General features: G+C 43.5%; 7 protein-coding genes across 13 annotated transcripts; 5 read left to right on the top strand and 2 right to left on the bottom strand.

Annotated features, from left to right (window-relative positions):
• Positions 1-23279: 23279 nt before the first annotated feature.
• Positions 23280-32068, bottom strand: LOC124045474 (synaptophysin-like protein 2). Its single transcript, XM_046364784.1, has 6 exons — positions 31907-32068; positions 31651-31728; positions 29338-29456; positions 29020-29221; positions 24338-24529; positions 23280-24086 (listed from the first exon to the last, which is right to left on the bottom strand). Exons 1-6 carry the CDS (start codon positions 31922-31924, stop codon positions 23952-23954), a joined length of 744 nt encoding a protein of 247 aa, XP_046220740.1. The 5' UTR covers positions 31925-32068; the 3' UTR covers positions 23280-23951.
• An 18298-nt stretch (positions 32069-50366) lies between these two features.
• Positions 50367-91048, top strand: LOC124045475 (sortilin-like). Of its 2 annotated transcripts, XM_046364786.1 has the most exons (20): positions 50367-51017; positions 60328-60387; positions 60740-60813; positions 61089-61191; positions 61400-61561; positions 66737-66810; positions 70704-70753; positions 71165-71292; positions 71542-71686; positions 79345-79500; positions 79918-80127; positions 82468-82636; positions 82881-83071; positions 85414-85603; positions 86418-86534; positions 86998-87109; positions 87654-87766; positions 88083-88209; positions 88395-88432; positions 88491-91048. In XM_046364786.1, exons 1-19 carry the CDS (start codon positions 50757-50759, stop codon positions 88407-88409), a joined length of 2457 nt encoding a protein of 818 aa, XP_046220742.1. In that variant the 5' UTR covers positions 50367-50756; the 3' UTR covers positions 88410-88432; positions 88491-91048. The 2 variants fall into 2 exon arrangements, with proteins under 2 accessions (XP_046220742.1, XP_046220741.1); XM_046364785.1 differs by having other exon boundaries at positions 88395-91048.
• A 97-nt stretch (positions 91049-91145) lies between these two features.
• ngrn (neugrin, neurite outgrowth associated) lies at positions 91146-94389 on the bottom strand. Its single transcript, XM_046364699.1, has 4 exons — positions 94251-94389; positions 93280-93529; positions 92955-93065; positions 91146-92557 (listed from the first exon to the last, which is right to left on the bottom strand). Exons 2-4 carry the CDS (start codon positions 93489-93491, stop codon positions 91558-91560), a joined length of 1323 nt encoding a protein of 440 aa, XP_046220655.1. The 5' UTR covers positions 93492-93529; positions 94251-94389; the 3' UTR covers positions 91146-91557.
• A 570-nt stretch (positions 94390-94959) lies between these two features.
• nfyal (nuclear transcription factor Y, alpha, like) lies at positions 94960-109944 on the top strand. Of its 4 annotated transcripts, none has more exons than XM_046364788.1 (10): positions 94960-95102; positions 96071-96163; positions 96529-96612; positions 97621-97767; positions 97955-98131; positions 101853-102030; positions 102134-102288; positions 103868-104041; positions 107316-107426; positions 109425-109944. In XM_046364788.1, the coding sequence occupies exons 2-10, from the start codon at positions 96095-96097 to the stop codon at positions 109488-109490; spliced, it is 1161 nt and encodes a 386-aa protein (XP_046220744.1). In that variant the 5' UTR covers positions 94960-95102; positions 96071-96094; the 3' UTR covers positions 109491-109944. The 4 variants fall into 4 exon arrangements, with proteins under 4 accessions (XP_046220744.1, XP_046220745.1, XP_046220743.1 ...); XM_046364787.1 differs by lacking the exon at positions 94960-95102 and adding an exon at positions 95129-95858; XM_046364789.1 differs by lacking the exon at positions 96529-96612 and having other exon boundaries at positions 94964-95102; positions 109425-109943.
• Positions 109945-116746: 6802 nt separating this feature from the next.
• Positions 116747-164136, top strand: LOC124045477 (S-adenosylhomocysteine hydrolase-like protein 1). 3 transcript variants are annotated; one of them, XM_046364794.1, is made up of 17 exons: positions 116747-117291; positions 144997-145111; positions 145532-145675; positions 152875-152975; positions 153293-153395; positions 154682-154776; positions 155106-155212; positions 155311-155397; positions 157084-157111; positions 157395-157549; positions 157671-157741; positions 158547-158641; positions 158727-158825; positions 161091-161159; positions 161905-161983; positions 162365-162485; positions 163161-164136. In XM_046364794.1, exons 1-17 carry the CDS (start codon positions 117091-117093, stop codon positions 163165-163167), a joined length of 1677 nt encoding a protein of 558 aa, XP_046220750.1. In that variant the 5' UTR covers positions 116747-117090; the 3' UTR covers positions 163168-164136. The 3 variants fall into 3 exon arrangements, with proteins under 3 accessions (XP_046220750.1, XP_046220748.1, XP_046220747.1); XM_046364791.1 differs by lacking the exon at positions 157084-157111 and having other exon boundaries at positions 116748-117291; positions 155311-155427; positions 157397-157549; XM_046364792.1 differs by lacking the exons at positions 157084-157111; positions 163161-164136 and having other exon boundaries at positions 155311-155427; positions 157397-157549; positions 162365-162492.
• Positions 164137-164267: 131 nt separating this feature from the next.
• Positions 164268-167893, top strand: LOC124045478 (heat shock 70 kDa protein-like). Its single transcript, XM_046364795.1, has 4 exons — positions 164268-164937; positions 165206-165429; positions 165522-165626; positions 166023-167893. The coding sequence occupies exons 2-4, from the start codon at positions 165250-165252 to the stop codon at positions 167670-167672; spliced, it is 1935 nt and encodes a 644-aa protein (XP_046220751.1). The 5' UTR covers positions 164268-164937; positions 165206-165249; the 3' UTR covers positions 167673-167893.
• Positions 167894-172220: 4327 nt separating this feature from the next.
• kcnc4 (potassium voltage-gated channel, Shaw-related subfamily, member 4) lies at positions 172221-243384 on the top strand. Its single transcript, XM_046364796.1, has 5 exons — positions 172221-173642; positions 217952-218095; positions 222175-222970; positions 224482-224706; positions 242602-243384. The coding sequence occupies exons 1-5, from the start codon at positions 173022-173024 to the stop codon at positions 242667-242669; spliced, it is 1854 nt and encodes a 617-aa protein (XP_046220752.1). The 5' UTR covers positions 172221-173021; the 3' UTR covers positions 242670-243384.
• Positions 243385-246999: the final 3615 nt, after the last annotated feature.

Here is a 246999-nt window from a genome sequence, read left to right on the forward strand (position 1 = left end):
GGTGTAGGCTATATTACATGGATTTATTGTGATGGTGTAGGCTATATTACATGAATTTATTGTGATGGTGTAGGCTGTATTACATGGATTTATTGTGATGGTGTAGGCTGTATTACATGGATTTATTGTGATGGTGTAGGCTGTATTACATGGATTTATTGTGATGGTGTAGACTATATTACATGGATTTATTGTGATGGTGTAGACTATATTACATGGATTTATTGTGATGGTGTAGACTATATTACATGGATTTATTGTGAAGGTGTAGACTATATTACATGGATTTATTGTGATGGTGTAGACTATATTACATGGATTTATTGTGATGGTGTAGGCTATATTACATGGATTTATTGTGATGGTGTAGGCTATATTACATGGATTTATTGTGATGGTGTAGACTATATTACATGGATTTATTGTGATGGTGTAGGTAGACTATATTACATGGATTTATTGTGATGGTGTAGACTATATTACATGGATTTATTGTGATGGTGTAGACTATATTACATGGATTTATTGTGATGGTGTAGGCTATATTACATGGATTTATTGTGATGGTGTAGGCTATATTACATGGATTTATTGTGATGGTGTAGACTATATTACATGGATTTATTGTGATGGTGTAGGTAGACTGTATTACATGGATTTATTGTGATGGTGTAGGTAGACTGTATTACATGGATTTATTGTGATGGTGTAGGTAGACTATATTACATGGATTTATTGTGATGGTGTAGGTAGACTATATTACATGGATTTATTGTGATGGTGTAGGTAGACTGTATTACATGGATTTATTGTGATGGTGTAGGTAGACTGTATTACATGAATTTATTGTCATGGTGTAGGTAGACTATATTACATGGATTTATTGTGATGGTGTAGGTAGACTATATTACATGGATTTATTGTGATGGTGTAGGCTATATTACATGGATTTATTGTGATGGTGTAGGCCATATTACATGGATTTATTGTGATGGTGTAGGCTATATTACATGGATTTATTGTGATGGTGTAGGCTATATTACATGGATTTATTGTGATGGTGTAGGCTATATTACATGGATTTATTGTGATGGTGTAGACTATATTACATGGATTTATTGTGATGGTGTAGACTATATTACATGGATTTATTGTGATGGTGTAGGCTATATTACATGGATTTATTGTGATGGTGTAGACTATATTACATGGATTTATTGTGATGGTGTAGGACTATATTACATGGATTTATTGTGATGGTGTAGGCTATATTACATGGATTTATTGTGATGGTGTAGGACTATATTACATGGATTTATTGTGATGGTGTAGGCTATATTACTAATATTACATTTGGACGCTTTTATGGAAAGCGACTTACAGTCATGTGTGCTATATTACATTCTATATTACATGGTATGGGTGGTCCATGGATTTATTGTGATGGTCGAACCATGGATTTATTGTGATGGTTACTATATTACATGCTCTATTGTGAACTGAGCTACAGAAGGACCATTACATGGATTTATTGTGATGGTGTAGACTATATTACATGGATTTATTGTGATGGTGTAGGCTATATTACATGGATTTATTGTGATGGTGTAGGCTATATTACATGGATTTATTGTGATGGTGTAGACTATATTACATGGATTTATTGTGATGGTGTAAACTACATTACATGGATTTATTGTGGTGGTGTAGACTATATTACATGGATTTATTGTGAAGGTGTAGACTATATTACATGGATTTATTGTGATGGTGTAGGTAGACTATATTACATGGATTTATTGTGATGGTGTAGGTAGACTATATTACATGGATTTATTGTGATGGTGTAGGTAGACTATATTACATGGATTTATTGTGATGGTGTAGACAGACTATATTACATGGATTTATTGTGATGGTGTAGACTATATTACATGGATTTATTGTGATGGTGTAGACTATATTACATGGATTTATTGTGAAGGTGTAGACTATATTACATGGATTTATTGTGATGGTGTAGTAGACTATATTACATGGATTTATTGTGATGGTGTATGGGACTATATTACATGGATTTATTGTGATGGTGGCTATATTACATGGATTTATTGTGATGGTGTAGACTATATTACATGGATTTATTGTGATGGTGTAGACTATATTACATGGATTTATTGTGATGGTGTAGGTAGACTATATTACATGGATTTATTGTGATGGTGTAGACTATATTACATGGATTTATTGTGATGGTGTAGACTATATTACATGGATTTATTGTGATGGTGTAGGCTATATTACATGGATTTATTGTGATGGTGTGACTATATTACATGGATTTATTGTGATGGTGTAGACTATATTACATGGATTTATTGTGATGGTGTAGGTAGACTATATTACATGGATTTATTGTGATGGTGTAGGTAGACTATATTACATGGATTTATTGTGATGGTGTAGGTAGACTGTATTACATGGATTTATTGTGATGGTGTAGGTAGACTATATTACATGGATTTATTGTGATGGTGTAGGTAGACTATATTACATGGATTTATTGTGATGGTGTAGGTAGACTATATTACATGGATTTATTGTGATGGTGTAGGTAGACTATATTACATGGATTTATTGTGATGGTGTAGGTAGACTATATTACATGGATTTATTGTGATGGTAGACTATATTATGGATTTATTGTGAGACTATATTACATGGATTTATTGTGATGGTGTAGGCTATATTACATGGATTTATTGTGATGGTGTAGGCTATATTACATGGATTTATTGTGATGGTGTAGGCTATATTACATGGATTTATTGTGATGGTGTAGGCTATATTACATGGATTTATTGTGATGGTGTAGGCTATATTACATGGATTTATTGTGATGGTGTAGACTATATTACATGGATTTATTGTGATGGTGTAGACTATATTACATGGATTTATTGTGATGGTGTAGGCTATATTACATGGATTTATTGTGATGGTGTAGACTATATTACATGGATTTATTGTGATGGTGTAGGCTATATTACATGGATTTATTGTGATGGTGTAGACTATTATATTACATGGATTTATTGTGATGGTGTAGGCTATATTACATGGATTTATTGTGATGGTGTAGACTATATTACATGGATTTATTGTGATGGTGTAAACTACATTACATGGATTTATTGTGGTGGTGTAGACTATATTACATGGATTTATTGTGATGGTGTAGACTATATTACATGGATTTATTGTGATGGTGTAGGTAGACTATATTACATGGATTTATTGTGATGGTGTAGGTAGACTATATTACATGGATTTATTGTGATGGTGTAGGTAGACTATATTACATGGATTTATTGTGATGGTGTAGGTAGACTATATTACATGGATTTATTGTGATGGTGTAGGCTATATTACATGGATTTATTGTGATGGTGTAGGTAGACTATATTACATGGATTTATTGTGATGGTGTAGGTAGACTATATTACATGGATTTATTGTGATGGTGTAGGTAGACTATATTACATGGATTTATTGTGATGGTGTAGGTAGACTATATTACATGGATTTATTGTGATGGTGTAGGCTATATTACATGGATTTATTGTGATGGTGTAGGCTATATTACATGGATTTATTGTGATGGTGTAGGCTGTATTACATGGATTTATTGTGATGGTGTAGGCTATATTACATGGATTTATTGTGATGGTGTAGGCTATATTACATGGATTTATTGTGATGGTGTAGACTATATTACATGGATTTATTGTGATGGTGTAGGCTATATTACATGGATTTATTGTGATGGTGTAGACTATATTACATGGATTTATTGTGATGGTGTAGACTATATTACATGGATTTATTGTGATGGTGTAGGCTATATTACATGGATTTATTGTGATGGTGTAGACTATATTACATGGATTTATTGTGATGGTGTAGGTAGACTATATTACATGGATTTATTGTGATGGTGTAGGCTATATTACATGGATTTATTGTGATGGTGTAGGCTGTATTACATGGATTTATTGTGATGGTGTAGACTATATTACATGGATTTATTGTGATGGTGTAGACTATATTACATGGATTTATTGTGATGGTGTAGACTATATTACATGGATTTATTGTGAAGGTTTAGACTATATTACAAGGATTTATTGTGATGGTGTAGACTATATTACAAGGATTTATTGTGATGGTGTAGACTATATTACATGGATTTATTGTGATGGTGTAGGCTATATTACATGGATTTATTGTGATGGTGTAGACTATATTACATGGATTTATTGTGATGGTGTAGGCTATATTACATGGATTTATTGTGATGGTGTAGGCTATATTATATGGATTTATTGTGATGGTCTAGACTATATTACATGGATTTATTGTGATGGTGTAGGCTATATTACATGGATTTATTGTGATGGTGTAGGCTATATTACATGGATTTATTGTGATGGTGTAGACTATATTACATGGATTTATTGTGATGGTGTAGGTAGACTATATTACATGGATTTATTGTGATGGTGTAGGTAGACTATATTACATGGATTTATTGTGATGGTGTAGGCTATATTACATGGATTAATTGTGATGGTGTAGGCTATATTACATGGATTTATTGTGATGGTGTAGGCTATATTACATGGATTTATTGTGATGGTGTAGACTATATTACATGGATTTATTGTGATGGATTTATTGTGATGGTGTAGCCTATATTACATGGATTTATTGTGATGGTGTAGGCTATATTACATGGATTTATTGTGATGGTGTAGACTATATTACATGGATTTATTGTGATGGTGTAAACTACATTACATGGATTTATTGTGGTGGTGTAGACTATATTACATGGATTTATTGTGAAGGTGTAGGCTATATTACATGGATTTATTGTGATGGTGTAGTAGACTATATTACATGGATTTATTGTGATGGTGTAGGTAGACTATATTACATGGATTTATTGTGATGGTGTAGGTAGACTATATTACATGGATTTATTGTGATGGTGTGATGGTGTAGACTATATTACATGGATTTATTGTGATGGTGTAGGCTATATTACATGGATTTATTGTGATGGTGTAGGTAGACTATATTACATGGATTTATTGTGATGGTGTAGGTAGACTATATTACATGGATTTATTGTGATGGTGTAGGTAGACTATATTACATGGATTTATTGTGATGGTGTAGGTAGACTATATTACATGGATTTATTGTGATGGTGTAGGCTATATTACATGGATTAATTGTGATGGTGTAGGCTATATTACATGGATTTATTGTGATGGTGTAGGCTATATTACATGGATTTATTGTGATGGTGTAGGCTGTATTACATGGATTTATTGTGATGGTGTAGGCTGTATTACATGGATTTATTGTGATGGTGTAGGCTATATTACATGGATGTATTGTGATGGTGTAGACTATATTACATGGATTTATTGTGATGGTGTAGGCTATATTACAAGGATTTATTGTGATGGTGTAGACTATATTACATGGATTTATTGTGATGGTGTAGACTATATTACATGGATTATTGTGATGGTTGTGATGGTGTAGGACTATATTACATGGATTTATTGTGATGGTGTAGACTATATTACATGGATTTATTGTGATGGTGTAGGTAGACTATATTACATGGATTTATTGTGATGGTGTAGGCTATATTACATGGATTTATTGTGATGGTGTAGGCTATATTACATGGATTTATTGTGATGGTGTGCTATATTACATGGATTTATTGTGATGGTGTAGGCTGTATTACATGGATTTATTGTGATGGTGTAGGCTGTATTACATGGATTTATTGTGATGGTGTAGGCTGTATTACATGGATTTATTGTGATGGTGTAGACTATATTACATGGATTTATTGTGATGGTGTAGACTATATTACATGGATTTATTGTGATGGTGTAGACTATATTACATGGATTTATTGTGAAGGTGTAGACTATATTACATGGATTTATTGTGATGGTGTAGACTATATTACATGGATTTATTGTGATGGTGTAGACTATATTACATGGATTTATTGTGATGGTGTAGGCTATATTACATGGATTTATTGTGATGGTGTAGACTATATTACATGGATTTATTGTGATGGTGTAGGCTATATTACATGGATTTATTGTGATGGTGTAGGCTATATTACATGGATTTATTGTGATGGTATAGACTATATTACATGGATTTATTGTGATGGTGTAGGCTATATTACATGGATTTATTGTGATGGTGTAGGTAGAGGCTATATTACATGGATTTATTGTGATGGTGTAGGTAGACTATATTACATGGATTTATGGTGATGGTGTAGGTAGACTATATTACATGGATTTATTGTGATGGTGTAGACTATATTACATGGATTTATTGTGATGGTGTAGGTAGACTATATTACATGGATTTATGGTGATGGTGTAGGTAGACTATATTACATGGATTTATTGTGATGGTGTAGGTAGACTATATTACATGGATTTATTGTGATGGTGTAGGTAGACTATATTACATGGATTTATTGTGATGGTGTGTAGGTAGACTATATTACATGGATTTATTGTGATGGTGTAGGTAGACTATATTACATGGATTTATGGTGATGGTGTGATGGTGTAGACTATATAACATGGATTTATTGTGATGGTGTAGGTAGACTATATTACATGGATTTATTGTGATGGTGTAGGTAGACTATATTACATGGATTTATTGTGATGGTGTAGGCTGTATTACATGGATTTATTGTGATGGTGTAGGCTGTATTACATGGATTTATTGTGATGGTGTAGACTATATTACATGGATTTATTGTGATGGTGTAGGCTGTATTACATGGATTTATTGTGATGGTGTAGGCTGTTTTACATGGATTTATTGTGATGGTGTAGGCTATATTACAAGGATTTATTGTGATGGTGTAGACTATATTACATGGATTTATTGTGATGGTCTAGGCTATATTACATGGATTTATGGTGATGGTGTAGGTAGACTATATTACATGGATTTATGGTGATGGTGTAGGTAGACTATATTACATGGATTTATTGTGATGGTGTAGACTATATTACATGGATTTATTGTGATGGTGTAGACTATATTACATGGATTTATTGTGATGGTGTAGACTATATTACATGGATTTATTGTGATGGTGTAGGTAGACTATATTACATGGATTTATTGTGATGGTGTAGACTATATTACATGGATTTATTGTGATGGTGTAGGTAGACTATATTACATGGATTTATTGTGATGGTGTAGACTATATTACATGGATTTATTGTGAAGGTGTAGACTATATTACATGGATTTATTGTGATGGTGTAGACTATATTACAAGGATTTATTGTGATGGTGTAGACTATATTACATGGATTTATTGTGATGGTGTAGGCAATATTACATGGATTTATTGTGATGGTGTAGACTATATTACATGGATTTATTGTGATGGTGTAGGTAGACTATATTACATGGATTTATTGTGATGGTGTAGACTATATTACATGGATTTATTGTGATGGTGTAGGTAGACTATATTACATGGATTTATTGTGATGGTGTAGGTAGACTATATTACATGGATTTATTGTGATGGTGTAGGCTATATTACATGGATTAATTGTGATGGTGTAGGCTATATTACATGGATTTATTGTGATGGTGTAGGCTATATTACATGGATTTATTGTGATGGTGTAGGCTGTATTACATGGATTTATTGTAATGGTGTAGGCTGTATTACATGGATTTATTGTGATGGTGTAGGCTATATTACATGGATTTATTGTGATGGTGTAGACTATATTACATGGATTTATTGTGATGGTGTAGGCTATATTACATGGATTTATTGTGATCGTGTAGGCTGTATTACATGGATTTATTGTGATGGTGTAGGCTGTATTACATGGATTTATTGTGATGGTGTAGGCTATATTACATGGATTAATTGTGATGGTGTAGGCTATATTACATGGATTTATTGTGATGGTGTAGGCTATATTACATGGATTTATTGTGATGGTGTAGGCTGTATTACATGGATTTATTGTGATGGTGTAGGCTGTATTACATGGATTTATTGTGATGGTGTAGACTATATTACATGGATTTATTGTGATAGTGTAGACTATATTACATGGATTTATTGTGATGGTGTAGGCTATATTACATGGATTTATTGTGATGGTGTAGACTATATTACATGGATTTATTGTGATGGTGTAGGCTATATTACATGGATTTATTGTGATGGTGTAGGCTATATTACATGGATTTATTGTGATGGTGTAGACTATATTACATGGATTTATTGTGATGGTGTAGGCTATATTACATGGATTTATTGTGATGGTGTAGGCTATATTACATGGATTTATTGTGATGGTATAGACTATATTACATGGATTTGTTGTGATGGTGTAGGCTATATTACATGGATTTATTGCGATGGTGTAGGTAGACTATATTACATGGATTTATGGTGATGGTGTAGGTAGACTATATTACATGGATTTATGGTGATGGTGTAGGTAGACTATATTACATGGATTTATTGTGATGGTGTAGACTATATTACATGGATTTATTGTGATGGTGTAGGTAGACTATATTACATGGATTTATGGTGATGGTGTAGGTAGACTATATTACATGGATTTATTGTGATGGTGTAGGTAGACTATATTACATGGATTTATTGTGATGGTGTAGGTAGACTATATTACATGGATTTATTGTGATGGTGTAGGTAGACTATATTACATGGATTTATTGTGATGGTGTAGGCTGTATTACATGGATTTATTGTGATGGTGTAGGCTGTATTACATGGATTTATTGTGATGGTGTAGGCTGTATTACATGGATTTATTGTGATGGTGTAGACTATATTACATGGATTTATTGTGATGGTGTAGGCTGTATTACATGGATTTATTGTGATGGTGTAGGCTGTTTTACATGGATTTATTGTGATGGTGTAGGCTGTATTACATGGATTTATTGTGATGGTGTAGGCTGTGATGGTGTAGGCTGTGTACATGGATTTATTGTGATGGTGTAGACTATATTACATGGATTTATTGTGATGGTGTAGACTATATTACATGGATTTATTGTGATGGTGTAGGCTATATTACAAGGATTTATTGTGATGGTGTAGACTATATTACATGGATTTATTGTGATGGTCTAGGCTATATTACATGGATTTATTGTGATGGTGTAGACTATATTACAAGGATTTATTGTGATGGTGTAGACTATATTACAAGGATTTATTGTGATGGTGTAGACTATATTACATGGATTTATTGTGATGGTGTAGACTATATTACATGGATTTATTGTGATGGTGTAGGCTATATTACATGGATTTATTGTGATGGTGTAGGCTATATTACATGGATTTATTGTGATGGTGTAGACTATATTACATGGATTTGTTGTGATGGTGTAGACTATATTACATGGATTTATTGTGATGGTGTAGACTATATTACATGGATTTGTTGTGATGGTGTAGACTATATTACATGGATTTATTGTGATGGTGTAGGTAGACTATATTACATGGATTTATTGTGATGGTGTAGGTAGACTATATTACATGGATTTATTGTGATGGTGTAGACTATATTACATGGATTTATGGTGATGGTGTAGGTAGACTATATTACATGGATTTATGGTGATGGTGTAGGTAGACTATATTACATGGATTTATTGTGATGGTGTAGACTATATTACATGGATTTATTGTGATGGTGTAGGTAGACTATATTACATGGATTTATTGTGATGGTGTAGACTATATTACATGGATTTATTGTGATGGTGTAGGTAGACTATATTACATGGATTTATTGTGATGGTGTAGACTATTTTACATGGATTTATTGTGATGGTGTAGGCTATATTACATGGATTTATTGTGATGGTGTAGGCTGTATTACATGGATTTATTGTGATGGTGTAGGCTGTATTACATGGATTTATTGTGATGGTGTAGGTAGACTATATTACATGGATTTATTGTGATGGTGTAGGTAGACTATATTACATGGATTTATTGTGATGGTGTAGGTAGACTATATTACATGGATTTATTGTGATGGTGTAGGTAGACTATATAACATGGATTTATTGTGATGGTGTAGGTAGACTATATTACATGGATTTATTGTGATGGTGTAGGTAGACTATATTACATGGATTTATTGTGATGGTGTAGGATATATTACATGGATTTATTGTGATGGTGTAGGTAGACTATATTACATGGATTTATTAGACTTTATAAAATGTAGATGTTCCAAAGGTCTGCATCAGTGGCTTGTGGGCTATGCGTGGAAGCCAGGAGATGCTAAATGTTTTAATGTTAACCTATTTGGGAAAGGCAAGCCGCTAGCGCCCCACCTCGATAACATCCGGTGAAATTGCAGAGCGCGAAATTCAAAATACAAAATTCGTAACATTAAACATTCATGAAAATACAAGTGTCTTACATCATTTAAAAGCTTAACTTCTTGTTAATCTAGCCGCTTTGTCAGATGTCAAAAAGGATTTATGGCAAAACCACACCATGCGATTATCTGAGGACAGCGCTCCGCATACAAAAGCATTACATACATTTTCCAACCAAGCAGAGGTATCACGAAAGTCAGAAATAGCGATAAAATAAATCACTTAACTTTGAAGATATTCCTCTGGTTGCAATCACAAGGGTCCCAGCTACATAACAAATGTTCATTTTGTTCGATAAAGTCATTCTTTATATCCCAAAAAAGTCAGTTTAGTTGACTCAGTAATCCACTCGTTCAAAATGCAGACAAAGGAATCCCGAAAGTTACCAATAAACTTCATTCAAACAGGTCAAACAAGGTTTCTAATAAATCCTCAGGTACCCTAATATATCAATAAATGATTACATTTAAGACGGAATGTAGTATGTTCATTACCGGAGATAAATAATGTTCATTACCGGAGATAAATAATGAACATTACCGGAGATAAACAACACTACAGCCAAAAGGGGAGCCACTTAGAAAAACTAAACTTTCTAGCTCATTTTTCAAAAAAAGAAGCCTGAAACTCTTTCTAAAGACTGTTGACATCTAGTGGAAGCCCTAGGAACTGCACTCTGGGAGGTATTCCATTCATATTCCCATAGACAGCAATTATAATGAGTGGTGAGCTCCAAAAAATAAATCCCGGATGGATTCTTCTCGGGTTTTCGCCTGCTATATCAGTTCTGTTATACTCACATTATTTTTAACAGTTTTGGAAACTTTAGAGTGTTTTCTATCCAATACTACCAATTATACGCACATCCTAGCCCATATCCTAGCCTAACTGCCTGAGTAACAGGCAGTTAACATTGGGCACATCATTCATCCAAACTTCCGAATACTGCCCACTATCCATAAGAAGTTTTAATTAACAGTCAATTAAGACCAGCAGTTATTTACTTGACAATCGCCGGCTGTTGTCATAGTAACGCCTAGTTATTTCTGAGGTAACGAAGAAGAAATGTATCAATGGGATTGAACTAAAATACAAGGAACGAGGAACTGAGTGGCTGCCAGACAATCATTGAATGTATTGTAATAGAATGATGGTATGAAGAATATGAAAAGCACGTGGCTCTCCAATCATTTCACCCAATCACACAACCACACAGCAACGTTTCAGAAGACAAGGAAGGATCCAGCAGCAAAACATCTAGGGACAGAGTTTCTCTCTCTCTCTCTCTCTCCACCTTTCCCCTCTCGCTCTGTCCGTCCGTCTCCCGTCCGTCTGTCTGTCTCTGTTTCTGTCTGTCTGTCTCCCTACAGCCCAGTTAGACAGACAAGGCTGTAACTTATCACATCCTGACCCACACAACCCTGCTTGTTTTTCCTTATTACAGATAACAGATGCAGTCCTAACCTACCTTCATCACCAGCCAATCCCCTGGTACCTCAACACCTGTCTCTCTATGGTTGCTTCTCAATAATCTCTCCTTCCTCCTGAAGTGTCCTTCCTCCTGAACATTTAACATTACATTTAAGTCATTTAGCAGACGCTCTTATCCAGAGCGACTTACAAATTGGTGCGTACACCTTATGACATCCAGTGGAGCAGCCACTTTACAATAGTGCATCTAAATCTTTTAAGGGGGGTGAGAAGGATTACTTTATCCTATCCTAGGTATTCCTTAAAGAGGTGGGGTTTCAGGTGTCTCCGGAAGGTGGTGATTGACTCCGCTGTCCTGGCGTCGTGAGGGAGTTTGTTCCACCATTGGGGGGCCAGAGCAGCGAACAGTTTTGACTGGGCTGAGCGGGAACTGTACTTCCTCAGTGGTAGGGAGGCGAGCAGGCCAGAGGTGGATGAACGCAGTGCCCTTGTTTGGGTGTAGGGCCTGATCAGAGCCTGGAGGTACTGAGGTGCCGTTCCCCTCACAGCTCCGTAGGCAAGCACCATGGTCTTGTAGCGGATGCGAGCTTCAACTGGAAGCCAGTGGAGAGAGCGGAGGAGCGGGGTGACGTGAGAGAACTTGGGAAGGTTGAACACCAGACGGGCTGCGGCGTTCTGGATGAGTTGTAGGGGTTTAACGGCACAGGCAGGGAGCCCAGCCAACAGCGAGTTGCAGTAATCCAGACGGGAGATGACAAGTGCCTGGATTAGGACCTGCGCCGCTTCCTGTGTGAGGCAGGGTCGTACTCTGCGGATGTTGTAGAGCATGAACCTACAGAAACGGGCCACCGCCTTGATGTTAGTTGAGAACGACAGGGTGTTGTCCAGGATCACGCCAAGGTTCTTAGCGCTCTGGGAGGAGGACACAATGGAGTTGTCAACCGTGATGGCGAGATCATGGAACGGGCAGTCCTTCCCCGGGTAGAAGAGCAGCTCCGTCTTGCCGAGGTTCAGCTTGAGGTGGTGATCCGTCATCCACACTGATATGTCTGCCAGACATGCAGAGATGCGATTCGCCACCTGGTCATCAGAAGGGGGAAAGGAGAAGATTAATTGTGTGTCGTCTGCATAGCAATGATAGGAGAGACCATGTGAGGTTATGACAGAGCCAAGTGACTTGGTGTATAGCGAGAATAGGAGAGGGCCTAGAACAGAGCCCTGGGGGACACCAGTGGTGAGAGCGCGTGGTGAGGAGACAGATTCTCGCCACGCCACCTGGTAGGAGTGACCTGTCAGGTAGGACGCAATCCAAGCGTGGGCCGCGCCGGAGATGCCCAACTCGGAGAGGGTGGAGAGGAGGATCTGATGGTTCACAGTATCGAAGGCAGCCGATAGGTCTAGAAGGATGAGAGCAGAGGAGAGAGAGTTAGCTTTAGCAGTGCGGAGCGCCTCCGTGATACAGAGAAGAGCAGTCTCAGTTGAATGACTAGTCTTGAAACCTGATTGATTTGGATCAAGAAGGTCTTTCTGAGAGAGATAGCGGGAGAGCTGGCCAAGGACGGCACGTTCAAGAGTTTTGGAGAGAAAAGAAAGAAAGGATACTGGTCTGTAGTTGTTGACATCGGAGGGATCGAGTGTAGGTTTTTTCAGAAGGGGTGCAACTCTCGCTCTCTTGAAGACGGAAGGGACGTAGCCAGCGGTCAGGGATGAGTTGATGAGCGAGGTGAGTTAAGGGAGAAGGTCTCCGGAAATGGTCTGGAGAAGAGAGGAGGGGATAGGGTCAAGCGGGCAGGTTGTTGGGCGGCCGGCCGTCACAAGACGCAAGATTTCATCTGGAGAGAGAGGGGAGAAAGAGGTCAGAGCACAGGGTAGGGCAGTGTGAGCAGAACCAGCGGTGTCGTTTGACTTAGCAAACGAGGATCGGATGTCGTCGACCTTCTTTTCAAAATGGTTGTTCACTACTCCCCAGTAGTTTAAAAGCATTGAATTGGTGTGGGCATGGGCTAGAGGAAGCTTCCATAGGCCGATCATTTCCTTTCAAATCCAAGAAGGGAATTGAGCAAGTACACAATTCAAGAGAAATGTGAGATGATTGGGGATGCATCCTTTGAACTCTTCTAAATGCTAAGTATCTGAAATGGCACCGTTTTCACTATATTACACAATGATCTTCTAAATGGGATGTTTGTTCCCAATGGACAGAGAGATGATGTCAGGGCGTATGTTATTATCAGAATAGAAAGCCAGTATCATGTTGAACGATCTGTTATCCTCCTTAAATTGGCACATATTCATGTATTACGGTATGTTTCAAAAATGGTAAATCTATAGATTCCCTGGTTGTACTACTGCTATCTGTCTCTCTGGCCCTAATCCAGGTGTCTGTGTGATGAAAAGTCCATTAATCAACTGACTGGTCTCTCCTCTCCAGCAGCTGACAGCTGTACATTGAGGTGTCTGAGTGGTGATAGGTCCATTAATCAACTGACTGGTCTCTCCTCCCCAGCAGCTGACAGCTGTACATTGAGGTGTCTGAGTGGTGATAGGTCCATTAATCAACTGACTGGTCTCTCCTCTCCAGCAGCTGACAGCTGTACATTGAGGTGTCTGAGTGGTGATAGGTCCATTAATCAACTGACTGGTCTCTCCTCCCCAGCAGCTGACAGCTGTACATTGAGGTGTCTGAGTGGTGATAGGTCCATTAATCAACTGACTGGTCTCTCCTCTCCAGCAGCTTACAGCTGTACATTGAGGTGTCTGAGTGGTGATAGGTCCATTAATCAACTGACTGGTCTCTCCTCTCCAGCAGCTGACAGCTGTACATTGAGGTGTCTGAGTGGTGATAGGTCCATTAATCAACTGACTGGTCTCTCCTCCCCAGCAGCTGACAGATATACATTGAGGTGTCTGAGTGGTGATAAGTCCATTAATCAACTGACTGGTCTCTCCTCGCCAGCAGCTGACAGCTGTACATTGAAGTGTCTGAGTGGTGATAGGTCCATTAATCAACTGACTGGTCTCTCCTCTCCAGCAGCTGACAGCTGTACATTGAGGTGTCTGTGTGGTGATAGGTCCATTAATCAACTAACTGGTCTCTCCTCTCCAGCAGCTGACAGCTGTACATTGAGGTGTCTGAGTGGTGATAGGTCAGTCCCACTGGAGGTTTTACCACCATTTTACCACTTCTCTTCTTAATTGTGTTGATGTCATTTAACCTCTAAATGACCTCTTACAGGGTGTGTTTATATGAAAGTGATTTAGATAGTAATTAGTAACACCCAAGGATAGAACTCAAGGATTTGGGGTTCTGTCCAGCCGGGCTCGTAAGCCGCAATTCATACTAGCCTGGGTAGCATTCGGGTCCAAAATCTGTGCCATGCGATATTTGAAAAGACAACATTTTACTAGTCTGACGGGCCAGTTTTGCACATTTTCTACTAGCCCGGTGTGAAACGTACTAGCCTCGGGCTGACCTAATTTCCACCCCTGGTAACGCCCCACTGCACAGAGCATATGGAAGACATCATGTTCCCAACATCTAAAATGTTAATGAAGTCTCTACATTTCCACTCCTCTATGCAGTGTATTAAGCTGTTGTTGTAGTTGTTGTTGTTGTTGTTTGGTAGTTGTTGTTGTGGTAGTTGCTGTTGTTGTTGTTTGGTAGTTGTTGTTGGGGTAGTTGTTGTTGTGCTGGTAGTTGTTTTGGTGGTTGTTATTGTTTTGGTAGTTATTGTTGTAGTTGTTGTTGTTGTTGTTGTGGTAGTTGTGGTAGTTGTTGTTTTGCTGGTTGTTGTTTTGGTAGTTATTGTTGTTGTTGTTTTGGTTGTTATTGTTGTAGTTGTTATTGTTGTTGTTGTTTTGGTTGTTGTGGTAGTTGTTGTTTTGCTGGTTGTTGTTTTGGTAGTTGTTATTGTTTTGGTAGTTATTGTTGTTGTTGTTTTGGTTGTTATTGTTTTGTTGTTGTTGTTATTGTTTTGGTAGTTATTGTTGTTGTTGTTGTTGTTTTGGTTGTTGTTGTTGTGCTAGTTGTAGTTGTTGTTGTTTTGGTTGTTATTGTTGTAGTTGTTGTTGTGCTAGTTGTTGTTGTTTTGGTTGTTGTTGTTGTTGTTGTTGTTTTGGTTGTTATTGTTGTAGTTGTTGTTGTGCTAGTTGTTGTTGTGTTGGTTTTTATTGTTGTTGTTGTTTTGGTTGTTGTGGTAGTTGTTTTTTTGGTTGTTGTGGTAGTTGTTGTTTTGGTGGTTGCTGTGGTAGTTATTGTTTTGGTAGTTGTTTTGGTAGTTGTTGTTTTGCTGGTTGTTGTTTTGGAATTTGTTATTGTTTTGGTAGTTGTTGTTTTGCTGGTTGTTGTTTTGGTAGTTGTTATTGTTTTGGTAGTTATTGTTGTTGTTGTTTTGGTTGTTATTGTTTTGTTTTGTTGTTATTGTTTTGGTAGTTATTGTTGTTGTTGTTGTTATTTTGGTTGTTGTTGTTGTGCTAGTTGTTGTAGTTGTTGTTGTTTTGGTTGTTATTGTTGTAGTTGTTGTTGTGCTAGTTGTTGTTGTTTTGGTTGTTATTGTTTTGGTAGTTATTGTTGTTGTTGTTTTGGTTGTTGTGGTAGTTGTTGTTTTGGTTGTTGTGGTAGATGTTGTTTTGCTGGTTGTTGTGGTAGTTATTGTTTTGCTGGTTGTTGTGGTAGTTGTTGTTTTGGTTGTTGTGGTAGATGTTGTTTTGCTGGTTGTTTTGGTAGTTGTTGTTTTGCTGGTTGTTGTAGTTTTGGTTGTTGTGGTAGTTGTTGTTTTGGTAGTTGTTGTTTTGCTGGTTGTTGTAGTTTTGGTTGTTGTGGTAGTTGTTGTTTTGCTGGTTGTTGTAGTTTTGGTTGTTGTGGTAGTTGTTGTTTTGCTGGTTGTTGTAGTTTTGGTTGTTGTGGTAGTTGTTGTTTTGGTAGTTGTTGTTTTGCTGGTTGTTGTAGTTTTGGTTGTTGTGGTAGTTGTTGTTTTGCTGGTTGTTGTAGTTTTGGTTGTTGTGGTAGTTGTTGTTTTGGTAGTTGTTGTTTTGCTGGTTGTTGTAGTTTTGGTTGTTGTGGTAGTTGTTGTTTTGGTAGTTGTTGTTTTGCTGGTTGTTGTAGTTTTGGTTGTTGTGGTAGTTGTTGTTTTGGTAGTTGTTGTTTTGCTGGTTGTTGTAGTTTTGGTTGTTGTGGTAGTTGTTGTTTTGCTGGTTGTTGTAGTTTTGGTTGTTGTGGTAGTTGTTGTTTTGCTGGTTGTTGTAGTTTTGGTTGTTGTGGTAGTTGTTGTTTTGCTGGTTGTTGTAGTTTTGGTTGTTGTGGTAGTTGTTGTTTTGGTAGTTGTTGTTTTGCTGGTTGTTGTAGTTTTGGTTGTTGTGGTAGTTGTTGTTTTGCTGGTTGTTGTAGTTTTGGTTGTTGTGGTAGTTGTTGTTTTGCTGGTTGTTGTAGTTTTGGTTGTTGTGGTAGTTGTTGTTTTGCTGGTTGTTGTAGTTTTGGTTGTTGTGGTAGTTGTTGTTTTGGTAGTTGTTGTTTTGCTGGTTGTTGTAGTTTTGGTTGTTGTGGTAGTTGTTGTTTTGGTAGTTGTTGTTTTGGTAGTTGTTGTTTTGCTGGTTGTTGTAGTTTTGGTTGTTGTGGTAGTTGTTGTTTTGGTAGTTGTTGTTTTGCTGGTTGTTGTAGTTTTGGTTGTTGTGGTAGTTGTTGTTTTGCTGGTTGTTGTTTTGGTGGTTGCTGTTGTTTTTGTAGTTGTTGTTGTTTTGGTAGTTGTTATTGTTTTGGTAGTTATTGTTGCTGTTGTTCTTGTTTTGGTGGTTGCTGTTGTTTTTGTAGTTGTTGTTGTTGTGGTAGTTATTGTTGTTGTGGTAGTTATTGTTGTTGTGGTAGTTATTGTTGTTGTGGTAGTTATTGTTTTGTAGTTGTTGTTGTTTTGGTTGTTGTGGTCGTTGTTTTTGTTTTGGTTGTTTTGGTAGTTGTTATTGTTGTTGTTGTTATTGTTGTTGTTGTTTTGGTAGTTGTTGTTTTGGTGGTAGTTGTTGTTGTGGTAGATGTGGTAGTTGTTATTGTTGTTGTTGTTTTGATAGCTGTTGTTGTTGTGGTAGATGTGGTAGTTGTTGTTTTGGTGGTAGTTGTTGTTGTGGTAGATGTGGTAGTTGTTATTGTTGTTGTTGTTTTGATAGCTGTTGTTGTTGTGGTAGATGTGGTAGTTGTTGTTTTGGTGGTAGTTGTTGTTGTGGTAGATGTGGTAGTTGTTATTGTTGTTGTTGTTTTGATAGCTGTTGTTGTTGTGGTAGATGTGGTAGTTGTTGTTTTGGTGGTAGTTGTTGTTGTGGTAGATGTGGTAGTTGTTGTTGTGGTAGATGTGGTAGTTGTTGTTGTTTTGATGGTAGTTGTTGTTGTGGTAGTTGTTGTTGGTTTGGTCCCACTCCCTCCATTACACATCGTCCTACTGACCAGGTACTTCCTCATGACCAGTATAGTTCTTGTGTTGGAGGACTCCCTCTCTGTCTGTTAAGGTCGTGTCATGCCGCAGTGCGATGAGGGTCTCACATGGGCCCCTGGGACTAACTTAGTCAAGGGCACCTCACTACGCTCATCAAGCGTACCCATAGATTTAGCTCAAAGACATTGACGGTGAACTTCAACCTTTGGTTACAAGGGCCAGTCCAGTGTTTACCTCTCCAGTGCTCATCACTCTCGTCAGAACAGAGTCCGATTGAGCCAACAAACCTCTGATAGTTCTAAACCAGCGGAGGCCGATAGACATCCCAAGAGACACCAATCAGTCAATTTCTATAACAAGGAGGAAACACTCATTATGGGGTGTCCAGGAGAGATATTTTCACGATTTAATTTCACTAATGGAAGACCGCGCCCCACTCTGCTATTAAAAATAAATGGATCTACGGGGGGGGGGCAATGATGTTCAGACAATGAAATTAGGATTATATTAAAAAACGTTATCTTGAAACTGATTCATATACTGAAATAAATCCCCATTGCAATATCTACACAGACTGTAATCTGGCATAGTTCATATATTTTGCCCTTTGTTGCAGTACGGAATGCCTTTTTTCAATGGCAGAATCTTAAGCATCCTGGAGGATAGAGAAAAGTCTTTGTTTTTTCTGGAAATGTTTTCTCTCAAGAGATCATGTTGTCGTACAGTACATTTACCTCAATGTTAAAAGACTGCCTGAAGACCTTCTCTCAACGGACACTCTCCCTCCATTCCTCTCTCCCTCCATTCCTCTCTCCCTCCATTTCTCTCTCCCTCCCTTCCTCTCTCCCTCCCTTCCTCTCTCCCTCCATTCCTCTCTCCCTCCATTCCTCTCTCCCTCTCTTCCTCTCTCCTTCCCTTCATTCCTCTCTTCCTCTCTCACCCTTCCTTCCTTCCTCTCTCACCCTTCCTTCCTTCCTCTCTCACCCTTCCTTCCTCTCTCCCTCCCTCCCTCCATTCCTTCCTCTCTCCCTCCATTTCTCTCTCCCTCCCTCCATTCCTCTCTCCCTCCCTCCATTCCTCTCTCCCTCCCTCCATTCCTCTCTCCCTCCCTTCCTCTCTCCCTCCCTTCCTCTCTCCCTCCCTCCATTCCTTCCTCTCTCCCTCCCTCCATTCCTCTCTCCCTCCCTCCATTCCTTCCTCTCTCCCTCCATTTCTCTCTCCCTACCTCCATTCCTCTCTCCCTCCCTTCCTCTCTCCCTCCCTCCATTCCTCTCTCCCTCCCTCCATTCCTCTCTCCCTCCCTTCCTCTCTCCCTCCCTCCCTTCCTCTCTCTCTTTCCCTTCCTTCCACTCTATTTTCCTTCCTCGTCTCTCTCTCTCCCTTCATTCCTTCCTTCCTCTCTCTCCCTTTCTTCCTCTCTCTCTCCCTTCCTCTCTCCCTTCCTCTCCCTCTTTCCCTTCCTCTCTCCCTTCCTATCTCTCTCTCTCCCTCTTTCCCTTCCTATCTCTCTCTCTCTCCCTTCCTTCCTTCATCCCTCTCTTCCTTCTTCTCTCTCTTCTCTGTGAGTAAGAAGGCTGTGAGCTTCAGGCTGGCTTCTACCTCAGCGAGATCTATTTTAAGCTTCTGCTCTTTTCAAACTCCTTGCAGCTATACTGATTTGAATATCAATACTAGTTATGACAATAGCCGGCCACTGAGATTTGAGGGGCTAGCAACTCACACTTCAGGCCTATTTTGCTTTTGGAACACCAATATGAGTTTGATGACCTGTGTCTGGTGAGGTGCATGCTGGGACATTAGATGTTATCACTAGGAACCAAATGGAATAAAATGTTCTGAAACGGGGAGTTTTTGTTTTCCGTTGCATAATGTTTTGCTACAGTGTGCATTAATGAATATGACCAAGTATAGCAGATGGATATCTTTAGATAGCGATATACGAACTAAACTCTCCTCTGTCTCGTGAAGGACATTACGATCCATCCAGCCATTAAGCCAATTGGCGGTCTGATCAGGAAGGCAGAACATTACAGAACGTATTGTGTAGAACACATTTGATTCATTTAATTTTTAATTAAGTATAACAATTAATTGAATGAGAATATCTAGATGAAGCCCAGTAAAATTACAATTAATTAAATTCAACAACAACAAAAAGACCAGTTACTCCGTATAAAGCTAATGGTTTTACTTCCATCTGGTGTTGTCATGATGTTACTGCAGTCCAAAGTGAGCAACCTGAAGTTTATGCTTTTGCTACACTAGATGGCGCTCCAAACAGCTAAGTTAAAACTATTTCATAATTTATTTCTACATGTTGCCTGTAATTTCAATATAAAAGCTGTTCAAGTATTTTTTTTTATATCGTTTTCCATAAATTACCATTTTATTACAGCAGCATAAGGTAAGTCTCATCTTGACTACATGGCAAAAGTATGTGGACACCTGCTAGTCGAACATCTCACTCGAAAAATCATGGGCATTAATATGGAGTTGGTCCCACCATTGCTGCTATAACAGCCTCAAATGTTCTGGGAAAGCTTTCCACTAGATGTTGGAACATCGCTGCTATAACAGCCTCCACTCTTCTGGGAAGGCTTTCCACTAGATGTTGGAACATCGCTGCTATAACAGCCTCCACTCTTCTGGGAAGGCTTTCCACTAGATGTTGGAACATCGCTGCTATAACAGCCTCCACTCTTCTGGGAAGGCTTTCCACTAGATGTTGGAACATCGCTGCAGGGACTTGCTTCATTCTGCCACAAGCGCATTAGTGAGGTCGGCCACTGATGTTGGTGATACGGTTTGCCTCGCAGTCGGTGTTTCCAATTCATCCCAAAAGTGTTCGATGGGGTTGAGGTCAGGGCTCTGTGCAGGCCAGTCAAGTTCCACCCTTATCTCGACAAAACATTTCTGTGTGGACCTCGCTTCGTGCAAAGGAGCATTGTCATGGTGAAACAGGAAAGGGCCTTCCCCAAACTGTTGCAACAAAGCACAGAATCGTCTAGAATGCAGTTGTAGATTTAAGATTCCCCTTCACTGAAACTAAGGGGCCCAATTGTAAATAAGAATTTGTTTGTAACTTACTTGCCTAGTTAAATAAAAGGTAAAAGCATGTCCTGGGGCTGAGGGGGTGTATCTGAAGCAGGGCTGTGGAGGGCTTACTGTCCCTGGGGCTGTGGAGGGTTTACTGTCCCTGGGGCTGTGGAGGGCTTACTGTCCCTGGGGCTGTGGAGGGTTTACTGTCCCTGGGGCTGTGGAGGGTTTACTGTCCCTGGGGCTGTGGAGGGTTTACTGTCCCTGGGGCTGTGGAGGGTTTACTGTCCCTGGGGCTGTGGAGGGTTTACTGTCCCTGGGGCTGTGGAGGGTTTACTGTCCCTGGGGCTGTGGAGGGTTTACTGTCCCTGGGGCTGTGGAGGGTTTACTGTCAATGGGGCTGTGGAGGGTTTACTGTCCCTGGGGCTGTGGAGGGTTTACTGTCCCTGGGGCTGTGGAGGGTTTACTATCCCTGGGGCTGAGGGGGGTGTATCTGAAGCAGGGCTGTGGAGGGCTTACTGTCAATGGGGCTGTGGAGGGTTTACTGTCCTGGGGCTGTGGAGGGTTTAATGTCCTGGGGCTGTGGAGGGTTTAATGTCCTGGGGCTGTGGAGGGTTTAATGTCCTGGGGCTGTGGAGGGTTTAATGTCCTGGGGCTGTGGAGGGTTTAATGTCCTGGGGCTGTGGAGGGCTTACTGTTTTGTACACTGTATTGTTCAAGGTGCACATTCCTGGTAGTAAACTCAGTGCAGACATGAAGACAAATGTAAATTATAGAAGAGACAGGACACATTTACCAGCCATTTCCCTTTAATTTACAGCTTTGTTTAATGTTGTGTCACAATAATGACACCTTAAAGTGAAATGTATCTATAAACAATACTGAACGAGACCTACCATTTGAAAGATAACTTCTTTTTTTTTTTTTTAAGAGTAAAAAGGTTCTGCCTTCACAAAACTGGAGGTAGAAGAAACCCAAGGTAATACAGAACATATCAGTACGTCATTTAAAAATGTATTTGAACAACAAGAGTTGAAAAATGTTTGTGACCAAAAAGGTACGACAAAGTGAAAACAGGACATTGCTGGCTTTTTCTTTTCTCCATACAAAAAGAAAACCCAACTTGTTAATTTAAAAACACATTACATTTTTACAAATCTTCTGGCACAAAGAAAGAAAAAAAGGCACATTTCAAAACATGACATGAAAGTACTGTAGAATTGATCATGGCGTCACCCAGATGTCCGTAACTATTTCTGCTTCGTTTCTTTTAAGTGCCAAATAACGAGCAACGCCCCCGTGGCAACCCCGCCCCCGTGGCAACCCCGCCCCCGTGGCAACCCCGCCCCCGTGGCAACCCCGCCCCGTGGCAACCCCGCCCCGTGGCAACCCCGCCCCGTGGCAACCCCGCCCCGTGGCAACCCCGCCCCGTGGCAACCCCGCCCCGTGGCAACCCCGCCCCGTGCAACCCCGCCCCGTTGCAACCCCGCCCCGTTGCAACCCCGCCCCCGTTGCAACCCCGCCCCGTGCAACCCCGCCCCGTTGCAACCCCGCCCCCGTGCAACCCCGCCCCGTTGCAACCCCGCCCCCGTTGCAACCCCGCCCCGTGCAACCCCGCCCCGTGGCAACGGGGCGTGTGGCAACCCCGCCCCGTGGCAACGGGGGCGTGTGGCAACGGGGGCGTGTGGCAACGGGGCGTGTGGCAACGGGGCGTGTGGCAACGGGGCGTGTGGCAACGGGGGCGTGTGGCAACGGGGGCGTGTGGCAACGGGGGCGTGTGGCAACGGGGGCGTGTGGCAACGGGGCGTGTGGCAACGGGGCGTAGGGCGGGGGCGTGTGGCAACACGCCCCCGTTGCAATAAGCCCTTTTTTAAAATAAACATTCAACAAAACACTACAACTATCCACAAAGTAACAAAAAAGAAATAATCACAGAGACTTTATAATAAATTTGATTGTTGCATTGGGTTAGTTATACCGTTAAGTGAAGAGTTAACTGCATGAAACAAAACAAGTTATGACTGAACCCCCCCCCCCCCAAAATGTCTCCTTCCATATTTCCTGGATTCTGTTTTGTACCTATTTAAAGAACCTAAAATGCACAACTTCGAAAGCTTTTTGATTAATAAATGTGGCAATGCATGAACGAAACTGTGGTCCAGTTTACGGAAGACATTTCTAAGCAGCATTCGAACCAATTTACAAATCATTTGGGGAAAAAAAAAAGTACAGGAACTACTTGGTTGGAGGGAACCTCAGCCCTGTTCCAGGTCATCTGCAAATCAGTCACACATCTCAAAGCACCTGGATAAGTGTTCAACAAGTCAGAAATCACACAGAGGAAAATCTTAACTTCCACAATGTCACATTGTCTCCTAGTGGCATCGATGCATGACTATGTGAGAATTTGAGTGGAGGTTAAGATTCGCCCCAAAAGATTGGTTAATTTATGGAGTGTGGCTGCATTGTGCAGGCAGTCTGGAACACGGCCGTTGACAGCAGAGAACTGCCCAGTTAGGACGGCATGGGCCTGACCTCTGAACCCTCTTCTACGTCCGCAGGGGGGTTGGCTGACTTGTGGAAAGACGTTTCCTTGAAGATGAACCAGCAGTTCCCACCCCATAATATCAGATTGAGGAATCCAAAGATCTGCCATCAGGGAGGGGCAACAAAAGCATGTTTCTTAGTCAGGAAGAGTTACATTTTGTCCCCCATTGAAGATGTTGCTACTATGCCTCATTATGAACCTTTCCCATTGTGAGATTTAAAGAGGGCACTACGAAAGAGGACTTCAAGTGAAGCAGGGTTCAATTCAATCCATTGAGGATTTATTTATTTATTTGTATTTATTTTCTAAAGCAGTTTCCTTGAATTGAAGGTGCAGATTATAACCAACCTACCACAGAGGAGTTGAGTCGCCCCATGTGAGGCACTGCTCCTGGTGTGCACTTGTTTCTGACGTCCTTGCAGGTGGAGATGAAGCCTACCAGGTTAGAGGGGCTGGTAGCCCACTTCACGTCAGTCAGGCCTTTACCCCAGGCAGAGGAGGACACGAGCCACAGGAAGGTGAAGGCTGCAGTCACCAGCAGGTCCTGTTGGAAGGATAATATATAATAATAATAATAAAAATAATAATATATTATATAATAATATGCCATTTAGCAGACACTTTTATCCAAAGCGACTTACAGTCATGTGTGCATACATTCTACGTATGGGTGGTCCCGGGAATCGAACCCACTACCCTGGCGTTACAAGCGCCATGCTCTACCAACTGAGCTACAGAAGGACCGGTAAATACAAGCTGTACAATACATTCAGGTTCAGGATGAAAGTTGGAACTTTAAAAAAGAAACCCAACTAAACGGTACCGTCAGACCCCTTGATTTATTCCAAATGTTGTTGTGTTACAACCTGAATTCAATAGATCACACAATACCCCAGAATGACAAAGTGAAAACATGTTGTAGAAATGTGAAGAAAAAAAAAATGGAAACAAATGTCATTTACATAAGTAATTATTTTATTTCAGTTTACTAAATTGTTTTTTCATGATTCATTTTATAGGCTACTGGCAATGCCCCCAAATCTGTTCTGTATGGTTCTGCCTGACAAAATGAGTGAGGGCTGGCCACTAGCCTACTATAAACAAGCCTTGCTCTAGAGGTGGTTTTAATAGCTGTAACAAACAGGCCTGTTATACATACACTACAGGATACAAGGGGCGGCAGGTAACCTAGTGGTTAGAGCGTTGGACTAGTAACCAGCAGGTAGCCTAGTGGTTAGAGCATTGGACTAGTAACCAGCAGGTAGCCTAGTGGTTAGAGCATTGGACTAGTAACCGGCAGGTAGCCTAGTGGTTAGAGCATTGGACTAGTCACCGGCAGGTAGCCTAGTGGTTAGAGCGTTGGACTAGTAACCAGCAGGTAGCCTAGTGGTTAGAGCGTTGGACTAGTAACCGGCAGGTAGCCTAGTGGTTAGAGCGTTGGACTAGTCACCGGCAGGTAGCCTAGTGGTTAGAGCATTGGACTCAGATCCAATTCCCGAGCTGACAAGGTCAAAATAAATCATCTGTTGCCCCTGAACAAGGCAGTTAACCCACTGTTCCTAGGAAGTCACTGAAAATATGACTTTGTTCTTAACTGACTTGCCTGGTTAAATAAATGTAAAATAAAAATGTCTAAAACACTCAATCTCAAGAAACACCACCTATAGACAGGTGTGAATTACTTGATACTGACAGATTTGCTGCAATGAAAATGGCTGATAGTATTATATTGTGTTGAGTATTACAGCCGTCTGTTAGAAATATACTGGTAGTATTTTATCAACATTTGTAGGAAGATGAAAACGAGATTCTAAAGAGTAAAATGGGCTACAGTCTCTTCTTTAACTGCACAATGTGTCAGTGTTTCAAATCAATTCGAAATCCGTACTACCATTGCATATCCTTGAGTGGCCCTGCCGGAGCCCGGACTTGACCGTGAACAAAACATCTCTGGAGATACCTGAAAATAGCTGTGCTGCAACGCTCCCCTTACAACCTGACAGAGCTTGAGAGAATCTGCAGAGAAGAACGGGAGAAACTCCCCAAATACAGTGGTGGACAGCTTGTAGAGTCATTACCCAAGAAGACTTGAGGCTGTAAATCGGTGCCAAAAGGTGCTTCAACAATGTACTGAGTAAAGGCTCTGAATATTTATGTAAATTTTACATTTTTTAATACATTTGCTGAAATGTCTAAAAAAAGTTTTGATTTGTCATTATGATTGATGAGGGGAAAAACAAGTTATTAATCGATTTTAGAATAAAACTGAACAAAATGAAGATAAAGTAAGAGGTCTGAATACTCTGTCAAATGCACTGCATGTGACTTGTTAAGCACATTTTTACTCCTGAACTTATTTAGGCTTGCCCTTAACAAAAGGGGTTGAATACTTATTCACTTAAAACATTTCAGATTTAAATACGTTTCTATTCATTTGTAAACATTTTGAAAAACATAATTCCACTTTGACATTATGGGGCATTGTGTGTAGGACATTGATAAAAAATATATATATATTTTAAAAAATAATTTTAAAAAAATCACAATTTAAACAATTTTCAAATCATACTATAACAAAATGTGCAAAATGTAAAAGAGGTGCGACTACTTTTTGAAGGCAGTGTACGTAAACAGACCATAATAACCTCACTCTGTACCAGATTAGTACTGCATTCCACAAAAATGTGTTATAAAGCTTATGATTTCCAGTTCACCCTCCCCAGTTCAAGAGGAGCCCTCACCCTCCCCAGTTCAAGAGGAGCCCTCACCCTCCCCAGTTCAAGAGGAGCCCTCACCCTCCCCAGTTCAAGAGGAGCCCTCACCCTCCCCAGTTCAAGAGGAGCCCTCACCCTCCCCAGTTCAAGAGGAGCCCTCACCCTCCCCAGTTCAAGAGGAGCCCTCACCCTCCCCAGTTCAAGAGGAAGAGGAGCCCTCACCCTCCCCAGTTCAAGAGGAGCCCTCACCCTCCCCAGTTCAAGAGGACCCCTCACCCTCCCCAGTTCAAGAGGCCCCTCACCCTCCCCAGTTCAAGAGGCCCCTCACCCTCCCCAGTTCAAGAGGACCCCTCACCCTCCCCAGTTCAAGAGGACCCCTCACCCTCCCCAGTTCAAGAGGACCCCTCACCCTCCCCAGTTCAAGAGGACCCCTCACCCTCCCCAGTTCAAGAGGACCCTCACCCTCCCCAGTTCAAGAGGACCCCTCACCCTCCCCAGTTCAAGAGGACCCCTCACCCTCCCCAGTTCAAGAGGACCCCTCACCCTCCCCAGTTCAAGAGGACCCCTCACCCTCCCCAGTTCAAGAGGACCCCTCACCCTCCCCAGTTCAAGAGGACCCCTCCCCAGTTCAAGAGGACCCCTCCCCAGTTCAAGAGGACCCCTCACCCTCCCCAGTTCAAGAGGACCCCTCCCCAGTTCAAGAGGACCCCTCACCAGTTCAAGAGGACCCCTCACCAGTTCAAGAGGACCCCTCACCTTCCTCAGTTCAAGAGGACCCCTCACCTTCCTCAGTTCAAGAGGACCCCTCACCTTCCTCAGTTCCACGTCTTCCTTGACACACCCATTAAGTGCGCTTTCTCGGACCTCGTTTTAGAATCCACGGAGGTGGTGTTAGTCGAGGTGTGGTGTTACACTTCCTTGTAGTAAAACAAGGGTATAACCATGAGCTTGAGTTTTTAAATTGTATAAGAATCAATGTGTGATCCAGATTGTTTGCAGAATGTTTGATAAAAAAGTGCCGATATCTGGTGTCTTTAATTACACTCGAGTCGTTTAGTGTGTTTCATGACACTCTTAACAAAAACAGTTGAGTGAAAATAGTTCTAGGAGGATTTTGCACAACACCATCTCACCTCTACCACAGAGAGCATAAACACCACTACCACAGAGAGCATAAACACCACTACCACAGAGAGCATAAACACCACTACCACAGAGAGCATAAACACCACTACCACAGAGAGCATAAACACCACTACCACAGAGAGCATAAACACCACTACCACAGAGAGCATAAACACCACTACCACAGAGAGCATAAACACCATCTCACCACTACCACAGAGAGCATAAACACCATCTCACCATCACCACAGAGAGAATAAACACCACTACCACAGAGAGCATAAACACTCATCAACACCATCTCACCACTACCACAGAGAGCATAAACACCACTACCACAGAGAGCATAAACACCACTACCACAGAGAGCATAAACACTCAACACCATCTCACCACTACCACAGAGAGCATAAAAACTCACCACAGAGAGCATAAACCCCATCTCACCACTACCACAGAGAGCATAAACACCATCTCACCTATACCACAGAGAGCATAAAGTTCACCATTCCAGTTTATTCACCTCAATGGGGCCAGGTTTACAGAATGTTTGCTTGTTCCCAAAGTCTCACACAGATTTCAAATGTCTTTAGCTACACACAACAAAATCTCTCAAGCTCTTTAGTGTTCAAGGTCGTTCTATAGACGGGCTCAACACCTACCACCTTCAAGTCACCACTACAAAAAAAAAGAAGAAGAAAAAAAAGAGCATGAACAGAACATTTCCTAGTTAACTCACCACAATGGGGCCGCGGCTGGTCTGCCTGTAGACGTGCTGGTAGCCCAGTTAACTCACCACAATGGGGCCGCGGCTGGTCTGCCTGTAGACGTGCTGGTAGCCCAGTTAACTCACCACAATGGGGCCGCGGCTGGTCTGCCTGTAGACGTGCTGGTAGCCCAGTTAACTCACCACAATGGGGCCGCGGCTGGTCTGCCTGTAGACGTGCTGGTAGCCCAGTTAACTCACCAGAATGGGGCCGCGGCTGGTCTGCCTGTAGACGTGCTGGTAGCCCAGTTAACTCACCACAATGGGGCCGCGGCTGGTCTGCCTGTAGACGTGCTGGTAGCCCAGTTAACTCACCACAATGGGGCCGCGGCTGGTCTGCCTGTAGACGTGCTGGTAGCCCAGTTAACTCACCACAATGGGGCCGCGGCTGGTCTGCCTGTAGACGTGCTGGTAGCCCAGTTAACTCACCACAATGGGGCCGCGGCTGGTCTGCCTGTAGACGTGCTGGTAGCCCAGGTAGATCACCAGGCTGGCGGTGCTGTAGAGGAAGGCAAACACCCCGATACAGACGAAGAACTCGGCTGAGGAGGAGTAGTCGCCGGTCAGATAGGTCTGGATAGTGCTGGAGTCGTTGTTACAGGAGGGGACAGTGTATGGGTGAGCCATGAGTCTGTAGGAGTAGAGTGAGATAAGGTTGTGTTCACAAAGGACAAAAACACACACACACTTCTCAGGTCAGTCATAGTCATACATAAATGCATGCTTTTGTTTTCATGTTGTGCTTACCTGAATGGGTAGTTAAAGTCAGCAGTGATTTCTTGGCTTCTGCTTCCCTGGCACAGCACGTTGATGCTCGTAGAGCCGGCATAACCCGACGCTGTAGCGAAGGCAAATATGGAGAAGACCTGCAAGATAGACGAAAGCTCAAATAAGGACAGGACACAATCAAAATGAAAGAAGCAGTTGACACACGACGGGACATAAACTGGAAATAACTTTATGAAATTACGTTCTGTTGGTTTTTTGGACTGAACATGTGACTATGTCACCTCGCTATAACACCAGTTTGTTTTACAGCTTTAAAGCAGTCTGAAGGCGTTGTGACAGGAGTGCATAGGTCAGGTAACGGATCAGATAGAACTACTGACAGAATGTGGAGCAAGACTGGATCATGAGTCATCGTGGATGAGTCACACACATACAATACCAGAGTGACATTCTTCCTCACAGGAAGTGATTTTTATCACTTGAATATAGTATGAAAAAAACAAGCCTTAGAGAAATCAACTGTGGTTTGTAGAACTGTAGTGTTGGTCTGGGTTTGATACAAGGGTTAAATATGGTGGTTAGATTCATGTTTATTTAAACATTTATTTTTGCCCGCACCCAAAAAAAATCATTTGGTTTTATGTTCAGTTTAAAAGTTATTTTAGTTCGTTTTGGAGTCAAACAGTTTCAGTATATTTTGTTTTTTCAAACAGATTTGTAAATTTCTTCTCCATTTTTTGGGATTATTTGTTTTTCATTTGAGTTTTATAGGCTACTGGCAATGCCCCCAAATTAGTTCTGTATGGTTCTACCTGACAAAATGACTGAGGACTGGCCACTAGCCTACTATAAACAGCCTTGCTCTAGAGGTGGTTTTAATAGCTGTAACAAACGTGCCTGTTATACATACACTACAGGATACAAGGGGCGGCAGGTAACCTAGTGGTTAGAGCGTTGGACTCAGATCCAATCCCCGAGCTGACAAGGCAAAAAATTAATAATAGCGTTTCAAAAGTTACTCGCTCTGAGACTTGGAGTCTTGCTCTGCATGGGTAACGCTGCCTCAAGGGTGGCTGTTGTCGATGTGTTCCTGGTTCGAGCGAGGAGAGGGACGGAAGCTATACTGTTACACTGGCAATACTAAAGTGCCTATAAGAACATCCAATAGTCAAAGGTTAATGAAATACAAATGGTAGAGAGAGAAATAGTCAGATAATTCCTATAACTACAATCTAAAATTTATTACCTGGCACATATTGCACTTTTACTTTCTTCTCCAACACTTGTTTTTGCATTATTTAAACCAAATTGAACATGTTTCATTATTTATTTGAGACTAAATAGATTTGATTTATGTATTATAGTAAGTTAAAATAAGTGTTCATTCAGTATTGCTGTAATTGTCATTATTACAAATAAATAAATAAAAATCATCCAATTAAATCGGTATCGGCTTTTTATGATCATCCAATAATCGGTATCGGTGTTGAACAATCATAAATCGGTCGACCTCTAACTGGTAGTATTTTATCAACATGACCAGTCAGATGAAAACGAGAATCTAAAGAGCTATGGTCTATAGTCTTCTGTAACTGCACAATGTATTCCCTGTCACAACTCAGGCAGGCAGTCATAACATGCGTCGAAAAATACATTGTAACAATCTCATAATTGCAACAATGTTTAATGTTCAGTTGACTAACAACGAAGTTCTTACAATATAGGTTCAGTACGCATAAATGATTTACATTGTACTTACATGATGAATAGGTGAACTCTTACCATACCACCACTATGGGCATGTTCTGTACAGTGACAAGGTAGTTTCAATCAATTAGAAACCCATTCTGCTATACTAAGACCAGTGAAATGTAGGTTAAACTGACTAACAGAGTGAAGAGCAGAAACAAACAAGTCGCAGCAATGAAGAACGCGAAGGGGTGGGTGATTTTCCCGCACAACACCAGCAGCAACATGGTTTAAAAAGTCACTGGTTGCATAGGCCTAAATGATTTAGCTAAATAAAAACATTTGATACATTGAATTCCTCCCCATCCTAGGCCACATAATAACTAAGAGAAATGCGACTCATCGATGTAACGTTACTTCACATCAACAGCGTTGAGCCTAATCGAGGCTATTCTTTGGTTAGACCGAAAGCCGTATTTGTTTTTTGAAATAAAAACTTCATATTATGTGACGTAAAAGCGCCAGTCCGTCCACACGTCTCGCCGCTCAACTCCGTCAGAGTACATCTCCGGGTTGAGCTCTACTTGGTTACCTACATAATATCCTAATGTGTAAATAAGAACAAACAAAAAACTCACTTACCCATTCGAGCACTCTAATAAATGCCAAGGGCTCTTTCAAGGGCCCCAGGTCGAGAGCAAATCCTGAAGTCAGAATGTTCTTTTGATATTCAGGGGCGAAGAGGTAAACAACGTTTTTATTAACAAGGTGTTCGTTAGAGCTTCCGCATTCAACCACCACATGCATTGATTACCACGCAATATGTTTGCGGAATAGAAGTAGGTTGAAAATTATATTTAGAAAACACATAAAAACGTATTTGACACGCTGTTGTTACCTGGGTTATCCCGTCCATCGTACCACTATCCAAGTTTATTTCTCGGACAATATTACACACTTAGACAATTACAAAATAACTTTCGAAATTTATGTCAAACTTTTGTGGTGTGTGTGAAAAGCGCTGCACACGTGATCACCGACGTTCTTAAAGTGACACGTTGTGAATAGATAGTCCGCCTTTCCGTCTTCAACTTCGTCTTCTTTTTATGATATCATGGCGGTCCGCAAACAATCGTTTTAAGTGCATACCGCCACCTACTGTGTGGAAGGTTCGATCAATCGCGATCGACCCGATCCTGTATTACCATGAAAATACAATTCTAAACCAAATAAATCCCTGACTTTTGCCACACCCCTCTCCCCAACCCCAGTAAACTGTATCTAAATCATGCTGAAACACTCCACCCAGCATGTCAACAACCATTTCAACAATAACATCTGTTAGCCCCCCCCCCAAAAAAAAAATATGTTTTGCCATCTCCACAATAACCTTCAACCTGGCAATTCTGCTTTCCACAGCCCAAGTCCGTATTTTTGTTATTTTGTATTAACAAATATCAACAAACAAAAGAGGAATAGTCACATGCAAACAAGCATACATACAAACTATTTATATTGCCAGGAATTCTAAACAAACAAATCACATTCATTAATAATACAAGTTTTAATTGCCTTTTTGTTTTTCATTTTAGTTAAATTAGTGCCATATTGTACCCAAGTCGTATGAATAGCCTTACTAATAAAAGCTATGAAGTCAACTTTATTCACTATCAAAAGTGTCCTTTGACACCACACATTCATGAAGAAGATTTCTGAACAGTCCTAGAAACCATGACAGCACCATCAGAAGCATCAGTCTGACAGTAGATCCACTTACTACAGATACATCCATGTCAGCTCCATCAGTCTGACAGCAGATCCACTTACTACAGGTACATCCATGTCAGCTCCATCAGCAGGTCCACTTACTACAGGTACATCCATGTCAGCTCCATCAGTCTGACAGCAGGTCCACTTACTACAGGTACATCCATGTCAGCTCCATCAGCAGGTCCACTTACTACAGGTACATCCATGTCAGCTCCATCAGTAGGTCCACTTACTACAGATACATCCATCTCAGCTCCATCAGTCTGACAGTAGGTCCACTTACTACAGGTACATCCATGTCAGCTCCATCAGTCTGACAGCAGGTCCACTTACTACAGGTACATCCATCTCAGCTCCATCAGTAGGTCCACTTACTACAGATACATCCATCTCAGCTCCATCAGTAGGTCCACTTACTACAGATACATCCATGTCAGCTCCATCAGTAGGTCCACTTACTACAGATACATCCATGTCAGCTCCATCAGCAGGTCCACTTACTACAGATACATCCATGTCAGCTCCATCAGCAGGTCCACTTACTACAGATACATCCATGTCAGCTCCATCAGTAGGTCCACTTACTACAGCTACATCCATCTCAGCTCCATCAGTCTGACTGCAGGTCCACTTACTACAGGTACATCCATGTCAGCTCCATCAGTAGGTCCACTTACTACAGGTACATCCATGTCAGCTCCATCAGCAGGTCCACTTACTACAGATACATCCATGTCAGCTCCATCAGTAGGTCCACTTACTACAGGTACATCCATGTCAGCTCCATCAGTCTGACAGTAGGTCCACTTACTACAGGTACATCCATGTCAGCTCCATCAGTAGGTCCACTTACTACAGATACATCCATCTCAGCTCCATCAGTCTGACAGCAGGTCCACTTACTACAGGTACATCCATGTCAGCTCCATCAGCAGGTCCACTTACTACAGGTACATCCATGTCAGCTCCATCAGTAGGTCCACTTACTACAGATACATCCATCTCAGCTCCATCAGTCTGACAGTAGGTCCACTTACTACAGGTACATCCATGTCAGCTCCATCAGTAGGTCCACTTACTACAGATACATCCATGTCAGCTCCATCAGTAGGTCCACTTACTACAGATACATCCATCTCAGCTCCATCAGTAGGTCCACTTACTACAGGTACATCCATGTCAGCTCCATCAGTCTGACAGTAGGTCCACTTACTACAGATACATCCATCTCAGCTCCATCAGTCTGACAGTAGGTCCACTTAATACAGATACATCCATGTCAGCTCCATCAGTAGGTCCACTTACTACAGATACATCCATCTCAGCTCCATCAGTAGGTCCACTTACTACAGCTACATCCATCTCAGCTCCATCAGTAGGTCCACTTACTACAGATACATCCATGTCAGCTCCATCAGTAGGTCCACTTACTACAGATACATCCATCTCAGCTCCATCAGTCTGACAGTAGGTCCACTTACTACAGGTACATCCATGTCAGCTCCATCAGTAGGTCCACTTACTACAGATACATCCATGTCAGCTCCATCAGTAGGTCCACTTACTACAGGTACATCCATCTCAGCTCCATCAGTCTGACAGTAGGTCCACTTACTACAGATACATCCATCTCAGCTCCATCAGTAGGTCCACTTACTACAGATACATCCATCTCAGCTCCATCAGTCTGACAGTAGGTCCACTTACTACAGATACATCCATCTCAGCTCCATCAGTCTGACAGTAGGTCCACTTACTACAGGTACATCCATGTCAGCTCCATCAGTAGGTCCACTTACTACAGATACATCCATCTCAGCTCCATCAGTAGATCCATTTACTACAGATACATCCATCTCAGCTCCATCAGTAGGTCCATTTACTACAGATACATCCATCTCAGCTCCATCAGTAGGTCCATTTACTACAGATACATCCATCTCAGCTCCATCAGTAGGTCCATTTACTACAGATACATCCATCTCAGCTCCATCAGCAGGTCCACTTACTACAGATACATCCATCTCAGCTCCATCAGTCTGACAGTAGGTCCACTTACTACAGGTACATCCATGTCAGCTCCATCAGCAGGTCCACTTACTACAGGTACATCCATGTCAGCTCCATCGGTCTGCACTGTAGGTCCACTTACATGTCAGCTCCATCAGTAGGTCCACTTACTACAGGTACATCCATGTCAGCTCCATCGGTCTGACAGTAGGTCCACTTACATGTCAGCTCCATCAGTAGGTCCACTTACTACAGGTACATCCATGTCAGCTCCATCGGTCTGACAGTAGGTCCACTTACATGTCAGCTCCATCAGTAGGTCCACTTAATACAGGTACATCCATGTCAGCTCCATCGGTCTGACAGTAGGTCCACTTACATGTCAGCTCCATCAGTAGGTCCACTTACTACAGGTACATCCATGTCAGCTCCATCAGCAGGTCCACTTACTACAGGTACATCCATGTCCACTCCATCGGTCTGCACTGTAGTTCTACTTACTACAGGTACATCCATGTCCACTCCATCGGTCTGCACTGTAGTTCTACTTACTACAGATACATCCATGTCCACTCCATCGGTCTGCACTGTAGTTCTACCGATCTGTTTTATGGCCTCTGAGTGATACATGATGACTGATCCATTATCTCTGATCCTCTCTAGCCTCTCTCTGTACCTGTCATCCACCCAATGCTGCACTGTGTTCTCCCCCCTCAATTACAGCACTTAACCTTCACATTGCTTCCACATTCACCATAATCATGTTCTCCTCCACACTTGGCACATCTTTTCTTTCCTTTCCACTGAGCAGCTAGTTGATACACCATACTGCATATGAAAAAAAATGATCTAAAATTGAAACTAAGGATTTCATTTTTTTTAAATGATTTAACCTTCAAGAACAAATTCTTATTTACACTGACAGCCAACCCCAAGCTAGTTCTCTATTGGCCAGTCTGTCCAACCCCAGACGACGCTGGGCCAATTGTGCGGCTCCCTATGGGACTCCCAATCACGGCCGAGGGTGTGATACAGCCCGGATTTGAACCAGGGACTGTAGTGACACCACTTGCGCTAAGATGCAGTGCCTTAGAACGCTGCACCACTTGGGGAGCCCCGATCTGAACTTTTCCAGACAAGACTTTCTCAAACCTCAGCAGCACTGATTAGCTTTCACTTCTTCAACTCTCTTTCCTACTGATCAACCTTTTCCGCCTCAATCACTCTGCCTCGCTTCACATTTTCTTTAATATATTCTGTGGACATAGATATTGGGACACCAGTGATGACTCCCCTCAATCTAGCATAAACACCAGGGACATGGCTTTTCATCTTCTTCCCATTAAGCTTTTCCATTTTAAAAATCTTCTCTTGCTGAGCCTGGCTGCCACACAATATTAACAATCTACCGTTTCCAATGAACCGAGCTAATTTCATTTCACCTACCTCTTTCTCTATGGCATTAGTTAGTCTGATAGGGTGTAAAGTGAGTCCCTGAGGTCTCATCAAACACTATCATCACTTTCCACTCCAACACATCACTACTCTTGCTTGCTACCTTGGCCCTCTTTATGCTTTCTTTACTAGACGCGCCACTGCTTTCTGTATCATGATCTCTCTTCTTCCTGTGTCTTTCTGTGTCATGATCTCTCTTCTTCCTGTGTCTTTCTGTGTCATGATCTCTCTTCTTCCTGTGTCTTTCTGTATCATGATCTCTCTTCTTCCTGTGTCTTTCTGTATCATGATCTCTCTTCTTCCTGTCTTTATCATGATCTCTCTTCTTCCTGTGTCTTTCTGTATCATGATCTCTCTTCTTCCTGTCTTTATCATGATCTCTCTTCTTCCTGTGTCTTTCTGTGTCATGATCTCTCTTCTTCCTGTGTCTTTCTGTGTCATGATCTCTCTTCTTCCAGCACAGCTTTTGCTTTACCAACTTTTTCTCAATTTCCTCCATTTTGTCCGCACTACTCGCCGCCATTTCCCATTCCCTGAACTATGGATCAACTCTACATGCTTCACCAATCAAGGAGCCCCGGGAAAATAACGTACACAACTCAACATCCCACGGGAAAATGCTGGCCTTCCATCCTCGCCGCAGCCCACCCCCGACCACCTTTCTAAGTCACCATTCTAAGTCACCTTTCAAAGTCACCATTCTAAATCAAATCAAATCAAATCAAATCAAATGTATTTGTCACATACACATGGTTAGCAGCTGTTAATGCGAGTGTAGCGAAATGCTTGTGCTTCTAGTTCCGACAATGCAGTAATAACCAACGAGTAATCTAACCTAACAATTCCAAAACTACTACCTTATACACACAAGTGTAAGGGATAAAGAATATGTACATAAAGATAGATGCAGTAGATGGTATCGACTACAATATATACATATGAGATAAGTAATGTAGGGTATGTAAACAAAGTGGCGTAGTTTAAAGTGGCTAGTGATACATGTATTACATAAAGATGCAGTAGATTATATAGAGTACAGTATATACATATACATATGAGATGAGTAATGTAGGGTATCTAAACATTACATTAAGTAGCATTGTTTAAAGTGGCTAGTGATATATTTTCCATCAATTTCCATCAATTCCCATTATTAAAGCGGCTGGAGTTGAGTCTGTGTGTTGGCAGCAGCCACTCAATGTTAGTGGTGGCTGTTTAACAGTCTGATGGCCTTGAGATAGAAGCTGTTTTTCAGTCTCTCGGTCCCAGCTTTGATGCACCTGTACTGACCTCGCCTTCTGGATGATAGCGGGGTGAACAGGCAGTGGCTCGGGTGGTTGTTGTCCTTGATGATCTTTATGGCCTTCCTGTGACATCGGGTGGTGTAGGTGTACTGGAGGGCAGGTAGTTTGCCCCCGGTGATGCATTGTGCAGACCTCACTACCCTCTGGAGAGCCTTACGGGTTGTGGGCGGAGCAGTTGCCGTACCAGGCGGTGATACAGCCCGCCAGGATGCTCTCGATTGTGCATCTGTAGAAGTTTATGAGTGCTTTTGGTGACAAGCCTAATTTCTTCAGCCTCCTGAGGTTGAAGAGGCACCTTTCTAAGAGTCACCTTTCTAAGTCACCATTCTAAGTCACCATTCTAAGCCACCATTCTAAGCCACCATTCTAAGTCACCTTTCTAAGTCACCATTCTAAGTCACCATTCTAAGTCACCTTTCTAAGTCACCATTCTAAGTCACCATTCTAAGTCACCATTCTAAGTCACCTTTCTAAGTCACCATTCTAAGTCACCATTCTAAGTCACCATTCTAAGTCACCATTCTAAGCCACCATTCTAAGTCACCATTCTAAGCCACCATTCTAAGTCACCATTCTAAGTCACCTTTCTAAGCCACCATTCTAAGTCACCTTTCTAAGTCACCATTCTAAGCCACCATTCTAAGCCACCATTCTAAGTCACCATTCTAAGCCACCATTCTAAGTCACCTTTCTAAGCCACCATTCTAAGTCACCTTTCTAAGTCACCATTCTAAGCCACCATTCTAAGTCACCATTCTAAGTCACCATTCTAAGCCATCATTCTATGTCTGTGTATAGTTTATCCCTCGTGCATCATCTCCTCCTAACTGTTAAAGAAAATACGGTATATTTTCATCACCTTCTGCAAACAATCAATGTAACAATCAATGTAAAAAAATATATATATATAATAAGATATATATTACATATAATTCTGAATGAATCGTGAATAATGACGAGTGACAAGGTTACAGAGGCATACCCCTCAAAAATGCTAACCTCTCCTGTTATTTGTAATGGTGAGAAGTCTGCACGTTTTGGGGACATATTCTTTGTGCATCTGTAAAGTTCTCACTAATCGTTCATTCATGATTATCTGTAATCATTATCCGTTGTGGGGCGGCAGGTAGCCTAGTGGTTAGAGTGTAGAGGCGGCAGGGTAGTGGTTAGAGTGTAGAGGCGGCAGGTAGCCTAGTGGTTAGAGTGTAGAGGCGGCAGGTAGCCTAGTGGTTAGAGTGTAGAGGCGGCAGGGTAGTGGTTAGAGTGTAGAGGCGGCAGGTAGCCTAGTGGTTAGAGCGTTGGACTAGTAACCGTAAGGTTGCAAAATCAAATCCCCTGAGCTAACAAGGTAAAAAGAAATCTGTCGTTCTGCCCCTGAACAACGCAGTTAACCCACTGTTCCCCGGTAGGCCGTCATTGAAAATAAGAATTTGTTCTTAACTGACTTGCCTTGTTAAATAAAGGTTAAATTATATAATAATGGTAGTATACACATAGAAGTGTTCATAAACATACTATATTCTTATTTATAATAAAAGTGACCGCAAAATGACACAAAATATTATTTACCATTAATTTCTATTGGGCTCAAAATAATCTGAAACACAACCAAAACAAACAGAAAATGCATCCAACAAGTTTGTAGAGTCACAAGCTTGATGTACCCATTGCATGCTGGGAATATGGAACCAAATAGGTCGATCCGATTGAAACATTTGACTAAATGTAACACGCTACAAGTGAATTTGTCCAAATACTTATGACACCTTTTAAATTGTGGTGGACTAGATTCACAAAGTGCATTTATTTCTAAACGGTAAAATGGCAAAACCCTCAAATAAACGAGAGAGATATTCTGTACTGTTGCTTCATTATTATTATTATCATTATACATTTTTTTTAATCTAAAATCCAAAATGCTGGAGTATAGAGCCAAATAAAACGTTTTAGCTTCCCTTAACCAAATAAATACGTATGGGAGTGTATGTTCAAGACAGATGCATGACATAGCTTAATTTAAAGGTTTATAACATTGATCTGTATGTCCTCTGTTGAACAAGTTGATGCCCTTCCTTTCTCTACTGTCAATGAATTATCCTGGTTTCTTTCTGAACACGGAAACCCAGCCCTGTTGCCCACCAAGCGGCCAGACCCTGAACAACCAACCATTTCTCTCTGAACACGGAAGCCCAAGCCTTGTTGCCCACCAATCGGCCAGACCCTGAACAACCAGCCATTTTTCTCTGAACACGGAAACCCAGCCCTGTTGCCCACCAAGCGGCCAGACCCTGAACAACCAGCCATTTCTCTCTGAATACAGAAGTGCAGCCCTGTTGCCCACCAAGCGGCCAGACCCTGAACAACCAGCCATTTCTCTCTGAATACAGAAGTGCAGCCCTGTTGCCCACCAAGCGGCCAGACCCTGAACAACCAGCAGTTACTGTTAGAAAGGCTCCAGTCCCAGTTTTCTCCATATCGTTGGGCACATCTCCAACAAGGAATAAGGCTTTGTTTGTTCTCCACATTATGATAGTGGACTGGGCGTCCATGCTGGGGCCATGGGGGATGGGTCGCCTGTGCATTGTACAGTTCTGCACATTATGATAGTGGACTGGGCGTCCATGCTGGGGCCATGGGGGATGGGTCGCCTGTGCATTGTACAGTTCTGCACATTATGATAGTGGACTGGGCGTCCATGCTGGGGCCATGGGGGATGGGTCGCCTGTGCATTGTACAGTTCTGCACATTATGATAGTGGACTGGGCGTCCATGCTGGGGCCATGGGGGATGGGTCGCCTGTGCATTGTACAGTTCTGCACATTATGATAGTGGACTGGGCGTCCATGCTGGGGCCATGGGGGATGGGTCGCCTGTGCATTGTACAGTTCTGTCTACATCCTAAATGTAGGCCTAATCTCTACATAGTGGAGTTTTGGTTCACTAAGCAGATCGTAGTGCTGCTTGCCTCAGTTGCCGGCCTCGCCAGAACGGTTGGCACTGAATCTGTGAGAGAGGTACTGTACATGTACCCAGTAACCACTGGGGCGTGGCTGGTATATATGTACCCAGTAACCACTGGGGTGTGGCTGGTATATGTGTAACAGGTAAACACTGGGGTGTGGCTTGTATATATGTACCCAGTAACCACTGGGGCATGGCTGGTATATATGTAACAGGTAACCACTGGGGTGTGGCTGGTATATATGTAACAGGTAACCACTGGGGTGTGGCTGGTATATATGTAACAGGTAACCACTGGGGTGTGGCTGGTATATATGTACCCAGTAACCACTGGGGCATGGCTGGTATATATGTAACAGGTAACCACTGGGGTGTGGCTGGTATATATGTAACAGGTAACCACTGGGGTGTGGCTGGTATATATGTAACAGGTAACCACTGGGGTGTGGCTGGTATATATGTACCCAGTAACCACTGGGGCATGGCTGGTATATATGTAACAGGTAACCACTGGGGTGTGGCTGGTATATATGTAACAGGTAACCACTGGGGTGTGGCTGGTATATATGTAACAGGTAACCACTGGGGTGTGGCTGGTATATATGTACCCAGTAACCACGGGGGTGTGGCTGGTATATATGTAACAGGTAACCACTGGGGTGTGGCTGGTATATATGTAACAGGTAAACACTGGGGTGTGGCTGGTATATATGTACCCAGTAACCACTGGGGTGTGGCTGGTATATATGTAACAGGTAACCACTGGGGTGTGGCTGGTATATATGTAACAGGTAACCACTGGGGTGTGGCTGGTATATATGTAACAGGTAACCACTGGGGTGTGGCTGGTATATATGTAACAGGTAACCACTGGGGTGTGGCTGGTATGTATGTAACAGGTAACCACTGGGGCGTGGCTGGTATGTATGTAACAGGTAACCACTGGGGTGTGGCTGGTATATATGTAACAGGTAACCACTGGGGTGTGGCTGGTATATATGTAACAGGTAACCACTGGGGTGTGGCTGGTATATATGTAACAGGTAACCACTGGGGTGTGGCTGGTATATATGTAACAGGTAACCACTGGGGTGTGGCTGGTATATATGTAACAGGTAACCACTGGGGTGTGGCTGGTATATATGTACCCAGTAAATCTGTACAACAACTCACCACACTGTTTGGATTGACGTAGGCCAATGTTTTGACAACAGGTCACACAGTCAGGCTGTTGCACGGTTAACAAGGCATCTTACATCTCGTCTAAAGATTTTCAAACTGTTTCAGTAAAGCTGGATCATATTATTTGTTTACCAGGTTACTGTTCTTCTGTATCTTGTTCTGAAACTATTTTCACCACCAGATGTTAAATAGTGGTGCTTGAATATGGTATCAAGAGTCCAAAAGGATGTTGGAAATGACACTGAATCTATGGTTGTGGGTTGCGTGGATCCTCTCTGACCACAGTGCATGGCATTGTGTTGCATGGTGTTATTGATTGGAATAGAGAAAAAGTGGCTCAGAAGTGGCAACAGGTCACAGTCAGGTCATCATCAGATTTGTGGGCGTGATCAACAGTCTAAAATAATGTGTAAATGGGTGGGGTTTGGGTGGATACTAGGTTGTCACATCAGCTGGCTAGAGTTGTCACTACCATGGTAGTGTGAATGTCTCATTTCCTTACTCCCATCCTATCAGTGCAGGGACTTGTTGTTGTGGAGATATTCCTGCAGTGGAATGACTCAGCATTCTGGAACTCTGGAAGGCTCTAGAATGTCTTCTCCTCCTCTCCTTACTCCCAACCTATCAGTGCAGGGACTTGTTGTTGTGGAGATATTCCTGCAGTGGAATGACTCAGCATTCTGGAACTCTGGAAGGTTCTAGAATGTCTTCTCCTCCTTTCCTTACTCCCATCCTATCAGTGCAGGGACTTGTTGTTGTGGAGATATTCCTGCAGTGGAATGACTCAGCATTCTGGAACACTGGAAGGCTCTAGAATGTCTTTCATCATTCTCAATGTTCCACCGCCAGGGAAGTAGGCTAGGTGTCGTTGAAGGTCCTGTGGTCGTGATGGCCACTGAGTTTTAAAACTGTCTGGCCGGCAAGAGACTCTCCAGACAGTCTTTTTTCTCCAACACCACATGATCTCCGGTCATGGGTTCCACCAATCCCCTTGGCAGTAGGGCTCTCCCATCACATGAATACATTTAACATCTTATCTGGAAACAAAATCGGTTTCCGACTCACTCCTCGTAAAATGAATTAAATCTAATCTGAGGTTGTGTACGGCGAACAAATAACACATTATGCGAGTTAATTCAGGAACAGAATGGAGAGCATAGTACGGTCATTTAGGCAGGGTTGAATTGTTGACCTGAATGACCCACCCGGCAGCACCTCCATCAATGTAGCCTATGGAATTCTGTAAGTAACAGGCGGATGGGTGGGCGGACCAAAGAGCAAGCAAGCAGGCAGGCAGGCAGGCAGGCAGGCAGGCAGGCAGGCAGGCAGGCAGGCAGGCAGGCAGGCAGACAGGCAGGCAGGCAGGCAGGCAGGCAGGCAGGCAGGCAGACAGACAGACAGACAGACAGACAGACAGACAGACAGACAGACAGACAGACAGACAGACAGACAGACAGACAGACAGACAGACAGACAGACAGACAGACAGACAGACAGACAGACAGACAGACAGACAGACAGACAGACAGACAGACAGACAGGGCAGGCCTGTTTACTGAGGGTTTATTCAAGCTGAGTATATACAGCTTAGAAATGTCCTTGTTTATGAAAGAAAAGCAAAAAAATGTGTCCATTAAAATAACATCAAATTGATCAGAAATACAGTGTAGACATTGTTAATGTTGTAAATGACTATTGTAGCTGGAAACAGCAGATTTTTTTTAAATGGAATATCTACATAGGCGTACAGAGGCCCATTATCAGCAACCATCACTCCTGTGTTCCAATGCCACGTTGTGTTAGCTAATACAAGTTTATCATTTTAAAAAGGACAATTGATCGTTAGAAAACCCTTTTGCAATTATGTTAGCACAGCTTAAAACTGTTGTACTGATTAAAGAAGCAATAAAACTGGCCTTCTTAAGACTGGTTGAATATCTTGAGCATCAGCATTTGTAGGTTCAATTACAGGCTCAAAATGTATAGAAAAAAAGAGCTTGTGAGGCGATGTCAATAGCCTCAAACACTCTACTCAGCAAATTGGATGCAGTTTATCACAGTGCCATCCGTTTTATCACCAAAGCCCCATATACTACCCACCACTGTGACCTGTATGCTCTCATTGGCTGGCCCTCGCTACATATGCGTTGCCAAACCCACTGGCTCCAGGTCATCTACAAGGCCATGTTAGGTAAAGCTCCGTCTTATCTCAGCTCACTGGTCACCATAGCAACACCCACCCGTAGCACGGGCTCCAGCAGGTATATTTCACTGGTCATCCCCAAAGCCAACACCTCTTTTGGCCGCCTTTCCTTCCAGTTCTCCGCTGCCAATGACTGGAACGAATTGCAAAAATCACTGAAGTTGGAGACTTATATCTCCCTCAATAACTTTAAGCTTCAGCTGTCAGAGCAACTTACCGATCGCTGCAGCTGTACACAGCCCATCTGTAAATAGCCTATCCATCCAACTACCTACCTCATCCCCATATTTGTTTTTCTGCTAATTTGTACACCCGTATTTCTACCTGTACATCCTCATCTGCACATATATCACTCCAGTGTAAATGGCTAAATTGAAATTACTTCGCCACAATTGGCCTATTTATTGCCTTACCTCCTTACTTCATTTACACACTGTATACAAATTTGTCGAATGTGTTATTGACTATACGATTGTTTATCCCATGTGTAACTCTGTGTTGCTTTTGCCACACTGTTTTGCTTTGTCTTGGCCAGGTTGCAGTTGTAAATGAGAATATGTTCTCAACTGGCCTACCTGGTTAAATGAAGGTGAAATAAAAAATGCTTTTTGAAATAAACCTGTTTTTGTGATTGTCTCCACCCCCCTCCAGGTGTCGCCCATCTTCCCCATTATCCCCTGTGTATTTATACCTGTGTTCTCTGTTTGTCTGTTGCCAGTTCATTTTGTTTTGTCAAGCCTACCAGCGGTTTTCCCTCTGCTCCAGTCTCTCGATTGTTCTTGGTTTACCGGTGTTGACCATTCTGCCTGCTATCCTGTACCTTAACCCCACTTATCTTGATTACTGACCTCGGCCTGCCCTGAGCCTGCCTGCTGTCCTCTACCTTTTCCCCCACCTATCTGGATAACTGACCCCTGCCTGCCCTTGACCTGTCTTTTGCCTGCCCCGGTTGGATTAATAAACTGTTGTTACTTCGACGTTGTCTGCATCTGGGTCTTACCTGAAACATGATGGTATGAATTGGTCATGACTGACCCAGCAGACAAGGGCCAGCTGTGCAACGCCATCTCCTCCCAAGGAGCCACCATCGGTAGGCACGAGGAATTGCTTCGTGGCCTTATGGTGGGGGTCCAAACGTTGGCTGAATACCATGACCGGACGTTGGACATTTTGCTGGAGCAATTATGGGGGTTGACTGGGAGGCAGCCCATGGTGGTAAACCCACAGCCCCTCAGTAACTCAGTTGTTAGCAGCTCATCGTCACGCCACCTTCTTGGGAGCCCTGCTTACCTCCCCCGGAATGCTTCAATGGAGAGCTGAACACCTTTCGGGCGTTTCTAGCTCAGTGTGCCCTCATCTTCGAACTTCAGCCCTCCTACTTCTCCTCAGATTGCTCCAAGATAGCCTACCTCATCATGCTCATGACCGGGAGCGCTCTCACCTGGGCTACTGCTGTATGGGGAAAAACAGCCGGCCATATGCGTTAGCTTGGAGGGGTTTGTGGGAGAGGTGAAAGTTTTTGATGCCCAGTTCCCCCGGGAGAGAAGCTGCCTGGAATCTAATCCAGCTTCGGCAGGACTCCCGCAGTGTGGCAGACTATGAACCTGGAATCTAATCCAGCTTCAGCAGGACTCCCGCAGTGTGGCAGACTATGCGGTGGATTTCCGTACGTTGGCAGCGTAGAGTGCTTGGAACCAGGAAGCCCTGTTCGATATGTTCTTGCACGGCGTCTCGGAGGAGGTCAAGGACGAGCTTGCTGCTCATGAGTTACCTAGAGATCTCGATTCCCTCATCGCTTTGACCATCCAAATCAATGGGAATGACGGAGGGAGAGGAAATTTGATTTTGCTCACACGTCCAGGGATTTCACCTTGCCTCCGAGTCATCCCAGAAGTCCCAGACGGTCCCGTTGCTTAGAGAACCCGAGGCTTTCCGACCTTCCCCGAGAGTCGCCGAGGACGGCTGAGTCACCGCTTCCCAAGCCTATGCAACTAGGCAGAGCTGGGCTGTCGCCAGCGGAATGGCAATACAGAATCAACACGAAGAGTTGTCTGTATTGGGGACTCTTAGTCATTTTGTGTCCTCTTGTCCTATAAAAGACCAGGTTCACAGGTAGGAGTTCTCTGGTGGCCAATATCGGCCAGGATCCAAGAATGTCAAGCCGGATGCACTGTCTCGCCGCTATAACCTTATGCTATTACCCCGGAGCCCGAGACCATCCTTCCCACCTCGTGCCTGGGGTATAGGGAAGCAGGTCCAGGAGGTGCAGTGTTCCCAGCCGAACCCCGGAGGGGGGGGGGTTCAGATAACCAGATGTTTGTGCCTGATGCAGTCCGCTCCGCGGTCTTGGCTTCCGTCGGACCCTGGCTTTTGTGCGACAATGCTTTTTGTCCCTGACGTCTCCGCATTCGTCGCCACTTGCACGGTTTGTTCACAAAACAAGACTCCTCGACAAGCTCAGGCTGGTCTTCTCCAACCACTGCCTGTCCCTCAACGTCCCTGGCCTCACATCTCCCTGGACTTCGTCACGGGTCTTCCCCCATCTGATGGCAACACCGTCATCTTGACAGTGGTGGATCCAAAGCCGACCACTTCATTCCTCTTCCCAAACTACCCTCTGCCAAAGATACGGCCCAGCTCCTGATGCAGCACGTCTTCCTAATCCATGGCATACAGGTCGACATGGTCTCTGACCGGGGCCCTCAGTTCTTGTCCCAATTCTGGAAGGCGTTCTGCACCCTCATTGGGTCATCAGCCAGCCTGTCCTCCGGGTTCCACCCCCAGTCCAACAGCCAGTCGGAGCGAGCCAAACAGGACCTAGAGACTACTCTGCACTGCCTGGTCACCACCTGGAGCCAGAAGCTGGTGTGGGTCGAATACGCCTGCAAACACATTTCTCTGCACTGCCACGGTCCTATCTCCTTTTGAGTGTTCCCTGGGGTATCAGCCCCCGCTCTTCTCTGAGCAGGAAGAGGAGGTCGGCATACCTTCTACCACATATGTTTGTCCACCTCTGTCATTGTAACTGGAGGACAGCCCGGTTGGCCCTCCTCTAGACCACCTCCAGGAATTGACGACAAGCGGATCGCCACCAGACCATCGTCTCGGGCAGAAGATAAGGCTTTCCACCCTGGATCCAAAATCATTAGCCCCTCTGCTGTTCGTCTTCTGTTGCCCCGAACCCTTCTTATACATCCTACCTTTCATGTGTCCAGAGTTAAACCCATGTCTCACAGCCCTTTGTCTCCTGTTTCCAGGCCCACCCCTCTCCCCCATCTCATCAACGGCCAACCGGCTTACACAGTGAGGCCTCTCCTGAAGGTTTGACCTCGGGGCAGGGGGTTCCAGTACCTGGATGACTGGGAGGGCCTCATCACAGATTTCCAACACCGACATCCCAGTCAACCAGGTATGTGCCCAGGTAGGACGCCAAGTGGGCCCCTAGAGAGGGGTGGGTGGGTACTGTCACACCCTGATCTGTCTCACCTGTCTTTGTGATTGTCTCCACACCGCTCCAGGTGTCGCCCAACTACCTCATTATCCCCTATGTATTTATACCTGTGCTCTCTGTCTGTTGCCAGGTTAATTTTTTTGTCAAGTATACCAGTGTTTTTCCCTCTGCTCCTGTCTCTTGCTTGTTCTTGTTTTCCCGGTGTTGACCATTCTGCCTACCCTGAGTCTGCCTGTCATCCTCTACCTTTGCCCCACCTATCTAGATGACTGACCCCTGCCTGCCCTTGACCTGTCTTTTGCCTGCCCAGGTTGGATTACTAAACTGTTGTTACTTTGATGTTATCTGCATCTGAGTCTTACCTGACTCATGATAAGTGGCTGCCAAAACTAGGCTATGCCATCTAATAAATTTGTATTTTGGACAATGGCTTTTCTAACATTTTATACAGTAGGTAGGCCTATACATGTTTTGCATGCTTATAAACATGTATTCCTATTCATGTACAGTACCAGTCAAAAGTTTGGACACATTCCAGGGTTTTTCTTTATTTTTACTATTTTCTACATTGTAAAATATTAGTGAAGACATCAACTTTTAAATAAAACATATGGAATCATGCAGTAACTAAACAAAGTTAAACAAATCTAAATATATTCAATAGAAACACAAGCAATGGACATTAGACCAGTGGAAATTTGTCCTTTGGTCTGATGAGTCCAGATTTGAGATTTTTGGTTCCAACTGCCGTGTCTTTGTGAGACGCAGAGTAGGTGAATGGATGATCTCAGCATGTGTGGATCCCAACGTGAAGCATGGAGGAGTAGGTTTGGTGGTGTGGGGGTGCTCTGCTGGTGACACTGTCTGGGATTTATTCAGAATTCATGACACACTTAACCAGCATTGCTAAAACAACTTTATGCAGTGATACACTATCCCATCTGGTTTGTGTTTAGTGGGACTATCATTTTTTTTCAACTGGACAATGACCCAACACACCTCCAGGCTGTGTAAGAGCTATTTGACCAAGAAGGAGAGTGATGGAGTGCTGCATCAGATGACCTAGCCTCCAGAATCACCTGACCTCAACCTTATTGAGTTGGTTTGGGATGAGTTGGACCACATATTGGAGGAAAAGCAGCCAACAAGTGCTCAGCATATGTGGGAACTCCTTCAAGACTGTTGGATCAGCATTCCAGGTGAAGCTGGTTGAGAGAATGCCAAGAGTGTACAAAGCTGTCATCAAGGTAAAGGGTGGCTACTTTATATATTTTGATTTGTTTAACATTTTTTTTGTTACTACATAATTCGATATCTGTTATTTTATAGTTTCGACATTTTCACTATTATTCTACAATGTAGAAAATAGTAAAAAACGAAAAATAAACAAAGAAAAACCCTGGAATGAGTAGGTCTGTCCAAACCTTTGACTGGTACTGTATATTTCCTTTGATAATTGTACATATTCTGAATCATAAATATTAACAAATTGATGAAGCTCACTGAAGAGAAATAGGATAGGAAGCTCATAATGAAGAGAAATAGGATAGGAAGCTCATAATGAAGAGAAATAGGATAGGAAGCTCATAATGAAGAGAAATAGGATAGGAAGCTCATAATGAAGAGAAATAGGATAGGAAGCTCATAATGAAGAGAAATAGGATAGGAAGCTCATAATGAAGAGAAATAGGATAGGAAGCTCATAATGAAGAGAAATAGGATAGGAAGCTCATAATGAAGAGAAATAGGATAGGAAGCTCATAATGAAGAGAAATAGGATAGGAAGCTCATAATGAAGAGAAATAGGATAGGAAGCTCATAATGAAGAGAAATAGGATAGGAAGCTCATAATGAAGAGAAATAGGACAGGAATGGCTTCTTTTAGTAGGAACTCCTCCGTGGCTCGTTGGACAAAACCTATTGGGAAATGAATGCCGTTTTTGGATGAACACCCGGAAATAAGGCCTGTGGTAAACACAGGTTTAGGAGATCTGATACGTTTTGTTCTATCAGTTTACGTCACTTTTTGTGAATTTTTAAGCATTTATGTAATTTTAAAAAAGCACATAAATCACATTAATGCTTCATAATTCATAGAGGTCATGTTAGCTGACTGCTTTTATCTCATAGAGCAAAACATGAAGTATTCATAATTCATAGAGGTCAGGTTAACTGACTAATAGTAACTCATAGAACAGAACATGAAGGCTTCATAATTTATAAAGGTCATGTTAACTTACCCTTATTTTGACAAAGAACAAAACGTATTAGATCTCCTAAGCCTGTGTTTATCTCAGACCTTGTTATCTTCGTTGACCCCAAAACCCTATTCTCACCCCATTCATTTTCCCCACGGGGGAAAAAAATTGGCAATATGGTGAAAAATATGACAACAAAAATTAGCTTTTTGGTCTTAATTTAAGGTAAGGCATAAGGTTAGAAGTGTGGTTAGGGTTAATGTTAGGTTTAAAATCACATTTTAAGAAGATAAATGGTAGAAATCATTGTTTAGGTTTATGACTTTGTGGCTGTGCCAACTAGTTTACAACCCTACAAACTGGCGAGTAGTCCTTAAAACGGGAAATTAGTTACCCCTGGTTCGTTTAGTCATGTGGAAAATTGGTTTTGGGATAGACGACGATAATAAGGTCTGAGGTTAACACGGGTTTAGGATATGTTTTGTTCTGAGATATTAGTAAGGTTAACATGACCGTATTTTTCGCGTTTATCCAAAACCCTACAAAAACTCCATTCATTTCCCCATAGGCTTTGTCCAACGAACCATTGTGAAGTTAGTGCCTACAAAAATACGCCATTATTATTTCTCTCTATCGGTATATCCATAATCTTTGTCTCTATAGAATAGCTGTAGTGCCCTCAACCAAGCTTGACAAGGCTTTGCCAGCTATCAGAAAGTTGTGTGATAGGGAGTGCGAATGGGGTCTTAACCAATCAGAAGACTCATTTTCAGTGTCAGACACAGTAAAATCCAATCACAGCGGGCTATCTGCAAAGGTGTATAATATCCATCCCATAGACACAATTTCATGCACCGTTACATTGTATAATTTTTGGACAAGGAGTTGCACGGTGGACAATTGGACCTAATGTATCTCGGCACATTAGTGCGTCTGATTTGTTGTTAGCTGGGGACTTCCGACATTTTTTCCGCGCATCGGGACGTAAAACTAAGCGCCCTGGAGACTGGAGCGCACCGCCTCAAATAGTCTATGACCCATGCAGAGCATACAAAGCCCGAAGTAGGCTACCACTCGCTGTCAGGACTACTGTTTGTGTTGATGTCATCGGCGGCCGTGTTCGAACCGGAGCGTCCCACGATTTCTCGTCAGGATTACTAGAATAACAAAAATATATCGTACAATAATAGTCGTGTTTTTGGCCAACAGTGAATATGGGAGTTCTGGCGCACTGTGTTATTCTTTTTATATTCCAGCATTTGACGTCATCTTATGATTTTAAAGAAGGACTATATAACAGCGGCCAGTATGAATTTGTGAAAGATCCCAGTTTGAATATCGAAAAGAGATCACCAGATTTAGATCCGTTTGATTCTGAATCATCCGACCACATTAGGAGCAGAAGAAGTGCGGATCAAGGAGACTGTAACCGTCTCCAGGGATTCGACACCAAGTTGACTAACAACACCCAAACCGTAAGTTAACCCCGCAGGTCCGGTTAGGTTACACTCACCCACATAATAGGTTAATGCTATTCAGGTGACACTTTACCTCGACAATTATCCTCATAATGACATGACTGCTCCCTTCTCAAATGACGTGGGTTTTAACAGTGCAACTGATCTGCTGCGGTTTGCCATGCAACTAACCAAATAGCATATATATTTTCCAGTTGTGTAAAACACTTCTTGTGTTAATGCTACGACATGTGAACGAGATCAATGTATTCATGTTTGACTCACTGAACCATCGTCAAGCCAGCCCTTACCCCCCCCCCCCCCCCCCCTAAAGAAATATTGCCGTTTTGAAACTGCCGTAAAAGTGCAGTAACTGCACTTGAATGTAGTATCTTGGACGCATTTGCAGCATACTGCAGTTATACTGCACTCTGACTGCGATATTTTTTTTCGTAAGGGCTAATGAGGATTCATAATAAATACAAATCAAGATAAATGTTTATTTGTCACATGCTTCGTTGACAAGTGTAACGCGTACACCCCCTCCGTTTACTTACGGATCTTTTTCCGACAGCATATATGATTGACACAAGTAGGCTACTGGAGTTAAAGATTACTTCAACCCCGTATCACTGCAGGACTATGGGTTATAATCTTCAATTTAGCATCTCTGTAGCTAATTGTTTTTAGGGTATCTGTAAATCACGTCACGTTTAATCTTATGTGAGTTTAGCATACAGTTTGTCTTCTGTTCTACAGCTCTAATACAGTATAGAAATACAAAAGAGCAATTAATTTAAATGTTATATCCCGCCCAGTGCCGTACTGCATGGAGGCCATTCTCCAGTCTAGTGTAAACATGTACTAATATGCGTCTCCAGTTAGTCCGGTCTCTCAACTGTTCCCTGTCTAATGGTAATGAGTCTGACCTATATTTCCCCATAGGAATGATGCTGCTCTACTTCATACTAGGCCTTGTTTAGCTACCTTGTTTTTCCACATGGCTTGAACTGGCATTATTTTTTCAATAAGGATGTATTCTTTATCTATGTAAGCTATAGACAATAGTTGTAACCCAGTGTACGTTTCATAGTTAGGTAATTCATGGAATGATGGTGGTGTACTTAATACTACAAATTACGTGGTCTGCTAGCTTGTTTTCATTTTCTGCCCAACTCTAGAATAGATAGTCAAATATCCTGTGTAGTCTATGGAGGGTATTTCATATCCTGTGTAGTCTATGGAGGGTATTTCATATCCTGTGTAGTCTATGGAGGGTATTTCATATCCTGTGTAGTCTATGGAGGGTATTTCATATCCTGTGTAGTCTATGGAGGGTATTTCATATCCTGTGTAGTCTATGGAGGGTATTTCATATCATGTGTAGTCTATGGAGGGTATTTCATATCCTGTGTAGTCTATGGAGGGTATTTCATATCCTGTGTAGTCTATGGAGGGTATTTCATATCCTGTGTAGTCTATGGAGGGTATTTCATATCCTGTGTAGTCTATGGAGGGTATTTCATTTCCTGTGTAGTCTATGGAGGGTATTTCATATCCTGTGTAGTCTATGGAGGGTATTTCATATCCTGTGTAGTCTATGGAGGGTATTTCATATCCTGTGTAGTCTATGGAGGATATTGTCAAGAAAGTACTGGTGTCATCGGGTGTGAGTTTAGTTGTTAGGCATTTAGCTTATCAAATTCACACATGCAAAACCTGTAGTTCAGGCTACCTTGTTATCATGTTCTGACTCAGTGTGTCTGGATGGTAAAATGCTTTTCAAGAATGGTAATAGGCATATAGGGAAAGGGTGAGTGTAGCTAAATATGGTCACAGGCAACTGTTTCTGCTTCTGAGAGCACATCTGACATTTACAATAGGCTACATGGCAGAACTGATGACAATTGGGAGTAGGCCCATATTCATAGGTTTTTGACTATCCATTGATCAGCCTTGAGATGTTTCTACAACTTGATTGGAGTCCGTATATGGTAACTTCAATTTATTGGACTTGATTTGGAAAGGCACACACCTGTCAAGGCACAGATCTGGGGAAGGGTACCAAAAAAAAGTGAAAGAAGTTTGGAACCACCAAGACTACCTAAAGCTGGCCTCCCGGCCAAACTGAGCAACCCAGGGGAGAAGGACCCGATGGTCACTCTTGACAGAGCTCTAGAGTTCCTCTGTGAAGATGGGAGAACCTTCCAGAAGGACAACCATGTCTGTAGCACTCCACCAATCAAGCCTTTACGGTAGAGTGGCTAGATGGAAGCCACTCAGTAAAAGGCACATGACAGCCCACTTAGAGTTTGCCAAAAGGCACCTGAAGACTCTCAGACCATGCGAAACAAGATTCTCTAGTCTGATGAAACCAAGATTGAACTCTTTGGCCTGAATGCCAAGCGTCACGTCTGGAGGAAACCTGGCACCATGTCTACGGTGAAGCAGGGTGGTGGCAGCATCATGTTGTGGGGATATATTTCAGCGTCAGGGACTGGGAGACTAGTCAGGATGAAGGCAAAGCTAAACGAAACAAAGTACAGAGCGATCCTTGACGAAAACATGCTCCAGAGCGCTCATGACCTCAGACTGGGGCAAAGATTCACCTTCCAACAGAACAACGACCCTAAGCACGCACACGCCAAGACAACTTAGGAATGGCTTCGGGACAAGTCTTTGAATGTCCTTCAGTGGCCCAGCCAGAGCTCGGACCTGAACCCGATCGACCATCTCTGGAGAGACCTGAAAAATAGCAGTGCAGCAACGCTCCCCATCCAATCTGACAGAGTTTGAGAGGATCCGCAGAGAAGAACGGGAGAAACTCTCCAAATACGGGTGCCAAGCTTGCTTCATACCTGTAGTGTCATTTCATTGCTGCCAAAAGGTGCTTCAACAAAGTACTGAGTAAAGGGTCTGAAAATTTATGTAAATGTGATATTTCAGTTTTCTCATGTCTAAAAAGCAGTTTTTGGTTTGTCATTATGGGGTATTGTGTGTAGATTGTAATACATTTTTAGAATCAGGCTGTAACCGTTTTTATTTTACCTGTATTTACCCAGGCAAGTCAGTTAAGGACAAATTCTTATTTTCAATGACTGCTTAGGAACAGTGGGTTAACTGCCTGTTCAGGGGCAGAGCGACAGATTTGTACCTTGTCAGCTCGGGGATTCGAACTTGCAACCTTTCGGTTACTAGTCCAATGCTCTAACCACTAGGCTACCCTGCCCCCCCTGTGGGAAAAGTAAAGTGGTCTGAATATTTTCCGAATGCACTGTACATCATGAACAAGCTGCTGACTGCCTTTCTTAATGATGTTGTCCTCAAACACCCTGTAGCTAGCTAGCTCTTCCTTAAAGCACAGTCTAATTTCAGATTACCAGATGTCCTTGAAACAAGGCTATATTATTATCTGGCTGTGTTAACACAGGATAGAGTAAAACCAATTTGTATTTTTTTAACAACATCTTACCCAATACGTCTGTGGACTATTCTAATAACAAAACCGCTTTACTCACAGATACCTCGTTGATTTAGTTGGTAGTTCCCGATAAGAATGTGTGTGTGTCCTGGTCTTGATCGTCCTTACCGTCGTCCTTCATTACCTTCTAAGCAAGTGAAAACAAATTTACATTTAGTATAAACGTTTTAGTAGGAACTTATGACGATGCACTTTCTTCCAAATGATACCTTCCTCCTACATATGAATGTGTTATGGCACGTTGGCTACATAAGAAAGCTTGACATGATTCAGAAGTGGTAACACCAGGCCCTGAGGTGGAAAGAGTAGGGACACCACCTCCTGCACCCTAGTTAACCTCTGACAATGAACAATCAGCTTTATAGTCAGTCCTTGGCTACAACTTGTACATCTCTGAACCAACCGTGAATAGGACAAACAATGACCACTTAGTCATTATGGGCTTCCCAAAACATAATAAATGGATTCACTCTTGTACGTACGGTATTGTGTTGTCACAGGTCTTCTTAGAGTCATGCACTGATAATGATTGACATAGTTTCAGATCTAACGCCATTCCAAAGCGATATACTTTGCATAGTTTCTCTGTCCCAGCCAGACCTTGAAGCCAAAGGCAGGATTATGTGTAATCTAGGGACTAAACGTGTATCCCAAATGCCACACTTTCTCCTATGAGCCCTGGTCAAAAGTAGTGACATTTTATAGTGAATAGAGTCCTATTTTGGAAGAACCCTAAAGATTGAAGGCAGAATTCCAAGAGGCTCAACCTAAATGTCCTCCATAGGTCCAACATACTCCTGTTTGGGTAGCTTACAGCATAGTTCCCACTGCAGTTTATAGTAGACCTGGGTTTACATACTATTTGAAATATTTCAAATCTATTAAATACTCTGAGAGTTTGCCTGGAGTGCCAGGTGTACTTTTGGGATTGGTCTATTGGTTCCTTTGCAGCAGGCAATCTCAATCAAGCACAGATGGAAGTATTTGAAATGATTTCAAATACTATTTGAACCCAGGTCTCGTTTATAGATGGTACTGCCCGGATGTGGCCTGGGCCTAATCCTACGAATGTCCACATAGTGAAAGAGTAGAGTAACCGCTTGATGAGATTAAGAGTTTAAGTATCTTATTCTAGCTAGCTAGCAGAACCAACAGCTCCGGTCAGAACTCCATGCTTTTGGTTTAATTTCCCTGGTACTGTTTCCACATGCTTAACGTTTTAGAAGTTGTGGCACAAAATCCTATTTCAATTTATATTAGCATTTGTTTTCACGCATCATTTTCAAATAATCTATAAGTGACTTTGTTGAGCTTAACAATCAATTGTAGATCCTTTTTGGAGAAAGGGCGGCAGCGTAGCCTAGTGATTAGAGTGTTGGACTAGTAACCGGAAGGTTGTGAGTTCAAACCCCCGAGCTGACAAGGTACAAATCTGTCGTTCTGCCCCTGAACAGGCAGTTAACCCACTGTTCCCAGGCCGTCATTGAAAATAAGAATATGTTCTTAACTGACTTGCCTGGTTAAATAAAGGTAAAAGAAAAAAGAAAATGCTAATATCGGGACTTGATTGGATGTATGCCACAACTGCTAAAACCCTAAGCATGTAGATGCAGTGCCAGGTAAACCAAATCATGGATTGCTGTCATAAGGAAAACAGCATGTCATTTTTGTAATTTGGGTTAAGTACGTGTATGTTTGACTCTTCTTCTAAAGAGGATTTGGCAGTTGATTGACAGTTGGGACGAGTTGTACTATAGTGCAGCCTCCTACTGTGAGGACATTTTGGTCCAAGGCCTACTGGTTTGGTTCTGCACGCTAAGGATTAGCGGTGTGTGGCTTTGTAACACTCTAGTGTCTACATGTGATGGCTTTGTAACACTAGTGTCTACATGTCTGGCTTTGTAACACTAGTGTCTACATGTGATGCTTTGTAACACTCTGGTGTCTACATGTGATGCTTTGTAACACTCTGGTGTCTACATGTGATGCTTTGTAACACTAGTGTCTACATGTGATGCTTTGTAACACTCTGGTGTCTACATGTGAAGCTTTGTAACACTCTGGTGTCTACATGTGATGCTTTGTAACACTAGTGTCTACATGTGATGCTTTGTAACACTAGTGTCTACATGTGATGCTTTGTAACACTAGTGTCTACATGTGATGCTTTGTAACACTCTGGTGTCTACATGTGATGCTTTGTAACACTCTGGTGTCTACATGTGATGCTTTGTAACACTGGTGTCTACATGTGATGCTTTGTAACACTCTGGTGTCTACATGTGATGCTTTGTAACACTCTGGTGTCTACATGTGATGCTTTGTAACACTCTGGTGTCTACATGTGATGCTTTGTAACACTCTGGTGTCTACATGTGATGCTTTGTAACACTCTGGTGTCTACATGTGATGCTTTGTAACACTCTGGTGTCTACATGTGATGCTTTGTAACACTCTGGTGTCTACATGTGATGCTTTGTAACACTCTGGTGTCTACATGTGATGCTTTGTAACACTCTAGTGTCTACATGTGATGCTTTGTAACACTAGTGTCTACATGTGATGCTTTGTAACACTAGTGTCTACATGTGACGCTTTGTAACACTCTAGTGTCTACATGTGACGCTTTGTAACACTCTAGTGTCTACATGTGACGCTTTGTAACACTCTAGTGTCTACATGTGACGCTTTGTAACACTCTAGTGTCTACATGTGATGCTTTGTAACACTAGTGTCTACATGTGATGCTTTGTAACACTTGGGTGTCTGGAGAGTGAGAGGCAGACGAATGGTACAGCAGTAGGGAGGGAAAGGGAATTAGGTTCACTTGTGCACACAGACAAACATACATAATACTTATGTTTCTTAGCTATTTGGGCACTTTATAAAATGTAGATTAGGCGTATAACTTCCGTGTGTGTGTGTATGTGTGTGTGTGTGTGTGTGTGTGTGTGTGTTATGTCTAATCTACATTTTATAAAGTGCCCAAATAGCTTTTTAGCGTTTACCTGTATCTTTATGATAATGACCATCTTCCTTGAATACACTATATATACAAAACTGTGTGGACACCCCTTCAAATGAGTGGATTCGGCTATTTCAGCCACACCTGTTGCTGACAAGTGTATAAAATCACACTCACAGCCATACAATCTCCATAGACAAACATTGGCATTAGAACGGCCGGTACTGAAGAGCTCAGTAACTTTATACGTGGCACCATCGAAAGATGCCACCTTTCCAACAAGACAGTTCGTAAAATTTCTGCCCTGCTAGAACTGCCCCGATTAGCTCGAAGTGCTGTTTTTGTGAAGTGAAAACATCTAGGAGCAACAACGGCTCAGCCGTGAAGTGGTAGACCACACAAGCTCACAGAACTGGACCGCCAACTGCTGAAGCGTGTAACATGTACAAATGAATCCTCGGTTGCAACACTCACAGCCAAGTCCCAAACTGCCTCTGTTAGTAAAGTCAATGTCAGCACAAGAACTGTTAGTCAGGAGCTTCATGAAGTGGGTTTCCATGGCCGAGCAGCTGCACACAAGCCTAAGATCACCATGCGCAATGCCAAGTGTCGGCTGGAGTGGTGAAAAGCTAGCGGCCATTGGACTCTGGAGCAGTGGAAACGTGTTCTCTGGAGTGATGAATCACGCTTCACTATCTAGCAGTCCGACAGATGAATCTGTGGTTGGTGGATGCCAGGAGAACGCTACCTGTCTGAATGTATAGTGTCAACTGTAAAGTTTGGTGGAGGAGGAAATATGTTCTGGGGCTGTTTTTCATGGTTCGGGCCCCCTAGTTCCAGTGACTAGAAATCTTAACACTACAACAGACATTCTAGATGATTCAGTGTTTCCAAATTTGTGGCAACAGTTTCAGCATGACAATGCCCCTGTGCACAAAGCGAGGTCCATACAGAAATGTATTGTCGAGATCGGTGTGGAAGCACTTGACTGGCCTGCACAGAGCCCTGCCCTCAACCCCATCAAACACCTTTGGGATAAATTGGAACACCGACTGCAAAGCCAGGCCTAATCGTCCAACATCAGTGCCCGACCTCTTCCAGCTGAATGGAAGCAAATCCCCTCAGCAATGTTCCAACATCTAGTGGAAAGCTTTCCCAGAAGAGTATAGGCTGTTATGGCAGCAAAGGGGGAGGGATCAACTCCATATTAATGCCCATGATTTTGGAATGAGATGTTTGACGAGCAGGTGTCCACATACTTTTGGTCATGTAGTGTAAATTCCAGTTAGACAAGATATTTTGGTCATGTGGTGTATATCCTTATTACGTTGTTAGATCTTCTGCAGTTAATTTTCAAGATCACGTATGCCTAAAAACCACTCCTGTATTACACACCCCATGACTAATGTGATGGATTGCTTCCTTTTAGTTACAGTTGAAGTCGGAGTCATTAAAATCTTGTTTTTCAACCACTCCACAAATTTCTTGTTAACAAACTATAGTTTTGGCATGTCGGTTAGGACATCTGATTTGTGCATGACACAAGTCATTTTTCCAAAAATTGTTTACAGACAGATTATTTCATTTCTAATTCACTGTATCACAATTCCAGTGGATCAGAAGTTAACATACACTAAGTTGACTGCCTTTAATCAGCTTGGAAAATTCTAGAAAATGATGTCATGGCTTTAGAAGCTTCTGATAGGCTAATTGACATTATTTGAGTCAATAGAGGTGTACATGTGGATGTATTTCAAGGCCTACCTTCAAACCTCTTTGCTTGACATCATGGGAAAATCAAAAGGAATCAGCCAAGACCTCAGAAAAAAAATTGTGGAACTCCACAAGTCTGGTTCATCCTTGGGAGCAATTTCCAAACGCCTGAAGGTACCATGTTCATCTGTACAAACAATAGTACGAAAGTATAAACAAGTATGAACACCATGTAAAACACGCAAGTATTACACGCAAGTAAAACACCATGGGACCACGCAGCCGTCATACCGCTCAGGAAGGAGACGCGTTCTGTCTCCTAGAGATGAATGTACTTTGGTGTGAAAAGTGCAAATCAATCCCAGAACAACAGTAAAGGACCGTATGAAGATGCTGGAGGAAACCGGTACAAAAGTATCTATATCCACAGTAATACGAGTCCTATATCGACATAACCTGAAAGGCCACTCAGCAAGAAAGAAGCCACTGCTCCAAAACCACCATAAACAAGCCAGACTACGGTTTGAAAATGCACATGGGGACAAAGATCGTACTTTTTGGAGAAATTTCCTCTGGCCTGATGAAACAAAAATAGAACTGTTTGGCCATAATGACCATTTGTTATGTTTGGAGGAAAAAGGGGGAGGCTTGTAAGCTGAAGAACACCATCCCAACTGTGAAGCACGTGGGTGGCAGCATCATGTTGTGGGGGTGCTTACAGGCCTACAAACCTGACTCAGTTACACCAGCTCTGTCAGGAGGAATGGGCCAAAATTCACCCAACTTATTCTGGGAAGCTTGTGGAAGGCTACCTGAAACATTTGACCCAAGTTAAATAATGTCAAGGCAATGCTACCAAATACTAATTGAGTGTAAACTTCTGACCCACTGGGAATGTGATGAAAGAAATAAAAGCTGAAATAAATCATTCTCCCTACTATTATTCCGACATTTCACATGTTTAAAATAAAGTAGTGATCCTAACTAACCTAAAACAAGGAATTTTTTACTAGGATTAAATGTCAGGAATTGTGAAAAACTGAGTTTAAATGTATTTGACTAAGGTGTATGTAAACTTCCGACGTCAACTGTATGTATGTGATGCATATCAGTTAGCCAACAATAAACAGAATGCAAATATTCTGATTCATCTCACTTTTTCTTCTCAGTATTCCTTCAATGACCTGAGCGGGTCCGTGTCACTGGCCTGGGTTGGAGACGCCACCGGGGTGAGTTTGTTTACTATGTTCCATTCTGTCATAATTATGTGCTGATTTTAAATGATCATTATGTCAAACTCATTGATGGAATACTAAAGCAGTAAGGCTCGTGGGGTGTGTGATTATATATATGACCAATACAGCTCTTAGCCGTGGTATATTGACCATAGACCACCATCCCCCCCCGAGTTACCTTGTTGCTATTATAAACTGGTTACCAATGTAATTAGATTAGTAGAAATACGTGTTTTGTCATACCCTTGGTATACGGTCTTACATACTACGGATTTCAGCCAATCGGCACTCAGGGATCGAACCACACAGTTTATACTAGTCCTTAAACTGGACTTGTTCTCTACAGGTCATCCTGGCTCTGACAACATTCCAGGTGCCATTCTTCATGTTGCGGTTCGGTCAGTCTAAACTCTATCGAAGGTAAGGGTTCTTCATGTTGCGGTTCTATCAGTCTAAACTCTATCGAAGGTAAGGGTTCTTCATGTTGCGGTTCTATCAGTCTAAACTCTATCGAAGGTAAGGGTTCTTCATGTTGCGGTTCATCACCAATTATGTCGCAAGAATGTCCGTGTAAGAATAAAGCTATTTTTTTGAGCTGACAACTGGTTAAATATTTAAAAGTATATTAGTGTACAAGAAAAGTGGACAAGAAAGTGTCCTATTTGACCGTCTCACCTCCTTCTCTGCTTCCTCAGTGAGAACTACGGGAAGTCGTTCCAGGATGTCACTAACCTCATCAACAACACTTTCATCCGGACAGAGTTCGGCATCGCCATCGGACCAGAGAACTCTGGGAAGGTATGACTCGTTTCGTGTTTTAAACCCGTGAACTAGCTTACATGTTCATGGCATATAATGGAAAATAATGGCAACACTTTTACTGAAAGCTTAGTTACTTTTCTAAGCTTATAATATGGGATGTCTCCGTATGTAGCAAAAAAAAAGCTGTTCGATGTTCCTAATAGTTCTAGGAGTTAATTTGGTTTTCCTGTCCTGCTCCTCTCAGGTGATCCTGACAGGTGACGTGTCTGGCAGCCTGGGATCTCGTATTTTTATCTCCAGAGACTTTGGGAACAGCTTTGAGCAGCAGGACCTTCCTTTCAACCCCCTGATGCAGATCATATACAACCCCATAGACGCCAACGTTCTCCTGGTCATCAGCAACACTGTGAGTGGGGGGGTCAGCGTGTTTTGTGTGTGTGTGTGCTTGCTTATGGAAGCTGAGGAGTAATACAAAATATTCTTACTTCTCCTAACACCCAGACCCATCAGCTCACACAAGTTATCAGTACTTTATCTATGGCCTTATTCCCACTACAAGAGATAAAGGAGAGTCTGAGGAGTGGCCAATTCATATTACAGCCTTAGCCTTTTCTTGTGTTTGGAAACGTGACGTTCTTGGGTCGCAGCTCAAATTTACCGTAAATATCACAGTAGCCACTAGCCATTAAGCACAAACTATTTAACAAACCAAGCCTGTGCACCCCCCCCCCCCCCCCCGCCTTGCTCTGGGGGTCCCCAACCCCCCCCAAATATATAATAATATAATCAATATATCATCTCAATTGAATCCATTTTTAGGAGTTAGCTGTGTAATGTCAGCTAATTTAATGTGTACGGACAAGAAAATAAACCCTTTAATCGTCTGCACATACATTGTTAAAGAGTGTAATATTACATTTACATTTAAGTCATTTAGCAGACGCTCTTATCCAGAGCGACTTACAAATTGGTGCATTCACCTTATGACATCCAGTGGAACAGTCACTTTACAATAGTGCATCTAAATCTTAAAGGGGGGGGGTGAGAGGGATTACTTATCCTATCCTAGGTATTCCTTAAAGAGGTGGGGTTTCAGGTGTCTCCGGAAGGTGGTGATTGACTCCGCTGTCCTGGCGTCGTGAGGGAGTTTGTTCCACCATTGGGGGGCCAGGGCAGTGAACAGTTTTGACTGGGCTGAGCGGGAGCTGTACTTCCTCAGTGGTAGGGAGGCGAGCAGGCCAGAGGTGGATGAACGCAGTGCCCTTGTTTGGGTGTAGGGCCTGATCAGAGCCTGGAGGTACTGAGGTGCCGTTCCCCTCACAGCTCCGTAGGCAAGCACCATGGTCTTGTAGCGGAAGCTTCAACTGGAAGCCAGTGGAGAGAACGGAGGAGCGGGGTGACGTGAGAGAACTTGGGAAGGTTGAACACCAGACGGGCTGCGGCGTTCTGGATGAGTTGAAGGGGTTTAATGGCACAGGCAGGGAGCCCAGCCAACAGCGAGTTGCAGCAATCCAGACGGGAGATGACAAGTGCCTGGATTAGGACCTGCGCCGCTTCCTGTGTGAGGCAGGGTCGTACTCTGCGGATGTTGTAGAGCATGAACCTACAGGAACGGGCCACCGCCTTGATGTTGGTTGAGAACGACAGGGTGTTGTCCAGGATCACGCCAAGGTTCTTAGCGCTCTGGGAGGAGGACACAATGGAGTTGTCAACAGTGATGGCGAGATCATGGAACGGGCAGTCCTTCCCCGGGAGGAAGAGCAGCTCCGTCTTGCCGAGGTTCAGCTTGAGGTGGTGATCCGTCATCCACACTGATATGTCTGCCAGACATGCAGAGATGCGATTCGCCACCTGGTCATCAGAAGGGGGAAAGGAGATTAGTTGTGTGTCGTCTGCATAGCAATGATAGGAGAGACCATGTGAGGTTATGACAGAGCCAAGTGACTTGGTGTATAGCGAGAATAGGAGAGGGCCTAGAACAGAGCCCTGGGGGACACCAGTGGTGAGAGCGCGTGGTGAGGAGACAGATTCTCGCCACGCCACCTGGTAGGAGCGACCTGTCAGGTAGGACGCAATCCAAGCGTGGGCCGCGCCGGAGATGCCCAACTCGGAGAGGGTGGAGAGGAGGATCTGATGGTTCACAGTATCGAAGGCAGCCGATAGATCTAGAAGGATGAGAGCAGAGGAGAGAGAGTTAGCTTTAGCAGTGCGGAGCGCCTCCGTGATACAGAGGAGAGCAGTCTCAGTTGAATGACTAGTCTTGAAACCTGACTGATTTGGATCAAGAAGGTCATTCAGAGAGAGATAGCGGGAGAGCTGGCCAAGGACGGCACGTTCAAGAGTTTTGGAGAGAAAATATGGTTCAGAGGTAGACTGGCTCTGGCAGGGGGACTCTTATTTTGAGAAGAAAAATCCGCGATGCTACCAGCATAATATTCTGCTGCTAGGAGAACGTTAATTGAAAGGTTCATGTAGGCAGGCCGTTACTCCTTAAGGTTCAAGGACCTTGTATGTTATTTTCAGAGGTAGACTGGCTCTGGCAGCCAAAAACAGCCAAATACTCCATCTAAATGTGAATCCATTCTCAATTGTGATACGATTCTAGAAACATAAAGCCCTTTACTTTCATATCACATCAAAATATTTTTTTTTACTGCAAAATACCCACTGTTTTAACCTGCTTTATCACAGTTGCAGAAGAAGACAGTGTTTTTCAGTGACATCACATTTCTGGCGGCCATTCTTCCATTCCACACAGGTGTTCGGAGCTTCCGTCTGTCTTCAATTTAATCCGTTTGAGGTTCTGAGAGCTTTGGAGCAGGTTTTCATCAATAATCTCTCTGTTCATCTTTGCCTCGATCCTGACTAGTCTCCCAGTCCCTGCTGCTGAGAAACATCCCCACAGCATAGGGATGCCACCACCATAGGGATGGTGCCAGGTTTCCTCCAGACGTGACGCTTAGCATTCAGGTCAAATAGGTTCAATCTTGGTTTCATCAGACCAGAGAATCTTGTTTCTCATGCTCTGAGAGTCCTTTAGATGCCTCCTGGCAAACTCCAAGCAGGCTATCATGTGCCTTTTACTGAGGAGTGGCTTCCATCTGGCCACTCTACCATAAAGGCCTGATTGGTGGAGTGCTGCAGAAATGGTTGTCCTTCTGGAAGATTCTCCCATATCCACAGAGGTTCACTCTGACAGAACTCATCGGGTTCTTGGTCACCTCCCTGACGAAAGCCTTATTTAATTTTTAAATATTTTTTTTAACCTTAATTTAACTAGGCAAGTCAGTTAAGAACAAATTCTTATTGACAATGATGGCCTACCCCGGCCAAACCCAGACGACACTGGGCCAATTGTGCGCCGCCCTATGGGACTCCCAACCAGATGTGATGCAGCCTGGACTCGAACCAGGGTCTGTAGTGATGCCTCTTGCACTGAGATGCAGTGCCTTAGAACGCTGCGCCACTCGGGAACCCCTTCTCCCCCGATTGTTCAGTTTGGTCGGGCGGCCAGCTCTAGGAAGAGTCTTGATGGTTCATAACTTCTTCCATTTAAGAATGATGGAGGTCACTGTATTCTTGGGTACCTTCAATGCTGCAGACATTTTTTGGTACCCTTCCCCAGATCTGTGCCTCGACACAATCCTGTCTCTGAACTCTATGGACAATTTATTCGACCTTGTGGCTTGGTTTTTGCTCTAGCATGCACTGTTAACTGTGTGACCTTATATAGACATGTGTGTGGACTCCAATCAAGTTGTAGAAACATCTCAAGGATGATCAATGGAAGCAGGATGCACCTGAGCTTAATTTTGAATCTTATAGCCAAGTGTCTGAATACGTATGTAAATAGGGTGTTTCTGTTTTAAATGTTTTATACATTTGCTAAAATGTCTAAACCTGTTTTCGCTTTTTTCATTATGAGGTGTTGTGATGTCATTATGGGGTATTGTGATGTCATTATGGGGCATTATGATGTCATTATGGGGTATTGTGTGATGATTGCTGATTGCTGAGGAATTTTTATTTATTTAATCCATTTTAGAATAAAGCTGTAATGTAACAAAAGGTGGAAAAAGTCTCTGGGTCTGAATACTTTCCAAAGGGACTGTATGTACTCTTACACTGGCATATCAAAGTGACCTTAGAACAAAGCAGGCTTCATTTGATCAATATCATGGAAGTCAGTATATGAGGTAAAAGCACGTTTCCATTGAAAACATTGATGATTCACCGGGTGAGTTTCTTTATTGCCTGCAAGCAACAACAACAAAACCGCTGCTGGGATTTAAAGCTACGGCGACAATTTACTACAGTTCAAGTAAAAAACTTAAGACAAGTCTTCAAAATGTATATACATTGTAAGAGTGTTGGCTCAATGAAACAATTCTGTTTACACTGCCCCGACAGAGGGGGTGCAACTGACGGACGAGCAGGACTCTACATTTGTTAACATTTATTAATTAGTAACACTGGTGCTTCCTACTTGACAAAGTAAGGAGCACCACATGAAATTTAGGAGCACCACATGAAATTTAGGAGCACCACATGAAATTTAGGAGCACCACATGAAATTTAGGAGCACCACATGAAATTTAGGAGCACCACATGAAATTTAGGAGCACCACATGAAATTTAGGAGCACCACATGAAATTTAGGAGCACCACATGAAATTTAGGAGCACCACATGAAATTTAGGAGCACCAGAAAATACTTTTTAAAAAAATATTGTTTTATAATGGATTGAGATTCAGCCTATATTGGGCCTGTATGAATTCAATCTACTTCTGAAGGACATCTACAACTATTACATAATGCTGTAAAGACATATACAGTTATTATAAAAACCTAAATTGTCGATACGATTAAATGTGTTAACGATACACGAGTAGATTTAGAACGGCCCATGACATGGTTTCTACATTTTTTTTATTTTTTAAAAATTCGCTACAGGAAGATACATATTTGGTGCCGGTAATATGGGTCAGAACATTCGACCCTGATCGGGTTGGAAGCAAAGCCGTTTTCACTGTAGTGATGGTGCCACCATGACGCTTTTGAAATCTGCACTCGTTCCTCTAAGGCCGTCCTGAAACAATGGTACAAGGGAAGCCTTATCACCACAACCATTATTATCTGGGAGATTTATTTCCTAGTTGTACTGTGCTCCCAAAATAAATTAAACTCCTGGTCGCACAGCGAAATATTTTGTTGCATATGAAACGGTCGCACTTCTTGAGCCCATGCTCAAAGAGAGTATTTTAGCAGAAAGTCTTTAAGTGTGAAGACCCTCTAAATCCCTTCATGATCTGACGCAATAGCAGGCCTGATGCAATAGCAGGTCTGTGTCAGAGGTGGAGAGTTGAGCTGTGGGAATCCAAACAAAACTAGAGAACATTACTGGCGTCCTTTATCTTCTTGTGTGTGTGTGTGTGTGTGTGTGTGTGTGTGTGTGTGTGTGTGTGTGTGTGTGTGTGTGTGTGTGTGTGTGTGTGTGTGTGTGTGTGTGTGTGTGTGTGTGTGTGTGTGTGTGTGTGTGCATTTTAAATACCCTTGTTAACCATTTAACCCTTTTACCAGAATGAACTCTGGCTGTCTGAGGACTTTGGGGAGAAGTGGAGGAAGATCCACGACATGGTGTGTCTGGCCAAATGGTAAGAGACAACTTTTTAGGTAAATATATTAAGAATAGAGTTAGCAGAAGAACCCATCCTTACATGGCTGCCACAGGGTAATAGTTATATATTATATTATATATATTAATAAATGATCTATTGTTCACGGTCTGTTTTGATTTCCTATAATGACCACTATTGTTATGTAGACTGTACTGAATGTTCATTTCCTCTCGAATTGCAGCTCTGAGTCCCTGAGGTTGATTTGGTGGAATTATATTTTCTTGACCTCTTCTCCCTCAGGCAGCTAGCCGATTTTAGTTTTACATTTAGTTCAAGGGTCAAAGTAAGGTGTTACGGTCCGGTACGGCGTCCCAGTTAAAGAGATAGTGGGGTATGCCAAACAGGTGAAACATGAGCTGATCACAATAACTACTACACAATGTCAAGAAAACTGTTGGCTTTTACACAATGATTTATCATTACTATTTATCATTGTTACTTATCAGTACTATATTGTTACTTATCAATACTATATCGTTACTTATCATTACTTATCAATACTATATCGTTACTTATCAGTACTATATCGTTACTTAGTAATACTATATCGTTACTTATCAATACTATGACGTTACTTATATCAGTACTATATCGTTACTTATCAATACTATATCGTTACTTATCAATACTATATCGTTACTTATCATTACTTATCAATACTATATCGTTACTTATCAATACTATATCATTACTTATCAATACTATATCGTTACTTATCAGTACTATATCGTTACTTATCAATACTATATCGTTACTTATCAGTACTATATCGTTACTTATCAGTACTATATCGTTACTTATCATTACTTATCAATACTATATCATTACTTATCAGTACTATATCGTTACTTATCAGTACTATATCGTTACTTATCAGTACTATATCGTTACTTATCAGTACTATATCGTTACTTATCATTGCTTATCAATACTATATCGTTACTTATCAGTACTATATCGTTACTTATCATTACTTATCAATACTATATCATTACTTATCAGTACTATATCGTTACTTATCAATACTATATCGTTACTTATCAGTACTATATCGTTACTTATCAGTACTATATCGTTACTTATCATTACTATGTCGTTACTTATCATTACGATGTCGTTACTTATCATTACGATGTCGTTACTTATCATTACGATGTCGTTACTTATCATTACGATGTCGTTACTTATCATTACGATGTCATTACTTATCATTACGATGTCGTTACTTATCATTTCTTTATCGTTACCGTTACTATATATTGTTACTATATATCGTTACTCTTTATCGTTACTTATCATTACTTATCAATACTATATCGTTACTTATCAGTACTATATCGTTACTTATCATTACTTATCAGTACTATATCGTTACTTATCAGTACTATATCGTTACTTATCTACTATATCGTTATCATTATATATTATTATTCTTTATCATTACTGCATGTCAGAGGCATGAAAAATGAATGAATGGACTTGAAAACGTGTGGTATAGCCTATGCTCCAAAATGTGCCATTTTTAGATGAAAACACTGACAAGGCAGAGGTCAAGTGGGCGACACCGAGACGTGCGGACCGGTTGTGTTTATGACCCAATTGAAGGCAATGCAGTTTAAACGTTAAATGACAAATCTTCACGACTAGGCCCAGTCCACAGACTAGGCCCAGTCCACAGACTAGGCCCAGTCCACAGACTAGGCCCAGTCATTTCTTTATCGTTAGGCCCAGTCCACTATATATTGGCCCAGTCCACAGACTAGGCCCAGTTTATCAGACTAGGCCCAGTTACTATATATTATTAGTTTATCATTACTGCCCATGTCAGAGAGCTCATGAAAAAGGATTTTGAATGGAAGAAAACATCTACTTTCACCCCCAAAAGTGCCATGTTAAATAAACATCCTGACAAGGCAGTTGTCAGTGGGGCACCGAGACGATGCAAACAGTAGAAGACCCAAGGAAACTGGCATTGCAGTTTGTTAAATGACAAATCTTTGACTAGGTGTTCCACAGACCAAGCCCAGTCCACAGTTTAGTGTTTGACTAGGCCCAGTTCAGACTGGCCCAGTCCACAGACTAGGCCTTTGTTAGTTTAGTGTTTGACTAGGCCCAGTCCACAGACTAGGCCCACAGGGCCAAGCCCAGGATTTTGTTCAGGAAGTTTAGTGTTTGACCCCTGAGGTGTTAAATAAACTTTGTTAGTTCTCTGTTCTCTGGGCCCCAAACCCTTTTGTTGACTAGGTGTTCTCTGGGCCAAACCTTTGTTAGTTTAGTGTTTGACTAGGCACCATGCAAACAGTAGAAGCAGGCAGGAAACTGGCATTGCAGTTGTGTTAGTTTCGTGTTTGACTAGGTGTTCTCTGGGCCAAGCCCTTTGTTAGTTTAGTGTTTGACTAGGTGTTCTCTGGGCCAAACCCTTTGTTAGTTTAGTGTTTGACTAGGTGTTCTCTGGGCCAAGCCCTTTGTTAGTTTAGTGTTTGACTAGGTGTTCTCTGGGCCAAGCCCTTTGTTAGTTTAGTGTTTGACTAGGTGTTCTCTGGGCCAAGCCCTTTGTTAGTTTAGTGTTTGACTAGGTGTTCTCTGGGCCAAGCCCTTTGTTAGTTTAGTGTTTGACTAGGTGTTCTCTGGGCCAAGCCCTTTGTTAGTTTAGTGTTTGACTAGGTGTTCTCTGGGCCAAGCCCTTTGTTAGTTTAGTGTTTGACTAGGTGTTCTCTGGGTCAAGCCCTTTGTTAGTTTAGTGTTTGACTAGGTGTTCTCTGGGCCAAGCCCTTTGTTAGTTTAGTGTTTGACTAGGTGTTCTCTGGGCCAAGCCCTTTGTTAGTTCATGTTTGACTAGGTGTTCTCTGGGCCAAGCCCTTTGTTAGTTTAGTGTTTGACTAGGTGTTCTCTGGGCCAAGCCCTTTGTTAGTTTAGTGTTTGACTAAGTGTTCTCTGGGCTAAGTCAGTACTTAGCTGTGTTGAAAGGGCATTGGTACTAGCTCTGTTTGTTTACCTTCACTGGTTCACTTTCTAATGCTGCAGCACCAGTAGTGTTGAGTACACACACACACACACACACACACACACACACACACACACACACACACACACACACACACACACACACACACACACACACACACACACACACACACACACACACACACACACACACACACACACACAGGCAGGCAGGCAGAAACACATACAGCGATATCACGCCACCCAGCCTCACTTCCCAGTCCCTTGAAACCTAACCTTGATAGTTTTAGCTTGACCTATATTCCTAACTAGGACATGACGAGATTCTGAAGATCGGCACAATGGAATCGTTGGCGCAAAGTACCTGTTTGAGAAGGGCACTGCTCTAACCGTCTGCGGGATGGGACGTGTGGTAAACTAACCGTAGGCATGTGGCACCATGACAATTAGCCGCTAAGATGATGAAACACGTCACCGAGGTATTTTTTTAGTACAGCAGGAGCAGCGTATTTTCAACTGTTACCAGTGTGTCCCAAAGAATATCCTCAACAAGGTCATATTTTATTCCACTATAGTTTTTTTTTAAAGTGACCATGGTGCTGTACTTACAACAAAACATGTTTGGCTATTTTGTAAATGTTTCCAAAGGCTAGGTTCTATACAGTAATGTGTGGGGGACAGCTTGTACATGTTTCCAAAGGCTAGGATCTGTACAGTAATGTGTGGGGGACAGCTTGTACATGTTTATAAAGGCTAGGTTCTATACAGTAATGTGTGGGGGACAGCTTGTACATGTTTCCAAAGGCTAGGATCTGTACAGTAATGTGTGGGGGACAGCTTGTACATGTTTATAAAGGCTAGGTTCTATACAGTAATGTGTGACAGCTTGTCTTCTCTGTTTCCAGGGGGATGGACAGTAACCTATTCTTTACCACCAACCTCAATGGATCCTGCAGTGAGTGACACCGACATCCATTCAAATAGCTAATAACCCTTGAAAATGATTTCATAGTCTCTCGTGACAGACTGACATAAATAGTTGACATGGATGCCAAGGAAAGAGAGGGAGAGAGAGAGGGATTGATGGAAACAGTGATAGAGGGATTGAGAGAGAAAGATGTTTACTTTTATCTATTCTTATAGTTAGAAACTGTATCAAGTCTTGATCAATCCCAAATCCAAGTCTTTCATCAATCGCTCTCTCTTTCTCTCTCTCTCAATCCCTCTATTGCTGTTTCCATCAATCCCTCTCTCTTTCTCTCTCTCTCTTTCTTTCTCTCTCTCAATCCCTCTATCACTGTTTCCATCAATCTCTCTCTCTCTCTTTCGTTGTCTCTTCCTCTTTGTCTCTCTCGCTCTTTCTTAGATGAAAGGGGGATGCTAGACTTGAGAAAGACGGCAGACTACGGGAAGACCATCAAGACTGTTGCCATTAAAATCTTCTCTTTCGGCCTGGGGGGAAAGTTCCTGTTTGCTTCTGTTATGACTGGAACTGTAAGTATGAGTGTGTGTCTGTGTGGTCTACTTGTTTATTTGTGTGTGTTAGTTTGCAAATGTTTTGTATGTGAGCTTGTTCTTTAAGCCTAAGGCCTAGCTGATACCATCTCTCTTATCTCCCTCGCACTCTCTATCTTTGCACCCCCCCCTCTTTCTCTCTCTCTCTCTTTCTCTCTCTCCCTCCCCCTCTCTGTCTTTCCCTCCCCTCTCTCTCTCTCTGTCTCTCTCTCTGTCTCCCTCACCCAGGGCACTCTGAGGATGATCCATGTGTCGACTAACCAGGGGGAGGATTGGAACATGGCTCAGCTGCCTCCGGTTGGCCACGAGGAGTTCTATTCTATCTTGTCAGCCAATGACGACATGGTGTTCATGCACGTGGATGAGCCAGGAGGTCAGTCAATAGCCTATATTGTGTTCTTTTCCCCACAGAATGTCACTCTAGTTAACCATGTTGGAGAGGACCCTAACAGGACCGATGTCCTCTTGACCTCCCTTCATCTCCTTCCACTCCTATTCCAGTCTTCTTCTACTTGTTTTAAGAAGGTCATAGGATCATTTAGCTATTTGAATTGGAATTTTAAGACCCCTTGAAGTCCATTAAAAATATAAAAAATATTATATATATATGTATATGTGTATGTGTGTGTGTGTAAGTTTGTGTGTGTATATATATATGTGTGTATATATATGTGTGTGTCAAAAGTTTGGACAGACCTACTCATTCAAGGGTTTTTCTTTATTTTTTTAAAACTATTTTTCTCAGCCCAAACTACCTCAATTGGGTTGAGGTCGGGTGATTGTGGAGGCCAGGTCATCTGATGCATCACTCTCCTTTTTGGTCAAATAGCTCTTACACAGCCTGGAGGTGTGTTGGGTCATTGTCCTGTTGAAAAACAAATGATAGTCCCACTAAACACAAACCAGATGAGATGGAGTATCACTATCATTAGCCATGTTGGTTAAGTGTGTCTTGAATTCTGAATAAATCCCAGACCGTATCACCAGCAGAGCACCCCTACACCACCAAACCTCCTCCTCCATGCTTCACGTTGGGATCCATACATGCTGAGATCATCCATTCACCTACTCTGCGTCTCACAAAGACACGGCAGTTGGAACCAAAATTCAAAAATTTGGACTCATCAGACCAAAGGACAAATCTGGTATAATGTCCATTGCTTGTGTTTCTATTGAATATATTTCGATTTGTTTAACTGTTTTTGTTGTTACTACATGATTCCATATGTGTTATTTCATAGTTGATCAAATGTATTTATATAACCCTTCTTACATCAGCTGATATAACAGAACATGGCCAAGATGTTCAAATGTTCATAAATGACCAGCATGGTCAAATAATAATAATCACAGTAGTTGTCAAGGGTGCAGCAAGTCAGCACCTCAGGAGTAAATGTCAGTTGGCTTTTCATAGCCCATCATTCAGAGTATCTGTACCGCTCCTGCTGTCTCTAGAGAGTTGAAAACCGGAGGTCTGGGACAGGTAGCACGTCCGGTAGTGGCAGGCAGAACAGTTGAAACTGGAGCAGCAGCACGGCCAGGTGGGCTGGGGACAGCAAGGAGTCATCATGCCAGGTAGTCCTGAGGCATGGGCCTAGGGCTCAGGTCCTCCGAGAGAGAGAAAGAGAGAATTTGAGAGAGCATACTTAAATTCACACAGGACACAGGATAAGACAGGAGAAGTACTCCAGACATAACAGACTGACCCTAGCCCCCCGACACATGAACTACTGCAGCATAAATACTGGAGGCTGAGACAGGAGGGGTCAGACACTGTGGCCCCATCCGATGATACCCCCAGACAGGGCAAACAGGCAGGATATAACCCCACCCACTTTGCCAAAGCACAGCCCCCACACCACTAGAGGGATGTCTTCAACCACCAACTTACCATCCTGAGACCAGGCCGAGTATAGCCCAAGGGGGGGCGCGAACCCAGATGTCTTCAATGTAGAAAATAGTAAAAATAAATGAAAAACCCTTGCAATTTCTGAGGCTGGTAACTCCTTTCCTGTGGCGGTCCTCATGGGAGCCAGTTTCATCATAGCTCTTGATGGCTTTTGCGACTGTACTTGAAGAACCTTTCGAAGTTCAAGAAATTTTCCACATTGACTAACCTTCATATCTTAAAGTTTCTCTTTGCTTATTTGAGCTGTTCTTGCCATAATATGGACTTGGTCTTTTACCAAATAGGGCTATCTTCTGTATACCACCCCTACCTTGGTCTTTTAACAAATAGGGCTATCTTCTGTACACCACCCCTACCATGTCACAACACAACTGATTGGCTCAAACGTGTTATGAAGGAAAGAAATTCCACAAATTAACTTTTAACAATGCACACCTGTTAATTGAAATGCATTCCAGGTGTCTACCTCATGAAGCTGGTTGAGTGAATGCCAAGAGTGTGCAAAGCTGTCATCAAGGCAACGTGTGGCTCCTTTGAAGAATCTCAAATATAAAATAGATTTTGATTTGTTTAACACTTTTTAAAAATTACTGCATGATGTAACAATGTAAATAATAGTACAAATGAAGGAAACCCCTTTAATGAGTAGGTGTGTTCAAACTCTTGACTGGTATTGTGTTTATTCATTAAAAAAATGTTGGAGGGCCTTATTGCTTTTAGCCCGTACAAATACATTGAATAACAGGTTCACTACATGGAACAACTTTCTCTTAAAAAGTTCTCCTTTAGTTTAAAATTGTTTCATTGTCTCCAGACACTTGCCATGTCTCCTCTCTTCCTCTCCTTTTCTCCATTGTTTATATATTCTAATACAGTTGTCGCAGTGACCTAATACAGTGACCTAATCCTTTATGTCCCTGGACGCTGGCTTTGGCACCGTCTGTGTCAGATGACAGAGGCACTGTTTTAGTCTCCATTCCTCTCCTCTCCTCCCCTGTTCCCCTCCTCCCCTGTTACTGTCATCCTCTCCTGTTACTGTCATCCTCCCCTGTTACTGTCATCCTCCCCTGTTACTGTCATCCTCTCCTCCCCTGTTCCTCTCCTCCCCTGGACCTGTCATCCTCTCCTCCCCTGTTACTGTCATCCTCTCCTCCTCTCCTCCCCTGTTCCTCTCCTCCCCTGGACCTGTCATCTTCTCCTCCTCTCACCCCTGGACCTGTCATCCTCTCCTCTCCTGTTACTGTCATCCTCTCCTCCCCTGTTACTGTCATCCTCCTCTCCTCCCCTGTTACTGTCATCCTCCTCTGCTCCCCTGTTCCTATGCTCCCCTGGACCTGTCATCCTCTCCTCCCCTGGACCTGTCATCCTCTCCTCCTCTCATCCCCTGTTCCTCCTTTCCTGTCATCCTCTCCTCCCCTGTTACTGTCCTCCTCTCCTCCCCTGGACCTGTCATCCTCTCCTCCTCTCATCCCCTGTTCCTCCTTTCCTGTCATCCTCTCCTCCCCTGTTACTGTCCTCCTCTCCTTCCCTGTTACTGTCATCCTCTCCTCCCCTGTTCCTCTCCTCCCCTGGACCTGTCATCCTCTCCTCCCCTGTTACTGTCATCCTCTCCTCCCCTGTTCCTCCTTTCCTGTCATCCTCTCCTCCCCTGTTACTGTCATCCTCTCCTCCCCTGTTACTGTCATCCTCTCCTCCCCTGTTACTGTCATCCTCTCCTCCCCTGTTACTGTCCTCCTCTCCTCCCCTGTTACTGTCCTCCTCTCCTCCCCTGTTACTGTCCTCCTCTCCTCCCCTGATACTATCCTCCTCTCCTCCCCTGTTACTGTCCTCCTTACATTTACATTACATTTAAGCCATTTAGCAGACGCTCTTATCCAGAGCGACTTACAAATTGGTGCATTCACCTTATGGCATCCAGTGGAACAGTCACTTTACAATAGTGCATCTAAATCTTAAAGGGGGGGTGAGAAGGATTACTTATCCTATCCTAGGTATTCCTTAAAGAGGTGGGGTTTCAGGTGTCTCCGGAAGGTGGTGATTGACTCCGCTGTCCTGGCGTCGTGAGGGGGTTTGTTCCACCATTGGGGGGCCAGAGCAGCGAACAGTTTTGACTGGGCTGAGCGGGAACTGTACTTCCTCAGTGGTAGGGAGGCGAGCAGGCCAGAGGTGGATGAACGCAGTGCCCTTGTTTGGGTGTAGGGCCTGATCAGAGCCTGGAGGTACTGAGGTGCAGTTCCCCTCACAGCTCCGTAGGCAAGCACCATGGTCTTGTAGCGGATGCGAGCTTCAACTGGAAGCCAGTGGAGAGAGCGGAGGAGTGGGGTGACGTGAGAGAACTTGGGAAGGTTGAACACCAGTCGGGCTGCGGCGTTCTGGATGAGTTGTAGGGGTTTAATGGCACAGGCAGGGAGCCCAGCCAACAGCGAGTTGCAGTAATCCAGACGGGAGATGACAAGTGCCTGGATTAGGACCTGCGCCGCTTCCTGTGTGAGGCAGGGTCGTACTCTGCGGATGTTGTAGAGCATGAACCTACAGGAACCACCGCCTTGATGTTAGTTGAGAACGACAGGGTGTTGTCCAGGATCACGCCAAGGTTCTTAGCGCTCTGGGAGGAGGACACAATGGAGTTGTCAACCGTGATGGCGAGCTCATGGAACGGGCAGTCCTTCCCCGGGAGGAAGAGCAGCTCCGTCTTGCTGAGGTTCAGCTTGAGGTGGTGATCCGTCATCCACACTGATATGTCTGCCAGACATGCAGAGATGCGATTCGCCACCTGGTCATCAGAAGGGGGAAAGGAGAAGATTAATTGTGTGTCGTCTGCATAGCAATGATAGGAGAGACCATGTGAGGTTATGACAGAGCCAAGTGACTTGGTGTATAGCGAGAATAGGAGAGGGCCTAGAACAGAGCCCTGGGGGACACCAGTGGTGAGAGCGCGTGGTGAGGAGACAGATTCTCACCACGCCACCTGGTAGGAGCGACCTGTCAGGTAGGACGCAATCCAAGCGTGGGCCGCGCCGGAGATGCCCAACTCGGAGAGGGTGGAGAGGAGGATCTGATGGTTCACAGTATCGAAGGCAGCCGATAGGTCTAGAAGGATGAGAGGAGAGAGAGTTAGCTTTAGCAGTGCGGAGCGCCTCCGTGATACAGAGGAGAGCAGTCTCAGTTGAATGACTAGTCTTGAAACCTGACTGATTTGGATCAAGAAGGTCATTCAGAGAGAGATAGCGGGAGAGCTGGCCAAGGACGGCACGTTCAAGAGTTTTGGAGAGAAAAGAAAGAAGGGATACTGGTCTGTAGTTGTTGACATCGGAGGGATCGAGTGTAGGTTTTTTCAGAAGGGGTGCAACTCTCGCTCTCTTGAAGACTGTCCTCTCCTTCCCTGTTACTGTCCTCCTCTCCTCCCCTGTTACTGTCCTCCTCTCCTCCCCTGTTACTGTCCTCCTCTCCTCCCCTGTTTACTGTCCTCCTCTCCTCCCCTGTTTACTGTCCTCCTCTCCTTCCCTGATACTGTCCTCCTCTCCTCCCCTGTTACTGTCCTCCTCTCCTCCCCTGTTACTGTCCTCCTCTCCTCCCCTGTTACTGTCCTCCTCTCCTCCCCTGTTACTGTCCTCCTCCCCTGTTACTGTCCTCCTCCCCTGTTACTGTCATCCTCCCCTCCCCTGTTACTGTAATCCTCCCCCCTGTTACTGTCATCCTACTGTCATCCTCCCCTGTTACTGTCCTCCTCTCCTCCCCTGTTACTGTCCTCCTCTCCTCCCCTGTTACTGTCCTCCTCTCCTCCCCTGTTACTGTCCTCCTCTCCTCCCCTGTTACTGTCCTCCTCTCCTCCCCTGTTACTGTCCTCCTCTCCTCCCCTGTTACTGTCCTCCTCTCCTCCCCTGTTACTGTCCTCCTCTCCTCCCCTGTTACTGTCCTCCTCTCCTCCCCTGTTACTGTCCTCCTCTCCTCCCCTGTTACTGTCCTCCTCTCCTTCCCTGTTACTGTCCTCCTCTCCTCCCCTGTTACTGTCCTCCCATGTTACTGTCCTCCCCTGTTACTGTCCTCTTCTTCTCCCCTGTTACTCTCCTCCCCTGTTACTGTCCTCCCCTGTTACTGTCCTCTTCTTCTCCCCTGTTACTGTCCTCCCCTGTTACTGTCCTCTTCTTCTCCCCTGTTACTGTCCTCCCCTGTTACTGTCCTCTTCTTCTCCCCTGTTACTGTCCTCCTCTCCTCCCCTGTTACTGTCCTCCCCTGTTACTGTCCTCCCCTGTTACTGTCCTCCCCTGTTACTGTCCTCTTCTCCCCTGTTCCTCTCCTCCCCTGGACCTGTCATCCTCTCCTCCTCTCCTCCCCTGGACCTGTCCTCCTCTCCTCCCCTGTTACTGTCCTCCTCTCCTCCCCTGTTACTGTCCTCCTCTCCTTCCCTGATACTGTCCTCCTCTCCTTCCCTGATACTGTCCTCCTCTCCTCCCCTGTTACTGTCCTCCTTTCCTCCCCTGTTACTGTCCTCCTCTCCTCCCCTGTTACTGTCATCCTCCCCTGTTACTGTCATCCTCCCCTGTTACTGTCATCCTCCCCTGTTACTGTCCACCTCTCCTCCCCTGTTACTGTCCTCCTCTCCTCCCCTGTTACTGTACTCCTCTCCTCCCCTGTTACTGTACTCCTCTCCTCCCCTGTTACTGTCATCCTCTCCTCCCCTGTTACTGTCATCCTCCCCTCCCCTGTTACTGTCATCCTCCCCTCCCCTGTTACTGTCATCCTATCCTCCCCTGTTACTGTCATCCTATCCTCCCCTGTTACTGTCCTCCTCTCCTTCCCTGTTACTGTCCTCTCCTCCCCTGTTACTGTCCTCCCATGTTACTGTCCTCTTCTTCTCCCCTGTTACTCTCCTCCCCTGTTACTGTCCTCCCCTGTTACTGTCCTCTTCTTCTCCCCTGTTACTGTCCTCCCCTGTTACTGTCCTCTTCTTCTCCCCTGTTACTGTCCTCCCCTGTTACTGTCCTCTTCTTCTCCCCTGTTACTGTCCTCCCCTGTTACTGTCCTCTTCTTCTCCCCTGTTACTGTCCTCCTCTCCTCCCCTGTTACTGTCCTCCCATGTTACTGTCCTCCCCTGTTACTGTCCTCTTCTCCCCTGTTACTGTCCTCTTCTCCCCTGTTCCTCTCCTCCCCTGGACCTGTCATCCTCTCCTCCTCTCCTCCCCTGGACCTGTCCTCCTCTCCTCCCCTGTTACTGTCATCCTCCCCTGTTACTGTCATCCTCCCCTGTTACTGTCATCCTCCCCTCCCCTGTTACTGTCCTCCTCTCCTCCCCTGTTACTGTCCTCCTCTCCTCCCCTGTTACTGTCCTCCTCTCCTCCCCTGTTACTGTACTCCTCTCCTCCCCTGTTACTGTACTCCTCTCCTCCCCTGTTACTGTACTCCTCTCCTCCCCTGTTACTGTCATCCTCCCCTCCCCTGTTACTGTCATCCTCCCTCCCCTGTTACTGTCATCCTCTCCTCCCCTGTTACTGTCCTCCCATGTTACTCCTCCCCTGTTACTGTCCTCCCCTGTTACTGTCCTCTTCTTCTCCCCTGTTACTGTCCTCCCCTGTTACTGTCCTCTTCTTCTCCCCTGTTACTGTCCTCCCCTGTTACTGTCCTCTTCTTCTCCCCTGTTACTGTCCTCCCTCCTCCCCTGTTACTGTCCTCCCATGTTACTGTCCTCCCCTGTTACTGTCCCTCTTCTCCCCTGTTACTGTCCTCTTCTCCCCTGTTCCTCTCCTCCCCTGGACCTGTCATCCCTGTTCCTCCTCTCCTCCCCTGGACCTGTCCTCCTCTCCTCCCCTGTTACTATCCTCCTCTCCTCCCCTGTTACTGTCCTCCTCTCCTTCCCTGTTACTGTCCTCCTCTCCTCCCCTGTTACTGTCCTCCTCTCCTCCCCTGTTACTGTCCTCTTCTCCTCCCCTGTTACTCTCCTCCCCTGTTACTGTCCTCCCCTGTTACTGTCCTCTTCTTCTCCCCTGTTACTGTCCTCCCCTGTTACTGTCCTCTTCTTCTCCCCTGTTATTGTCCTCCCCTGTTACTGTCCTCTTCTTCTCCCCTGTTACTGTCCTCCCCCCCTGTTACTCCCCTCCTCTTATCTCCATATCTTATGTTCCCAGACACAGGCTACGGCAGCATCTACGTGTCAGACGACAGGGGTACGGTGTACTCTAAGTCTCTGGAGCGTCACCTCTACACCACCACAGGGGGAGACACCGACTTCACCAACGTTACCTCTCTACGAGGGGTCTTCATCACCAGTATACTGGCAGAGGGTAGGGACTACACACACACACACACACACACACACACACACACACACACACACACACACACACACACACACACACACACACACACACACACACACACACACACACACACACACACACACACACACACACACACACACCTGCTTTGAATCCCCCAACAGGTAGAGCAGGCCTGAGATGGTAAAGGGAGTTCCAAAGGCATTGGTAGGTGACTGTGTCCCAGACGCCTGTTTGTCAGACTACGGTGTGTTCCGCCGTAACAGTTATGAGGCCGAGGATGAATGACTTTCATTAGCTGTTCAGTGTGAGTTCAGCTGCATGTCTATAGGAGAGCCAAACATGGAGAAACGCTGGATTATATCTATATGTCTCTCAGAATAACCTCTGTCTCGTCGTTGTCTTTATTTATTTCTCCTCCAGACGGCTCGGTGCAGTCCATGGTGTCCTTCGACCAGGGAGGGGAATGGGTGCCCCTGCAGAAGCCTGCCAACACCAAGTGTGACTCCACAGCCAAAGACCCCGACAAGTGCAGTCTCCACATCCACGCAGCTTACAGCACGGCTATGAAGCTGAACGTCCCCATGCTGCCTCTCAGTGAACCAAACGCTGTAGGACTCATCATGGCGCACGGTAAAACACACACACACACACACACACACACACACACCATCCTCATTAACCTGTCCATGACTATTTCAATTTGACTAAGCAAAAAGGACAGGCAGTTGTTTTTGTGCCGGAGGCTGGTCCAGCGTTGACACTCGTGGTTCATGTCTAGACTCAGCCACTGATCTGTGGCCTTCTCCCGTAATCTAAAAGACATACAGTGCCTTCGCAAAGTATTTAGGCCCAGAGACTTTTTCCACTTTTTGTTTTTTAACGTTACAGCCTTATTCTAAAATGGATTAAATAAATACAAATCCTCAGCAATCTACACACAATAACCCCATAATGACATCACAATACCCCGTAATGACATCACAATACCCCATAATGACATCACAATAACCCCATAATGACATCACAATACCCCATAATGACATCACAATACCCCATAATGACATCACAATAACCCCATAATGACATCACAATAACCCCATAATGACATCACAATACCCCATAATGACATCACAATAACCCCATAATGACATCACAATACCCCATAATGACATCACAATACCCCGTAATGACATCACAATAACCCCATAATGACATCACAATACCCCGTAATGACATCACAATACCCCGTAATGACATCACAATACCCCGTAATGACATCACAATAACCCCGTAATGACATCACAATACCCCATAATGACATCACAATACCCCATAATGACATCACAATACCCCATAATGACATCACAATACCCCATAATGACATCACAATACCCCGTAATGACATCACAATACCCCGTAATGACATCACAATACCCCGTAATGACATCACAATACCCCGTAATGACATCACAATACCCCGTAATGACATCACAATACCCCGTAATGACATCACAATACCCCGTAATGACATCACAATACCCCATAATGACATCACAATACCCCATAATGACATCACAATACCCCGTAATGACATCACAATACCCCGTAATGACATCACAATACCCCGTAATGACATCACACCCCGTAATGACATACCCCGTAATGACATCACAATACCCCGTAATGACATCACAATACCCCGTAATGACATCACAATACCCGTAATGACATCACAATAGCCCGTAATGACATCACAATAGCCCGTAATGACATCACAATAGCCCGTAATGACATCACAATAGCCCGTAATGACATCACAATAGCCCGTAATGACATCACAATACCCCGTAATGACATCACAATAGCCCGTAATGACATCACAATAGCCCGTAATGACATCACAATACTCCGTAATGACATCACAATACTCCGTAATGACATCACAATACTCCGTAATGACATCACAATACTCCGTAATGACATCACAATACCCCGTACCCCGTAATGACATCACAATAGCCCGTAATGACATCACAATAGCCCGTAATGACATTACAATACCCCGTAATGACAAAGTGAAAACAGGTTTTTAGACATGTTTGTAAATATATTACAAATCAAAAAACAGAAATACCTTATTTACATAATACATTTTGACCATTTGCTATGAGACTAGAAATTGTAGCTCAGGTGCATCCTGTTTCCATTGATCATCCTTGAGATGTTTCTACAACTTGATTAGAGTCCACCTGTTTTCAATTCAATTGATTGGACATGATTAGGAAAGGCACACACCTGTCTATATAAGGTCCCACAGTTGACAGTGCATGTCAGAGAAAAAACCAGGCCATGAGATCGAAGGACTTGTCCGTAGAGTTCTGAGACAGGATGGTACCGAGGCACAGATCTGGGAAAGAACCCATGAGACAGGATGGTACCCAGGTCTGCATTATCTACATTCTGAGATAAAAGGAACACGCCTGAATGGACGGAGTTCTCCTCCTGGTCTGGAAAGTTTAGAGTTGATGTTACATTGACAAAGTTGAAGCTGATTGTGTGCTGTAAACACACATACACCTGTGTCATTCCATCACCTTGATGGACCACACCCTGCTGGCATGCAAATGGTGACGTGCAAAATGTAGTCAATATCGCACCACTAAGTGACTGTGATTATGATTGAAGAGGATATGCCGTGCAGTGTGTTATGGATAGGGCTGTGAGGTTTCTTCTTCTTCTTCCTGATAGGTCAAATGGTTCAGAAGGTCCATCTGTTCTCTAAATGGATTGGTGCATCCATTAAAATAAAAAAATGTTTTTAAATGAATGATATACTGCATAGAAAATGGATTCTTGAAGAATATACAGTAACTTAATAAATAGTTAAACTATCAGATGACAGAGGCTACACCTTACTGTCTATTTAGTTTTGACCTCTAACCTCTCCCCTCTGACCCCTTAACCTCTCAGGGAGTGTGGGCGATGCCATCTCTGTGATGAAGCCTGACGTGTTCGTGTCAGATGATGGAGGTTACACCTGGCTACAGGCCCTGGAGGGACCTCACCACTATGCCATCCTGGACTCTGGTGGACTCCTGGTGGCCGTGGAGCACTCTGCTCAGCCCATCAAAGACATCAAGTACGTCTGTGTTTCCATATAAGAAGGGCTCTGATCAAAAGTTGTGTACTGAATAGGGAATAGATCAGGGTGTCGTTTCAGACAGGCGACGCAGGAAGCCTGGATCCCAGTCTCGGACTATTCGGCTGTAAGACAAACTGGTACCCAGGCTAGAATGCAGAGGCCAAGAAGGAAAGGAACCACTTAAACGTACAATAAAACACCTCATTGCGCTGATATACAGTAATGTGTTCTTTCCTGTCAGGTTTTCCACAGACGAGGGCCAGTGCTGGCACGTTCACCAGTTCACCAGCGATCCCATCCACTTCACAGGGCTAGCGTCGGAGCCGGGGGCGAGGTCTATGAACGTCAGTGTCTGGGGCTACAGAGACTCTCTGCTCAGTCAGTACTGGGTATCAGTCACCATCGACTTCAGAGAGCTGCTCACTAGAGACTGTGAGTACAACTAATACCTACAACTAATACCATGGGATACAGCTACTGTAGGCTAATTATGTGATACAGACATGCATTATAACACTGAGTACCCAGTACCCAGACGGGCATTATAACACTGAGTACCCAGACATTCATTATAACACTGAGTACCCAGTACCTAGACGGGCATTATAACACTGAGTACCCAGACATTCATTATAACACTGAGTACCCAGTACCTAGACGGGCATTATAACACTGAGTACCCAGACATTCATTATAACACTGAGTACCCAGTACCTAGTGTTATAATGCCCGTCTAGGTACTGGGTACTCAGTGTTATAATGAATGTCTGGGTACTTAGTGTTATAATGCCCGTCTAAGTACCCAGACATTCATTATAACACTGAGTACCCAGTACCTAGACGGGCATTATAACACTGAGTACCCAGACATGCATTATAACACTGAGTACCCAGTACCCAGACATTCATTATAACACTGAGTACCCAGTACCCAGACATGCATTATAACACTGAGTACCCAGACATGCATTATAACACTGAGTACCCAGACATGCATTATAACACTGAGTACCCAGACATGCATTATAACACTGAGTACCCAGTACCCAGACATTCATTATAACACTGAGTACCCAGTACCCAGACATTCATTATAACACTGAGTACCCAGTACCCAGACATGCATTATAACACTGAGTACCCAGACATGCATTATAACACTGAGTACCCAGACATGCATTATAACACTGAGTACCCAGACATGCATTATAACACTGAGTACCCAGACATGCATTATAACACTGAGTACTCAGACATGCATTATAACACTGAGTACCCAGGCATGCATTATAACACTGAGTACCCAATACCCAGACATGCATTATAACACTGAGTACCCAGTACCCAGACATGCATTATAACACTGAGTACCCAGACATTCATTATAACACTGAGTACCCAGTCCCCAGACATTCATTATAACACTGAGAACCTAGATGGGCATTATAACACTGAGTACCCAGAACCCAGACGTGCATTATAACACTGAGTACCCAGTACTCAGCGTGCATTATAACACTGAGTACCCAGTACCAGACGTGCATTATAACACTGAGTACCCAGACGTGCATTATAATACTGAGTACCCAGTACCTAGACGGGCATTATAACACTGAGTACCCAGTACCCAGACATTCATTATAACACTGAGTACCCAGACATTCATTATAATACTGAGTACCCAGTACTCAGACATGCATTATAACACTGAGTACCCAGTACTCAGACATGCATTATAACACTGAGTACCCAGACATGCATTATAACACTGAGTACCCAGTACTCAGACATGCATTATAACACTGAGTACCCAGTACCCAGACGGGCATTATAACACTGAGTACCCAGTACCCAGACATTCATTATAACACTGAGTACCCAGACATTCATTATAATACTGAGTACCCAGTACTCAGACATGCATTATAACACTGAGTACCCAGTACCCAGACATGCATTATAACACTGAGTACCCAGACATGCATTATAACACTGAGTACTCAGACATGCATTATAACACTGAGTACCCAGTACCCAGTAAAGCATTATAACACTGAGTACCCAGACATGCATTATAACACTGAGTACCCAGTACTCAGACATGCATTATAACACTGAGTACCCAGTACTCAGACATGCATTATAACACTGAGTACCCAGACGGGCATTATAACACTGAGTACCCAGTACCCAGACGGGCATTATAACACTGAGTACCCAGTACCCAGACGGGCATTATAACACTGAGTACCCAGTACCCAGACATTCATTATAACACTGAGTACCCAGACATTCATTATAATACTGAGTACCCAGTACTCAGACATGCATTATAACACTGAGTACCCAGTACCCAGACATGCATTATAACACTGAGTACCCAGACATGCATTATAACACTGAGTACCCAGGCATGCATTATAACACTGAGTACCCAGACATGCATTATAACACTGAGTACCCAGTACCTAGACATGCATTATAACACTGAGTACCCAGTACCTAGACATGCATTATAACACTGAGTACCCAGTACCCAGACATTCATTATAACACTGAGTACCCAGACGTGCATTATAACACTGAGTACCCAGTACCTAGACGTGCATTATAACACTGAGTACCCAGTACCTAGACGTGCATTATAATACTGAGTACCCAGTACCAGGGGAAAAAAGCTGCCGTAATAGATGGGTCCTGGGTCTGCAGCACATCACAGGTCTGTGTTAGCCCACTGAACTAAAGCCTCGTGCAAACTCATGTCTGTTTCTCAGGTGAGGACCAAGACTACGTGCAGTGGCTGGCGCACTCTGATGACATCAGCGACCCTAACGACGGCTGTATGTTGGGTTACAAGGAGAAGTTCCTGCGTCTGAGGAAGGCCTCTGTCTGCTTGAACGGACGGGACTACGAGGTCAACAAGCAACCCGCCCCTTGTCTCTGCACCCTGGATGACTTTCTGTGGTGAGAGGTCGAGTCCTCATGACTCTGTTCCCTTAGCCACGCTAGTATACTACTTAAGATCAAGCCTTGTATTGGGCATGCATTCTGGTGTGGCGCTATGGAGATGGGAACGTAACCACAATGGTATTTAAAGTCGGGCGAACTTTACCGTTTGCTGCATATGTTTCAGTCAGCTCCAGTACACTGTGGTGGTCACCCTAGCTACTGTACATAGTGGTGGTCACCCTAGCTACTGTACATAGTGGTGGTCACCCTAGCTACTGTACACTGTGGTGGTCACCCTAGCTACTGTACATAGTGGTGGTCACCCTAGCTACTGTACATAGTGGTGGTCACCCTAACTACTGTACACTGTGGTGGTCACCCTAGCTACTGTACACTGTGGTGGTCACCCTAGCTACTGTACATAGTGGTGGTCACCCTAGCTACTGTACATAGTGGTGGTCACCCTAGCTACAGTACACTGTGGTGGTCACCCTAGCTACAGTACACTGTGGCGGTCACCCTAGCTACAGTACACTGTGGCGGTCACCCTAGCTACTGTACACTGTGGCGGTCACCCTAGCTACAGTACACTGTGGCGGTCACCCTAGCTGCAGTACACTGTGGCGGTCACCCTAGCTACTGTACATAGTGGCGGTCACCCTAGCTACTGTACATAGTGGTGGTCACCCTAGCTACTGTACATAGTGGTGGTCACCCTAGCTCCAGACAGTTTACCAGTGGCAGAAGAATAGTAATTGTTCTCAACACCACTAACTGTGCTGTCTGCCCGCTGTCCCTGTCCAACCTGCTCCACGCTGCCATCCTGCAGTGACTTTGGGTACTATCGTAAAGAGAACAGCTCCGAGTGTGTGGAGCAGCCTGACCTGAAGGGCCACGTTCTGGAGTTCTGTCTGCAAGGCAAGAAGGAGCTGCTGCAGACCAGAGGGTAAGGCTTTAGTCATCTGTTGTCCAACCTGGATCTCCTGCGCTGTGTATCACAAGACTGTGTTAGCCCACTGTGCTAAAGTCTAGGAATTAGCTTGAGGAGCTAACACAAGTCTACAGGTCTCAGACAAGGTTTCAGACAAGGTCTCAGACAAGGTGACTTATCAGAGGGTGGAACCACCTGATCGTGCTGCACAACTGTCAATAGTCATGGTAGCACATGGGTCCCTATTTCTGGAAGTTTATCTCTGTGCATACGGCATGACAACGATGGAAAAGTTTAAAATATATATATATATTTAAGCACAAGCATTTTGCTACAGCAACAATAACATCTGCTAACTATGTGTATGTGACCAATGACATCTGCTAACTATGTGTATGTGACCAATACAATTTGATTTAATTAAGATCCTTTCTTTGTGACCATGACTGACCACTAACCATGTCGTCTTGGTCCACAGCTATAGGAAGATCCCTGGGGATAAGTGTGAGGGAGGAACACAGCCGGAAAGAAAAGAGATCGACCTCAGTAAGAGGTGTGTCAATGACCTACTGGGACCTCAGGAACTACTGGTGAGTAGAGATGACCACGTCACTGTTTTTCACTGGTTCTCACAGGTCTTCAGTGGTCCACACTGGTTTTCACTGGTTCTCACTGGTCTTCAGTGGTCCAGACTGGTTTTCACTGGTTCTCACTGGTCTTCAGTGGTCCACACTGGTTTTCACTGGTTCTCACTGGTCTTCAGTGGTCCACACTGGTTTTCACTGGTTCTCACTGGTCCTGTTCTAGAATGTCAAAAAAACAATGGAAGGAATCCGTGCGTAACATTTATTGAATTTGACAACTTACGTATAACAAGGGCAGTTTGAACGTGGAATCACTTAAAACATTTTAACCCAAGAGACTGACAGAAAGATTCATTGGGATTTCATCTTCAAAACAGTGTAAACCTCAGTAACCATCGGTTACATGACCTTAATCCTGCTGCACGGCTGTCAGTAGTCATGGTAACACATGCTTTCCCATTTCTGGAAGTCTCTCTCTCTCTATGTATACTGCATGACAACGATGGAAGAGTTGTCCTTGTACTCTCTCTGTATCTCTCCCCTCCTAAAGACGGGCGGCCATCTGTCCAGCTCAGCGCCCATCGTAGTGACGGTTCTGATCATTATCCTGCTCAGTGTCGTGGCCGGGTTCCTCTTTGTCAAGAAGTACGTCTGCGGTGGAAGGTCAGTACAGCAACTGGCGTTTTAAGATCGGTACATAGCAAATCAAGCTATACTGCTGTTTTAAGATCGGTACATAGCAAATCAAGCTATACTGTTGTTTTAAGATCGGTACATAGCAAATCAAGCTATACTGTTGTTTTAAGATCGGTACATAGCAAATCAAGCTATACTGTTGTTGTTGTTTAAGATCAGAGACGGGCACAGTGATTTTTTAAAAATATTTTTACATCTGAGCCAGCACCGTTTGGTTCTGGTCGGCACAATGATGTGTGAAAAGGTTATAAGTGGCTCGGGCTGTTTTGATTGGCTCCTCCAGGTTCCTGGTACACAGGTACTCTGTCCTACAGCAGCATGCTGAGGCCCAGGGAGACGGAGTAGACGAGCCATTAGACAGCAACCACACTCGGGCTAGCAACAAGACCGGCTTACACGATTCAGACGAGGTAATGGTACAGACACACAAACGTTCCATTTGTATGGCCTCCGCACTTATTATAAATATACAATTTGCCTCAATCCCTTGGTGAAGAATTGGTTGTGACTTTCCTTTGCCTCAGTGTTTTCTCTAGTCCTTCCTATTAAAGGTCCACTTACATAGGAATGCTGTTTGTTCTCTGTGTGTCTCCAGGATCTTCTGGAGTAACAGGTGGCATTTCCAGCTACCAGGAGGAACCCCTAGCCTCCTGTCTCTCCTTTACAACCTAGAAGCTCCTGCAGCTACCAGGAGGAACCCCTAGCCTCCTGTCTCTCATTTACAACCTAGAAGCTCCTGCAGCTACCAGGAGGAACCCCTAGCCTCCTGTCTCTCCTTTACAACCTAGAAGCTCCTGCAGCTACCAGGGGAATCTAGTCTCCTGTCTGTCCTTAGGCTCACTGCTCTATATTGAAGAACAAGTTTGTCCTATGTGCACACCGAGGCTCGCTGCTGCTCTCTCTTCTTCACTTCCTGTTACTTCCTCCTTCTCCCCTCCACCATGACCCTTTAACTCTTAACCCCTGACCTTACATCGCCTGGTGGAGAGTCCTTCTAACGCAGCTCTCATCAGTGAGGTATCCAATGAGGCTTTCTGTTCTGAGTGAGACACACATACAGAGTTCAGCAGGAGAGCAACGGGGGCCAGTAAGTAGTGTTGTTGTGGTTGATTTTAGAATGTATTCTACCAAGTTCCTTTGGGAACAATTGAGTGATGGAATGTGGTGGTTCTGGACTACTGGTGAACATTTAAATAATGGACCTCTGGAACTGCTGTGTAGAAGCTGTTTTTATCATCATCAGCATCTTCTCTTAACAACATAAAGCTATCTTTTTTCAACCAAGTGAACATAAACAACATTACGGGTTATACACACTTGGGACTGGGGCTCTTGGGAATATTACGTATACGCTTCTAATGAAGACTTCCTGTTTCCCCCCCCCCCCTGCACTGTACATAAGAGCTTTCCTTTTTTCATTGATGTGACAGTCAGGGACATGGTACATGGGTTGCTGTTGGGTACTGTGGCTTGGAAAAATGATTTGTGTAAGTATTTTGCCTACCTAATAAGATGCAAGTGGAAATATTTATAAGCATTTAAAGTTGGATAGCAATAACATGTTTTTAGATCCACTGTATCAACACACTAAGCTTTCATAGCAGGAGTGAACGTCCTCTAAACTAGACTGAACTAAAGTGACGTATCCTAACCCGAGAAATATGTACCTGACTCAAACTTTCACCTCCTAAATCATTTGATTTCACTACAAATGTGTTCGCTGCATGTATTTCAAATTATAATTTGGCTGTGGAACAATGTCCTTTTTTCTTTTTGTTGTATTTGAAAACTGTCTGTTTTAGTTAGTCAGAGGGAGAAAATCTAGTGTACAAATAGCTATTGGCCTTACGCCTCTTCATTTCTCAATAAAAAAATTCTTACTTGTGTTTTTAATATGTTAAGGTAATCCTACACCAGTGACAGTAGATCTAAAAGTGAAGAAAGAACAGTTCGAATCCATCACTGGACTACACAATGAGTTAGCGCTAACACACACACACACACACACACACACACACACACACACACACACACACACACACACACACACACACACACACAAACATTGGGGCTGCTGGTTTATATTTGGCTGCTACTGTGCCCAGGTGTTGCATTGTGGCAGAGCATGTTTGAGCTGTAGATAGGAGCTGATTAGATGGAGAGGGCACCAACGTAAACACAGGAACTAAAAGCACATTTGTAAATGTAGTACATAGATCTGAACATTATTGATGAAGAAGTGGGTTTTTATAACAATGTTGAATGGATGTGTAGCAGTTTAACACTGGCGTGCCTGTTTTCAGTGTGTGTAGAGCCGACCTCTATGTGCTGTAGCTCATATGTGAATATGAGATGAGCTAATTCTACCGAATCACATATTTTATTATGGTTTAACTACCTGAGAAGGTCATTGACTTAGTTTCAGAGACAGAATCATTCTAGCCTCGGAAGCCCATTTGGGGGTAATGTCTGTGTAGTATGGGGGGTTGGGTCTGTGCCTTCCCAATGAGTGGCAAGTGTATGTACTGTCTATAATAGATTCAAAGTGTGCATCCCAAATAGCACCTTGTTCCCTATATAGGGGACTACTTTTGACCAGGGCCCATAGGATGCACCCTAGATATCAGATGTCTGTGTAACCACAGTTGCATTCACTTTGTCATTGACACCCCCGTAGATTGCACTTAGTGTAAATATGTGAATAAGGATTTCACCTCAAATGAAACTCCCTTCAATACCGACTTCTGTTCAGTGCAACTGAATAGGGAATAGGGTGCCATTAGCCCTGTTCAGTGCAACTGTTCCCTCCCAATCTATAAAACAATGGGAACATAAAACTCATTTGATTCCCTTGTCATGTAATACAACTTGATTTGTCCACTGTGAAACAGACAAATGCAATGTTTCATCTAATTTATAAAGCAGCCTATACTTGGGTGTTCGGGTTTGTACAAAAACATCTCTGTACTTGCACAGGACTAAAATAAATGTTGATTGGCATTAGAGGCAACACCTGTACTGTAGTTAACACTGGGAAGACCGTTGTTCTGAATGATTCATACCTATTTAATCATGCTGGTTTTATGTCTTTGATTTGAGAGGTGACTTTTTTTCTTACATTTTTAAAATGGCTGTATAAAGAAATAATTGTGATGGCTCAATTGTTGAATCTGTGTATCTCTTGTTCTGTATATTTGAGATAATTTTGCTTTGGGTTGACGACCAATAAATTAACTTGCCCCTTTGAAAGTTGCCTCTTCTGGACTAAAATTACATTTCATTCCAATGTCAATATGTGCAACATTCAAGAAAACAAAGTATAGAATCAAAACTTGTGACTAACCCATACATTTGAAATGGTGCTTTATTGGTTTGCGGCATAATCAGAGTCTCCGGCATCTTCCAACAGAAGTCTATTGCATTTGACTGTGGTCCTTCTGTAGCTCAGTTGGTAGAGCATGGCGCTTGTAACACCAGGGTAGTGGGTTCGATCCCCGGGACCACCCATACGTAGAATGTATGCACACATGACTGTAAGTCGCTTTGGATAAAAGTGTCTGCTAAATGGCATTTATTATTATTATTATTATTATTACTGTATTTAGGAAACCAACACATTAACAACCTCTCAGGCTACATCTAAAATGGCACCCATCGGGTCCTGGTCTAAAGTAGTGCACTAATATAGGGAATAGGGTGCCATTAGCCCTGGTCAAAAGTAGTGCACTATGTAGGGAATAGGGTGCCATTTTGCTATCTCAGATTCTGTACAGGAAGTTCCCTTCACTGTCAAAGAACTCTCTCCCATTCGGTACCACTGGCGAAGGCTTTGACGACAGCATTAGTTCCTCCAGTTCTTCCTCTGAAAACACCCTTCCATCCCATCTCTCCTCCTGGTCGTCTTTCTCCTCAACCTTCTCCGACACATTGTCCTCTGGAACATTTTCCTCTTCATCCCACTCCTCTCTCGAGTTATCTTGCCCTGAGGTGTGTCTGCTGTGCAGTGTTGGTGGGGATGAGAGCTGGGTGGGTAGTGAGGTGAGAGGAGCAGCAGGATAATTAGCAGTAGTCATCATGGCTCTTGGGCCAGGGTCATCCTCCAAGTCCCTGGCTATCAGCCTCTGGCTACTGTGGCTAGCCAGGGTGACCAGGGCACCAGTGCCACTTCCTGTGGGCAGCATGGCTGGTTTGCTACTTCTATGTCCAGAGGCAGACAGCTGTGTTCTGCCCGGCCCCCCTGCCTCTCCACCACCAGGTAGGGCCACCTGCCTATCCTGTCCCCCTGCTCCACCCCCAGGTAGGGCTTTCTGCCTGCCCTGTCCCCCTGCTCCACCCCCAGGTAGGGCTTTCTGCCTGTCCTGTCCCCCTGCTCCACCCCCAGGCAGGGCCACCTGCCTCTCCTGTCCCCCTGCTCCACCCCCAGGTAAGGCCACCTGCCTGCCCTGTCCCCCTGCTCCACCCCCAGGTAAGGCCACCTGCCTGCCCTGTCCCCCTGCTCCACCCCCAGGTAGGGCCACCTGCCTGCCCTGTCCCCCTGCTCCACCCCCAGGTAAGGCAACCTGCCTCTCCTGTCCCCCTGCTCCAGGTAAGGCCTGCTGTCTCAGCCTGGCCCACACGCTGGTGTCCTGTTTAGCTTTCCTCTCTGGGGTGGGGTCGAACTTGCTCCTCAGGACTCGTAGGATGACGTCACGATGGACAGAGAATCCCTCTGCCAGACGGTCAATGGTCCATTCCTCTGGTAGCTCCTGCTTCAGATACCTGGGGTATCAGTCAGTAATTGAGTCATGGAGGCAAAACGTTGACAATGTTGCAGATAAAGTTGACACGACTCCCTAGTCTACCTGACAGACAATCAAAACATGTCATTCATACAGTACAGCAAAGCTGTCATTAAGGCAAACGGTGGCTACTTTGATAAATCTCAAATCTATTTAAATATAACACTTTTTTTGGCTCACTCCATGATTTCATAGTTGATGTTTTCACTATTCTACAATGTAGAAAATGGTAATAAAAAAAATAATAGTAAAAAACAAAAGACAAACCCTGGAATGAGTAGGTGTCCAAACTTTAGAGTTTTATACTGTGTGTGTGTGTGTGTGTGTGTGTATATAATATATTTCTGAATATTTCGTAACATTGCAGTCTTCCTCACCTGATCTGTTCCATGGCGTCCCAGCTCAACATCCTCTCTGGAGCTCCAGACTCAGTCAGCTGTCTCTTAACTATATGGTACTTCACCGTCCTCTGTCTCCTCCTCTCTTCACTAGACAGGGGCCAAGGTGAGACGGGTGGCATTAGGCCTAGTTGCATCACGAGTGTGGAGTGACGACTTTGTTCAATTGTATGATATTTATCTTAAGATACTATGTAGACCCATCACTGACTGGGTGAATGTGGCAAAGTATGTAGACAGGCATCCTTCAATAGGCCTGGTGGTCCCAGGTCTGTTTGTGCCGTTTAGGGTAAATGATTCTCACCTGAACACAGCCTGGACCTTGTCGTCTACATCGTCCAGATCTGGATCTTCAGATCTCTCCTCCTTCCCTCTGTGTCTGTGGGCCGAGGTCCTGTGTGTCTGCCTCTGATCCATCCAGGCCTTGCTGGCATCGCTGCAGAGGTGTCGACTACAGCTCCTTGTGGGCATCACTGACAGTTTGCCAAGCCTGGAGGCTATCCTGAAAGACATCATGGCTATTCTGAAGGCTCACCACTGGTCACCAGACACTACTGGATGAAGAAAAGACAGGATCAGAAATTCTCAACATTTTCAATCTATCCGATTTGCCCAGTACGTCCATTTTGTCTGATCTAGTTAGCTAAAAAAAAAAAAAAATTCAGCTCAATGAAATAACCTCATTGCCAATAGAAGGACGCTCAAACATTTACAGATGCACAAAACTGAGAGCATCCTGTCGGGCTATATCACCGCAACTGAAAAACAGCTTCTATCTCAAAGCCATCAAATTGTTAAATAACCATCACTAGCCGGCTACCGCCTGGTTACTCAGCCCTGCACCTTAGAGGCTGCTGCCCACTGTGCATAGACATGGAATCACTGGCCACTTTAATAATGTTTACATACTGCTTTACTAATTTAATGTGTATATACTGTATTTTAGTCAATGCCACTCCGAAATTGCTCGTCCTAACATGAATATATTTCTAATTCCATTATTTTACATTGTGTGAATTGTTAGATACTACTGCACTGTTGGAGCTAGGAACACAAGTATTTCGCTACAAACGCAATAACATCTGCTAAATATGTGTATGCGATCAATAAAATGTGATTTGATAGTAACCTTGGCTAGTATACAGAGCCAAAGACCTTAGCTAGTTAGCTAAATACGCCTCTTGCTGCTACCGCACATTCACATCTCACAAAGTAGTCAAACCATAACCATGTGTCTAGCCAACATTGATAGAAATAATTAACAATTGTATTCACCCAAATAAGATTCTCCTGCTTTCTTTTAGCTACATTTCAGTCTAGACCTGCTTGTCTCGTGGAAACAATGCAGCCTTTCCGCAAACAGTCTGGCATACAACCTATATTTCTACATACTGCCACCTACTGACATGTGGTGTTGAAAAACCCCCGATACATTTCAGTCACTACTTGATCGAAAATACCAAACAAACCTTAATTTAAGTAAATGCATTGATATTTATGAATATTAGACTCAGACTCATTAAATAGACTCATTAAACACAAATTATTAGTTTGAAAAGTGTTGGAGTGTGCCCTTGGCTTTCCGATAAATTTTAAAAACATAACGGTGCCGCGTGATTTTCTTAATATAAGGAATTTGAAATTATTAATAATTTTACTTTTAATACGTAAGTATATTTAGCAATTACATTTACTTTTTGATACTTAAATATATTTAAAACCAAGTAATTTTAGACTTTTACTCAAGTAGTATTTAACTGGGTGACTCTCACTTTTACTTGAGTCATTTTCTATTAAGGTATCCTTACTTTTACTCAAGTATGACTATTGGTTACTTTTTCCACAACTGACTCCAACAGTTTAAAAAAAAAATAATAATAATAATCTTGAGTACTACAGGCAGGACATTACATACTGAACCAAGTGCGTCATCGGCCGAGTTATAAAGATCGGCAATCTTCGTCGTTCTTCGCCTAAAAACGATCACATGGCTTATTAACTCGTTCGACAACGCTGTTGTTTTTTTTTTTCTCCATTTGCGCCATTTTGTCTGCTCACTTTGGTGATTGGGCTTTGGAACCCTGAACTGGAGCCAATCAGAGGGATACCGGACAGCAGAGAGAAACGGTAATAGAAGCTCTGTGGTTGTTGTCAGCACGGATTGGTTTGTCATTGACCAACCAAATTACTAACTCTACAAAATACAGGAATCGCATGTCAACGTTGTTGTATTTTTTTAGAACTGTAATGATTTCAGTATGATTGTAGTATAACTATAATCCTTGTTACATAACCGAGACAGATTTGCCTGCTAAATGCAACGTTAGCTTGGAATAAATCCTATAAATAATGTGATTTTTTTGTTGTTGTTGTAACTAGCTAATGTTATACGCAAATATTTATGCATTTTCAACAGGCTTCCGTTCTTTTATGTGAACATTTAACTCGCTAGCTAAGCTAACTAGCTAGTCAACTATCCAGCTAGCTAGTTATCTAATGTACCTGTGCCTTGTCTCAAGCTAGCTAACGTTAGCTGTGTAGCTAGCAACAGTAAAGCTAGCGAACAACAAAGAAAACAAAGCACACACTTCAAGATGTCCTTCAACAAATCTAACGTTATAGCTAGCATTTGTATTCATTTGCTGCATGATGTACCATTGTAGTCCATTTTGTTAATTTCAAGAAATATTGTCCAAATCAAATTTTATTGGTCACATACAAATATTTAGTTATTGCGGTTGTAGCGAAAAGGTTTGTACTCGGAACTGAGTGATATCCGATGATGTACCCAGCCTCAGCTGAATCTTTAAATTAGGCTACAATCCTGGGGAACAAGAACCGGAAAACACATGAACGCCTGTGTTCCACATGTCTGCTGAAATGGTGACTGTTTTAGCTAGTCCAGCTAATGGCCTAACAATCAATCCACAGTATTTTCCTGTTATATGTGGCTACAACAACCTCATAGCCTATGATTGCTTGTGTGACCCTTTGCGATTGATATGCCAGTTTATATTGGATTTTCCCCCTTTGTATCCCTAATTTGTCACAATGCCTCTAATTTGATTGATCAAACTGTATTTTGACAATGACAGGAAGGACTGTGACTATAACTGATCATGGAGTACACCACCTCAACAGGGGAGCAGATAGTCGTGCAGACGTCCAATGGACAGATCCAACAACAGGTGAGTGTCAACGGTTCAACCTGAGCTGGGTGAATCTCAACCAGACTTTACTGAGGCACACCGACGGAATACAATGTAGGCCTACATGTTGTTGAGTCTAGACTCAGAAGTGTCATTTATAGGCAATTCATTTGATATAAAAAATGATTCAATCTAATCTCTGAGACTTCTGGGATAAGTGAACTGTAGCTGTTCCGTGTTCATTAGGCACTAAACGTCAGAAAACAGAACAAAACAGGGAGGGGGTACCTGGATTTAGGGGCTTGTTTAAATAAGAAATGCAAATGATTATTTTTTTCCCGTTACAAAAATGCTTTGAAACGGTTTCCGGTTGCGTGCCCTAATGAACATGACCTTGTCTGCAGACTCAGGGCACAATGACGGCTGTGCAGCTGCAGACCGAGGCGCCGGTATTGACGGCCTCTGGCCAGCAGGTGCAGACACTCCAGGTAGTGGTGTGACCGTCTGCCTATGTCACATTGTCACCCGGTCACAGTATTACATCGCACTGCATTATTGTCACAGTGTACAGCATGCCTCTCGTCTACCATGATTACCATGCCCCATCTCAGTGCTAGCTTCCTTAGAATGCTATCGCTGCTCTGAGCTGCATGTCCCCAGCTCAGTGACTGGTTTGACTGAGTCAGTCCGAGTCATCCATGAAGGTACTAGCAACAGTCTGAAACATCGGATTGACCATCATATTATGGCCATTTGCCGGAGTTTTTCACCATTGTTCACGCTATGATACGCTTACACTGTCAACTGGTTCATGTGTTCATAATTTTATGTCCTAAAACAGGAATTATATTCTGTCTAAAATGACACGCTTGGTGTTTTCTCAGCGCTCTGGCTGTGACATGAAACTGCAGAGTTAAAGTATACACTGAGTGTACAAAACATTATGTATACCTGCTCTTTCCATGACACAGACTGACCAGGTGAGTGCAGGTGAAAGCTATGATCCCTTATTGATGTCACTTGTTATATCCACTTCAATCAGTGTAGATGAAGGGGAGGAGACAGGTTAAAGAAGGATTTTTAATCCTTGAGACAATTGAGAAATGGATTGTGTATGTTTGCAATTCAGAGGGTGATTGGGCAAGACAAAAGATTTAAGCGGCTTTGAATCGGGTATGGTAGTAGGTTCCAGGCGCACTGGTTTGTGCCAAGAACTGCAATGCTTCTGGGTTTTTAACATTCAACAGTTTCCCGTGTGAATCAAGAATGGTCCACCACCCAAAGGACATCCAGCCAACTTGACACAACTGTAGAAAGCATTGGAGTCAACATGAGCCTTCATCCCTGTGGAATGCTTTAGACACCTTGTAGAGTCCATGTCCCGACGGATTTAATCTGTTGTGAGGGGAAAAGGAAGGCATTCTTAATGATTTGTACACTCAATGTATATCATTATCTAGGAATGAATGTATCAACTTTAACCCACCCGCCCACAGGTCCAAGGCCAGCCCCTGGTGGTGCAGGTGAGCGGAGGGCAGCTGATCACATCGTCAGGGCAACCAATCATGGTGCAGGCTATGGGGGGAGGACAGGGACAGACCATCATGCAGGTGCCTGTGTCTGGAGGACAGGGACTACAACAGGTGAGGAATGGGATGAGAGGAAAACCATAGACATATAATTGCTAGAACCCATTCAATTAGAATGCTTTCAGAGTGCAGTGTTCTTAAGAGTCTTTTCCCATTCTAGGAATCATATTTATTTGAGCCAGAGTCTGGAGTTGGAATGATATTATGAGCACACTATCATCTGATTATGTTTCATTGTCAGATCCAGCTACAGGGTGGACAGCAGATCCAGCTGCAGAACGGTCAGACGATCCATCTAGGGGGACAACAGATCCAGCTGCAGAACGGACAGATGTTACAGCTCGGGGGACAGCAGGGTCAACCCCAACAGATCATCATCCAACAGCCACAACAAGCCATCACAGCCGGACAGAACCAGGTACACACACACACACACACACACACACACACACACACACACACACACACACACACACACACACACACACACACACACACACACACACACACACACACACACACACACACACACACACACACACACACACACACACACACACACACACACACACACACACTCACTGAAAGGTATACACCTACACAGACTTCTGATTACACACTTCCTCTTTTGGGACAATGTGACATCATCGCTAACCGGGGCGGCAGCGTAGCCTAGTGGTTAGAGCGTTGGACTAGTAACCGAAAGGTTGCAAGTTCAAATCCCCGAGCTGACAAGGTACAAATCTGTCGTTCAGTTAACCCACTGTTATTGAAAATAAGAATTTGTTCTTAACTGACTTGCCTAAAGGTAAAAAAATAAAAAAAAAAAAAAAACATCAGCATTTGAGTCTGAATTCAAACATACTTTTAGTTCAACTTCCACATGATTAACTACAATGTAAATTCAAATCTCTCATTGACACTGATTCATGGGTCAACTGATCCAGCTGCAGCAAGGCCAGAGATGTTTAGCTTCAATCCTATGCAATATATACATATATTCAGTGTTCCGATTGACCTTTTATATTGGGCAAAACGAGTGACCTAAGAGACATTGAGCGTGATATGAATCGTCGGTGCCAAACGTGCTGCTTCCAGTATCTCATAAACGTCTGGCCTCCTGGGCTTTTCACGCACGACAGCGTCTAGGGTTTACAGAGAATGTTGCGACAACAGATAAATGTGGGGGACAACGTCCTGTGGGTGGCAACGTCCTGTGGGTGGCAACGTCCTGTGGGTGGCAACGTCCTGTGGGTGGCAACGTCCTGTGGGTGACAACAGATAAAACAGTCAGTGGCCGTCCTGTGGGTGACAACATCCTGTGGGTGACAACATCCTGTGGGTGACAACATCCTGTGGGTGACAACGTCCTGTGGGTGACAACAGATAAAACAGTCAGTGGCCGTCCTGTGGGTGACAACATCCTGTGGGTGACAACGTCCTGTGGGTGACAACGTCCTGTGGGTGACAACAGATAAAACAGTCAGTGGCCGTCCTGTGGGTGACAACATCCTGTGGGTGACAACATCCTGTGGGTGACAACGTCCTGTGGGTGACAACGTCCTGTGGGTGACAACGTCCTGTGGGTGACAACGTCCTGTGGGTGACAACAGATAAAACAGTCAGTGGCCATCCTGTGGGTGACAACATCCTGTGGGTGACAACATCCTGTGGGTGACAACATCCTGTGGGTGACAACATCCTGTGGGTGACAACGTCCTGTGGGTGACAACGTCCTGTGGGTGACAACGTCCTGTGGGTGACAACAGATAAAAGTCAGCGGCAGTCCTGTGGGCGACAACATCCTGTGGGCGACAACATCCTGTGGGTGACAACATCCTGTGGGTGACAACATCCTGTGGGTGACAACGTCCTGTGGGTGACAACGTCCTGTGGGCGACAACATCCTGTGGGCGACAACATCCTGTGGGCGACAACGTCCTGTGGGCGACAACGTCCTGTGGGCGACAACGTCCTGTGGGCGACAACATCCTGTGGGCGACAACATCCTGTGGGCGACAACAGCACGTTGATGAGAGGGTCGAAGGAGAACGACAAGAATCGTGTAAGTTAACAGGCAGGGGAAATAACAAAACACATAACTCGCCGGTCCTTGGTCACGGATTGGCTATTACAGCAGACGACCACACCGGGTTCCACTCCTATCAGATACAAACAAGAAGACGCAGGGCTAGTTGGGCACGCCATCACCAACACTGGACAATCGGAAGAGTGGAAAAACATCTCCTGGTCCGACGAATCCCGGTTCCTGTTGCGTCATGCTGATGGCAGAGTCGTGATTAGGTGTAAACAGCGTGAGTCCGTGACTCCATCCTGCCTGGTGTCAACAGTACAGGATGGTGGTGGTGTAATGGTGTGGGGAATGTTTCATTGGCCCCCGTTAGGTCCCTTGATTCAAATTGAGTAATATTTCCATGCCCCGAAGAATTAAGGCTGTTCTGTATGCAACGGGGGCTGGACACGGTACTAGATGTGTGTACCTAATAAACTGGCCTGTGTGTGTACAGTGGCAAGATAAATTATTTAAACAATGTGGAATTACATGGACTTCTGCATAAATTGATCATAAAATGTAACAGCAATATACAAACACAGTCTGCTTAAATTAATAACACAAACACTTAGCTGGGTACAAGCATTTAGCTAGGTATTACTGTACTGTTGGAGCTAGGAACACAAGCATTTAGCTAGATATTACTGCACTGTTGGAGCTAGGACCACAAGCATTTAGCTAGGTATTACTGCACTGCATTTAGCTAGGTATTACTGCACTGTTGGAGGAACACAAGCATTTAGCTAGGTATTACTGCACTGTTGGAGCTAGGAACACAAGGCTAGGTATTACTGGGAACACAAGCATTTAGCTGGGTATTACTGCACTGTTGGAGCTAGGAACACAAGCATTTAGCTAGGTATTACTGCACTTTTGGAGCTAGGAACACAAGCATTTAGCTAGGTATTACTGCACTGTTGGAGCTAGGAACACAAGCATTTAGCTAGGTATTACTGCACTGTTGGAGCTAGGAACACAAGCATTTAGCTAGGTATTACTGCACTGTTGGAGCTAGGAACACAAGCATTTAGCTAGGTATTACTGCACTGTTGGAGCTAGGAACACAAGCATTTAGCTAGGTATTACTGCACTGTTGGAGCTAGGAACACAAGCATTTAGCTAGATATTACTGCACTGTTGGAGCTAGGAACACAAGCATTTAGCTAGGTATTACTGTACTGTTGGAGCTAGGAACACAAGCATTTAGCTAGGTATTACTGTACTGTTGGAGCTAGGAACACAAGCATTTAGCTGTATTACTAGGAACACAAGCACTGTTGGAGCTAGGAACACAAGCATTTAGCTAGGTATTACTGCACTGTTGGAGCTAGGAACACAAGCATTTAGCTAGGTATTACTGCACTGTTGGAGCTAGGAACACAAGCATTTAGCTAGGTATTACTGCACTGTTGGAGCTAGGAACACAAGCATTTAGCTAGGTATTACTGCACTGTTGGAGCTAGGAACACCAGCATTTAGCTAGGTATTACTGCACTGTTGGAGCTAGGAACACAAGCATTTAGCTAGGTATTACTGCACTGTTGGAGCTAGGAACACAAGCATTTAGCTAGGTATTACTGCACTGTTGGAGCTAGGAACACAAGCATTTAGCTAGGTATTACTGCACTGTTGGAGCTAGGAACACAACACACTGCGCATTTAGCTCCAGCTAGGTATTACTGTACTGTTGGAGCTAGGAACACAAGCATTTAGCTAGGTATTACTGCACTGTTCTCGGGACACAAGCATTTAGCTAGGTATTACTGCACTGTTGGAGCTAGGAACACAAGCATTTAGCTCCACCCACGATAACATCTGCAAAATATGTGTACGCGACCAATAACATTGTATTTAGACTTTTAATTATATTTTATAGCATTAAGGAGGGGGTAAGGCCTTGCGATAGACTAGCGTCCTGTCCCTGTACTGGTACATCAAGCTGCCCCACACGACAGAAACAGGAGAGATGCTCATGCTCCTATGAGCCATTGTGGCTCGCACAAGCCAAGGCTCATCTTTACTTGTCGCCATAATGTATATGACCCTGTCCTGTGTGTTCCTACAGGGCCAGCAGATTCAGTTGCAACAGGGCCAGCAGATTCAGTTGCAACAGGGCCAGCAGATTCAGTTGCAACAGGGCCAGCAGATTCAGTTGCAACAGGGCCAGCAGCTGGCGCAGACGGCTGATGGACAGACCATCGTCTACCAGCCAGTCAACGCAGATGGCACCGTCCTGCAACAGGGTATGTTTACAGTATGTACACACCGACATGCTTGGACGCACACACACACACACACAAATAAAATGGTGAAGGTGGTGGTGATAAGAAGGCTTTTTCTCCCCAGGAATGATCACCATCCCAGCAGGCAGCCTGGCGGGGGCCCAAATGGTGCAGACAGGGGGTGCCAACACCACCACTACCAACAGTGGACAGCAGGGCACTGTGACCGTCACCCTGCCAGTCTCAGGCAACATGATGAACGCTGGTGGCATGGTCATGGTAAGGTCCTAACCAGAGATACCCAGACATCCTATTACCTAGATCACTGAGGGGGTTGGGGCACGGTGGGTTAGTACCTGGTTAGAATAGAACCTGCAGTGGGTTAGTACCTGGTTAGTATAGATCCTGTAGTGGGTTAGTACCTGGTTAGAATAGAACCTGCAGTGGGTTAGTACCTGGTTAGTATAGAGCCTGTAGTGGGTTAGTACCTGGTTAGTATAGAGCCTGTAGTGGGTTAGTATAGAGCCTGTAGTGGGTTGGTACCTGGTTAGTATAGAGTCTGTAGTGGGTTAGTACCTGGTTAGTATAGAGTCTGTAGTGGGTTAGTACCTGGTTAGTATAGAGTCTGTAGTGGGTTAGTACCTGGTTAGTATAGAGTCTGTAGTGGGTTAGTAGACCTGGTTAGTACCTGGTTAGTATAGCCTGTAGTGGGTTAGTACCTGGTTAGTAGTACCTGGTTAGTATAGAGCCTGTAACTGGTTGGGTTAGCCTGTAGTGGGTTACCTGGTTAGTATAGAGCCTGTAGTGGGTTAGTAACTGGTTAGTATAGAGCCTGTAGTGGGTTAGTATATAGAGCCTGTAGTGGGTTAGTACCTGGTTAGTATAGAGCCTGTAGTGTACCTGGTTAGTATAGAGCCTGTAGTGGGTTAGTATAGAGCCTGTAGTGGGTTAGTACCTGGTTAGTATAGAGCCTGTAGTGGGTTAGTACCTGGTTAGTATAGAGCCTGTAGTGGGTTAGTACCTGGTTAGTATAGAGCCTGTAGTGGGTTAGTACCTGGTTAGTATAGAGCCTGTAGTGGGTTAGTACCTGGTTAGTATAGAGCCTGTAGTGGGTTAGCCTGTAGTGGGTTAGTATAGAGCCTGTAGTGGGTTACCTGGTTAGTATAGAGCCTGTAGTGGGTTAGTACCTGGTTAGTTAGTATAGAGCCTGTAGTGGGTTAGTACCTGGTTAGTATAGAGCCTGTAGTGGGTTAGTACCTGGTTAGTATAGAGCCTGTAGTGGGTTAGTACCTGGTTAGTATAGAGCCTGTAGTGGGTTAGTATAGAGCCTGGTTAGTGGATTAGTATAGAGCCTGTAGTGGGTTAGTACCTGGTTAGTATAGAGCTGGTTAGTATAGAGTCTGTAGTGTGCTAGTACCTGGTTAGTATAGAGTCTGTAGTGGGTTAGTACCTGGTTAGTATAGAGCCTGTAGTGTGCTAGTACCTAGACTCAGTGAGGTCATATAATTCAATATTACACAATCGTTTATCTCTGTGATATGGGGTGTTTGATCAGAAATAATTGTTGCAAATTAGCCTCGGTCAGACACACACACACACACACACACACACACACACACACACACACACACACACACACACACACACACACACACACACACACACACACACACACACACACACACACACACAGACACACACACACACAGAGACACACACACAGCGATCAGTGTGTTTGCTAGTAAGATAGTCTATGCAGTGTCTCTCTTTCTCCCCCCCCCCACTCTCTCTATCCTTCTCTCTCCTCTTTGCAAGAGGCTCTGTCTAGTATGTCTCCTTTTCTCTCTCTCCCTTCTAGATGATGCCTAGTGGAGGTGCGGTGCCTGCTATGCAACGTATCCCTCTACCCGGGGCTGAGATGTTAGAAGAGGAACCTCTGTATGTCAACGCTAAACAGTACCATCGCATCCTGAAGAGAAGACAGGCCCGAGCCAAGCTGGAGGCAGAGGGCAAGATCCCTAAAGAGAGGAGGGTGAGTAGCCTGGGTTAGTGTGTGACGACAGGCCCGCACCAAGCTGGAGGTAGAGGGCAAGATCCCCAAGGAGAGGTGGGTGAGTAGCCTGGGTTAGTGTTAGTGTGTGACGACAGGCCCGAGCCAAGCTGGAGGAAGAGGGCAAGATCCCCAAGGAGAGGAGGGTGAGTAGCCCGGGTTAGTGTTAGTATGTGACGACAGGCCCGAGCCAAGCTGGACTAAAGTAATTATACAAAAATAACACAATAAGAATAACAATAATGAGGTTATACAGGAGGCACCGGTACCGATCTATGAAATTGAAAATGCCTATTTACTCGGTTCCATCTGACTGCGCAATCCACTGTCTCATCAGCCCAGCCAGACAATTTATAAACTTGATCTCCACTATAAAAATCATCTAGACATTACCTCACATTTCTTTTAGACTAACATTTGGTTTTCAACAGCAGAGGTTTGTAATAAACCTTTCTCTCTGTCTCTCCGACATTTGCAACATTGTTTCAATATTGAAATTCGATCTCCAGCTGACCCATAGTAACGAACATGTTGGGAGTCGGGAAGAGACAGGCTTGCTGGCAGCTTTTCTCAGACAGTCGAAATCATGAATTAGCATAATTTTTATGGCTATATGCGAAGAAATGTCTATAGAAAAACACAAAATGCAACTAGTTTGTCTTTTCAGCTTCAGTTTTTAAGTTTTTGTGTTAGCTGTGTAGTTGGATATCTCTTCTGAACAGTGGCCTGGCGAGAGAGCAAATATTCATTGCCAGGTGAAATCGCACATTGTTATGGATGTATACCAAACAAATCACTAGAAAGCAGCTTAAACAAACTATATTTATAATTGTCAAGAAATGTAATGGCCATCCAAGCCTCTCGGTTTTGTTCTATTTTTTTTAAATTATTCGCAGCTACTTTACTGTTACTCTGGCTACAGTGTTTTTGTCGTGAATCTGTTAGCCAAAGTTGGCTAGCTACCAAACAAGGGATAAGTACGTTGCCAGCCATCATGACAACAGAACATTTAGTAGGAACGATTGGGTAGTTCGCATCCATAGAAACAGAACAAAAAGACATAACGACTGAGTCACGTCCATAGATAGAACAGAACATAGATGTAGAACTAAAAGACATAACGACTGAGTCACTTATCTGGCAAACAAACCGATATAAAGAAACAACCAGACGGTTTGGGTATGCCAGCAGCATATACCACCCTGCATACCACCCTGCATACCACCCTGCATACCACCCTGCATACCACCCTGCATACCACCCTGCATACCACCCTGCATACCACTGCTGGCTTGATTCTGAAGCTAAGCAGGGTTGGTCCTGGTCAGTCCCTGGATGGGAGACCAGATGCTGCTGGAAGTGGTGTTGGAGGGCCAGTAGGAGGCACTCTTTCCTCTGGTCTAAAAAATATCCCAATGCCCCAGGGCAGTGACTGGGGACACTGCCCTGTGTAGGGTGCCATCTTTCGGATGGGATGTTAAACGGCTGTCCTGGCTCTCTGCGGTCATTAAAGATCACTTATTGTAAGAGTAGGGGTGTTAACCCTGGTGTCCTGGCTCTCTGCGGTCATTAAAGATCACTTATTGTAAGAGTAGGGGTGTTAACCCCAGTGTCCTGGCTAAATTTCCAATCTGGCCATCAAAACATCACGGTCAACTAATAATCCCCAGTTTACAATTGGCTCATTCATTCCCCTCCTCTCCCCTGTAACTATTCCCTAGGTCGTTGCTGCAAATGAGAATGTGTTCTCAGTCAACTTATCTGGTAAAATAACGAATAAAAAATAAATGTAAAAACAAACCCTAGATTTGTGTTGAGACTATATCTCGTGAAAGGATGAAAAATTGTTATAAAAAAAACATGTTTTAATGAAAATGTTTCAATCATTATTTTAAATATGTTGGTAACTCGTTGTGATAAAAGTGATAAAGCCTGAGAAAACCAGTTGTTCGGAGAAGGTTTGAAGGGCTTCTAGGACATTCTAGGACATTCTCTCTCTTGAAGGACATTCTAGGGCCTGCATTATTTCCCTGTACCCTACAGTATATTTGCACTGGTGAATAAGTACAGTGTGTTTGTTAGTCAGATAGTCTATGCAGTGTCTCTCAGAGCAGGACGGCTGCAGTCTTTTTTTGTTAACATGTTTTATGTTTGAGCTGCTTTTGAAAGCAGAAGTCGAATTGAAAACATTATTGGCGTTGTTGAATTTCGATTTTCATAATAAAAGCAAGCTATAGGACTGATGGTTTGGTTAGCCAGACTAGCAAGTCTGTTTGGTTACCAAGGCAACTACTGTACTACTACTTCAGTGGATGTTGATCACATTTTTTTTTTGGGGGGGGGGTTAAATGTGTTAAATTATAGCCATGGTATAAAGGGGATAATCAACCCGGAGATCTATGCGTTCTCTGGAAAATAATGCAATTCAGTGGATGGTCAGTCCACATCGGTTCCACAGAGAACGCACAGCCCCTAGTTAACTATCTCTGTACGTGTATCTTACTGTCTGAAAAAACTACCGTCGGTTAGTTTCTCTTTTCTTAGCAACGTGTTTATATTGCGTTTTTATATGTTTTATTTGCGCGTCTCTGTGGTTGTGAATAGGGGGTTTCAGCACCTTGTGAAAGGCCTTGAACAACGTTACTAGCTTCCCTCTTGCACCCATTTCAGCAAACAAGTAGTACCCGCTCTCTATATAAGCAAACCGAAGCCCAAGTTTTCAATTACTTGGCGATGCACCCAGTGTTGCACTTACTTAAAGGCCCAGTGCAGTCAAAAACATGATTTGCCTATGTGTTGTATATATTTCTACACTATTTGGTTGAAATAATACTGTGAATTTGTAAAACATTATGATAATGCCCTTTTATTTATTATGAATGTTATTTTTTTACTTCATTTTTTATTTGACCCTCTTTCTCCCCAATTTCAATCTTGTCACATCGCTGCAACTCTAGTGGGAAATTGACGATCATCCTGAGCTCCCACTTCACACACATGGGGACCTCTAATGTCACCTACTAAGAAAATGGCCTCTATAACAGCATTTTTGGCAGTTAAATGCAACAAAAAAACAGTATTTATAAAAAATAATCTATAAATGTAGTTTTTGAACTCAACAATTTGTTTACAAGCATGATAGTTGTACTCTTAGTTCATTAACCAATCAGTGTTTCTCAATGAGTTAAAATAACATGAATGCATCTGGCATTTACGACTTTACTTTTCTCTCTCTCTCTCGATCTCTCTCTGACAGAAATATCTGCATGAGTCCCGTCACCGCCACGCCATGCAGCGCAAGAGGGGAGACGGAGGACGCTTCTTCTCTCCCAAGGAGAGGGAGGAGATGGCCCTGGCTCTGGCCCAGGTAGGAGAGCTGGAGAGGGGGAACCAAAAGCAGAAATTGAGGATGGGATTCTCCCTATAACCGCCATTATACAATTTGAAGTGAAGAGTCCTTCCTAAGTTCTTCAGGCTATATACAATACACATGAATCCAGGGCTACAGACAACAATTCACTGGTGCCAATGCGTTTTTCAGTTGGTGGCACTAGCCCATGATTTGGCGTCACAATAGAAACAAATTCAATGTCATTTCAGTCCCTCCAGGGTTCTGCGATTGCATTTAAAAAATAACAAATTCCCCTTAGATTATGCAAGGGCTTGTTAATTTGACCAATCACTGCTCCCGAGAGGTGCAGCGGTCTAAGGCAATGCATCACAGTACTATTGGCGTCACTATTGGCCCAGCATCGTCCGGGTTAGGTGAGGGTTTGTCCGGGGTAGGCCGTCATTGTAAATAATAATTTCCTAATTAAATTGACTTTCCTAATTAAATTAAGGTTTAAATACATTTTTAAAAACAGCACTATTTCCGCAATAAATTGCCAAGTCGTGGTTCAATCAAACCACACGTCAATTTTCACGACAATTTCAACATAATCGTTGCATATCGCCATGCAAAATGTCATATTAGCCACAGCAAAATCAAGCTTCACAAAAATCACTGCAAAATGAAGTGCTTTATGAAAGGTGCCACTATGCAGACATTGCTCCGCCATTTCCTGTTTGCAAAAATTGTAATAGTTTGCCTAATTTCAGTTTGTGACAACAACAAAAAAGCAAGTGTACTGTAGAGAATCAGTGTACCATCTAAATCACTGTAAAATATATTTTCCATAACACAAAAAATATTGTATTTTCGGTCTGTTTGAAACTGTGGCTGTGTTCAAAAACTAAACTTTTAAAAACAGGAAACATAGAAATAGCGCACATAGAACAGATCTACCGTTTCATTTGTCCTGAATACAAAGTGTTATGTGTTACATATTGCCACTTTAAGAGGTGTATTAGACGACTGAAAAGGTATTCCATAACAAGTTTTTATCTAAAAATGTTGTGATTCAAAATATTTTTTTATGTGCAAACTAATCCAGTTACTGTTATACTTTACTGTTAAAATAGGGCTGCAGTCAGCACGCCAATTGCATTTCCCATTTCACAACTTGAGACATCTGTGGGCATTGTTTCGTGTGACAAAAATGCAACATTTAGAGTGGTCTCATGCTGTTTTAATCAGCTTCTTCATGTCACACATGTCAGTTGGATGGATTATCTTGGCGAAGGAGAAATGCTCACTAACAGCGACGTCAACAAATTTGTTGCCAAATTTTGAGAGAAATAAGAGTTTTGTGTGTGTTTTTATTTCAGATCATAAAACATGGGTCCAACACTTTACATATTCCGTTTATACCCTTTGTTCAATGTAATTTGTAAACATTTCAAAAAACATAATTCCACTTTAACATTAATGGGCTATTGTGTGAATAAACAAAAAAATCTAAATTTGATCCATTTTTAAATTCAAGCTGTAACACAACAAAGTGTAGAAAGTCTTGGGATGCAAATACTCTCTGAAGACACTGTAGGTAGAATCTTATTCAAAATGATTCCACAGCTGTGATGGCTGGGGATTCCAACAGGCCATGAAGACATACGCTACGAAGAAAGCTGAAAAAAAATATTTTATATAAATAAATAAAGAGTAACTTTTTTTTTTTTACTTTGAAAATGTGGATTGTAATTGTGTAGATCAGTAAAAAAAAAAACATATCAAATGTATTCCCTTTAAACATGCAATTTTGTGGCATTAATGACTGTGTAATGGGTGTATAGACATTAATAATATATAATAATAATATAATATAATAATAATATATAATAATTAACTAGTGAATGTTTTTGGTTGCATGTGTTGACTCGTATCCTTACATCTTTTCCCTCTCTCTTTGTCTCTTTCCTCTCTCTCTCTCTCTCTCTCTCTCTCTCTCTCTCTCTCTCTCTCTCTCTCCTTCTCTCCCCGTAGCAACAGGCAGAGCTGGCCGCCCAGGCAGGAGAAGACTCTGTAGCTCAGATGGTCCGTGTTTCATAGCATTCGACACCCCGACAATGTCTTCCTCCGTATATACACCTCTCGCTAGGCTTGGCCGATAAACCGTGTACCGGGGTGTTTCCAAATACCGACAGTATGATTTTCAATACCGTTTAAAAAATATATATAATAATATTTTTGTTTTGGGGGGTGCATGCTACAGCACTGCTTAGAAATATCAAATGTGTCAAATAAATGATATCCTATTCAGAGCTCCAGCTATGCATTTGGTTTGCTAACTTGCTCGCTAAGTGGCTAGATGTCAAGATCAAGCTTCTTGGTTACTGCAAAGACAGTCAATCCCATCCTGGATCAAGAACCCTCAACCCTCTTGCCTAAATTGTTTATTGCGTAATTATATATATATATATAATACATACATACAGTGGGGCAAAAACGTATTTAGTCAGCCACCAATTGTGCAAGTTCTCCCACTTAAAAAGATGAGAGAGGCCTGTAATTTTTATCATAGGTACACTTCAACTATGACAGACAAAATGAGAAAAAAAATCCAGAAAATCAGATTGTAGGATTTTTATGAATTTATTTGCAAATTATGGTGGAAAATAAGTATTTGGTCAATAACAAAAGTTTATCTCAATACTTTGTTATATACCCTTTGTTGGCAATGACAGAGATCAAACGTTTTCTGTAAGTCTTCACACACTGTTGCTGGTAGTTTGGTCCATTCCTCCATGCAGATCTCCTCTAGAGCAGTGATGTTTTGGGGCTGTTACTGGGCAACACGGACTTTCAACTCCCTCCAAAGATTTTCTATGGGGTTGAGATCTGGAGACTGGCTAGGCCACTCCAGGACCTTGAAATGCTTCTTACGAAGCCACTCCTTCGTTGCCCGGGCGGTGTGTTTGGGATCATTGTCATGCTGAAAGACCCAGCCACGTTTCATCTTCAATGCACTTGCTGATGGAATGAGGTTTTTCACTCAAAATCTCACGATACATGGCCCCATTCATTCTTTCCTTTACACAGATCAGTCGTCCTGGTCCCTTTGCAGAAAAACAGCCCCAAAGCATGATGTTTCCACCCCCATGCTTCACAGTAGGTATAGTGTTCTTTGGATGCAACTCGGCATTCTTTGTCCTCCAAACATGACGAGTTGAGTTTTTACCAAAAAGTTCTATTCTGGTTTCATCTGACCATATGACATTCTCCCAATCTTCTTCTGGATCATCCAAATGCTCTCTAGCAAACTTCAGATGGGCCTGGACATGTACTGGCTTAAGCAGGGGGACACGTCTGGCACTGCAGGATTTGAGTCCCTGGCGGCGTAGTGTGTTACTGATGGTAGGCTTTGTTACTTTGGTCCCAGCTCTCTGCAGGTCATTCACTAGGTCCCCCCGTGTGGTTCTGGGATTTTTGCTCACCGTTTTTGTGATAATTTTGACCCCACTGGGTGAGATCTTGCGTGGAGCCCCAGATCGAGGGAGATTATCAGTGGTCTTGTATGTCTTCCATTTCCTAATAATTGCTCCCACAGTTGATTTCTTCAAACCAAGCTGCTTACCTATTGCAGATTCAGTCTTCCCATCCTGGTGCAGGTCTACAATTTTGTTTCTGGTGTCCTTTGACAGCTCTTTGGTCTTGGCCATAGTGGAGTTTGGAGTGTGACTGTTTGAGGTTGTGGACAGGTGTCTTTTATACTGATAACAAGTTCAAACAGGTGCCATTGATACAGGTAACGAGTGGAGGACAGAGGAGCCTCTTAAAGAAGAAGTTACAGGTCTGTGAGAGCCAGAAATCTTGATAGTTTGTAGGTGACCAAATACTTATTTTCCACCATAATTTGCAAATAAATTCATTAAAAATCATAGTTGAAGTGTACCTATGATAAAAATTACAGGCCTCATCTTTTTAAGTGGGAGAACCTGCACAATTGGTGGCTGACTAAATACTTTTTTGCCCCACTGTATATAGTTATATAAAAAAAATATTATTTTAATTGTGCCCATTATGTGCATTTCCAGTAATACCCAGTAAGGTACAGAAAAGGTGTGACATTGTGAAAATCTTAATACTACCCAATACTACCCCTCGCCCATATAAGGCTCTGCCTTAGTTTAGTTGCAGAATACATTTCGTTGGTCTTTATTTTGTTGTGTGTGTTTTACTGAAGCAAAGACTGTTTACAAATTCAGCTGTCAAGAGTAAAAAAAAATGATGGTAGTTATGCATCTTGTTTGTTGAAACAGGCAACATTATAGAAGCCTTGGTCCATAGGGATTCTCAAGTCAGATATTGACAGACTAAATGAAAATGGATATTCGTAAAATAATGTTTTTGGATGCACTTCTCATAGAAAAACAGAGGAGAATTGGAATTTCATTTTACTTCCTGAATTGAAATGGAATTGATCCCAACACTACTTTTCAGAAGGGTTTTCAATATCCACTCCCCCGGTTGTTTGTACAGGGAATGTATTTTATACAACCGTCGTGATAAAAACTAGATGTTTGTTGTGAGATACACATGTATGTTGCATTGATGTCTGACTATCCATGTACTTTGTCTGTTTAACTCTACGTGGATCTTTATTTGAAAAGTACATTTTTTTGAAAAGTACATTTTATATTCTTCCTGTCTGAAGGACCATACATTTATTTTTTTGTGGTTTACAACATTGTTTGACTGTGAACTCTTGTGTATTAATCTGTTAATTAAATTGTATTAGGTTCACTTTGTCTTTTTTATAGTTCTGTGTTTCATTGATTGTATTTCTAGGGTGTGTGTGTGTGTGTGTGTGTGTGTGTGTGTGTGTGTGTGTGTGTGTGTGTGTGTGTGTGTGTGTGTGTGTGTGTGTGTGTGTGTGTGTGTGTGTGTGTGTGTATATATACACAGTGGGGCAAAAAAGTATTTAGTCAGCCACCAATTGTGCAAGTTCTCCCACTTAAAAAGATGAGAGGCCTTTAATTTTCATCATAGGTACACTTCAACTATGACAGACACAATGATAATTTTTTTCTCCAGAAAATCACATTTGTAGGATTTTTAATGAATTTATTTTCAAATTATGGTGGAAAGTAAGTATTTGGTCGCCTACAAATAAGCAAGATTTCTGGCTCTCACAGACCTGTAACTTATTATTTAAGAGGCTCCTCTGTCCTCCACTCGTTACCTGTATTAATGGCACCAGTTTGAACTTGTTATGAGTATAACAAGTTCATAGTTGAAGTGTACCTATGATGAAAATTACAGGCCTCTCTCATCTTTTTAAGTGGGAGAACTTGCACAATTGGTGGCTGACTAAATACTTTATTGCCCCACTGTGTGTGTGTGTGTATGTATATATATATATATATATTTTGTGTGTGTGTGTTCATATTGTTTTCATTAGGATCCCCATTAGCCGATACCAATGGCAACAGCTTGTCATACAGACAAAATATTTTAAACTTTTAAATTTAGTGTGTGCATCTATCAGTTTCACATGTATGTCAGTACATACACGCAACAAGTATGTCACATTATTTGTTTTTTGAAACCAGGTTTGCTGTTCACTTGTGTTTATAAAGGATGGGAGTTCCATGCACTCATGGCTCTGTATAATACTGTATGTTTCCTCGATTTTGTTCAGGACCTCGGGGGCTGTGAAAAGACCCCTGGTGGCATGTCTGGTGTGGTAAGTGGAACATGTAACCATTTGGAATTTCCAAAATAATGTTTCTTATAAAAACAAGAAGTGACGCAGTCAGTCTTTCCTCAACTCTTAGCCAAGAGAGACTGGCATGTATAGTATTAATATTAACCCTCTGATTACAATGAAGAGCAAGACGTGCCACTCTGTTCTGGGCTGCAGGTTAACTAGGACTTTCTTTGCAGCACTGGACCACACGACTGGACAATAATCAAGATAAGATAAAACTAGAGCCTGCAGGACTTGCTTTGTGGAGTGTGGTGTCAAAAGAGCAGAGCATCTCTTTATATTACAGACAGACCTCTCCTCATCTCTTTATTACAGACAGACCTATCCCCAATCCAAATAATTTAGTCTCCTCAACTTGTTCAAAAGCCACACCAGTCATTACCAGATTCAGCTAAGGTATAGAACTTAGTGAATGATTTATACCAAATACAACGCTCTTAGTTTTTCTACATGGCCACCAATTTTCCAAAACAGACTCCAACTCTTTAAGGGTTTCAGTGACTTCATTAGCTGAGGTTGCTGATGCATATATGGCTGAATCATCAGCATACATGGACACACATGCTTTGTTTAATGCCAGTGGCAGGTCATTGGTTAAAAAAATAGAAAAGAGTAGAATACCTAGAGAGCTGCCCTGTGGTACACCACACTGTACATGTTTGTCGTTAGAGAAGCTTCCATTGAAGAAAACCTTCTGAGTTCTATTAGATAGAGGGCTCTGAATCCACGATATGGCAGAGGTTGAAAAGCCGTAACACAAAAAGTTTTCTCAACAGAAAAGTTATGGTCAATAACATCAAAGGCTGCATTGAAATCTAACAGTACAGCTCCCACAATCATCTTATTATTAACTTCTTTCAAACAATCATTTATTTGTGTTGTTAGAACCAGTAAAGGCCGTTTTATCACTCTTGGGTAGCGGAATGACTTTGGCTTCCCTCCAGGCCTGAGGACAAAGACTTCCTCTTGAGCGGACAGCTTGATGAAAACCAGTCAATATTCAAGTCCCCAAGAAAGTAGACCTCTCTGTTTACATCACATACACTATCAAGCATTTCACACATTATTTAGATACTGACTGAGTTCCCGCTTAGCCCAGTCAAAACTGTTCGCTGCTCTGGCCCCCCAATGGTGGAACAAACTCCCTCACGACGCCAGGACAGCGGAATCAATCACCACCTTCCGGAGACACCTGAAACCCCACCTCTTTAAGGAATACCTAGGATAGGATAAGTAATCCTTCTCACCCCCCCCCCTTTAAGATTTAGATGCACTATTGTAAAGTGACTGTTCTACTGGATGTCATAAGGTGAATGCACCAATTTGTAAGTCGCTCTGGATAAGAGCGTCTGCTAAATGACTTTTAGCACTTGGTTTCCTGTAGCAACAACCCTAAAAGAACACCTACCTTTTCCTTGAATCTCAGGAACTTGACCACTATCGGGCCTGGGCCTGACACCTGGGCCTATCACCTGGGCCTGTCACCTGGGCCTATCACCTGGGCCTGACACCTGGGCCTGTCACCTGGGCCTGTCACCTGGGCCTGTCACCTGGGCCTGTCACCTGGACCAGTGGTGGGTTTTCCAATCCTGTGGGCGCGCTTCCACCTCAATCTTCCTGTGGTCCATCTTCAGTTTCTCCGAGATCATTTCCCTCACTCTGTCCTCAGTCTCATGGGGCTATTCTGCAATTCCGTCCACAACCATGTTATTCCACTTAGATTCTCCCGCGGGATAATCAGATTTCTCATTCATTGTTATCATGGACTCACATGCAGAACTGATGTCCTCTCTCGATGACTTACACATTTCTGTCATCTTGCCGTTCTCCAGTTTAAACTCATCGAGCTGACCCTGGGAGAACTGAAAGCTGTTCTTCAGGTCCTGGACCTCTCTGGTTACGTCGTCCATTCTTTTATTAGTTGACTCCACCAGCATTTGGATAAAACACTTGAAGCTATTTTCTTGTTGTTGTAACAACTGCTGGTAGAGCTCTTTTTTTGTTCATTTAAAAGATCCTTCACCTGTGATAGAGAGACACTACTGTCCTCAACGGTTCTCCCACCGGCTTGGGTCTTGGTAATCCCAACAACAGTAGGTTATGCTGTTACTCCTTGCGGTTCCAGACAGGGAAGATTTAAAAACAACAACAAACAGCAGGGGTCTAGACAGCCACAAGCCCCAGCTAATCCGAGGTCCCAGCCGTAATGGCTAACCTCACACGTTCAAGACCTCAAGAAAACCCGGCTATCTTGATAGGCAGCTAGCTAGTAGCTACTCTAGCCCAACAGCTTCTCAAACCCGGCCTTGATCGGCAGGATCCCTGGACAGATAGTAGGGGTCCCAGCAACTGATGCCAACTGCGTTGCTGGATCCTAACTCAAATAGTAGGTAGCTAGATAGTAACCAAACTTGTTCAATAGACTTTCAAAACTTTCCAAAATAACAAACTTTCCAAACAACAAACTGAGCTCTCCCTCAATTTTGCGTTCAACAGGTTTTAGAGTGAGTTCAGGTTCTAGATTCTGGGGGTTTCTGTCTCACTGTGAAGGTAATGAGAAAGCCTGGGGGTTTCTGTCTCACTGTGAAGGTAATGAGAGAGCCTAGTGGTGAATGTGCTTGGTATGCAGTACCACCACCACACAGATTCTGTGACCATACCCAGGATCCATGCCAAAATATATATACAGTATATACAGTACCAGTCAAAAGTTTGGACACACCTACTCATTCAAGGGGTTTTCTTTATTTTTACTATTTTCTATTTTTGACCCTGGTGGTTTCTGTCTCACTGTGAAGGTAATAAGACCCTGTTTTTTTGTCTCACTGTGAAGGCACTGAGAGACCCTGGGGTTTTCAGTCTCACTGTGAAGGCACTGAGAGACCCTGGGGTTTTCTGTCTCACTGTGAAGGTAATGAGAGGCCCTGGGGGTGAGACAGAAAACCCCAGCTATTACCATTATTGTGAAGGTCATCCTCTGAAGATTTTACCTGTGAAAGTATCTGTAACAGTGGTTTCTGCATCTGTCTCAATCAGAGATTGTATGACGCTGTAAATGGGTCCGTAAAACTCTTAATTCTGAAATTCCTATCAATTGTTCTAAGAATATAATTTGTTCATAAGTAGTTAGTTCATAATTAGTTCTTAATATAGGCCAATGATAACACCCTCTGATTTCATGACCTTCAGTGTACGATTTCTCCATCAAGAAAAACCCTGCTATTAATCTCCTCAATCAATGACTACGTTATATTCTTCTGGTATAGTCTTTCGGGGATGATATAGACATTTTTTTGTGCTTAACAAATTATTTTGAGTGAACTATTATTTTTTTTTACAAATTAAATTGTAGTCATATGGTGCATCTCTTGATTTTGACCATCAGTACAGTTTAATGACAGGACATTTTGTTCAAATTTGTATTACTATGGTGGGTTTACAGTGGTCATGACGCTATCAAACTGTACCAGAAGTCAGATGGGTCAAATCCAGTTCTCATTGGACACAGAAGCAGTCCCTTGTCACCATTGGATGAAAGCCTCCCACTACCCGGCCCCTCGTTCAGGTGACTTATCCAACAAACCGCCCACTTCGGATGCTGAGCTTGTGACTTGGCAACCGACTGGTTAACCGGCCGAAGACCGAAGTCACGACGGCAAGAAAAATAGAGTTCTCATTCAACACTGCCCACACACTGTCTATAATAGTCAGGCTAGTGCTACAAGGTGCGTCTTTATATTTTGCGGTTGACAGCAGGCCGTTTCGGTTCGGAAATTACAAACACGAAACAGAAAAGCTCACAGGACAAGAAGACGAGAGAGGTGCGTGAGCAGAGAGAGAGAGAGAGAGAGAGAGAGAGAGAGAGAGATCCTAGCCTACACAGTTGCTACTAAGTCTGACATCATCACAATTATATACCAAGAGGTCGGAATCACTTGAATGCAAAAGATGACAGACGCGGTCGTGGACGGTAAATTGGAGGCGGTGAAACAGGCTAGTAAATATGTCAAAGAGACGGAGAACGTCGCGGAAAAATATTCCGCGATGACCGTTAGCAAGAACAGCGACATGAACATGAACGTGGGTGAATTGCAGTCCGCAGCATTTACTGCTGTGCCAACTCTCAAACCCATCAAGAAGGTAAGAAGCAAAGCACAGTCATCATCATCATCATCATCATTCACTACCGTAGGCCGAGGATACTGTTGTGGAAACTGCATATATATACGGGATGGAGCGATGGGTGCAGGATCTGTCTGCTATTGCATACTCACGAGAAGAAACATCCTACTGCATGTCTGACCTTATAAAATAGAACATTTCAATCATACCAAATATGTGTTAAACCTTATGTTACCCAATGATAAAGGTTTCATTTATTTATTGAGAAATTCTACATTTAGAGCAGGACCTTTTTTCTTATAATATACAGGTAACTGTCAAAATAAAGGAAACGTGTTTTAATGGGGCGCTGGGCCATAACGAGCCAGAAGCACCTTCACAATGCTCGTTGGAATATATTATACAAGTGTAACTGGACAAAATAATGTAAATACTTGAGTAAATGAGGAGGAATACAAAGTATATCGAAGGCAGGTGCTTCCACACAGGTGTTGTTCCTGAGTTAATTAAGCAATGAACATCCCGTCATACTTAAGCCGGGTGTACACTACATGATTTTGGCCCCGATCTAGCTCTTCCAGACAAGTTTTTGAGATCGGAAACTAAAATCCCCATGCGCTGCGGTCATCGACGCTCGTTTAAATGTGAGCGGTTCAAGAGACGCAATCAGAGGGGCTATGGATCTCGTCTTTGAGCAGTCCCAGACGTCCCGATATTTTAAAAACATTTTTTGATTTTATTCGCGCAGAATCTGCAATGCTCTTGTAAGGTGAGATGTCTAATGACACATTTTGAGAACGGAGATCAGCAATAGACAATAAGGGCTCGCCAAAGAAGCCAGTGAGATGCTGATGTTGTTTCGCGTCACCCAGAATGTGAAGACTTTCAAGCTATTAGTTTACGTTTGTACTTGCCTTTAACCAAAACCAAAGTGTCAAATCGTTACAGCTCTGAAGTTCACAAGCAATGTTATTCAATTCAAAATGTTGTCTAGATATTTGAACTCTGTATGGGAAGTGTGAATGTCTGACGGAGAGCGTTTATGAGGCCAGCTCCCTTTGTTATAGCGGCGTTACATCTAATCACATTATTATTTTCGTTAGACAACGTTGTATCGAGAGATTCCTCAAGACCAAGTGAAGAACCTTGTAATGCGTGACCCCTGTCTGTGCCACATCGTTTAAGCCTGGGGGACATCATGACTTTCCAAATCCTAACATCGCTGAGCCGCTCACATTGAACGACCGCCTTTCTTTCCCGTAGTGTTTTCTCTTCGTGTTCCCAACGTAGTGGTGCGCACACTCAAACCACAGATGGTGGTCACAACCCCACAACCCTTAAAATATTGCAGTTAAAGTGCAGTATATCTGCAGTATGATGTAAACACTGCGTCCAAAATGACACTTGTTGTTTTACTGAAGTAATTCTGCAGTGGTTCTGCAGTTACAGTGCAATACACGGCCGCTATTCGGCAATAATAATCGGCGTCCAAAGTAAACCAGTTGAATGCATTTACTGCACTTTTACAGCAGTTTCAAAACATCAGTATTGTTTTGTTTGTAAGGGACACTACAAGATTATTCAATGTGATTATATTTAACGTAGCTACGAGCTGTGACTCAAAAGAAGACGCGTGAACGTTAAATCAGACAGTCACGCTTGCCATACCGGGTTGAAGTATCTAGCCAACATTTTGAATGGAAAAACATTGCTTGTGAACTTCAGAGCTGTAACTACCTGACACCTTGGCTTCGGTTAAAGGTAAGTACAAGGTCATACTACAGTAGTCATCCCTCCTGCTCGAGTCAACACATTCTGGGTGATGCGAAACAACGTCATCATCTCGCTGGTTTCTTCTCTGGGAGATCTCATTGGCTATTGCTGATCACTGTTCTTTAAACTTGTCGTTGCGCGTCGCACACTACAAGAGCGTTGCAGATTTTGTGCTGAGAAAATATGGGTTTTGTGCTGAGAAAATATCGGGACATCTGGGACTGCTCAAAAATGAGATCGGTAGTCCTCAGATTGCGTGTTTGATCCGCTCAAATTAAACGAGCGTCGGTGACTACCGTGCGCCCAGAGTCGGCAATAACATGGGGATTTTTTTCCCCCGATCTCAAAAACTTGTCTGGGACAGCTAGATCGTGGCCACAATCATGTAGCGGACACTCGGCTTTATTAGTGTGCGTACCACTACACTTGCAAGACAACAACAACAAAAAAACGACTGGAAATACGGTCGTTTAATGTGAGAGGTTCAGCGAGAACCAGTTTGGATTTTGAACGTCGTGTAATACACACCCGGCCTAAGGGTCATAAATGCTGGGCAGGCCATTATTTTGGCTACCATTGGGAAAGGTGGATACCTGGTCAGTTGTACAACTGAATGCCTTCAACTGAAATGTGTCTTCCGCATTTAGCCCAACCCCTCTGAATCAGAGAGGTGCGTGCGGGGTCTGCCTTAATCGACATCCAAGTCTTCGGCGGCATTGCTATAGGATGACCATGCCCCCATCCACAGGGCACGAGTGATCACTGAATGGTTTGATGATAATTTTTATTTATTTTTTATTTCACCTTTATTTAACCAGGTAGGCAAGTTGAGAACAAGTTCTCATTTACAATTGCGACCTGGCCAAGATAAAGCAAAGCAGTTCGACAGATACAACGACACAGAGTTACACATGGAGTAAAACAAACATACAGTCAATAATACAGTATAAACAAGTCAATGTGAGTAAATGAGGTGAGAAGGGAGGTAAAGGCAAAAAAGGCCATGGTGGCAAAGTAAATACAATATAGCAAATAAAACACTGGAATGGTAGTTTTGCAGTGGAAGAATGTGCAAAGTAGAAATAAAAATAATGGGGTGCAAAGGAGCAAAATAAATAAATAAATTAAATACAGTTGGGAAAGAGGTAGTTGTTTGGGCTAAATTATAGGTGGGCTATGTACAGGTGCAGTAATCTGTAAGATGCTCTGACAGTTGGTGCTTAAAGCTAGTGAGGGAGATAAGTGTTTCCAGTTTCAGAGATTTTTGCAGTTCGTTCCAGTCACTGGCAGCAGAGAACTGGAAGGAGAGGCGGCCAAAGAAAGAATTGGTTTTGGGGGTGACCAGAGAGATATACCTGCTGGAGCGTGTGCTACAGGTGGGAGATGCTATGGTGACCAGCGAGCTGAGATAAGGGGGGACTTTACCTAGCAGGGTCTTGTAGATGACATGGAGCCAGTGGGTTTGGGACGAATATGGGACGAGTATGAAGCGAGGGCCAGCCAACGAGAGCGTACAGGTCGCAATGGTGGGTAGTATATGGGGCTTTGGTGACAAAACGGATTGCACTGTGATAGACTGCATCCAATTTGTTGAGTAGGGTATTGGAGGCTATTTTGTAAATGACATCGCCAAAGTCGAGGATTGGTAGGATGGTCAGTTTTACAAGGGTATGTTTGGCAGCATGAGTGAAGGATGCTTTGTTGCGAAATAGGAAGCCAATTCTAGATTTAACTTTGGATTGGAGATGTTTGATATGGGTCTGGAAGGGGAGTTTACAGTCTAACCAGACACCTAAGTATTTGTAGTTGTCCACGTATTCTAAGTCAGAGCCGTCCAGAGTAGTGATGTTGGACAGGCGGGTAGGTGCAGGTAGCGATCGGTTGAAGAGCATGGATTTAGTTTTACTTGTATTTAAGAGCAATTGGAGGCCACGGAAGGAGAGTTGTATGGCATTGAAGCTTGCCTGGAGGGTTGTTAACACAGTGTCCAAAGAAGGGCCGGAAGTATACAGAATGGTGTCGTCTGCGTAGAGGTGGATCAGGGACTCACCAGCAGCAAGAGCGACCTCATTGATGTATACAGAGAAGAGAGTCGGTCCAAGAATTGAACCCTGTGGCACCCCCATAGAGACTCCCAGAGGTCCGGACAGCAGACCCTCCGATTTGACACACTGAACTCTATCAGAGAAGTAGTTGGTGAACCAGGCGAGGCAATCATTTGAGAAACCAAGGCTGTCAAGTCTGCCGATGAGGATGTGGTGGTTGACAGAATCGAAAGCCTTGGCCAGATCAATGAATACGGCTGCACAGTAATGTTTCTTATTGATGGCGGTTAAGATATCGTTTAGGACCTTGAGCGTGGCTGAGGTGCACCCATGACCAGCTCTGAAACCAGATTGCATAGCAGAGAAGGTATGGTGAGATTCTAAATGGTCGGTAATCTGTAATGAAATCTGAATAATGAAAATAGGTGAACCATACTCCATGGAGGTCTCAGTCACCAAATCTCAACCCAATTGAATATTTATGGGAGATTCAGGAGTGGCGCCTTTGAGGCAGCGTTTTCCACCACTATAAACAAAAAAACACCAAAAGGATGGAATTTATCGTGGAAGAATGGTGTCACATCCCTCCAATAGAGGTCCAGACATGTCTAGAATTTATGGCAAGATGCATTGAAGCTGTTCTGGCACGTGAAGGCCCAATGCCCTGTTAAGAACCTTTTTGTCGGTCCTTGATTTTCAGCATTTACCTGTATCTTTATTATAATGACCATCTTCCTTGAATATACTATATATATACACAACTGTGTGGACACCCCTTCAAATGAGTGGATTCAGCTATTTCAGCCACACCTGTTGCTGACAAGTGTATAAAATCACGCTCACAGCCATACAATCTCCATCGACAAACATTGGCAGTAGAATGGCCTTACTGAAGAGCTCAATGACTTTCAACGTGGCACCGTCATAGTATGCCACCTTTCCAACAAGTCCGTCCATCAAATGTCTGCCCTTCTAGAGCTGCCCCGGTCAACTGTAAGTGCTGTTATTGTGAAGTGGAAACGTCTAGTAGCAACAACATGCTCAGCCCCCGAAGTGGTAGGCCACACAAGCTCACAGAACTGGACCGCAGAGTGCTAAAGCGCGTAGAGCGTATAAATCATCTGTCCTCGGTTGCAACATTCACTACCGAGTTCCAAACTGCCTCTGGAAACAACATCAGTGCAATAACTGTTTGTTGGGAACTTTGTGAAATAGTTTTCCATGGCCGAGTAGCCGCACACAAGCCTAAGATCACTATGTATATGTATATGCCATTTAGCAGACGCTTTTATCCAAAGCGACTTACAGTCATGTGTGCATACATTCTACGTATGGGTGGTCCCGGGGATCAAACCCACTACCCTGGCGTTACAAGCGCCATGCTCTACCAACTGAGCTACAGAAGGACTGTCAAGCGTCGGTTGGAGTGGTGTAAAGCTCACCGCCATTGGACTCTGGAGCGATGAATCATGCTTCACCAGTCTGACGGACAAATCTGGGTTTGGCGGATGCTAGGAGAACGCTACCTGCCCCAATGCATAGTCGTAACTGTAAAGTTTGGTGGAGGAGGAGTAATGGTCTGGGGCTGTTTTTGTCATGGTTTGGGCCCCTTAGTTCCAGTGAAGGGAAATCTTAACACTACAGCATACAATGACATTCTAGACGATCCTGTGCTTCCAACTTTGTGGCAACAGTTTGGGGAAAGCCCTTTCCTGTTTCAGCATGACAATGCCCCCGCACAAACCGAGGTCCATACAGAATTTTTTTCTCCCCGGAGATCGGTGTGGAAGAACTTGACTGGCCTTCACAGAGTCCTGATCTTAACCCCAACAGACACTAATAAATACTTTTGCTAATCCTCAGAGTATGTTTCAGTAAAGACAGATCCAGTATAGTCAGGGGATAAAAGTAGGCTACTACAGATGGAAACTTGCTATGATCTAACCAACATCATGAAGGGATGTCCATTGCAAAACTGATTTAACTGCTGCACTACCCCTTTGATTTGTATGCTAACCCCAGAGTGTGGACGGGACAAACCTTGTGGTCTCTGTTGAAGCATCCAGGGCTTAGTCAACTCTTGGTTCAAACCAGATCAAATTGGATCTGTCCTACTCTTTGTTTGTTTGTGTCCTGAATGGCACCCTATTCCCCAAATAGCCCAAATGGGCCATGGTTTAAAGTAGTGGACTTTAAAGGGAATAAGATGCCATTTGGTATGCCTCCTGTGAAAGACTGTTAGTATGAACGGTAAACTGACCAGCGCACGCTATATTTAGAGTTCTGGGTTTGGAGATTAATTAATCTCAGAACAGACTGCTGATATCAGATAAGTTTTCACTTTAAGATAATAATTAATATGATTTATATGAACAGATCTGATCCTAAATCAGCATTCCTACTCTGAGAAACGCTGTGATTACGGGTCCTGGTGTTTAAACAGTGGAGGAATGTGGTCTGAGTCTTAGGAAAATAAATCTGTGTTATGAATTCATGCGAGAGCCTGTGAACCAGGGCTCCTGACTGTTGTCAAACTGTGCCACATGTAATGGTGTTAAAGTCTTGAGTAAGAAGATGAATTTACAGGGTTAAAATAGTGAAGAAGATTATGTAAACACTAAACATAGAAAAAGTATTTACCAAAAATATGCTTTTCTTTTGCATGAGTGGGAAGCGGTATTTGGGGGAAAATACATAGCTTTATTATGGTTTTCTAAAACCAAACAAACACATTTCAAATAGAAGAGATTTATTTACCCCAAGTCTCAACCAGGACCTCTCTCCATACCAAATGGCTGCACCCTGGACAGTTATGCAAGTTGGGAGTGTAGTTATCGGCCTGAGAGTGTGTCATCAAGGCTGTCATCAAGGCAAAAGGGTGGCTACTTTGAAGAATCTCAAATATCTTTTGATTTGTTTAACACTTTTTTGGTCACTACATGATTCCATATGTGTTATTTCATGGTTTTGATGTCTTCACTATTATTATACAATGTAGAAAATAGTAAAAATAAAGAAAAACCCTTAAATGAGTAGGTGACTGGCTGTGCCTGCCCTGTGTGTGTGTGAGTGTGTGTGGGGGGGTGCCTACTTCCTCCTCTTCAATCTACCCACTAGTAACACGACAGTATACCTCCTGGGAGGAATGTGGCTGAGAATGGAGTCATCATTACAATGCATTTATTAAAGTGTTTACCTTTGATGTTATCACTTAGGTAATAGGCAGTCATATCACTTAGTTAATAGGCAGTCATATCACTTAGGTAATAGGCAGTCATATCACTTAGGTAATAGGCAGTCATATCACTTAGGTAATAGGCAGTCATATCACTTAGGTAATAGGCAGTCATATCACTTAGGTAATAGGCAGTCATATCACTTAGGTAATAGGCAGTCATATCACTTAGTTAATAGGCAGTCATATCACTTAGGTAATAGGCAGTCATATCACTTAGTTAATAGGCAGTCATATCACTTAGGTAATAGGCAGTCATATCACTTAGGTAATAGGCAGTCATATCACTTAGGTAATAGGCAGTCATATCACTTAGGTAATAGGCAGTCATATCACTTAGGTAATAGGCAGTCATATCACTTAGGTAATAGGCAGTCATATCACTTAGGTAATAGGCAGTCATATCACTTAGGTAATAGGCAGTCATATCACTTAGTTAATAGGCAGTCATATCACTTAGGTAATAGGCAGTCATGTCACTTAGTTAATAGGCAGTCATATCACTTAGGTAATAGGCAGTCATATCACTTAGGTAATAGGCAGTCATGAAAGACTACCTCTTAGGAAAAACAATGTTCTACATTAGTCAAACATTCAAAGCCATTTTATTTTGTGATAGCATTTTATGGCATACTTTGTTTACGTCAAGGTCAAGCTCAGATATTCATTTAACATGTTTGAGATAGAAGATAAGCTATTAGCAAATAGCCATAGAACAAACTTGAATGCTTACTTACTATCTAGGCTTTATCGCTGTTGATCTTATGACAGAAACTGTTCTGGTGCCTCGTGGATCTAAATTCAACACTAAAATCAAACAGCAACTCTGTTGATAACATTGTTTAATCTGGAACAGTAAGTACCTTCTCTATTTCTGTCATTACCAGCAGTACTGAGTCATGCTGCAGTGCTGTGTTCACAGTGTTTGACTATCAGTCAAATCAGATCAAATCAAAAAAGAATATTAAACGCTTACTTACAAGCCCTTAATGCAGGGAGGCTTAAATCAGTTTTACCTCATTTCTATCAGCATGTTAAATGTGCAACCATAGGGGGGAAAAAAACTCACCACACACACAGAAGCGTAAACATCTCTCCTTCGCCCGCCATTTGGCAAATCTGACCATATTTCTATCCTCCTGATTCCTGCTTACAAGCAAAAAAATTACAGCAGGAAGCACCAGTGACTCGGCCTATAAAAAATGGTCAGATGAAGCAGATGGTAAACTACAGGACTGTTTTTCTATCACAGACTGGAGTATGTTTCCGGGATTCTTCCGATGGCATTGAGGAGAACACCACGTCAGTCATCAAAAAACATTTTTTATTTTTTATTTCACCTTTATTTAACCAGGTAGGCAAGTTGAGAACAAGTTCTCATTTACAATTGCGACCTGTCCAAGATAAAGCAAAGCAGTTCGACACATACAACGACACAGAGTTACACATGGAGTAAAACAAACATACAGTCAATAATACAGTATAAACAAGTCTATATACAATGTGAGCAAATGAGGTGAGAAGGGAGGTAAAGGCAAAAAAGGCCATGGTGGCAAAGTAAATACAATATAGCAAGTAAAACACTGGAATGGTAGTTTTGCAATGGAAGAATGTGCAAAGTAGAAATAAAAATAATGGGGTGCAAAGGAGCAAAATAAATAAATTAAATACAGTAGAGAAAGAGGTAGTTGTTTGGGCTAAATTATAGGTGGGCTATGTACAGGTGCAGTAATCTGTGAGCTGCTCTGACAGTTGGTGCTTAAAGCTAGTGAGGGAGATAAGTGTTTCCAGTTTCAGAGATTTTTGTAGTTCGTTCCAGTCATTGGCAGCAGAGAACTGGAAGGAGAGGCGGCCAAAGAAAGAATTGGTTTTGGGGGTGACTAGAGAGATATACCTGCTGGAGCGTGTGCTACAGGTGGGAGATGCTATCGTGACCAGCGAGCTGAGATAAGGGGGGACTTTACCTAGCAGGGTCTTGTAGATGACATGGAGCCAGTGGGTTTGGCGACGAGTATGAAGCGAGGGCCAGCCAACGAGAGCGTACAGGTCGCAATGGTGGGTAGTATATGGGGCTTTGGTGACAAAACAGATTGCACTGTGATCAATAAGTGCATCGATGACGTCGTCCCCACAGTGACTGTACTTACATACCCCAACCAGAAGCCATGGATTACAGGCAGCATTCGCACTGAACTAAAGGGTAGAGCTGCCGCTTTCAAGGAGCTGGACTCTAACCCGGAAGGTTGTAAGAAATCCCGCTATGCTCTCTGACGAACCATGATCAGGCAAAGCATCAATACAGGACGAAGATCGAATCGTACTACACAGGCAGCGACGCTCGTCGGATGCGTCAGGGATTGCAACTGTTACAGACTATAAAGGGAAGCAGCTGAGAGCTGCCCAGTGACTCAAGCCTATCAGACAAGCTAAATCACTTCTATGCTCGCTTCGAGATAAGTAACACTGAAACATGCATGAGAGCATCAGCTGTTCCGGACGTTTTTGTGATCATGCTCTCCGCAGCCATCATGGCTCACATCAACACCATTATCCCAGAAACCCTTGACCCACTCCAATTTGCATACCGCACCAACAGATCCACAGATTATGCAATCTTTATTGCACTCCACACTGCCCTTTCCCACCTGGACAAAAGGAACACTTATGTGAGAATGCTATTCATTGACTACAGCTCAGCGTTCAACACCATAGTGCCCTCAAAGCTCATCACTAAGCTAAGGACCCTGGGACTAAAAACCTCCCTCTGCAATTGGATCCTGGATTTCCTACGGGCTGCCCCCAGGTGGTAAGGGTAGGTAATAACACATCCGCCATGCTCATCCTCAAAACGGGAGCCACTCAGGGGTGCGTGCTCAGTCCGTTCCTGTACTCCCTGTTCACTCATGACTGCACGGCCAGGCACAACTCCAACACCATCATTAAGTTTGCCGATGACCCAACAGTGGTAGGCCTGATCATCGATAACGATGAGACAGCCTATAGGGAGGAGGTAATAGACCTGACCGTATGGTGCAAGGACAACTACCTCTCCCTCAACATGATCAAGACAAAGGAGAAGATTGTGGGCTACAGGAAAAGGAGGACCGAGCACACCCCCATTCTCATCGACAGTGCTGTAGTGGAGCAGGTTCAGAGCTTCAAGTTCCTTGGCGTTCACATCACCAACAAACTAACATGGTCCAAGCACCCCAAGACAGCTGTGAAGATGGCACGAGAAAACCTATTCCTCCCCAGGAGACTGAAAAGATTTGGCATGGCTCCTTAGATCCTCGAAAGGTTTTACAGCTGCACCATCGAGAGCATCCTGACTGGTTGCATTACTGCCTGGTATGGCAACTACTCGGCGTCCGACCACAAGACACCTCAGAGGGTAGTGCATACGTCACCGGGGCCAAGCTTCCTGCCATCCAGGACCTCTATACCAGGCGGTGTGACTATGACTAGGGTGGCTGGAGTCTTTGATCATTTTTAGGGCCTTCCTCTGACACCGCCTGGTATAGAGGTCCTGGATGCGAAGGTTCACCTTTCAACACGACAATGACCCTAAGCACACAGCCAAGACAACGCAAGAGTGGCTGCGGGACAATCTCTGAATGTCCTCGAGTGGCCCAGCCAGAGCCCAGACTTGAACCCGATCTAACATCTTTGGAGAGAACTGAAAATAGCTGTGCAGCAATGCTCCCAATCCAACCTGACAAACCTTGATACGATCTACAGAGAAGAATGGGAGAAACACCCCAAATTCAGGTATGCCAAGCTTGTAGCGTCATACCCACTCTTGCGTTGTGTTATTGACTTTACGTTTGTTTATGTGTAACTCTGTGTTGTTGTTTTTGTCACACTGCTGTGCTTTATCTTGGCCAGGTCGCATTTGTAAATGAGAACTTCTTCTCAACTGGCCTACCTGGTTAAATAATGGTGTTCTCAACTGGCCTACCTGGTTAAATAATGGTGTTCTCAACTGGCCTACCTGGTTAAATAATGGTGTTCTCAACTGGCCTACCTGGTTAAATAAAGGTGTTCTCAACTGGCCTACCTGGTTAAATAATGGTGTTCTCAACTGGCCTACCTGGTTAAATAATGGTGTTCTCAACTGGCCTACCTGGTTAAATAATGGTGTTTCTCAACTGGCCTACCTGGTTAAATAATGGTGTTCTCAACTGGCCTACCTGGTTAAATAATGGTGTTCTCAACTGGCCTACCTGGTTAAATAAAGGTGTTCTCAACTGGCCTACCTGGTTAAATAATGGTGTTCTCAACTGGCCTACCTGGTTAAATAATGGTGTTCTCAACTGGCCTACCTGGTTAAATAATGGTGTTCTCAACTGGCCTACCTGGTTAAATAATGGTGTTCTCAACTGGCCTACCTGGTTAAATAATGGTGTTCTCAACTGGCCTACCTGGTTAAATAATGGTGTTCTCAACTGGCCTACCTGGTTAAATAATGGTGTTCTCAACTGGCCTACCTGGTTAAATAATGGTGTTCTCAACTGGCCTACCTGGTTAAATAATGGTGTTCTCAACTGGCCTACCTGGTTAAATAATGGTGTTCTCAACTGGCCTACCTGGTTAAATAATGGTGTTCTCAACTGGCCTACCTGGTTAAATAAAGGTGTTCTCAACTGGCCTACCTGGTTAATTAAAGGTGAAATAAAATAGATTAATAAAAAAATACCAAAGAAGACTCAACGCTTTTCAATTAATTTGCGAAAAAGTCTGAAAACCAGTTTTTGCTTTGTCATAATGGGGTATTGTGTGTGGATTGATGAGGGGAAAAAAACTATGTAATCCATTTTAGAATATGGCTGTAACGTAACAAAGTGTGGAAAATGTCAAGGGGTCTGAATACTTTTCGAATGCACCGTATGTGTGACCCGACCCTTTTTTTAAATCGTAGTTGACTACCCCTGGTCTATGGATTACACCTCCTGTCCTGTCCTGTACTGTCCGGTTCTGTCAGATGGTGGTATTAGTGGTGCCACTCTAAGTGGTTTTAATGTTCCTCTATACTTAGCCTGTTCTCTGCTCCTACACCTCCAGTCACTAGGGGATCACAGAGTCCAGCGGAACCAGAAGACCTACTCAGCCATCTAAGAGACAGAAGGAGTATTTTTAGGATGACTAGATGGGTATAGGAATGCACTGTAGGCGTGTAGCCAGCACAAACTGATCTGGAACCAGGCTAGGAGGCTCATGGAAACTAAGGTTTAATTCCACCTCAATCCCCTTTTTATTAGCTAGGAGTCCTGTCTGACTGAGAACCAACAGTAGGAAAGGAAGAGCTGTTGGCAATGGCCTCGGGTAGATTAAGTAATAGGCAGGACTGAGAGTTCGGTGTGTGTGTGTGGTGTCTTGTGTGAAGGTGTGTTAAACATATGGTCTGCGGCTCTAGCTAGCATATAGTTGCCAAGGACAAGACCGAGACAGACAGAGGGGGAGAGGAGGGATTGTTCAGGTTGGACAGTTTGGACACCCCCACTTTCTACATAATGTCCATTAGACATGATGGTGATCTCCAATGCCTGAAACCTCCCGCTGTCTGTCTGGTCTGGTATGTTCAGTAATAATAACCCAGTAGCAACGTAACGTCAGGGACACGCAGGACCATCACTCAGACAGCGACACGCAGGACCATCACTCAGAGAGCGACACGCAGGACCATCACTCAGACAGCGACACGCAAGACCATCACTCAGACAGAGAAACAGAGGCTGAGGGAAAGAGGCAGAGCTAGAGACTAAGAGCTGACCATGGAGAAGGACAGACAGGGGACCACGACATATAGAAAAGCACAACATGGATGTGGGCATCGGCACGGGATGGAGCAGGCAAGTTACCTACTCTTTATGAAGTTGTTTAATGTAAATGATTCTCTATGCAGACCTATATACAGTGTTTATATAGTGTTTTAGTCCAGAATATGTCTCTGCTCTGTAATTGGATACCTAATATATAAGACATTTAGATATTAAGATTTTACTGAGTTACAGTTCAAGGAAATCAGTCAATTTAAATAAATTCATGATGTCCTAATCTACGGATTTCACATGACTGGGCAGGGGTGCAGCCATGCCCCCATGGCCAACCAGGCCCACCTACTGGGTCCACCTACTGGGGAGTCAGGCCCAGCCAATCAGAACGAGTTTTTCCCCACAAAAGGGCTTTGTGGGGCCTGCAGATGAAGAAACCGGATGTGGAGGTCCTGGGTAACGATGCTTCGAGGGTGACTGTTGTTGATGTGTGCAGAGGATTCCTGGTTCGCGTATGGGCAAGGGGACGGTCTAAAGTTATACTGTTACACTTGGTAGCCTGTAAAATATTGCAACTTTACAATTACAATACTTATGCTGTGCTTAACAGTCAGTGTCCTTCACTCTCCGGGTGACCATTTTGATCTGAACGGACCGACAACAGACAAACAGGCCTCGGCCTGGAATAGGTCGACAGAGTCAAGCCTTTGGACCAGGGATCAACGACTAGATTCAGCCCATGTCATGACTTCATGTTGGGAAAAGCAGGACATTTGAGATGGACTCCCATCTAGCAGTGAGTTGATGAGGTTATATTGCACCTATCTCTGGAACTTGCGCTGAATTCTTCAAAGTGTAGCCTACATGTTCTAGATGCAAAGTAAACACCGAATAGCTTTCCACTAAAATGTGAGACAGAGCACACGGCAGGCCAGTAAGACCACACACCTAGTTGCCAAAACAGCGACATTCTGATTTCTCCACTTCATGCTGTTTTTTTATTATTTTTTAAACAGTTGTTTGCTACTCTGGCTCTCACTGATTTCTTAATCCGAGGTTATGAAAGTTCAATGGATAGTCTACTACCCCCTGGGCACAGACGTCAGTTCAACATGTAGTTGGATGAGTTGTCAACTAACTTGAATTCAACGTGAAATCAGTCCGTATCTAAATAATATGTGTGAAATGCTTGATAGTGTATGTGATGTAAACAGAGAGGTCTACTTTCTTGGGGACTTGAATATTGACTGGTTTTCATCAAGCTGTCCGCTCAAGAGGAAGCTTCTCACTGTAACCAGTGTCTGTAATCTGGTTCAGGTTATTAATCAACCCACTCAACAGGAAGCTTCTCCCTGTAACCAGTGTCTGTAATCTGGTTCAGGTTATTAATCAACCTACCAGGGTGTTTACAAACACTACAGGAACAAGATCATCCACATGTATTGATCACATGTTTACTGATACTGTAAGACTTTGTTCTAAAGCTGTATCCGTACCCATTGGATGTATTGATCACATGTTTACTAATACTGTAAGACTTTGTTCTAAAGCTGTATCCGTACCCATTGGATGTATTGATCACATGTTTACTGATACTGTAAAACTTTGTTCTAAAGCTGTATCCGTACCCATTGGATGTATTGATCACATGTTTACTGATACTGTAAGACTTTGTTCTAAAGCTGTATCCGTACTCATTGGATGTATTGATCACATGTTTACTGATACTGTAAGACTTTGTTCTAAAGCTGTATCCATACCCATTGGATGTATTGATCACATGTTTACTGATACTGTAAGACTTTGTTCTAAAGCTGTATCCGTACCCATTGGATGCAGTGATCACAATATAGTGGCTACATACAGGAAAGCCAAAGTTCCAACATCTGAAATAGTTTATAAGAAAGCATACAAAAGATTTAGCTGTGACTCTTATGTGGATGATGTAAAACATATTTGTTGTTCTGATGTGATTAATAAGGAGCATCCAGACTTTACACTTGAATTTATGAAATTGCTTCTTCCAATTATTGATAAACATGCACCTGTTAGGAAACGGACTGTTAGAATTGTCAAGGCTTTATGGATTGATGAGGAATTGAAAAACTGTATGGTTGAAAGAGATGGGGCAAAAGGACTGGCTGATAAGTCTGTCTGCACATCTGACTGGCTGACTTACTGCACATCTGACTGGCTGACTGACTGCACATCTGACTGGCTGACTGACTGCACATCTGACTGGCTGACTTACTGCAAACTGAGAAATGATGTGACTAAACTCAACACAAAGAAGAAACTGTATTATGAAGACAAGATTAATGATATAAAGAATGATGGGAAAAAAACTTTGGATGGAATTATGGGCAGAAAGACATTCATCTTTCATCCGACGGCTTATTTATCACAAAACCATTTGACGTTGCCAGTCATTTTGATGATTACTTCATTGGCAAAGTGGGCAACCTTATGCAGGAAATGCCAACAACGAACAGTGAACTATTGTACTCATGTATAAAAAAAACTAATAATGAAAGAAAAGCATTTTAAGTTAGAATTTTGTAAAGTTAGTGTGGGAGAGGTCGAAAAAAATATTGTTATTGATCAATAATGACAAACCTTCTGGCATTGACTACTTAGATGGAAAGCTACTGAGGATAGTAGCTGACTCTATAGCCACTCTTGTCTGTCATATGTTTAATCTGAGCCTAGAGGAACTTCTTTGTCCTCAGGCCTGGAGGGAAGCCAAAGTCATTCCAATACCCAAAAGTGGTAAAGCGGCCTTTACTGGTTCTGACAGCAGACCTATCAGCTGCCAGCTCTTAGCAAACTGTTGGGAAAAAATTGTATTTGATCAAATACAATGCTATGTCCCTGTAAACAAATGAACAGCAGACTTTCAGCAAATCATTTTCTAGACCTCAGCTGAATCTGGTAATGAATGGCAGTTGAACAAGTGGAGGAGACTAAATTACTTGGTGTCACCTTAGATTGTAAACTGTCATAGTCAAAACATATAGATACAATGGTTGTAAAGATGGGGAGATGCTCAGATGTTTTGACAACACACTGTAAAAAGTTTAGTTTGTCTTATTTTGATTATTGTCCAGTGGTCAGTGTTGAAAGGAAAGACCAAGTTAAGCTGCAGCCCAGAACAGAGCGGCACGTTTTGCTCTTCATTGTAATCAGAGGGTTAATTATTAATACTATACATGCCAGTCTCTCTTGGCTAAGAGTTGAGGAGTGACTGACTACATCACTTCTTCTTTTTATAAGATACATTCATGTGTTTAAAATTCCAAATGGTTTGCATAGTCCACTTCCACACACCTCTGTCACACACACTTACCCCTCCAGACATGCCACCAGGGGTCTTTTCACAGTCCCCAAATCCAGATCAAATCCAAGAAAGTGTACAGTATTATATAGACCCAACTTCCTTCCATCTCATATTTCTGAAAGGAACAGCAAACCTGGTTTAAAAAAAACAGATAAAGCAACACCTCACAACGCCTCTCCCCTATTTGACCTACATAGTTTGTGTGTATGTACTGACATGTAGGATACGTTGTCTTTTTAAAATATATGTAGTTCTGTCCTTGAGCTGTTCTTGTCTATTAGTGTTCTGTATTATGTCATGTTTTGTGTTCTGTTACCCTAGGAAGAGTAGCTTCTGCTTTCGCAAACGGCTAATGAGGATCCTAATAAATCTCCAAAACAATTTCCCAATGCCATTGGAGTAAAAGAAAATAGGAAATGCCCTTAAATGGTTAACTTTTTGCAAATCCAATAAGTTATCCACATTGATTCAAAGTAATCATTCATTTTTGGGGTTGAAATGACGTTGAAACAACTTTGATTCAACCAGTTTTGGCCCAGTGGGTAGCTTCTACTCTTCAAACTACTAACTAGGTATATAGCTAACTAACCAACTCTACTACTAACTAGGTATATAACTAACTAACCAACTCTACTACTGACTAGGTATATAACTAACTAACCAACTCTACTACTAACTAGGTATATAACTAACTAACCAACTCTACTACTGACTAGGTATATAACTAACTAACCAACTCTACTACTGACTAGGTATATAGCTAACTAACCAACTCTACTACTGACTAGGTATATAACTAACTAACCAACTCTACTACTAACTAGGTATATAACTAACTAACCAACTCTACTACTGACTAGGTATATAACTAACTAACCAACTCTACTACTGACTAGGTATATAGCTAACTAACCAACTCAAATCAAATCAAATCAAATTTTATTTGTCACATACACATGGTTAGCAGATGTTAAATGCGAGTGTAGCGAAATGCTTGTGCTTCTAGTTCCGACAATGCAGTGATAACCAACAAGTAATCTAACTAACAATTCCAAAACTACTGTCTTATACACAGTGTAAGGGGATAAGGAACATGTACATAAGGATATATGAATGAGTGATGGTACAGAGCAGCATACAGTAAATGGTATCGAGTACAGTATATACATATGAGATGAGTGTGTAGACAAAGTAAACAAAGTGGCATAGTTAAAGTGGCTAGTGATACATGTGTTACATAAGGATGCAGTCGATGATGTAGAGTACAGTATATACATATGCATATGAGATGAATAATGTAGGGTAAGTAACATTATACAAGGTAGCATTGTTTAAAGTGGCTAGTGATATATTTACATCATTTCCCATCAATTCCCATTATTAAAATGGCTGGAGTTGGGTCAGTGTCAATGACAGTGTGTTGGCAGCAGCCACTCAATGTTAGTGGTGGCTGTTTAACAGTCTGATGGCCTTGAGATGGAAGCTGTTTTTCAGTCTCTCGGTCCCAGCTTTGATGCACCTGTACTGACCTCGCCTTCTGGATGATAGCGGGGTGAACAGGCAGTGGTTCGGGTGGTTGATGTCCTTGATGATCTTTATGGCCTTCCTGTAACATCGGGTGGTGTAGGTGTCCTGGAGGGCAGGTAGTTTGCCCCCGGTGATGCGTTGTGCAGTCCTCACTACCCTCTGGAGAGCCTTACGGTTGAGGGCGGAGCAGTTGCCGTACCAGGCGGTGATACAGCCCGCCAGGATGCTCTCGATTGTGCATCTGTAGAAGTTTGTGAGTGCTTTTGGTGACAAGCCGAATTTCTTCAGCCTCCTGAGGTTGAATAGGCGCTGCTGCGCCTTCTTCACGACGCTGTAAGTGTGAGTGGACCAATTCAGTTTGTCTGTGATGTGTATGCCGAGGAACTTAAAACTAGCTACCCTCTCCACTACTGTTCCATCGATGTGGATAGGGGGGTGTTCCCTCTGCTGTTTCCTGAAGTCCACAATCATCTCCTTAGTTTTGTTGACGTTGAGTGTGAGGTTATTTTCCTGACACCACACTCCGAGGGCCCTCACCTCCTCCCTGTAGGCCGTCTCGTCGTTGTTGGTAATCAAGCCTACCACTGTTGTGTCGTCCGCAAACTTGATGATTGAGTTGGAGGCGTGCGTGGCCACGCAGTCGTGGGTGAACAGGGAGTACAGGAGAAGGCTCAGAACGCACCCTTGTGGGGCCCCCGTGTTGAGGATCAGCGGGGAGGAGATGTTGTTGCCTACCCTCACCACCTGGGGGCGGCCCGTCAGGAAGTCCAGTACCCAGTTGCACAGGGCGGGGTCGAGACCCAGGGTCTCGAGCTTGATGACGAGCTTGGAGGGTACTATGGTGTTGAATGCCGAGCTGACTACTGACTAGGTATATAGCTAACTAACCAACTCTACTACTGACTAGGTATATAACTAACTAACTCTACATATCAGGCCATCTTTAAGACAGTTCCTGTCATGGTTGTAAGTGTCAACGCATGACATTTGTTTCTGTGTTTTGGGTTCGGTCTCTATGAAATATTGTCACTAACAATACTGGTTTTGACTTGTGTACCTTTAAAAAATGTTTTTGTCAATATAAAGTATGGATGACCATGCAATGACTACGTGTGCTTATCATATGTGAATGAAACCACTAATAGCCAAGTCACTGTTGTTAGTCTGCCTCCGTGTTGTCTGTGAGCTATCCCTTGCGTGTTGTGTCAACACGTCTGCTCCACACGTGTCGTTTTCAGTCCAAACACAACCTATGGACATCGAAAATATAGCAACAGAACATCCAGGACACTGAAGGAATGGATGGCCAGGGAGGTTGTCCTTGTAACAGTATTGTTTCTGTCCCTCTCCTCGTCCCATACCTGGGCTCGAACCAGGGACCCACTGCACACGTCAACAACTGACACCCTCAAAGCATCGTTACCCATCGCTCCACAAAAGCCGCGGCCCTTGCAGAGCAAGGGAAACAACTACTTCAAGGTTTCGGAGCAAGTGACATCACCGATTTGAAACGCTATTAGCACGCACCACCGCTAACTAGCTAGCCGTTTCACATGGTTACGCCCTTCTCTTCACGTTGTGTTGAGTTGCATGAGTTAAATGAAGAAGGAATGTTTTGCAACTCTTGCAGAGGGACAAATCTAGTGACATCACACACACCCAGACACGCCGGCACACACACACACACACACACACACACACACACACACACACACACACACACACACACACACACACACACACACACACACACACACACACACACACACACACACACACACACACACACACACACACACACACACACACATACACACACACACACACACAGATACAGACACAGATACAGACACTGGTGGACACTGGACATTGTGGCCCTGTGGAAGTGTCATTGAGGAGTGAGGACACTGGACATTGTGGCCCTGTGGAAGTGTCATTGTGGAGTGAGGACACTGGACATTGTGGCCCTGTGGAAGTGTCTTTGAGGAGTGAGGACACTAGACATTGTGGCCCTGTGGAAGTGTCATTGCGGAGTGAGGACACTGGACATTGTGGCCTTGTGGAAGTGTCATTGAGGGGTGAGGACACTGGACATTGTGGCCCTGTGGAAGTGTCATTGCGGAGTGAGGACACTGGACATTGTGGCCCTGTGGAAGTGTCATTGAGGGGTGAGGACACTGTCGGTTAATGAAACCTAATGATGTGAAATGACCACAGGGAAACAGAGCTATGATATCGATACATCACTGGTACATTAGTGTCTTAATAAGGCTGAGTTATTAGCTGGCCAGGGACGATGCTCTGTTTCTGACCTTGGGCTGCACCCAGTCTGTCGTGTGTGTGGTGTCAGGTTGGGGTATCGTGACAACAACTAAAATAAGAGGCTATACATACAAGTGGACAATACAGATCTATTCTGTTACTGGGGTCTACTTTGGGTCCGGTAAAGTAGTCCCTGTTTATTATCCTGGTGCAACCAGCCTCATACTTCTCTTTTTCTGAGGATATCAGTGGGGACGTCACGACAAGGTAAATCGGTCTGTTCTCACGACAAGGTAAATCGGTCTGTTCTCACGACAAGGTAAATCGGTCTGTTCTCACGACAAGGTAAATCAGTCTGTTCTCACGACAAGGTAAATCAGTCTGTTCTCACGACAAGGTAAATCAGTCTGTTCTCACGACAAGGTAAATCAGTCTGTTCTCACGACAAGGTAAATCAGTCTGTTCTCACGACAAGGTAAATCAGTCTGTTCTACCTGCCACCTCTACACTTTAACCACTAGGCTACCTGCCACCTCTACACTCTAACCACTAGGCTACCTGCCACCCCTACACTCTAACCACTAGGCTACCATGCCACCTCTACACTCTAACCACTAGGCTACCTGCCGCCCCTACACTCTAACCACTAGGCTACCCTGCCACCCCTACACTCTAACCACTAGGCTACACTGCCACCCCTACACTCTAACCACTAGGCTACCTGCCACCTCTGCACTCGAACCACTAGGCTACCTGCCACCCCTACACTCTAACCACTAGGCTACCTGCCGCCCCTACACTCTAACCACTAGGCTACCTGCCGCCCCTACACTCTAACCACTAGGCTACCTGCCGCCCCTACACTCTAACCACTAGGCTACCTGCCGCCCCTACACTCTAACCACTAGGCTACCTGCCGCCCCTACACTCTAACCACTAGGCTACCTGCCGCCCCTACACTCTAACCACTAGGCTACCTGCCACCCCTACACTCTAACCACTAGGCTACCATGCCACCTCTACACTCTAACCACTAGGCTACCTGCCGCCCCTACACTCTAACCACTAGGCTACCTGCCGCCCCTACATTCTAACCACTAGGCTACCTGCTGCCCCTACACTCTAACCACTAGGCTAACTGCCGCCCCTACACTCTAACCACTAGGCTACCCTGCCACCTCTACACTCTAACCACTAGGCTACCCTGCTACCCCAATGGGGTTGGTTTACCATTCACTTTGATAACAACTGTATATACACTGGCTCCAGATCATCTATAAGTCTTTGCTAGGTAAAGCTCCGCCTTATCTCAGCTCACTGGTCACCATAACAACACCCACCCGTAGCACGGGCTCCAGCAGGTATATTTCACTGGTCAAAGCCAACACCTCCTTTGGTCGCCTTTCCTTCCAGTTCTCTGCTGCCAATGACTGGAACAAATTGCAAAAATAGCTGAAGTTGGAGACATATCTCCCTCACTAACTTTAAGCATCAGCTATCTGAGCAGCTTACCGATCGCTGCAGCTGTACGTAGTCCATCTGTTATTTACTTTTTTGCTATTTTGCACACCAGTATCTCTACTTGCACATCATCTGCACATCTATCACCCCAGTGTTCATTTGCAAAACTGTAATTACTTCGCTACTATTGGCCTATTTATTGCCTTACCTCTTTACTCTACTTGCACACACTGTATATAGATTTCTCAATTGTATTATTGATTGTATGTTCGTTTACTCCATGTGTAACTCTGTTGTTTTTTTGTCGCACTGCTTTGCTTTGTCTTGGCCAGGTTGCAGTTGTAAATGAGAGCTTGTTCTCAACTGGCCTACCTGGTTGAATAAAGGTGTTCTCAACTGGCCTACCTGGTTGAATAAAGGTGTTCTCAACTAGCCTACCTGGTTGAATAAAGGTGTTCTCAACTAGCCTACCTGGTTAAATAAAGGTGTTCTCAACTGGCCTACCTGGTTGAATAAAGGTGTTCTCAACTGGCCTACCTGGTTAAATAAAGGTGTTCTCAACTGGCCTACCTGGTTAAATAAAGGTGTTCTCAACTGGCCTACCTGGTTAAATAAAGGTGTTCTCAACTGGCCTACCTGGTTAAATAAAGGTGTTCTCAACTGGCCTACCTGGTTAAATAAAGGTGTTCTCAACTGGCCTACCTGGTTAAATAAAGGTGTTCTCAACTGGCCTACCTGGTTAAATAAAGGTGTTCTCAACTGGCCTACCTGGTTAAATAAAGGTGTTCTCAACTGGCCTACCTGGTTACATAAAGGTGTTCTCAACTGGCCTACCTGGTTAAATAAAGGTGTTCTCAACTAGCCTACCTGGTTAAATAAAGGTGTTCTCAACTGGCCTACCTGGTTAAATAAAGGTGTTCTCAACTGGCCTACCTGGTTAAATAAAGGTGTTCTCAACTGGCCTACCTGGTTAAATAAAGGTGTTCTCAACTGGCCTACCTGGTTAAATAAAGGTGTTCTCAACTAGCCTACCTGGTTAAATAAAGGTGTTCTCAACTGGCCTACCTGGTTAAATAAAGGTGTTCTCAACTAGCCTACCTGGTTAAATAAAGGTGTTCTCAACTGGCCTACCTGGTTAAATAAAGGTGTTCTCAACTGGCCTACCTGGTTAAATATAGGTGTTCTCAACTAGACTACCTGGTTAAATAAAGGTGTTCTCAACTAGCCTACCTGGTTAAATAAATGTGAAATAAACAATGAAGAAAGGAATGCAGTAAGTTCTGGTCAAATACAATCTGATTTGTCTTTATATTTACAGAAACTATAGCCTTGTGCTAACAAGTGAGTTTCGTGCCATGATCAATATGATCCAATTACTATCTGGTCGAGGTTTGTCCCGTTTACACGTTGTAATAAAATGTGTCTCTTCTCCTTCCACTGTGTCAACATTGTGACCAGGTTCTCTTTTCAAAATAAGATTAATTAATATATTTTAGGACTATTCAATGGTGTTACCTGTCAATCATTTTTTGAGACCAGTATAATGATTTTAATAGTTCAGATCCAGATCTTTTTTTTTTTTTTACATCGGATTGATATCGAAACACAATGCTTGACTACCAGGAAGATCACAATGTCTTTTAATGGTCTGAACCTGTATAAAACAATGTGGGCACAATCGGAATGTGGACAAGATCAGGACAAAGGCAGCATGTTAGAACCAAGTATAAACAGGGCTGAAGGCTGTGACAGTAATTGAATAACTGTGTAACTGACAGTTAAATAGATGAAACCTGTCATGAAACCGTTTAAAAATAATTGTTGTGTAAATAAACTTGATTTAATTAATTGGAGTGTTTACTAAAGATTATAAGCGGTTGTTTTGCTAACTTAGTCTTTCTATAAAACTCTCTATATCTCCTCCTCTCTCCACCTGTCCTCTGATGCTCCAGCAGCTAAGAGCTGTAGGCTCTATGGAGCTTCAAGTCAAAAAATAATTTGACGTGTGGACTTTCTTTCATACACTGCACATTTTCATTGCTTGCTAGTAAATAAATAAATGAATTGGTGTTTAAAAAAAAAAAGAAGTTGGATGTGTCTGACGTATTCGTTAATTATTCAACAGCAGTCGACAAGGTTGTTCTGGCTCTGAGGCCTAGAATGTGCTAACGTTGTGTCAAATGGACAATGCGCCAATCTTATCCATTTACATTACATTTACATTTAAGTCATTTAGCAGACGCTCTTATCCAACCTGGCATGGTATAATTTGATATCGTATCTCTTCTTAATTTATAGACTAATCGGTGCTGATTAGGCCTGGTCCTGGTCGATATGCTGCCCGAGGAAAGATGTATTTTTTTTGCCACCCTCCTATCCCCACGAAGTAGACTAGTAGCCTAGGCTTTACAATGGCGGCCCACAATGCACTTTGATGAATGCTCATGTGGTAGCCTACCGTCAGGAAATGTACTGTTAATCCCTTTTATTTGGTTATATACATTTGATGTGAAGTATGTCAGGTTTAGGAACATGTTATATAGGTACTGTAAGTACCTCTACCCTCCTGTAAGTTTACTCTTTAACCCTGTTTCTGGACAGCTACCCTCCTGTAGGTTTACTCTCCAACCCTGTTTCTGGACAGCTACCCTCCTGTAGGTTTACTCTCCAACCCTGTTTCTGGACAGATACCCTCCTGTAGGTTTACTCTCCGTTCCTGGAGAGATACCCTCCTGTAGGTTTACTCTCCAACCCTGTTTCTGGACAGCTACCCTCCTGTAGGTTTACTCTCCAACCCTGTTTCTGGACAGCTACCCTCCTGTAGGTTTACTCTCCAACCCTGTTTCTGGACAGCTACCCTCCTGTAGGTTTGTTGTTGTTGAACGCTGTCAAACAGCGAAACCTGAAATAAAGACCTCTGTTTAAAAGCTGACAAAGTTGTTTTATATACTTTTATTTTATTTTGATTCATGCGGCTCTGGGCTAAATTGCTGTGAGTGCTGCCATCTGTCCCGGGATTCTGCCAGATTCAATGTAGGGGGAGAGACGCGAAAGCATAGCTAGCCTAGCTGAGTCTGCGGTCTCAAATGGGGGCCGCTATTGAATGTTTCCAGCATTACAGGAGCTGTGTTTGCTTTGCTTTGTTCCGGGACAATGTGGACCGCACTGACTTTCAATGTATCAACTGAAGGGCCTTCTATGCCATCAATGTAGCAACTGCTAGCTTGCGGAGGACTACAGGAGCGAAGTAGCTCCTCTTAACAAGCAAGTAGCAAACCTACATAAACTACAGGAGAACCCACACCCACCTACTTTTTATTTTTCTACCCTAGTAGCCGGACGCTGCTCTGGTCTGCTGGAAGTTTCGCTGCCGTGTCGGCTGTCCACAGCCTCCCCCTTCCCTAGAGAACGGAGCTGTTCTCGACCAAACCAAACATCCATGGAGGTACGTCACTCGCCGTGAAAGTCGAAGAAGGCATCCTTTGGCAACGGGGGTCTCCATGGAGATGTTGAGCATGGAACTGACACAGACCAGAAACAGCTGTGCCACCCTGGATCCAGAGGTTCCGGCACCTTCTTCCTTGGTGGCTTCCCAATCAAGATCGGATCTGGAGGTATCTGCTTTTTCGTCCTCGGTTCTGTCTCCCTCTCCGGTGGCTTCTACCTCGTGTTCAGATCCTCTCACCAGACCGTGAGGCTGCCTGATAGACCAGCCCATTCAACATCACAAGCTGTCATCATAGGCAGCTCTATGGTTATAAACATCTCAGTCCCCAAGGCAAAAACCCTGTTCTACCCAGGAGCACAAGTACAGGACATAACAAGGCTGCTTCCGACTGTTCTACGACAGGCGCCGCGAGATGACACTGTCGTAGTCCATGTGGGGTCAAATTACATCAGAAGAGCTAGCTCGGAACATTTGAAAATGGATTTTAAAGAAGTGATTTTAGCATTAAAAGACAACAAAAAAATGGCCAATAATTTCAGGTCCAGTACCATCGTTGGGCCGCAGATTACACATCTGGCTAAAAGACTGTAGCTCTGCTGGAGTCTCTTTTGTAGATGACTTTGACACCTTCTGGAAACAGAACATACTCTACAGGAATGACTGAGTCCTTCCAAATCATCTTGGCTCCTGGACTCTGTCCATGCATTTCAAGGCTGCGTTGAAACAATGACTGGTAAATGATCCAAGACCAGCTCAGTTCAATCCCTACCGTTGTGACAATGAGTCGTCATAATGCTGCATCAAATGTACATGATCTTAGGGGCATTGGCAAACACAATGTAAGTCATTTAATTTATGAATCCCCGATCATGTATCTCTGAAACTCACTTAGATAATACATTTGAAGATACAGTGGATACACGGTTCTAACATCGACCGAAAAGACAGAAATGCCAACGGGGGAGGTGTTGCTGTTTATATTCAGAACCACATTCCTGTAAAGCTTAGAGACGATCTAATGTTAAATACTGTTGAAGTAATATGGCTACAGGTTCACCTGCCTCACCTAAAGCCCATTCTGGTGGGAAGCTGCTATAGACCACCAAGTGTTAACAGTCAGTATCTGGATAACATGTGTGAAATGCTTGATAATGTATCAACAGAGAAGTATATATTCTGACATCAACAGAGAAGTATATATTCTGACATCAACAGAGAAGTATATATTCTGACATCAACAGAGAAGTATATATTCTGACATCAACAGAGAAGTATATATTCTGGGTCATTTTTAAATATTGTCTGGCTTTCATCCAGCTGCCCACTCAAGAAACAACTTCGACTGTTACCAGTGCCTGCAGCCTGGATCAGGTTATCAGTCAACCTACCAGGGTGTTTACAAACAGCACAGGAATGACATCATCAACATGTATTGATCACATATTTAGTAATGCTGCAGAAATGTGCTTTAAAGCAGTATCCAGATCCATAGGATGTAGTGATCACAATATAGTAGCCATATCTAGGAAAACCAAAGTTACAAAGGCTGGGCCTACTATAGTGTATAAGAGGTCAGGTGGGGCCTAATATAGTGTATAAGAGGTCAGGCTGGGTCTAATATAGTGTATAAGAGGTCAGGCTGGGCCTACTATAGTGTATAAGAGGTCATACAATAAGTTTTGTAGTGATTCATATGTTGATGATGTAAATAATATTTGCTGGTCTGTGGTGTGTAATGAGGAGCAACCAGACGCTGCTGGTCTGTGGTGTGTAATGAGGAGCAACCAGACGCTGCTGGTCTGTGGTGTGTAATGAGGAGCAACCAGACGCTGCTGGTCTGTGGTGTGTAATGAGGAGCAACCAGTCGCTGCTGGTCTGTGGTGTGTAATGAGGAGCAACCAGACGCTGCTGGTCTGTGGTGTGTAATGAGGAGCAACCAGACGCTGCTGGTCTGTGGTGTGTAATGAGGAGCAACCAGAAGCTGCTGGTCTGTGGTGTGTAATGAGGAGCAATCAGACGCTGCTGGTCTGTGGTGTGTAATGAGGAGCAACCAGAAGCTGCTGGTCTGTGGTGTGTAATGAGGAGCAACCAGAAGCTGCTAGTCTGTGGTGTGTAATGAGGAGCAATCAGACGCTGCTGGTCTGTGGTGTGTAATGAGGAGCAATCAGACGCTGCTGGTCTGTGGTGTGTAATGAGGAGCAACCAGACGCTGCTGGTCTGTGGTGTGTAATGAGGAGCAACCAGAAGCTGCTGGTCTGTGGTGTGTAATAAGGAGCAACCAGAAGCTGCTGGTCTGTGGTGTGTAATGAGGAGCAACCAGACGCTGCACTTGACCGTCTGCTACCCTCCTGTAATGTTTTCACTCCAACTCTGTTCCCGGAGAACTACTGTCCTCCCAAATATTATAGCAGATCTCCATAGAACTCCATAGATCTGGTCCCCTCCTCATTAAACACTGTAACATATCTACATAAATGTCCATAGTTGGAAATTCAATGTCACTGACTGTATATCTGACCCACTACAGGCTCTCTGACTGTATATATAACTGTATATCTGACCCACTACAGGCTCTCTGACTGTATATATGACTGTATATCTGACCCACTACAGGCTCTCTGACTGTATCTCTGACTGTATCTCTGACTCACTACAGGATCACTGACTATCTCTGACTCACTACAGGATCACTGACTATATCTGACTGTATCTCTGACTCACTACAGGCTCACTGACTATCTCTGACTATCTCTGACTCACGACAGGCTCACTGACTATCTCTGACTCACCCCATCTCACTGAATAAAGTTTACACCATAATGTCAGCAGGCGAGTAACTCATGCCCTCCCCCCTTCTTCTTCAGATCCAGTTTGCTAACGCGGAGGATAAACAGGAGTTTCAGAAGTACCCCACTAAGGCTGGCCGGCGCTCCCTCTCTCGCTCCATCTCCCAGTCCTCCACAGATAGCTACAGCTCAGGTAGATCACACACACACACACGGTACACACACACACACACACCCACACGGTACACACATGGTACACACACACACACACACACACACACACACACACACACACACACACACACACACACACACACACACACACACACACACACACACACACACACACACACACACACACACACACACACACACACACACACACACACACACACACACCAATAGGTGCTGGTGATTAACAAGGTAACAAAAGTCCTCAGTCCTCAGAGGATCATGCATCTGTTATTAGCTGACAATCCTTCTATTATTCAACTGATGTAAAAGACCATGTCAAGCTACTACACTACACTGCCTGCTATAGGCTGGTAGACCAGAAATCACTTCCTTATGTGTCTCTGACTCTTTGTCCCCCCCCCACCAACACAATGTCCAGCTGCATCCTACTCAGACAGCTCAGATGACGAGACCTCTCCTCGGGACAAGGCCCAGGCCAACTCCAAGGGCAGCAGCGACTTCTGTGTTAAGAACGTCAAACAGGCAGAGTTCGGCAGACGGGAGATCGAGATCGCAGAACAAGGTGTGGAATTACCACTGTCTGGCATCTATTTTCAGGCATCCACTGTCTTTGCATCCACTTTCTGGCATCCACTGTCTTTGCATCCACTTTCTGGCATCCACTGTCTTTGCATCCACTTTCTGGCATCCACTGTCTTTGCATCCACTTTCTGGCATCCACTGTCTTTGCGTCCACTTTCAGTCATCGTTCTGATAGCAACTATGGTAGATTTGCAATCAGGGCAGCCCAGTACAGCTTATATTGGCTGGGCTCATTATTGTGAAAATGATAAGTGTAAGTGCTGATTCAGGATCAGTGGGTTAGAGGCTGCAGAGAGTGCTTAGAGCTGCCATGCACCTCGCCGAGGACCGACTCCGCATCAGTAATAAGAAGATACAGCATACAAATCAAATCAAACTTTATTAGTCACATGCGCCGAATACAACAAGTGTAGGACCTTACCGTGAAATGTTTACTTACAAATCCCTTAACCAACAGTGCAGTTTTAAGAAGAGCTAAGAAAATATTTACCAAATAAACAAAAGTTAAAACATAATAAAAAATAAAAAAGTGACACAATAACATAACAATAGCGAGACTATATACAGGTGGTACCGGTACTGAGTCAGTGTGTGGGAGTACAGGTTAGAGGTAATGTGTACATGTAGGTAGGGGTGAAGTGACTATTCATAGATAATAAACAGTGAGTAGCAGCAGTGTACAAAACAAATGGAGGGGTGGGGTGGGGGGGGGGTCAGTCAATGCAATAGTCTGGTGCTCCATGTGATTAATTGTTCAGCAGTCTTATGGCTTGTGGGGTAGAAGCTGTTAAGGAACTTTTTGGTCCTAGACCCGAGACAGATCAAACAGCAGTGTTCTCTTTCTGCTGTGCTGGCGTTGTTTGACTTAATGATTTGCTATGGAAGTCATGGAAGTTCTACTAAGCTGACATTTGTAATTGTTTTAAGATGGTCATTTAGCCTTTTGATTCTGAATTTTAGGGCCTCTGTAGGTATCAAAGAAATCTATACAAAAGATAGACAGTATCTGGTTGTATAAACCTGGTTGTAGTCCTCTGGTTGTATAGACAGTAATGGTTGTATAGACAGTATCTCTCTCTGGTATCTCTCTCTGGTTTGTATAGAAGTACTCTGGTTTAATAGACAGTATCCTCTGGTTTAATAGACAGTATCTCTCTCTGGTTGTATAGACAGTATCTCTCTCTGGTTTATAGACATAAACTCTCTGGTTGTATAGACAGTATCTCTCTCTCTGGTTTAATAGACAGTATCTCTCTCTGGTTGTATAAACAGTAGTCTCTCTGGTTTAATAGACATCTCTCTGGTTTAATAGACAGTATCTCTCTCTGGTCTGTATAGACAGTATCTCTCTCTGGTTGTATAGTCTCTCTGGTTTAATAGACAGTATCTCTCTCTGGTTGTATAGACAAACTCTGGTTTAATAGACAGTATCTCCTCTGGTTTATAGACAGTATCTCTCTCTGGTTGTATAGGCAGTATCTCTCTCTGGTTGTATAAGTATCTCTCCTGGTTTAATAGACAGTATCCTCTGGTTTAATAGTACTCTCTCTGGTTTAATAGACAGTATCTCTCTGGTTGTATAAACAGTATCTCCTCTGGTTTAATAGACAGTATCTCTCTCTGGTTGTATGTAGTATCTCTCTCTGGTTTAATAGACAGTATCTCTCTCTGGTTGTAAGACAGTAGTCCTCTGGTTTAATAGACAGTATCTCTCTCTGGTTGTATAAACCGTAGTCCTCTGGTTTAATAGACAGTATCTCTCTCTGGTTGTATAAACCGTAGTCCTCTGGTTTAATAGACAGTATCTCTCTCTGGTTGTAGAAACCGTAGTCCTCTGGTTTAATAGACAGTATTTCTCTCTGGTTGTATAAACCGTAGTCCTCTGGTTTAATAGACAGTATCTCTCTCTGGTTGTATAAACCGTAGTAAACCGTAGTCCTCTGGTTTAATAGACAGTATCTCTCTCTGGTTGTATAAACCTGGTTTAATAGTCCTCTGGTTTAATAGACAGTATCTCTCTCTGGTTGTATAAACCGTAGTCCTCTGGTTTAATAGACAGTATCTCTCTCTGGTTGTATAAACCGTAGTCCTCTGGTTTAATAGTACAGTATCTCTGGTTTAATAGACTCTGGTTGTATAAACCGTAGTCCTCTGGTTTAATAGACAGTATCTCTCTCTGGTTGTATAAACCGTAGTCCTCTGGTTTAATAGACAGTATCTCTCTCTGGTTGTATAAACCGTAGTCCTCTGGTTTAATAGACAGTATCTCTCTCTGGTTGTATAAACCGTAGTCCTCTGGTTTAATAGACAGTATCTCTCTCTGGTTGTATAGACAGTATCTCTCAGGCTGTGCAGACCTAGATGATGAGGAAGTGCTCTGTAAGTGGTCCTAGAACTGCTGCCTGTGCCTTGTATAAACAGCTGTTTTGCTGTTGCATTTACTCTGGTTTAATAAGCCTACTACAAGCATATGTAGAGGAGCATGTGGTTTTACATCAATTGTGAAATTAGAAATGGTGTTTTTTTACATTGGATAAAAGCAGATACACAAGGCTACAACATGGTATATCATATACTGCATTTGAGGAACAATGGGAAAGTAATTCTGCTAAGAAGGTTGATAAACTTGTAACTTCACTTTTGAGAAAATGGCCTTTGAAAGTTTTGGTACCTACTGAAGAGCTCTTCTTTGTCTACACCTGTTCAGCATCGTTCACACCCTCTTTAAGCTTTAGCTCCACCAATCTCTTTAAGGTTGATCCGAGCGTTCTGTCCTAACCACAGCAGTCAAGCACCCAAGCTAACTGGCTAACAGTTCCCGCAGTGACATTTAAAAAAAATGGACACTTGCATAGTGGAGTCCTTTATTAAGACATGAAATGGGAGCTCACTGCAGATAACATACAACAATATCTGCATTTTGACCTGTTGTCTTAAAGTTGACCCATTAAATGGACTATGGTACCTACTGTTCTGGATTTACTAGATTTACACATCACCAATCTCTTTATGTTTCTGGATCTATGTCTGTCCTAACCACAGCAGTCAAGCACCCAAGCTAACTGGCTAACAGTACACGCAGTAATGCAAGGGTCCTTTATATAATATATAAAAAATGGCACAGCACCCATTTTGGGAGGGGGTGTGGATGACCACACACTATAGCAGTCAGCAATTAACAATTAACCATAATCACAACTCATGACGTTACTACCCAGCATTAGGCTATAACAAGCAAAGCAAATGGCTCTAAGATACGAATAATAAGATCATAAACGTAACGTTAGCTAGCGAGCCATTCAGTTAACGCTAGCTAGCTAGCTAACAGTACACTTTAACTTGAAATAAAAATACTTTGTCAAAATTAGAAATGTGTAATATCTGAAAATGTAGCTAGTTAGACTATCTTACCCGTCCGTATACATCATGTTTGTACACTTCTCCCTGTCATGGATGCCATGTGTAACGAATGTGAAACAGCTAGCTTAGTTAGCGGTGCTAGCTTAGTTAGCGGTGCTAGCTTAGTTAGCAGTGCGCGCTAAATAGCGTTTCAATCGGTGACGTCACTTGCTCTGAGACCTTGAAGTAGTGGTTCCCCTTGCTCTGCAAGGGCCGCGGCTTTTGTGGAGCGATGGATAACGATGCTTCGGTGGGTGACAGTTGTTAATGTGTGCAGAGGGTCCCTAGTTCGCATCCGGGTATGGGCGAGGGGACGGTCTAAAGTTGGTTGCCCCACATGGTTGCCCCAAACCAGCTCAAATAGACAGAAGAGTGCTATATGGCAGACCAAACCAAACTCATCTCTCGGCATGTCCAGCCCACTCATCATCTCAGCCAATCATAGCTAGCGGGAAGGTTGCTGGGTTTTTCTGCGGCTAAACCAACTAGGCTCGTAATTTAACAATTTTACTCATATTTACAAATGGCATACACGTTTCTTATTAAGGCACATGAAAGTTCACATGTTCCAGAAGGCATTTCTGCCCCAAAAATGTATTTTGATTTTAAAAAATTAAAAAGATTATGTTCAAATGGCTGTGAAGTGGTGACCAGCGACACACGCCTAGTTTCCTGAAACGTGTCACAATTGTGCTCCATCTGTCATTATCTTTTTGCCTATTTTTCATATTTAATCCTGCTTCTCCTATCCTCATCTTAAAACAAAACAAATTGTATTTGTCACATGCGCCCGGATACAGAAAATGCTTACTTACATACTTAACAACAATGCAGTTTTAAGAAAATAAACACCAAAAAAAGGAAGAGAAAATAATAAATAAAGAGCAGCAGTAAATAACAATAGCCTGAGCTATATACAGGGTATTACGGTACAGAGTCAATGTGGAGGCTATATACAGGGTATTACGGTACAGAGACAATGTGGAGGCTATATACAGGGTATTACGGTACAGAGTCAATGTGGAGGCTATATACAGGGTATTACGGTACAGAGACAATGTGGAGGCTATATACAGGACAATGTGGATTACGGTACAGAGTCAATGTGGAGGCTATATACAATGTGGAGGTATTACGGTACAGAGACAATGTGGAGGTTATATACAGGGTATTACGGTACAGAGACAATGTGGAGGTTATATATAGGTTTACCGGTACAGAGTCAATGTGGAGGCTATATACAGGGTATTACGGTACAGAGTCAATGTGGAGGCTATATACAGGGTATTACGGTACAGAGTTAATGTGGAGGAGTTTTAGGGCCTTCCTCTGACACTGCCTGGTATAGAGGTCCTGGATGGCACGAAGCTTGGCACTCTGTTGTGCCTTGCAGTCGGAGGCCGAGCAGTTGCCATACCAGGCAGTGATGCAACCCGTCAGGATGCTCTCGATGGTGCAGCTGTAAAACGTTTTGAGGATCTAGGGGCCCATGACAAATCTTTTCAGTCTCCTGAGGGGGAATAGATTTTGTCGAGCCCTCTTCACAACTGTCTTGGTGTGCTTGGGCCATGATAGTTTCTTGATGTCGATGCCAATGAACTTGAAGCTCTCAACCTGCTCCACTACAGCCCCATCGATGAGAATGGGAGGTGTGCCTGGTATAGAGGTCCTGGTCCTCCTCAGGATTTCATCTAGGGGCCCATGACAAATCTTTTCAGTCTCCTGAGGGGGAATAGATTTTGTCGAGGTAGTCCACAATCATCATGTAGTCCACAATCATTTCCTTTGTTTTGATCACATTGAGGAAGAGGTTGTTGTCCTTGCACCACACTGTCAGGTCTCTGACCTCCTCCCTATAGGCTGTCTCATCGTTGTCGTGATCAGGCCTACCGCTGTTGTGTCATCAGCAAACTTAATGATGGTGTTGGAGTCGTGCCTGGCCGTGCAGTCATGAGTGAACAAGAGTACAGAAGGGTACTGAGCACGCACCCCTGAGGGGTCCCCGTGTTGAGGATCAGCGTGGCAGATGTGTTTAGTCCCAGGGTCCTTAGCTTAGTGTTGAGCTTTGAGGGCACTATGGTGTTGAAGGCTGAGCTGTAGTCAATGAATAGCATTCTCACATAGGTGTTCCTTTTGTCCAGGTGTGAAAGGGCAATGTGGAGTGCAATAGAGATTGCATCATCTGTGGATCTGTTGGTGCGGTATGCAAATTGGAGTGGGTCTAGGGTTTCTGGGATAATGGTGTTGATGTGAGCCATGACAAGCCTTTCGAAGCATGTCATGGCTACAGACATGAGTGCTATGGGTCGGTAGTCATTTAGGCAGGTTATCTTAGTGTTCTTAGGCACAGGAACTATGGTGGTCTGCTTGAAACATGTTGCGATTACAGACTCAGGCAGGGAGGTTGAAAATGTCAGTGAAGACGCTTGCCGGTTGGTCAGCGCATGCTCGCAGTACACGTCCTGGTAATCTGTTTGGCCCTGCGGCCTTGTGAATGCTGACCTGTTTAGAGGTCTTACTCACATCGGCTGTGGAGAGCGTTATCACACAGTCGTCCGGAACAGCTGATGCTCTCATGCATGTTTCAGTGTTACTTGCCTCGAAGCGAGCATAGAAGTTATTTAGCTTGTCTGGTAGGCTCATGTCACTGGGCAGCTCTCGGCTGTGCTTCCCTTTGTAGTCTGTAGTAGTTTGCAAGCCCTGCCACATCCAACGAGCGTCGCTGCCGGTATAGTACGATTCAATCTTAGTCCTCTGTTGTTGCTTTGCCTGTTTGATGGTTTGGCAGAGGGCATAGCGGGATTTCTTATAATCTTCTGGGTTCTTATATGCTTCCACTCCTTAAAAGCCGCAGCTCTACCCTTTAGCTCGGTGTGAATGTTCCCTGTAATCTATGGCTTCTGGTTGGGATATGTACGTACGGTCACTGTGGGGAAGACATCCTCAATGCACTTATTGATAAAGCCAGTGACTAATGTGGTGTACTCCTCAATGCCATCGGAAGAATCCCGGAACATATTCCAGTCTGTGCAAGCAAAACAGTCCTGTAGTTTAGCATCTGCTTGATCTGACCACTTTTTTTATAGACCGAGTCACTGGTGCTTCCTGCTTAATTATTTTGCTGGTAAGCAGGAATCAGGAGGATATAATTATGGTCAGATTTGTCAAATGGAGGGCGAGGGAGAGCTTTGTACGCTTCTCTGTTTGTGGAGTAAAGGTGGTCTAGAATTGTTTTCCCTCTGGTTGCACATTTAATATGCTGATAGAAATTAGGTAAAACTGATTTAAGTTTCCTGCATTAAAGTCCCCGGCCACTAGGAGTGCTGCGTCTGGACGAGCGTTTTCCTGTTTGCTTATGGCCTTATACAGCTCATTTAGTTTCGGTTTTAGTGACAGCATCCGTCTGTGGTGGTATGTAGACAACTATGAAAAATTCAGAAGAAAAAATAATCTAGGTTGATAGTGTTGTCTACAGCTTATCATGAGATGCTCTACCTCAGGCGAGCAAAACCTCGAGACTTCCTTAGATATCGTGCACCAGCTGTTTACACATATGCAACGGCCCTCGCCCCGTGTCTTACCAGAGTCTGCTGTTCTATCCCGTCGATAGAGTGTATAACCCGCAAGTTGTATGTTCGTAATGTCGTCGTTCATCCAAGACTTGGTGAAACATAAGATATTACCGTTTTAATCTCTCATTCACTGTTTTGCTCTCCCACATCCAAATCCTTAACCTCTCACCTCTATCCCGCTCTCTGTATTCCCCCCCCCCACACACAGATATGTCAGCCCTGATCTCCCTGAGGAAGAGAGCCCAGGCTGAGAAGCCTCTAGCTGGGGCGAAGATAGTGGGCTGCACCCACATCACAGCTCAGACTGCAGTAGGTTATCTTGCTTTCTCCTCCACCATACACCATCTTAGATCCATAGACCTACAGTATATGAGAAGCCTCTGACTGGGGCAAAGATAGTGGCTTTTTGTTGTTGTTTCTGCCTCTTCCAGTAATACAATCATACTGTCTTTGCCTTTCCTGATTGTCAAATGAATCAAACATTCAGTGATGATGAACAGCTTCGCTTAAAGCACTTTGCTCCAGACATGTCAGATTACAGCTTGATAGATAGATTTTGGTGTTATTTTTTATGGTTTACATTTACCTCAATGTAGGAGCTTATCGTGTTTGTGTGTTGCCCCCAGGTTCTGATAGAGACCCTGGTAGCTCTTGGAGCTCAGTGTCGTTGGACAGCCTGTAACATCTACTCTACTCAGAACGAGGTGGCGGCTGCCCTGGCAGAGACTGGTAAGAACACACATCACATAGTGGACCCTCTCTCTCTCTTTTACTCTCTCGCTCTCTCTTCCTCTTTCTTTCTCTCCCTCTCTCTTCCTCTCTCTTTCTCTCTTTCTTTCTCTCCCTCTCTCTTCCTGCCTCTTTCTTTCTGTCTCTCCCTCTCTCTTCCTGTCTCTCTCTTTCTGTCTCTCTCTCTCTCTCTCTCTCTTTATTTCTCTCCCTCTCTCTTCCTGTCTCTTTCTTTATTTCTCTCCCTCTCTCTTCCTGTCTCTTTCTTTCTGTCTCTCGCTCTCTCTCTTTCTCTCTTTATTTCTCTCCCTCTCTCTTCCTGTCTCTTTCTTTATTTCTCTCCCTCTCTCTTCCTGTCTCTCTCTTTCTGTCTGTCTCTCTCTCTCTCTCTCTCTCTCTCTCTCTCTCTCTCTCTCTCTCTCTCTCTCTCTCTCTCTCTCTCTCTCTTTATTTCTCTCCCTCTCTCTTCCTGTTTCTTTCTTTATTTCTCTCCCTCTCTCTTCCTGTCTCTTTCTTTCTGTCTCTCGCTCTCTCTCTCTCTTCCTCTTTCTTTCTCTCCCTCTCTCTTCCTGCCTCTTTCTTTCTGTCTCTCTTCTGTCTCTTTCTGTCTCTCTTCTGTCTCTCTTTCTGTCTCTCTTTCTGTCTCTCTCTCTCTCTCTCTCTCTCTCTCTCTCTCTCTCTCTCTCTGTCTCTATTTCTCTATGTCTCTGTCTATTTTTTTCTGTCTCTCTCTCTTTCTGTCTCTTGCTTTGTCTTTCTGTCTCTCTCTTTCTTTCTCTTTCTTTGTCTTTCTGTCTCTCTCTTTGTCTTTCTTTTTTTTGTCTTTCTGTCTCTGTGTGTCTCTCTCTTTCTTTCTGTCTCTCGCTCTCTCTCTGTCTCTGTCTCTCTCTCTCTCTCTCTCTCTCTCTTTATTTCTCTCCCTCTCTCTTCCTGTCTCTCTCTTTCTGTCTCTCTTTCTGTCTCTCTTTCTGTCTCTCTTTCTGTCTCTCTTTCTGTCTCTCTCTCTCTCTCTCTCTCTCTCTCTCTGTCTCTTTCTCTATGTCTCTGTCTATTTTTTTCTGTCTCTCTCTCTTTCTGTCTCTTGCTTTGTCTTTCTGTCTCTCTCTTTCTCTTTCTTTGTCTTTCTGTCTCTCTCTTTGTCTTTCTTTTTTTTGTCTTTCTGTCTCTGTGTGTCTCTCTCTCTCTTTCCCCCTACCCTAATAGTTTCATCCTCATCCTCGTCCCTCTCCCCCAGTCATAATAAATGATAGCCTCTTCTTTCTCTCTCTCTCTCCTCTCCCCAACAGGGGTGCCTGTGTTTGCATGGAAGGGCGAGTCAGAGGATGATTTTTGGTGGTGCATCGACCGCTGTGTCAACAAAGAAGGCTGGCAGGCCAACATGGTACCTAAATGCTAAACTATTCAATAATTGATTTTACGTCAGAGCTGGGGTCAAATATTTATTGTATGTATGCACTTGAGACGTGCTTGATTTAAGTTACCAGGAACAATTGAACCATTGGAATTGTCGCAATACTGAAAACTCCATACCAGGCAAGCAAAATCATGCACACCTTAGGTATTTCAGATAATGGAAATGCACACACATTCGCCCACAAGGTCTGCTTGACATTGATCATGTAGTGATGCCCCAGCCCTACTGTGGAAGGTGATTGTTGACTTCACCATTTAATATATATATATATATTACCATTGTGCTGTCATTGTTAGATTCTGGATGACGGAGGGGATCTGACCCACTGGGTTTATAAGAAGTACCCCAGCGTGTTTAAGAAGGCTCAGGGCATCGTGGAGGAGAGTGTCACTGGAGTCCACAGGTTAGAAAGAGACATTTTTTGATTTAAAAAACAAATCATTGGTCCAGTTTATTCTCCGTTAGTCTGTGGCTTTATGTCTTTACTTTATTTATTCTCAGGTTGTACCAGCTGTCCAAGGCAGGCAAGCTGTGTGTCCCGGCCATGAATGTGAACGATTCGGTTACCAAGCAGAAGTTTGACAACCTCTACTGCTGCAGAGAGTCCATCCTGGACGGGTGAGGAGGAGTTGTCATGTAGAATATAGTACAGTAACTACTACTGTAGAGAGTCCATCCTGGACAGGGAGTTGTCATGTAGAATATAGTACAGTAACTACTACTGTAGAGAGTCCATCCTGGACAGGGAGTTGTCATGTAGAATATAGTACAGTAACTACTACTGTAGAGAGTCCATCCTGGACAGGGAGTTGTCATGTAGAATATAGTACAGTAACTACTACTGTAGAGAGTCCATCCTGGACAGGGAGTTGTCATGTAGAATATAGTACAGTAACTACTGCTGCAGAGAGTCCATCCTGGACAGGGAGTTGTCATGTAGAATATAGTACAGTAACTACTACTGTAGAGAGTCCATCCTGGACAGGGAGTTGTCATGTAGAATATAGTACAGTAACTACTGCTGCAGAGAGTCCATCCTGGACAGGGAGTTGTCATGTAGAATATAGTACAGTAACTACTACTGTAGAGAGTCCATCCTGGACAGGGAGTTGTCATGTAGAATATAGTACAGTAACTACTACTGCAGAGAGTCCATCCTGGACAGGGAGTTGTCATGTAGAATATAGTACAGTAACTACTACTGTAGAGAGTCCATCCTGGACAGGGAGTTGTCATGTAGAATATAGTACAGTAACTACTACTGCAGAGAGTCCATCCTGGACAGGGAGTTGTCATGTAGAATATAGTACAGTAACTACTACTGTAGAGAGTCCATCCTGGACAGGGAGTTGTCATGTAGAATATAGTACAGTAACTACTGCTGCAGAGAGTCCATCCTGGACAGGGAGTTGTCATGTAGAATATAGTACAGTAACTACTACTGTAGAGAGTCCATCCTGGACAGGGAGTTGTCATGTAGAATATAGTACAGTAACTACTGCTGCAGAGAGTCCATCCTGGACAGGGAGTTGTCATGTAGAATATAGTACAGTAACTACTACTGTAGAGAGTCCATCCTGGACAGGAGTTGTCATGTAGAATATAGTACAGTAACTACTACTGCAGAGAGTCCATCCTGGACAGGGAGTTGTCATGTAGAATATAGTACAGTAACTACTACTGTAGAGAGTCCATCCTGGACAGGGAGTTGTCATGTAGAATATAGTACAGTAACTACTACTGTAGAGAGTCCATCCTGGACAGGGAGTTGTCATGTAGAATATAGTACAGTAACTACTGCTGTAGAGAGTCCATCCTGGACAGGGAGTTGTCATGTAGAATATAGTACAGTAACTACTACTGTAGAGGGTCCATCCTGGACAGGGAGTTGTCATGTAGAATATAGTACAGTAACTACTACTGCAGAGAGTCCATCCTGGACAGGGAGTTGTCATGTAGAATATAGTACAGTAACTACTACTGTAGAGGGTCCATCCTGGACAGGGAGTTGTCATGTAGAATATAGTACAGTAACTACTACTGCAGAGAGTCCATCCTGGACAGGGAGTTGTCATGTAGAATATAGTACAGTAACTACTACTGCAGAGAGTCCATCCTGGACAGGGAGTTGTCATGTAGAATATAGTACAGTAACTACTACTGTAGAGAGTCCATCCTGGACAGGGAGTTGTCATGTAGAATATAGTACAGTAACTACTGCTGCAGAGAGTCCATCCTGGACAGGGAGTTGTCATGTAGAATATAGTACAGTAACTACTGCTGCAGAGAGTCCATCCTGGACAGGGAGTTGTCATGTAGAATATAGTACAGTAACTACTACTGTAGAGAGTCCATCCTGGACAGGGAGTTGTCATGTAGAATATAGTACAGTAACTACTACTGTAGAGAGTCCATCCTGGACAGGGAGTTGTCATGGTAACATTAACAACTGTTCGTTCTCTACTTAGACATGAAATAATCTTCCTCTATGGAATCACAAATATGTCCCCAAGCAGAACAGAATGTTTTTTATTTTATTTTTTAGTTTGTGATAGTTGTCACAAATGTATTTCCCTTCTTGCTGTAGTTTGAAGAGGACCACTGATGTGATGTTTGGAGGGAAACAGGTGGTTGTGTGTGGTTACGGAGAGGTGGGTAAGGGTTGCTGTTCTGCTCTGAAGGCTATGGGAGCCATCGTCTGCATCACAGAGATAGACCCCATCTGTGCCCTGCAGGGCTGGTAAGAAACCTCAGGGCCACATTTTACTCTTCTTAAAATATATATATATATTTTTTACAATACTACAGTGGTGGTCATAATGAGCATAATGTCTGTGGATGATTTCTCTCCAATACGATAGCATGGATGGGTTCAGGGTGGTCAAGCTGAATGAAGTCATTCGGCAGATGGATATTGTGATAACCTGCACAGGTAAACTAGAAACCAATCACATCAATCATTTATATATATATATATGACAACTGATGTTGTATGAATATATATGTATCAATCCAATCAAAAATGTATATATATATATTCTCAATCAATCAAAGCAATAATTTATATATATTTATACATACATTTGTGATTTGATTGATACATATATATATTCATAAAGTCATTTTTCACAACATCAGTTGTCACAAAATGTCTTTCCAGTAACTCAGCCTCGAGGGGCAAGCGGAAGCACAGTGGTCCCAGAAAGCAGACGGATTCATTCAATTCCACTCTGATAATCATACAAACATAAAACACCCTGTATCTTCAAATTGAAATGCCCCAGCAGATGTCCATGTTTATGACTCAGCTTTATCCCACCAGACGTCACCTGTTTAAACCACGCAGTGTCTTTATCAAACCAGTTGGTGACTCACTTCATAACAGATTGCAGTCATTATTCTCTCTATCTCTCTCTCTGCCTCTCTCTCTCTGCCTCTCTCTCTGCCTCTCTCTCTGCTTCTCTCTCTGCCTCTCTGTCTCTGTCTCTCTCTCTCTGCCTCTCTCTGGCTCTCTCTCTGTCTCTCTCTCTCTCTCTCTCTCTCTGCCTCTCTATCTCTCTCTCTCTCTCTCTCTCTCTCTGCCTCTCTCTCTATCTCTCTCTGTCTCTCTCTCTGTCTCTCTCTGTCCCTTTCTCTCTCTCTGTACTACCGATGACTTACCTAACAATGTACATTTCAATCAGAGCTCAGATGAGCAAGGAGTGTTCTGACTACGTTGGTGTCTTGATGTCACTCAGGCAATAAGAACGTGGTGACCAGAGACCAGCTGGATCGGATTAAGAACGGTTGTATAGTCTGCAACATGGGACATTCCAATACTGAGATTGATGTGGTGAGTTACTTTTGGTTGGGTGGGTTGGTGTGGGTGGTCTGCTGCTCTGTCACTAACCACTGTGTCTGGTCTCTCTCCCATCTAGGCCAGCCTGCGGAGCCCGGAGCTCACCTGGGAAAGGGTGCGTTCTCAGGTGGACCATGTGATCTGGCCCGACGGCAAGAGGGTCATTCTGCTGGCTGAGGTACTGGACACACACACACACACACACACACACACACACACACACACACACACACACACACACACACACACACACACACACACACACACACACACACACACACACACACACACACACACAGTACCTGGTCCTGTTGGCCGAGTTACAGTACCTGGGTCTGTTGGCCGAGGAGTATTTCTATTGGCCGAGGAGTATTTCTAATAATGCCTTTTGTGGGGAAAAACTCATTCTGATTGGCTGGACCTGGCTGCCAATTGGGTGGGCCTATCCACTCCCAGTCCCACCCATTAATGTGCCCCTGCCCAGTCATGTGAAATCCATTGATTAGGGCCTAATGAATTTATCACAATTGACTGATTTCCTTATATGAACTGTAACTCAGTAATATCTTTGAAAATATTTCATGTTGCGTTTAGAGGTCGACCGATTATGATTTTTCAACGCCGATAACGAGGACCAAAAAAAGCCGATCCCGATTAATCTGCCGATTTTTATATATATATTTGTAATAATGACAATTACAACAATACTGAATGAACAATGAACACTTTAGTTTTAAGTTAATATAGTACATCAATAAAATCAATTTAGTCTCAAATAAATAATAAAACATGTTCAATTTGGTTTAAACAATGCAAAAACACAGTGTTGGAGAAGAAAGTAAAAGTGCAGTATGTGCCATGTAAAAAAGCTAACGTTTCAGTTCCTTGCTCAGAACATGAGAACATATGAAAGCTGGTGGTTCCTGAGTCTTCAATATTCCCAGGTAAGAAGTTTAAGGTTGTAGTTATTATAGGAATTATAGGACTATTTCTCTCTATACCATTTGTATTTCATATACCTTTGACTATTGGATGTTCTAATTGGTACTTTAGTATTGCCAGCCTAATCTCGGGAGTTGATAGGCTAGAAGTCATAAACAGCGCAATGCTTGAAGAACAGGTAGTCAGCCTGCAACGCAGTCTCCTCGTGGAATGCAATGTAATTGGCCATGATCGGTGTCCAAAAATACAGATTACCGATTGTTATGAAAACCTTGAAATCGGCCCTAATTAATCAGCCATTCCGATTAATCGGTCGACCTCAAGTTGCGTTTATATTTTTGTTCAGTGGAAGATGAGATCGTCCATCCTATTACAAACAAAATATGTTTATAAAAAACAGGTGAACCCTGTTGATTTATTTATTTCACCCATTTTTTAATGTTATATATTTTTTGTGCATCTCTGAGCAATGTTCTATCGATTCTCATGGTCATGTCATGTTTTGAGATTAAATTTGTTTTTCAGGATACTGAGATGGAATGAGCTTTAGTTTGTATTTCAGGATACTAAGATGGAATGAGCTCTGGTTTGTATTTCAGGATACTAAGATGGAATGAGCTTTAGTTTGTTCAGGATACTAAGATGGAATGAGTTAGTTTGTATTTCAGGATACTAAGATGGAATGAGCTCTGTTTGCCCAGTGTTAAGATGGAATGCTCTGTTTGGTATACTAAGATGGAATGAGTGTACTTTGTATTTGGTGATGGAAGTATCAGGATGTACTAAGATGGAATGAGTGTAGTATCAGGATACTAAGATGGAATGACTCTAGTTTGTATTTGTATACTGATGGAATGAGCTCTAGTTTGTTTTCAGGATACTAAGATGGAATGAGTAGTACGTTCAGGTTGTACTCTGAGGTGTAGTATCAGGGTGTACTCTGTGGTGTAGTATCAGGGTGTACTCTGACGTGTAGTATCAGGATGTACTCTGTGGTGTAGTATCAGGGTGTACTCTGTGGTGTAGTATCAGGGTGCACTCTGTGGTGTAGTATCAGGGTGTACTCTGTGGTGTAGTATCAGGGTGTACTCTGAGGTGTAGTATCAGGTTGTACTCTGAGGTGTAGTATCAGGGTGTACTCTGTGGTGTAGTATCAGGGTGCACTCTGTGGTGTAGTATCAGGGTGCACTCTGTGGTGTAGTATCAGGGTGAACTCTGTGATGTAGTATTAGGGTGCACTCTGTGGTGTAGTATCAGGGTGCACTCTGTGGTGTAGTATCAGGGTGTACTCTGTGGTGTAGTATCAGGGTGTACTCTGTGGTGTAGTATCAGAGTGTACTCTGGGGATCTTCTTTCATAGCTGGACTCAGAAGAGCATAACACACAGATATCTCTTCTAATCTCTGTTTTGATTTCAAAGTGCATTGTCAGTTTCCCTGTGAATGGCTCCATGACTGACCAGTTGGCTTGTGTAATGTGTGTGCTCTGTGTTTCCCTATAGGGTCGTCTGTTGAATCTAAGCTGTTCCACAGTCCCCACGTTTGTTCTGTCCATCACAGCTACTACTCAGGTGAGGCATCTCGTTTGTTCTGTCCATCACAGCTACTACTCAGGTGAGGCATCTCGTTTGTTCTGTCCATCACAGCTACTACTCAGGTGAGGCATCTCGTTTGTTCTGTCCATCACAGCTACTACTCATGTGAGGCATCTCGTTTGTTTAGATGACAGTTGTGTCAAAAACACACAGAAAAACAATTTATTTTCTATTCCTAAAAATATTAATTTAGTTTTTTTAATGTCTTTTTTTTTTAATGCTCGTCGTATAAACTGTACCAATTTTTAAAAACATTTTACCTTTATTTAACCAGGCAAGTCAGTGAAGAACACATTCTTATTATCAATGACGGCCTGGGAACAGTGGGTTAACTGCCTGTTCAGGGGCAGAACGACAGATTTGTACCTTGTCAGCTCAGGGGTTTGAACTCACAACCTTTCGGTTACTAGTCCAACCTTTCGGTTACTAGTCCTCTAACCACTAGGCTATGCTGCCGCACCAATAATATCTAAGCAACCCTAAATTGAATGTGAAAATGCTGAGGTGTTTTTTTTTTACTAGTCATACTTGTTGCTTTCGAGGTTTGCTGAAGACCAGACTTGAGTTAGGATATCTCCTGCTCTCCTGTTGTTCTGCTGCTACCTGAGCTTTGTGGGAATGGGATGTTGGCAGCGTTGAGACTCTGTGGTGAGACTCTGTGGTGAGACTCTGTGGTGAGACTCTGTGGTGAGACTCTGTGGTGGTCTGTGTCTCTCCGCAGGCTCTGGCCCTGATTGAGCTGTTCAATGCTCCTGAGGGACGCTACAAACAGGATGTCTATCTGCTGCCTAAGAAGATGGGTAAGACCTGGGCCTGTCCGTAATGGCACCCTATATAATCCCTTTTATAGTGCATTACTTTGGACCAGGCCATAGGGCTCTGGTCAAAGTTAGTGCACTATGTAGGGAATAGGGTGCCATTTGAGGAGCAGACCATTGATCTGCATACATACAAGTAGTCTCTGACTGAGCCTTATTGGTGAACATTTTCATGAATTCATGTGATAAATGTGTACACATAGGTTTCAATGGGCAGTTTGTTGTAATGTGGCTCGACGTCGCCACCTAGTGTTTTGTTTTTTACCACGATGCTCCATTTCACTAACAAGTATGTGTGGGTTGTGAGTAGTGAACTACAAAAGAGGCGTTCCTCTTCACAATCCACCTGTGTCCTCCATCCAGATGAGTACGTGGCCAACTTGCACATGCCCAACTTTGACGCCCACCTGACAGAGCTGTCTGACGAGCAGGCCAAATACATGGGCCTGAACAAGAATGGACCCTTCAAACCCAACTACTACAGGTACTGAGACTTGTCTTTTCTCTGATCTGATTGTCTCCCTATTGGAACATTTAAGTGAGCCTTGTCCGAACCAGAACTGTCCATGTCTCCTGTTACAGGACATCTGGTCGAAGGGCCTTGAGAGCCATCAGGTCCCATTTTGAGAGTCTTTGGTATGACTAGACTGGGGATCAACTCTGCGATAGGGTTGGAGTGAGGACCACTATCAAATGTCAAGCTAAACAATTAGCCTGGGCTACAAACTAAGGAATACAAATACATCTAAAAGTGCAATAAGAAATTCTAAATGCAAAATGTCAAAAACCAAGTCAGCAAGAAAACAAAAAACAAAACAAGTATTCTCTCATCAAATATTTTGAGGTAATATTACCAGTTGCCACGGTGATGACTCGGATGAGTTTGTCTGTATTTGAGTGAGTGTGGTGATGGGTGTTGGGGAAAACAGTCCAGAAGGATGATCTGGGGGTTTGAGTTTTAGATGTGGGTTAGTAAGTGGTACTAACTAGTTCTGGAAAAGGGAAAGTAAGTTCATACACTCATGGAACAGCAACACAGGACAAAACATGATATGGCATGGTCCTGTATTACACTGATATTATGTAGACACAATTCAATCAAACTGTAGTCACATGATTGTGTTTTAATGAAATCATACCTACTGTCTATGTCTCCAAGGTATTAATGGACATGGACAACGCGGTGACCTGCAAGCAGCAACATATGGAATAAGTGAATATAAATATCTCTATTTTATTTGATAAGTTACTACAAAAGGGAAGAATAATAATCATTTTGCTTTTGCTGAATATAAATGTTATTATTAAACATTGTCACACGTAATAATATTGATTATATCTAACTTGTAACGCGTTATAATATTGATTATATCTAACTTGTCTGTCAGGTGCATTAATCTAACCATGCATATCAAACAGCAGAGACCAAGTACATGTTCCAAATGGCACCCTATTTCATTTGTAGTGCACTACTTTTGACCAGAGCCTATGGGTAGTAGTGCACTACATAGGGAATAGGGTGCCATTTGGGACTTTGGGCCAAGAGAAGTAACCATTAAAAATGTTAAGTCATATAATTTTAGTCTGCTGGCTATGCTTTAATCTCTTGAGGTATCAATTTAGTCACAATCACAATGTTCATTAATGTCAATATGTCACTGTTACTGTGTACACACACACATACTGACATTTTAAATTAAGTACATTCCATGAGCCGGAATTGTGTTTGTGATCCGAACTGGGCTGTTTTAATGTCTGGTGAAGCATTGAAGAAGCTACGTGTCATTAAGCTGAGAGTCGATGTATCTTCACAGCGACTTGCTATCAGTTCACCTCAATGTTAAGTTTCATTCGTGGCTATTTGTTATGTTTGAAATTATTCTCTATTTTATAGATTTAAAAGCACAGTTTGTCCAAGTTGATTTGTAAAGTCTCTCATAGAAAATGTTCTGCTGTCGCTAAATGGTTCTGTTGAATTTTAAAGTCGTATGTTGACAGACATGCCTTGTGGTGATTTCTGCTTTCACTTGCTTATGTTGATCATCTGAATTATTTATACTTGTGATTGTTGTAACTGGATGTATGATATAGCAGCAATAAGCTCATCCTATAATTAATAAACAGAAATATACGTTTATAATTTGTTTGTAGAATTTGTGTGTGTGTGTGTGTGTGTGTGTGTGTGTGTGTGTGTGTGTGTGTGTGTGTGTGTGTGTGTGTGTGTGTGTGTGTGTGTGTGTGTGTGTGTGTGTGTGTGTGTGTGCATTGGCAATATTAGCGTGTAAATCTTGTTGGGCAAAAAATAAAAGTGGGATGCATGTCAGCAAACCAACCATACAACACGACTTTTGACCGGTAGTGTAAATATATTTTATTTTAGCTAAAACATGTGGGGCTATAAACCGGTGGGGCTTTGCCACTGTGTGTGTCAGAGAGAAGCACCCATTTCCAATGTTACATTCTTACCTTTTCATTTTTCTAGTGAGGTCCACGTCTAAAACGACTTTTCATGTTCATAAATGCTCTTTCGCGCACTTTCCCGAACCTGTTGCCTATTGCCTTTTCAAAACGGTCCAGAATGTTAGCTCTCCGCCCTGTGTTCAGCTCTACTGGTGTGGTGTCGGGTTGCTCCAACTCTAGAATATTCACCGGCTTTCCCAGAGCGTCGCAACGGCTGCAGTAACTAATATTAGTTACTGCAGCTGGGAAAGCCGGTGAATATTCTAGAGATTTACGTGTCACAGAAGAAGTGTGATCATTCTAGAAAGCTGTTTTTATGTATATAAGCCATGGATCTCTCTCAGTTGAGGTATATCTTTTTGGAATAACCACACGACTCAAGAGCAAAGACCCGAGCAGGGGGGCCGGAAACCACTCAGGACTCAAAACGAGGTCCTTCAATATATCGAAGAGAAGAACCAAAGCTGTCTACCGTTGTAAGTTATAATGTTGACGCTGACGGACAGTTCGTAGACCATACAGGCCTATACAGTTACCTTAAATGGATTGATTATTGGTTCTTCTGACTATAAACAGGGAGAGAAAAAAACGTGATATTACCAAAACCATTAAAAAAATGTAAATGACCCGAATCATATCATAAAGTATAAATGTCATAATAATAATAACAGTAAGACCTTTCATAAAATACAGAAAATATTAAATCATGATAATAAAATGTTGTTCTTAATCTTACTCATGCAGGAACTCAAACAACAACAACAACAACAACAACAACATTAACCAAGATGTCTTCAGCAAAGGGAGTTTCCATTGGCATTGACCTGGGCACCACCTACTCCTGTGTGGGGGTGTTCCAGCACGGCAAGGTGGAGATCATCGCCAACGACCAGGGAAACAGAACAACCCCCAGCTACGTGGCCTTCACCGACACAGAGAGACTCATTGGAGACGCAGCAAAGAACCAGGTAGGTCCCACTTTGGAAAGTCTGTCTAATCTTGTAGATTAATGTATTTTGTTTTCAAAAAATAAATTTATATTTAAATTATTTCACTGCAGGTGGCCATGAACCCCACTAACACTGTGTTCGACGCCAAACGCCTGATTGGAAGGAAGTTCGACGACCAGATTGTTAAGTCAGACATGAAGCTGTGGCCCTTCAAGGTGATTTAAAATATATATTTTTTCGTTTTGAAAAATACAAGCTCAAATGTATTACAACCAAGTGCTCATTATTCTACAAATTGTAACAGAAAAATCACAAACAAATAAACACAAAAACACGTACAGTGTACATATACATACATATACATACATACACATACATACATACATACATACATACATACATACATACATACATACATACATACATACATACATACATACATACATACATACATACATACATACATACATACATACATACATACATACATACATACATACATACATACATACATACATACATACATACATACATACATACATACACTAAAAGACGTGAAAAGCTTGAGTATATCAATAGACTTCATGACCTTGTTGTTCTCACTCTTCTAGGTAATCAGCGACGGTGGAAAGCCCAGAGTCCAGGTGGAGTACAAGGGAGAGACCAAGGCCTTCTACCCCGAAGAGATCTCCTCAATGGTCCTGGTCAAGATGAAGGAGATTGCTGAGGCCTACCTGGGCCAGAAGGTGTCCAATGCAGTCATCACAGTCCCAGCCTACTTCAACGACTCCCAGAGGCAGGCTACTAAAGACGCTGGGGTGATCTCTGGACTGAACGTCCTGAGGATCATCAATGAGCCCACGGCGGCGGCTATCGCCTATGGCCTGGACAAAGGCAAGAGAGGGGAGCGCAATGTTCTCATCTTTGATCTCGGCGGAGGCACCTTTGACGTCTCCATCCTGACCATCGAAGACGGGATATTCGAGGTGAAGGCCACAGCTGGGGACACTCACCTGGGAGGGGAGGATTTTGACAACCGCCTGGTCAACCACTTTGTGGAGGAGTTCAAGAGGAAGAACAAGAAGGACATCAGCCAGAACAAGAGGGCAGTGAGAAGGCTGAGGACAGCCTGTGAGAGGGCCAAGAGAACTCTCTCCTCCAGTTCCCAGGCCAGCATCGAGATCGACTCCCTCTTCGAAGGCATGGACTTCTACACCTCCATCACCAGGGCTCGGTTTGAAGAACTCAACTCGGAGCTCTTCAGGGGAACCCTGGACCCGGTCGAGAAGGCCCTGACAGACGCTAAGATGGACAAGGCTCAGGTCCACGAGATAGTCCTGGTCGGTGGCTCCACTCGAATCCCTAAGATTCAGAAGCTCCTGCAGGACTTCTTTAATGGAAGGGAACTCAACAAGAGCATCAACCCAGATGAAGCGGTGGCTTACGGCGCTGCCGTCCAGGCGGCCATCTTGATGGGCGACACCTCTAAGAATGTCCAGGACCTTCTCCTCCTTGACGTGGCTCCTCTGTCCCTGGGCATCGAGACGGCTGGAGGGGTCATGACTGCCCTGATCAAACGTAACACCACCATCCCCACCAAGCAGACCCAGATCTTCTCCACCTATGCTGACAACCAGCCAGGTGTGCTCATCCAGGTGTACGAGGGAGAGAGAGCCATGACCAAGGACAATAATCTGCTGGGAAAGTTTGAGCTCACGGGTATCCCTCCCGCTCCAAGAGGAATTCCACAGGTCGAGGTGACCTTTGACATCGACGCTAACGGCATCCTGAACGTGTCGGCGGTGGATAAAAGTACAGGCAAGGAGAACAAGATCACCATCACCAACGACAAGGGGCGACTCAGTAAAGAAGACATAGAGAGGATGGTGCAGGACGCAGACAAATACAAAGCTGAGGACGATGCCCAGAGGGAGAAGATAGCAGCCAAGAACGGCTTGGAGTCCTACACGTTCAACATGAAGAGTAGTGTAGAAGATCCAAACCTGGCTGGGAAGATCAACGAGGATGACAAGAAGAAGGTTGTTGAGAAGTGCAACCAAACGATCTCCTGGTTGGAGAACAACCAGATGGCTGAGAAAGAGGAGTTTGAATACCAACAGAAGGAGCTGGAGAGAGTGTGTAACCCAATCGTATCCAAGCTCTACCAGGGGGCGGGAGGGGCTAGTCCAATGGGGAGTTGTGGCAGCCAGGCTGGGGGCGGTGCTAGCTCTCAGGGCCCTACCATTGAAGAGGTGGACTAAATAATCAATCAGTAAATCAATTGCCGATCAATGGATCAATCACTAAAGAGGCCTCATAAGCTAATGGTGTTTCTAATATAGGTACTGTTTGTCAGCTAGCTCAACTTTCATAGCACTATATATGTACATAGATTTGCTGTCACTACAAGTGCACTTTATTTTTTGTCAAATTTTCAATCCTAAACTGTTTGCAGAAATGAATTAAATGGTGATTACGTGCATCAAAATTATGAGGTCAATATTTATTTGTTATTTATTTGACCACTAAGTGAAATGCCATGCCTGGTTGTTTTTGTATCATTCTTCTCACATACACTCTCTCACAATACAACCACAGTTCAGATAAATGTTTTTTTTTTCTTTTTATAAATCCTTTGTAATTATATTACCATTCAAATGTTGAAAAAAAAAAATACAAATACTATACTCAAGTTTATACTCAAGTAATAATCGTGTTTATAAACAATGTACTCTACAACAGTAGAGTGATTGACATTTATATTCAAACCAAACTTGATTATGTATGTTTCGATGGATTATTCACTCTATACTCAAGTGAACATAAATACGTCCCAAATGGTACCCTATTCCCTATATAGTGCACTACTTTAGACCAGAGCCCTATTCCTTATATAGTGCACTACTTTAGACCAGAGCCCTACGGCACCCTATTCCCTATATAGTGCACTACTTTAGACCAGAGCCCTATTCCTTATATAGTGCACTACTTTAGACCAGAGCCCTACGGCACCCTATTCCCTATATAGTGCACTACTTTAGACCAGAGCCCTATTCCTTATATAGTGCACTACTTTAGACCAGAGCCCTACGGCACCCTATTCCCTATATAGTGCACTACTTTAGACCAGGGCCCCATGGCACCCTATTCCCTATATAGTGCACTACTTTAGACCAGAGCCCTACGGCACCCTATTCCCTATATAGTGCACTACTTTAGACCAGAGCCCTATGGCACCCTATTCCCTATATAGTGCACTACTTTAGACCAGAGCCCTATGGCACCCTATTCCCTATATAGTGCACTACTTTAGACCAGAGCCCTATGGCACCCTATTCCCTATATAGTGCACTACTTTAGACCAGAGCCCTATGGCACCCTATTCCCTATATAGTGCACTACTTTAGACCAGAGCCCTATGGCACCCTATTCCCTATATAGTGCACTACTTTAGACCAGGGCCCCATGGCACCCTATTCCCTATATATAGTGCACTACTTTTGACCAGTGCCCATAGGGTAGTGGACTATGTAGGGAATAGGGTTTCATTCAATTATGTGTTCGATTAAACCCGTAACAGTTTAAATGATTGGTTTCGTTAGTTTATTCTCAAGATGTTATGCATCAATATGTACACTAGATGGCAAGCAAAGATAATCATTATTTCAAAATAGGTGATTTTGAACCTGTTCACCTTTTGAAGCCGACTTGTCTTGTGTAATGAATATGAATATGCTAATATGCTCATCAGAATACTCTTTACAAGTGTAAACACTTGTGAGCAGAATTAAATGAAATTTGACTCTAGGTCTGAAAATGAAACGCATCACAAGATGGGGGATGAAAGTATTACGAAGCTGAACAAAAATATAAACACAACATGCAACAATTTCAAAGATTTTCCTGAGTTGCAGTTCACATGAGGAAATCAGTCAATTGAAATAAATTCATTTGGCCCTAATCTATGGATTTCACATGACTGGGAATACAGATGGTATGTTGGTCACAGATACCTTAAAAAAAAGGTAGGGGCGTGGATCAGAAAACCAGTCAGTATCTGGTGTGGATCAGAAAACCAGTCAGTATCTGGTGTGGATCAGAAAACCAGTCAGTATCTGGTGTGGATCAGAAAACCAGTCAGTATCTGGTGTGGATCAGAAAACCAGTCAGTATCTGGTGTGGATCAGAAAACCAGTCAGTATCTGGTGTGACCATTTGCCTCATGCTGCGTGACACATCTCCTTCTCATAGTGTTGATCAGGCTGTTGATTGGTGGCCTGTGGAATGTTGTCCCTCTCCTCTTCAATGGCTGTGTGAAGTTGCTGAATATTGGCAGGATCTGGAACACACTAACATACACTTTGATCCAGAGCATCCCAAACATTCTAAATGGGTGACATGAGTATGCAGGCCATGGAAGCACTGGGACATTTTCAGCTTCCAGTAATTGTGAAACGAAAACGGGCCTCAGGATCCCGTCACTGTATCTCTGTGCATTCAAATTGCCATCGAATAAAATGCAATTTTATTTGTTGTCCGTAGCTATGGGCATATCATAACCCCACCGCCACCATGGGGCACTTTGTTCACAACGTTGACATCAGCAAACCGCTCGCCCACACGGCACCATACACTCAGTCTGCCATCTGCCCGGTACAGTTGAAACTGTGATTCATCCGTGAAGAGCACACTTCTCCAGTTGCCCATTGAAGGTGAGCATTTTTTATTTATTTTTTAAACATTTATTTAACTAGGCAAGTCAGTTAAGAACAAATTCTTATTTTCAATTATGGCCTTGGAACAGTGGGTTAACTGCCTGTTTAGGGGCAGAACGACAGATGTGTACCTTGTCAGCTCGGGGTTTTGAACTTGGAACCTTTTGGTTACTAGTCCAATGCTCTAACCACTAGGCTACCCTGCCGCCTGAAGTCCGTTACGAAGCAGAACTGCAGTCAGGTCAGGTGAGGACAACGAGCACGCAGACGAGCTTCCCTGAGACGGTTTCTGACCATTTGTGCAGAAATTATTTGGTTGTGCAAACCCACAGTTTCATCAGTTGTCCAGTCGGCTGGTTGCAGACGGTGAAGAAGCCAGATGGGGGAGGTCCTGGACTGGCGTGGTTACACTTGGTCTGTGATTGTGATGCCAGTTGGACATACTGACAAAATCTCAAAAACTATGTTGGAGGTGGCTTATGCTAGAGCAATGCATATTCTGTCTGTCAACAGCTGTGGTGAACAGTCATCATGCCAATTGCACGCTCCCTCAAAAACTTGAGACATATGTGGCATTGTGTTGTGTTACAAAACTACACATTTTAGAGTGGCCTTTTTATTGTCCCAGGCACAAGGTGCACTTGTGTAATGATCATGCTTTTTAATCAGCTTATTGATATGCCACACCTGCCAGGTAGATGGATTATCTTGACAAAGGAGAAGTGAACAAATTTGTGCACAACATTTGAGAGAAATACACTTTTGGTGTGCATGGAACAATTCTGGGCTGTTTTATTTCAGCTCATTTAACATTTATTTAACCAGGCAAGTCAGTTAAGAACAAAGTCTTATTTTCAATGACGGCCTAGGAACAGGTGGGTTAACTGCCTGTTCAGGGGCAGAACGACAGATTTGTACCTTGTCAGCTCGGGGGTTTGAACTTGCAACCTCCCGGTTACTAGTCCAACGCTCTAACAACTAGGCTACCCTGGGTCTCACACTTCACATGTTGCGTTTATATATATATTTTTGTTCAGTGTACACACTTATTTCCAAAGTGGTCATGGCATTAGGACACAACAGGTAACGTTAATGCTTATTCTATCCCCATGCAATTGTTGTTTTTCTTCTTCATTCAGCAGTTAAGTAGATACAAGGATAACTTGGTGGTAATGCATTTATGTCAAATCCACCTCCTCAAATGAAGGAGACGTATCTTAGTCAAAGAGCATCAGTGCGAGGAAGAGAAACATTCAAGAGTGAAGTACAGGCATCGCATCACATTCCCTCCTGATTGCAAGAGCACATGTGTTACGAGAAGGAGAAGTGAAAGCTCCTCTTGCACAACATCACTTTTTAATAAAGATAGAAGAAAAATAATTGTTGATAATATAGAAAATACAATCACGATGCTCCGATTTTCTAATGATGTTGTTATGAAGAGGTGATCCATGGGTAATAACGACGGTTACTTCTTGACCATATCTCAAAGGACTTGTATAAGTGCTGATCGGCACCTTGGTAGTAACACACGAGTGAGGAATTTATATAGACAATGATGTGTAGTTTGAAATACACCTGCTGTATTACAGCAAAGGAAGCTGCCCATCTTTCAACTCATATAATTTCATTTTTATAGAGGTGTGTGTGTGTGTGTGTGTGTGTGTGTGTGTGTGTGTGTGTGTGTGTGTGTGTGTGTGTGTGTGTGTGTGTGTGTGTGTGTGTGTGTGTGTGTGTGTGTGTGTGTGTGTGTGTGTGTGTGTGTGTGTGTGTGTGTGTGTGTGTGAATTCATTGTTTAGCTATCCTAACTGAGTCTCTCTATATATAATGAGGTGTAGCCCTGATGTGTTCTCAGCCTACATTGCACAGCGCACCCAACAAGTTGCTGACACAGGTCTGCATGAATCTACTGATGGGGATATTTTTATTAAACATTAAATTAAATTAAAGGGAGTGCCATAGAATAATATCTCCTTCAAATGACTCTTCAGCGCAAAAAGGGTTAATTTATTGGGGCTGTTGCACGCCCCAGGCAGCCTGCAGGATGTGTTGGTTGTGTCGTCTCTGACTGACTATGGTGAGGCTGAGGGAGGAGGAGGAGGGAGGATACTTCTGGTTGGAGAAGCAAAAGATCCTGAACCTTCCTGAAAAAACAACCTCACACATCTCACGCACCTCTCTCCCTCGAGGACGACATCGTCGCAAATTGATGGAATATTGCAAGCGCGTTTATCCATTTGGATCATAGGGGTCAACTTTCATGTGAAAGAAACTTGTTCGATTTATTTATTTTTTTGACGGGGGGGGGGGGGACTCAGATGGATTTCGTGACTAAGGTGAGGACCTTGGGTTATTGCTTTTAAGCGGCTCCAATCACTTGACAACATTTACATAGAAATAGCAGCTCTCCAAATTTGCACAATTTATAGATTCGATGTAGAATACAAACCTCCCAATATTCCATCATTTGAAACTCTCGTTTAAGGTCGCGAAGTAGGTATCCTTGACTGAACTGTTGAATTATTGAAGCTACAACATTTGCTTATTTATAGACATTGGGATATAAATCATTTATATTAATACACAAATATTTTGTGAACAAAAACCCGCCAATCCCAGATTTATATAGATATTTTGAGATTGCGAACATTATTTAGGGGAGGTATTTATCGCAGGTGGTTTTTATTCAAGGCCACTCTGTCTGCCGCTCGCATTGGACTTGTTGAAGCAGAGAACCAACAGTCGACGGGGCGAAGAGTTGGAGAAATGAGTCGTATCACAAGGACTGACATGAGAACGAACTCTGAACCGTCACCGTGTAGTTGCTTCAGGGGTATATAATAAAGGATAAACACAAACCAACCGAATAACCAACCGTATATTCATCTAAATCTATGATCAGCTCGGTGTGTGTTTCGTCTTACCGAGGACGAAAGTCAGGTAACAAACCTCCGTCCAAGACATGTCTGAAGGAAGAGATGACCAGGGGGGAGGACTCGGAGAAAATTGTTATCAATGTTGGTGGCACAAGACACGAAACTTACAAGAGTACACTTAGGACCCTACCGGGGACACGCCTGGCCTGGTTAGCCGACCCGCCAGAGACAAACACAAACAAGGAATCCCTCCCCGTAGGACACATATCGCCAACTACAAACGAGTTATTTTTCGACAGGCACCCTGGCATATTCGCTTATGTGTTGAATTATTATAGAACTGGCAAGCTTCATTGCCCCGCCGATGTCTGCGGGCCTCTTTTTGAAGAGGAGTTGGCGTTTTGGGGGATAGATGAGACCGACGTGGAGCCGTGTTGCTGGATGACATACCGGCAGCATCGGGACGCAGAGGAGGCACTGGACATATTCGAACCACCGGACCCAGATGACACGGACGATGAACTACCCAGACGGTTCGGCATTGAGGACTGCCCGGAAAGATCGAGGGGATGCTGCGAAGTTTGTCAACCAAAGATATGGGCACTCTTTGAGGACCCCTACTCATCCAGGGCTGCAAGAGTAAGTGTACATTTTTTTGTTTTGCATAATAAACCAGGGTCGCTACAATACTATTGTAATTTGTAGGAATAGGCGTCCCGTTCACAAACTCCCACAGTTAATCTTTAGAATAATGCAATGCAATCAACAGGTGTGTGTCTGTTCTGTCACTTGCATCTGGCTGCTGTGGAACAGCAAACAAGACAAGCCGCTAGCAGGAAAGAATGCGCTGGTGTGGAAATAGCATCGTACGAGAATGTTGTTGTGTCACTAAAATCAAAGCCATATTATTTTCCTGCGGTCGTTTAATTAACATAGGGGTTATACATATCAAATCACATTTTTATTGGTCACATACACGTATTTAGCAGATGTTATTGAGGGTGTAGCTCTACAGGTTACCATTAATGACATGAGGATTCTATGACGAGAATGCAATCTCTGGCATTATGTACTACTACTACAGTATATATAAAACAGTCCAATTCAGACACGTTGAAGTCTTATAGGCCTATTTTCATGTTCACCTATGACTGTCCCTACGACTGTCCCAATGACTGTCCCTATGACTGTCCCTGTGACTGTCCCTATGACTGTCCCTGTGACTGTCCCTGTGACTGTCCCTGACTGTCCCTATAACTGTCCCTAAGACTGTCCCTATGACCGTCCCTATGACTGTCCCTATGACTGTCCCTATGACTGTCCCTACAACTGTCCCTACGACTGTCCATACGACTGTCCATATGACTGTCCCTACGACTGTCCCTGTGACTGTCCCTACAACTGTCCCTACGACTGTCCCTACGACTGTCCATATGACTGTCCCTGTGACTGTCCCTGTGACTGTCCATATGACTGTCCATATGACTGTCCCTATGACTGTCCCTGTGACTGTCCCTATGACTGTCCCTACGACTGTCCCTATAATTGTCCATATGACTGTCCCTGTGACTGTCCCTGTGACTGTCCCTATGACTGTCCCTATGACTGTCCCTGTGACTGTCCCTATGACTGTCCCTATGACTGTCCCTACGACTGTCCCTATGACTGTCCCTGTGACTGTCCCTGTGCCTGTCCCTGTGACTGTCCCTGTGACTGTCCCTGTGACTGTCCTTGTGACTGTCCTTATGACTGTCCTATGACTGTCCCTATGACTGTCCCTGTGACTGTCCCTGTGACTGTCCCTGTGACTGTCCTTGTGACTGTCCTTGTGACTGTCCCTGTGACTGTCCCTGTGACTGTCCCTATGACTGTCCCTATGACTGTCCCTATGACTGTCTTGCCCTGGCACCTTATCATAGCAGTAACAGCCATGAGCAGCATGAATAGTTGTTATCTCTCTGTCATGAATGTGTGTCATATTGTGTCTCATGCTCATCACTTAAAAATAGACTCTTATATGTTTTCGTAAGTAGGCAGATTTCCATTGACCCAGGTTTATTTAACAACGGCAATGTCGCAAAAAAATATTACTGGACACGTCCCAGCTAGCCGATTCCTGCTGAGAGTCAGGGGAACTCTGCTGAGAGTCAGGGGAACTCTGCTGAGAGTCAGGAGAACTCTGCTGAGAGTCAGGGGAACTCTGCTGAGAGTCAGGGGAACTCTGCTGAGAGTCAGGGGAACACTCGGTCGACGTCATGTGGTCTGAGTCTGGGCCTCCTTCTGCAGTATTACTTATGGCTAGGATGTGGGGATTGAGCTCGGGCCGATTCCTGTGTGAGTTATCTGGCCCAAATGTATTACTTGGGGCATGGGCCGATTCTGGTGTGAGTTATCTGGCCCAAATGTATATATTACTTGGGTCTCAGGCTGATTCTGATGAGAGTTATCTGGCCCAAATGTATTACTTGGGGATCGGGCTTATTGGGGCTACTCTCTGGCAGATGATTATATAATTAGCATTTCATGATTTATTTTTCCATATTTTCTCCCATTCTTTCTATGATAATTGTATTTTTTTAACATTTAAATTAAATTCTTTAAGAGTCCTGGCCGCGTTCGGTGAGACCCATGAGGCGACACACAATTGGCCGAGCGTCGTCCGAGTCCGGAGAGGGTTTGGCTGGCCAGGATGGCCTTGTCCCATCGCGCTGTAGCGACTCCTGTGGTGGGCAAGGTGCACGCTGACATGGTCACCAGGTGTACGGTGTTTCCTCAGAAACAAAATGTATATATTTTTTTGTGTGAATGGGAATCATTTTTATGTATAAAATAGTCATATTTAAAATGACTAAATCGGTTAATTTTGTATAGATTTATTTAAATTTGCATCGGGGGGATGCTGGTAAGATGTCGGCAAAGTCGTCTGAAATCCGGGAGACCGAATTGGGCCGATTCTGGGCAGTCATTCATTTTGATTCCAGGCCCAGTCCGACACCCGATTCCGAGCTGATTCAATCAGTTCCGGCCTCCGGGAAGAGGGCCGTTTCTGGGCCGATTCCTCATTGCTAGCTGGGGTGTAATGGAAACGGCAGATATAGGAGACATTTTATCTGTACGACAGGGAAGGATTTTTATTTTGTCTAACTTTCTGTATTACAACAAATGATGATGGAAACTGTGTTTTCCAATAAATTATTATTGTAGAATACTTTTGAAGGTACAAGGGGCACCTGATGTCATTACATATTTATAAACTCCATCATTTACATTTAAGTCATTTAGCAGACGCTCTTATCCAGAGCGACTTACAAATTGGCATTCACCTTATGACATCCAGTGGAACAGTCACCATCAAATCAATTTACATTACATTTACATTTCACTCTTATCCAGACATATTTAGACCATCAAATCAAATTGTATTGGTCACATACACATATTTAGTAGATGTTATTGCGGGTGTAGAGAAACGCTTGTGTTCCTAGATATCTAACAATTCACAACAATACAAACAAATCTAAAAGTAAAATAATGGAATTAAGAAATATATAAATATTAGGACGAGCATTGTCAGAGTGGCATTGACTAAAATACAGTAGAATAGAATACAGTATACACATTAAAATAGTAAAACAGTATGTAAACATTATTAAAGTGACTAGTGTTCCATTATTAAAGTGGCCAGTGATTCCATGTCTATGCACAGTGGGCAGCAGCCTCTAAGGTGCAGGGTTGAGTAACCAGGCGGTAGCCGGCTAGTGATGGTTATTTAACAGTTTGATGGCTTTGAGATAGAAGCTGTTTTTCAGTCTCTCGGTCCCAGCTTTGATGCACGTGTTATGACCTTGCCTTCTGGATGATAGTGGGGTGAACAGGCCGTGGCTCGGGGGATTGATGTCCTTGACGATCTTCTTGGCCTTCCTGTGCCACTCGGGAAGGGTAGGGCAGGTAGCATGAGTTTCTACTCACCAAAGTAACAACGTGGTCAAAGACTTAGTAACTTAGTTGTAGTCACAATGTGGTTACCTATAACTACAAAAGTAGTTGTGTTTTGGGGTTTTGAAATATTTATCACCTTTTTTTAGAAGCACTCTTTCTCAACATCTTATGGAGAATCTACTCTTCGTTTGCTCGAGCTGGCTATTGTTGCACCTGTTTCCTCCAGCATCTTCACAAGGTCCTTTGCTGTTGTTCTGGGATTGATTTGCACTTTTCGCACCAAAGTACGTTCATCTCTAGGAGACACAACACGTCTCCTTCCTGAGCGGTATGATGGCTGCGTTGTCCCATGGTGTTTATACATTTACATTTACATTTAAGTCATTTAGCAGACGCTCTTATCCAGAGCGACTTACAAATTGGTGCATTCACCTTATGACATCCAGTGGGACAGTCACTTAACAATAGTGCATCTAAAACTTAGGGGGGGTGGGGTGAGAGGGATTACTTAACCTATCCTAGGTATTCCTTAAAGAGGTGGGGTTTCAGGTGTCTCCGGAAGGTGGTGATTGACTCCGCTGTCCTGGCGTCGTGAGGGAGTTTGTTCCACCATTGGGGGCCAGGGCAGCGAACATTTTGACTGGGCTGAGCGGGAGCTGTACTTCCTCAGTGGTAGGGAGGCGAGCAGGCCAGAGGTGGATGAACGCAGTGCCCTTGTTTGGGTGTAGGGCCTGATCAGAGCCTGGAGGTACTGAGGTGCCGTTCCCCTCACAGCTCCGTAGGCAAGCACCATGGTCTTGTAGCGGATGCGAGCTTCAACTGGAAGCCAGTGGAGAGAACGGAGGAGCGGGGTGACGTGAGAGAACTTGGGAAGGTTGAACACCAGACGGGCTGCGGCGTTCTGGATGAGTTGAAGGGGTTTAATGGCACAGGCAGGGAGCCCAGCCAACAGCGAGTTGCAGTAATCCAGACGGGAGATGACAAGTGCCTGGATTAGGACCTGCGCCGCTTCCTGTGTGAGGCAGGGTCGTACTCTGCGGATGTTGTAGAGCATGAACCTACAGGAACGGGCCACCGCCTTGATGTTAGTTGAGAACGACAGGGTGTTGTCCAGGATCACGCCAAGGTTCTTGGCGCTCTGGGAGGAGGACACAATGGAGTTGTCGACCGTGATGGCGAGATCATGGAACGGGCAGTCCTTCCCCGGGAGGAAGAGCAGCTCCGTCTTGCCGAGGTTCAGCTTGAGATGGTGATCCGTCATCCACACTGATATGTCTGCCAGACATGCAGAGATGCGATTCGCCACCTGGTCATCAGAAGGGGGAAAGGAGAAGATTAATTGTGTGTCGTCTGCATAGCAATGATAAGAGAGACCATGTGAGGTTATGACAGAGCCAAGTGACTTGGTGTATAGCGAGAATAGGAGAGGGCCAAGAACAGAGCCCTGGGGGACACCAGTGGTGAGAGCGCGTGGTGAGGAGACAGATTCTCGCCACGCCACCTGGTAGGAGCGACCTGTCAGGTAGGACGCAATCCAAGCGTGGGCCGCGCCGGAGATGCCCAACTCGGAGAGGGTGGAGAGGAGGATCTGATGGTTCACAGTATCGAAGGCAGCCGATAGATCTAGAAGGATGAGAGCAGAGGAGAGAGAGTTAGCTTTAGCAGTGCGGAGCGCCTCCGTGATACAGAGGAGAGCAGTCTCAGTTGAATGACTAGTCTTGAAACCTGACTGATTTGGATCAAGAAGGTCATTCAGAGAGAGATAGCGGGAGAGCTGGCCAAGGACGGCACGTTCAAGAGTTTTGGAGAGAAAAGAAAGAAGGGATACTGGTCTGTAATTGTTGACATCGGAGGGATCGAGTGTAGGTTTTTTCAGAAGGGGTGCAACTCTCGCTCTCTTGAAGACGGAAGGGACGTAGCCAACAGTCAGGGATGAGTTGATGATCGAGGTGAGGTAAGGGAGAAGGTCTCCGGAAATGGTCTGGAGAAGAGAGGGGATAGGGTCAAGCGGGCAGGTTGTTGGGCGGCCGGCCGTCACAAGACGCGAGATTTCATCTGGAGAGAGAGGGGAGAAAGAGGTCAGAGCACAGGGTAGGGCAGTGTGAGCAGAACCAGAGGTGTCGTTTGACTTAGCAAACGAGGATCGGATGTCGTCGACCTTCTTTTCAAAATGGTTGACGAAGTCATCTGCGGAGAGGGAGGAGGGGGGAGGGGGCGGAGGATTCAGGAGGGAGGAGAAGGTGGCAAAGAGCTTCCTAGGGTTAGAGGCAGATGCTTGGAATTTAGCGTGGTAGAAAGTGGCTTTAGCAGCAGAGACAGAGGAGGAAAATGTAGAGAGGAGGGAGTGAAAGGATGCCAGGTCCGCAGGAGGCGAGTTTTCCTCCATTTCCGCTCGGCTGCCCGGAGCCCTGTTCTGTGAGCTTGCAATGAGTCATCGAGCCACGGAGCGGGAGGGGAGGACCGAGCCGGCCTGGAGGATAGGGGACATAGAGAGTCAAGGGATGCAGAGAGGGAGGAGAGGAGGGTTGAGGAGGCAGAATCAGGAGATAGGTGGGAGAAGGTTTGAGCGGAGGGAAGAGATGATAGGATGGAAGAGGAGAGAGTAGCGGGGGAGAGAGAGCGAAGGTTGGGACGGCGCGATACCATCCGAGTAGGGGCAGTGTGGGAGGTGTTGGATGAGAGCGAGAGGGAAAAGGATACAAGGCAGTGGTCGGAGACTTGGAGGGGAGTTGCAGTGAGGTTAGTGGAAGAACAGCATCTAGTAAAGATGAGGTCGAGCGTATTGCCTGCCTTGTGAGTAGGGGGAAGGTGAGAGGGTGAGGTCAAAAGAGGAGAGGAGTGGAAAGAAGGAGGCAGAGAGGAAAGAGTCAAAGGTAGACGTGGGGAGGTTAAAGTCGCCCAGAACTGTGAGAGGTGAGCCGTCCTCAGGAAAGGAGCTTATCAAGGCATCAAGCTCATTGATGAACTCTCCGAGGGAACCTGGAGGGCGATAAATGATAAGGATGTTAAGCTTGAAAGGGCTAGTAACTGTGACAGCATGGAATTCAAAGGAGGCGATTGACAGATGGGTAAGGGGAGAAAGAGAGAATGACCACTTGGGAGAGATGAGGATCCCGGTGCCACCACCCCGCTGACCAGACGCTCTCGGGGTGTGCGAGAACACGTGGGCGGACGAAGAGAGAGCAGTAGGAGTAGCAGTGTTGTCTGTGGTGATCCATGTTTCCGTCAGTGCCAAGAAGTCGAGGGACTGGAGGGAGGCATAGGCTGAGATGAACTCTGCCTTGTTGACCGCAGATTGGCAGTTCCAGAGGCTACCGGAGACCTGGAACTCCACGTGGGTCGTGCGCGCTGGGACCACCAGAGTAGGGTGGCCGCGGCCACGCGGTGTGGAGCGTTTGTATGGTCTGTGCAGAGAGGAGAGAACAGGGATAAACAGACACATAGTTGACAGGCTACAGAAGAGGCTACGCTAATGCAAAGGAGATTGGAATGACAAGTGGACTACACGTCTCGAATGTTCAGAAAGTTAAGCTACGTAGCAAGAATCTTATTGACTAAAATGATTAAAATGATACAGTACTGCTGAAGTAGGCCAGCTGGCAGTGGGTGCGTTGTTGACACTACACTAATCAAGTCGTTCCGTTGAGTGTAATAGTTTCTGCAGTGTTGCTATTCGGGGGCTAGCAGGCTAGCTAGCAGTGTTGTTTACGTTACGTTGCGTTAAAAGAACGACAATAGATGGCTAGCGAACCTAGAAAATCGCTCTAGACTACACAATTATCTTTGATACAAAGACGGCTATGTAGCTAGCTAAGTAGCTAGCTACGATCAAACAAATCAAACCGTTGTACTGTAATGAAATGAAGTGAAAATGTGATACAACCTGTGAATGCGACCGGGTAGTTGAGTTCTATACAGAAGACGTTGGCTAGCGTTGGCTAGCTGTTGGCTAGCTAGCAGAGTTGGCTAGCTAGCAGAGTCACCTACGTTAAGGACGACAAATAGCTGGCTAGCTAACCTCGGTAAATTAAGATAATCACTCTAAGACTACACACTCTAAACCTAAACAACACAATTATCTTGGATACGATGATACGATGATACGAAGACAGCAAAGACAGCTATGTAGGTAGCTAACACTAAACTAATCAAGTCGTTCAGTTGAGTGTAATAGTAATAGTTTCTCAGTGCAGCTAATCAGTGGACGTTAGCTAGCTGGCTAGTGAAGACTACGTTAGGACGGCGAAATACGATAATTACGCAATTATCTTTGATACAAAGACGGCTATGTAGCTAGCTGAGAAGAAATTGCTAAGATAAGACAAATCAAACCGTTGTGATATAATGAAATATAATGAAAAAGTTATACTACCCGTTGGAGCGACGTGCAGATGCGACCACTCGCTCCAACCGGGTACTATTGTTTGTACGGATGAACGTGGTACCTTCAGGCGTTTGGAAATTGCTCCCAAGGATGAACCAGACTTGAGGAGGTCTACAATTTTTTTCTGAGGTCTTGGCAAATTTCTTTAGATTTTCCCATGATGTCAAGCAAGGAGGCACTGAGTTTGAAGGTAGGCCTTGAAATACATCCACAAGTACACCTCCAATTGACTCAAATGATGTCAATTAGCCTATCAGAAGCTTCTAAAGCCATGACATCATTTTCTGGAATTTTCCAAGCTGTTTAAAGGCACAGTCAACTTAGTGTATGTAAACTTCTGACACACTGGAATTGTGAGTCCTTGGGGGTCCTTCTGTAGCTCAGTTGGTAGAGCATGGTGCTTGTAACGCCAGGGTAGTGGTTTCGATCCCCGGGACCACCCATACGTAGAATGTATGCACACATGACTGTAAGTCGCTTTGGATAAAAGCGTCTGCTAAATGGCATATATTTTTTTAATATTATTGATACAGTGAAGTGAAATAATCTGTCTGTAAACAATTGTTGGAAAAATGACTTGTGTCACGCAGAAAGTAGAAAGTAGTGTTGTAACCGACTTGACAAAACTATAGTTTGTTAACAAGAAATGTGTAGAGTGGTTGAAAAATGAGTTTTAATGACTCCAACCTAAGTGTATGTAAACTTCCAACTTCAACTGTAGGTATGCCAGTCAGCTTTCACATCGGTGTTAAACTAGACATTTGGCCTATGCCGATGTTGGCATTTTTAGATAATATCGTCCGATTCCAATATGCGTACCGATATATCGTGCATCCCTAATATTTATGTCAGAGTTTACATTGTTAGGAATAGGCTGAAAGGACGAGGATTGCCCTGACTTTCAAGAATGTCTGAAGTGCTTCACCTTGCTCTTCTGGTTGGCTGGCAAGCTTTACCATCCAATTATCTCAGGTCTACAGGAGTGCAAGTTTCACCATGGCACGGTCTGTGGCAATACATTGGCACATGAGGAATATATATGAGGACTGAGTCATGAAACAGGGAGGTGGGAGGACTGAGACATGAAACAGAGAGGTGGGAGGACTGAGTCATGAAACAGGGAGGTGGGGGACTGAGACATGAAGCAGGGAGGTGGGAGGACTGAGTCATGGAACAGAGAGGTGGGAGGACTGAGACATGAAACAGGGAGGTGGGAGGACTGAGACATGAAACAGGGAGGTGGGAGGACTGAGACATGGAACAGAGAGGTGGGAGGACTGAGACATGAAACAGGGAGGTGGGGGACTGAGACATGAAGCAGAGAGGTGGGAGGACTGAGTCATGGAACAGAGAGGTGGGAGGACTGAGACATGAAACAGGGAGGTGGGGGACTGAGACATGAAGCAGGGAGGTGGGAGGACTGAGTCATGGAACAGAGAGGTGGGAGGACTGAGACATGAAACAGGGAGGTGGGAGGACTGAGACATGAAACAGGGAGGTGGGAGGACTGAGACATGAAACAGGGAGGTGGGAGGACTGAGACATAAAAGATTGGTGGGAGGACAGATTGGTGGGAGGACTGAGACATGAAACAGGGAGGTGGGAGGACTGAGACATGAAACAGGGAGGTAGGAGGGCTGAGACATGAAGCAGAGAGGTGGGAGGACTGAGACATGAAACAGGGAGGTGGGAGGACTGATACATGAAACAGGGAGGTGGGAGGACTGAGACATGAAACAGAGAGGTGGGAGGACTGAGACATGAAACAGATTGGTGGGAGGACTGAGAAATGAAACAGGGAGGTGGGAGGACTGAGACATGAAACAGAGAGGTAGGAGGACTGAGACATGAAACAGGGAGGTGGGAGGACTGAGACATGAAACAGGGAGGTGGGAGGACTGAGACATGAAACAGGGAGGTGGGAGGACTGAGACATGAAACAGATTGGTGGGAGGACTGAGACATGAAACAGGGAGGTGGGAGGACTGAGACATGAAACAGGGAGGTAGGAGGACTGAGACATGAAGCAGAGAGGTGGGAGGACTGAGACATGAAACAGGGAGGTGGGAGGGCTGAGACATGAAACAGGGAGGTGAGAGGACTGAGACATGAAACAGAGAGGTGGGAGGACTGAGACATGAAACAGATTGACGGGAGGACTGAGAAATGAAACAGGGAGGTGGGAGGACTGAGACATGAAACAGAGAGGTAGGAGGACTGAGACATGAAACAGGGAGGTGGGAGGACTGAGACATGAAACAGGGAGGTGGGAGGACTGAGACATGAAACAGGGAGGTAGGAGGACTGAGACATGAAGCAGATTGACGGGAGGACATACAGGCTGTCACCAATATGTTATTGCAACATGTTCCTACATGGGTAATATAACACTTCAACCGATATATATTTTGTCAACACTGTAGGTTTTTGCAAAAACGTTACATTTGTGATTGATGATAACACTTTCAAATGAGAACATCACTTCAATACAATACAATAGCATTTGGGAGCCTAGAATTAGGAACATTGACCTTTTGATTATGCCACAATGGTTACATGTCATTATGACATCATACTGTGTCACTTATAGCCTATAAATGTATTCTTTGGTGGACATTCATTTGGAGAATTTCCCTTAGATTATGCGACTACTGTAATCTATATAATAGTCATATAAAGTGACCATAATAACAACCACAAAAGGTAGATCAGGTGGTATTTTGTGTGTAATTCACTGGATCGTCAGTGTAATGTCAATATTTCTAGCCAGTTGAGATAATCTTCGATTTTCAGCTAAATATTTCCCAGAGGACATCACATTGCGAGGCAGACGTGTCAGAGAGCAGAGTGCTCCGCAGTTAATGGCTAGCATCTAGCCACTAATGGCTTCTCAACCAATGCTGCAGAGAGAGAGAGATGAAACGAGAGAAAGAGAGATGGAAAGAAAGAAAGAAAGAGTTGGAGAGAGAGAGAGGAGAGGAAAAAAAGAGTTGGAGAGAGAGAGAGGAGAGGAAAAAAAGAGATGGAAAGATGGAAGAAAGAAAGGAAAAAAGAGTTTGGAGAGAGAGAGAGAGAGAGAGAGAGAGAGAGAGAGAGAGAGAGAGAGAGAGAGAGAGAGAGAGAGAGAGAGAGAGAGGGAGAGGAAAAAAGAGATGAGAGAAAAAAGAGATGAGAAGAGATGAGAGAGAGAGAGAGAGAGAGAGAGAGAGAGAGAGAGAGAGAGAGAGAGAGAGAGAGAGAGAGAGAGAGAGAGAGAGAGAGAGAGAGAGAGAGAGAGAGAGAGAGAGAGAGAGAGAGAGAGAGAGAGAGAGAGAGATAAAAGGAAAGAATGCGAAAGAGAAAGAGAGGGAGAGGGATGTAAAAGAAAGACTGCCTATTGAGGCAAATGCGAAGGCAGCTATCAAGTTACATTATATCAGCAACTACCTCATAAATGGGAAGCAAGGCCAGGTTGCTGTATATATATTGTCATCAAGTGCATCTATTATTTGATGGACCTATGATTGCATTGCATTCAAGGAGAATGCATTACTGGCCTAAGGCTTTCGATCGGGTCTATTGACAGTTTCCTAATATTTTGCCTCTAATGCCTTGGTGGATTGGTGCCACACAAGCCTTCTCATCTCTATATAGAAACAGGATATTTCCCATTCATATATATTAAGTCTGTAGGCCACACTGTCCTGTTCTACCAGACAGCTTAGTACCTCCTTGTACATACAGTCTGTCACAGTGCAGTGCAGAGAGCAGTGTGTATAGTATGTGTGTGTGTATAGTATGTGTGTGAGTATAGTATGTGTGCGAGTATAGTATGTGTGTGTGTATAGTATGTGTGTGTGTGTCTATAGTATGTGTGTGAGTATAGTATGTGTATAGTATGTGTGTGTATAGTATGTGTGTGAGTATAGTATGTGTGTGAGTATAGTGTGTGTATAGTATGTGTGTGTGTATAGTATGTGTGTGTGTATCGTATGTGTGCGAGTATAGTATGTGTGCGAGTATAGTGTGTGTATAGTATGTGTGTGTGTATAGTATGTGTGTGTGTATCGTATGTGTGCGAGTATAGTATGTGTGTATAGTATGTGTGTGTGTATAGTATGTGTGTGTGTATAGTATGTGTGTGTGTATAGTATGTGTGTGTGTATAGTATGTGTGTGTGTATAGTATGTGTGTGTGTATAGTATGTGTGTGTGTATAGTATGTGTGTGTGTATAGTGTGTGTGTGTATAGTATAGTGTGTGTGTGAGTATAGTATGTGTGTGTGTATAGTATATGTATAGTATGTGTGTATAGTGTGTATAGTATAGTGTGTGAGTATAGTATATGTATATTGTTTGCTGTTTGGGGTTTTGTGTGTATAGTATGTGATGTGAGTATAGTAAATTTGATTTGATTTGAGTATAGTGTGTGTATAGTATGTGTGTGTGTATAGTATGTGTGTGTGTATCGTATGTGTGCGAGTATAGTATGTGTGCGAGTATAGTGTGTGTATAGTATGTGTGTGTGTATAGTATGTGTGTGTGTATCGTATGTGTGTGAGTATAGTATGTGTGCGAGTATAGTGTGTGTATAGTATGTGTGTGTGTATAGTATGTGTGTGTATAGTATGTGTGTGTGTATAGTATGTGTGTGTGTATAGTATGTGTGTGAGTATAGTATGTGTGTGTGTATAGTATGTGTGTGTGTGTGTATAGTATGTGTGTGTGTATAGTATGTGTGTGAGTATAGTATGTGTGCGAGTATAGTATGTGTGTGTGTATAGTATGTGTGTGTGTATAGTATGTGTGTGAGTATAGTATGTGTATAGTATGTGTGTGAGTATAGTATGTGTGTGAGTATAGTGTGTGTATAGTATGTGTGTGTGTATAGTATGTGTGTGTGTATCGTATGTGTGCGAGTATAGTATGTGTGCGAGTATAGTATAGTTCCGGCCCCCGGAAGCGTCCCTCTTCCGGGGGGCCGGAACTGATGGAATCGGGTGTCGGACTCGGCCTGGTATCAAAATGAATGACTGCCCAGAACCGGCCCAAATACATTGGTTGTTTCCGTCGACCGGAATTCAGCCGACTTTGCCGACCCCCCGATGCAAATTTAAATAAATAAATATATACAAAATTACCCGATTTAGTCATTTTAAATATTACCACTATACATTTTATACATACAAATTATACCCATCCACCAAAAAACAGTGTGTGCCGTAGGAAACGCCATACATCTGGTGACCGCGATGGGACTCTCAGCCGGAATCAGCCCAGATCCACTGTGCTAGCTGGGATAATCCCTTAAAATGCCTTCGCTACAGCACGATGGGACAAGGACATCCCGGGCCGGCCAGACCCTCCCCTAATTCGGACGACTCTGCGTCAATTGTGCATCGCCTCATGGGTCTCCCGGATGTGGCCGGCATGGGTCTCAAACCAGCATCTGTAGCAATTCAGTTTGCACTGCGATGCAGTGTCTTAGACCACTGCGCCACTCAAGAGGCTCCATCCACAATATAAAAATAAATAAAAATTACCCCCTTTTTCACCCAATTTCGTGGTATCCAATTGTTAGTCGTTACTGTCTTGTCTCATCGCTTCAACGCCCGTACGGGCTCGGGAGAGACAAAGGTCGAAATGCGTCCTCCGAAACACAACCCAACCAAGCCGCACTGCTTCTTAACACAGCACGCATCCAACCCGGAAGCCAGCCGCACCAATGTGTCGGAGGAAAAACCGTATGCCTAGCTACCTGGTCAGCGTGCAGTGCGCCTGGCCCACCACAAATCAAATCAAATCAGATTTAATTATAATTATACTATAATTATAATTATTATTATAATTATATAGCGCTTCGTACATCAGCTGATATCTCAAAGTGCTGTACAGAAACCCAGCCTAAAAGCCCAAACAGCAAGCAATGCAGGTGTAGAACTCCCTAGAAAGGCCAAAACCTAGGAAGAAACCTAGAGAGGAACCAGGCTATGTGGGGTGCCCAGTCCTCTTCTGACTGTGCCAGGTGGAGATTATAACAGAACATGGCCAAGATGTTCAAATGTTCATAAATGACCAGCATGGTCGAATAATAATAAGGCAGAACAGTTGAAACTGGAGCAGCAGCACGGTCAGGTGGACTGGGGACAGCAAGGAGTCATCATGTCAGGTAGTCCTGGGGCATGGTCCTAGGGCTCAGGTCCTCCAAGAGAGAGAAAGAAAGAGAGAATTAGAGAGAGCATATGTGGGGTGGCCAGTCCTCCTCTGGCTGTGCCGGGTGGAGATTATAACAGAACATGGCTAAGATGTTCAAATGTTCATAAATGACCAGCATGGTCAAATAATAATAAGGCAGAACAGTTGAAACTGGAGCAGCACGGCCAGGTGCACTGGGGACAGCAAGGAGTCATCATGTCAGGTAGTCCTGGGGCATGGTCCTAGGGCTCAGGCCCTCCGAGAGAGAGAAAGAAAGAAAGAGAGAAGGAGAGAATTAGAGAACGCACACTTAGATTCACACAGGACACCGAATAGGACAGGAGAAGTACTCCAGATATAACAAACTGACCCTAGCCCCCCGACACATAAACTACTGCAGCATAAATACTGGAGGCTGAGACAGGAGGGGTCAGGAGACACTGTGGCCCCATCCGAGGACACCCCCGGACAGGGCCAAACAGGAAGGATATAACCCCACCCACTTTGCCAAAGCACAGCCCCCACACCACTAGAGGGATATCTTCAACCAGCAACTTACCATCCTGAGACAAGCCTGAGTATAGCCCACAAAGATCTCCAACATGGCACAACCCAAGGGGGGGCGCCAACCCAGACAGGATGACCACATCAGTGAATCAACCCACTCAGGTGACGCACCCCTTCCACAGGAGTCGCTAATGCGTGATGAGACAAGGATATCCCTACTGGCCAAACCCTCCCTAACCCGGACGATGCTAGGCCAATTGTGCATCGTCACATGGACATCTCGGTTGCGGCCGGCTGCGACAGAGCCTGGGCTCGAATCAAGAGTCTCTGGTGGCACAGCTAGCATTGCGGTGGGAGGCCTTTCCACAATGCTTATCAATTGCCTTGCACAAAGTATCAAATTACTAAAATACTATACCAGCCATAAGCAATACTGCCGAAGGCGTCCCAGAGTCGGGCCACATGACGTCGGCCGAGTCTGACTCTCAGCTGAGTGCCCCGACTCAGATCCACTGTGCTAGCTGAGATACTCCCTTAAAATGACTTCGCTTGAAAAACAAGAAAAAAGCGGCAACATTACTGTTTGTCCCTCTTGAGATTCCGTAGCCAGTACACTTCCTCAAAATAGTCTGAATTAATCAAAGATATCTCAAGAAATCTATCATTGATTTAGAAGTTTTTTCCAAGAAGGTCTTTGTCGCAAAATGTTACATCTTCCTAAGATGTTTGGTGTAGTAGTTCTAAAGTAAAAAATATAAAACTAGTCGTCTGCCATTGACCAAACACTTCATTTAAGGATTCCTACGGTTGACCAATCTCCGACGAAGGGGCTTAGAGTTTGGCTACCGAGCTTCGACAAGCTTCAAGAAAAGTTTTCCCCTAAGGAAAAGCACCTTTAGTAAATCTGCATTCTCTGTGAGAGCTTCCCATGTCTGGAATACACTGCCATCAGACACACATAACTGCACCACATATCACACTTTCACAAAATGCTTGAAGACATGGCTAAAGGTCAATCAGATTTGTGAACATGGTCCCTAGCTGTGTGTTGCCGCTTTCCATGTTGTCTGTAGCTTGTGAGGTGTGGAAACACTTTGTTGCTTTTATGAATTTTATCTTGCTGCTTTTTGTTCTATGTTGCTCTGTCTGTATGCTACGTCTTGCTTGTCCTATGTTGCTCTGTCTGTATGCTATGTCTTGCTTGTCCTATTTTGCTATGATGCTATGTCTATGGTGCTATTGTCTATATTGTAATTGTTTTTAATAACCTGCCCAGGGACTGCGGTTGAAAATTAGCCGGCTGGCTAAAACCGGCACTTTTACTGAAACGTTGATTAATGTGCACTGTCCGTGTAAAAATAAACTAAACTAAACTAAACTAAAGATATTGTGTGTGCTCGAACAGCCAAAAACTACAAAACCTGTCTAACATCAAAATGTAAAAAATATATATCACAAAATGTTGTCATAATCTATGAGTGAACTGTTTCGACTGGGAAGCATACGGTAAGCTTTACAGCTTCCAAGCCCATTCAAATCATTCTATTTCTATGTGCTGCTGCATTGTGGGGGGCGTTGCCTAGGCGATAAGCTACAACAAAATGGTAATGTTACATTTGTCATAAGCACTTATTTGGTATTTGGTATTTATTAGGGTCCCCCGTTAGCTGTTGAAAAAGCAGAAGCTACTCTTGCTGGGGTCGACACAAAACATGAAACACAATACAGAATGACATTATACAGAACATCAATAGACAAGAACAGCTCAAGGACAGAACTACATCATTTTTATTTTTAAAGGCACACGTAGCCTAGATACAGTTGAAGTCGGAAGTTTACATACACTTAGGTTGGAGTCATTAAAACTTGTTTTTCAACAACTCCACAAATGTCTTGTTAATCAACTATAGTTTTGGCAAGTCAGTTAGGACATCTACTTTGTGCATGACACAAGTAATTTTTTCCAGCAATTGTTTACAGACAGATTATTTCACTTATAATTCACTGTATCACAATTCCAGTGTGTCAGAAGTTTACATACACTAAGTTGACTGTCCCTATAAAAAGCTTGGAAAATTTCTAGAAAATGATGTCATGGCTTTAGAAGCTTCCGATAGGCTAATTGACATCATTTGAGTCAATTGGAGGTGTACCTGTGGATGTATTTCAAGGCCTACCTTCAAACGTAGTGCCTCTTTGTTTGACATCATGGGAAAATCAAAAGAAATCAGCCAAGACCTCAGAAAAAAATTGTAGACCTCCTCAAGTCTGGTTCATCCTTGGGAGCAATTTCCAAACGCCTGAAGGTACCACGTTCATCTGTACAAACAATAGTATGCAAGTATAAACACCATGGGACCACGCAGCCGTCATACCGCTCAGGAAGGAGACGCGTTGTGTCTCCTAGAGGTGAACGTACTTTGGTGCGAAAAGTGCAAATCAATCCCAGAACAACAGCAACTGACCGTGTGAAGATTCTGGAGGAAACAGGTACAAAGTATCTATATCCACAGTAAAACGAGTCCTAGATCGACATAACCTGAAAGGCCGCTCAGCAAGGAAGAAGACACTGCTCCAAAACTGCCATAAAAAAGCCAGACTACAGTTTGCAACTGCACATGGGGACAAGGATTGTACTTTTTGGAGAAATGTCCTCTGGTCTGAAGAAACAAAAATAGAAATGTTTGCCCATAATGACCATCGTTATGTTTGGAGGACAAATGGGAAGGCTTGCAAGCCGAAGAACACCATCCCAACCGGGAAACACGGGGGTGACAGCCTCATATTGTGGGGGTGCTTTGCTGCAGGAGGGACTGGTGCACTTCACAAAATAGATGGCGTCATGAAGAAGGAATATTATGTGGATATATTGAAGCAACATCTCAAGACATCAGTCAGGAAATTAAAGCTTGGTCGCAAATGGGTCTTCCAAATGGACAATGACCCCAGGCATACTTCCAAAGTTGTGGCAAAACGGCTTAAGGAAAACAAAGTCAAAGTATTGGACATCACAAAGTCAAGGTATTGGCCATCACAAAGCCCTGACCTAAATCCTTTAGAACATTTGTGGGCAGAACTGAAAAGTGTGTGTGAACAAGGAGACCTACAAACCTGACTCAGTTACATCAGCTCTGTCAGGAGGAATGGGCCAAAACTCACCCAACTTATTGTGGGAAGCTTGTGAAAGGTTATCTGAAATGTTTGACCCAAGTTAAACAATTTAAAGGCATTGCTACCAAATACTAATTGAGTGTATGTAAACTTCTGACCCACTGGGAATGTAACGAAAGAAATACAAGCTGAAATAAATCATTCTCTCTACTATTATTCTGACATTTCATATTCTTCATATTTCATATTCTTAAAATAAAGTGGTGACAATGTTGGAATGCCATTCACCTGTTAACTTCAGTCTATGAGCATGGCACACTAAGGCAATTGCACCACGCTTCCTGATTAACCTGTGGGCTCAGTGGTGCAATAATCACTTTCCTTTCTTTCAGCCAATGGAACTGAATCTAGGGGAGTATTTACATGTCAGCTCAAACCTTGTCTCTCACTTGATGCTTTGCAGCAACAGTCTTCCAACAACCTTCCAACTCCTCACCACCACCAACTGAAGTGCCTCTATGCCTCTCCCTGTTATGTTACCACAGGTCCCAGATCAGTGCCTCTATCTCCCTCCCTGTTATGTTACCATAGGTTCCAGATCAGTGCCTCTATCTCCCTCCCTGTTATGTTACCACAGGTCCCAGATCAGTGCCTCTATCTCCCTCCCTGTTATGTTACCACAGGTCCCAGATCAGTGCCTCTATCTCCCTCCCTGTTATGTTACCACAGGTCCCAGATCAGTGCCTCTATCTCCCTCCTTGTTATGTTACCACAGGTCCCAGATCAGTGCCTCTATCTCCCTCCCTGTTATGTTACCACAGGTCCCAGATCAGTGCCTCTATCTCCCTCCTTGTTATGTTACCACAGGTCCCAGATCAGTGCCTCTATCTCCCTCCTTGTTATGTTACCACAGGTCCCAGATCAGTGCCTCTATCTCCCTCCCTGTTATGTTACCACAGGTCCCAGATCAGTGCCTCTATCTCCCTCCTTGTTATGTTACCACAGGTCCCAGATCAGTGCCTCTATCTCCCTCCTTGTTATGTTACCACAGGTCCCAGATCAGTGCCTCTATCTCCCTCCCTGTTATGTTACCACAGGTCCCAGATCAGTGCCTCTATCTCCCTCCCTGTTATGTTACCATAGGTAACATTGGTAACTGTGCCTCTATCGCCCTCCAGTACAGTGCCTCCCCTAGAAAGATGATTAACCATCAGACAGAAATCCAGTGAGTGTAACAGTGTAACTGTTTGCACACTGTCTGGACGAGAGCATGGGCTCTGTTTGCTGTTTATTCTACTGTGGGCTAAACTGTTTGTACACTGTCTGGACGAGAGCATGGGCTCTGTTTGCTGTTTATTCTACTGTGGGCTAAACTGTTTGTACACTGTCTGGATGAGAGCATGTGCTCTGTTTGCTGTTTATTCTACTGTGGGCTAAACTGTTTGTACACTGTCTGGACGAGAGCATGGGCTCTGTTTGCTGTTTATTCTACTGTGGGCTAAACTGTTTGTACACTGTCTGGACGAGAGCATGGGCTCTGTTTGCTGTTTATTCTACTGTGGGCTAAACTGTTTGTACACTGTCTGGACGAGAGCATGGGCTCTGTTTGCTGTTTATTCTACTGTGGGCTAAACTGTTTGTACACTGTCTGGACGAGAGCATGGGCTCTGTGCTGTGAAATCATTAGACGCATCAAAAGAGCAGGAAAGAGTAAAGTCTAAGAGTCTGTGTGTGAACGACAATCAAGTCTGAAATGAATTTATTTTATTTTATTTTTGTGTCAAATCTCCAGTTGGCAACCCATCCCTTATGGGATTAATTGACACATAAACAAACATTACTATAATTCACTGTGGTAATTAAATGATCATTATTTTTCCTGTGTTCTCTGCATTGCTCATCGCATAAATAGTCTATACATAATAGTATATAAGGTTATCCAAACAATAATTACACACCCAGAGCAGTAAAATAATATACAATAATATACGATGGAGTCAATCACCACCTTCCGGAGACACCTGAAACCCCACCTCTTTAAGGAATACCTAGGATAGGATAAGTAATCCTTCTCACCCCCCCCCCCTTTAAGATTTAGATGCACTATTGTAAAGTGACTGTTCCACTGGATGTCATAAGGTGAATGCACCAATTTGTAAGTCGCTCTGGATAAGAGCGTCTGCTAAATGACTTAAATGTAAATGTATACATGCATACATACATACATACATACATACATACATACATACATACATACATACATACATACATACATACATACATACATACATACATACATACATACATACATACATACATACATACATACATGCATGCATGCATACATGCATGCATACATACATGCATGCATACATACATACATACATACATACATACATACATACATACATACATACATACATACATACATACATACATACATACATACATACATACATACATACATACATACATACATACATACATACATACATACATACATACATACATGCATACATACATGCATACATGCATACATGCATACATACATGCATACATACATACATACATGCATACATACAAACATGCATACATACATGCATACATACATGCATACATGCATACATACATGCATACATACATGCATGCATACATACATGCATACATACATACATACATGCATACATACATGCATACATACATGCATACATACACTGCATACATACATGCATACATGCATACATGCATACATACATACATACATACATGCATACATACATACATACATACATACATACATACATACATACATACATACATACATACATACATACATACATGCATGCATACATACATGCATACATACATACATGCATACATACATGCATACATACATGCATACATACATGCATACATACATGCATACATACATACATAAATACACTGCATACATACATACATACATGCATACATACATACATACATGCATACATACATACATACATACATACATACACGCACGCACGCACGCACGCACGCACGCACGCACACACACACACACACACACATACATACATACATACATGCATGCATGCATGCATACATACATACATACATACATGCATGCATACATACATACATGCATGCATACATGCATGCATACATACATACATACATGCATACATGCATGCATACATACATGCATGCATACATACATGCATACATGCATACATACATGCATACATACATACATACATACATACATACATACATACATACATACATACATACATACATACATACATACATACATACATACATACATACATACATACATACATACATACATACATACATACATACATACATACATACATACATACACAGTAAAAACAAAACAGCTCTCAGGCATAACAGCCTTCAAACAGGTAACACAGAGATGTCAGTCTTTTGGATGTTATCTGACTTTAAAGCCCCAATTCTGGGTCTGAGTTTCTGTCCAACAGCAGCCTCTCCTCTTGGTTTGGTATACGGTGCCTTTGGAATATATTCCTTGACATTTTCCACATTTAGTTACGTTACAGCCTTATTATAAAATTGATTAAAAAAATGTTTTATCTCAGAAATCTATACAAAATACCCCCTAATGACAAAGTAAAAACAGGTTATTATACATTTTTGCAAATTTATTACAAATAAAAAACAGAAATACCTTATTTACATAAGTATTCAGATCCTTTGCTATGAGACTCGAAATTGAGTTCAGGTCCATCCTGTTTCCATTGATCATCCTTGAGATGTTTCTTCGACTTGATTGGAGTCCACTTGTGGTAAATTCAATTGATTGGACAGGATTTGGAAAGGCACACATTTCTCTATATAAGGTCCCACAGCTGACAGTGCATGTCAACAGCATGTCGCTGTTGATGTGAGCCATGACCAGCCTTTCAAAGCACTTCCTGGCTACCGACGACATCCTGGCTACCGACGTGATTACCGCTACGGGTCGGTAGTCATTTAGGCAGGTTACCTTCGCTTACTTGGGCACAGGGACTGTGGTGGTCTGCTTGAAACATGTAGGTATTACAGACTCGGTCAAGGAGAGGTGGAAAATGTCAGTGAAGACACTTGCCAGTTGGTCCGTGCGTGCTTTGAGTACACGTCCTGGTAATCCATCTGGCTCTGCGGCCTTGTGAATGTTGACCTGTTTAAAGGTCTTGCTCACATCGGCTACGGAGAGAGTTATCACACAGTCATCCAGAACAGCTGGCGCTCTCGTGCATGCTTCAGTGTTGCTTGCCTCGAAGCGAGCATAAAAGGCATTTAGCTTGTCTGGTAGGCTCGCGTCACTGGGCAGCTCGCGTCTGGGTTTCCCTTTGTAGTCCGTAATAGTTTTCAAGCCCTGCCACATCCGACGAGTGTTAGAGCCGTTGTAGTAGGATTCAATCTTAATCCTGTATTGACGCTTTGCTTGTTTGATGGTTTGTCTGAGGGCATAGCGGGATTTCTTATAAGTGTTCGGATCAGTGTCCCGCTCCTTGAAAGCGGCAGCTCTAGCCTTTAGCTTGATGCCTTGTTTTGTCTGTAATCCATGGCTTCTGGTTGGGATATGTACGTACAGTCACTGTGGGGACGACGTCGTCGATGCACTTATTGATGAAGCCGATAACTGAGGTGGTATACTCCTCAATGCCATTGGATGAATCCCAGAACATATTCCAGTCTGTGCTAGCAATACCTCGAGGCTTCTTTAATATTAGACATTGCGCACCAGCAGTTATTGACAAAAAGACACACACCCCCACCCCTCGTCTTACTAGACGTAGCATCTCTGTTCTGCCGGTGCATGGAAAATCCCGCCAGCTCTATATTATCCATGTCGTCTTTCAGCCACGACTTGGTGAAACATAAGATATTACGGTTCTTAATGTCCTGCTGGTAGGATAATCGTAATCATAGGTCATTCATTTTATTTTCCAATGATTGCATGTTAGCAAGCAGAATGGAAGGCGGAGAGACTTTACTCAGAAGGCAGCTCGATCTGCGTCCTCTTTTCCTCTGTCATTTCTTCATGCAAATGATGGGGATTTGGGCCTGTTCCCGGGAGATTAAAGTTAAAGGAAAAAGCTTCTTCCAGTTCGTGGTGAGTAATCGCTGTTCTGATGTCCAGAAGTTATTTTCGGTTATAAGGGACGGTAGCAGCAACATTATGTACAAAATAAGTTACAAACAATGCAAAAAACAAACAAAATAGCACAATTGGTCAGGAACATGTCAAATGTCAGCCATTCTCTTCGTCCTTTATTGATGCTTTGCCTGTTTGATGGTTCGTAGGAGGGCATAACGGGATTTCTTATAAGTGTCCGGGTTAGAGTCCCGCTCCTTGAAAGCGGCAGCTCTACCCTTTAGCTCAGTGCGGATGTTGCCTGTAATCCATGGCTTCTGGTTGGGGTATGTACGTATGGTCACTGTGGGGACGACGTCATCAATGCACTTATTGATGAAGCCAGTGACTGATGTGTTGTACTCCTCAATGCCATTGGAAGAATCCCGGAACATATTCACGTCTGTATTGAGCAAAACAGTCCTGCAGCTTGGCATCTGATTCCTCTGACCACTTCCGTATTTTGTGAGTCACTGTTACTTTCTGCTCTACTTTTTGCCTTAAAGCAGGAATTAGGAGGATAGAATTATGGTCAGATTTGCCTAATGGCCGGCGAGGAAGAGCTTTGTACGCGTCTCTGTGTGTAGAGTAAAGGTGGTCTAGAGTTTTTTTTCTCTGGTTGCACATTTAACATGCGGGTAGAAATGAGGTAAAACGGATTTAAGTTTCCATGCATTAAAGTCCTCGTCCACTAGGAGTGCCGCCTCTGCATGAGCATTTTGTTGTTTGCTTATGGCCTTATACAGCTGCTTGAGTGCGGTCTTAATGCCAGCATCGGTTTGTGGTGGTAAATAGACGGCTACGAAAAATAAAGATGAAAATTCTTGGTAGATAGTGTGGTCTATAGCTTATTATGAAATACTCTACCTCAGGTGAGCAAAACCTCGAGACTTCCTTAATATTAGATTTTGTGCACCAGCTGTTATTTACAGATAGACACAGACCGGCACCCCATGTCTTACCGGAGGCAGCTGTTCTATCTTGCCGATGGACCGAAAACCCATCCAGATGTATGTTATCCATGTCGTTGTTTAGCCACGACTCTGTGAAACATAAGATATTACCATTTTTAATGTCCTGTTGGTAGGATAGTCTTGATCGAAGCTCATCCAGTTTATTATCCAATGATTGCCCTAATCACCCAAGACTGTTGGAAAAGCATTCCAGGTGAAGCTGGTTGAGAGAATGGCAAGAGTGTGCAAAGCTGTCATCAAGGCAAAGGGTGGCTCCTTTGAAGAATCTCAAATATAAAATATATTTTGTTTTGTTTAACACGTTTTAGATTACTCCATATGTGTTATTTCATAGTTTTGATCTCTTCACTATTATTCTACAATGTAGAAAATAGTACAAATAAAGAAAAACCCTTGAATGAGTAGGCGTGTCCAAACTTTTGACTGGTACTGTACATATAACTCGGAATAAAGTGACTTGGCAACAGGATAGATATTGAACAGTAGCAGCATCATATGTGGTGAGCCAAAATATCGTTATTACTAAGGGCAATTATTAGGTTAATTACTACTCATGAAGAATGCTTCTTCTCACTATTAAATCAGACATGGACTTTCTACTTTTCAGCCATTCTTTTCACTTGAGCACCTTGTTTAAAAGGACCAGTTTGTTTGTGTAATGGAGGTCTGGAATGTTCAACATGGAGGATGAGTAACCAGGCCAGTACAGTACAGCTCAGCATGACACCCTTTGGGTCAGTATGGTGAAAAGAGTACTGTCAACACAGCGGGCGGCGGCAGCTGGTCAGTATTCTCTCTCTCTCTCTCCTCGAGGTGGGAGGTAGCAGCTGGTGAGTATTCTCCCTCTCTCTCTCCTCGAGGTGGGAGGTAGCAGCTGGTGAGTATTCTCTCTCTCTCTCTCCTCGAGGTGGGAGGTAGCAGCTGGTGAGTATTCTCCCTCTCTCTCTCCTCGAGGTGGGAGGTAGCAGCTGGTGAGTATTCTCCCTCTCTCTCTCTCTCTCTCTCTCCTCGAGGTGGGAGGTAGCAGCTGGTGAGTATTCTCTCTCTCTCCTCGAGGTGGGAGGTAGCAGCTGGTCAGTATTCTCTCTCTCTCCTCGAGGTGGGAGGTAGCAGCTGGTGAGTATTCTCTCTCTCTCTCTCCTCGAGGTGGGAGGTAGCAGCTGGTGAGTATTCTCTCTCTCTCCTCGAGGTGGGAGGTAGCAGCTGGTGAGTATTCTCTCTCTCTCTCCTCGAGGTGGGAGGTAGCAGCTGGTGAGTATTCTCTCTCTCTCCTCGAGGTGGGAGGTAGCAGCTGGTGAGTATTCTCTCTCTCTCCTCGAGGTGGGAGGTAGCAGCTGGTGAGTATTCTCTCTCTCTCCTCGAGGTGGGAGGTAGCAGCTGGTGAGTATTCTCTCTCTCTCCTCGAGGTGGGAGGTAGCAGCTGGTGAGTATTCTCTCTCTCTCCTCGAGGTGGGAGGTAGCAGCTGGTGAGTATTCTCTCTCCTCGAGGTGGGAGGTAGCAGCTGGTGAGTATTCTCTCTCTCTCCTCGAGGTGGGAGGTAGCAGCTGGTGAGTATTCTCTCTCTCTCTCTCTCCTCGAGGTGGAGGAGGTGGGAGGTAGCAGCTGGTGAGTATTCTCGAGGTGGAGGTCTCTCTCTCCTCGAGGTGGGAGGTAGCAGCTGGTGAGTATTCTCTCTCTCTCTCCTCGAGGTGGGAGGTAGCAGCTGGTGAGTATTCTCTCTCTCTCCTCGAGGTGGGAGGTAGCAGCTGGGGAGTACTCTCCCTCTCCTCGAGGTGGGGGGTAGCAGCTGGGGAGTCCTCACAGATGCCCATCACTTCCAGCTGTTTAGCTTCACAGTCTGTTAGCAGCACGGTGACACTGTTTCAGACAAGGACACAGGGCACCGTACAGTGGGACAGCCTTGTGTAGACAGCCTGGTGTAGACAGCCTGGTGTAGACAGCCTGGTGTAGACAGCCTTGTGTAGACAGCCTTGTGTAGACAGCCTTGTGTGGTCAGCCTTGTGTAGACAGCCTGGTGTAGACAGCCTTGTGTAGACAGGACAATGGAATAACAGCTGGAGACCTAATACAGTCTCTGCTGATTTCATGTCAAACTGGATCATATATCTGTAGTGAAACAGCAGGGAACACAGGTACTCCTACTGTCTCTCTCAGTTACCCCTACTGTCTCTCTCAGTGAACCCAGTTACCCCTACTGTCTCTCTCAGTTACCCCTACTGTCTCTCTCAGTTACCCCTACTGTCTCTCTCAGTGAACCCAGTTACCCCTACTGTCTCTCTCAGTGCACCCAGTTACCCCTACTGTCTCTCTCAGTTACTCCTCGAGGTGGGGGTAGCAGCTGGTCACTGTCTCTCTCAGTGAACCCAGTTACCCCTACTGTCTCTCTCAGTTACCCCTACTGTCTCTCTCAGTGAACCCAGTTACCCCTACTGTATCTCTCAGTGAACCCAGTTACCCCTACTGTCTCTCTCAGTTACCCCTACTGTCTCTCTCAGTGAACCCAGTTACCCCTACTGTATCTCTCAGTGAACCCAGTTACCCCTACTGTCTCTCTCAGTTACCCCTACTGTCTCTCTCAGTTACCCCTACTGTCTCTCTCAGTTACCCCTACTGTCTCTCTCAGTGAACCCAGTTACCCCTACTGTATCTCTCAGTGAACCCAGTTACCCCTACTGTCTCTCTCAGTGAACCCAGTTACCCCTACTGTCTCTCTCAGTGCACCCAGTTACCCCTACTGTCTCTCTCAGTGAACCCAGTTACCCCTACTGTCTCTCTCAGTGCACCCAGTTACCCCTACTGTCTCTCTCAGTGCACCCAGTTACCCCTACTGTCTCTCTCAGTGCACCCAGTTACCCCTACTGTCTCTCTCAGTGAACCCAGTTACCCCTACTGTCTCTCTCAGTGAACCCAGTTACCCCTACTGTCTCTCTCAGTGCACCTAGTTACCCCTACTGTCTCTCTCAGTGAACCCAGTTACCCCTACTGTCTCTCTCAGTGCACCCAGTTACCCCTACTGTCTCTCTCAGTGAACCCAGTTACCCCTACTGTCTCTCTCAGTGCACCTAGTTACCCCTACTGTCTCTCTCAGTGCACCCAGTTACCCCTACTGTCTCTCTCAGTGCACCCAGTTACCCCTACTGTCTCTCTCAGTGCACCCAGTTACCCCTACTGTCTCTCTCAGTTACCCCTACTGTCTCTCTCAGTGAACCCAGTTACCCCTACTGTCTCTCTCAGTTACCCCTACTGTCTCTCTCAGTGCACCCAGTTACCCCTACTGTCTCTTTCAGTTACCCTTACTGTCTCTCTCAGTGCACCCAGTTACCCCTACTGTCTCTCTCAGTGAACCCAGTTACCCCTACTGTCTCTCTCAGTGCACCCAGTTACCCCTACTGTCTCTCTCAGTGAACCCAGTTACCCCTACTGTCTCTCTCAGTGAACCCAGTTACCCCTACTGTCTCTCTCAGTGCACCCAGTTACCCCTACTGTCTCTCTCAGTTACCCCTACTGTCTCTCTCAGTTACCCCTACTGTCTCTCTCAGTGCCAGCACAGTACGGTTGCAGCGAGCTGAGAGCTGTGTACGTCACTTTCCTGGGAGTCTATAGTGAAGCAGACCCCGTTAATACAACCACCTTCCCTGGGAGTCTATAGTGAAGCAGACCCTGTTAATACAGCCACCTTCCCTGGGAGTCTATAGTGACCCAGACCCTGTTAATACAACCACCTTCCCTGGGAGTCTATAGTGAAGCAGACCCCGTTAATACAGCCACCTTCCCTGGGAGTCTATAGTGAAGCAGACCCCCGTTAATACAGCCACCTTCCCTGGGAGTCTATAGTGAAGCAGACCCTGTTAATACAGCCACCTTCCCTGGGAGTCTATAGTGAAGCAGACCCTGTTAATACAGCCACCTTCCTGGGAGTCTATAGTGAAGCAGACCCTGTTAATACAGCCACCTTCCCTGGGAGTCTATAGTGAAGCAGACCCCGTTAATACAGCCACCTTCCCTGGGAGTCTATAGTGAAGCAGACCCCGTTAATACAGCCACCTTCCCTGGGAGTCTATAGTGAAGCAGACCCTGTTAATACAGCCACCTTCCCTGGGAGTCTATAGTGAAGCAGACCCAGTTAATACAGCCACCTTCCCTGGGAGTCTATAGTGAAGCAGACCCCGTTAATACAGCCACCTTCCCTGGGAGTCTATAGTGAAGCAGACCCCGTTAATACAGCCACCTTCCCTGGGAGTCTACAGTGAAGCAGACCCCGTTAATACAGCCACCTTCCCTGGGAGTCTATAGTGAAGCAGACCCCGTTAATACAGCCACCTTCCCTGGGAGTCTATAGTGAAGCAGACCCTGTTAATACAGCCACCTTCCCTGGGAGTCTATAGTGAAGCAGACCCCGTTAATACAGCCACCTTCCCTGGGAGTCTATAGTGAAGCAGACCCTGTTAATGCAGCCACCTTCCCTGGGAGTCTATAGTGAAGCAGACCCCGTTAATACAGCCACCTTCCCTGGGAGTCTATAGTGAATCAGACCCTGTTAATACAGCCACCTTCCCTGGGAGTCTATAGTGAAGCAGACCCTGTTAATACAGCCACCTTCCCTGGGAGTCTATAGTGAAGCAGACCCTGTTAATGCAGCCACCTTCCCTGGGAGTCTATAGTGAAGCAGACCCCGTTAATACAGCCACCTTCCCTGGGAGTCTACAGTGAAGCAGACCCCGTTAATACAGCCACCTTCCCTGGGAGTCTACAGTAACTTGACCTGTCATTAAACCCTGTTCTCCATTTGAATGTCAATACTTCTTACCCCCATTGAAGCTTTTTCATAGGCCTCCCATCCCCAGCCTGGCGTCACGTGTTTCGTTGTGCTTGTATAACACTGAGGGATTCTTCAGTCCAACATGGCAACGCACCCTGGAAAGAGTCTGACACTGGCAACTGTTCAAACATTGTGACACTGTTTAAATTCTCTGATACTAAATAGTCAACGTTAATATCTTTGTTAGTGCGTTCCAGATTTCACCCTATTCACCTATATAGTGCACGACTTTTGAACAGGGTCCATAGGGCTTTGGTCAAATGTAGTGCACTATATAAGGACTAGGGTATTTTATTTTATTTTTATTTCACCTTTATTTAACCAGGTAGGCTAGTTGAGAACAAGTTCTCATTTACATCTGCGACCTTGGCAAGATAAAGCATAGCAGTGAGACACAAACAACAACACAGAGTTAAACATGGAGTAAACAATAAACAAGTCAATAACACAGCAGAGAAAAAAAAAGAATCAAGTACACTTCCCTGGTAGACTCTGTTGTCAAGGTGATATCCAGAGGAATAGCAGACTCCCGCATAGTGGATGTTTTGGGGGTATTGGTTGGTGACACTGCATTGGAGCTCTTTCTTTAGAAAATGTAGGAATAATATAATTATATAAATAATTTACGCTTAAATGGAGAAATCATGAAAATGAAAATAATGAGGATTTTTATCAACCTAATCCAGGTGTGGATTACATCTCACTTTCCAGCGTTCGAACTTGTAAACATAGTCTGTATTCGATTTCTGTTCATGTCCGCATTAGGTATAAAGCTGGGAGCCACTTGTGGATTTGACAGTTTGCAGTTACGCCTCATGCGCATGTGGTCCTTCTGTAGCTCAGTTGGTAGAGCATGGCGCTTGTAACGCCAGGGTAGTGGGTTCGATCCCCGGGACCACCCATACGTAGAATGTATGCACACATGACTGTAAGTCGCTTTGGATAAAAGCGTCTGCTAAATGGCATATATTATTATTATGTTGGCTAAAGCAGATCTGATTGAATGGAGACTCAACACTCTCACCCATAGACGTCTAGGCTTGGTCTCTTTCACACACTGGCTAAAAGTGTAGGTAGAAAGGGTCATTCATGCACACAGACAGACAGACAGACAGACAGACAGACAGACAGACAGACAGACAGACAGACAGACAGACAGACAGACAGACAGACAGACAGACAGACAGACATGGAAGGGTGCGTGTATGTTTTTCGTGCATGCTTGCTGTGTGTGTGTGTGTGTGTGTGAGCGTTTGTGTGTGCGAGCGTTTGTGTGTGTGAGCGTTTGTGTGTGCGAGCGTTTGTGTGTGTGAGCGTGCGTGTGTGCGAGCGTTTGTGTGTGCGAACGTTTGTGCGTGCGTGTGTGTGTGTGTGCATGTGTGTGTGTAAACTACCACCTTCACTCCAAAAGCGTCTCTGTGGACCAGATTGTGTTCAGGCCAGATCTCCAGCTCTGTTTATGTCTGGGGTGTAAACTATACCGTGTTTCAATAATCCAGATGCTGAAGTGGCCTGTTTTGTTGGGCTTCTCCACACAGATACATAGACACACTGAGGGGCTTCTCCACACAGATACATAGACACGCTGAGGGGCTTCTCCACACAGATACATAGACAAGCTGAGGGGCTTCTCCACACAGATACATAGACAAGCTGAGGGGCTTCTCCACACAGATACATAGACAAGCTGAGGGGCTTCTCCACACAGATACATTTACATTACATTACATTTAAGTCATTTAGCAGACGCTCTTATCCAGAGCGACTTACAAATTGGTGCAATCACCTTATGACATCCAGTGGGACAGTCACTTAACAATAGTGCATCTAAAACTTAGGGGGGGTGGGGTGAGAGGGATTACTTAACCTATCCTAGGTATTCCTTAAAGAGGTGGGGTTTCAGGTGTCTCCGGAAGGTGGTGATTGACTCCGCTGTCCTGGCGTCGTGAGGGAGTTTGTTCCACCATTGGGGGGCCAGGGCAGCGAACAGTTTTGACTGGGCTGAGCGGGAGCTGTACTTCCTCAGTGGTAGGGAGGCGAGCAGGCCAGAGGTGGATGAACGCAGTGCCCTTGTTTGGGTGTAGGGCCTGATCAGAGCCTGGAGGTACTGAGGTGCCGTTCCCCTCACAGCTCCGTAGGCAAGCACCATGGTCTTGTAGCGGATGCGAGCTTCAACTGGAAGCCAGTGGAGAGAACGGAGGAGCGGGGTGACGTGAGAGAACTTGGGAAGGTTGAACACCAGACGGGCTGCGGCGTTCTGGATGAGTTGAAGGGGTTTAATGGCACAGGCAGGGAGCCCAGCCAACAGCGAGTTGCAGTAATCCAGACGGGAGATGACAAGTGCCTGGATTAGGACCTGCGCCGCTTCCTGTGTGAGGCAGGGTCGTACTCTGCGGATGTTGTAGAGCATGAACCTACAGGAACGGGCCACCGCCTTGATATTAGTTGAGAACGACAGGGTGTTGTCCAGGATCACGCCAAGGTTCTTGGCGCTCTGGGAGGAGGACACAATGGAGTTGTCAACCGTGATGGCGAGATCATGGAACGGGCAGTCCTTCCCCGGGAGGAAGAGCAGCTCCGTCTTGCCGAGGTTCAGCTTGAGGTGGTGATCCGTCATCCACACTGATATGTCTGCCAGACATGCAGAGATGCGATTCGCCACCTGGTCATCAGAAGGGGAAAGGAGAAGATTAATTGTGTGTCGTCTGCATAGCAATGATAAGAGAGACCATGTGAGGTTATGACAGAGCCAAGTGACTTGGTGTATAGCGAGAATAGGAGAGGGCCAAGAACAGAGCCCTGGGGACACCAGTGGTGAGAGCGCGTGGTGAGGAGACAGATTCTCGCCACGCCACCTGGTAGGAGCGACCTGTCAGGTAGGACGCAATCCAAGCGTGGGCCGCGCCGGAGATGCCCAACTCGGAGAGGGTGGAGAGGAGGATCTGATGGTTCATAGTATCGAAGGCAGCCGATAGATCTAGAAGGATGAGAGCAGAGGAGAGAGAGTTAGCTTTAGCAGTGCGGAGCGCCTCCGTGATACAGAGGAGAGCAGTCTCAGTTGAATGACTAGTCTTGAAACCTGACTGATTTGGATCAAGAAGGTCATTCAGAGAGAGATAGCGGGAGAGCTGGCCAAGGACGGCACGTTCAAGAGTTTTGGAGAGAAAAGAAAGAAGGGATACTGGTCTGTAATTGTTGACATCGGAGGGATCGAGTGTAGGTTTTTTCAGAAGGGTGCAACTCTCGCTCTCTTGAAGACGGAAGGGACGTAGCCAACGGTCAGGGATGAGTTGATGAGCGAGGTGAGGTAAGGGAGAAGGTCTCCGGAAATGGTCTGGAGAAGAGAGGAGGGGATAGGGTCAAGCGGGCAGGTTGTTGGGCGGCCGGCCGTCACAAGACGCGAGATTTCATCTGGAGAGAGGGGAGAAAGAGGTCAGAGCACAGGGTAGGGCAGTGTGAGCAGAACCAGCGGTGTCGTTTGACTTAGCAAACGAGGATCGGATGTCGTCGACCTTCTTTTCAAAATGGTTGACGAAGTCATCTGCAGAGAGGGAGGAGGGGGGGAGGGGGCGGAGGATTCAGGAGGGAGGAGAAGGTGGCAAAGAGCTTCCTAGGGTTGGAGGCAGAAGCTTGGAATTTAGCGTGGTAGAAAGTGGCTTTAGCAGCAGAGACAGAGGAGGAAAATGTAGAGAGGAGGGAGTGAAAGGATGCCAGGTCCGCAGGGAGGCGAGTTTTCCTCCATTTCCGCTCGGCTGCCCGGAGCCCTGTTCTGTGAGCTCGCAATGAGTCATCGAGCCACGGAGCGGGAGGGGAGGACCGAGCCGGCCTGGAGGATAGGGGACATAGAGAGTCAAGGGATGCAGAGAGGGAGGAGAGGAGGGTTGAGGAGGCAGAATCAGGAGATAGGTGGGAGAAGGTTTGAGCGGAGGGAAGAGATGATAGGATGGAAGAGGAGAGAGTAGCGGGGGAGAGAGAGCGAAGGTTGGGACGGCGCGATACCATCCGAGTAGGGGCAGTGTGGGAGGTGTTGGATGAGAGCGAGAGGGAAAAGGATACAAGGCAGTGGTCGGAGACTTGGAGGGGAGTTGCAATGAGGTTAGTGGAAGAACAGCATCTAGTAAAGATGAGGTCGAGCGTATTGCCTGCCTTGTGAGTAGGGGGAAGGTGAGAGGGTGAGGTCAAAAGAGGAGAGGAGTGGAAAGAAGGAGGCAGAGAGGAAAGAGTCAAAGGTAGACGTGGGGAGGTTAAAGTCGCCCAGAACTGTGAGAGGTGAGCCGTCCTCAGGAAAGGAGCTTATCAAGGCATCAAGCTCATTGATGAACTCTCCGAGGGAACCTGGAGGGCGATAAATGATAAGGATGTTAAGCTTGAAAGGGCTAGTAACTGTGACAGCATGGAATTCAAAGGAGGCGATAGACAGATGGGTAAGGGGAGAAAGAGAGAATGACCACTTGGGAGAGATGAGGATCCCGGTGCCACCACCCCGCTGACCAGACGCTCTCGGGGTGTGCGAGAACACGTGGGCGGACGAAGAGAGAGCAGTAGGAGTAGCAGTGTTGTCTGTGGTGATCCATGTTTCCGTCAGGGCCAAGAAGTCGAGGGACTGGAGGGAGGCATGGGCTGAGATGAACTCTGCCTTGTTGACCGCAGATTGGCAGTTCCAGAGGCTACCGGAGACCTGGAACTCCACGTGGGTCGTGCGCGCTGGGACCACCAGAGTAGGGTGGCCGCGGCCACGCGGTGAGGAGCGTTTGTATGGTCTGTGCAGAGAGGAGAGAACAGGGATAAACCGACACATAGTTGACAGGCTACAGAAGAGGCTACGCTAATGCAAAGGAGATTGGAATGACAAGTGGACTACACGTCTCGAATGTTCAGAAAGTTAAGCTACGTAGCAAGAATCTTATTGACTAAAATGATTAAAATGATACAGTACTGCTGAAGTAGGTCAGCTGGCAGTGGGTGCGTTGTTGACACTACACTAATCAAGTCGTTCCGTTGAGTGTAATAGTTTCTGCAGTGTTGCTATTCGGGGGCTAGCAGGCTAGCTAGCAGTGTTGTTTACGTTACGTTGCGTTAAAAGAACGACAATAGATGGCTAGCGAACCTAGAAAATCGCTCTAGACTACACAATTATCTTTGATACAAAGACGGCTATGTAGCTAGCTAAGTAGCTAGCTACGATCAAACAAATACATAGACAAGCTGAGGGGCTTCTCCACACAGATACATAGACAAGCTGAGGGGCTTCACACAGATACATAGACAAGCTGAGGGGCTTCTCCACACAGATACATAGACACGCTGAGGGGCTTCTCCACACAGATACATAGACACGCTGAGGGGCTTCTCCACACAGATACATAGACAAGCTGAGGGGCTTCTCCACACAGATACATAGACAAGCTGAGGGGCTTCTCCACACAGATACATAGACAAGCTGATGGGTCAGCATTTCATCAACCAACTAGCCTGATCACAGATCTGCATTATTGCTAACTCCTATGGTCTGTTAGTACATTATTGCTAACTCCTATGGTCTGTTAGTACAGTTTTGCTAACTCCTATGGTCTGTTAGTACAGTATTGCTAACTCCTATGGTCTGTTAGTACATTATTGCTAACTCCTATGGTCTGTTAGTACAGTATTGCTAACTCCTATGGTCTGTTAGTACATTATTGCTAACTCCTATGGTCTGTTAGTACAGTATTGCTAACTCCTATGGTCTGTTAGTACAGTATTGCTAACTCCTATGGTCTGTTAGTACAGTATTGCTAACTCCTATGGTCTGTTAGTACATTATTGCTAACTCATATGGTCTGTTAGTACAGTATTGCTAACTCCTATGGTCTGTTAGTACATTATTGCTAACTCCTATGGTCTGTTAGTACAGTATTGCTAACTCCTATGGTCTGTTAGTACAGTATTGCTAACTCCTATGGTCTGTTAGTACAGTTTTGCTAACTCGTATGGTTATTGTCACATCAAGCCAATGTTTTTAAAAATAAAAAGCCAATGTTTTTAAAAATAAAAACTTATAAATACCTTATTTACATAAGTATTCAGACCCTTTGCTATGAGACTCGAAGTTGAGCACAGGTGCATCCTGTTTCCATTGATCATCCTTGAGATGTTTCTACAACTTGATTGGAGTCCACCTGTGGTAAATTCAATTGATTGGACATGATTTGGAAAGGCACACACCTGTCTATATAAGGTCCCACAGTTGACAGTGCATGTCAGAGCAAAAACCAAGCCATGAGATTGAAGGAATTGTCCGTAAGAGCTCCGAGACAGGATTGTGTCGAGGCACACATCTGGGGAAGGGTACCAAACAATGTCTGCCGCATTGAAGGTCCCCAGGATCACAGTGGCCTCCATCATTCTTAAATGGAAGAAGTTTGGAACCACCAAGACTCTTCCTATAGCTGGCCTCCCCAGCCAAACTGAGCAATCGGGGGAGAAGGGCCTTGGTCAGGGAGGTGAACAAGAACCCAATGGTCACTCTGACAGAGCCCTAGGTTCCTCTGTGGAGATGGGAGAAACTTCCAGAAGGACAACCATCTCTGCAGCACTCCATCAATCAGGCCTTTATGGTAGAGTGGCCAAACGGAAGCCACTCCTCAGTAAAAGGCACATGACAGCCCACTTGGAGTTTGCCAAAAGGCACCTAAAGACTCTCAGACCATGAGAAACAAGATTCTCTGGTCTGATGAAACCAATATTGAACTCTTTGGCCTGAATGCCAAGTGTCACATCTGGAGGAAACCTGGACCATGTTTCTCATGGTCTGAGAGTCTTTCACCCCGCTATCATCCAGAAGGCGAGGTCAGTACAGGTGCATCAAAGCTGGGACCGAGAGACTGAAAAACAGCTTCTATCTCAAGGCCATCAGACTGTTAAACAGCCACCACTAACATTGAGTGGCTGCTGCCAACACACTGTCATTGACACTGACCCAACTCCAGCCACTTTAATAATGGGAATTGATTGGAAATGATGTAAATATATCACTAGCCACTTTAAACAATGCTACCTTATATAATGTTACTTACCCTACATTATTCATCTCATATGCATATGTATATACTGTACTCTACATCATCGACTGCATCCTTATGTAATACATGTATCACTAGCCACTTTAACTATGCCACTTTGTTTACTTTGTCTACACACTCATCTCATATGTATATACTGTACTCGATACCATCTACTGTATGCTGCTCTGTACCATCACTCATTCATATATCCTTATGTACATATTCCTTATCCCCTTACACTGTGTATAAGACAGTAGTTTTGGAATTGTTAGTTAGATTACTTGTTGGTTATCACTGCATTGTCGGAACTAGAAGCACAAGCATTTCGCTACACTCGCATTAACATCTGCTAACCATGTGTATGTGACAAATAAAGTTTGATTTGATTTGATCCCTACGGTGAAGCATGGTGGTGGCAGCATCATGTCTGGAGGAAACCTGGCACCATCCCTACGGTGAAGCATGGTGGTGGCAGCATCATATCTGGAGGAAACCTGGTACCATCCCTATGGTGAAGCTTGGTGGTGGCAGCATTATGTCTGGAGGAAACCTGGCACCATCCCTACGGTGAAGCATGGTGGTGGCAGCATCATGCTGGGGGGATGTTTTTCAGCGACAGGGACTGGGAGACTAGTCAGAAGTGAGGCAAAGATGAATGGATCCTTGATGAAAACCTGCTCCAGATTGCTCAGGACATCAGACTGGTGCGAAGATTCACCTTCCAACAGGACAACAACCCCAGGCACACAGCCAAGACAACACAGGAGTGGCTTTGGGAACCGGTCTCTGAATGTCCTTGAGTGGTCTAGCCAGAACCCGGACTTGAACCTGATCGAACATCTCTGGAGAGACCTGAAAATAGCTGTGCAGCAACGCTCCCAATCCAACGTGACAGAGGTTGAGAGGATTTGCAGAGAAGAATGGGAGAAACTCCCCAAATACAGGTGTACCAGATTTATAGTGACATACCCAAGAAGACTCAAGGCTGTACTCGCTGTCAAAGGTGCTTCAACAAAGGACTGAGTAGAGGGTCTGAATACTTATGTAAATGTGATATTTTAGTTTTTTTTTTGCTTTGTCATTATGGGGTATTGTGATGTCATTATGGGGTATTGTGATGTCATTATGGGGTATTGTGTGTAGATTGACAACGAGAAAAAATACAATTTAATCAATTTCAGAATAAGGTGTAACCTACCAAAATGTGGAAAAAGTCACGGGTCTGAATACTTTACAAAGACACTGTACATACAGACATAGATCTGATACACTTGTTGGTCTGTGAGCTTTTGTCGAGTCTGAGATTCAGTTCATTTATCTCACAGATGTGAAACAACACTTTTATCGCTAGTTATTTAAGAGATATTACTGTGAAAGTGATTCTGACAGAATACAATTTCCTTTTTCTAATACTTGTTTTCGATGCCACAGATTGAATTTCTAGATAATTGTCTAACTGAATCAGAGGCGATTAGAACAGTCACTGAGAGACCCATTTGATTTGCCAAGTTGTTAAATAGTTGTTAAATGATGGCTCCATCCATATAAATCAACAATGCATAATTACATTGAGATGAAATGGGACAGATGCATCTAAAACAGGGACAAACCTATCCATCCATGAGTAGGGAGTTTGCCATTGGGGGCCCCCAGTTTTGACACAGATTCAAGAGGAATTCATTCTCAGGCATCCTCTTTTCGACAGTATATAGTGCACTACTTTTGACCCCCATAGGGCTAGGGAGGCATAGGATTCCATTCAGGTCAGCCTCAGACATCATTACCATGTCAACACAGTCCATTCATACATTCTCAGAGGTTTCTATGTATTATACACGATGTCATGTGTGCACACATAGGATTATTGGAAGAGATGAGGTTTTCACATTGAGTAAATCTCACAGTATCTCACAGTATCTCACAGTATCTCACAGTATCTCACAGTATCACACAGTATCACACAGTATCTCACAGTATCACACAGTATCTCACAGTATCTCACAGTATCTCACAGTATCTCACAGTATCACACAGTATCTCACAGTATCTCACAGTATCTCACAGTATCTCACAGTATCTCACAGTATCACACAGTATCTCACAGTATCACACAGTATCTCACAGTATCTCACAGTATCTCACAGTATCTCACAGTATCTCACAGTATCTCACTTTAGTATCACACATTATCTCATTATTATCTACAGTATTATTCACAGTATCACACAGTATCACAGTATCTCACAGTATCTACAGTATTAGTATCTCACAGTACTAATGTTTTTCTGTTTACACTCACTTTACTGCCCCAGTTCAATAGAGATTAGTGTCTTACAGACGTTATTATTATCCCAGTTCAATAGAGTTTAGTGATCATTCTACAGACGTGATACAAGCATCCCAGTTCAATAGAGATTAGTGTCTCTACAGACGTGATCACAAGCATCCCAGTTCAATAGAGTTTAGTGTCTCTACAGACGTGATACAAGCATCCCAGTTCAATAGAGATTAGTGTCTCTACAGACGTGATCACAAGCATCCCAGTTCAATAGAGTTTAGTGTCTCTACAGACGTGATACAAGCATCCCAGTTCAATAGAGATTAGTGTCTCTACAGACGTGATACAAGCATCCCAGTTCAATAGAGTTTAGTGTCTCTACAGACGTGATACAAGCATCCCAGTTCAATAGAGATTAGTGTCTCTACAGACGTGATACAAGCATCCCAGTTCAATAGAGTTTAGTGTCTCTACAGACGTGATCACAAGCATCCCAGTTCAATAGAGTTTAGTGTCTCTACAGACGTGATACAAGCATCCCAGTTCAATAGAGTTTAGTGTCTCTACAGACGTGATCGGCAGCCCCCAGTTCAATAGAGATTAGTGTCTCTACAGACGTGATACAAGCATCCCAGTTCAATAGAGATTAGTGTCTCTACAGACGTGATCACAAGCATCCCAGTTCAATAGAGTTTAGTGTCTCTACAGACGTGATACAAGCATCCCAGTTCAATAGAGATTAGTGTCTCTACAGACGTGATACAAGCATCCCAGTTCAATAGAGATTAGTGTCTCTACAGACGTGATCACAAGCATCCCAGTTCAATAGAGTTTAGTGTCTCTACAGACGTGATACAAGCATCCCAGTTCAATAGAGTTTAGTGTCTCTACAGACGTGATCACAAGCATCCCAGTTCAATAGAGATTAGTGTCTCTACAGACGTGATCACAAGCATCCCAGTTCAATAGAGTTTAGTGTCTCTACAGACGTGATACAAGCATCCCAGTTCAATAGAGATTAGTGTCTCTACAGACGTGATCACAAGCATCCCAGTTCAATAGAGTTTAGTGTCTCTACAGACGTGATACAAGCATCCCAGTTCAATAGAGATTAGTGTCTCTACAGACGTGATACAAGCATCCCAGTTCAATAGAGATTAGTGTCTCTACAGACGTGATCACAAGCATCCCAGTTCAATAGAGATTAGTGTCTCTACAGACGTGATTACACACATCCCAGTTCAATAGAGATTATTGTCTCTACAGACGTGATTACAAGCATCCCAGTTCAATAGAGATTATTGTCTCTACAGACGTGATCACAAGCATCCCAGTTCAATAGAGATTAGTGTCTCTACAGACGTGATCGGCAGCCCCCAGTTCAATAGAGATTATTGTCTCTACAGACGTGATCACAAGCATCCCAGTTCAATAGAGATTAGTGTCTCTACAGACGTGATCAGCAGCCCCCAGTTCAATAGAGATTAGTGTCTCTACAGACGTGATCACAAGCATCCCAGTTCAATAGAGTTTAGTGTCTCTACAGACGTGATCGGCAGCCCCCAGTTCAATAGAGATTAGTGTCTCTACAGACGTGATCAGCAGCCCCCAGTTCAATAGAGATTAGTGTCTCTACAGACGTGATCAGCAGCCCATTGGCGTATACATGACTGTATTATAATCACAGTGATGAGTAGTGCAATTAAAAGTTACAGACGCTCTACAGAGATGTTATTTAACCAGAGAGACTAGAGTGCAATATGAAGCTACAGACGTGTTATTTAACCAGAGAGACCAGAGTGCAATATGAAGCTACAGAGATGTTATTTAACTAGAGAGACTAGAGTGCAATATGAAGCTACAGACAAGGTATTTAACCAGAGAGACTAGAGTGCAATATGAAGCTACAGAGATGTTATTTAACCAGAGAGACTAGAGTGCAATATGAAGCTACAGAGATGTTATTTAACCAGAGAGACTAGAGTGCAATATGAAGCTACAGAGATGTTATTTAACCAGAGAGACTAGAGTGCAATATGAAGCTACAGAGATGTTATTTAACCAGAGAGACTAGAGTGCAATATGAAGCTACAGACATGTTATTTAACCAGAGAGACTAGAGTGCAATATGAAGCTACAGAGATGTTATTTAACCAGAGAGACTAGAGTGCAATATGAAGCTACAGAGATGTTATTTAACCAGAGAGACTAGAGTGCAATATGAAGGAGTCAGTCTGATAAATAAGGAATGGCCTTTTTAAAAGTAGCTTTTTAGGCAAGTTATTTAACCAGAGGTGACAATGGAACAGAGTATTGATCTGGCCTTCCTCCTCCATCGAGGAGGTGTGTTCCATGATTCCGGTGTTATACAGTACCTTACATATATCACCATCACAATAGGTAGGGCGGTAGGTTAGCCTAGTGGTTAGAGCGTTGGGCTAGTAACCGGAAGGTTGCAAGTTCAAATCCCCGAACTGACAAGGTACAAATCTGTCGTTCTGCCCCTGAACAGGCAGTTAACCCACTGTTCCTAGGCTGTCATTGAAAAATAATAATTTGTTCTTAACTGACTTGCCTAGTTAAATAAAGGTTATAAAATTATATATATATACACAGCTGTGGCCAAAAGTTTTCAGAATGACGCAAATATTAATTTGCACAAAGTTTGCTGCTTCAGTGTCTTTAGATATTTTTGTCAGATGTTACTATGGAATACTGAAGTATAATTACAAGCATTTCATAAGTGTCAAAGGCTTTTATTGACAATTACATGAAGTTGATGCAAAGAGTCAATATTTGCAGTGTTGACCCTTCTTTTTCAAGACCTCTGCAATCTGCCCTGTCATGCTGTCAGTTACAGCCAGTTACTTCTGGGCCACATCCTGACTGATGGCAGCTCATTCTTGCATAATCAATGCTTGGAGTTTGTCAGAATTTGTTGGTTGTTTGTTTGTCCTCCACCCGCCTCTTGAGGATTGTTCTCAAGGTGATTAAGGTCTGGGGAGTTTCCTGGCCATGAACCCAAAATATTGATGTTTTGTTCCCAGAGCTACTTAGTTATCAATTTGCCTTATGGCAAGGTGCTCCATCATCAACTTGAAAGAGAGGAGGAAGGCATTGGTGTTTCCAAAACCTGCACATATTATATCGTCTCCTACTAGGAGCCAAGACCTGCACAAAATGCACCTGTTAGTCAAGACTGATGGTTCTGTTTTAATTTAATTATGTCTGTCTGTCTGTCTGTCTGTCTGTCTGTCTGTCTGTCTGTCTGTCTGGCTGGCTGGCTGGCTGGCTGGCTGGCTGGCTGGCTGGCTGTAGCTGGCTGTCTGTCTGTAGCTGGCTGTAGCTGGCTGTCTGTCTGTAGCTGGCTGTCTGTAGCTGGCTGTCTGTAGCTGGCTGTCTGTTTGTCTGTCTGTAAGTCTGTAGCTGGCTGTCTGTCTGTCTGTCTGTAGCTGGCTGTCTGTCTGTAGCTGTCTGTCTGTCTGTCTGTCTATCTGGCTGTGTGATCTCTGTCTGTGTTGTCTCTGCTAGGAGGTTATTGATGAAGGGACACAATGGAAACATCTGCATGTGTGTGTGTGTGTGTGTGTGTGTGTGTGTGTGTGTGTGTGTGTGTGTGTGTGTGTGTGTGTGTGTGTGTGTGTGTGTGTGTGTGTGTGTGTGTGTGTGTGTGTGTGTGTGTGTGTGTGTGTGTGTGTGTGTGTGTGGACAGACTGTAGGTCTGCAGTATCTCACAGTGCAGTGTAAATATGCTTGCCACTGGTACTCTCCAGAGCCATTATCAACATTTCACGTTCTGAAAGACAAAGAGGAGCAGAAAGACAGACAGACAGACAGGGAGGCAGACAGACAGACAGGGAGGGGGGAGGCAGGCAGACAGGGAGGCAGACAGACAGACAGGGAGGGGGGGGGGCAGGCAGACAGACAGGGGGGAGGCAGGCAGGCAGACAGACAGGGGGAGGCAGGCAGACAGACAGGGAGGGGGAGGCAGGCAGACAGACAGGGGGGAGGCAGGCAGACAGACAGGGAGGAAGGGAGACAGACGGGGAGAGAGAGGGAGGGAGGGAGGGAGGGAGGGAGGGAGGGAGGGAGGGAGGGAGGGAGGGAGGGAGGGAGGCAGGCAGACAGACAGACAGACAGACAGACAGACAGACAGACAGACAGACAGGGAGGGAGGCAGGCAGGGAGAGAGGGAGAGAGGGAGAGAGGGTGGGAGGCAGACAGACAGGGAGGAAGGGAGGGAGGCAGACAGACAGGGAGGGAGGGAGGGAGGGACAGGGAGGGAGGCAGACTGGCTGTCGTTGTCCTCTGGCTGGCCCCACAGATCCACACTCCTCTGTTGTGCAGGAGAAACCCCAGGGACCTGCACTCTCTGTGGGGCAGAATAGGGCCTTGTGAGTGACCCCTGGGGCTAGAGACCCAGGGGACCGTGCTTTACACACACTGATGAATGTTGTTATGATGATAGACTATATGGGCTCAGATAGATGTTCTGAAGATGTTCTGTAGATATTTATTGTAGTTCCCAGACCCTATACTCCAGAGACCAAAGAGACCAGGGACCAGACACCAGAAAGACCAGGAACCCAGGTACCAGAGCCCAGGGACCAGAGACCAGACGCCAGTGATCAGGGACCAGAGACAAGGGACCAGAGACCAGAGACCAGACGCCAGTGATCAGGGACCAGACACCAGAAAGACCAGGAACCTAGGTACCAGAGCCCAGAGACCAGAGCCCAGGGACCAAAGACCAGACGCCAGTGATCAGGGACCAGAGACAAGGGACCAGAGACCAGAGCCCGGGGACCAAAGACCAGACGCCAGTGATCAGGGACCAGAGACAAGGGACCAGAGACCAGAGCCCGGGGACCAAAGACCAGACGCCAGTGATCAGGGACCAGAGACAAGGGACCAGAGACCAGAGCCCGGGGACCAAAGACCAGACGCCAGTGATCAGGGACCAGAGACAAGCGACCAGACACCAGAAAGACCAGGAACCTAGGTACCAGGGACCCAGATACCCTGGACCAGAGACCGGGATCAGAGAACAGAGACCAGAAAGAGACCAGATTTAGACTTTAGTGTAATTTACCCTTAGTGTGATTTAGCCCTTAGTGTGATTTAGCCCTTAGTGTGATTTAGCCTTTAGTGTGATTTATCCCTTAGTGTGATTTAGCCCTCAGTGTGATTTATCCCTTAGTGTGATTTAGCCCTCAGTGTGATTTATCCCTTAGTGTGATTTAGCCCTCAGTGTGATTTATCCCTTAGTGTGATTTAGCCCTCAGTGTGATTTATCCATTAGTGTGATTTAGCCTTTAGTGTGATTTATCCCTTAGTGTGATTTAGCCTTTAGTGTGATTTATCCCTTAGTGTGATTTAGCCTTTAGTGTGATTTATCCCTTAGTGTGATTTAGCCTTTAGTGTGATTTAGCCTTTAGTGTGATTTAGCCCTTAGTGTGATTTATCCCTTAGTGTGATTTAAACTTTAGTGTGATTTAGCCTTTAGTGTGATTTAACCTTTAGTGTGATTTAACCTTTAGTGTGATTTAGCCTTTAGTGTGATTTAGCCTTTAGTTTGATTTAGCCAATAGTCAACTATCTACTAATCACAGCATGGTGTTGATTATGATGCGGCCATGAAAATGAGCTGTTTTCATATTCCCTTGTGTAGTCTGAGTGTACATTCGAAATGACACCCTTTTTCCTATATAGTGCACTTCTTTTGACAAGATAGCCCTATATGCCCCGGTCAAAAGTAGTGACACTGTGTAGGGAACGGTGTGTAATTTGGGACGGCGCTGTGACTGTGAGAGGACTCAGGGGTTATTAGTCTTCACTATATCACCACGGACAGATTGGATTAACTCTCTACTGTGCTTCTGTCTCCTCCTCCTCCTCCTCTGGCAGCTGGATAAATACATCTATGTTCCCATCAATGCCATTCAGGCACTTAGTACCTGCCATCTCTACATTCAGCCCTCCCACACAAATCAATCAGCAGTACAGTACATTGTTTGGATTTGTTTTCCAATGGATAACACAAATGCTAACTCAAACACAAATGCTAACTCAAACACAAATGCTAACACAAACACAAATGCTAACACAAACACAAATGCTAACTCAAACACAAATGGACTGAATTATCACGGTAATTATACAGTTAACGATATTTTTTAAAAATTACCCAATAAATCTACTACTACTACTACTTTGAATGTTGTAAGCTATCAATTGTCCAGTTAGCATTAGCCCATACTAGCAGACATATTACATTCTGCTAGTAAAAGCTACTCATTGTTATTATCGGTATCAGTCACAAGTTCTCTCTGTATCCAGTCTGTATCGGTCAGAGGCAGAGTAGACACCTGTCATGATTATCTTCTGTAAACTGTTTAACTAGGGCAGCGGTTGAGTTGTACCATGAAGGCACTTTGAGTGTTACTATTGAGTTGTACCATCAGGCCACTTTTTGAAAACTGCTGGCTTTTCAATGATTGGTTCATTGAGTGATTGGTTCATTGAGTGATTGACTGGTTGATTCTCTTGTTTCAGGGCATAGCGTTTGCCTCCCTCTTCTTCATTCTGGTTTCCATCACTACGTTCTGTTTGGAGACCCACGAGTACTTCAATGACCTGCAGAACCGCACGGAACACGTGGTGGTGGGGAACCACACGGAGGAGGTTGTCTCGGTAGAGGTAAGAGAGAGGGTTCCTCATTGTCAATAGACTGTGATGCTTTCCAGAAAGAACCCAGAGCCTCTAGCCTCTAGTGGAGAACCCAGAGCCTCTAGCCTCTAGTGGAGAACCCAGAGCCTCTAGACTCTAGTGGAGGACCCAGAGCCTCTAGAATTTAGTGGAGAACCCAGAGTCTCTAGGATCTAGTGGAGAACCACGAGCCTCTAGACTATATGATCTATTGGAGAACCCAGAGCCTCTAGGCTCTAGTGGAGAACCCAGAGCCTCTAGAATTTAGTGGAGAACCCAGAGCCTCTAGGAACTAGTGGAGAACCCAGAGCCTCTAGACTCTATGATCTATTGGAGAACCCAGAGCCTCTAGGCTCTAGTGGAGAACCCAGAGCCTCTAGAATTGAGTGGAGAACCCAGAGCCTCTAGGATCTAATGGAGAACCCAGAGCCTCTAGACTCTAGGATCTAGTGGAGAACCCAGAGCCTCTAGTCTCTAGTGGAGAACCCAGAGCCTCTAGCCTCTAGTGGAGAACCCAGAGCCTCTACCCTCTAGGATCTAGTGGAGAACCCAGAGCCTCTACCCTCTAGCCTCTAGTGGAGAACCCAGAGCCTCTAGCCTCTAGTGGAGAACCCAGAGCCTCTAGCCTCTAGTGGAGAACCCAGAGCCTCTAGCCTCTAGTGGAGAACCCAGAGCCTCTAGCCTCTAGTGGAGAACCCAGAGCCTCTAGCCTCTAGTGGAGAACCCAGAGCCTCTAGGATCTAGTGGAGAACCCAGAGCCTCTAGACTCTAGTGGAGAACCCAGAGCCTCTAGCCTCTAGTGGAGAACCCAGAGCCTCTACCCTCTAGGATCTAGTGAAGAACCCAGAGGCTCTACCCCCTAGCCTCTAGTGGAGAACCCAGAGCCTCTAGCCTCTAGTGGAGAACCCAGAGCCTCTAGCCTCTAGTGGAGAACCCAGAGCCTCTAGCCTCTAGTGGAGAACCCAGAATCTCTAGCCTCTAGTGGAGAACCCAGAGCCTCTACCCTCTAGCCTCTAGTGGAGAACCCAGAGCCTCTAGCCTCTAGTGGAGAACCCAGAGCCTCTAGTCTCTAGTGGAGAACCCAGAGCCTCTAGACTCTAGTGTAGAACCCAGGGCCTCTAGGATCTAGTGGAGAACCCAGAGCCTCTAGCCTCTAGTGGAGAACCCAGAGCCTCTAGCCTCTAGTGGAGAACCCAGAGCCTCTAGCCTCTAGTGGAGAACCCAGAGCCTCTACCCTCTAGGATCTAGTGGAGAACCCAGAGCCTCTAGCCTCTAGCCTCTAGTGGAGACCCGAGTCTCCAGCCTCTAGTGGAGAACCCAGAGCCTCTACCCTCTAGGATCTAGTGGAGAACCCAGAGCCTCTAGCCTCTAGTAGAGAACCCAGAGCCTCTACCCTCTACCCTCTAGTGGAGATCCCAGAGCCTCTACCCTCTACCCTCTAGTGGAGAACCCAGAGCCTCTAGCCTCTAGGATCTAGTGGAGATCTGAGTTTGGGCAGGTGAAAACAATATGGTGATCATTTCATTGTTTCTGGATAGGGACCTAAACGTATTGGACATTTCTTCTTTGTATTTTACTGTATTGTACTGTATTGTATTGTATGGTACTGTATTGTACTGTATTGTATTGTATGGTACTGTATTGTACTGTATTGTACTATGTTGTATGGTACTGTATTGTACTATATTGTATGGTACTGTACTGTACTGTATTGTATTGTATGGTACTGTATTGTACTATATTGTATGGTACTGTATTGTACTGTATTGTACTATATTGTATGGTATTGTACTGTATAGTATTGTACTGTATTGTACTGTATTATACTGTATTGTATGGTACTGTATTGTATGGTACTGTATTGTATGGTACTGTATTATACTGTATTGTATGGTACTGTATTGTATGGTACTCTATTGTACTATATTGTATGGTACTGTATTGTACTATATTGTATGGTATTTTACTGTATAGTATTGTACTGTATTGTACTGTATTATACTGTATTGTATGGTACTGTATTGTATGGTACTGTATTGTACTATATTGTATGGTATTGTACTGTATAGTATTGTACTGTATTGTACTGTATTATACTGTATTGTATGGTACTGTATTGTATGGTACTGTATTGTACTATATTGTATGGTACTGTATTGTACTATATTGTATGGTACTGTATTGTACTGTACTGTATATTATTGTACTGTACTGTACTGTATTATACTGTAGTGTAGTGTACTGTATTATATTGTATTATATTGTACTGTATTGTACTGAATTGTATTGTATTGTACTGCATTGTATTGTATTGTACTGCATTGTATTGTACTGTGTTTTATTGTACTGTATTGTATTGTAGTGTACTGTATTGTATCTTTGTGTTATGGTCAATATTTTTAAGCACATTTTAGTGACCAAATTAATTTAGATAATATATAGATTAATAGATTGATACTTCAATGATCCCTCAATTGAAATTCAATAATCTAATGTATAATCTAATCTACAATCAAATCTAGTGTATACTCTAATCTAGTGTATACTCTAATCTAGTGTATACTCTAATCTAGTGTATACTCTAATCTAGTGTATACTCTAATCTAATGTATACTCTAATCTAATGTATACTCTAATCTAGTGTATACTCTAATCTAATGTATACTCTAATCTAGTGTATACTCTAATCTAATGTATACTCTAATCTAGTGTATACTCTAATCTAATGTATACTCTAATCTAATGTATACTCTAATCTAATGTATACTCTAATCTAATGTATACTCTAATCTAATGTATACTCTAATCTAGTGTATACTCTAATCTAATGTATACTCTAATCTAGTGTATACTCTAATCTAATGTATACTCTAATCTAATGTATACTCTAATCTAGTGTATACTCTAATCTAGTGTATACTCTAATCTAATGTATACTCTAATCTAGTGTATACTCTAATCTAATGTATACTCTAATCTAATGTATACTCTAATCTAATGTATACTCTAATCTAGTGTATACTCTAATCTAATGTATACTCTAATCTAGTGTATACTCTAATCTAATGTATACTCTAATATAATGTATAATCTAATCTACAATCAAATCTAGTGTATACTCTGATCTAGTGTATACTCTAATCTAATGTATACTCTAATCTAGTGTATACTCTAATCTAATGTATACTCTAATCTAGTGTATACTCTAATCTAATGTATACTCTAATCTAGTGTATACTCTAATCTAGTGTATACTCTAATCTAATGTATACTCTAATCTAATGTATACTCTAATCTAGTGTATACTCTAATCTAATGTATACTCTAATGTAATATATAATCTTATATATAATCTAATGTACAGTCTAATCTAATGTAATATATAATCTTATATATAATCTAATGTAATATATAATCTTATGTATAATCTAATGTAATGTATAATCTAATATATTATCTAATGTAATATATAATCTTATATATAATCTAATGTAATATATAATCTTATATATAATCTAATGTAATATATAATCTTATATATAATCTAGTGTAATATATAATCTTATATATAATCTAATGTAATATATAATCTTATGTATAATCTAATGTAATATATAATCTTATATATAATCTAATGTAATATATAATCTTATATATAATCTAATGTAATATATAATCTTATGTATAATCTAATGTAATATATAATCTTATATATAATCTAATGTAATATATAATCTTATGTATAATCTAATGTACAGTCTAATCTAATGTATAATCTAATATATAATCTAATGTATAATCTAATATATAATCTAATATATAATCTAATGTACAGTCTAATCTAATGTATAATCTTATATATAATCTAATGTAATGTATAATCTTATGTATAATCTAATGTAATATATAATTTTATATATAATCTAATGTAATATATAATCTTATATATAATCTAATGTAATATATAATCTTATATATAATCTAATGTAATATATAATCTTATATATAATGTAATGTAATATATAATCTAACATAATGTATCATCTAATTCATAATGTGATCTACTCTAGGTGGTGACCAAGCCCATTCTGACCGTGGTGGAGGGCGTTTGTGTGGTCTGGTTCACCTTGGAGTTCTTCGTCCGCATCGTTTGCTGTCCCGACAAGCTGCTCTTCATCAAGAACATGTTAAACGTCATTGACTTCGTGGCCATCCTGCCCTTCTACCTGGAGATGGGCCTCAGCGGCCTGTCCTCCTCTAAAGCAGCCTCCGACATCCTGGGGTTTCTACGGGTAGTCCGTTTCGTCCGGATCCTCCGGATCTTCAAGCTGACCAGGCATTTCGTCGGTCTGAGGGTTCTCGGCCACACGTTGAGAGCCAGCGTCAACGAGTTCTGCCTGCTTATTGTCTTCCTGGCGTTGGGCGTCCTCATCTTCGCCACGATGATCTACTACGCAGAGCGGATAGGGGCCCAACCGGACGACCCCCGCGGCTCTAAACACACCCACTTCAAAAACATCCCTATCTCCTTCTGGTGGGCCGTGGTCACCATGACCACCCTGGGCTACGGGGACATGTACCCCCAGACGTGGCTGGGCATGATGGTGGGCGCGCTGTGCGCCCTGGCAGGGGTGCTAACCATAGCCATGCCCGTGCCTGTTATAGTCAACAACTTTGGGATGTACTACTCCCTGGCCATGGCTAAACAGAAGCTGCCTAAGAAGAAGAAAGCACACAATCCGAACCCGGACGCTCCCACGGACACGGCCTCGTTCGGGAAGTCTGTCACTAACTCTCCCAGGGACAGTACTCAGAGTGATACATGTCCTCTGGCTGCAGAGGAGAATATCAACAGGAACCGCTCAGGTCAGACCAATTCAAATTAGAATCTGAATATAAACATCAATGTTTTGGCACTAATTTCCCCCTATACTCTATTAATTCATTACACTGTCACTACACACTTAAAATGTTTTTTGAAGCATTGATATGAGAAAATCAGCTAGAACAACTCAGGTCAGAGACACATTCAAAATGATTTAAATCCGATTCTGTTGGCAGTAATATCACTCCCTTGACCATGCTTTATCCACCCATCTCTGTACCAGAATGTGTTTGAAGCATCGTTAGGATATATACCATAGGCCACAATGATAAGTGGATGTTTCATAATTCAGATCCATCAACCATTCTACACTCTGACATCATTCAAACCCACTACTCCCCTTTACACATCAAACTGATTGATGGTGTAGGAACCGACGCCATAATGATAAATGGATTTATCATTCATTTATACCATCACTCATTTGACCCATTCAAATTGATGTCGTCCGTAATGAATACTACAGTAGTGCACTTTTACACCAATAGGTATTAGATGTTGTATTTGCTGTGTTGTTTTGCAAACGGTAAAATAGAACTCTTTTTTTTCTACTGTAGTCATGTATCTAGGTTTATTTGGTATTTTTTTTCAATAATAAAGTAATAAACTGTACCTAGCCCTGAAGACAGTAACACAACGTGATACGATCATTCTCATACCCTTCCCACATAATATGTTAGGTTCAGTTCAGTTTGCCCAGGGAGAAAACGTGTGTTTTCACAGTAACGTTACATTGTGGCTCTGTAGTTTAACTTTCTCTCTTAAAAAAAACTGAGGACATGTTGAGTAAAATCTTTGGCATTTTACTGTCAGTCCGGACCCGGTGTCTCAAATACTACTCCAAACATGTTGAATAGTTTGAACGTTTGCTTCCAGATGGGTTAGAACTCTGGGGCGGCAGGGTAGCCTAGTGGTTAGAGCGTTGGACTAGTAACCGGAAGGTTGCAAGTTCAAACCCCTGAGCTGACAAGGTACAAATCTGTCGTTCCGCCCCTGAACAAGGCAGTTAACCCACTGTTCCTAGGCTGTCATTGAAAATAAGAATTTGTTCTTAACTGACTTGCCTGGTTAAATAAAAAAAATAAAAAACTCTGGAGGATAATCCACTGGTTCCGTTGTGCCTGGCAAGCTTATTCAAGCCCAGCTGAATTATCACATTTATTACAAATAGTATTTTGAATCCAGGTCTGGGTTGGCTTGTGTATTCACAAAGAGTCTCAGAGTAGGAGTGCTGATCATGGATTTTTAAATCATATTGAATAAGATAACATGAGCAGGACAGAGGGACCTGATCCTTGATCAGCACTCTTAGTCTGAGACCCTTAGTGGGGGATATGAGCAAAATGGAGACACCAACATGACGCTGTCAGAGTAAGAGTGCTGATCATGGATCAGTTTAGCCATTTATACCCTAATGAATAAGATTAAACGGACAGGGAGGACCTGATCCTAGATCCTATGCTTTATGAACCAAGTCTGTCTGTCCTGTCAGACTCCAAGCAGAACGGAGACGCCAACTTGGCTCTGTCGTCGGATGAGGGGTGGAGCCTGACCCAGCCGCTGTCACCCAGCGAGAAGTGGAGCCTACGGCACGGCCACGGCCGCAAACACGTCCGGTCGGTCAGGGGGAACAAGGCCACCAAGAAAGAGGCTACCTGCTTCCTGCTTACCTCTGGGGACTTCTCGTGCACTGGAGGAGAGCACACCATACGCACTGGTAGGTTGACCCACAGACAGGCACTGACACTCCTCTCTCTCCCTCTGAAACATGGAGCCCACCATCCGCAACCATAGGTCCTACACACAACAAACACTCTGAATTAGAGGAACTGATGGGAATGGTAACTGTGAATACAATGACAAAGGAGGCTGCAGACTCGAGGTCAATAGGTCAAAACCAAGACAACCTCAACACCATACTACTCATTGTATCCATTATTCAGAACTCTCTTATCCTCTCCATGACGACCCTGATAACCATAACAACCCAGAGTAGAATAAGTTGTGTTTCACCTGAGGCTTTATGGGAAAATCTATTGATCAGCTTTACATCAACTATCTGGATCAACAGTGAGGCACAATTTAACCTCTGTGGGAATAATCCTTAGATGAGTAGAGTGAGGCAGTAGTCCCAGATCTGGTAATAGCCAGCTTCAGAACTAGCAACATTTACATTTTTACATTTCAGTAAATTAGCAGATGTTCTTATCCAGAGTGACTTACAGTAGTGTGTGCATACATGTTCATCCTGCCCCCCTTATAAGTGAAACTAAACATGAACAGAATACAAAAATTATAAACGTGGCAAAACCAAAACACACAAAATACCCAAAGAATATGGCTGCCTAAACATGGTTCCCAATCAGAGACAACGATAGACAGCTGCCTCTGATTGAGAACCAATCTAGGCAACCATAGACATACAATTTACCTAGACAGGACACAGCCCCATAAACATACAAAACTACCTAGAAAGGACACAGCCCCATAAACATACAAAACCCCTAGACAAGACAAAACACATAAATCCCCCATGGCACACCCTGACCTAAACCAAAATAATAAAGAAAACAAAGATAATAACTAAGGCCAGGGCGTGACACCATGTGTATGTCCCCGTCCTTGTCCCCCACTCCCTCACTCTTGATTTGATAAATATGTTTTGTGATGGCAGGCTATACATCCTCAGCCCTCGGGTAAATATTTACAACACCAACCCACCTTTTGTAGCAGCTTTTAACTGGTGGAAATGGTATGGCACAATGTGGTTTTATCATTCAAGTGGTATGACTAGCCTGCTTTGAAACAGGATGCTATGAAGGGAATGAGACAGAAATGCTGTCGGGGGTAGATTTTCTAATGTTTGTATTGTGACGGTATACCTTCTTGGGTGAATACTAGCAACACAATAGGATATATTTTTGGGTGGTGCGTGATTCAGTGTTTTATCATCTAAGTCAACGGTTTGATTTGAAACAGGAGGATGGGAGGCATTGAACAAGACAAGAGAGATACAGAAAAGCCTCTTCCTATAATTCCTTTCATTACCATCTGGCTGTCAGACTGGCAGCAATTATTCTCTGCTTGAATAGGCCTGCTGCTGCCTGACACACACACACACACACACACACACACACACACACACACACACACACACACACACACACACACACACACACACACACACACACACACACACACACACACACACACACACACACACACACACACACACACACACACACACACACACACACACTGTGTAAAGCATATCATCACATCACAGCTCCCCAAAGTCCCCAGAGCCTGGAGTGACAACAAGACTATATTTGGACGTAATGGATTCACTTTTCACATCCTGAACAAACATTTACCACCCATTAGCATCTTGAATCTTATCTACAGATGGTGTGTGTATGTGTGTGCGTGTGTGTGCGCGTGTGTGCGTGTGTGTGTGCGTACAGTGGTGCCTGGAGAAGTGGGTATACTCTAATTTTGAAAACAGAGACATTACCTAAAATGATTAATTCCACATTGTTCTTTTAGAGTCAGGCCCCAAGCTGTTCAAGTAGGCCATTAGTGGGCCTACTATTGAAATGGATCAATTAAGCTGTCAACTGAGTCAGAAATGCACAGGTTTCAAAAGTGTTTCTTTTTTTTCTCTGTGTCAACTAAATTGGATGTTCTAATTAAATCCGTAACAACGTTTAAACCATTTCAGGAGACCACTTTGAGGTCTGGGAAAAATCTAGAGAAATGTAGATTTTTTGTTTGTTTGTAAAGTTACTAAAAGTGCACAGGTACCTAGCTCTGTTGCTTGGTTATTAGCACATGAGATTGAGTGTGCAAAACAAATGGCTACTGGATTGATTCAAATAACCATGCAGGAAGGCCTAGCTAGTTAACTTTTTATTGAGAAGGGTTTTGGGAAAGCCTTTCCATAAATCAGAAGATGGTTCCCACGAGGAAAAAACTGATTGAACCAACATTGTTTCCACCTCATGTCAACCCAAACAAGGCAACGGTAAACATGTCTTCCCCCCCATGAATGATGCAGCGCCTCCCACCTTGGGCCAATCAGTGTCATTTAGTAAATGTTGGATCACAATGACAAGACAAGTCATTCACCCAAGTTTAGTCAAAATAGGGCCAGTAGTGTCTGATATATCACGTGGGTTAGCTAGACTCATATCCCTGAGCATGTGTGCCAAATTTCATCACTCTGAGTCAAACAGATCGAGAGATATAAACATGTGCCTGTTATAGCGCCACCGTGTGGTCGATATGAATGTTATTTTATATGTTGAGTCTTGGCAGTGTTTGCAACATGTTTACCACATCTTGTTACAATACGAATATCCTTGACTGATTTATGCACCAGACCAGTAGTGTTCTGTGTAATATTTTCCAGACTAGTACCTAAAACAACACTGACCAATAAACATTCACGTGGTCAGTGTTGTTTTAGGTACTAGTCTGGAAAATATTGCGTTGAGAGATCTTTGTCCATAGATACCACATATTAGGTTAATCCATAAATAAATTAGGAAAATCCATCATGGTAGATCTTAAACATTCACGTGGGAATCTGAGGCAGATTTGCTCCTTGTGAGGAGAGGGAACTATGTATCGAATTCCGTGACTTTAGGTCAAACAGGGTGAGGGGTGTGACCTTTCCAATTGAGCATTTTTTTTATATCTTGTTATAGCGCCACCATCTGGCCAATCTGTGGTAATTTTGTTAATGCCAGATCTCTATTTCAAGATGCATCATTCACCTAAGTTTCGTAAAAATTGAGCCAGTGCTGTCTGAGATATTGTGTGTGTCTTACGTACGAACGAACGTACTAACAGACGGACACAGATCAACAATCCCTTCACAGATTGTTATCATGGGGGACAGCAGCCTAGCAGCCAAAGGCATTATCCTAGTCATATTAGCAACCTATGCTAGTTGTTGCAACTTTAGATCTCCCGGCCTTACATTTCTAACAGATATTATTACTAACTTCCCTCTCCTTGCCCCACCCTGGGCTCGAACCAAGAGTATCGTTACCTATCGCACCGCAGAAGCTGTGGTCCTTGCAGAGCAAAGGAACCAACTGCTTCTATGTCTCAAAGGAAGTGATGTCACCAATTGCAATGCTACTAGCGCGCGCCATTTCACACCAGCTACACTCATCCCCCTTTGACCTCCTCCTTCAGAGCCCAACTGAGTGATCCGTGTCACGGCACCAATGTAACAGTATCGTTTTCGTCCTATTGAAACACTACTTGCATGCACCGCTAACTACCCAGCCATTTCAGACCAGTTACAAATGCCCATTGAAAAATAAATGGGTATAGGGTGTATATCAGCATATACCCTCCACTTCACCACTGTGTGTGTGTGTGTGTGTGTGTGTGTGTGTGTGTGTGTGTGTGTGTGTGTGTGTGTGTGTGTGTGTGTGTGTGTGTGTGTGTGTGTGTGTGTGTGTGTGTGTGTGTGTGTGTGTGTGTGTGTGTGTGTGTGTGTGTGTGTGTGTGTGTGTGTGTGTGTGATGTGTTCTGAGCTATGTACCCATAGTATTGTCGTGAGACAGACAAGACCTCAAAACTCATTAGAAAAGCCCACAGATTACTCACTTTTCTAAAGGTCTGATGTTAATGTCATCTTGGGTTCTCACCCTTTCTTTCTCACAGACACTTAGGGGAAAGGGGATACCTAGTCAGTTGTACAACTGAATGCATTCAACTGAAATGTTTTTTTAACCCAACCCCTCTGAATCAGATTTCAGTGTTTTGATTCAATCCTGGCCAAGCATGGAGGAACGTGTTGAGTGGTGGAGATGTGAGGAATGTGATTGTGTTCCATTTTGCTCTTGGCTGATATAATCCACAATTATTCCAGAACTTTAGTCAAGAGGATGAGAGGGGATGTGTTATTGATGTGTGTAAGCCTGTTGTGACAACCAAATTAGACTTTCTTTATTCTATCTTGCTCTTAAGGTCAACTCTGCCTCAAGGGCAAGAATTGTTAGAGCTGCACCCAGAACAAGATTGAATAAGGATTTTGTTTTTTTTAATAAGGAACTACACTGAACCTTGTCCTCTGAGTGATACATCTTTTGATTCTTCTCATCCCTCCCTGCCCCCTGCCTCGGACTCTGCCTCCCGATGACCCTCTGCCTGCCTGTCTTTCCTTTGCTTGAGAAGCCTTGTGATTCTCCTTACCCCCTTCTGGCCCCTGCCTGTCTGCCAAACCAGAGAGATAAAGAGAGAGTAGAGACAGAGAGAGAGATAGAGAGAGCAAAGAGAGAGAAGACCACAAATGTCAAATTGGCTTTTTACCAAATGACCATATATTCAGCCTGCACACCCTTATTAACAAACAAATATACCAAAACAAACGCAAAGTCTTCTCATGCTTTATTGATTTAAAATAATATTTTGACTCAATTTGGCATGAGGTTCTGCTTTGCAAATAGGTGAAAAGTGGTGTTGGGGGAAATACATACATTATAAAATGTACACACAAAAAAATAAATGGCAAAAAAACAAATTTCTTTCCTCAGGGCCATGGGGTGAGACAGGGATGAAGCTTGAGCCCCACCCTCTTCAACATATAAATTATATCAACCAATTGGCGAGGGCACTAGAACAGTCTGCAGCTCCCGGCCTCACCCTACTCGAAGCAACTAGATCTTCTGCACAGATTCTGTCAGACCTGGGCCCTGACAGACCTGGGCCCTGACAGTAAATCTCAGTAAGACAATAATACTGGTGTTCTAAAAAAGGTCCTGTTGCCATGACCACGAATACAAATTCCATCAAGACACCGTTGCCCTAGAGCACACAACAAACTATACTTACCTCGGCCTAAACATCAGCGCCACAGGTAACTTCCACAAAGCAATGAATGATCTGAGAGACAAGACAAGAAGGGCCTTCAACACCATCAAAAGGAACATCAAATTTGACATACCAATTAGGATCTGTCTAATAATACTTGAATCAGTTATAGAACCCATTGCCCTTTATGGTTGGGAGGTCTGGGGTCCGCTCACCAACCCAATAATTCACAAAATGGGACATACACCAAATTGCACGCAAAAATATCCTCCATTGTACAACATAAAACACCAAATAATGCACTCAGAGGAGAATTAGGCCGATACCCACTAATGACCAAAATCCAGAAAAGGGCTGTTAAAATCTACAAGCACCTAAAAGGAAGCGATTCCTAAACCTTCCATAACAAAGCCATCCCCCATAGAGAATTAAACCTGGAGAAGAGTCCCCTAAGCAAGTTGGTCCTGGTTTGGTTGGGTCTAATTGTGTTGCTGTCCTGGTGGCTCTGTAGGTTTCTGTTAGCGTTTGTGAACAGAGCCCCAGGACAGCAACAAAATTAGACCCAACCAAATCATGAGAAAACAAAAAGATAATTACTTGACATATTGGAAAGAATTAACCAAAAAAACATAGCAAACTAAAATGCTATTTGGTCCTAAACAGAGAATACACAGTGGCAGAACACCTGACCAATGTGACTGACCCAAAGTTAAGGAACGCTTTGACTATGTACAGACTGAGCACATCCTTGAATTGAAAGAGGCCGCCATAGGAAGACCTTGCTCTCAAGAGAAGACAGGAGAAGATGTGCACACAGCAAATTCTATTTTGATAAACTCACATATCTATCGGGTGAAATATCACAGTGTTCAATTACAGCAGCAAGATGTGTGACCTGTTGCCACAAGACAAGGATCACCACTGAAGAATCAACACCATCCACATTTCTGTTTATTTATTTTCCCTTTTGTACTTTAATTATTTACACATCGTTACAACAGACTAAATGTCTCTATTCCTTTGGTTCGTATTTTTTTGTATTATTTATTTTGCGTATGTTTATTATCTTTTTCGCTTGCTTTGGAAATGTAAACATGTGTTTCCCAAAGCATGAATTGAATTGGTTTGAGAGACCGAGAGCGCAGAGACAGCGTGAGCAGAGAGAGAGCGAGACAGAGAGAGCAGAGATGGAGAGAGAGAAAGAGAGAGCAGAGACTGAACAGAGACAGAGACAGAGATGGGGAGAGAGAGAGAGAGAGAGAGAGAGAGAGAGAGAGAGAGAGAGAGAGAGAGAGAGAGAGAGAGAGAGAGAGAGAGAGAGAGAGAGAGAGAGAGAGAGAGAGAGAGAGAGAGAGAGAGAGAGAGAGAGAGAGACCACAGCATCACCAGCCACACCCCAACCAGCTAAGACCACCTCAAGCAAACTCTGGCCACACCCTATATAGTCCCCCCCCCAAATCAGACCTATGCCCCTTCTGCCCGCACCATGCCCCCTGCCCCTGCGGCAAGGACCTCAACATGACAGCAGGACATATGCCCAGGCTGTGAGCAGAGCAACAGGCCCATCCCCCACTATTACACCTGCCCAAGCCCCATCCTGCGACCTAAGAGGTATGTATCAGGTGCTCAACATGCTCTGTTCACACCTACTGTGATGGTCCGAGCCTAAACCACACAAAAACAACACAAGACACTATGGAACACAAAGCTTTTACTATCTCAACCTGGAATATACAAGGTCTGAGGTCATCTGCCTTTGGCCTAAAGAGCAGGAACCCAGACTTCAACAAAGCAATCAGAAATACAGACATCCTACAAGAAACATGGTGTAGAGGAGACGGACCCACTGGTTGCCCTCTAGGTTACAGAGAGCTGGTAGTCCCATCCACCAAACTACCAGGTGTGAAACAGGGAAGAGACACAGAGGGTATGCTAATTTGGTATAGAGCAGACCTAACCCACTCAATTAAATTAGTCAAAACAGGAACATTTTACATCTGGCTAGAAATGAATAAGGAAATTATCTCAACAGAGAAAAATGTCCTCATGTGTGCTACCTATATCCCCCCCAATAGAATCCTCATACTTTAACTATGACAGCTTCTCCATCCAAGAGGTGGAGATCAGCCAACCAATCCAGGCCCAGGGACATGTAGGTACTAGTCTGTGGCGACATAAATGCCAGAACCGGACAAATCAAATCAAATCTATTTATATAGCCCTTCGTACATCAGCTGATACCTCAAAGTGCTGTACAGAAACCCAGCCTAAAACCCCAAACAGCAAGCAATGCAGGTGTTGAAGCACGTTGGCTAGAAAAAACTCCCTAGAAAAGGCCAAAACCTAGGAAGAAACCTAGAGAGGAACCAGGCTATGTGGGGTGGCCAGTCCTCTTCTGGCTGTGCCGGGTGGAGATTTTAACAGAACATGGCCAAGATGTTCAAATGTTCATAAATGACCAGCATGGTCCAATAATAATAAGGCAGAACAGTTGAAACTGGAGCAGCAGCACGGCCAGGTGGACTGGGGACAGCAAGGAGTCATCATGTCAGGTAGTCCTGAGGCATAGTCCTAGGGCTCAGGTCCTCCGAGAGAGAGAAAGAAAGAATTGGAGAGAGCATACTTAAATTCACACAATTAGAGAACGCACACTTAGATTCACACAGGACACTGAATAGGACAGGAGAAGTACCTGACACCCTCAGCACACAGGGGGACGAACACCTACCTGGAGGTGACAGCATTCCCTCCCCCATATGCTCCCCTTTAGACACAACTACGACAACATAACCAACAAAAACATGTCACAATTCCTGCAGTTCTGTCGGACGCTGGATATGTACATAGTGTGTTAGGTTCTAATGCAGAGTAAAAACTCAAAGGAAACCAAAGCTTTAAACCAAGTTTATTCTGCCCTGAAGGTCAACACAGCTGCATTAGACAAAGACATGGTTTCATCCATGGTGTTATACATATCCCACTCTGGGTGGAGTCTCCTCGTTATCGCCAAACATTGCATCAGTATTGCCTGTCAGGGAGTTGAGTGATCTGGTCCTTAAAACGGTTCCTCCCCTTATCTGTACGGCCACGTGTTTACCCTGCACTCAGCCCCTCCCAACCTTCATTATGTCTCTTTTAGAACTAATGATTAATAATAGATAAAGCTCAGAAATCCTTTCCTATCGGTAGTCAATGGTAGGCTTTGTGGGGGACTCCTACGGAGGGTACACCTAATGCTCATCTCTTGTCAGTAGTACCGTAGACTCATTTATCACTGGCCTCAACCCAGTCTCTTAAAGCATTCAGTCAGTCCACTGACAGCCCTATCAGATCACAGCAAAATCACACTCTACTTGACCAGAGCTATGCTCAATCATGAGGCATCAAAGCTAAATGAACTGAGTAATATTAAGAAATGCTATAGATGAAAGGAAAATAGTGGAAATATACCATAAAAACTATTGGGCAACAACAAATTCAATCCCTTCTAGACAATTTCCTGGACAAAATGTTGTGTAAACTTGGTAGTAGAAACCTAAACATCTCAGCTTCCCAACAAACCTAATAGTTTCAAGCAGACAACCCTAGAAAATGAACAACAATGACAAACGGTTTGATGAAGAATGCAAAAACCTAAGAAGGAATTGAAAAACCTGTCCAACTAAAAACATAGAGACCAAGAAAACGCCTTCACTATGGTGAATCACTAAAACAATGCAGAAATACACTACGGAAAAAGAAGGAACAGCACGTCAGAAATCAGCTCAATGTAATTGAAGAATGCATAGAATCTAACCACTTCTGGGAAAATGAGAAAAACTCTAAACAAACAACAACACGAAGAGTTATCGATCCAAAACGGAGATGTATGGGTAAACCACTTCTCAAATCTTTTTGGCTCTACAACAAGGAGCAGAAACATATACATGATCAAATGCAAATCTTAGAATAAACTATTAAAGACTCCCAGAAACCACTGGATTCTCCAATTATATTGAATGAACTACATGACAAAATACAAGCCCTCCAACCCAAAATGGCCTGAGGGGTTGATGGTATCATAAATGAAATTATAAAATATACAGACCACAGATTCCAATTGGCTAAACTTAAACTCTTTAACATCATCCTCAGCTCTGGCATCTCCCCCAATATTTGGAACCAAGGACTGATCACCCCAATTTACAAAAGTGTCGAACAATTTGACCCCAATATCTACTGATTCAGAGGGGTTGGTTTAAATGATGCGGAAGACACATTTCAGTTGAATGCATTCAGTTGTATATCTGACTAGGTATCCCCAGTACAATAGACCACATATTCACCCTGCACACCCCAATTGACAAACAAACAAACCAAAACAAAGAAAAAGTATTTTCATGCTTTGATGTTTTCAAAAAAGCTTTAGATTAAATTTGGCACGAGGGTCTGCTATACAAATTGATGGAAAATGGTGTTGGGGGGGGGGAACAAATTACATGATAAAATCTGTGTACACAAACATGGAAAGAATTGACAAAAAACACACATTTTTTTCCACAGGGTGGGGGGGGTAAGACAGGGATGCAGCTTAAGCCCCACCCTCTTCAACACATACAGTACCAATCAAAAGTTTGGACACACCTACTCATTCCAGTTTTTTTTGTGTGACTATTGTCTACATTGTAGAATGAGAGTGAAGACATCAAAACTATGAAATAACACATGGAATCATGTAGTAACCAAAAAAGTGTTAAAAAAATCCAAATATATTTTATATGTGAGATTCTTCAAAGTAGCCACCCTTTGCCTTGATGACAGCTTTGCACACTGGCACTGGTGTTTTCACTGACATTTGATTGAGTCTGATTGAGTCTGTAATACCAACATGTTTCAAGCAGACAACCATAGTCCCTGTGCCCAAGAACATGAAGGCAACCTGCCTAAATGACTACAGACCCGTAGCACTCACGTCCGTAGCCATGAAGTGCTTTGAAAGGCTGGTAATTGCTCACATCAACACCATTGTCCCAGAAACACTAGACCCACTCCAATTTGTATACCGCCCCAACAGATCCACAGATGATGCCATCTCCATTGCGCTCCACATTGCCCTTTCCCACCTGGACAAAAGGAACACCTATGTGAGAATGCTATTCTTTGACTACAGCTCGGTGTTCAACACCATAGTGCCCACAGAGCTCATCACTAAACTAAGGATCCTGGGCCTAACTCCTCCCTCTGCAACTGGATCCTGGACTTCCAGACCGGCCACCCCCAGGTGGTGACAGTAGGTAGCAACACATCCGCCTCGCTGATCCTCAACACGAGCACCTCAGGGCTGCGTACTCAGTCCCCTCCTGTCCTCCCTGTTCATCCACGATTGCGTGGCCAGGCACGACTCCAACACCATCATTAAGTTGTCAGATGACACAACAGTGGTATGCCTGATCACCGACAACGATGAGACAGCCTATAGGGAGGAGGTCAGAGACCTGGCCGCGTGGTTACAGAATAATAACCTATCCCTCAACGTAACCAAGACTAAAGAGATGATTTTGGACTACAGGAAAAGGAGGACCGAGCACGCCTCCATTCTCATCAATGGAGCTGTAGTGGAGCAGGTTGAGAGGTTCAAGTTCCTTGGTGTCCACATCACCAACAAACTAGAATGGTCCAAGCACACCAAGACAGTCGTGAAGAGGGCATGACAAAGCCTATTCCCTCTCAGGAATTTTTTTGGCATGGGTCCTCAGATCCTCAAAAGGTTCTACAGCTGCAACACCGAGATCACTGCCTGGTACGGCAACTGCTCGGACTCTGACAGCAAGGCACTACAGAGGGTAGTGCGTACGGCTAAGCTGCCTGCCAGCCAGGACCTCTACATCAGGTGGTGTCAGAGGAATGCCCTAAAAATTGTCAAAGACCCCAGCCACCCCAGTCATAGATTGTTCTCTCTACTACCGAATGGCAAGCGGTACCGGAGTGCCAAGTCTAGGACAAAAAGGCTTCTCAACAGTTTTTACCCCCAAGCCATAAGACTCCTGAACAGGTAATCAAATGGTTACCCGGACTATTTGCATTGTGTGCCCCCCCCAACCCCTCTTCTATGCTGCTGCTGCTACTCTCTGTTTATCATATATGCACAGTCACTTTAACTATACATTCATGTACATACTACCTCAATTATCCCCACCAACCAGTGCTCCCACACATTGGCTAACCGGGCTATCTGCATTATGTCCCACCGCCCACCAACCCCTCTTTTACGCTACTGCTACTCTCTGTTCATCATATAGTCATAGTCACTTTAACCATATCTACATGTACATACTACCTCTATCAGTATGTATGTAGCCTCGCTACTGTTATTTTTCACTATCTTTTTACTGTTGTTTTTATTTCTTTACTTACCTTTTGTTCACCTGATACCTTTATTTTCTAACTTAGAAATTGCACTATTGGTTAAGGAAGCATTTCACTCTAAGGTCTACTACATCTGTTGTATTCAGCGCACGTGACAAATAAACTTTGATTTGATTTGTTTAACACTTTTTTGGTTCCTACATGATTCCATATCTGTTATTTCAAGGTTTTGATGTCTTCACTATTATTCTACAATGTAGAAAATAGTTTAAAAAAAGAAAACCCTTGAATGAGTAGGTGTGTCCAAACTTTTGACTGGTACTGTATATCAACGAATTGGCGAGGGCACTAGAACAGTCTGCAGCACCCGGCCTCACCCTATTAGAATCTGAAGTCAAATGCCTACTGTTTGCTGATGATCTGGTGCTTCTGTCCCCAACCAAGGAAGACCTACAGCAGCACCTAGATCTTCTGCACAGATTCTGTCAGACCTGGGCCCTGACAGTAAATCTCAGTAAGACAATAAGGATTTTGTTCCGAAAAAGGTCCCGTTGCCATGACCACGAATACAAATTCCATCAAGACACCGTTGCCCTAGAGCACACAACAAACTATACTTACCTCGGCCTAAACATCAGCACCACAGGTAACTTCCACAAAGCAATGAACGATCTGAGAGACAAGGCAAGAAGGGCCTTCAACACCATCAAAAGGAACATCAAATTTGACATACCAATTAGGATCTGTCTAAAAGTACTTGAATCAGTTATAGAACCCATTGCCCTTTATGGTTGTGAGGTCTGGGGTTTGCTCACCAACCAAGAATTCACAAAATGTTCCAAACACCAAATTGAGACTATGCATGCAGAATTCTGCAAAAATGTCCTCTGTGTACAACATAAAACACCAAATAATGCCCGCAGAGCAGAATTAGGATGATACCTGCTAATTATCCAAATCAAGAAAAGAGATGTTAAATTCTACAACCACCTAAAAGGAAGCGATTCCCAAACCTTCCATAACAAAGCCATCACCTACAGAGAGATGAACCTGGAGAAGAGTCCCCTAAGCAAGCTGGTCCTGGGCCTCTGTCAACAAACACAAACAGACCCTACAGAGACCCAGGACAGCAGCACAATTAGAACCAATTTAATCATGAGAAAACAAAAAGATAATTACTTGACACATTAGAAAGAATTAACAAAATAACAGAGCGAACTAGAATGCTATTTGGCCCTAAACAGAGAGTACACAGTGGCAGAATACCTGACCACTGTGACTGACCCAAAATTAAGGATCTTTGATAATCTTTGATTATGTACATTTTCAGTGAGCATAGCCTTGTTATTGAGAAAGGCCGCCGTAGGCAGACATGGCTCAAGAGAAGACAGGCTATGTGCTCACTGCCCACCAAATTAGGTGGAAACTGAGCTGCACTTCCTAACCTCCTGCCAGATGCATATTTCCCTCAGATTACGCAAATCCACAAATAATTGGAAAACAAATTGAATTTTGATAAAGTCCCATATCTACTGGGTGAAATTCCACAGTGTACCATCACAGCAGCAAGATTTGTGACCTGTTGCCACAAGAAAAGGGCAACCAGTAAAGAACAAACACCATTGTAATTACAACCCATATTTATGTTTATTTATTTTCCCTTTTGTACTTTAACCATTTGCACATCATTACAACACTGTATATATATAATATGACTTTTGAAATGTCCTTATTCTTTTGGAACGTTTGTGTAATGTTTACTGTGCATTTTCTATTGTTTATTTAACTTTTTGTTTAAATCTATTTCACTTGCTTTGGCAATGTTGATATATGTTTCCCAAGCCAATAAAGCCACCTTAAATTGAAAATGAATTGAGAGAGAGAGTTACAGAGAGACAGACAGAGAGAGCAGAGACTGAGAGTGCAGAGAGAAAGAGATCCATCGAGGGGAATGAGAGGATCCATAAAAGGGTGGGCAGCTCTAACCCTGACAGTCCAGACCTGCTGGGTAAATGAACTGTGGTAAACAGGGAGAATAGCCTTCGAGAGGCTTCTCATTGGAACTCCCCAAGCATTAATGGGCCATGCTCATTAGGGCAACGCGAATATTCTGCAATGGAAAATTTAAAATGAGTGTTTCAGTTTGGACGAGTCCAGCTGTATAGTCCTTCCCTGACATTTAGAGCCTAATGGACACAATCCCATGCTCTGGCTTGCATTATTCAGCTGGCTAGAGGTCATCAGGTCATTATAGGAATAGAGAGTGTGTTCTCAATAACTTACTTGGGTTGGCAGATCAAAGTGTTCAGTTAAGAACCCGCAGCCACAATAGCAAGTGATAAATGTTCCACAGATAATTGTGGCTAGTTTGTGTTGTCAACTACATAAAGATGACATGAGAGATAGGAGCGTGAGGGAGAAATAAGGAGAGAGAGGGAAGATAGATAGGAGAGTTCTGCCCGCGGCTATGGAATCCTGACCTGTTCACCGGACGTGCTACCTGTCCCAGACCTATTATTTGACCATGCTGGTCATTTATGAACATTTGAACATCTTGGCCATGTTCTGTTATAATCTCCACCCGGCACAGCCAGAAGAGGACTGACCACCCCACATAGCCTGGTTCCTCTCCAGGTTTCTTCCTAGGTTTTGGCCTTTCTAGAGAGTTTTTCCTAGCCAACGTGCTTCAACACCTGCATTGCTTGCTGTTTGGGGTTTTAGGCTGGGTTTCTGTACAGCACTTTGAGATATCAGCTGATGTACAAAGGGCTATATCAATACATTTGATTTGATTGAGAGAGAGGGAGAAATACAGAGAGAGAGAGAGAGATTGAGAAGGTGAGACAGAGAGAGAAAGCTACAGAAGGAGAGAAGGCTAAGTAATTCAATATCACAGGCTCTGTATCTGGTGAGTATGTGGGCAATGACATCCCTGTGAAAGGGGAACATCACACATATACTCTCACATCTTAGTGCACATTACCTGCAGGGAGAAGGGGCCTGCATCCCAAATGGCATCTTATTCCATACATAGTGCCCTACTTTTGATCAGAGCCCCGGTCTAAAGTAGTGCACTATATAGGGAATAGGATGCCAGAGTCCTACTGACCGTGGTCATTTACAGAGTCTGGGTGGGTTAGGGCTCAGCATTCAAATTGATAGCCGCTAGAAACATAGAAACAAGGATGTAGAAACATCCTTGAGATGTTTCTACAACTTGATTGGAGTCCACCTGTGGTATATTCAACTTGATAGCCACTAATATGTTTCCAATTAGGGAATAGTGGTCATGACCATGATAGCCTAAGGGCTTCCTCTTCCGCTAGACTCTCTCTCACTGGTCCAGGTTATGATCTGCAGACAGTAAGGGCTTCCTCTTCCGCTAGACTCTCTCTCACTGGTCCAGGTTATGATCTGCAGACAGTAAGAGCTTCCTCTTCCGCTAGACTCTCTCTCTCACTGGTCCAGGTTATGATCTGCAGACAGTAAGGGCTTCCTCTTCCTCTAGACTCTCTCTCACTGGTCCAGGTTATGATCTGCAGACAGTAAGAGCTTCCTCTTCCGCTAGACTCTCTCTCTCACTGGTCCAGGTTATGATCTGCAGACAGTAAGGGCTTCCTCTTCCTCTAGACTCTCTCTCACTGGTCCAGGTTATGATCTGCAGACAGTAAGGGCTTCCTCTTCCGCTAGACTCTCTCTCACTGGTCCAGGTTATGATCTGCAGACAGTAAGGGCTTCCTCTTCCTCTAGACTCTCTCTCACTGGTCCAGGTTATGATCTGCAGACAGTAAGGGCTTCCTCTTCCTTTCAACATATTGCTGAATTACAGTCAAGGTGTCATCTAAAAAAAAAAGGTGCAGTGAAATGTGTTGTTTTACAGGGTCGGCCATAATAGTACTGCTCCCAGGGAGCAAATTAGGGTTAAGTGCCTTGCTCAAAGGTACATCGACAGAATAATAATAATAATAATATATAATAATAATATATGCCATTTAGCAGACGCTTTTATCCAAAGCGACTTACAGTCATGTGTGCATACATTCTACGTGTGGGTGGTCCCGGGGATCGAACCCACTACCCTGGCATTACAAGCGCCATGCTCTACCAACTGAGCTACACAGGACCACTAGGGGAGTAAGTTGAACCACCCTTGTTCCTGTTCCTTAGGAAAGTATTCAGACCCCTTCACTTTTTTTCCCCACATTTTGTTACGTTTTACAGCCTTATTCCTAAAATTGATTTAAAAAAATAAAGAAATCCTCGGCAATCTACACACAGTACCACATAATGGCAAAGTGAAAACAGAGTTTTTAGACATTTTTTTGCTAAATGTAATAATAATAACAAACTGAAATACCTGATTTACTTATTTACATAAGTACAAAACATAAATACCTTATTTATATAAGTAATCAGACCCTTTGCTATGAGACTTGAAATTGAGCTCGGGTGCATCCTGTTTCCATTGATCATCCTTGAGATGTTTCTACAACCTGATTGGAGTCCACTTGTGGTAAATTCAATTGATTGGACATGATTTGGAAAGGCACACATCTGTTATAGACTAAGATACAGTAGAATAGGATAGAGTACAGTATATTCATATGAGATGAGTAGCGCAAAAATATTTAAACCTTATTAAAGTCACTAGTGTTCCATTATTAAAGTGGCCAGTGATAGAGGTGTCCTTGTTTCTAGGAAACTGTACACATAATTCATATTTTGACCAACTATTTAGGAAGAAGTCATAATTGTATGGAGTTTGTGAAGTTAGAAACCACATGGAAAAGGTGAGAAGATTTTCACCAGTCAAATGAAATGGATTGTGACAGAGATTTCATGATGCTTGTATCTAAACCAAAGTAGATACTTTTAAGATTGTTCTATACATCAGTTGGGGTCTCTATAAGCTTCATTATGAAGGCATAAACCTAGCATGAATGTGCATAATTATATCTGTGTATCCTAATACAGCCAATATGTTTGCCTTGGGGTAAGTTGATCCAATGGCCATGGAGTAAGCTGAGCCAGTGGTTGAGGCAATGGGGTAAATTGAGCCAGTGGTTGAGGCAATGGGGTAAATTGAGCCAGTGGTTGAAGCCTTGGGGTAAATTGAGCCAGTGGTTGAGCCAATGGCCATTGGGTAAATTGAGCTAGTGGTTGAGGCAATAGGGTAAATTGAGCCAGTGGTTGAGGCAATGGGGTAAATTGAGCCAGTGGTTGAAGCAATGGGGTAAATTGAGCCAGTGGTTGAGGCAATGGGGTAAATTGAGCCAGTGGTTGAAGCAATGGGGTAAATTAAGCCAGTGGTTGAGCCAATGGCCATTGGGTAAATTGAGCCAGTGGTTGAGGCAATGGGGTAAATTGAGCCAGTGGTTGAAGCAATGGGGTAAATTGAGCCAGTGGTTGAGGCAATGGGGTAAATTGAGCCAGTGGTTGAAGCAATGGGGTAAATTGAGCCAGTGGTTGAGCCAATGGCCATTGGGTAAATTGAGCCAGTGGTTGAGGCAATAGGGTAAATTGAGCCAGTGGTTGAGGCAATGGGGTAAATTGAGCCAGTGGTTGAAGCAATGGGGTAAATTGAGCCAGTGGTTGAGCCAATGGGGTAAATTGAGCCAGTGGTTGAGGCAATGGGGTAAATTGAGCCAGTGGTTGAGCCAATGGCCATGGGGTAAATTGAGCCAGTGGCTGAGCCAATGGCCATGGGGTAAATTGAGCCTGTGGTTGAGCCAATGGCAAGTTGAGCAAATTGAAGCAAATGTTCTTGCTCGGCGTAATGCAAGTCATTATCGATGGGATATGAGTTAACAACAGGGCCTGGCCTATGTTAAAAGTGTTGTTTTTTAAAGTGTTTGTTAGGTGTTAAGCCTCTGTTAAAAGATGCTTAAAATGATTATTTTTTTAACTGAAAAAGCTATTGTGACTGTGTTGAATTGTGTCTGGGGAAAAAAAGACAGTCATGGTTTTAAAAACATAGTAGTATTTAATTCACTTCAGAAATGTGTAAGCAGCTTAACCATAACCAGGGTAAGTTGTGTCAGGAGAATACTTTTCTTTTGGACAAGCTATGTTTTCATGAATGTTTACATTAATTCTGATGACTTCCAGGGATACACAACATCCTGAAATATACGTCGATATCTTTGTTAGAAGGAATACGATGTTTCCCTTGACGGAGTTTTGCTGAATGTAAAAAAATGGCTCAACTTCCCCGTAGTATGTATTCATGCCTTTACCACTATGGTTGGCAATGACTTTCTGATCCCATAAATGTAGAGAATATTTGTCTCAAAGTCCCAATATTGAATGAACGTTATATTATCCTTCATTCAGTGATGTTGCCAACTCTTCCATCATTGTCATGCCATACATACACAGAACATTGTTTTGACTTTCCTGTCTCTAATTTCCACCCCTTTATGTACCTTTGTTACAGAGAGCTGTAAAGACATCCTGGCCGCTACTGGGAACTACGCCCAACCAGAAATCACCACTCTGACCTGAAGAAGTTGATTGGTCGATGAAGGAGAATTGCGTGTGAACCAGGATGTAGCACTGAAGGACATGGGGTGAAGCTTCAGGTCTTAGATCCCTCCTTCCTCTAACTGAGATGAAGGTCCGGGTCCTTCCGGAAGATTCTGGAAGAAGATCTCTTGTCTTTCTGTCAAGTACACAGTACCCAAACTCTGTTGTAGAATACGTCTATCTGATGCTTTAGGAGATATAGTTATGTTTGTACACACATCTGTCTGTTTCCAAGCATTTAGCATGTATTGTATTGCATGATCTAGCACTATATAATGTACCATGAAAGAAAATATCATCAGTGAACTTAATGTTAAGGGACACATCTAAAGTTGAGGAGTGTTTTGAATATCTGAAGTAACTCCTATTTCCAAATGGTGTTTTCAAGAAATTGCTACTATTTGTGAAGGATTCGAGTTGTTTGATGTTTCTGTAAAAAATGCTGCAGTCTTTCATCAATTAAGTATAATTGGTAAATATTGACTAACTAAAATTCAACAGTTGCATGGGGCGGCAGGTAGCCTATTGGTTAGAGCGTTGTGCCAGTAACCAAAATGTTGCTAGAGTGAATCCCCGAGCCGTCAAGGCAAAAAATCTGTCGTTCTGCCCCTGAACAAGGCAGTTAACCCACTGTTCCCCTGAACAAGGCAGTTAACCCACTGTTCCCCTGAACAAGGCAGTTAACCCACTGTTCCCCTGAACAAGGCAGTTAACCCACTGTTCCCCTGAACAAGGCAGTTAACCCACTGTTCCCCTGAACAAGGCAGTTAACCCACTGTTCCCCTGAACAAGGCAGTTAACCCACTGTTCCCCTGAACAAGGCAGTTAACCCACTGTTCCCCTGAACAAGGCAGTTAACCCACTGTTCCCCTGAACAAGGCAGTTAACCCACTGTTCCCCTGAACAAGGCAGTTAACCCACTGTTCCCCTGAACAAGGCAGTTAACCCACTGTTCCCCTGAACAAGGCAGTTAACCCACTGTTCCCCTGAACAAGGCAGTTAACCCACTGTTCCCCTGAACAAGGCAGTTAACCCACTGTTCCCCTGAACAAGGCAGTTAACCCACTGTTCCTAGACCAGTTAACCCACTGTTCCCCTGAACAAGGCAGTTAACCCACTGTTCCTAGACCAGTTAACCCACTGTTCCCCTGAACAAGGCAGTTAACCCACTGTTCCTAGACCAGTTAACCCACTGTTCCCCTGAACAAGGCAGTTAACCCACTGTTCTCCTGAACAAGGCAGTTAACCCACTGTTCCCCTGAACAAGGCAGTTAACCCACTGTTCCCCTGAATAAGGCAGTTAACCCACTGTTCCCCTGAACAAGGCAGTTAACCCACTGTTCCCCTGAATAAGGCAGTTAACCCACTGTTCCCCTGAATAAGGCAGTTAACCCACTGTTCCCCTGAACAAGGCAGTTAACCCAATGTTCTTAGGCCGTCATTGAAAATAAGAGTTTGTTCTTAACTGACTTGCCTGGTTAAATAAATGTAAAATAAAATAAATAATAAATAATAAAAAAGTGACTGTTAACAGACTACAGTGGGATTGGAACTAGGAGTCGTTGTTCCCAGCCGACTGACTCCCAACAAGTCCAGCTCTGTTTTGATTAAGTGAAAGTTAAAACAGGTTGGTCTCTGCCTGGTGTCATGCCAGTCAACAGACAGGCCGTAGTCAAGCAGTGGCATGTGACTATGAAAGCTCACGCTATTTTCCTTTCACAAACAAAGTATCTTGCAAATCCTTTATAGAAAGAATTAAAAAATGATATATGAAATAATTTTAAAATAATGTATTTCTATTACAAGTACAGTGTGTAAGCAGTTTCAGGAAGAGGAGTGTCAACGTGCAGACAGTAGTAGCATGTGACTATTAAAGCTTACACTAAACAAACACAGGGTCTTTATATCGTTGTACCAACAAACAAAAGAGAAATACGGAATGTAAAAAATACCTTGAGAGACCAGATGCAGTCAGACAGTAGTCAAGATTTAAGCATGTAACTGAAGAAGCACACACTACTTGTCTTTTCACAAACAAAAGTGTCCTGCTGAAATAATACATAAATGCTATTGTACTTCTTTGACAAAACATTTGCTTGGTTGAAAAAAGGTACCAAAAAATGTGGGCGGCCATATTAGATTAAAAGAGATTATCTCAACATCATCATTGCTAAATGCATCATCAACATTGTTAGTAAATGCATTGTTAAGATCCATATGGGCACATACTGTGTGACATCATCTGCCCGTTCCAGTCGTGCTTAAAGGCAAAGGGATGGAGCTTAATGTTGTTATGGAGTAATGTGATGAGATTTAGATTTCGTTCCTAAAACGCTAATCTTGGTTCTTTAAGATCTTGGTTATTTTTAAGATCTTCGTTGTTTGATAATCATTGTACATGTATCTAACATGCTGACCACACCGGCTGTTTGATAATCATTGTACATGTATCTAACATGCTGACCACACCGGCTGTTTGATAATCATTGTACATGTATCTAACATGCTGACCACACCGGCTGTTTGATAATCATTGTACATGTATCTAACATGCTGACCACACCGGCTGTTTGATAATCATTGTACATGTATCTAACATGCTGACCACACCGGCGGCGTAACGTGCGCCAGCGTTGCAAAATAAATGTACACATACATGTTATTCAGTCATTTTTTCCAAACTGCTCGCTCGCACAACGAACGTCTGCTAGCCAGGCGCTAAAATAATACTTTTGTTCTATTTTAGACACGTGACACGCTGCAAGTCCCGCCTCTTCCATCTCCTCATTGGTTTTTAGGAGCATATTGGGTGAACTGAGGTCCACACTCCAGTCCAGTTGGTTGCAGTAATTCACCTTAAAGTTGGTTGCAGTAATTCACCTTAAAGTTGGTTGTAGTAATTCACCTTAAAGTTGGTTGCAGTAATTCACCTTAAAGTTGGTTGTAGTAATTCACCTTAAAGTTGGTTGCAGTAATTCACCTTAAAGTTGGTTGTAGTAATTCACCTTAAAGTTGGTTGTAGTAATTCACCTTAAAGTTGGTTGTAGCAATTCACCTTAAAGTTGGTTGTAGTAATTCACCTTAAAGTTGGTTGTAGTAATTCACCTTAAAGTTGGTTGTAGTAATTCACCTTAAAGTTGGTTGTAGTAATTCACCTTAACGTTGGTTGCCAACCACCATATAAAATCCACAGAAGAGGAATACTGAACTAGGAGAGATTACTAGAAACTAACTAGGTTTACCCTTTTATCTGTGGATTCATTGTCAGAGTAGAGAACAGACTATTTTGTGTGACTCAAAATGGGTCGATATTCTACAAAGATCCAGCAACAACAAAAAAGGACCTTGTGCATTTAAAGTAAAATAACAACCAAATGTTTATAGCTAGCTAGCTAAATGTCCATGAATATATTTGGTTCAGAGTTCTTTTTGATATTTCAACCTGTGTGTCCTGATCGCGTCCGGTGTGGATAGACAAAATCGAAGGCACGCGCGTGTCCGGTTTAATTGGCGTGTCCGGTTTAATCGGCGTGTCCGGTTTAATCGGCGTGTCCGGTTTAATCGGCGTGCCCGGTTTAGTCGGCGTGTCCGGTTTAGTCGGCGTGCCCGGTTTAATCAGCGTGCCCGGTTTAATTGGCGTGTAAGGTGGAAAAAGGTTGCTTCTCAAATGGCACCCTGTTGTGTTTAGAGAGTGGGATTTGGGACGCAGGAAGGAGAGTGTGTTTTGAGAGTGGGATTTGGGACGCAAGCCAAGGAGAGTGTGTTTTGAGAGTGGGATTTGGGACGCAAGCCAAAGAGAGTGTGTTTTGAGAGATAGATTTGATACGCAAGCCAAAGAGAGTGTGTTTTGAGAGTGGGATTTGGGACGCAAGCCAAGGAGAGTGTGTTTTGAGAGTTTGTTTTGAGAGTGGGATTTGGGGGCAAGCCAAGTGTAACGGATGTGAAACGGATAGCTTAGTTAGCGGTGTGCGCTAAATAGCGTTTCAATCGGTTACGTCACTTGCTCTGAGACCTTGAAGTAGTAGTTCCCCTTGCTCTGCAAGGGCCGCGGCTTTTGTGGAGCGATGCTTCGTGGGTGACTGTTGTTGATGTGTGCAGAAGGTCCCTGGTTCGCGCCCGGGTATGGGCGAGGGGACGGTTTAAAATTATACTGTTACACAAGGAGAGTGTGTTTTGAGAGTGGGATTTGGGGGCAAGCCAAGGAGAGTGTGTTTTGAGAGTGGGATTTGGGGGCAAGCCAAGGAGAGTGTGTTTTGAGAGTGAGATTTGGGGCAAGCCAAAGAGAGTGTGTTTTGAGAGTGGGATTTGG

Source organism: Oncorhynchus gorbuscha, linkage group LG10, assembly GCF_021184085.1.
Source record: "Oncorhynchus gorbuscha isolate QuinsamMale2020 ecotype Even-year linkage group LG10, OgorEven_v1.0, whole genome shotgun sequence".
Taxonomy (NCBI): Eukaryota; Metazoa; Chordata; class Actinopteri; order Salmoniformes; family Salmonidae; genus Oncorhynchus; species Oncorhynchus gorbuscha.

Bases quoted from the DNA above. Each gene is read 5' to 3' on its own strand.
- LOC124045474 (XM_046364784.1), bottom strand. The intron at 24,530-29,019 runs GTGAGTTAACTG...TCCTTCCAACAG, and splicing joins CCAGCCGCGGCCCCATTGTG to GACCTGCTGGTGACTGCAGC. The intron at 24,087-24,337 runs GTAGGTTGGTTA...CCCTGATGGCAG, and splicing joins GGCGACTCAACTCCTCTGTG to ATCTTTGGATTCCTCAATCT.
- LOC124045475 (XM_046364785.1), top strand. From the start codon at position 50,757: ATGGGAGTTCTGGCGCACTGTGTTATTCTTTTTATATTCCAGCATTTG. The intron at 60,388-60,739 runs GTGAGTTTGTTT...TGTTCTCTACAG, and splicing joins GGGTTGGAGACGCCACCGGG to GTCATCCTGGCTCTGACAAC. The intron at 66,811-70,703 runs GTAAGAGACAAC...CTCTGTTTCCAG, and splicing joins ATGGTGTGTCTGGCCAAATG to GGGGATGGACAGTAACCTAT.
- ngrn (XM_046364699.1), bottom strand. From the start codon at position 93,491: ATGATGTCTTTCAGGATAGCCTCCAGGCTTGGCAAACTGTCAGTGATG. The intron at 93,066-93,279 runs GTGAGAATCATT...GCCCCTGTCTAG, and splicing joins AAGGTCCAGGCTGTGTTCAG to TGAAGAGAGGAGGAGACAGA. The intron at 92,558-92,954 runs GTGAGGAAGACT...CTGATACCCCAG, and splicing joins GACGCCATGGAACAGATCAG to GTATCTGAAGCAGGAGCTAC.
- nfyal (XM_046364788.1), top strand. From the start codon at position 96,095: ATGGAGTACACCACCTCAACAGGGGAGCAGATAGTCGTGCAGACGTCC. The intron at 97,768-97,954 runs GTGAGGAATGGG...TTTCATTGTCAG, and splicing joins GAGGACAGGGACTACAACAG to ATCCAGCTACAGGGTGGACA. The intron at 104,042-107,315 runs GTGAGTAGCCTG...TCTCTCTGACAG, and splicing joins AGATCCCTAAAGAGAGGAGG to AAATATCTGCATGAGTCCCG.
- LOC124045477 (XM_046364794.1), top strand. From the start codon at position 117,091: ATGCAAAAGATGACAGACGCGGTCGTGGACGGTAAATTGGAGGCGGTG. The intron at 155,398-157,083 runs CTACTGCTGCAG...ATAGTACAGTAA, and splicing joins AAGCAGAAGTTTGACAACCT to CTACTGCTGCAGAGAGTCCA. The intron at 157,742-158,546 runs GTAAACTAGAAA...GATGTCACTCAG, and splicing joins TATTGTGATAACCTGCACAG to GCAATAAGAACGTGGTGACC.
- LOC124045478 (XM_046364795.1), top strand. From the start codon at position 165,250: ATGTCTTCAGCAAAGGGAGTTTCCATTGGCATTGACCTGGGCACCACC. The intron at 165,430-165,521 runs GTAGGTCCCACT...ATTTCACTGCAG, and splicing joins GAGACGCAGCAAAGAACCAG to GTGGCCATGAACCCCACTAA. The intron at 165,627-166,022 runs GTGATTTAAAAT...TCACTCTTCTAG, and splicing joins TGAAGCTGTGGCCCTTCAAG to GTAATCAGCGACGGTGGAAA.
- kcnc4 (XM_046364796.1), top strand. From the start codon at position 173,022: ATGATCAGCTCGGTGTGTGTTTCGTCTTACCGAGGACGAAAGTCAGGT. The intron at 173,643-217,951 runs GTAAGTGTACAT...CTCTTGTTTCAG, and splicing joins ACTCATCCAGGGCTGCAAGA to GGCATAGCGTTTGCCTCCCT. The intron at 218,096-222,174 runs GTAAGAGAGAGG...GATCTACTCTAG, and splicing joins AGGAGGTTGTCTCGGTAGAG to GTGGTGACCAAGCCCATTCT.